The 214,669-nt window shown below is 40.9% G+C and overlaps 22 protein-coding genes across 56 annotated transcripts, besides 3 other annotated features; 12 read left to right on the forward strand and 10 right to left on the reverse strand.

The window, feature by feature from the left end:
- Nucleotides 1–15,334: 15,334 nt before the first annotated feature.
- Nucleotides 15,335–98,739, reverse strand: CG44422 (uncharacterized protein). 6 transcript variants are annotated; one of them, NM_001201649.4, is made up of 8 exons: nucleotides 89,454–89,655; nucleotides 85,970–86,219; nucleotides 42,703–43,628; nucleotides 32,585–32,776; nucleotides 28,608–28,681; nucleotides 21,822–22,034; nucleotides 20,945–21,173; nucleotides 16,036–18,210 (listed from the first exon to the last, which is right to left on the reverse strand). In NM_001201649.4, the coding sequence occupies exons 3-7, from the start codon at nucleotides 43,421–43,423 to the stop codon at nucleotides 21,063–21,065; spliced, it is 1,311 nt and encodes a 436-aa protein (NP_001188578.1). In that variant the 5' UTR covers nucleotides 43,424–43,628; nucleotides 85,970–86,219; nucleotides 89,454–89,655; the 3' UTR covers nucleotides 16,036–18,210; nucleotides 20,945–21,062. The 6 variants fall into 6 exon arrangements, with proteins under 6 accessions (NP_001259444.1, NP_001188578.1, NP_727507.2 ...); NM_167277.2 differs by lacking the exons at nucleotides 16,036–18,210; nucleotides 42,703–43,628; nucleotides 85,970–86,219; nucleotides 89,454–89,655 and adding exons at nucleotides 93,267–93,329; nucleotides 93,798–94,178; nucleotides 98,548–98,739 and having other exon boundaries at nucleotides 18,589–21,035; nucleotides 21,084–21,173; NM_132471.5 differs by lacking the exon at nucleotides 16,036–18,210 and having other exon boundaries at nucleotides 18,589–21,035; nucleotides 21,084–21,173.
- Nucleotides 36,508–36,921: a mobile genetic element.
- Nucleotides 44,192–44,841, forward strand: CG15198 (uncharacterized protein). Its single transcript, NM_132473.2, has one exon. The coding sequence runs from the start codon at nucleotides 44,365–44,367 to the stop codon at nucleotides 44,731–44,733; it is 369 nt and encodes a 122-aa protein (NP_572701.1). The 5' UTR covers nucleotides 44,192–44,364; the 3' UTR covers nucleotides 44,734–44,841.
- Nucleotides 64,574–66,008: a mobile genetic element.
- A 5,749-nt stretch (nucleotides 98,740–104,488) lies between the features above and the next one.
- Ir10a (Ionotropic receptor 10a) lies at nucleotides 104,489–107,164 on the reverse strand. The gene is given in 2 exon segments (NM_001103479.1): nucleotides 104,489–105,547; nucleotides 106,425–107,164. Coding segments are annotated over 2 exon segments (1,799 nt in total).
- A 910-nt stretch (nucleotides 107,165–108,074) lies between these two features.
- Nucleotides 108,075–115,363: a mobile genetic element.
- Nucleotides 115,364–117,534: 2,171 nt separating this feature from the next.
- Nucleotides 117,535–118,313, reverse strand: sisA (sisterless A). Its single transcript, NM_078561.3, has one exon. It carries the CDS (start codon nucleotides 118,244–118,246, stop codon nucleotides 117,677–117,679), a length of 570 nt encoding a protein of 189 aa, NP_511116.2. The 5' UTR covers nucleotides 118,247–118,313; the 3' UTR covers nucleotides 117,535–117,676.
- A 1,936-nt stretch (nucleotides 118,314–120,249) lies between these two features.
- On the reverse strand, nucleotides 120,250–121,264 carry l(1)10Bb (lethal (1) 10Bb). The gene is made up of 2 exons (NM_078562.3): nucleotides 121,048–121,264; nucleotides 120,250–120,966 (listed from the first exon to the last, which is right to left on the reverse strand). The coding sequence occupies exons 1-2, from the start codon at nucleotides 121,139–121,141 to the stop codon at nucleotides 120,626–120,628; spliced, it is 435 nt and encodes a 144-aa protein (NP_511117.1). The 5' UTR covers nucleotides 121,142–121,264; the 3' UTR covers nucleotides 120,250–120,625.
- A 76-nt stretch (nucleotides 121,265–121,340) lies between these two features.
- Nucleotides 121,341–130,027, forward strand: Gapvd1 (GTPase activating protein and VPS9 domains 1). The gene is made up of 7 exons (NM_132476.3): nucleotides 121,341–121,466; nucleotides 123,980–124,148; nucleotides 124,217–124,363; nucleotides 124,432–128,189; nucleotides 128,254–129,102; nucleotides 129,178–129,274; nucleotides 129,344–130,027. The coding sequence occupies exons 2-7, from the start codon at nucleotides 124,002–124,004 to the stop codon at nucleotides 129,482–129,484; spliced, it is 5,139 nt and encodes a 1,712-aa protein (NP_572704.1). The 5' UTR covers nucleotides 121,341–121,466; nucleotides 123,980–124,001; the 3' UTR covers nucleotides 129,485–130,027.
- Nucleotides 130,028–130,142: 115 nt separating this feature from the next.
- On the reverse strand, nucleotides 130,143–136,040 carry Kap3 (Kinesin associated protein 3; the record flags this gene model as incomplete). 5 transcript variants are annotated; one of them, NM_001103480.2, is made up of 10 exons in its annotated part: nucleotides 130,143–130,889; nucleotides 130,952–131,208; nucleotides 131,290–132,765; nucleotides 132,831–133,019; nucleotides 133,083–133,219; nucleotides 133,285–133,599; nucleotides 133,653–133,818; nucleotides 134,628–134,745; nucleotides 135,170–135,366; nucleotides 135,694–136,040. In NM_001103480.2, the coding sequence occupies 9 exons, from the start codon at nucleotides 135,202–135,204 to the stop codon at nucleotides 130,745–130,747; spliced, it is 2,838 nt and encodes a 945-aa protein (NP_001096950.2). In that variant the 3' UTR covers nucleotides 130,143–130,744. The 5 variants fall into 5 exon arrangements, with proteins under 5 accessions (NP_001096950.2, NP_001096951.3, NP_001259445.2 ...); NM_001103481.3 differs by lacking the exon at nucleotides 135,694–136,040 and having other exon boundaries at nucleotides 133,083–133,216; nucleotides 135,170–135,544; NM_001272516.2 differs by lacking the exon at nucleotides 135,694–136,040 and having other exon boundaries at nucleotides 130,143–130,877; nucleotides 135,170–135,544.
- Nucleotides 135,829–140,690, forward strand: CG34348 (uncharacterized protein). The gene is made up of 4 exons (NM_001103484.3): nucleotides 135,829–136,453; nucleotides 136,563–136,701; nucleotides 139,202–139,868; nucleotides 139,932–140,690. Exons 1-4 carry the CDS (start codon nucleotides 136,408–136,410, stop codon nucleotides 140,049–140,051), a joined length of 972 nt encoding a protein of 323 aa, NP_001096954.1. The 5' UTR covers nucleotides 135,829–136,407; the 3' UTR covers nucleotides 140,052–140,690.
- GCS1 (Glucosidase 1) lies at nucleotides 140,462–143,957 on the reverse strand. 2 transcript variants are annotated; one of them, NM_132479.3, is made up of 2 exons: nucleotides 142,185–143,957; nucleotides 140,462–142,118 (listed from the first exon to the last, which is right to left on the reverse strand). In NM_132479.3, the coding sequence occupies exons 1-2, from the start codon at nucleotides 143,836–143,838 to the stop codon at nucleotides 141,223–141,225; spliced, it is 2,550 nt and encodes an 849-aa protein (NP_572707.4). In that variant the 5' UTR covers nucleotides 143,839–143,957; the 3' UTR covers nucleotides 140,462–141,222. The 2 variants fall into 2 exon arrangements, with proteins under 2 accessions (NP_572707.4, NP_001245621.1); NM_001258692.2 differs by having other exon boundaries at nucleotides 140,759–142,118.
- A 118-nt stretch (nucleotides 143,958–144,075) lies between these two features.
- CG11756 (uncharacterized protein) lies at nucleotides 144,076–144,821 on the forward strand. The gene has a single exon (NM_132480.2). The coding sequence runs from the start codon at nucleotides 144,161–144,163 to the stop codon at nucleotides 144,770–144,772; it is 612 nt and encodes a 203-aa protein (NP_572708.1). The 5' UTR covers nucleotides 144,076–144,160; the 3' UTR covers nucleotides 144,773–144,821.
- Nucleotides 144,822–145,004: 183 nt separating this feature from the next.
- CG1738 (uncharacterized protein) lies at nucleotides 145,005–145,803 on the forward strand. The gene has a single exon (NM_132481.3). The coding sequence runs from the start codon at nucleotides 145,128–145,130 to the stop codon at nucleotides 145,674–145,676; it is 549 nt and encodes a 182-aa protein (NP_572709.1). The 5' UTR covers nucleotides 145,005–145,127; the 3' UTR covers nucleotides 145,677–145,803.
- A 150-nt stretch (nucleotides 145,804–145,953) lies between these two features.
- Nucleotides 145,954–146,430, forward strand: NdufV3 (NADH:ubiquinone oxidoreductase subunit V3). The gene has a single exon (NM_132482.3). The coding sequence runs from the start codon at nucleotides 146,052–146,054 to the stop codon at nucleotides 146,379–146,381; it is 330 nt and encodes a 109-aa protein (NP_572710.1). The 5' UTR covers nucleotides 145,954–146,051; the 3' UTR covers nucleotides 146,382–146,430.
- A 133-nt stretch (nucleotides 146,431–146,563) lies between these two features.
- CG1737 (uncharacterized protein) lies at nucleotides 146,564–151,495 on the forward strand. 3 transcript variants are annotated; one of them, NM_001298189.1, is made up of 3 exons: nucleotides 146,564–146,799; nucleotides 146,950–147,233; nucleotides 147,647–151,495. In NM_001298189.1, the coding sequence occupies exon 3, from the start codon at nucleotides 147,660–147,662 to the stop codon at nucleotides 150,489–150,491; it is 2,832 nt and encodes a 943-aa protein (NP_001285118.1). In that variant the 5' UTR covers nucleotides 146,564–146,799; nucleotides 146,950–147,233; nucleotides 147,647–147,659; the 3' UTR covers nucleotides 150,492–151,495. The 3 variants fall into 3 exon arrangements, with proteins under 3 accessions (NP_001285118.1, NP_001285119.1, NP_572711.2); NM_001298190.1 differs by having other exon boundaries at nucleotides 146,564–147,233; nucleotides 147,647–149,555; nucleotides 149,613–151,256; NM_132483.3 differs by having other exon boundaries at nucleotides 146,564–147,233; nucleotides 147,647–151,256.
- A 341-nt stretch (nucleotides 151,496–151,836) lies between these two features.
- Nucleotides 151,837–154,680, forward strand: dsh (dishevelled). The gene has a single exon (NM_078563.3). The coding sequence runs from the start codon at nucleotides 152,310–152,312 to the stop codon at nucleotides 154,179–154,181; it is 1,872 nt and encodes a 623-aa protein (NP_511118.2). The 5' UTR covers nucleotides 151,837–152,309; the 3' UTR covers nucleotides 154,182–154,680.
- A 511-nt stretch (nucleotides 154,681–155,191) lies between these two features.
- On the forward strand, nucleotides 155,192–156,885 carry Pa1 (PTIP associated 1). The gene is made up of 2 exons (NM_132484.4): nucleotides 155,192–155,493; nucleotides 155,560–156,885. Exons 1-2 carry the CDS (start codon nucleotides 155,285–155,287, stop codon nucleotides 155,717–155,719), a joined length of 369 nt encoding a protein of 122 aa, NP_572712.1. The 5' UTR covers nucleotides 155,192–155,284; the 3' UTR covers nucleotides 155,720–156,885.
- hop (hopscotch) lies at nucleotides 156,886–164,054 on the reverse strand. The gene is made up of 10 exons (NM_078564.3): nucleotides 162,357–164,054; nucleotides 161,926–162,086; nucleotides 160,989–161,195; nucleotides 160,440–160,759; nucleotides 159,917–160,379; nucleotides 159,453–159,802; nucleotides 158,948–159,384; nucleotides 158,264–158,442; nucleotides 158,027–158,191; nucleotides 156,886–157,960 (listed from the first exon to the last, which is right to left on the reverse strand). The coding sequence occupies exons 1-10, from the start codon at nucleotides 163,416–163,418 to the stop codon at nucleotides 157,771–157,773; spliced, it is 3,534 nt and encodes a 1,177-aa protein (NP_511119.2). The 5' UTR covers nucleotides 163,419–164,054; the 3' UTR covers nucleotides 156,886–157,770.
- A 346-nt stretch (nucleotides 164,055–164,400) lies between these two features.
- Tim8 lies at nucleotides 164,401–165,239 on the forward strand. Of its 2 annotated transcripts, none has more exons than NM_001298191.1 (2): nucleotides 164,401–164,581; nucleotides 164,660–165,239. In NM_001298191.1, the coding sequence occupies exons 1-2, from the start codon at nucleotides 164,492–164,494 to the stop codon at nucleotides 164,834–164,836; spliced, it is 267 nt and encodes an 88-aa protein (NP_001285120.1). In that variant the 5' UTR covers nucleotides 164,401–164,491; the 3' UTR covers nucleotides 164,837–165,239. The 2 variants fall into 2 exon arrangements, with proteins under 2 accessions (NP_001285120.1, NP_572713.1); NM_132485.4 differs by having other exon boundaries at nucleotides 164,660–165,139.
- Nucleotides 165,240–165,620: 381 nt separating this feature from the next.
- On the forward strand, nucleotides 165,621–205,732 carry dlg1 (discs large 1). Of its 21 annotated transcripts, NM_001103486.3 has the most exons (18): nucleotides 165,621–165,755; nucleotides 169,773–170,466; nucleotides 172,798–172,929; nucleotides 177,812–177,936; nucleotides 183,728–183,889; nucleotides 190,179–190,202; nucleotides 191,196–191,747; nucleotides 191,810–192,059; nucleotides 193,781–193,868; nucleotides 193,926–194,139; nucleotides 194,202–194,615; nucleotides 194,676–194,778; nucleotides 196,744–196,788; nucleotides 198,663–198,743; nucleotides 201,230–201,379; nucleotides 201,516–201,798; nucleotides 201,860–201,951; nucleotides 202,028–205,732. In NM_001103486.3, exons 2-18 carry the CDS (start codon nucleotides 170,448–170,450, stop codon nucleotides 202,132–202,134), a joined length of 2,841 nt encoding a protein of 946 aa, NP_001096956.1. In that variant the 5' UTR covers nucleotides 165,621–165,755; nucleotides 169,773–170,447; the 3' UTR covers nucleotides 202,135–205,732. The 21 variants fall into 20 exon arrangements, with proteins under 21 accessions (NP_001096956.1, NP_996406.1, NP_996404.1 ...); NM_206683.4 differs by lacking the exons at nucleotides 190,179–190,202; nucleotides 198,663–198,743 and adding an exon at nucleotides 178,892–179,068 and having other exon boundaries at nucleotides 202,028–203,707; NM_206681.4 differs by lacking the exons at nucleotides 190,179–190,202; nucleotides 198,663–198,743 and having other exon boundaries at nucleotides 202,028–203,707.
- Nucleotides 205,733–205,902: 170 nt separating this feature from the next.
- Nucleotides 205,903–207,623, forward strand: CG15196 (uncharacterized protein). 2 transcript variants are annotated; one of them, NM_132487.2, is made up of 3 exons: nucleotides 205,903–206,085; nucleotides 206,155–206,349; nucleotides 206,415–207,623. In NM_132487.2, exons 1-3 carry the CDS (start codon nucleotides 206,010–206,012, stop codon nucleotides 207,479–207,481), a joined length of 1,338 nt encoding a protein of 445 aa, NP_572715.2. In that variant the 5' UTR covers nucleotides 205,903–206,009; the 3' UTR covers nucleotides 207,482–207,623. The 2 variants fall into 2 exon arrangements, with proteins under 2 accessions (NP_572715.2, NP_001245624.1); NM_001258695.1 differs by having other exon boundaries at nucleotides 206,424–207,623.
- A 115-nt stretch (nucleotides 207,624–207,738) lies between these two features.
- Nucleotides 207,739–209,146, reverse strand: Gr10b (Gustatory receptor 10b; the record flags this gene model as incomplete). Its single annotated transcript, NM_078566.4, has 3 exons — nucleotides 207,739–208,026; nucleotides 208,124–208,846; nucleotides 208,907–209,146. 3 exons carry the CDS (start codon nucleotides 209,144–209,146, stop codon nucleotides 207,868–207,870), a joined length of 1,122 nt encoding a protein of 373 aa, NP_511121.1. The 3' UTR covers nucleotides 207,739–207,867.
- A 276-nt stretch (nucleotides 209,147–209,422) lies between these two features.
- Nucleotides 209,423–213,378, reverse strand: Gr10a (Gustatory receptor 10a). The gene is made up of 6 exons (NM_167283.3): nucleotides 212,821–213,378; nucleotides 212,557–212,744; nucleotides 212,208–212,497; nucleotides 211,997–212,149; nucleotides 210,458–211,895; nucleotides 209,423–209,614 (listed from the first exon to the last, which is right to left on the reverse strand). Exons 5-6 carry the CDS (start codon nucleotides 211,523–211,525, stop codon nucleotides 209,456–209,458), a joined length of 1,227 nt encoding a protein of 408 aa, NP_727523.1. The 5' UTR covers nucleotides 211,526–211,895; nucleotides 211,997–212,149; nucleotides 212,208–212,497; nucleotides 212,557–212,744; nucleotides 212,821–213,378; the 3' UTR covers nucleotides 209,423–209,455.
- On the reverse strand, nucleotides 209,423–213,378 carry Or10a (Odorant receptor 10a). Its single transcript, NM_078567.5, has 6 exons — nucleotides 212,821–213,378; nucleotides 212,557–212,744; nucleotides 212,208–212,497; nucleotides 211,997–212,149; nucleotides 210,458–211,895; nucleotides 209,423–209,614 (listed from the first exon to the last, which is right to left on the reverse strand). The coding sequence occupies exons 1-5, from the start codon at nucleotides 213,357–213,359 to the stop codon at nucleotides 211,845–211,847; spliced, it is 1,221 nt and encodes a 406-aa protein (NP_511122.1). The 5' UTR covers nucleotides 213,360–213,378; the 3' UTR covers nucleotides 209,423–209,614; nucleotides 210,458–211,844.
- Nucleotides 213,379–214,669: the final 1,291 nt, after the last annotated feature.

Consider the following 214,669-nt stretch of genomic DNA (forward strand, 5'->3'; position numbering starts at 1 on the left):
CTTTTCCCCCTTTCTCCTCGCCTTTCACCGCCTTTCTCCATCCATTGTCCATCGCTTTGCTGACTGTGTCAAAAATGTGTTGAAAAGTAACAGCAAAACAGAAAGTGACAGCCGTAAAAAGCGTTAGACTTGCCATCTAGCAGCCATTTTGCGCGCTGACAAATATGGCGGCAACTGTGGCGGGCAGGGGCGTGGCAAATCGGGAGCGGCTGGCAGATGGAAGAGATTTTCGCATTTCGTATCATAAATCCCGGACGCTCAGCGGCGGAGGAGGCGGATCCGACGGGCAAAAACGATTTACGACCACACGAATGCAGATATCAGACAGGAGTTACAGGCAGTCGCATCTGTACTGTGTATGATACAGCGGTACAGTGAAGACCCGCAATAAAGCATCAGCTATGTTAGTCTATTCCTATTTTATATTTCATAGATTTTTTAAGCCTTTTTGCCAGTTTTTTTCTAAGTACGGAAAGTAGAAAGAGCATTGAATGTTTGTATTTTTAAGATACTTTCATGCTTCTTACAAAGATACATCGATAATGGGATCACGAACAGAAAAGTTTTCAAGTTAAAGTGCAAAACTTAATCACTTTTTCATTCAAAGTCGATCCGCACTATTCTAATGCCCAACTATTTCCATTTCATTAGTTCGCCCAAAGAGTTTTCCCTGTGCAAACAATACGTATCTGTATGTAAATAAATAGCGCTACAATTGCTGCGTTTTCATTATCGCTTCCAATTCGATTGCTTTTGGCTTTTGATATATGAAATTGGCAAAAGTTTTTTGTTTATTTGGCGTTCAATGTTAGGGGGCTGAAATGAATTTAGAATGAAAATGGCTGTCAGCCGAGCAGATAACTTAAATGCCAACAGCCATGAAATGTCGGTCTCAAAAGTTTTTGTTTAATTTCGCATATAGTTTCTGTTGCCTGTTTGTTCCAATTAGATCACGTGACCTTAAACGCTTTCGCTGGTAAAAATTGTGCGAAATTCTCGACACTTTTGCAACGGTGGAAATTACAAAAAAACATTAACTCTGTCTGTGGTTTGACTTTCAAAGGCCTTCGGCTCATTTCTTATTATATCCCGCCTGCAATTTCACTGATTAATTGCTGGGGTAGCATTACCTCCTTTGCCAACTGGTCCTTTCTACATTTTCGTTTTTATTTTTTGTAATTTTATGTGTTTTCAGATACAATTGTTAGGCATTTTGGGTAGCTTGGGCTATCAGCTTGCAAGGGGGTTTAGCTAAAGGTATGCACAAAACAAATATAAACTATTGGAACTAAAAAAATTTATACAAATATCAAAAATAGAGTATATAATACTTAACACAATTAAATTGCTCAGAAATTCTTGGTAATTTTCGGCTTTTCCTATTTCCCTGAATACTTCCGTTCGTCGATTGCTTTGCTGACCTTCCAAATGGGACTGGACAAACAGTTGGGAACCGGGGTCAGGGGTCGTTTCGGTTTCGTGATTTCGCCTGCAGGGTAACATTTAATCGAACCCTGGAGGCAGGACATTCCCGCCAACTTGTTACCACGCCACCCGCCTCCCCGTCGCCGCCACCCGCCAAAAGCTGTTTACTTTGGTCGTTTCCCTTTTGGCCAACTTTTGTGGCAGCGACGGCAACAGCTCATCTGTTTTTATTTATGTATTTCATTTATTTAATTCAAACGTCTGACTGAGTTGTGCGCTCTGCGGCCACGCCCCCCTTTCGGCGCCGCCCCCTCCCTGGCGTCCTTCGTCCTGCGAGCGGTCTTTGGTCCGTTGTTTAGTTTTGGCCGGAATTTGCATTTGGCCGAGTCCTTTTCCTTAGACACTGAACGAAAATTGTGATTAAATTAGGGGTAATTATGAAATAACTGAAAATATTCCTTTTTTATTTGCGTACTAAACAAATTGTAACTGAGCTTAGCTTTAAATATTTTGGGCTTTAGAAACGAACATGGTCTCAATATTTCTTGCAGTGTTCTTTCGCGGCCTTCTGTTTGCTTTGGTGTTTTTCTTCATTAAATGCGTTTGAATTAATTTATAATTTGCTGACGCTTATTTATGCCGCCTTATTCTCGCCAGCAATTCTTCATTTTCTCATTTTCTTGGCCATTTTCACGCCTCGCCCGTAACTGTAATTAATTGTCATCGAATTTTCAACGAATCAGCCGATTTTTTCCGTGCGCAGTTTCATTTTTTATTCCTTCGATGGTAATCGCTTTTTCTTTTCGCCGCCATGCCCAAAAGAATTAGAAATCTCAGTTTGAGTTATGATGTTGATGTTGTGGTGGCTGTTTCATGCCTCTTGAATTTTGATATATGAGCTATGGGGGTTCCAGTCCTCAGTTTTTGGCCACCACTTGGTTTTGGCCACTTGCACATCAAATTAGATTAGCCTAACTTATTGGGATGGCTTATACGGCTAACATAATTTGTTCTTATTCCATTTCAGCTTAATTTGTCTAACGAAAAACTAGGGAGTAATTTACAACTTATGTATATATTTTTCGCAGTTAACTTGTTAAAAACTGTTTGTTTTGCAATTCTTTCGTTTTGGCCAGAACTTTGGTGAATAATAAATTACGAAAGTCCTTGAAAGCCTTGAAGATCTCTTATTGCTGCGTATTTTCGTTTTAATTTTCTGTGCCTGTCCCCACTCTGGGTTTTCCAATTTTCCTTTGTGCGTCGAGCACCACAGATTCTTGCTTATGATTGAGCCCAGGGCCAGGCAAAAAAAAAAAAAAAAACAGAAAATGGAAAGGACGAAACAAAGGCAGGACGACTGGAGTACAGGGAAAAGGCTTCAAGTGAAATGGTAACAGATATTTCGAGTGACACACCAAAAGTGTGGCAATTACAGAACAGAAATTGTCAATTGATTGCCACTTAACACGTGCGCTCACTTCATACGCAAAAATAGACAAAGGGCGACGAATCGTAGGTCCGCAGAGAGATCCCTTCATGTCATCTGTCAATTGAGCCGCACAAAACCCTTTCCGCATTTTCCACACTTCCGTTGGCCACAAAAAAAAAAAAAAAATCTAGTCAAATCTCACTGATTCGTACTTATGCTAACTGAGCTGCGATAAACTCGGCTAAGCCGAAAGTTCGCCTGATTTATCCTATGCAAAAGTCATTCGGCTTCAATCGGTCGTGAAATTGTTTAGTGCATTAAGACGTTTTCTGAGTTCTTGATTTTCCTCAGTCGTGTATTACATATCTTCATCAAATATTGACAGATGGTAATAAGTCAAAATCAATTGCAAGCCATTAGGTTGGAATATTTTTTTTGAATAAATGCTGCTTAGGGGGAATGGAGCCGACCAATGTTTATTTTCGCATTTATTGCTTACTTCTTTGTCACCTTTAAGTTTACTTTTCTTGGCTTTGAAGTCGTTTAGATCAATGAAAATATATTGAGAGTACATCCAAGTTAATGCAAATCAAACGTTTTACCCACATTAAATAATCTTGAATTTTTAGATTTAAATTATTCAAAAAGTCGGTACATTTGTCTAATTTCCTGCTTACCATCTTGAACTTATATTCCTGATTCTTTTGTGCGGCAACATTAGTCATTTGGACACTTATTCACATTTTTTTTTTTGTTCTACCATTTCTTTGACACTTCTTTGGCCATTAAGTGGGTGGCACAAAAAAAGTGGCTACTCCATTGTGGACTGTAGCGAACATCAATCAAGAGCTTTTCGTCCTGTTTCAATTTCAATTTCAAATTCGAACACAAATCCAATTTGCAGCGCCGGCATTTAAATGAATGTTTCATTTATATCTATAAATACGCGGCGCGCAGTTAATTAAACATAAATGAATCAACATAATTATATTGTGCACACAGACGACACTCGCACATGTCCAATTGCCTGTGTGTGTGTGTGTGTGCCGGGGTCCTGTTGATTTTATGCAATTTGCTTATGCAAATTTTATTCGCATAATTTCGCGTATTTTGCCAAGTAAATTTTTCATTTTCCCTTTTTTGTTTTAGCCTCCTTCTCTTTTTTTGTTTTGCCACTGAATTTGAGGTGAGCTCTATGCGCAGTCTGCGTGTTTTATTTTTTGAATATATGAATGTGTCCTCAAATTATGAAGCCGCTTGTGCTGTGCATTAAAAATCGCAAATTTTATGGTCTGGCGTTGGTCTGTAGTTTCACTTTAGTTTAATTTCATATTATAATATATTTATAAAATATTATTTATATACCATTGTTCTGGTTTGGTCTTGTTAACACAAATTGTAATATTTGTTGTAAGATAAACATATATTTATACATTTTCCCCACTGATTTCATATCCCAAACATATCAAACAACTTGCATCCCAGTGGACAAACCAAATCTGAGAGCAAACAAACAATTTTTATACTTTAAGTCAGTGATGGTTTAAAACACTAAGCTGTAATTGGGGAATTGGCTTGGCCAAAAGCATGGACATGGCCAAAAGTTAACGCACACAATTGCGCAATTCCCTTGTTGGCCAAAAGGTCAACGAATAATAAGTTGTGTAGAAAAGCAAAACGGCGAATAGCCTATACTCTTTTTATTCAATTTTATTAGGATATTTTTTCTATAGTCGACCAAACATAGAATGTCATACCTCGCTGAACTCGTCATAAAATTTCCCATCGACTGGCATTCACAGTTCTAAATGTAATTTTTTGTCCGTTTTTCGCAAAAAATGATGATGTTACCCCTTATAAAAAATCAAAAAATTGGAAAAAAATTAATTTTTTCAAATTAAGAAAATGGTTACAGAAATCGTTTATTTGGATCATTAGCTGTATAAAACAGTAATTTGTTTTTGAATGTGGAACCGCTTTTGGCCAAGTTACACTGAAACAACTTTTAGAAGTCATCGAATTTTTACAAAAATTGAAATGATCAAAAAATTGTATTTAATAAAAATAAGTTATGGTGTCAGCCTTTAAAAAAATTAAGTTATACACACAAGAATGCTTAATAATTTTTCTAAATTTAAATATTATGGCAAAGGTGGCCGAAATCAACGAGAATGCAAAGGGAAATGGGAAAATGTAAGAGTTCTCAATTCCCGGCAGAGAAAAAACCCAACCGTACATGCAGCCATTTTCCAAAACTGTAACTCAGTTTTCATATGGGCATGGCGAAGTCCTCATGAAGTGGCAAATTATATCATTAAAACTTTAGCCAGAACAACAGAAAGTTGAACTAACGCTGAAAAATGTTGGCCATTTCCCAACCTCCCTTCCCAAAAAAAAAAGAAACAAAAATAACAAATTAGAGGGGCGCCTCGAGGTTGCCAACTCATAGAGCAATTCATTTGTGAATTCATTCATAAAAACTAAGATGCACTTAAGGCGAACTTGCACTTGCAAATCCGAGAAGGTGAAAGTGGGATTCGAGTTTTCCGGAAAATGGGCTTAGACACCCGAAACCAGAAGCCATAATACATATGTACGTCTGTTTGGTCGGGCCAACTTTGTTGCGAGAAGCAAAACTTTGGCGAAATGTTTGAGCTCTAGTACAGTGCGTTTCATGATTGTAGAAGAAAAGAAATTCTTTATTTATTTCACAGAATGTAATGCTTTTTGATAGCTTTTAAGCAAGTAAACCATATAAATGTGGAAATAGAATTAAAGGATATGGATTTATATTTTTATCGTGACTTAAACAAGTATCTTCGACTGAAATGGTTTCGTTTAAATACATATTTATGAACCGCACTGTACGACACCCTTGAGGGCGTCAGACCGCGATGTACAGATAGAGATACAGATACATCCGTATTTGTATCAAAGAGACTCACAGAGATACAACCAAATGTGGGGCCACAGACATTTGCATGGAGTGTGGGGCAGGATTCAGGGTCAGGGACACTCGAAAATGGCGTCAAGTAGATCCGAATGCAATCTGATGTACACTGGCCTTAAATCAACTTCCAGGAAAACGTCGAGCAAAGCGAAGAGTTTTCCGGGAAATGAACTTAGCCACCCAGCAAGGCGTCGACACAAAGATATGGCCAAGATGCCAGTACGTTTTCAATGGACTTCGCAGGAAGATATTTCACAGAAGGAGATATGCGAGGTGAATACACAGGACAAGGTGGAATTCAATGGAAATTGGCATTGAAAAAAAAAATATGCCAATCTGAAAGCAAGTCAAATATTTAATATTGTCCCTTGCAAATGTAATATACATAGCTGTATCCTTTCATTGGAATATGAATATTATTGGTTATTAAACAAAGTGAAGTAGCAACTATTTGTGGGTTTTCTTATCCCAAGACAAGAACTTTTAGCCTTAAACCAGGCCCAAATCAATCAATTGTAATTGATAGCCGAACTTTTTACGAGGCGCAACAATCGCCTTAAAGCTGTTTTCGGCACTTGTGTGCGTGTATGCGTTAGTGTGTGGGTGACGAGGTGTGTATGTGTGAATATTATTGAAATTATTTAATAACATAAACACGCAAACTTTGGCGACATGGAAAGTGATGAGGGGGTGACCGAAAAAAGCTGGCACTTCGGCACTCGGTGGGCTACAAAAACAAGTCCCGAAAAACGTGACAAAGCCCGACACACCTATAACAGCAACACCAACACATATGAATATTTCATATGCCATCCGGAAGGGTGTTGTCATATACATACATATATGACACACACACACATACACGTGCATGCATACGTACATATATATGTACACGAAAAACAGGGGCTAAAGCAAACAATTTCACTTAGTTGGGGCTAATAAATGTCAACGATAATGTTGAACATTATTTTTTCTTCTCCTTTTTTTCACGGCCCGCATTCTCTATCTCTGTATATCTGCTTCTGCTTTGGGTCACACACACACACACATATGCAAAAGGTGTACGCCTGGAATTACAGGGTATTACGAATAATATGCACTTAGATAAATGGGGCAGAGATAGCAAAAGCAGAGGTGTTATCAAAATAATTAAAATTAGTTTTGGGTTTACTAATTATGTCATTATGTATGGTTAGAAAATTTACCCTCCCAAAAGAAAGGCATTAGTATTAGACTAATAATGTACCAATTAATTTACAGGGTATCCTGGCATTGGATCCCACTTTTTGGTCTGATGAGCAGCAGTGACCTTGTCATAGTTTCGGTTCTTGTTGCGTCCTGTCAACATTTCCGCCTGGCAAATGAATTTCTCTCCAAGATTACCCCCCATACTCCCGGCTCCATGCTCCCATCCTAATCCTTATCGGCGATGGGTAAGGGGTGGTAAAGGATGCAAGGGATTTTGGGGGGACATCTCTAATTAAATTAATTACAGTTGTCAGAGGCAGGCGCAGATAACACATATGGAACATGGCGGGTCGCAATAAACTTATGCTGGCACATCGTCAAAATCCAAGGAGTCCTGCACAGGATCCATGTTGAGTATCCTCGCCGCCTAGTTTATGACAGGCGTGGTGGTCTTTTTTGGCAAGCCAGTTGGCTTAGCTGGGAAAACTCATCAATCTAATCCCCAGTTATTTCCGTGACATTTTCTTTGTCAACGCCAGGCGGAGGACAACTACGACTGCCGGGCGGATGAGTACGAAGGACATGACTCTTAAAGGCGCAAAAATGGCCTGCCGGAATAGACGACAATTTCATTTACATTTTAGTTTACGTCTTCGTCCTGCCCGATCCTTTTCCGGGTTTATGTTACCACCTTGTAAGGCCATAAAAAAGATGTCCTTCTTTCGGCAAAACTCAAAATACCCTTGCCTTTTCGCCAGTCCCGACGAGAAGTTTGGCAGGACATTGATTCAACTTGCTCTGCCAGTTGTTTGGTGGGCGTGTGCCTGGTCTTTAAGTCAATCTTCTCGATGGTTATGGCCCAGTTAAAGGCAGTCGGCCCTACAGTCTGGCCTGGTGACTGGTGGTATTTTGGCCAGAACTGAGTGAGACATATAAGCTAGCTACATTCAAGCAACTTTTGATAGTTTGATAATGATTAGAGATACATTCCATATTTAGCTAACAGTTCTCACACTTTTGAAGCCTCGCTGCAAAGCGATTGCAATCAATCGAAGTTTGCCTCACAAATGAATCGAAGTGGTTAATTAACATGCCTGATTGGTTTATGCAAATCGCTATGTGATTGGTTTAGGCCCGATTTGAGAGCAAACAAATAATTTGCCACGATTTGCATGTTCAGCAGTTCGCACTCCATTTCCGGGTAATTTTTATTCCGCTTTTGGGTTCGTTTCGAGACGTGGATTTGTTCTTTTTTTTTTTGTATTTTCTTTTTCTATTTTTTTTGTTGGGTTTTCTTGTTTTTTGTTGATTTTTTTTTTTGCCAACCGCAGCCGCAGTGTTCATTTATTTATCGATATCGATGGGGAAAATGGTCTCTATGCCGGCACGTGATGGTGTTTCCCTCCATTTTCCAAACCCAGAAACCCCCGCTCCATTCCTCACCCCATCGCTTTGTTCCTGACCCGACACTAAATTATCGTTTTCAATGCTCTGCTTGAGCTGCCATTTGCTGATTGCCACCGGTCCACAAAAATGGAGAGACCGCTACATACAGATGTCCCTATAATACACACAGTCGCGGTCAAAATAAGTGGTTTTTAAAAAAATCGAAAAAACCCATTGAGATCTACTTTACTTTTAAATGAATTCAGTTTCAAGTGATTCGGTTGTTTTTAATATTACACAAAATATTTTGAAAGAGCTCACTAATTTCTTGACCACATCTGTGTACATGTGTGCATGTTTCGCCTTTGGGGTCGTGGCATATAAATTGCCGCTCTTTTAACTTCGGCTCAGATTTGGATTTCAATTCAATTGCATCGAGTGTCGTTAGAGTTCGTGTGGCATGTGTTTGTAATCCTGTCGAGGATTAGGCCTAAGCCTTAACCAAGCCAGCCAGTCAGCCACCTACCGACCGCCTCCTATATTGCCACGCCCCTCGATGACCATTTGCCGTCAGTCGTTGACTTTTTACTGTCTACATGTGGGCACCTAATTGATGCAATGCATTTGAGCCGCCAGTCCTGACATAACTTTGCTTTTAAGCCCCACTCAGTTTCGCCAAATTGGGGAGGGGGGTGGCGGAAAAAGGACCCTGGAAAGGAAAGTGGAAAATGGCGAAGAGTGAGTGAAAGAAAAACTCATCTAAAGGCACATAGGATCAACTTCAGCAGGGATCCACTCAGGTCTATTAGATGAACTGAAAATGAAAATACCAATTGAATATCTTGGGTAAAAGTAGAAGGAGAGCCTTTAGGTGTAAGTGAATCCAACTGTAAACTAATTTTTTGTAGTTTTAAACAATTAGGAACGTGTTTGGTTTAATAATTTTGCAATTTTTCCAAGTTATTTCAGAGCAGTTAGCACATGTCGCATTTTCAGGGATTGTGGAATTTCTGTTGATAAATTTTGGCCCCCGAAACTCCAATGGCCTTCATTGCCTTGCTAACTGGAAATTGTTTAGAGCAGCTGCATCTTTTTTATACGCAGCCGGCACTTAATCTTGATTTATGTGGCCACTGGAGCGGACAACGAATCTATTACGCATACGCCCCATTTGCCCGCGCAAAGCCGCAATAAATGAGCGAAATCAGCTGAATTGGCCAAGTGCAACCGCTGAAACTGCAGCTGTTTATGGACTCATCAACCGCAGAATGCACATGGGAGATCCAAACGAGCAAAAGTTAAGGTCAGTCAGGTCAGTTAGCTAAATCCAAACTGATAATGCCTCGGGCTTATTTAGCTCCACCATCCATTATTCGATCTGCAGTCGGCGAAATGGGTGCGGTGATAAATCTGCGAGCGAAGTTAACTTCTTTCTATAAATAATATATTTTATTGCATATAGTTTTACTTGAACCATGCAGTTAGTGGCATTAGCAATAGTAACTGAAAACTAAACATTCACCTCAGCGTAGTAACTACATCCGATACATCGACTAATTGGCCATGCCATGCCATTGTCCTCGAAATCCCCTATTTTGATTTCTGAAATTGCAATAGCAAAATGCCAAATTGTGCGAAATTATTATGCTTAATAACCAGCATTACTTTCTAATGGCATAATGACAATGGTGGACGAGTTCCGCTTTTTGCATGGCTGTGTGTGCTGTTTCCGGTTAACGGTTGTGTTCAGAATGAAAATGCCACAAATGCCACGGCAGTTAAGCAGTGCTGAGGGTTTTCTAAAAATCCAAAACAAAAAAAAAAAACGAGATATATTTCCTTTTTAGAAGTGTGATTCATCCGATTTGAATAGAAATTTCAAATACCTATGTATATATAGCGCTAAATAGACGAATGTCATGAAATCCGTGGCGATTGATGGCCACTGCGGTGGGTGGACTGTTCCAATGTGGCATTCTCAATTGGAACAGAAACAGTGTCACGCACTGTTATCGTCCTTAATCGTCCTCGGGGACCGGGAACATTATTTTGCCAGCTGCACCTCTAATTACGCCACATTATCCTCGAAGCCAGGACCAGCGAACAATGTCCATTCTTGGCCAGCACAAATGCCTATGTATATACACCTTTATTTCGGCATTTTCGTTCCGTTTCGTTTCGGCCTGGCCGTTGGTTGTGTAATTTATGCGCATATGTTAAATGTTAGAGCCACACTCATAACTCAGACAAAAATATGTAATCAAAAACATTAGGGTCGCATAATGGCTTCAAAAGACCGAGTTGGAGAATATATGGTATGCGATAAGTGAAAGCTTAGAATAGAAATGCTAGAATATTTTTCAAAGGGCTTGGATTATGATCAAATATACAACCGGATGGTATCTGACTTACCAACTCGATTTAGGTTACAATTATCATTACCGAGCCCTTCTATTAGTTATTAAGCTCATACTTGGCTGAACTTTTCCAGTCAAGGTCATGATTTGGCATGTGGATGCAGTGACCTTGGCAATGGCGGCACTTTGAGTGCACTTCCAAGCCATTGCACATGTCAAACGATTCGAGGATGATGATGATGTCAGCGAAATCTTGCTCCCCAAAACACTCGCACATAAACTAATTTGCAATAAATATGAAATTTAGAAACCAGTAGTCGAGCAACATTGTGGTACATTCTCCTCCATAGCCCCCACCCCCTTGTGAATTTTATGGCATTTGCCTTTTGGGCGATAAAAACCAAATAAGCAGCGACTGGCTAACAACTTAGTCCACCCACATATATCAGCCATCCACTCACACACACACACGCATGTAAGTTTTAATAATCATAAAAAGCAGTAATGCGCAAAAAACATGTAAAGAACAAAAGAAAAGTAAATTAGATGGACGGGGGGGGGGGGGGGGGAAATAAAGGAAAAAATAAATAAGAAAGGAAATGAAAGCAAGAGGTGGCAACATTCCAGCAGCAGACAATAGACAAAGTTGAAATGCAATTGAAAAGTTGGCAAAAAGAAAAAGGAAAATCCACTGGGAGGGACTTGGATGAATTCGTGTCCCGGGGCAGCCACAAGAAATGTCATAAATGTTGACTCAGTGTCCTGCGTGACTGCCAATGTGGGCAATTGCACAAGAAAAAATCCATTCTAGTCCTTAAATGCGAAAATATGCGCTTATTTTAGAAGGATATATCCAACAATTTGTTTAAACTATGATTTGAAAGTGCTCAAATGGAATAATAATGCATTTTGTACTACAAGTTTCTTGTTTTTAGAAGTTAATATCCCTAAAAACTGCTATTATTACAAATATGAAACCCATTCACATCATATAACCACTCTATACTTGAATTTATTTTCTAATACTATATTCATTTCCTCTATGTGTGTGGATAAGGACTCGCCAAATCCACATGTAAAACTTTATTGAGGGCAAGCAGAAGGGGGGGGGGGGTGTGTGTGTGTGTGTGTGTCTGGTAGATGGTCGAGGGGGCGGGGCGAAGCTGAAACTGTAAAGCTAACAAATTAGCAGCCAGGATAAGGGAGGGGGCGTGGCTGGCTGGGGGCGAGGGGCAAGGGTGTGTGGAAAGTTTCCTGCAACCGGACAAGTTTAACAAAAGTCTTAACATATTTTCGTAATCCAAAAGTTTACTACAAATGCGACTTAATTGTTGGTGAGCGTTGCCATCTTCCGCCAAAGCTTTTCCCACCTCCTTTGTGCCGCTTTTCCCGCTTTTCCTGGCTTTTCCCGGCACCCCCCCCCCCTCAGCAAACAAAAGCCCGTAGAATGCCAAGGAGAAAACCCAAAAGGAATTCGCCGTTGATGATGTTTTGCGCGCTTTTTATTAAGTGATTAAAACAGAAAGCAAAATAAGGAAAGGCAACTCAAAAAAACAAAGTTACCACTAAGCTGCAAAAAAAAACAAGGGAGGAATGAAAAAAAAAGAGAAAGTTGTCAACTTGATGATAGATTCCTTGGAGATTTGAAACTCCCGGGCGTTAAGTAGAAAAATTAATACTCGTTTGCGAGAGGAACAACATTTTGCTGGTTGCATTTGTCGCATTATTGGATCAAATATATAAATATATCGCTGAACAACAAAAACTAAGTTTGTGATTATGTTGTTTGAATTTAAATGACATTCATTGATTTTAATAAATCCCGAATGGCCACGAAAACGTAATTAAAAGTTAATGGGATGTATTCAATTGAGAAATTCACATGATGAGGTATTATGCAGTTTAATTATTATTTTTTAACTATTTCAAGTGGTTATTATATTACATAATAATTTATTACATATTATTTGCTCTAATTGCGACATTTAGCTCACTATTGTGTGGTAAACTATGATTAGAGCTCACAATTAAAATTAAATGTGAGGTGGTCGCTTGGCAATCAAGTTCGAATATCGAGTACTTGCCGAGTAGCAATTAAAGGACATGCTTTCAAAGGATGCGCACACATTTTCCGATTCCTGGACACCACCAACAATGTGTTCTTGCGGTCTAAGTGAGTGTCCCTTTCCCTTCCTTTCATCACATGCCACTTTCTCCAGCCGTTGACCAAAATCTGAGAGTGTTCGATTACAGCTTTGGTTTTTCGGTTTTCGGTTACGGCCTTTCAATTTGGGCTCTGACTTGGTCTTAAGTCGATTCGAGATGTAAGTGGTTTGCTCAACTTCATCACGGCTCCTTGGCTCGATGGAATCAATAAGTGTGTGTGACATTTGTGTCACATTTATGTCCAGTTCCCAGCTCTCCATCTCTTCGCTCGCAGTTCTCAGTTTGGGAGGCATTAATGTGTCCTGGTTTAAGGCCCGGTCATAGTTCGTGTCCGTGTCCTTGCCCCTGCCGTTATGTCCGTATTTATTACGCCAACTCAACTGATGTCCAAAAAGGGGCACTGTCACACTGAGAGAAACACGGCTCATACTAGAATTAGTAAATTAGTTTTATGGATTATTTGCTCGTGATGGTTACTTCTTTTTCATGTGACTTTATTATACTTTTCTATTTGAAGTAGTCATAAACCGTGATGATGGCTATAAACAGTAATTCTAATTAATTGTTACGATTTTTCTCTGTGTCTCCGTCGATGTGGGAACACACTTTCATCTGTCTCCGGCCCAGATTCTGATTTTCCGACCCACCCGGATCACACACAAAATAAAGACATAAAAACTTATGAAATCTTTTCCTGGCAACTGTCACCGAATGTGATTATCCCGAATGATATTAGGGGTTGTTGATGGTGGTTTGTTAATAAATAGTTGGACAGAAAACAGGATTTAATGCGAGTCCTTGGTGGCTTTTATCGATCGATTATCGGGCTGGCCAAAATAGCAAGCAAAAAAGGCAAAACAAAAAAAAAAAACCAACGTGAATACCGAATGCATTTATGGCCAAATGGTTTTATTGCACTTTTGGCCCCTCAAGGCATGCAGATGAGGCACCTGGTCTTCGAATCCGAATCCGATTCCGTTTCCGAATCGGATGGAGGTCCTTCGATTGGCTTAGTCAAGTTGGACCGGCAATCCACTTTAATCGCCGTCAATGTCTGTGCCAACAGTTTGGATAATCCCGTAAATATTTATGCGCAGTTTGGCCCAAAAGCGGATGGCCAAAGAAGAGCAGCAGCAGCAGCAGCTGATGACAACAATGGCATAAATGGTTTTACTGTTAACTCAACTCGAAAACACATCGACCATGTATCTTGACAATCGATAATATAGGATTCCACCATTCCGGCTGTGCGGCAGTCAAAGGAGCAGCAGTAGGTGGGCCCGAACTTAATGCCAATGTTGTGCTAACTTCCTTGTAATTTGCCGAGAATGTGAGCCAGTTGCCAAAGTCACATGAATGCCTGGTGGGTGGGATTAGAGTGGCACATATGCATGGGAAATGGTATAATGGTATTCGGGATTTTCACTAGAAATAAAAGTGAAGAGACTAATTGTAATCAAGAGAGGATCAAGCAACGTATTTGTACATTTTGAACAATTTTTTGAGATATATACATACAATATATATTTATAAGAGCAACTACTAGCAAGCACATAATCTTTCTCTAGCAAACTCAAAAAGAAGAAGACCGACATTCTGTTGCTGTCACGATTCCGGCCAACTCCGTTTTGGCCAGCCAGAAGCAGCAGCTCAGTTCGGACCAGGCCAACGGCCATGGACATTGGTCAAATGTGGCTAGAAGCGCGTACGTGTGCGGCTGGCCATTTGGTATTTGTGGGCCGAAGGAGTGGAGTGAACCGTTTTGGCATTGAAACAAATTGAAAAGTTGCGTTTGTCCATGAAATTGCACACACCGTTGTGTCCCCTAATGGAACATGAAGGCGATACTCCGGGCCAGGGCAATTACACCACGTCCCACACTTGGCCCTGTCAATAACTTCATTTCCGGTACAACGTGATTTAATTAACGATTACCATGCTGACCGCTCCCCCGTTGCCATCCGTTGCCACCCGTTGGCCAATTTTTTATGTAACAATTAAGTGGGTTTCCTTGTGTGCGTGCCCGTAGACCGACCGCATTATAATTGCACGACGTGGCCGGTCGAGAGGAGCTTCGATCTGGATTGGATGGGGGAGGGGGTGGGGCGGTCAGAGGCGAATCATGCGGGCATAACCAGCTAATTCCGTATTAATTTCCCGCTCTGATCGGCATACAAATGCGCCCACTGCGATTCCATTAGTCGCTCGGCTGCATTCCGCATGCATCGGCTAACTTTTCCACTTCAACTTGGCCAGTTGGATCACTTTGGCCAACCGGAAACCTACAAAAGTTGGCTGCATCCGCAGGTCAAGATATTTTATACTACATAGGAACGAGTTCTATTGCTTTTCTGGCATTTTTTCATATCAATAGGTTTTCGTTTGCTATATAAATGAAAATACCGCCGCAGCATTTTTTTTATATTTCATTTTGGTTTTTTTATTTTTCTTTATACCTTTTGTTTTTATACATATTTTAACTTCACAAAAAAAATATTTGTTCTTTTTTTTTAATTAAGTGTTTTCATGCTCATATTTTTTGGTTTTTCGTTTTCATTACTTTTTGGTTCATGCAGTTTTGCATTTAAACGACACTTCTTCTTTGTAGTTTTGAAACAATGTGTTTTGTTTTTGTTTTTTATTGCATGGAAAGTTTGTTCGCTTGGTATTATCATTTAAAATTTACACCAAAAAAGATCAGCTATGTTTTACGACTAGTACATTAGTATATTTGTGTATATACTCGTAAGTTTATCAATTTGTAATTGTGTTTATAACGTGGCTCAATCGCATTTTGGCCCAGAAGACGTACATACATCGATCGATTGATAACACTGGAAATTCTCTTAGTGGCTTTAAAACATCATTCGGCCGATAACAATTCGGTTTTTGATATATATATATATATGTATATATAGTACTTCCGTATGCCTTCTGGAGTCCACCAATAAATGTCGCACTTAGGCCTATGCTATGACATGTATTTTCTGCTCTTTGTATTTCGTTTTAGTTCTTGTTAGTTTTTTGTTCTGTTTTTTGGTTTTTTTTTTTTATTTTGGTTTAGTTTTCAACACACAGTATATCGCTCACAAATAAATGGCTAATACAGTTTTTACATTAACAACTGAAAAATTCAAGTGGTTCTCTAAAACGAGAGTTTCTCTGCGTCAATACTTGTTTAATACTTACTTTCATTGGTAAAATTTGATTTCAACAGCTTATAAATTAGGAAAAAACACACACTTCATATGCATATATTTTTTTTGTGTTTACAATTATTTGCATTTGTCTAATCGTTAAGGCTTAGGCCTGGAAAATACTTGCAACTAGGTTGGCAATCCTCCAATTTATCAATTTTTTTTTCTCTGCTTTTCTCTATCTGTTTGTTTGTCTCTGTCAATTTGCCAAGTTTTTCTTTGGGGTTTTCTCTATGTTTTTATGTTTTCTTGAAAATTTGACACTTTGTTTTTGAAAAAGATTTTGCATTAGTATTTGATTGCTAATTCACACACAGACAAGTAGAGAGATATAGAGAGGGAGACAGTGATAGTTAGAGAGAAAGAGAGAGGGGAGTACTATGTGTGTGTGTGTGTGTGTGTGTTAGTCTGGGGTGGGAGGGTATTATATATGTCATTTAGTACATCTGTGGCTCCTTTTCGATATTGTCGTACCCTTGATCAGACCGATCATATGTAAATACTACATATATGCAGTGGGAAACCAATAGTTCGAAGGATCTAACATTGAATAACCTTGAAAGTGGGCAGAAAATCGATAACATTTATCCAAAAATAATACAGTTCGTCTTCAACTACGACAGCAACAGTTTTGTATATATACGGGCTTTATTTATTGGACTCGGTTTCGGTTTTTGTTTCGTCTATTAAGAAGAGAGTTTTATTGTTTTTGAAAGCTTTTTGTGGGTGTTTCGGCTAAGGTACAAATTTGCTACAGGTTCAATCTAAGTGGAATAGAGTTATCATCAGCATTTCGGTTCGATTTCTTTTTTGTTCGATTACTTCTGGAAGACTACAGCTAAGTACACAGCTATGTATTTAAAGGGTTTAAAAATGCAACAATTACTTTGAGTTTAGAGTTAATATAGAGAAAGATTTGTAGTTGGTTTAACGGCGAAAACAAACCACTCACTAACTATGTACAACAAGATGTCCAATTAACCATATTCCAATTATCTATTATCTAATAGTTCTCCATTTATTTTCTGTGTGTCCCTTAGTTCTAGCTACAAAAAAGTTTACAATTACACATCTATGCACTTGATAAATACTGTATGCCTGGTACATATCTATACATATATATATGCCTTGTATACATACATATATATTTATGTATATATATATGTATATGTAAATATATAATATGCATATACAGCGGATATCGTTTTATGCTACTTCTTTGTTTGCTGTGGTCCAATTTCTGATTCAAACATTTGTTTTGTATTTGATTTAGCTTGCACACTCGCACACACAACAGGCACACACACCAGATGTATATAGTACATATCGCCGGCCGACTTGATGACATTTCATCATTGTCACTAATTTGCTAATGGAGAATATATGCGCAGAAACAATTCACTCAACATTACGCATACGCCCCGGGGAGCATTTCTCCAATTCTCCATTCTCCTTCATGTCGCTTTTGTATTTGCGGCTATTATTTTGATTTACACATATATTTACCTTTTGCTTGTGCATATGTGTGTGTGTGTGTGTGTGTGTCATGTATGTTTACATATATTTCAAATAGAAAGTCAAACTGGTTCCAATTTAATGTAATTAGTATTTTTCTTCTTGCTATTTTCTTTTCGTATAAATATAGTTTCTGTGTAGTTTAAATTTCTCTCTATATATGTTTCATTAAATCGTTAAGAGTAAGTTTTTTAGGTTTAGTTTTAGTTTCATTGTGTAAAGCTTTCGTTTCGTACGTTTTCAATTTTCAATGGGTTTCATGTAAGTTGCGTGCACTCACACTCACACAGTGTCAATTTTCATCTATCTGTGTTTTCTGGAGGCAAGCAGTGTCGCACTTCCGGTGCGACAATGTACTTACAGTTGAGAACTGCGCTGCACTGCTTGCAGCCCTTTAAATGCGACCCAGACAAGTATGCCGATAAAATCGTGTTTTCGTTGGCCTCTCCAATGTTTCCGCACACTTTCATTATTTTTACAGTTGCACAAACACATCCATAATTGCATATTAATGGACGTGCGGTACCTAGATTTTTATTTTGGCAGATTCGCGTTGTCTTTCTTGCTACGCATTTCATTTAGTTTCTATGCAAATTTCTGCACATGTGTGTGTGTTCATTACAGCGAGTGTGTGAGTTATGTGTGTGCGGGCCAGAATGAGAGAGAAAGAGAGAGAGAGAGAGAGAAAGAGAAAAGAGAGAGAGAGAGAGAGAAAAAGGGAGAGAAAGAAAGCAGATATTTTAATTGCCATACACGAATTTCAATTCCCATGCGTTTGCATCCTTGTTGATTTTGCCTTGCATATGTGTGCGGTGTCGGTGTGCTGGTGTGTGTTGGTGTGCAAGTGTGCGTGTGTCTCCTTGGTGTGTCCAATTTGGCATAATGAAAACAACAACAAAAGCATGACAAGCAATAACAGTTAGCAAAAAAGTTAACGCTCAGCAAACTTCACAACAGTTTGAAGAACACGAATTTCTATGTGAAATAATGCAAATCGAATGGAATTCAACTGGCAGCCTTTTACATTTATCCAATAAAGTAGAAAGCTGCTTTCAATTAAAACAATTTGGTTATTTGACTCATTTTTCGCCAAAGACCAATTCAATATTCAATTTGCATTTGAATGACAACAACGTTTTTTGTTAAAGCCAAGTGATGGCCTGAAATTGGTCTGTTCATTAATCTGCATATAGATTTTATTTAATATGATTTCTGTGTATTTTACAGAATTTAATTAACGGAACGACAGCGTTTCAATTTTCGCTTTTAGTCGAAAAAAAAAAAGAAAAAACCTTCAAGTGAGGCATTCAAATGTTGAAAATTGTTCTGTCAAAAAAGTTTTCTCTCTAGCTCTCCCAATGCACACATACACACACACACACACACATTCAAAACACACCCACACACTCTAAGCTTCGCATATAGCAAGCATTTTCGTTTGAGCAATTTTTTCCCACAAGTTTTGATGGAATCATCCATTTTTTTTTACAATTAATATTAAAGTTTTTTTTTTGTGGTTTAATATACTTTGTTTTTCCATCACAGCTAACGTCAATTTATGTAACTCTAGGACATCTATCAACATTTCTAAGAAGACTTTTCTGGTCAAAAAATGATAGAACTCAAGGGAACATAAAGTAAACATTTGAATGCTTTTCATATATTTTCGATTTTGGTTCACTTTTACTTACATATTCTATAGATTTGTATACGTATTTTAAGACTATAACACATTTGACAGTTTGCAACATCAATCGATACACACAGAGAACGTTTTAAATTTCTTATAAACTTCATTTGGCTAATTACAGTACAAATTATAGGATAAATCGGAAACATAATGCACAATCGGGCGGATCTCAGCTTTAACATCCAATTATATTAAAAAAAAATATCTATAGTTTTGTATTTACAATTTTGTAGCTTTTTTGTACAATTTCTTTTTTTTTTTTTTTTTGTAAGTAGGTAAACAAACAGTTAAAAAACTTAAATTTATGTTGTATCCTTTTAAGAACTAAAGACAAATTTGAATTTAATTACTAAAGACAATCAATATATTATTTTTAATAACAATCAACTTGTGTTGTAACTTTAGTTATTGCCGATTTAGATTGTTCAGAGATCCACCCTGAAACACACATATATAATTTATTTAAGCACAAAATATACATATTGTATACATATATTTAAACACCGAAACGGAAAAGCGTTTTACTGGGGAATGCCACACAGATCTCTAGGGGCTTAAAATAATTTAAAATCGCCTCATGGGTCCAAAATTGAATTCTATGGATAAATACCGATAGTCTATTCACTCTTGCATTCGCTCAGACGTTAGTTATCAATTTAAAAATGATTTTAAGCATCTAGAGATATCAGTGCCATCCTTTCAAGTGGATTTTGACTGGGGTGCAAAGTGGCTTGTTGGTTGGTTGGTTGGTGCTGGCAAGGATACTCACTGCTCACCGCGATTAGCAGGAGACACCCTGCTTGGCCACCGTGTACCAGGTGCTCACGGTGACCAGCGACGGCGAGTCGGGGGTGGTGGGCGGCTGTGGCTGCTGCGGATCGACCTCGACCTCGGCCCCGCCCACAATCACGTTGAGGGGTGCAAGGGGGTGCTGTTCGGAGGGCGGTAGCTGTGACGGATCTGCTGGTGGCGCAGGTGGTGCAGGTGGACCAGGTGCTGCTGCAGCTGCTGCTGCTCCAGCTTTCGATAGCGAAGCAGGTGGGCATGCCCGGTGCTTCCGCGGCCGGGACTTGCTCTTGGCCTTCTGGCTCTGCGACTGGGGATGATGGAAGTGCATGGGCTGGGGGGTGTGGAGGTCGCGACCCACCTGCGGCCCCACCTGCGGACACCGGAAGCGAATGGCCTGCTCGTTGGCCACATTGATTTCCGGCCACCGGGTCAGCTGCTGACCATGGTGACCCTGATGGCCCTGCTGGCCCTGATGGTGACCCTGTTTGCTCTGATGGCGCTTCCTGCTCTTGCTGCGCTTGCGCGACTTGGACTGCGATTGCGATCGACGATTGGATCTGGGCTGCTGCACCACTGACTGTGACCTTTGGCAGTGGCGGCAGACAAAGGATCTGTACTCCTCATCGGAGTCCTCATCATCCTCGTCCTGGTCGTCGTCATCCTCCTCCGCCGCTCCGTAATCATATAGGACATTGCAATTGAGTGTTGTTCCAGTGGCCGCCGAGGCGGTGGTGGTGCTTGTGGTGCTATCGCCATCCATGTCGATTATGTGACAACAGTTTTGATGTCTAGTGCTATGTGGTTGCTGCTGTTTTTGCTGTTGCTTGTTCTTCGTCTTGTGGTTGGACTTACGTTTCTCTGGCTCCTGCTGCTGATGCTTCTGATGCTGCAGATGCTGCTGCTGTGCCGACAGCTGATGTCGCCGCCGCCGGGGCACCGTGTACTCATCGCCCTTGTCCGTCGGATATGGTCAGAACGCTGTGTCAAACACGGACATCGACCGGGAGATGGCGTCGTCATTGCGACAGGCCTCCAGAAACTCCTCCAGCGTGACCACGCCATCGCGATTGGTATCCATTTTCTGTAGGCAAGAAGACAAGTAGAAACACATTAGCAAATACATTATATACATGCTAATGGGTATTTTTATTTTAATGGACAATAGTTCTTTACTTCTAATTTCAATCCATATTTCTGCTGCATATTAAAGAAAGCAACAGACCGCTGAGTGCTGACTGCTTGCCAATGGCACTGCTTTGACAAACTGCTTCCGCTTCCGGCCCCCAAACGCGTACTATGGAATTTTGATTTAGAGCGTCGGACAGAGGACAACTTTCGGAATGCGCCATGAATGATCCTGGCCATCTATCATCAATTTCACTCTCGCATGCCGCTGTTTAAGAGCTTTTGCCGGTCGCATTTGATGCGCTCAATTTATTCGGAATGCCAACGACCGCTAATGACAACGCGTGACTGGCAAGCCAAACAGGACGATGTCCTGCAGATGAAGCCATTCTACGCTGCCCATCCATTTTGGCCAGCCTGAGTTTGCTGGCCGGCAAATTGAAATAGACAATTTGAATTTGCATAATGCAAAGTAAATAAGTTTCATGTTCGCGAGTCAAATTCAAATTGTACGCGCGTAATTAGCATAAATAATGGCCGCGAATCGACCGTGTATTTGAAATTCGAAGATTTTGAGTTTCAGCGGTGGCGGCAACGAACCCACCTGGAAGATCTGCTCCACCTTGCCCTTGATCTTCTCCTCCTCGGGACACTCGTCCGGCAGGCGGCCCATCAGCTCGTATATGGCAGTTACAATGTCAGTCATTTCCTCCCTCGTAATGAAGCCGTCGCCATTGATGTCGTACAGCGAGAAGGTCCAGCGCAGCTTCTCCTCCACGGAGCCGCGAGACAGTATCGAAAGTCCTTGAACAAAGTCCTGTGACAGGAAGAGAAATAAGTTGGCATAAATACGGCCGGTGGTGGTGGTGGTGGTGGTGGTGGTGTTGGTGTGAGGTGGAATTACAGGTATAAAAGAAATTGAAAATATGTTTTAAGAAATTGCTCGTAAACCGCAGTGAAGTACACCTGCGTTCAGCATTCTAGTTCCAGGCGCGCACACAATATTCCATGAATTTATACACTAAAGAATTAACTATTATTTCGAACTATTATCTTTTTCTGTACTATCCTACTAATATTTCTAACTTTATTTTCATGTAATTGCTAAACTAAATAGGTTATTTGGCATTGAATCGATAGCTTTATTAGCTGAGCCTCGACTGTACTTCTTCTTCTTATTTCCGGCTGCTGTTACTGCCGCTGCTGAAGTGGACATTTATTTCTATGCTTTGTATGACAAATGTACCTAGATAAGAACTTGCAAGGAGAATGGGGAAAAGTTTTTACGACCCCCCACCCCCTTTTTCTGTGCCTCAGGAGGTGTTGAGGCATTTTTGGGAAGGCCACAGCTGACGGTGAACTGAATCTTGCTTTTGCATACCGAATGGGCAAAGTTTGGGGGCGAAATGAAGACAAAAAAAAAAAAAAGAAAAGAAAAGCAAGAAATAAGTTGAAAAAAACAGGAGCAGGAATACGAATTCGGACAGGAGCATCATTTGTGTCTTGTTCTCTGGCCATTTGGGCAATTGCAGCGTCCGACTAATTTATCAAACCGAAATAGAATGGCACACACAAAAACAAAAAAAGAAAAAAAGAATTGTACGAAATTCACCGGAAACGAGGCAAGAAACTTTCACTATTCGACGTGGACAAATTGCCAAGTGGCAAGCTGGCAAAACAAGCTGAAAATTGAAAATTCGAAGTGAAGTTTGCACTCTGGCCGAGTGATTAAGCGGATTTATGATAGTTTTTCCATGCTGGCCAATGCTTTGCACTGCTTAATGGGAGTGAATTGGACCATGGAATGAATGGCTAACAAGGCAATCGAGTGACTTTGAGCCTCTCTTTGTTTTGTCCCCATCGTTTTGGCCAAATGGCAACGATAGTCGCACAGAACGGAGAAATAATCCTTCAATTAGACAGAAATTCCGTTCAAATTTCTTGACCATATTGAGATGTGAATGCATGCTTAATGACCAGTATTTAGCTATGCACAAAATAATACTTGAAAATAATCCGTAACATATTTCTAGAGAATATTGGCTTCATTGTCAGACTAACATTGTTCGATATTTAGATAGCTATTCATTGAATAAAGGCCTTAATTTGTTCGAGGCAAATCAAAAGTTTCCCATTTCATTGGCGCCATTCGAAGAATGGCTAGTGCGAATTGACCAGCAGTTTTAGTTTTCAGTCGTTTATTTTAGGGTTTGGTTTGTTTAAGTGATCAAAACAAACTGCTGGTTGCACATACTCAAGTGTCATGTTAACCTGGTTGCTTTACTTCACTGCTTGCCAAAGGCGTCCCCTTTCAATCCTTTCTACGCAGTTGCCATGCACTCCTGCTGGATGCCATCTCTATGTGTCTGTGTTTGTGTATGCATGCATATGTGTGTGTCTATATGTTTTTTTTTTATATTTATTTCCCCCCCCTTTGGCCAACGCCACTCGATTGCTTTTATCTCGCACACTTGAGCAATTTATCTTTTCTGCCAGCCTAAACAGGTCACACACTCTTTTGCCATTTTACCCCTGGCATATTGGCCCTGCCCACAATTTCACAATTTCACAATTTCAATATGGCCGTGACAGGTTTGCTGTTATCCTGTTTTGTGCTTTTTGCTTTTTTTTTTTTTTTTTTTGCCCTAGCCTGGGCCATTTACTTCTGCCACCACTCTGGTTGGCAGTTTAATAAACGCGACTGTCATGCAAATCGCGCATAAAACACCTTGCAACAATATGTGGAACTTAATTGAAAAGCGGAAGTCTACTTAGTCAGAGCGTCACACACAAAACTACGGAATTACTGCCGTGCGAGTGGGATGTGTAGAGGGTGGTCCTTGGATGGTTAAGGATGGGGGGGCAACATGGGTTAAGGGCGCTTCTTTGTACATGCTTTATATCGAGTACGTGCCTCGTAGTCATTAGAATTTTGAGGTCATTATTCAACAACGAAAATGGCAAGCAGGCAAAAAGGCAAGAGCTCGCAAGAGATAAGCTGTCGAGGGGGAAGGGGAAGGCCGGGAAAGCCGGGAAAGCTGGGAAAGCAGAGAAAGCGGGGAAAGCGTGAAAAGTCAGTGGAATGTGGGTAACTGTGGGCAAAATAGGAAGCGAACGCTCAGAGATGGACGGCTGACGTGATTGCGATTATTTTCAGCCAGACACTTGAGGATGTAACGCTGACTGCAATGCAATATTGATTCCTAAATTGCACTCGACTGTTCATAAATGCGAGCAAAGGCCTGCAAATTATCCAATAAAATATTTATTGACTACCATGTTCAGTGGGCTGAGCTCTTTGATTGCACGAAGCTATTAAATATGACGTTTTTGCCATAGGAAATGTTATTATTGCTATTAAATGTAAAAAAAAGAACTTAATTCTATGTAATAAATTATTGGTTTCAGATGAAAGTTAGTAGTATTTTTTTTTATTTAGTTAAAAAGGACGTGGCATTTTGTCCGTGTCACGATCTCTTCTCTTTGCCTCTGGAGTTTATCCTTTTCTCCCAGGACTGTCCCATTGTTTGACTTGGGTTTTGCGTTTCTGTTTAGCTGCCATCCCGGGCATTTCCTTTCCTGCACTTCTGTCTTCTGTCGGAGTGTCTTGGGCTCGCCTACTCCTATTTTTCCGCCACTGCCCATGTTTTTCATTGTTTTTTCCCTCCGACATTCCCTGTACCCTGCCCATTAAGTCTCAGTGCCTGACAAAGTTGGCGTTAAAATCGCCATAATTCATCGTTTCAATGGCACTGCGTGTGTGTGTGTGTGTGCCTGTGTGTTGGTGTGTATGTGTCTGTGAGCTTCCTGTGCCCCCAACTGCTTGCTTCTCTGACAACCGGAAGTGGAGTTCATGCTCGGACATTGCAGGGGCAGTCGCAAGTCTCTGAATAAAGCGAAAAAAACAAGGGGCACGCCAGAAAAAAATAGACAAAATCATTCGCAATTTGCATGCGCCACGGGGGGCGGTGGTTGCTCCTCTTCCCGATTCGCGAAAATTTATTCGGTTTTTTCCTCATTTTTCTGCTTCTGCTTCTGCTCCTGCTTTTGGTATTTTTTTTTTTTTTGCCAGCTTTTGTTTTGCATTCCACTGGCTGCAATAGAAACGTTGACAATGACAGGCGACAGCAGAGAAACACGCGAATGCGCTGCAAACTATAGATTTTCCCCCTGGCCGCCAGCATTTTTATTTCAATTTCGAGACATTTCACTTTGATTTCCGAATTTCGAGCATTATATTTTTCGGTATCTTGGCACTTTTCCCCTCCAGCCAAAGCGGGCGGAAATGCTGCGAAAATGCATTTTGCATTTTGCATTTTCCATGACCGCTTCAAGCTTTTTCCATTTTTGATGAACAATAATTTTGCCTAATTCGCAAAAAATGCTAACGTCACAGCAAAAAAAAAAAAAAATAATGCCGCTTAGATAATTTTTAAGCTAGATGGTTTTTCACAATGCTTAATTTTTAGTTGTTTTTATAAGGAAAGTATGCTGCTTAAATTATATGCTTAATATGGACTTGGCTCCAACTGATGGCAACTTTAAGAAGCTTGTGTTTTTAATGGAAATTATTATTACTAAAGCATGCTGAAACCTTATAAACTCCGCCTTTGTTTTCTGCGAATATACTTAGTACTCGACCCAATTCACTTGCCGCCCCCAAATGACCAAACACTTTTCGGGACCCAAAAACTTGAATGTCCTTTAAGATGGATGGATTGTGCTGGGTTAGGGGGCCGGTGGGGTACTTTTTAATGCGGGGCGTCTGGCGTCTGAGTGTGTACTTTGCGTATTACAACTTTTATGCTGAGCCAGTTAATAGAGCGCTTAAACATCTATCTGGCGCTACTCTTTGTTACCCCGACTTTCTGTTCCCTGGTCGCTGTCACTAATAAACCGTAACTAAAGGCGCTTACCAGGCCGAGAAGAAGTTGCCCCATTGACCTCAGCCTGTCCTTCTTGTTGCTCTTGTTCTTGGGGGCGTTTTGCAGCGTCATTTGGCGCCATCCCCCTTTCATAGCCCCACATTTTACCGCCCCTCTGAGCCAAATCAGCTTCATTTAGAAACTCACGATGCCACACAACTTTTGCTTCTAAGCTGCACTGGGAAAAATCGTTTGGCAGTTAAACTCACCAGTTTAAAAGTCAGGAAGCAAATTAAATATTTAATGATATAATAGCAAGATAAACATATTTTCTTGGCTTAAAATTAAATATAAATTATATGCTACTATAGAACGGTTTATGTATATAAATGCCTTGGATTAGAAAAGTTACTCTTAACCAATAAAAAAAAGTTTTTCACATTTTTTGCGAGAAAAATTTTCGGTATTTTGATCAAAAGATTGGAAATAATGGCCCAAATATAGAATGTTATACCTCGTTGAGTTTGTTTTTTGAATCCCAATCGATTTGCATTCAAAGTTGGGAAATCTAGGATTTTTCAATTTTTCGCAAATTTTGATGATGTTACCCCTTACAAAAAATGCGAAAATTTCGTCAAAAAATTAATTTTAAAAAATCCGTTTAAAAGTGATATGGATGGTTAGAATTGGTAATCAGGAGTAAAAAACGGTACTTCTTTTAGGTGTGTGACCATTTTTGACCAAGTTTTACTCAAAAAACCCAACATAAATATTCATTTTTTTACTCATAATCATATTCCTAATTTTTGTGAAAAAAAATATTCTATATTTTGATGAAAACTTTGGAAATAATGGCCCAAATATTGAATGTCATACCTCGTTGAGTTTGTTTTTTGAATTCCAATCGATTTGCATTCAAATTTGGGAAATCTAGGATTTTTCAATTTCTCGCAAATTTTGATGATGTTACCCCTTACAAAAAATGCGAAAATTTCGTCAAAAAATAAATTTTAAAAAATCCGTTTGAAAATGAAAGGGGTTGTTAGTATTGGTCATAAGGAGTATAAAATGGTAATTCTTTTTGCTCTGTGACCATTTTTAGTCAAGTTATAGCCAAAAAAGCCAACTTGAAAATTGAATTTCTGGCCAAAAATAGTTTCCCAGTTTTTCGCTGTGTATATGCCTCAAACCAAGCCAAAGCAAACTGTACTCAACTCGACTCGGCTGTCAGCCATATTTTATACTTAAAATGTCTAAAGTAATTTCATTGTACTTAAGTCGGCAGAGTCTGCTTCTGTTCCTTCCCAGAATCGTGTGGCTCCACCTACCACCCTACCACCCATCATCCAGCACCCACACGCACAACTCCCACCCACCGGGTGACCTCAACAATTTCACTTTGCGCCGCATCATCGTCCGGACATTAAGAAGAGGCGCAGCGAGTAAATTAAATTGAATTGCTAGAGCCTCTGGATGTCCGTCCGTGTACTCGACTCGAGTCCTACGCATTTGCCTGGCCATTCAATTGGCAAGATTAATTATCGATAACGATAGCCGGCGATGTGCGGCAAGGATGCGATTCAATCACAACTATGGCCACACTCCTATTTGCTCAATTATGTAGTTGATCATAAATTTGAGCAATGCTGTATTATCTGTCGGAAACTGAGTGCAGATACGCTGCGAAAAAAAGTAATTCTTACTCACACATATTAAATTTGATTATGAGCAACTCTGAGGGAACAGCGATAGTAACATTGAAATCATTGATGCTATTGAATTATTCACAATTCTGATATTCTACATTTTCTGCCAGTGTAAGCACCCACAAATGGCTAGCTATTAGGGTATATGTTAGTCCCATCGCATGACTGTGTTTTCCCTTGCGCTCGCTTTAATTGCAAATGGCACCGACAGAAAGAAGTGGGCGCCACAAATTGTTGTACGAAAGTTGATTTCTAAGACAATTTCTCAATTTCCTCCCGATGGTCCAATCTAAATCGCAATTTCGCCCGAGGACCGAGGACACACGGCCGAACTCCATTAGTTGCTCTTCATTGGAAGCGAGATTGAGATTGCAATGAGGAGAGACCTGGTCAGGATCCAAAACACACACATATATATACACACACATATCGCACACGGAAATGAGCTGCTCAAATGCTTCCCATTGCATTTCTCATACTTGTCTCTGGCCGCAGGCCACACTTTGATGTCGCACGAAGGGAAAAGGACCTGCGAAATTTCCACAGTAATGAAAAGCTGTGCCGGCGACATGGCACTTTTCACATAGAATTTGTGGATATCATTAGGGCCAAGGCCAAGTTTCGTTAATCAATATGGAAATATTTTACACAATTTGAAAGTTTAGCCAGTCACATGCCAAGCGTATTAACAAATGTGTACCTTAACTTTAAGGTATATCACTGCTGTTAAACTATTGCTAATTAGGATATTTTTTAAGCATTTTGAAGTTAATAGAAATAAATTGTATGGTACGGAAAATCAAAAGTATACTAACTTACCTCGAAGCTAACAATGCCGCTGTGATCCTGATCCAGTGTATTAAATACATAGTGGGCGTATAAGGTTGGATTGGCTGTTTATGTTGGTTGTGGCGCATTTTCGACGTTGGTTGGTTGAATGAAAACAAGAAAAGAAGGGCGTTAAATAAGGACATTCCGCGGGTTGGCTGGCAAATGCTGGCAAAAGTCGACCAATTAGGTCTCAACTGAAGCGGTTAAAGTTTTGGTAACATTATCAAATGAACGCAACACATACAAACACACAGGCACACACATATAGGTGAACAAATATAATACGAGGTACACTTGAATGAAATAAAGCGGAAAAATCAAATAAAAAACAATTGAATGCATTGATATTAAAAATGTAAGTAAATAAACATTTTTGTAATTTATAAACTATAGCTAAAGATAATTTCTTTTTCAATCTCACAGCAAAATAAAACTAAGTCCTGTTTTTATCCCAGTGCAAGGGAGCGATAGCGGTTCAATAGTTCGATGGCACAAAGATATGATTCTTGGCGCACGTTCTTGCTTCGCAACTTCTATGTGGGTCGTCTTCACTATGGAAACTTTAGCTTTCCTTTCAGTTTTGTCAACCGCAAAAGTTTTTCCATGTTTTCCTTCCACTTGCTGCTATTATTTGTTAGTATGTGTGCTTTTTGTCTTTGCTGTTTATCAGTGGAAAATTCAACATTTTTTGGGACTCTGTGTAGCCGAAACTTTTCACCGGATGGTGGGGAGGGGGTCAAAAGGGGGACGGGAAACAGTTTGCAGCTAATTATGCGAGTGTCTCCTGTGTCTACTGATAAGAACTGCTTGCGCACACTGCTTGAAGTTGATTTTGAAAAAGTGTTGCCTACTTATGAGGGCATTGCCAGTTTAGGGGATTTTTCCCCTTCGGCTAGATTCTTTAGCCTTGTTATCGCACTTTTCGACTTTCACCAGAGCACTTAGCGCACTTAGTGTCCCCGTCGCGTTTTTCGCTGTCAGAAAAATTTCTTTATCTGGCCATCACATAACATTTTGATTATTGCGCTTGCTCTCGCTTGTTCAGCTACTTTTTTACGATTCACGTTTATGTTTACGGCTTGATGCCAAAGTTTTTTTTCTTATGTCTTTATACGCTCACAACGTTTACACCTTTTTGACAGGAAGTCAGTTCATAAAACCCCATCAAATGACATTCGGGGCCACAGAAGTCTTTCTTGAAACGCGGACTCATAAAGCTAAAGTTCAGACCATTGACGAATTTTGTTGCGTTTACAGTTTACAGTCGATAACTCCATTTTGGAGCACGTTTACTAGCTTGCTAAGTGGAAAAAGTTTCTGGTTAATGAGCACTCCATTCAATTAAATGATATCTTTGACTTATTGCGATTACAAGTTGTAAAGTATACTTTTTCAACACATTGTAGAACATATGCACATAAAGGAACACATTGAAATCAAGATCTCCTTGTTAAAAACTCCCAACACTCCGCCTACTCATAAGACCCGACACAAATTTGGGCTTGAACTTTAAACTTAGCAGCGGCTTTAAGGCCGTGAATCGCACTGTATTCACGTACCGTGCGGGGTGTATAAATTTATTTGTCCAAATTTATTGTCGCTATTTGATGCTTAATGTGCTTTTATGACGCATGACGCAGGGAGCCACGCCCACAAGGTCACAGCTCAATGGCAAGGATGGCATCTGCTCCTTGGGTTTTTTTGTGCGTCGTGCCAAATCAAAAATGACTGCAAATGTGCCATGTAAAAATTGTTATAAAATTTGCGCTGAAATTTGCCAAAAGAAGCCGCGCGAAAAACAAAGCAGAAGTAAAAAAAAAGAGCGAGGAAAACAGCCCAAATGATAAATCACCAACTTTGATGATGATTTTTCTTCTTCCCGTCTCGTGCATGTGTGTGTGGTGTGTGTGGTGTGTGTGTGCGTGGGTGGCTGGTTGGGTGTGTGTGGCAAAGCAGCTTATCAAAATAAAAAATGATTTCATTATTTATTTTTCATCAGATAACGGCCGACATGATGAAGAATAAGAGGCGTGCTCGGGATTGGGAGCAAATACATAAGCCCCATGTTTACTGCGAATTTCTTGTTTCCGTTTCCGTTTGTCAATGGGCGTTGATGTTGGCCACCATTGTAGCTAGTCAAAATAGGTTTATTATAATAATTCAGTGTCGCAACATGTGTAGCAATAACTTTTCCCGAACTGGATTTAAGCGGCCTTAACGAAATTTATGGCCCATGTCTGGCTGAAAGACGAGGTGCAAAGGAATTCTTCAATTTGTGCGATTCGAAGGAAATTCATGGCAATTTCTGAACTTGTTTAGCTAATGGGTCAACGCAATATAAACCCCTCAGCTATTTAATATATTTAATCAGTCAGTTATTTAAATTGCTGTGCTTAAAATAAGTCCTAACAATTTGTCACGTTTAATCTAATGCAGAGATTTGTCACGTTTAATCTAATAGAAAGAAGTCAAAAAAGTGTAATTTTGCTTTTAAGAAAATTAGCTACAAACTCAACCCTTTGCCCAACTTTTCTTTACATTTCATTTCTTTGACATTCTTGCTCTCCCATTTCCCATTTCCCATTTTTTTTTTCTTTTTTTTTTGGCAACAAACCCTTATCCCAAACCGAATTCCCAGCCCGTAGCAGACCCTTGCCCGCAGTAATCTATCAGAAATTCAGTTAGTTACCGGCCACTGAAAGAATCCATCCCCTTTTCATCCTCGGTCTCATCTTCAGTTTCAGCTTTTGCAAATGTAAATGTAAATTGTGCACAGGCAGAGAGCCCGGCAAAACCAAAAAGGAAAAAAAATATATATATAAAAGTAAAAAATGCAGAACAAAATTTCACTTGTTGTTCAAACGAGGTCAAGTGGGTGGCTTGGCTGCCACGCCCCCTCAGCGACCGCGACTTGTGAAACATGATTTTGCTTTTTATGCTTTTTTGCTAATTTGCTTTCTGCATTTCATATTTCCAGAAGCCAAGGGCCAGCTCGGGCCGGCCAAACAAAGAGTCGCCTTTTGGCCAGTCTGAATATAGCCGAGCATCGTCATTAGCATCATCCTCGGGTTTCCAATCCTCCCCCTGGCCAACCGGTCTTCCAGCCCATCCTCTTTCCTATCATCCTCATGATGATGAACTGGCTTTCCCCGATGATCATCCGCAACTCTTTGGTTGCCCCGCCCATGGGTCATACAGTTTTATCAATGGCTTTTGCCTTGGGTTCACTTCTCCTGGTCACGAAGGTTGGTGGTTTGGGGTGGGGCTAAGTGCTTGGGACTGTGCGAAATCTCCAGTCAATTGCCATTTGTTTTGTGGTCCTTTGCTAATCGTAACTCTCATTTTCATTTCCATTTCCATTCGAATTCCGCTTTTCCGTTTCCGCTTTCGCCCCGTTTAGCCCAAATCAATTGGTGTTAAGTGTTGGAAACGAATGGCAGTTTTGGAATGGGTTTAATTTGTTACTTTAAAAGTGAATTGTATGTTGGCAAGCAACAGATATAAAACAAATTGAAGAAATATAAAGTACACAAAATTCAACTTAAGAGTGTTGAAAATGATGTGACTCACACACACACACAATCACGCAAAATACATCAACACAAACGACAAACACTAAAACAACACACAACAAAGAACTAATTTGCAAAGTGAACATTTAATTCTAGATTATAGTAAGACACGGAACTGGAACACACACATCTAGATCGATAACAAAATCGATATCGTTATCGAGATCGAGATCGAGATCGGGATGTTGCAAGTCGAACTACACGATGTTTTGGTGGTGACTGTACTGTTTAGCTAGCGTGTGTGACCGATAAGTGCTATCGGCTAATCGCTATCGCATTTAAAATGGCGCTAATGCAGATATGTAAGAGCAACAATACAGTAAGGCAGGCGTTAGTAATCACTAGTTCAAGTCAGAAGGGTTAACGAAACAAAGTATACTGTACCGCACGAACCTCCCTGTGGAAAGAACTGCGAGTAGATCACTTTGAAGGTGTCCTCCTTGACGACGCCCGTCGGGCACTCAGCCTTAAATCCCCGATAAATTCGTTTGATCTCGTCTTCCGTGAAGCGTGTGGCACGGCTCAGTGCACTTAGCGAGTCGGGCCTGTACCTTGCCGGCGTTTCGAACTCCTCCAGTTCCGAATCTGCAAGTTTTAACGGACAGTTCACACATTAAATGTATTGCAAAGCTTATGTTCGTGCATAGAAAGAATTGTTTCAGTTATTTTTGTAGAATTTAATAGTGTTTTAAGACTAAATTTAACAAGTAAGGTATCAAATTAATCTCATTAAAAAGTTGTTGGCCAGAATCTTGCGCACTTTTTTGTTGACAATGATTTGCAGTATTTTCTTTTTTTACGAGCTTACAAACTAAAAGTCACGAAGCAATGACGCTATTCAACTTTTAAAGTATCTTAAATCTATCTTAAAGGAATCTCCTTTGGTTCGATTGGTTCAGTGCAACGATATAATTTATATTCAACAAAGTCCAATTTGAAAGCTTTCCTTCTTAGAAATGTATCGTCTTTTAACTTTGGGGAAATGCCTCCGAAAGCCTTCAATTGTTGTTCTCTTGGTTATTTTGCCTTAGCTGTCTAAGGGCAGAACTGCGAGAATACAAATTCTTTTAAATTTTTCTGGAGCAGTTGTCTGATGTACGACAAATCCGCAGCATGAATACGTTCGTTGCCTTTGGGGCACGTTCTAGTCCCAGCTTGCTATTGCCACAAGTCCCCGGTAAGAAGGCCCCTAGAAAACCCCTCGAAAGTCCTTTCTGTCTACTATCTCACACCGACCGAACCTCCTTTGCCCAAAAAAGCGACACACGCGATTTTGATCTGTTGAGTCGCTCGAAGTGTTTGAATTGACTTGCCAGTTGCCTTAAGTATCTTGTACTTTGCCTGTCGAAAGTTTTGGGCGGTTGGGTGGTTTGCCGCCCAAAAAGGTAAAAGCCGCTTGAGTTTTTTTTGTGCCTCGGTCTGACTTTGACTTCGGCGTCGGCGTGGTTCCTTTTCAATGGTGAGCGGCACAAAAAAAAAACCATGCTCTTTGTGGCTGAGGCGCCTCAATTTTAGTTAATTAAAAGTTTTTACCTCACACACGCACACAGCGACTACTTTTAACTGCACTTCAAACAATTTGGGGCATACTTTGTATATAGTTTTGGGAATCAGAGGAATGGTGAAGCCAGAAAAGTTTGTCACATTATAATAATAATAATAAGTAATAATAGGGTTGACTTAGCTATATATTTAATTACAAATACTTTTATAGTTTTTATAGTTTATTGTTTAAAATATTTTTCCAGCTTAGAAATGTATTTGAAGCTTTCATATTTATTGCTTTCATATTTATAGCTTCCATATTTATTATTATTTGAGGTGAAACCTTTTTTTTAGTGTTCATGCAGTTAGTTGCACACACAGAGAAAATTTGGTGAGTTGAGCTCACGCGCTTGACAAATGGCTGCTTAAAAATGCATGAGACCAGGCGGCGGGGTAAACGGGGGGCGGGTGGAAAAGGGAAGAGAGTGGGAAATTCTAGGCAAGGGCGTTGAATTGTTGGCCATGCTAAGCGTCCGTAAAGCACGTTTCCACCTGGAAACAAAAGGCGTGGTGGCGGAGGGGGCGAAAGGGAAGGCTAAGGGTAAAAAATGCATGGTATGCAATGGTAGGGGGGTGGGAAATGTAGGCAGTGAGTAGTGGGTGGTTGGTCTGCAGACGACGGCCTGCAGTTGTCGTTGCCTTTGGCGTTAGTTTTTAATTTGCTTGCTGGCTTACGCCACACACACGTGTGCAAATGCATTTTCATTTTGGCCAAAATTGGAGAGTTAAAGTCGAGCGCTTATATATTTCGTTTTACTTTCCACTGGACGGGAATTTAATCAAAAACGAAAAATCTGAAGGCAAACAAAGTAGCTTATGGCAAATTAAAAAATATTAGAATGTGTGCTTATATGTATATTTAAGGGTTTTCGCAAGAGGCTAGCAGCATAAAATTGCTCTTAGTTTAACTAATTTACTTCAATCGGTTTTCCTTTTGGGTTTTCATCGGGCATTTCTCTTGGTCTTCTCACTGACACTCACTTTGTCTGTTTATGGCTTCCTTTTTATTCTTCTTGTTCCCATTTCCATTGCCATCTTTTCTGTCGTTACACTCGAGTGGATTTGCATTCGCATTCTTTTGGGTTTCTGCGTTTTATGTCTCTGCTGGCATCGTTTGCATCTTTCTCACATTGTGAGCAAATTGTTGACGAAATGCATTAAGTCTAATATATATTCATGTGCAGCTGGCATCTGGCGTTTTGTTTGCCTTTAATATAGCAAAAAGTTTTCCCTCAATTCCTCATGCTGTTTACCCTGGTCCTCTGGCCTCATTTTTTATTTGGGTCCCTCTTTATTATCAGCTGCTGGCGCTGAATTCTCACGTAAATGTCTAAATTATTTGTGCGACAAACAAAACGGTTTGCGTTGATGATGCGACAGCTGTTGGGCGAAAAACAAACGAATTTCTAACAAAATAAATCGCAAACAGCGCCCAAATGCAGGCAACGCTTCTTTCGGCAACTGCTTGCCGAACAGGGTAAGCAGTGCATGCTAGGCCACTTGACAGATAGTCTACATCTATTGTTAACCAATTGATGTTCGCTTTCTATATTATGCCATTTTAAGTTTCATAAGTGCTTATATGCTGACAGAGCTTGAATATTAAGAAAACATATTGAAGGCAAAAAGTGGCATTCACTCCCATTTCGAACTACTGAGTACTAGTCTCTTCGAGCGTTGCGCTTAATCGGCTCTTGTGGTTTTTGTTTTGGTTTTTATTTCGATGCCACCTGCTGGGGTCAAGGTGTGAAAACACATGCCTCATTTGGTGTGGGTGGCTGGGCTGTTGGGCTGTTGGGCTATTGGGATGCTGGGCGAAAGGTGGTGGGCGGGGGGCGGCGTGGCAGCTGTGGTCTGGCAATTGGCAAACATAACAATAAACAAGAGGATGACAGTGGCAGGGCATTTGCGGGCAGTTGGTGCATGGATTGCCATTGTTGTCCGTGTAATTTCAGATAGAGCACAAAACAACCGAACCCAACTGCAATTGCAGTGCGACCACGGCGTGCCACGCCCACTTATTTGCCGCCCACCGCCCACTCACCTCATCTTGCATGAGTTCGCATAATAAGTTCCTGTTTATCTCGACTCGGTTTGCGCTTGTTTGCCCAACGTTGTCTGCATTCGCCCCGCTTAGCCCTTTCCCACCCTTCGTCCCATCCCTTTTCCCCTATGCGCGTGTATGTGCATGAGAGCGTGTGTGTGTGTGTGTGTGTGTGGTTGCGCAGGTGTCATGTTTCCGTTTCCGCTGCAACAGCGGCAGCAGCAGCAGCAGCAACAGCCGCCAGTCAAGTGCAAATATTTTTGCATCCTGCAGCACACACACTCACAAACAGCGAGGGCCAAAATAATAGTGGTCAATTAAAAGAAATAATATATATAAAGTATATATTTAGGTCGCCTTCTATTTAAATTAAAATATGAAGCAATTGATTTTATTTTAGTGTAAGAAATATAATCGATTTCATTTTCTTTTAATATATTCTACTATTTTGACTGCCAATGTATTTGCAGAAAGTGAAAAACCGCAGCCAGGACAGCCCCCTTTTTGGCTTTTGGGGGGTGTGGCATCGCTTGGGTATTTATTAGGTATGCGCTGCAGTTCTTGTTTCTGTTTTGTTGTGCAGTAAAAATATTTGCTTTCGTTCAATTTCAAGTGTGCGGCATGTCGATAAGTGCCAGCGACTGCAGTTTTTCCAAATGTTTACCTCGCCAACAGCCACGTCCCCACCTTTGTCAACTATGAAAGTGCAAATTAATAATATATATATAGTGACGTATTTGGGTGGTCCAAACCAGCCACTTCCATTATTTCAAAGAAATCAGTAATGCACTCTAGTAATTTTCCATAACGTATCCCAGCTGCGCAGCATTCGTTTATCTTTGGCAGCGCAGCCGTTCTTGTAAACATCCTAAAGCCTGACCTAAGCAGATTTGACTGCCCTCTTTCAACGCTACCTAATCTTAAGAACCCAAGAGCGAGGCTCTCCCGAAATACAAATATTGTTCAAATACTGAGGCTTCTCCTCAATCCAATTTGCATTTGATTTTTAGTCTTAAGCTGAGATCCAAAGAATAAAGTCGTGAAACTATTTCTCCTAAAAACTATTTTTTATTTCTTGGCGTTGTCCTTAGTCAACTGACGGGACATTAGTTCGACTCATAAATAAAACAACAATTTTACTATATATATATATATATATATATATATATATATGTATTTTTTATATTTCGGGGAGTGGCGGTAAGATGGGCGGTTTCTCTGGCCGTTGGAATGCCTTTGAAGATGCGCACTCAATCGAAGTACTCACAGATACTCAGACACGCACACATGAACACAAAAAGAAAGAGAGAGTTGGATTGAGTGAGTGAGAGAGAGAGGGGGGGAGAGCATTTTCAAATGCCTTTGGCTGATTTTACTGCTTTCATTTTTATCTCTGGGCTTCCGCTTTCTTTCTGCTTTTCTGATCGACAAACCGAACAAATAAAAGAAATGTTGGAATATAAACGCTCCTTGCGGCAAAAGGGAAATAATTTGTATTCTGGCTATTGAAGGGTTTTTTGGTGTTTCGAAAGCTGAACTTCTTTATGCCCCTTAAAAATTCAAATTACCTGAGAGTGGGAAAAACTCCTTAATTGGCCAGCTGCAGTAACTGAATTTTAGTGCGCAAGTGCTTATTAGCAAGTTAAGCTTGTTATTCAATTGCAGCAAATTAGCAATGCGCACAGTTTTACAAAAAATGTTTTTGATATGAAAAACTTTTGAATTATAAATTGTTTTGCCAAGCTTTAAATTGATCCGCACGCGCGACTGTTTAAATATTTAAGTGGCTAAATTGCTGGGACTCAAATTACTTGCGTATGTATTTTTCAATACAACCTAAGCTCTTCGGTCTCACATTTTAAAGCCTCACTTCAAGTCAGAGGATTTTCATTTCCTGGGCTTAGCTTGGAAAATAGTTTATTGTATAGAGAAATGTGTACTTTGGCCGCATTTTCCCTTTCCCTCTGCTTTCGTTTTTTTTTTTTTCGTCAAGATGAAAATCCCACTAAAAACAGATTTATCCACACATGGACAGCGCATAGGAATATAGAAAGGAAAAAAAAAGCTGAGGGGATAAAAACTGGCAAAGAAGGCGAGTAAAAAGTTGGACTGCAAGTTTGCCGCACAGACAATGCTCCGACACTTATCTCATTTAATTTCGTATAATTTTTTCCTCCTCAGGCGGCACACACACACGAGCGCACACGAGCACACACATGCAATGCAAGCAGTGCAACTTTGTGCCATGTTTTCCATCACATTGTTGCAGCCGCTTTTGGGTGGCTTCGGCGCGCGGGGTGGGGGTTAATGAAAAAACTTTTTCGGCTTCTGCTTTGTTTTATTGCGCATTTTTGCGGTCGCGATTGTTGGATCCAAGTTGCAGTCGCTGCCTCAGACAATGGCCAAAACAAATTGCTCTCCCACAATGGGGGCGTGTCCAAGTCCCTGCACGCCCCCTGATAAAAACTCACAGACCAACGCACACATCCATATATGTGGGTAGTAGGTGTGCGAGGGGCCAGATAATGTGAGAGCCGAAATGCACTTAACTCATTTACGGCCGCGCCGAATACGCTTAAATAAATTAAAATGTGGCAGGCCCTGACACTTAAATGCATATGCACACGAAAGGCGAGGCAAGGCGAAGCAGTCGGGCATCTGACTCAAAGGCTTGCTACCCTGGAAAATTTTTAAACTTTACATTAATAAAAATTCGGTTTTAAAAGTAGTCAGATATTTCGGTTTTAAAGAATTAGCCAAGATGGCCTTCGAAAAGGTAAAGCAGTGCATGCTAAGAACTGCTTTCTCAACACACTTCCGGTCCACTGCTTTCTGAACATTGTGAAAGTGATGCCTTTTTAGAGGAACATATAAACATTTTTTTAAAGTGGCTGCTGCTGTTGTAATTTCTCGCATTCGCAGACTACCACCTGAACCACATTAACAGGGTATGAAAGCCAAGTTGCGACACAGTTACCGCCGCCGACAGGCGACATCCTTGCCACCTCGGCTTTCGCTTGGCTGACGGTGAAAGGCGAGAAAGTGTGCCAAGAAGCGAGTAACAAGAGACAGTCAAACAAAACTGTGACACAGGGAGCTGGGAGCTATGGAGCTGGCAGTGCAGAGTGATTCCCGACAGTGGGGCATTGGGGTAAGCGGGTCTCAAAGGACTCGCTGCACTTAAAACATCGCGGTGGCCATTAAAAATTATATGCAATAAGCAGCAGCGACGGCGAACAAACAGCAAATAATGAAATCATAATTAAAGCCAAAGCTGGGCGAAATAAGACCATCAAGTGCACAAAATGAAGCGACCACAAAATGCAGACAACGGATTCAATTACCTTCCAGGCCCTGGATTCCGACATCGAAAGTGTAGACATCGGTGTGGTGGGCGTGGCATAATGAAGAAATTATGAAGTGCATTAAAGCGCAGAAAGGCAATGGGACGCAGGAAGATGAATACACTGATTGAGCTGCCCCGAGGATAAAGCAGCAGAAAAACGGGAGCAAATAAAAGGCAGCCGGCGATGGCAAAGGACAGGACAATAAAATGCAGCCAGCGGCGCTGGCAGCGAAAAACAGAAGCGAATGGAAAAGAAGCAAAACATCCAGCGAACACGAAGGGAAATCCGCAGGACGAGCCAAACCGACGGACAAAGTGGAGTAAGCCAATTACCAAAGCCAAAACGAGCAGCGGCTTCAATTTATTTTCAACCTACGCACACACACGCGCCATAATTGTTTTTGTCTTATTTTCATACACTTCCCGAAGAGCAAACTTTATACAAAAATAATAATGTATATAGAAATTTATACAAGCATGTAAGAATATTGGTATATATTAATTTTAAACATTTTATTCTAATATAGATAAAAATTCATATGATAATATATATAACTCACGACTGTACTCTTTTTTTTAGAGATTTATGGCGTGCACCTAAAGTCAGAAGCGCCCTTTTTAGTAATTTATATTTTTTGCTCGATTGCAACTTTGCTCGCTTTCATTTGAGTCAGTATATTTTTAGCCTTGCCAGGATACTCAGCTCTGCTCCCCCTTTGGGACCTCCTGATCTCCCTCGTGGCCCCCGGGCCATGGAAGCACCCATCTGCTTCACCCTTCTTGTAATTAATTGAAATGCCTGTCGCGGCCAAGGCTGACGAAGGATTCTCAATGTCCTTGACTTTGGGGCACGAATGTGGAGCCATGGAATGGGCGAGAACTGAATTGGACAACTTAAAAAAGTGTAAGATCAATTAGAGATGTGGGTGCACAACAATAGGAAAATATAACTAAATGAAATACCGTTTTCAATTGTTAATGACTCAACAAATATATGTATATAAACTATATTTTATTACCATAAGCCTTTTATTTAATTTGTAACAATTTTGTACACAATTTGCCGCCAAATGACCACCACAAATGCTCGTTATTTCGCCGCCAAACAAGTTTCGCCCACTAAAACAAATTTAAATTCAATTTGCGCGCGCTTTAAACTCAATTAAAGTTTCTGGCCTTAAATAACATTTAAATGCCATGTCATTTGATAACATAAGCCAGCGATTTGTCACTTGGGTATGGAGTATGAGGTATGAGAAATGGAGTGCCGAAAGTTGGGTGGACTTTTGGCTGCTTATTTTTGGGGGCTGCTGGCGCAATGGAGTCGCTGCTTTTCGCAGGAAGCCAACTTGTCATTCATCAAACTTTTTCAATAAAACTTTTGCGCCGCTTCTCATCGCTGGCCAAGCTGCAAATCCGTCGCCCATTGCAAATGTCGAAAATACTTTCTCCGAAAGTGGTGAGAGTCAAGTGTGGGCGACTGAGATTCAAAGTTCCTGTGCTCCGAGAGTTTCGATTTCTTGTCTACTGCCATTGTCAACAGTTACCCATGGCCAGCTACGCTAATCCACTGCCACAATTTCCATCGGCATCAACTCAATATACAATTTAATAGAAAATAGATATATTTAGATATTTATATTTATATTCCCTTGTAAATGCAAACAAGACTTACTCATTATTTTGTTTACCTTTGACGACGTATTTGATACTCTGGCATCAAATGAACCCCATATTTATCTCAGTGTAAAACATTCGAATCCAAAGCTCTGACAAACAAATATTATATTGTTTTCCATATCGATTTCCTCTCCAACCGTTCCTGCATTCAATTTTCAGGATGAGCCATGCAACTTTTATGTTGAGCTCATCATTTTGCCAACTGCTCTTGTACGATGGCAAAAAAAGGGGTGGGGGTGTGGGTGATGGAAATTGGGCGGGAAAATCGAATAGGGAAAATACTGAATGGCAGGGAACTAAGCGGAACAGACAAAAAACAAGGATGAACAACGATGAAGACGGAGAGCTCTGGGCGGGCAAATTGACAAAAGAAGCTGCTCGAAGGACTCGATGGCTGAGTGAACTTCCAAGGAGCCAAAGGAGCCAAAGGGGATCCGCTCTCATAGTTGAGCCGTAAACAATCAATGCAATCTCAACTTGGGGAGCACGAGCACCCGGAGCTCCATCAATTTCCATAATTAATCATGCAAGACACAGCAGACACAAAAGGGTTAAGCGAAGGATTTCGTTGCTCTTCAGATTAAATCAAATCAAATCGAATCGAATTGGAAAGTAACAATGTAAAAGTTTTGCTCGACAATCCGTTGAGGGTTCCCAAAAAAATAAAAGAACTTATACAAATTTGATTGATTGTGCCTTCGCCACAGGCAAACAGATTTGGGCTTCAAATTCGTGAATCTACTTAACAATATTTAGGAAATTTAATATGTTATGCTGATGGCAACACGGCGCATGAGTAATATGTTATAAATCATACGCCGCGTTGGCAGAGCACATTTTTTGCGAGGAAACAAAATTATAACAATAAAAGAATTTCAAAATGAAATTCAATTTAATCTTTAACAATTATTTTTGGCCTACGGCAATCACCTTAAATCTAAAATTACTTTTTCACAGGTCCTGAAATACTCGTAAATAAAATTTCAAACACAATAGAGAGAGGCCAAGCAATTTCCAGCTTCAGGCGTCGCCCACAACAACAAAAAATACATACACCGCAAACGCCTAATAGATTTTCAATAGAAAATCCATTCAAGGACGCTCTGATGATTTTTCGTTCGCAAAAAAAAAAAAAGTTCGCCATGCATAAATTTCGGCCAGGCGACAAAAACAGCCGCGGAACCGCAGGCGCGTTTTACGAGCGTTTTTTCCCGCCTGCCAACCTCAAGATGCGCACAAAAACAAAAAAAAATATGTATATCTGCAACGCGGCCAGGCCAACGGCTGTGGATTCATGGCCATGAATTGACCCAAACTGAAAATGGTTAGCACGTTTTTTGGCAGGGGTTAGTCATGGCCAACAATCGGGTTAAAGGCGGCGCGGTTAGGGTAAGGGTTAAGGGGTTCTACGGGTGAAGAACAGACATTGCCGCTTACGCTTTGCGATGCAGCCCCAGGCAACCAGCAGAGTTTTCACAGCTACACAGAAAGAAAAAAAACAGAAATCAAAAAGAAAAAATCAAATATGTAAAGTACACTCTGAAAAGAATATAAAACAGAGGGTGACAAGTGAAAGTGGAAGAGTGCTTTTGAAAAACTAAAACTTTACAGTGAAAAAAAAAACGCTCTTTAGAAACAGAAATCATTAATGATAATATTTAAATTTTCATTTGTTAAAAAGGTTAAATTTAACTACTTTTTTTAACCAATTGAAATAATATAATTCAAAACAACTTCTTAAGAAACTGACAAATGTACTTTAATCATATCACATATCTAAGTTTCGGGTTTCCCTCTTTCCTTACAAGAAATTATCTAGCTCAAAACTAGAAGCTTAGGAAAATGCATGAAATGCCCAAGTGGATGCAGTTGCTCCTCTTACAAAAGCTGCCTTACCATTCTGTGTGGTGCTGCCTTGGAAGAGGTTCCGCAGATACGTGATCAGCCGCCGGTGGAGCGGTCGATGCCGATGGCGCGATGATTTCCTATGCGAGGAGGAGGACTCCTGACCGCCACCGCCCTGCTCCACATCTTCCACGTCCAGGGTGGAGACAATCGCTGCCCCCGAGCCCGCTGCACCCGAACCCGGACCACTGGCCACCAGCTCCTTGCCGCACTGACTGGCGTCCACAATAATCTCGATGCTGCGTTGCGTGCTGGACTTTTTAATGCCCAATGCCGCCGTGGAGCAACTGCTGCCGGAGGGACCACCACCGCCACCGCCGGAGTTAATGGTGCTGATGAGGGCATCTGTGACACTGGATCCGGTGCCAGCGATGCTGCTCACCGTCTGGTGATGCATCTGCTGCTGCTGCTGGTGCTGCTGGACCGCTCGACCTGTGAGCAGGTGATGCTGGGCGCTCGAGGGCAGCTCGTTGACGGTGCCATTGCTGTGGCTTCCACGATAGATGAGCTCCGTTTCGTTGCTCACCTGGCGCAGGGCATGCAGTCCGGTGTGCGATGCACTGCTTGACATTCCGGCGGAGGATCCACCACCTGCGCCGCCGCCTCCAGCTCCTCCTCCTCCTCCGCCGCCGCCGCTGCCGGAACCACCATTTAGACCCGTGTAGTAGGCGCTATTCGGTCGCTGGCTGTGCTGCACCTGTGGCCCGGCCATAATGTTTCTCTCAGTGTATGTTATGTACTGCTGGAGCGGCTAGAGTTCCACCTCCTTCTGCTGCTCCTGTTCCTGCTCCCGATCCTCTCTAGCGGCTGGCTTTAATTGTCGCTGGCTGGTTTTAGTGGTTTTAGTAGCATATTGGACAGTTACATGGTTACGGCGGTCACTTTGTTAGGCAGATTGGGGTTAAGCGGTGCCGCATCTGCGAGAAGCGAGTAAAATCGAGCAGAATATATATGTTAGTTCCGATACTAAGGCATTTAGGTCTCTAAACCGATCAATTTCTTTAATTTAATTTCATTTGGGAATTAATTAGTTTCCCAAAAACAGTACAAACAAACTGTACCAAATGCTTTCGAAGCTGGGTACTTTATCGTGTTCCCATATTATTTTCTAATTATCTTAATTTGATCGGAATAGAGTAAATAACAAAGAAAACTATTTCCAGGAATTTCCATTTATTCCATTTGCCAGCAGCGTTGCATTGTTAGTATGCGTGCATGCGTATGTGTGTGCGTGTGTGTGCGTATGTGAATTATAAAGCTGTTGTAAGCGCACTTGTTAGCCCATTTTAATCCTATTTACTAAATGATACACTAAACTAGACAATTGCCTTCTCAGTAAATTGCGGCTAACTAAGTTGCCAATGCACATCGATTGAGATGCTAACGCACATTGTAACCTATTAAATTTATGCAAAATATTACAACTAAATTAAACATTTGTTATCCCAAGTAAGTAGGCCTCGCAATGAAACTCGCATAGATAAAACCATCCGTGTGGTTGACTTTTGTTCAGTATTGGGGCAAACCTTACACCGAACAGTTCGGAAAACTAGCCAAAAAAAAAAAAATTCAAAATTTTTCCGTGTGAATAACTCCGTGTTTTTCCACATTTTCTACCTTTGCCGTTTAAACGTTGCTGCGCTCACCATCACCATGAAAACCCTCGAGTCCGACGACAAACCCTTCAATCCCTTCTACATTGGCCCACATCCCAGCAAGGCGTGTGCCATTCCCGAGATTCCCGGCCAGCAATGCTCACCCAACTGTCAGCCAACTACTACGACCACCAATGGTTCTCCAACGGATGCAACGGATCCCAACAGTTTGCCCAGCGGAGCTGCGGGCGGCATGGTAATCGTGGCCAACATATATAGCACCGTCGAGGTCCTGGCCGCCGCCGCTCGTATGGGCGGAGCAGCGGGCACTGGAGGGGATCAGGGTGCGTCGTCTTCCAACAACACCACATGCAAGCCGTATCCCTGCATGGAGGGCGCTCGCATCGATGGTCCTGGCTGTGGTTAGAACCAGAGGAAGTTCACATTGGATCAGAAAGCTTTATCTACCAACTGGCTATTTGAATAGGCTAACTCGCAACACCAAGCTAGCCCCAAATACAAAAATAAAAGGCCCAGAAAAATAATCCATTCGTATTTTTTCTATAGTCTGTCGAAAAATGATCAGTCTTTTTCCTACAGCAATGTAAATAGTTGTCCAAATATGGAATGCCATACCTCGTTGAACTCGTCATAAAATTGTCTTTCGAATGGCATTCACAGTTAAAAATGTAATTTTTTTTCAATTTTTCGCAAAAAATGATGATGTTACCCCTTATAAAAAATCTGAAAATTTGAAAAAAATCAATTTTTTCAAATTAACAAAACGGTTACAGAAATCGTTTATTTGGATCATTAGCTGTATAAAACAGTAATTTTTTTGAATAAGTGACCATTTTTGGCCAAGTTATAGCAAACTGAATTCTTCGAAAAAATCATCATTTTGCCAAAATGAAACACCAATTTTTCAACAAAATATAATCATTATTTTGTTCATAGCAATAAAGTTATTTATCCAAACATGGAATGCCATACCTCGTTGAACTCGTCATAAAATTGTCTTTCGAATGGCATTCACAGTTAAAAATGTAATTTTTTTTCAATTTTTCGCAAAAAATGATGATGTTACCCCTTATAAAAAATCTGAAAATTTGAAAAAAATCAATTTTTTCAAATTAACAAAACGGTTACAGAAATCGTTTATTTGGATCATTAGCTGTATAAAACAGTAATTTTTTTGAATAAGTGACCATTTTTGGCCAAGTTATAGCAAACTGAATTCTTCGAAAAAATCATCATTTTGCCAAAATGAAACACCAATTTTTCAACAAAATATAATCATTATTTTGTTCATAGCAATAAAGTTATTTATCCAAACATGGAATGCCATACCTCGTTGAACTCGTCATAAAATTGCCTTTCGAATGGCATTCACAGTTAAAAATGTAATTTTTTGTCAATTTTTCGCAAAAAATGATGATGTTACCCCTTATAAAAAATCTGAAAATTTGAAAAAAATCAATTTTTTCAAATTAACAAAACGGTTACAGAAATCGTTTATTTGGATCATTAGCTGTATAAAACAGTAATTTTTTTGAATAAGTGACCATTTTTGGCCAAGTTATAGCAAACTGAATTCTTCGAAAAAATCATCATTTTGCCAAAATGAAACACCAATTTTTCAACAAAATATAATCATTATTTTGTTCATAGCAATAAAGTTATTTATCCAAACATGGAATGCCATACCTCGTTGAACTCGTCATAAAATTGCCTTTCGAATGGCATTCACAGTTAAAAATGTAATTTTTTGTCAATTTTTCGCAAAAAATGATGATGTTACCCCTTATAAAAAATCTGAAAATTTGAAAAAAATTTATTTTATCAAATTAACAAAATGGTCATAGAAATCGTTTCTTTGATTTATTAGCTGTATAAAAAAGTACTTTTTTTTTTGAATGGGTGACCTTTTTTGGCCAAGTTATAGCAAATTGAATTAGTTGAAAGTATGAATTTTTTGCAAAATGTGGTGTTTCAGAAATCCTTTGGTTAGTTATATCATAGCAATGGATCATTGGCTGAATGCCAATTATTTAAGAAAGCCAGTTGGTTACTTAAATTTTCGGCGGCTAAAGAGTTTTCCCGTTAACTGTTCAACAATAAACGATTCGAGTGGAATCCCATTCGGGGAGCATTATTTTTGGAAAGAAATTCGTTCGTACATTTGCAAGCCGTTGCGATGGATTTCATCTGAAGCTGCAGCTGCATCATTTATGGTTCGCTGGCAACTGGCAAATGGATCAGGAGCAGGAGCAGCAGCATCCACATTCACATGCACATCATCCTTTGGCCCAATCGTTTGGGGCGCTGCAGGAGTGCGGTGCGTTCGGCCTGGAGTCTATCGAACGTATTGCTTTTGCAAATTCAATGAAGTAAAAATTTATTATTTATTGATAGACTTATGCAACTGCACAACAGCAGCACCATCAGCAGCAGCAGCAGCAGGAACAGCAACAAGGAGCTGAACACTTTATGCCGCCAACCTTGCAACCTTTATGCTGCAACCGAACAGTGTTGCAAAGTTGGTCATACTCGAAGCAGTTAACCATTTACTTTTAGCCCAACATTTCAACATTTTTAAAAAGTAGATTCTATAATTTATATAGGAGCAAAAAAAAAACTTATGTAAACGTATCTTTGCGTAAGAATACTTGGAATTTAATTTACTTGAATTAACATTTGCAATACCCATTGAATGATTATATATTTTTATTTATTTATAATTAACCTTAGAGTGCACAAGTAAAAAGTAACGCCTTTCGGTATTGAACTTAATCTTAGTTGAATTGTGTGAAAGCATTCATCAGCTCTGCTCTGATTTGTTTTTTTTTTTTTTTTTGGGTTTTATTTTGGCATCCCTGTCGAGGACACCATGTATGTACATATGTATGTGTGTTCGCCTTTCTGTGTGGGTGCGTGTGTGCATGTGTGTGTGTGTGTGCACTCGTCCTGGTACTTGGCAAAATTGCAGTCGATGCTGCTGCCAGTGCTTTTGCTTTTGCTTTCTTTGCCAGCACCTGTTTGCCAAATGATTTATGCATTTCACCCATTTTGCCGTCGACGATGCCACGTGCAACAAAACTAGCAAACAACGGCAAAAAACTGCAACAAATGCAAGTGCAACCCGCCGGCAATAACAACAACATTTAATGTGATTTTCTTGTTAAATGCGAGTTGAGTCGAGTCGAGTTGAGTCGCGTGGAGTCGCTCTGTTCGCGAAGAAAAATGAAGCACTTTGCTGCCAGTTTTTTATATTCGTCGTTGTCGAACCCCTTAATAGTCGTTAGTTTGTTAAGCTTTTAAGCTACCTCTTTTATTTTTTGTGTGCTAAATCGTTAACGGCAAGTCGTTGAACCATTTTACAATTGCCGCTCTAAAATGAAAAATGAAAATGTGGCGACTTGTTTAGATTATTTTAAGAGATAGCGAGGGAAATTCGTACAAAGGAAAAATCGTAAACCGTTTATCGGAATCAGCTGAAAATAACTTGAAGTTAGCCCAAATATCGAGCATACGCACCGTGTGCCTGCAAAGAGACAGCCCGAAGACAAGCTGAAATCTATGATGCCCATTTCAGCAATTCCATTTCCAACTGTCAACAAATCGAGTGCAGAAAAGAAGCAACAACAGCTGCGTAAAGAAGAGGAGGCAACTTAATTTATTGAAATGTCCGGAAATGTACGCATTAAATGCGCCGCACGACGACGAATGGAAAACAAAGCATAAATATCTATTAAAATGAGATTGAAATAAATTACAATTTACAGGAAAAGTCAGGGCAATGGGAAATGGCCCAACGACACGCCTTCCCAGGCCATTTAATGCCGGGCATCTTCAGCGTCTCCAGCGTCACCCATAACCATTATCCCACTCCCATTCGCATTCGATTTCGAAGGTCAGGTGGCAGTCTCCTCGGGGTCTTGAGCAAAAACTGGAGTGCAGGGCAAACACTTCTCCGATGGCGAGATGGTCGACATGGTCGAGGAGCAGCCATGTGAACATGAGGGGGAAATTAAGTGCAAGGATCCATGGATCCATGGCCATCATGGACATCATCGAGAAAGAGAGAGGTGAGAGAGAGAGAGAGAGAGAGGACAACAAAAGGACTCGCATACTTAGACGCACTTGAGCGTGAGGCAAAAGATGGCTTGCAATGGAATGGGGCATGAAAAATGGAGGCACCACCGCCGAACGGCAGAGGAAATGAAGCTGAACTTTATTATAACAATACACAATAATCGTGTGCCAGCAACGTCTCGAGTTTCCTCCTCCTGATTTTCCGTTCGCCACGATGATGGAGTGCGGCGGAAAACGGAAAGCGGATATGCCGCTCGAAAGGTAAACTGCAACGGAAGCCAAACCGCACAAAATTATGTTGAAAACAAATACAAATCTCCTGCTTGCTGCTTGATGATCGACTGCAGCAATGCCCATTAATAACACATTTTTGCGTTATATATATACTTTGTTCTCATAACTGAATACAATACGTTTTGATGCAATGAATACCATATTATTTACCTTAGAATATTATTATTTGATCTATTGCTATTACTAGAACCCTGCATAGTTACAACATTGTTGAGTTAACTGATAGGTAAATTGAGCTTTCACATTTTTTCCCATCAGCAATAACACGTTTTGTTTTTTATGACTCCAAGCAGGTCACGCTCAACAAGTTGAATGGCATGCAGTCGTAGAATAAATTAAAATCCCCCGGCAATTTCTCACTTTTCACAAAGGACAAACACGCTCGAATGCTAATCGATGGCGGGGCGTGTGAATTTCTCGCAGTGCATTCACGTACACCGCACGCCAAGGCGCTTAACTAAACAAGCAGAAAACGTGCAGTCAGGCGGGAAATGCATTCCAGTGCAGCTTACGCTCCTGCTCCTGCGGTTGCATATCGCTGGCTCCACCATCACGAAATCCCAGTAAAATGTCAAGTGCACTTCGGTAGAGCCCAAGCACAGAGCCCATTCCTGCCACAGCCCCACCCGTTTGCATCCTGCAGCCCTAATACCCATGGGCTAAAGGACTCCACTCGCGACTTCCTGGACTCGCAGATTCCTGGTGTCCTTGCATACCAATAAGTATGCGCAATATTCAAACGGGAAGGTAAAAGGAAATTGGATTTTTGTTGACATTATTTTATAAAAAAAATAATAATAATAAAATAAAATATCCGGGAACCCCCTTAACCAGCCAACTAACAACAATGGACTTTTTGGCGGCATCATGTCAGTTTGGTCAGAGAAATTCTCAACTCATCGAAAGTTCCTGCCCTTTGAAAACAAACAAAAAAAAAAAAGAGAAAATAAAAAAAAACAAAACAGCCAACATTTTCCTCCTGGCATCTGCTCTGGTTTTTACTCAGCTTTTCCCTTTGCATGTGTGTGAGTTGTTGGCAAACATATTTTGATTTTGCATAATAAATTGCGTTCTGTGTGCGAACGGCCAAGACAAAGTGGCAGAATATGTGGTATGATGGGGTTATAGGTAGCTGTTAGATAATAAATCGACAGAAGGGATACCCTCTGAAATTGCGTACTTTACCATTACAAATTGTTTTGCCACCCAATCATCTGCAGATAGAACACTATGCTGCATTGTACGCTAGAATATCGCAGTTTAAGCATCAATGGGTAGCTGTTAGTCGTTACAGCTATTTGCATTCGTACATTTTTAGGCAACTCGGGTGTTTCACTCTCGCCAATGAGAAATTGCAGCTCAAAAGCACTTTGTATGCTGGTGCATCTGTTGAGAGCAGAAACCAATCAAATTTCCATGTTTGATATATTCCATGAAATATTGTGTTGCATATGCTTTACTTATTTATACTTTCTTTTTGCTTCTCTTATTTGTGAACGAATGGGGCAACTGCCATTTTTTTTTTTTTTTTTTGCGAACTACAAACGAACTGACAAACAAACGCACACGAAACGCAACGCCCGAAAAGAGGAGGTGGCGCTCATAAATGGGTGCTTGATCTGGATGGTGCAGTGGGTGGCTAAGTGGTTGAGTGGGTCAGGGTGTTGGCTGGATTTTTCGGTCTCGAGAGGCAACAGAATGTAAAACAAATCGCCGCCGGCATTGGAAACTGATGAGGTTGGTTATCGCAGTGGCGCAGAGGTAATGACACGCCCACAAGCGCAACACCATGGTGATCTACGCAAATATGTGTTCAGAACTAAACAGTGGTGGTCAAAAGTATGTGTACCCCAATAAAATGTTGTCGCTTATTAAAAAAAAAAATAATTAAATATAAAGTTTTTACAAAACGTTAATCGCACGTAATATTACTATTTCTTTATACCAATTGCAATAGATTGTGTTTTGAGTTAAATAAAATAAATACTATGGCCTTTATTATGCAAACAAAACCATATCTCACTGTAAATGGATACCCTAAGCCAACTTAAGCCCCAAAGTTCATGGGCTTAGATGAACGGCAGGCAGGCAGGCAGGCAAATTTCATTTTAAGCCCCTGAAATATCATTTCTTTTCCGTGTCATTTTTTGTGGTCTTACTTTTGGCACTCACTGTGGGTGGCTGGCTGGCTATGCGTTCGTGTTGGCTTGGCAGCCGTCAAAGTGCAAAATATGGGGCTCAAGCGTCATCTGGATGCCTTCACCTCTGCTGTGGCCACACAAACACATGGTTGTAAAGTTGCTCGGGATGCACGTGAGCTGCTGCAATCTGTGGCACACTTTTCGCAAAACGCCAGCGAGTGCTTTACCCTTCCAACGCCCCCAAACTGCATTTTCTCGGCTTTTTCGCAGAGCAGGTGGGCAAGGTGGAAAGGTGGGACTGAAATAACAGCAGCTGGAATGCAAGCAACCAACCAAGTCAGCTAACTGTTTTCATAACCCCAACTGGATAGCATAAGTGCACTTGAAGAAATATTTGAGTGACAATTAACGAACTATTAACTGAAATCTAGTAGGCTTAACTTCAATGTAAAACAGCTTGCTAAAATAATACAGAAACCATTTGACAATTTGGACATTTTTAAAGATAATATTGATTTTTTAAACTTGGGCTTTATTATGTATTAATTTTTTTTCGAATTTTTGTGTGTTGTATATTACATGAAACTCCTAACGTATGGCTTCTCTGGTTCCAGTTATATTTGGCAGGACATAGGGTCCTTTCCAGCTGTCTAATTTTTCTATTTCGCTGCGTTTTTCGCACGTTTATTTGCGAAAGCGAGAAAGTGGAAAACCCAAAACCCCGATACACCGAACTTATGTACCTTTCGCTTCTACCCTTTACCACTTTCGGGGGACGAGTCCCTGCCTCGCTTTTCACCTGGCCTTTTTCCTATCTGGGTCCTGTATTTATGGGTTTGCACGTGTTTCCTGCCAGTCTGCCAGTGTTGCCATCATAGTCATCATCGTGCTCAACGCGCCAGTTCGCCAGTCGCCATTGTGGCAACTTGAGCATCTTTTGGAAAATACAGAAAAACACACGGAAAATTTCTGCCGAGTGGGGTTTCATTTTCAAGTGTTTGTCTTCCTTCACGTGGACCCATGTGGGTGTGTAATGTGTGTGTGGTGTGTGTAATGTGTGTGTGTGTGCGATTTGTGTGTGCCAGTTGTAGAAGAGAACGTTTATTTTTCAGCTGTTGCTGCCGTGACATGGACACCCGCAAAATGGTTGGCCTGTCAGCGACAAGGATGCCCCCAGTCAGTTACTCGCAGGATACTCGGCAGGATCAGAAGGACGAGGGGAGGAAAAGCACTTCACTTGGCCACGAAAAAATGCTTTCAATTGTTTCGCTCAGGAGATTCACATTGATTTGAATCCGATTTGGCATGGGTAAACAAGTGGCAAGAGGCCATACAGTGAGCGAAAAGTCTGTGCAATAGTTTCCACAAATTCTGTTCCCAATTAAAAAGTTAAATTCTAAGCCAGGTAAAATACAACAAATTGTTTGAGCTGTTTGCCCTTTCTGCAATTTTCACCTACATTATTTCGTGTTGCCAATCCCAAATCGGGTCACAAGGTAACCAAATCCCCATGGGTGCCGGCTCTAAAACTTATCTACAGGTATATCCGTGACAGGTGTATATGCATTACATTCCAAACACACACACACACACAAAACATAATACACACACGTGGCGCAACTTGAACTCGAGTCGGAGGAAACTCGATTCGCGTGCAAAGCTCGTAAATTAATTTTTATATCCCTTTCAATTACTTTTCGATGGCCCTGCCCCCGCACCTTCAATGCGACCAACTATCAATGCATACTAATGAGTAACTGGTTTATGGGGGGGGGGGGGAGGGCGTGCGGAAAATCCGTAGACCCCAGATAGAGCTTATCGGTCCGATTTCATGACCACCGCGGGTTGGCCACAACACTCGCTCCTCTCGATTCTCTCGATGCTCAGGCCCTCGGTCAATGTAATTGCCCTTGTTTCTTGTTCCTGCTCTTGTGTCTGGTTTTGTTGCTGTTCCTGCTGCTCTTCCCATTCCAGCCTGGTCATTAAAATCCAAGGAGTCCTCCCACCAGCCACCTCCTTCCAGGCCCAATTCCATTGCCATGACCCAATCCCAGCCAGGAAAACTCCCCGGGAGCTACACGCAGCTTAACAACTTTTGTGTGTAAGCTTTCATCACGATTATGGCCATGGTAAGGCGGTAAATGGTATGTGGGTTGGAATCGGGGAAAAGTTTCATAGATGCAAAGAGTTCTGTACGAGGGTAAGGCATATTCCATGCATCGTTCCGAACTATTGGCTCCTTTATTAAATATTTCAATATAATCTCTACGATATTTAATCTTATTAAATCAGCTTTAAGATTATGGTTCTTAGAACTATTATATGGCTTTAACTACACCTTTGTAAACCGAAATTCAATTGCCTTGTAATTTTTCATACAATTTCTTCTTGTTTGAATTTTTATTTATTCAAGGTTTCTATTTTTCCAGTGCATTATATTATAAGTTTTGCCTTTGCTCACACTCGGCTTACATTATCACATCGACACAGAAAAAATTACGAAAGAAAAATAGGAACAAAAATGTGTTAATAAAGACAAAATCTACCGGATATACACTCACACACATAGGCACATAGGCACGCACACCAACTCACCTGCGAAAAAAAAAAATGGTAGCTACCTCTATTTTGCATAAATGCCACAGCTGTTTCCGCCCACCATCCCCTTCCCGCCCGTCAGCTACCTTTATGGAAAGCATTTGAATTAATTATACTAAAAGTTGTGAAAATAGAAACTCTTTTGCACCTGATGTCTGACACAAAGCCTTGAGGAAGGAGCGCCAGAATCCTTGTAGTTTTATCTGCCTTTTGTCTGCGTATGGTGTGGAGAGCCATCCCCCCCCCCAACTTTGCTACCCGAAAAAGGCCCCAACCACCCCCAATTTAACCCACAAAGCCAACTTAATTTGCAGTGAAATTAAGTGTAGGCACACAACTCAGCTGAGGATGCCAAAGGAATTACTCATCTCCAGGCGAGGACAGTGCGTTTCATGGCTTTAAGGCGTTGAGCGTTTCTTCGAGACTGCAGGAATTTCATACCAATGATTTGAAAATTTCGAATTTAATTCTCAGCATATTTCATATCTAGCTATAAAAGAGTATTTTGTTCATTTAATAACTAAGGAATTTTGAATACATTTTATTTAGAGAGGTTGCTTGTTTGCAATGTTTTCGCTTCAAATTGGTTTACCACTTAAAAAGTACTACATTGTACAAGTGTTTTATCATGGCTAAACTATTTTAATTTCGCTGAGTTCCTCGCCTCTTTGATTAAAATTTGTTTACCACTTTAAATAACTAGTGAATTGCAAGGGATTGCGGTCGAGTCACAATGGTAATGGAATTAAATGCGAAATAAAATCGGAGACAGCGGCCAGAGGTCTCGACTATCCGTGCTTAAAGTGGGAAACCCAATGCCGGGCACACGGACACCCGTACACCCGGACACCGGATTGTGGACCACAACAACAAGCACAAGTTATCCGGACAATGGACACCATGCCGCTGACAGGCGTCTCACAAAAAGATGAGGGCATCCGATGACGAGCTGAGTTGGTATGAGATGAGAGGCGGGATTATGCTGCTGCGCCTGATGCTGATGCTGATGCTGATGATGATGATGTGGCCTCCGAATGGAACTATACCCCGCATTGATGTTGCTGTTGAGTTTTATGGCCAACGGGCAAATGGCGCCTCAAATGGAAAACATGAAACCGAATTAACAACCAAACGGCCCAAGAAGACGACTGCGGAATGGTGAAAGACTTCCGGAAACGTATGCCGAAGTGGCTCCGCTCCTCCTTCATCACTTGGGCCACTCGGGTAATTATCGCCTGACCGACCGCCTGCCTGGCCAACTCCAATCTTCTACCAGCGACCAGCCCCGGAAAATGCCTCGTCATGTGGTCGGTTTTGGGCCCCGGAGTCACGAGTCCGTCGCCTTCACTGATGTCATTGCGTGGCTTGATGGATTTGTGTAATTTCTTTATGGCAACAATCGCCCCCAACCATCCGATTTGGGTCCACCCTAGAAGGGCTGTGGCCACTGGGGCCACCCCAGAACCCATCATAAATTGAAGCTGGATTTAATTACAGCCTTTGGCCCTGCCCAAGTTTTTCACACGCCTTTGCGGCGACAGCTGCGTTTTTGCAATGCGAATTTGAATTTGAAAGCTCCGGACAGTGGAGCAATTGATAGTGATGTCAAACACAAATTGCTAAATGATATCTTAGAAAATGAAATTAATAACCAAATGTTAAGTGCAACATGAATAGTACCAATTGTATAGAAACATACTTAAATTAAAAATTGAGGTAGTCAAGGAAAATATCTAATCTAAGCGATAAATGTAAATGATTGAAACTAGAGTACTTTTGTGCAAATCTGCCAACTCAGCACCTCTTCTTCTTCCACCTTTCTTCCGCCCCTTTCTGCAGGAAAAAGAAATGGGCGGGGTGGCATAGGGAATGCATAAAAAGCAATGCATGTCATTTCGAATTTCGGAAGGAAAAACAAAAATCTCGTTTGATTCTTACAAAATGCACAGGAAATAAATATTCAACATGTTAAGTTATTTTTCTTATATCTCAAATAATATTTTTATAAATTTTGAAATTTTCTAAACTAATGTTTTAATCCAATCTAATCTAAAGCTATGATTTAATAGTTGCACCCTATTGTTTGTTAACTTTTTGTCGCCGTGTGCTGATTTGCGGCATTTATTAAAATCACATTTTCACGAATTTCTTTTCGCACTTTGCCGCTGTTGCTGGATTTTTTGTGCAATTCATTTCCTTAATGCTCCGCTGGGTAATTTGGGTCAAAACTAATTAGACGGCAGACGTGACTTTAATTACCCAAAGAGCCAAGGAGCCAAGGACGTCGCCCAGACGAACGGCTAAGGACGAAGGACGATGCGTCTCTCTCACTCACTCTGATTTTTCGCAGCGATTTTCTCACCTTTTCCCCGCCGCATTTTTCTTCGCTAATCGATGGCCAAGTCATAAATTCAGCGACAAAACGATTTCGAGCGTCAAACACTTTTGCCTAACCTTCAATTTGCACTTGTCGCGTGCGCCGACTGCCACGCCCCCCGGCGCCCACCACTTAATTACTTAATTGGCTATTAGCTAAATGGTCACAGCACGTTTATTCCCAATTTTTGTTTTTCACTTTTTTTTTGCCTTTATTTTTTGCTGCCATTTTGACGGGTGCAACAAAGAGCCCGCATCTGAAATGTATTTTCTTCATGCTTTTTTATGCTGCACTTTAAATCATTTTTTTTGTTTTTTTTTTTTTGTTTTGTTGAGCTCAAATTGCCGCAATTTGCATATGGCCAATTTTAAGTGTGCGTGTTTGATGGGCGGGGGTTTAAGAAGGGGGTTAAGAGCTGCCGCACAGCGATTCATTAACCCATGAAACTCGGCTGACCACGACTACAACCAACCACAGACCACAGAACGGCAGGCAGGCAGGCAGGCAGGCAGGCAGGCAGGCTGGCATTAAAGCAACCGAAATGAGTCCATCTGTTCGAGGATATTTGCAGGACATTCGACGGTGGACAGATGTCGCCAAAATATGAGGGTGCTCAAAGGATGCAGCTCTGGAGTGTTGGGGGTACACTCTACAGTATTGACGCAACTCACACATTCTTATTACAAATAGTCAATAAGAGTGTTGTGAATGCATAAAAGATATCCTTAAAAAGTGATATATATTTTAGCATTACATTTTGCTTAATACATGGAGGTATAAGTATTGGTGCACTTATGAAATAGCGCCCCTTTTTTTGAGCTTATCCGAAAACGTAGCCACCCAGGACCTCCGCAGGACCTCAGGGTAAGCCACAGCGAGAGCAAGAACAAGGACACTCTGTCTGAGGCACATGTTTGCAGTTGATTTACCGATTAACCAAAAACGGCAAACAGCAACCGCAACATCGGCCACATGTATATAGCGAAGTGGATATGGATATGTGCATATATTCCCTGTGCCGCAGCCATTATCTTAACCCTCTGAAGCCCCCTGAAGCAACCGAAAACCACCTTCCCCGCCGACCACCTTATCACGTAAGATTCAGCAACATCTGCTGCCAAAATGCTTAAGGCAATTCAATTTAATTAATATTATAATTAAGCGCAGATAGCAAAATGAACCGAGTTACTGTGCAGCTGGATTTAGTGTGGGCGATGGCTGGAAAATGGGAAATGGGGGCGTGGCTAGTGAGAGAGAAAGAGAGAGGAGTGGGTAAATGTATTTCATCACTGCTGCGTGTGCTGAATTATGTGAGCAATTTCCCAAGTGAGGATTTCGGTTTCGCATTGTTGCGGTGCATATGCGAAAGTCTTTGCACAGGAAACACTTTCCATCTGATGTACATATAGAATCCTTGAGATTCCAACGACATATGCAGGATTTAAGATAGCATGTGTGCAAAAAGCTGGCATTTGTCATAAGTGAGAAAAGTTTAAAAAGAACCTAAATTAAAATTGATTTCACGAAGGACGCTTGCAAACTATTTACCTTAGCTGGTTCTCCAAATTTGCTTCCTACATTAAATTTAAAAAATTAAAACATAATACCAACATTTTACTTTAGATTAAAATTCCGGAAGGATCCTGAGCAAAGGAAAACCCATTTTTGGAATGGAAATCAATAGATTCAAATAATTCATTCGGTATTTGGGCTGTGGCCGCCGACTTACTGCAATTAATCTCAAATGAAGTGAGCTGATTCAGCTGAAGAGAGAGAGAGAGAGAGGGAAGATGGGCGAGTGAGAGGGACGGAGCATGGGAATCAAAGGAGCTTTCACGCCTCGCCGCTTCAGATTTTGGAAGGATAATTCAGGTCCTTGGCTCTCAGATGTTTAGGCATTTGATTAATGCCAAAAGAGAAACAAATAGCTTAAGTCGACTGCCGGCGAAAGAGACGCAAATAGGCAGAAAAAAAGAGAGGCCAATAGCTGGGGCCACAAGCTGCGATTAATTCGAACAAATCAGACAAAGTCGAAGGCGTTGGAGCGGAGTGTGACATGGATTGCATCAAAGGATATGACTGGGGCGAATTAATAAAGCCCCGCCACCTAACAAACTAAATATCCATTTCCCAAAGCCATTTAATCGCACAATTATTTATTATTGAGCATCCAAATGGCAGGCGATAAATTAATTTATCCAAATTGATGTCAGGCAAAGTTTGGACTTTAAAGAAAAATAAAAAATAAAATGAAAAGCTAAATAATTGTAAGAGATGATTTGGCAATCGAGTGTTTTCAGCACGCTCCTAAGATTTAGCTATGAAAATCGGGAACTTTTCTAATTGGCATAACAAGGTCATTAAACTTATGTTTTAAGATTTTAGATAATTTACGTAAGTAGATCCTTTTTCTGCTATTTAGATGTTTCCTCTGTTCTTTCAATCCGCGAATTACTGGAAAAACAAGCACTACACACCCCCAGAAAAGCAAGACATTGCCGCTTAATTGAGTTGCAGGACGAAAAACAAAACAAAACAAAAAAAGGAGGAAATAATAGGGAAAACGCTGAAGGACACGACACACGGACCATGAACTTTAACTCGCTGCGACTTTTGTGTGGAATTTTAAACAAATTCCGCCGGCTAATGGATCGCATTCAATTAGCCAGACAGGATGCGGAGAAATTGGAGTACGGGGTCATGCATCAATCTTCGGTGGGTGGGGGGTAGCACAACCATTCCTTGGCTCCTTTGATTTTCGGCTAATTAAGTTCCTTGAGATGCGTGAATTTCGAGTTAATCAAATGCCAATTAACTGACATTTTCATCAGGCAACCCAGATCAACTCATAATGAGCTCTTTTGCCCGGTAATGAAGACAAGACCAACATGTGGATGCTTTTGTTCTGCCCAAAATGAATCTTTTTTTCTTACTATTTCTTCTTCAATATTTTCTTGGCTCCTCGCTTTCAGCTGGCACATATAGTATACACACACACATATATATATATATATATATATATATATATATATATATATTCTACAAAGACGGACACATTTCCGGCTCATTGATTGCACTACCATCGAACAAAAGCCAGCAAAGTGTCAACTTTTCGAATTGATAGCCGAAAAGATAGCAGGACATGAATGCCAACGAGATGGGGGAAATATTATAGACTTTGCCAGATAATAGCGCGCTATATAGAAGGAAAAACAAGACCGAAATCGAAAACCAATGCAACTATATATTGGCGAGTGGGGTGGAGTGGTGAAATACATATCAGTTACAAAACGAAACAAATTTAGCAAAAATGGAGAAATGTGAGCATAAATAGGAACACAAATGGAGCACCAAATTGGCACACATGGTGTCCTTTTATTTTGACAAATTTCTATGAAAACTGAAAATAACAGCGATAATGTTTTTTGAAGTTTCTTCTCCAGCCGAGCAAATACAATGTATACTTCTTATATTTACATTCGTTAAATTTTGCTAGCATATCATTGAAATACCTTTTCTGACTTTTGGAAGCAACAGTGAACAGTGAGTTTCTGAAAGGGGTCGAATCTAAAATATTAAATGTTGCGCCGCCGGCTAATCCCAGTTGGCCATCCTCGTAATCCCAACCGGGGGATTTATTACCGATTGGCAAAGCCAATATGCCCATGAGGGATTTTCAGTTTTGGTCAATTTGAGGGCCTTAGCGATATAATATCGATGCCGGATCTAAGGGCTTAGCAATTAAATTGGCGTTCAGATGGAAGGGCAACTTTAAATGCTTAACGTTTGCTTGACACTCCGTGGGGACTTTCAGATAGATACTTATATATATATATATAGCAATAAATATACTTATATGTGCATATATTTTGTTTTTTTTTTTCTTCTAGCTGCTTTGGCATTTCCTTTCTGCCATTCTGCAATGTAAATTATTCAAACTTGGAAATTGTGACAGTGGTATATGTATCTATATATATATATACATATATCTATATCTATGTAAGAGCGAGATCCGAGAAACGTGCAACTCATGCTCGACATCAACAAACGTGTTTACGAGCCCCAATGAACGAGACAAGCACTCGCCCCGTCTCTTTCCAGCGCTCCACCGATTTTTTGTCTCTTTCGAGGGCTTTGGACCCTCCGGCAACAACAACATGAATATGCATAAAGCGCTAGGTGGGATCCCCATGAATTAGTTATGAGGTTATAAGGCATATTGCCAACTGCTTCATAGAGGCCACCTGAAAGCAGTCCTAATAAAATTACGTCAAGCCTTGCAAAAAACAAAAAAAAAAAAAGAGAAAAAATAAGGACGGAAGGAAGTAAGAAGAACACAAAATAGTACGGCAAAAGAAAAATAGTGTGGTGAAAAAAAGAGAAATAGGGTAGGAATAGGAAAATGGCAACGGAAATGGAAAGCCACAAACCAACAGAAGGTAAGCCTGCTATTTTCCCACTCAAGGTATAGGTATTAAAAGGGAAGGATACTTCGAGACTCCTGGGAAAAAGCTGGACAAATTGGTAAGTTCCAAGCTGCACATAAAGATTATTAACGATAGGAAATTATTATGGTACTAGATTCACCCTACGCTTAACTATTTTCAGATGTCTTGATTAAGTAGCGAAAATATTAAGCTATATTCGTTTTTTGGTGACCCCAACATCCATCACGGATGACCCCAAAACAGCCTCTTACAGCCAACTATGGCCGAAGTAATCAAATTATTAGTGAAATATACCAGCACTTTAATGGCCACTAAACGCAAGCGTTTGTCCTTAACAATTTATGCAGACATTTATGTGCACAAATATTTATATGGGTTAACTTGCTATCTGTCCGACTTTTGTCTCCTCGTCTGTCTGGGTTTGTGTGTCACTTGCCAGACTTTTGCGTTGTGATATGCAAAATGTTGTCATAAATACGGCACAAAAAAAAACAAGAGCATTTTTCCCTGAAATGAAAGCAGAAGAGCTAGCACAGTTCTGGAATATAAAAATAAATAGCTGGGTCAGGTGGTGGACATTATTCAGGGTATTTCCACCCAAAAACTTCGACTCTCGCTCTGCAATGCAAATCGCAGTTTAAGAGCGATGTTGCTTTATTTTTGTATGCAGAAATAAAAGGATTGTTTCCAAACTTTACATACTTTAATTGCATTCTTAAATTGTTCAAAAACTTACAAGTTTTGCTCTTTAATTTAAGCTTGAAATATAACCAATTTAAGACCTTGCCATCGCTTTAATATTTTGGAATATTATTTTCCTCTCTGCTGGGCAATTAATTTGCTGCTGACTGCACCCAAAACTGCATTTGATTGATTAGTGTAATTAAGTGGAAGGCCAGAGGGCACAATTCTCGTTTTTTTTTTTGTTTTTTTTTTTTTTTTGTTTTTGTTCGCCGCATCAAGTATACGCCACGTGCACAGTGCTCAGCTGGATGTCCAGCGATAAATTGACATGAAAAATCCATTTCGCTTGACTCACTTCACAGGCAATTGTCTTTAAGAAGGAACTTAAGTACTACTACATACACATATATGGGGGGGGGCAAGTTTTCATGGCCTTGCGAATGCCAGGCGGCGACATAAGCTTATTAAATTCCATAAGGATTTCACATAATACAGGCAGCTACTTATGGCAAGGATTAAACAAACATGCCGACTTTACAAACTTGGCACAAGCTCGACGAAGGGCCCCCATTGCGCCCAAGACGAGAGACTGCGCCAAAGCCTTTAACTGTTGACCAAGTCGTTGACACACATGCACATGCACACGCCAGCCGTTTTCCCCACTTTGCCCACATCCTTCACATTTCCCACGCTGCCCACTTTCACCACTTGCCCCACCAACTGGGCCACTCGACGGGCGGTCTCCGGATAGCTGCAGTGCCATCTGCTGCAGCTCATATCTTTCTGATTTTCGCCACTAAGCAAAGACAATCGAGATTGGCGGTAACTTGTTAACTCCATTAGGGCTACAGCAGCGTTCGAAAAACTAGTGGCGAACTTAAATTAGCAGGAAATTTCTAAAAATATCTACTTTGTATGTTACAATATTTTAATTATTTTTAAACTAATATTCTTAGCCTCTAGAGAGCGTAATATTAGTTTAATTACCCTGCTGCGAATGTGGAAACAAAAACCCTTTGACTTGCAACTTGAAGGGCAATATTTTGTGGCATATAACATGGCAGAGCTACATGCCGAGCTTCCCAGACTAATTACTTTAAGGACTCACGGTCCTTGGCGTGAGATTCAACAGCCACAGCATCAACAGTCGCCGACAACAAAGGCAAATGAAAAGTGTAAACTTTTTAGCATTTAATTAAAAGAAAAATTTACGCAAACCTCAAAGGGCTCAAGTGTGCAGAGGCTGGGCCCACAATCCGCAAAGGAAGCAGTGGTAACCCAACCGAGCTTATTCCCTGAAATTCAGACATATTTCTCCCCTTTTCCACTCGTCGCAAATGGGTTAAAAAGTCAGCCCTCTGATTCCCGCTGATGATTTGTCAGATCTGTCGCAATGCGTGTCACGCGCTTGTCACGCGCCTATCACGCCCACAGAATAAAGCGGATGGATATAAAATATATATCTATGTACACAGACGGACAGAGAGACAGACAGTCAGACAGAAAGACAGACAGTCAGTCAGTCAGACAGACAGACAGACGCGGAATAATGACAGAGAATCGGAGAATCCACTTGATTGCGGTCCTCGCCGGGCAATCAACGTGGCGTATGAGTGATAATTTGTAACACTTTCCGTGAAGATTGCAATGAAAAGATAATGATTGCGTCCTCATTCAGGCGTGCGCTTTTAACGAAAGTGTGAGTAATACTATTGTTAAAACACTATTTTGTTTGCCAACCAAATAAGTGTTGACTGTAACACTTCCTGCCAAGATTGAATTGAAATGATTTCATTTCACCGCATGATTACTCATGCATATACTTTCGATAAATTAAACCAAGCACTGCATTCGAACTATATGCGCAGTGATTATTTAAGTTTCAATTTCGTTTAAATTGAAACTGGTAGAGTTTGCGACCAATTTGACCGTCTTAGCATATTAAATCAATACTTTGCTTAATTCGTTGTCCTTCAATTATTTAATGTGCCGCCATCTGTCTCAGGCGCTCAGCATTTGGGATTCTGACAATCCTTGACGCACTGCGTCCATCCATCCGACAGTTGGGCAAGTAAAAGTTTGCAAAATGGGGATAAGTCTAACCAGGAGACAGGGTAAATTGTTTAGCCCTTGCACAACACGGAAACTTTTCTTATTTTCGCGGCTTTTACATAGTTGCCCTCTCCACATCCCAGTCCCCAGTCTCTCATCCACTTTCTCCGACTTTCACCGACTTTCACCGGCATTCTCCCCTACCCAAGGGTGCTTTATTACAATTTAACTTTTCTTTTATTGCAACATTTTTGTTGCCCCTTGCGTTGGGCTCTGCGGCTAACCGGGCAAGGACTTTTCCACCAAAAAAAATAAAAACAAAAAATAAGAAACCCAAAGGCAAATCCAAAAACCCGAAAACCCAAAAACCAAAAACCCAAAGCCAAAAAGAGTGGAGGACATTAGCTGCTGGTCGAAGGCGGAGGAAGTGGAGTGTCGTTTGGTATCCAAAAGGAGCCTGATTATGTGTCATATGGCACATGCGAAGAAGTTGCCTTTGGGTCTTCTTCCATCTTCCATTTAGAGGAGAAGTTCCACCATCAGCTCATTATATTCAATAGCCAGAAATGTTGAATGCAGTGGGTATAAACGACAGACGACGGCAATAGAAATATAATAAACTTGTAATAAAACATATAAAGTAATCACTTAACTATGTAATAAATACATTCATAGTTTTATCAACGGAGGAAGGTATTTTAGAAATGCTTGTTAATAAGCTGATTTTAGTAATTGGCCATATAAATTATAAGATATTTATAAGCTGGGGGATTGTGTTATTAGTTATATGAGATTTAAATATTTGCTAACATGTCTGGATATCTGAAATGCATTGCTACACTGATGACTTGATCGATTCAGTTCACCTTTTCCTCGGTAGATAGTATCCTTCAGTCGTAACCAATCTATCTGGAAATCATTTCCATTTCCATTTTCTTTTCCTTTTTCCTTGCCACCAAGATTTCCATTTGGCATGTGTGTGAGTGCCGGCATCTGTGTTGTGCATTGTGTGTATGTGTGTGTGTGTGTTATGGGTTTCCTTTTATTTTATACGTATTTCACTTCATTTTGCCGCCGTATTGTTGTGTGTCCTGCCAGCTTCCTCGTTTCCTCCTCCCGCCACCCTGTTCCCCCTGTTCTTTTGGGCCATCTTTTGCCCCTCTTTCACTTAGTTTTTTTTTTTCCTATATTCCGACCCTTCTTGCCGAAGTTCCGCCGCCTTTTTCTTTGGCTCATGCATATTTGAAATTCCCTTAAAGGCACTTCTGTTGTTCACTTCATTCTGTTGTTGCTCTTGTTATTGTTGCTGTTCGTGCTGCGCTTTAGACAGCAGAGGTACAAATAATAGTGATGATTGAAAAAGAAACGAAGCATCGGTAAAAACATATCATATCACCATACTTATTTTACCATCGTATCACAACTAGCTTATTGACCCACACTGTGTGTGTGTGTGGGCTGCTGCTCTTCAGTGAGAGTGTGTGTGAGTGTGTGGTTGGTCTACCCATCTCTGTCTGACTCAGTGGGCCGCTCTTTATCATTCTTATCATCATACAGCGTTGACGGGCCGTGCCATTGCACTATGGGGCATTTGGCCTGTTTTTTTTACAAAAATTAATACCTCCTAAACTATTGGAGATATTTGGAGGAATTTTTTTTTATGCGTTACACATGCCTCCAGGAATATTTTGGAAAAGTGGGCGTGCCCCAACTCCGCCCCATTTTTTTTTTTTTTTTTTTTTTTTTTTAATAATATATTTTTAAAGTTTATTTTTAATTTCAATAATGTATAATTCATAACCGTCTTCCTCTTCACAATCAGTAGAGTCTGAAGAATTTTTATCAGGTTCAAATTCGCAAGCTAACATTTCAATGACTTCTGGTGGAAGAGATAGTCGCTTATGTTTTCGCCTCTTTAAATTTATTGATGATATTATGGGATCCGAAGTATCCATTGCTCTGTAAAAGACATCTGCGAAGCTACTAATAGTTTTTGCCGTGGCTGGCTTCAACAAAAGAATTTTAAGTATGGCTGCAAGATCCCGCAGGCAGCACTTCCGTGCAGCTTGAACCAAAAGACGTTCGTTGTGATTCTGCGCCCTTACGAGTTCATCTGCTTGCTGTCTTCGGCCACTCAAATTTTTTAAATAATATGACGTTTTCGGGAGTCCAACTAATTTCCTTTCCTATTTATTTTTCTCCTTTACCTTCAGGACTAGGTGTTCTTCTAACCAATTTGAAAAAAATTTTAAAAATTCATATATTTTTCGATTGCATTTTCTCCAATTTCGTAAAAGATTGACTGAAATCATTCGTTATTATTATTATTAGTTAATCGTTTATTAAAGTCTAGCTTGCTATCAGAAAAATGCCCACTGATAAAAGTGCAAATAGAATTTTCCTTTTGACGAACACCCTTTTGCGTGCGCCACACTTCCAGCAGGGCAGCATTGGAAATCGAGATATTGCTCCCTAAAAAATGAAATTTCTCAAAAAACCGCAAAAAACGCACATAGAGACTACCTGATATGAGTTAGGAATTGAACACACTACAACATGGATATAAACACTTACTGAACAAATTTGAACAAATTGTTGTAGCTCTATTCAAAGTTGAAAATTTTTTCAAACAACTACATGTTGACACCACTTGCTAAATGTACAAATTGTTAGAAATAGGCGCACACAATAAACAATATATTAATAACAACACATAATAAGAACCTAAAGATTGATTATCCATTTCAAATTATACTTTCCTTCTTCTTCTTTTTAAATTTTAACACTTTGAAAGTTAAGCTAAATTTTGCGCGCAAAGCAGCCACGTGGTATATGCTCGCAACAGCCGACTTTAACAGCTGTTATTATAACAGTGCATTGTTAAATTAACTTATGCGGGCTATATCATAACAGTTTAACGTATTTCCAATGTATTAATACTAAAATACTTCAAATTTGCATACTTGTGAAAAACACATTATTGTAAAAAAAACAGGCCAAATGCCCCATAGTGCATTGTGGCGACCTTAATGGTCAAATTTAGGTATGTGCTTGTGCGCGAGTGTGTGTGATTGTGATTGTGTGGTATCCTTAAACTGCAATTCATGCCTGCTCCAGCTTTTTCCTGCTTCTGCAATTGTGATGATGGCGCATTTTTATGGCCAACGAAATTTAATCGAGTTTATCGTATAATTTTGTGTTTTTTTTTTCGTATTTCCTCTGTGTGTTTGTGTGTGGGTGTGTGGGTGAAGGGCACTTAAGACATGCTTATTAGCCCTATTAGTAATAATTGCACTACCGAGCAAATTTAGTTGTCTTGTGCATCATCATCTCACGCTCTCAACATTATAGCATCCACATTTTGGCTTATTTTGTGGCAAGCACTTAACTTCTTGTTGTCCTTGCCACTGGAAATCGGGTTTCTGCGGCTTTTGTGTGTTGCTTCAACTCCGTCTATCGCCGACCAACCCACGAACTTAACTTTCAGCTGCCTCCAAGGACCTGCATTTACTTAGCTATTTAGATATTTATCTTTATGGAGACTTGTCCAACTGACTTTTATATGCGAATTAATATTTGAATAGCTTGCCAAGCCAAATGTGGCTCAGAAAGAGACGGATATATAGCCATCTTGAGAGAGGGACGGACATAGATTAAGGCCAGGATAAGTGGGATTTCTCGATGAGCTGGCATATCAAACGTTAATTTGTTCCATTTATTTATTGGTGGCACTTAATGAAGTCATAAGTAATAAATATCAAGTCTGAACCGGGTTTGAACATTATCGGGGGAAGCCATTTATTTTATTGCCTTTACTGGGTCATATATTATCATTTATTAGTGCCCCTGGGGGGTTAATACATAATACATATTTAAATACACAAATCCCTATTTGCTTTATTTGTTTGCTTGGTTAAACTACGATGACACCGTATCAGTAATTATCACTTAGTTTGGAAAGAATTTAGTCATGACCTTCCAATTTACTAATACTAAATACTAAAATTCCAACGACCAAACATCAGTGGAATTTTTCAGATTTTTTGGAACTCCAGTTTGGCCTTCTCACATGCCGGCAGTCAGCAACTATTTCCTAAACAAAACCCAATGAAGGGCCTGCAAATATTTGGCTAAACAAATTGACAAACAAGCGGGAAAGTTAAAGAAGTGGCGAACGAAAAAAAGATAAACAGACGGACATGGAAATAAAAATTGAATAAAGAGCACCAAAACTAGAGCACTTACAAACTATATTAAGAGCTTTCGAGCAATAACTTGGCCAAAAATGGTCACCCATTCAAAAAAATTACTGTTTTACACAGCTAATAATCCAAAGAAACGATTTCTATGACCATTTTGTTAATTTGAAAAAATAAATTTTTTTCAAATTTTCTGATTTTTTATAAGGGGTAACATCATCATTTTTTGCGAAAAACGGACAAAAAATTACATTTTTAACTGTGAATGCTATTCGAAAGGCAATTTTATGACGAGTTCAACGAGGTATGGCAATCAGTATTTATATTAATAACTTCATTGCTATGAACAAAATAATGATTATATCTTGTTGAAAAATTGGTGATTCATTTTGGCAAAAATTATGATTTTTTCGAAGAATTTAATTTGCTATAACTTGGTTAAAAATGGTCACCCATTCAAAAAAATTACTGTTTTACACAGCTAATAATCCAAAGAAACGATTTCTATGACCATTTTGTTAATTTGAAAAAATAAATTTTTTTCAAATTTTCTGATTTTTTATAAGGGGTAACATCATTATTTTTTGCGAAAAACGGACAAAAAATTACATTTTTAACTGTGAATGCTATTCGAAAGGGAATTTTATGACGAGTTCAACGAGGTATGGCACTCAGTATGTGGATAAATAACTTCATTGCTATGAACAAAATAATGATTATATTTTGTTGAAAAATTGGTGATTCATTTTGGCAAAATTATGATTTTTTCGAAGAATTTAATTTACTATAACTTGGCCAAAAATGGTCACCCATTCAAAAAAATTACTGTTTTACACAGCTAATAATCCAAAGAAACGATTTCTATGACCATTTTGTTAATTTGAAAAAATAAATTTTTTTCAAATTTTCTGATTTTTTATAAGGGGTAACATCATCATTTTTTGCGAAAAACGGACAAAAAATTACATTTTTAACTGTGAATGCTATTCGAAAGGCAATTTTATGACGAGTTCAACGAGGTATGGCAATCAGTATTTATATTAATAACTTCATTGCTATGAACAAAATAATGATTATATCTTGTTGAAAAATTGGTGATTCATTTTGGCAAAAATTATGATTTTTTCGAAGAATTTAATTTGCTATAACTTGGTTAAAAATGGTCACCCATTCAAAAAAATTACTGTTTTACACAGCTAATAATCCAAAGAAACGATTTCTATGACCATTTTGTTAATTTGAAAAAATAAATTTTTTTCAAATTTTCTGATTTTTTATAAGGGGTAACATCATTATTTTTTGCGAAAAACGGACAAAAAATTACATTTTTAACTGTGAATGCTATTCGAAAGGCAATTTTATGACGAGTTCAACGAGGTATGGCAATCAGTATTTATATTAATAACTTCATTGCTATGAACAAAATAATGATTATATCTTGTTGAAAAATTGGTGATTCATTTTGGCAAAAATTATGATTTTTTCGAAGAATTTAATTTGCTATAACTTGGTTAAAAATGGTCACCCATTCAAAAAAATTACTGTTTTATACAGCTAATGAACCAAATAAACGATTCGTATCACCATTTTGTTAATTTGAAAAAATAAATTTTTTTCAAATTTTCTGATTTTTTATAAGGGATGTTTAGATGTTTAGGTCCGTCTACACTCGTCCGGAATTCGATAAGGAAACCGGTCTGCTGACCAGAGTCACTGGCGTGGACTTTCTGGTGGCCCAAATGCTCAGGGAGCGATTGAATTTCACCATGCTACTGCAGCAGCCGGAAAAAAAATATTTTGGGTAAGCAATGCCGATGTCTTTTTATTTTTTCATTTTTTGTAGAAAAATTCGGAATACGATTTAGTTGATTTAGCTATAACTTGGCTAAAAATGAGCACATATCCAAATGAATGAGTGTTTTCCACAGCTAATGATCCAAACAAACGATTCGTATCACCATTTTGTTAATTTAAAAAAATTTATTTTTTTTCAATTTTCTGATTTTTTATAAGGGGTAACATCATCATTTTTCGCGAAAAATTGACCAAAAATTACATTTTTAACTGTGAATGCCATTCGAAAGGAAATTTTGACACGAATTTATCCATATACAGCATTCCATATGTGGGTAAGTGAGTAAATTTCTGTTAAACAAAAACATAGTATTTTTATCAAAAAAAATCGGCTAACAAACTTTAGAAAAATGCCATATTTTTTTTCACTCTAACTTATTAATGTCGTAATTTTCATACAATACTTTTTTGCAGCGTATAAATAAAGGTTTATTTTTAAGAGACTGTGCGCTGCGGAAGAATAAGAGTGGGTCAAAATGTCTGGCGGGCGAAAGCGTTTTTGATAATGGCGTCAAGGACGAAATTTTTGGTGGGCGGCGAGACGGTCGGCGAGATCAAAGCCGATGATGAACTTCGCAGCAAAGTGACCCCAAGGAAAAGTTGAGGGAGGAGCATATAATAAACCATCCAAACATCCAAACATCCAAACATCCGAGCATCCGAGTAGCCCACATTTAAACAGGCTACTCACCATTTTGTCTTCATTTTGCTCACTTTGCGTTTTTCCATTCTCTTTTTTTTTTTTTTTTTGCCCTTCAGACAGCCGACGGGCATTTAATTGTTTGTCTTTCTGTTCGCTTTGTATCTGGCTTTATCTGGGCACTTTGGCATTGTTTTATGGCCAACGTCCCGCTCTTTGCCATTTTTTTTTTTTCACTTTTCCAGCTTTTATTGCATTAAGCGCCTTATTAGATGGCTCAGCAATTTGCATTTTACCTTTTGTCAAATGTTTTCACATCGCGCAAACAATGAGCACATTTTAATTTTTTTTATTACTTTTTTTTTTGGCGAGAATGGGCTGGAAAATGGGCGTCGTTCTTGGCACTTTCGCAATTGAAATTGCCAGCCTGGTAATTGGCCTTTTTTCGCCACTAAAACAAGTTGTCTTTTAATGGAGCGGCAAAACAAACTATTTGCATTTGTATTTAGTGATTAATTGAATGGAACTGGGTGAATAACAAAGAGACAACAACATAAACGAGTCAATGGAATCACTTGAGTAAATGAAAACAACTTCGCTTGAATTTAATTTGCTTCAACTTGGAGTGGAATTTAAAAACCGAAGAGTCTCTAAAAATGAATTAGGCTCAATGAGCCGATTTACTAATAAATTAACAATTAAAGCCGTCAACTTAATGAAGTGTTGTCATTACGAAAATTGCATTAAGCGAAAATAAAACACTTGAAGTGTTGTTCTTTATTTAAATTTCGCATGCACTAAATAATGCAATGGATGTTAAGTTAAAGTTATGTTAGAAATTGGATTAATTCCAATTTATATAACTTTTCAGGGTATCTGCGATGCGACCAAACATCTACGCAAATTATATATTGACTCTGCCTCTCATTAAATTCCTTTTGATTTTCGCATTGTTTTCGCATGCAATTAATGTTGTTGGCCATTTTGCAATTGACCATCGGCAATCGGCAATTGTTTGCTGGCCATTTCATAATTTGCCAATCATTATTTATGTACGCTGCATTATGTACGCTTGATCCTTTTGCGGAAATTAAAAACATTTGCTCCGCCGTCCGTCGGTTTTTGTGCACTCCGCTTGTTTTTAATAATATTTGTATTATTTATTTCGCACTGGCATTGCGGTCGAGCCCGGACAGGTGGCCATAAATATGCTTAATGAATCGCACAAATTGAAAAACCGAGCACTGTTGACAAGAATCTGGTGTGTTTTTTGTTTTTCCACCGAAATGAAATAGGCAAACAAATAAATTAACGAAAAAAAAGTTCACTCCTTGCAAACGAAACTAAATCATTGAACGCATAGATTGTCGGCCATTGAGTCGTGCAATTAAATTTATTAAACTTCGATCAATAATTCAATATCAGCTCTGACCGCAACTCAACTGAAATTTGTACACGGCACAAAAAAAAAATAAGGGGAAATGAAATATTAGTGAAAGTGATCCACTTATAAGCAGAATTTGGTAAGGGGATCTTTGCCTCTCTGAACTCAAAATGTTAGTTAATAATAAATGCATACAACATAAAATTGAGCAAATTCTTAAATGGAAACTTATTTTTTTTAGAAACCGTATTATTTTCTTAAACAACCAGCTACTCCATCTTCGTGTCCTTTATTTGTGTGACTTTTAACCAATTTTGTCTAGAGAACGTATCATATTTTCGAGAATTAACACTCGGCCGACATGTTGAGGCTTAATTGAATTTCTGTCTCACTGGAAGTTGATTTTTTCTCTGTCTCTGTTTTTGCAAAAAGCACGTTGATGGATGGATGGTTGCTCATCGAAGGAAGAGAAAAGTGGGCAGTTGCACAGCAAAAAAAAAGCACTTTTTATTAAAAAAAAATACAAAGGACTCTTGAATAAATGAAACACTTGCCTGTGCTGAAGGATGGCACAGTAAAATTATATGTTTGTGCTCCCAACTATGATACAATTTGGTAACATAGCCTAGATTTTGTTATTAAATATGGGAATATTGCAGAACACATCCAGTTGAAGTTCAAAAGCAAGGATATTCTTTTCTTTGCATGTGTGTGAGAGCCTGACAGCTTGGCCCAGTTAAATGGCCGGCCAACACATGACCATTAATTGCCAGCAAACTGACCACAGACCCGTCGGCCGCTGTTAACCTCCCATGCCACGCCCCCTTCCAGTGCATACGTATCCGTAAGATACTTTCAACCGTTGGCGTTGACTTGATTGAGTTGCAAGGCAGCCAGACGGCCTAGACAATATTTTATGAAGAGATAAGGCCGGAGAAAGGGCAAAAGAAATGGGTAGAAGTACTCAAACGAAGCTATGCAAGCACTACTGTGTTCGTTTTTTTGGCAGCAAATGGAAATGAGAGACGACTGCCCAGCTGGGTGGCTTTTTTGGAACTCGAAAAAACTTGCAATGCTGCGTTTTTATTATTTTTTTTTTCTTTCATATGCCCGCCCATAAAATATATGTAGCAAGGTCAATGCTTGTGGGCGTTTGGGTGACCTAGTTGATGGGCGTGGCCGGGGCTTTCAATGGAGCCATAAAAAATAGTTGCGTCCACTTTGAATTATTCACCAGCAGGTGGGCCAAATCAATTTGAAAATACGTTTTTATCCGTGCCTTTTGCTCCCTTAAGGGGCCAAATGCCAGGGTAGCCGCACTCACCAAAAGCGTTAATTGATGGGGATAAACGGCATGGCGTTGCGAACAGTTGATACCCTTTACAAGTAGCTATGGTATAGGAATTTAACCATAGTGTAAGAGTTATTTTCCAAAGAAATGAAATTCTCTATTTACTTTACTCATATAACCTTTTCTTTAAAGGAATATGTTTTTAAGCTTCCCTTCTTAAGCTCGAAAATAAACCGGCAGCCCTTAAATTTCTTCCTTGATACCCTGTAGTAAAAGGAGAAAATATGAAATCAAATTGAAACCCCATTGGCGTGGAAGTAATTTCGCTTGGCTTTCTGTTTTATTTTTTTTTTTAATTTGCACCCATTTGGCACTCACATCTCGCACACACATACACACACACATACAATATATGTGAAGCTCTTAACCCCCGTTCGCCATTAACCCATTGGCTCTTTGTTAAAAACTTTGCTGCATTTTTGCCCCCCTATAATTGACCCAGTCAATTAATAAATGCTTTCACTTGGCCCAACCCTGATTTCTTTCTTTCGCGGCTTTACGCCCCACTGCTTTCGCTGCAGTTGCATTAAAAAAAAAGGAAAACGGATAAATATGGCAGAAGGCAGCAAGTAGAATATCTTAATTACACCATAATTAAAAGTAAATTTTTATTATATTTTAATTTACTCTCTCCCACTCCTTCTCATCCTACCCATTCCACTGAGTTATTTCACTCATTAAGTTAATGCGAAAAAAGGAGGAAAAAAAATGGGGAAAAGGTGGAAAAGGCCAGACGAAGGTGATTTCGGAGCACCCCACGAATTTTCCAAGTATTCGTGGAAAATGTGCTCGAAAACGGCAAGGAAGAAAGCGTTGGGTAAAAACATACACTAATTAAAGCCGATGGCTTTCTAAAAATTATGAAAATTAGCAAAACTCTGCTTGTGAAGTGAAGGTGGTATAATATCTCTGAAATAGTGTAGGGGTGTGAAATGGTTTTAAAGATACTTTTTATATTACAGATACTTTTATCATGTCAACAAGTAGCAATGATTTACTTTTAAAAGAGCATCTGCGAATCGTTATGCTAGAAATTAGATTACGTATACGTATGTGGCATTAACTCCACGAAATAATAATTGATGAGGGTGGACGCTGGTGACCCAGTGTTATGTCGGTGGATGGATCCAAATTTCGGGGATGGCTGGGTGCTGCTGACGCACACGCAACATCGCCAAAAGTTTTATTTATAGCAGCTTCCCCTTCAGGAACACAAAAACCAAACCGAACCGAACCGAAAAATAGAAAATAAAGCGAAAAAGTTGCCATGGATCTGTCGAGGACAATGGAAATGTTAGCGGTGGCCATACAAAAGGAAAAGAAAAAAAACACACAGGATACACAGAAAGTGATATATATCTAGTTATGTATGTGAAAGCAAACAAAATCAAACTTTGCAGCCGGAATTTATTGAATTATTGAACAGCGAGCAGGTCTCTAAATTTGTTTTCTGTTTTTTTTTTTTCGTTTTTTTTTATCAAATCGAAATATGTGAATTTAAAGGATGTACACGTATACGAGTAGATAACGACCAATTGGCATAATTAGGTATCTATTCGCAGTGCTGGCGAAAGTGAATTTTAGATGAACCCTTTTGGCCCTTAACGAAGCACTCGCCCCGTGGCCAAAACCCAATTAAAATGCAGTTAACCGAGATTGCCTGCCTTGATTTGGCCTGATTATGTTTCTGGACACTGGCTAAAATAAGAGGGCGATATAATTGAAGAAAACTGAATTTTCTCTAATTATAGGAGTTCATTATAAGCCAAACGAGGGGTATCTATGTATATTTTGGACTTTTGAGTTCTTTTCATTTTCATGTTGGCCTTTCACTTTACAACAGGTTTGGTTCAAACTTTTACAACTTCAATAACTTTGCATTGGATTTATTTATTTTTTTTTTTACTATCACGGTAAATTAGCTTGTTGGAAAAATAAAATATCTTTAATAGAACACTGTTAAGTCGTAGTTCAGCATTGGTTTATGAAGTTTCCACTTTGGATTCTTGGAAATGTCCGACATTCAAGCACTTTAAATTCTTTCCAGCTTTTAACTTCGAAAGCTAAACTTTTTCTGGGAAATCTGCTGGGAAATTTGCTGAATAATTTACAGACTTATTAACTAGAATACAAATAATAGGTCGTAGTAACTTGCTTCAGTTTTATTGGCCCTAACGATGTCTCAGTCGCAGTTGATCTTCCTGCAAATCCTGCTAGCCAAGGACAACGGTCAACAGCTTAAGCCCACAGATTGGACAATACGATGCTGAAATGAATAAGGCACTGGGTGTCAGATGAATTGCTGGGAAAGCTGGTAAAAGGATACGAAGGGACTAGTACAGGAAGCCAGGAAGCAGCCAGCCAAAGCTGGCCACTGAGAAGCTTTGATAATGACTACAAAGTTCAAACTCAGTAGCCATGGACGACGGCCAGAGGACAAAGGACATTAGTTTATGGCGACGGCGAATGTATCTGTATCTGCGAGATACGCGTCATGCAACATATTGCGTACTTTTTGCAGCTTTCTCTGTTCGAGAAGCAAAAAACAAAGCATTTGTGAACATAAGATATAACAACGAAGTTTATAGAGTAATCTGAAATGGTATATATGCCATTAATACAGGATAAATGTAAATCATATCCATTTTCATATTAAATTTGGCCGTGCAAATTTTAGGCTTTCGTCCTCTGCAATGAGTACATCAAAGTATCTCAACGTCGCAGTCCTTTTTGTTCGACATCTCCTCAAATGTATCTTTTTAGCCGGTGTATCTTTTTGTGAGCCCTTAACATTGACGACAGATTGACGCCTTTTTGTGCGTAAATGTGTTGCTGTGTGTGTGTGTCTGTTAGCCGAACTGAATTTCCCCTTAGTGCTATTTCCTATTTTTAGAATTGCCTTCATTTGCCATTCCTGCCTTTTGAGCGTACATTTTTTGTTGGTTTTTTTTTTTTTTGCCCAAACAATACCCGGGAAAGGATCTCAGACGTAGCCTAAATTTTTAATTTAACTGCCCAGTTTTTATTTGCGTATGTGGGCCATAAAAAGGTCCCTTGAACGACAAACAGAGAAAGGTGAAACTTCCAGCAACAGTTTAAAGCTTTAAAAATCTTACTTGACTGCAATTAACTCAGATTTGTAGTTAAGTCTTTGAGTTCCCCAGCTGCAGGATAAAGTAATTTTTTCAGCAGAGGGATTTCGCCAAATTCATCTCAAATTTGGGGCACTCAATGTCAGATTTTCCGCATGCACAGCTACAAATGCAGCTCGTTCCTGAAGCGCTGTCTGCATATTAAAACGCTGTCAAAATTTGCACGGCTAAGTGTCATTTCATTTGACGCTACCCTCTCTTTCACATTAGCTCGTGCCGTCTCTTTTCAGTTTCCAGGCCAACAACTGCCAGCAGCACTCACACATATTACCCCTAATTACCAGGGCCTAAAGTCCACAGTTCCTGAAACCGAAAATTCCGATAGCTCTCGCTTTGATCGCCTGACAATTTTGCGGCTGGGAAAACTGACAATTTCTGGCTTCTAATTTTGCCACCGAGTTCAGGCATTTAGCAATCAAAACGTAACTATTAGAAATCACACGAAACAATTTTACCCAAATATGCCGGCATTTGAAATGCATCCACTAATTGCCGACTCTAATTACGCATTTAATGACGAAATTATGCGTTTAGTAGACGTATTAAGTGTACAAATTAAGCAACTATTTCAGATAGATACTTTCACATGAATTGGTATGCAATTGTATTCTGGTTTAATTACAAAATATTTTCCATCAACTTTGCTGTCTCCGAACTAGAAATTTTCTTTTTTTTTTTGGCAAAGAAAGAGGTCAAAGTGGTGCTCATAAAACATTTTTATGAAATTTTTTTCTGTTTGGCCCCCTGGAGCAATGGCTGTTTTCCTTGAGCTGAAAAATTAAAATTTTATTAAAATTTCTCCCCAGATCGTTTTCATTTTGTGCCGCAGAAAGTGGCAAATAATCTTGAAGTTGTGTTTATGAAAAGTGTACAAGGACTCTCTCCCAGGAATTGGCCAAGATGATGAAGGCAATGAATGGCCAAGAGGAAATGGCAGCAGCAGACGAGGAGGAAAACTGGGCTAAATGTTCGCCATCGATTTGGTGAGCTTTTTTTTTTTTTGGGCTTGGAGCGTGGAGACAGTGCGAATTCCTTTACCTTAATTAAAAAAGTTTACAATTTCTCCTGGCACTGTGACAGGAGTCCTCCATCCTCCACCGCCCCCCCTTTTATGTGTGTGTGTGTGTGTTTCAGCTTTTCCTTTTGCATTCGTATTTGTGTGTCACATAATAAGCCGGGAAAGTGCGTCAAAAAATCAACTGCTAAACAATGAGCAGCAACTTTCCCTCACTTGCCGTCATTTTGCTTCTTGAAAGCCTGCGGGAATCAGCTGCCAACTTATTTATTCCTTATTCTCCTACCCCGCACACCAAACCAAAACCCCAGTGTTTTATTTTATTTTGTTTGCTGTTTCTGGCGTCGGCTGGCAGAAAGTTTTAAAATAAACTTGCGTCATAAAAATTTCAAAAGTTTTGCCAAAGCACGAAAAACAAAAACAGAAATTTGCGTTAATTTTGAAGGCAACAAGGAACGAAATGGGGCGAAACGAACCGGAATGAAACGGAAGGCGCTGGCAAGAGGAAGAGCTAAAACAAAATTTCGCAACATTTGCGTTTTATGCTCATGTTTCGTCGCGCTCAAAAAGTTGCTCTAATAAATGCTGATGCATATGAAAATAATTACAAAATGGGCGGAAGAAAAAACGATTGAATTTTCTGCTCAAAGGAGGAGAAACACTTTGTCCCTTAAGCTATTAGTAATTTTATTCAAGTTTAATAGCCTCTGTGAATATTTCACACAACAAATACTTGCCATTAACCTTTTGCATTAATCACTGAAAAATTATTTACTGAAAAATCTATAATAAACTTAATTTAAAACTTGAGTAAATGTGATTCTTGTCATAATTTTAAGATGCTCGCAAGCTGTTCCAATCTCCATTTTTTATGGCCATTGCTGCCTGGCATCTTCATCATCGTTATGGACATTTCAACTCGTTTTCATTTTATGATCCGATTTGAAGGTCATAAAGCCAACAAATTTTTTTTTTCGACAACAAATCCGTTAAGACTTATTCGCCCCTCAGCACCAAACCAGTGGCTTTTGCCCTTTCCCAAGCGACTTGCGGGCTTTGTCTTGGCCAGAAAAGCGGCGCGAATGACGAAGAAACGCATTAAAACTGATTTATTGCTGCAGATAAGTTTGGATTTATATGCCAGTGGCGGTGGGAATGTCTGCTCGCTTCACCAACGCACACAATTTTCCCCCGCGATTTTCGGCAAAAATGTTGCCAACGCTAATCTGTTGGAATTTAGCCCGCAGTCAAATACAAAAACCTTTTGGCACATTTAATTAAGATTTAACCTTTAATTACGATTTAAAAAGATTACAATGTCAAATTCACGCTATCATCTAACCCAACCCATCACCCACTTTCCACTTCCTTTCATCCACTGGTTCCACTTGGCGTCACACTCCCACATCGCCAGCTACTTTTGCCGAGAGCGATTCTCGATATGCGACCACGGGAAGGATGTGATTACTTTCGGGGCCAGCTACGAGTATTGCATATCATTTTCTATTCGCAACACTGCGAGAAAATATGGCAAAAAGTCACAACTCAATGAATGGTAAGTCTAGATAATCCAGAGCTACTGTCCTAATATCAATTGAGTATATGGTGTAGCATATTGGGAAGATCTTTGAATTTGTGCAATATTTATAGTTTCTATAAATGCATGTTGATTTCTCGCAGTTCAAAGTTCTAGAAACTCCTTGCGAATTGCGTATTTTTCGCCCTTTCATGCCCCTCCACTCAATGGCTCGCTAATTATGCAAGCAATGGGCGTAGCAAACTCAATGATGCTATGGCATTATCGTTATCGTTATCGCAATCGTAATCGACCCTGTAATTGTTCCCCCCCCCCCCCCAGCAAAATGGAGATATTCATGCAAATGCCAACAAAAGATGAAAAAAAGAAGGGAATTGGCTGAAGGGGATTGCCTTTTGAAATCGGTGACCCCGACGTGATGCGAATCAAGTGTAATTTTGTTTATGCACAACACTCTCGAATTCATGTCACTTGTGCGTTATTTGTAAGCAACTATCAATTGGTTTCTTGTAATTTATAAGAATCTATGTATCAACAACAAAAAGAAAAGGGGATCACAGACAGAGTCTTACATTTTATTTGTTTGATTAATGGTATTTAAGGCAATAAGTATATTAAATTTGATTAGCTTATAATACAGCAGAGAATTGTTGACTTTGGCTTTTAATTATGAAATTTAATTTCATCGGCTTCGGATAAAACTTCGCTGATAAATATTAGATAGCGTTGTGTAAAACTTTTCAACGTTCTGTGTAAACAAAACTGAGTTTGTTCTTCCAACAAAGACTTCCTCTTCTTATTTTTCATTAAGTTTTCCTTTTTTACTTTTGCGAACCTTTTGTGAATTGGTGTGTGTTTGTATGAGTGTGTGTGTGTATGTGTGTGTGTGTGTGGCTGGTCTTGTTCTCGTTGTTTTTGGCGTCATTGTTTCGCTTAGCGATATTAAGAGCTTTTGTTGGGTCCGCTAGTTTGAACGAGCTTGCTTGTCTAACACCTCTCTTTTTTATGCACTAGAAAATATTTTTAGGAATAGTAAAAAATCATGGTAATATTACACTAAATAACTTTAAGATAATACTAAAGCTGTATACTTTGTTCTAAGCAATTAATAAACTAGTTTAAATAGTATTCGAACATTTGGTTGAAAATTTCTTTTCAGCTTTTCCTCTCAGTGTATAGTCCACTCAGCCACGCCCCCTTCTCACTGGCAGCAAGTGTGTGGGCGTTAATATTCATTACAATGTCAAACGCAATATCTTGGGACAAACGCAGGGACATGTTCTTGTCGTCCTTTATCTGGGCTTTATCCCTCCTTTCCCCACATACACACCCCCCCTCCCCCTCCCCCTCCCACATCCACCGAAACATGCTTTGTTGGCATTGCTTTCTGTTTTCTCCTATTTTATTTTACTTTATTTATGCCCATGCCTACCCATAAGTTTATTATTTATAATCTCACTCAAGTGCGACACTTTTCTACGAGTGTGCTTACATTTGATCCCCCTGCCCCGCTCCACACACTCGCGCCCAACTTTTTATGCACGCCCATTGGCAATCGGTTTATATTTTGTATGGCTTATTAACAATTTGCGCTGCACAACAAAGCAAAGTGTGTGTATGCTTTATGAACGCACACTTACATAGAAACCGCCCAGTGGGCCTACTTAAATGACCGCCGCTGTGGCACAACACAAAAATATTGTCGCCTCAGCGGAAAGTACAAGGCAAAAAGAAATGTTTTTTATTGCATTTTATTGTTAAAGACATTTCCACTTTTATGCTCGCATAAAACCCAGACAAATGCGCCATTTTGTACTCCTCCTCCAGGCTTCAAATTGAATTACACAAATTCCATATTTGTGAAAATAAAAGGGCAAATGGCAAACCTTAAAGTTAATATGCTTTAAATGCCATTTCGCATAACAGACTTTTCCTTTTTTTTTTTTTAAATCGCTGTTTGATTTGTTTTCAACATTTGCAGCCTGCATTAAAATGTCTACCGATTTATTCAAATTTCTATTCACCACAAATGGCAAAGTGAAATAATAATCATTTTTCCCATGGCAAAATGTAATGAATGCCCTTTGCTGCACTTTGTTCCTTATTTTTGCCATTTTCATTTTCAAACTGAAATTTGTACTAAGCTGATTGCGAATTGCAAAATTTATCATCATGGTATGGAAATAAGTTATGTAAACATATAAAAGGGACACAAATGTGTGCGGCTTTGAATGTTTATTTGCCAGAAATTAGTAAAGCTTTTCAAACTCAATCTCGTCATAAGCTCTGAAAATTCTTTTGGCAAATGCTAACATAATTGAAATGAAAGATATCTGAAAATTACTAGAAAGTATCTTTCAAATAGAAATGTGATTTTCTTTTGACATTTTTAAGGTACTTGATGTACATACCTGATGCAATTAATGGATTAATTACGTTTTACGATCGACTTAATCTTTCCGATAACATATCGTTTCTTAATTGCATAACAATCGCTAATCGAAGCTAAAGACATCGATTTATCGTCGCTAACGTTTAATTATCCTTTATAGATAAATGCAGCTATTACCCGTAAAAGCCTTTGCATTGGATGTTTTTCCCGACATCTGTTCTATTATTTCCACATGCATTCACTGCTATCGATTAATATCTATGGGTCATTGTGTTTTCTGGATAACAAAGAACTGAAAAATTATCGATTTTCGATTTGTGCGTGCCTGTGTGTGTGTGTGTGCGTCCTATGTGTGTGTGACAGGCATTCAAATAGCGGGCAACAAATGTCGTTTATTGTACACATACAAAAGGGGGAAAGAAGAAAGCGGAGAAAGCGGCAGGGAGTTGAAAGGACAAATGTCAAAGGGCAACCGACGCCTGCTTGATTACCAAAAAAAAAAAGAGAATAAGAGAGGAGGGTGGAGGGAGGAACGTACAAACTGAAAGCAGAACGATGAGGAGCAAGGATAGTAGACAAAAGGAGGTGAGGAGAGGACGAATGCGAGGAGAAGACGGAGCAGGAGGATAACAAAGGGCAATGCGCTCAGCCGCCTGTTGAATGTCAAAAGTAACGGTATACAGACCCCCATTCTGCCTGCAAATGACAATGGAAGCCATAAGAATGTCGCTGTGTGCGTGAGCGACTAACTGAGTGTGTGAGTGTGTAAGTGAGTGCGTGAGTGTGTGCTAGTGAACTCAACGGAGTGTCGGCATTTGTGGCTGTGTGTTGGTGAGCGACGGCTCGATGTGAGAGCATTCCATTTGCCTGTGTAATGCAATTTGCTAGGAAACCTCCTTTAGCTATTTTCCCCTTTACCGTTACGTTTGGCCATCCTTCGATTTTACATGCCGCCAAAAAGACATTTTCGTATTTCATGCGAATTCTTTAGGTTTCTTATAAGGCATAATGAACATTTCATTTTTTAAACAAAATATATGTAAATTCACTATATAATTTATGGATAAGCTTTATGCTAATGCTTCTCTTTGAAATATTGTAGATTAGTATTGCTTACCTCAATTGGTTTTATGATATCTTTAAATATTAATTATTCTTTATTTATGAATATCACTGGTATAGCCATTTTCAACACCAAGGCTATTAGTGCTTGCTTAATAGCTGTTTTTGCTGCAGCTTCCTTTGCCACAACAACTAATTGACTTTCAATGGAAGCTGCGCCCTCTCAATTACGCCACGTAACTTAGTTAGGCTTGTGATATATGGCACTATGTAGTACAACGCGCACACATTACCCACGCCACCTAAGCAAAAAAGTTCGTTTTGATTATGGGCCGCAAAAAGCCTGCAAAGTAGAATGTCTTTATTCAAAAAGCCAAACTACATGACAACAACGTTGGCAGGATAACGAATCAACAACAACAACGGCAGGAACGATGACAGCAACAACGCCTGTAAATCCTCTAAGCCACAATATTTACTGTGATGGCACAGTGGGCGATGTGGGCATACAACGGAAAAGAAAAGGGGCGCCAGCAGTAGTAATACGAAAATGGGGTGCGAAAAAACCAGAAAATCCACACATTTTGCGGTCAAGGGTTCGACGAGATGCTACATTTCATTATTAAGAACCAAATTTTATAGTACCATAAGTTATATACATATATTTAATTGTAAAATATAACCTACAAAAAAAAAGAATAAAAATTATAGCTTGGACAACAGTACGTATGAGTAACATCTTAGCTCACAGATTGCTCATACGCACCGTTGTTTCCACTTGCGAGTCATTTAAACAGCTTGAAAAGCTAGGAACTTTAAAAAAGCGGAATATAGCCCAGAATTCTCATCTGACCTGCTCTCTAAAACACCTCGCCGTTTTCACACGGATTGCTTGTGGAAAAAAGGCGGGAAAGCAGAGCAGAAAAAACAAGGCAACAAACGATGATGGGGGGGGGGGGGGGTGCAGCGGTGAAGAGAAGAGAAAGGTAAGAGTTGGGGAAAAGGCAGCTCTGGCAACAAAGCAACAACTAAAATTGAAAGGCAGACAAATAAAAAGTACGAGCAAGAACACATACATACATAAGGAGGGGAAAAAAGGGATGCTGAGCAACATGATAAAGGCACAAAAATCAATTTCTGTGTCAATTTTTTCCTTTTTTTTTTTGTTTTTTTTTTTTTTGTTTGAGGCGCCGCGTGTGAAGCAAGACGAGGAATACAAAAAATGCGTGCGGTTTCGTTAAAAAAAAAAAACGAGAACAACAAAAAAGTTGAGAACTTGGGGCGAGAAAAGTGGGTGGGAAAACCCGAGGCCCCGAACCGCACAAAATGCCGCTCATATTTCAAAACAGTTTCGGGAATGTCCTTGGATTTGTCAGTGCTTTTTCGCCGGAGCGAAACAGGAAACAGGAATTGCGGAAAAAAGGGGGGAAAAACACAATTAAGTGCAGCCAACGCATAAATCTTTCGAACAAAATAAGTCGCCAGACAGGGAATTTCGGCTAAAATTGTTTGCCATTGTTATTGATAAACCCCAAGCGAAGGACCAAAATAACTTCAGGGAACTGCAAGTTCAGTTAAAAAATTTGAAATGGCATTCAGTTTTGATAGTTGGCCAAACGCAGAATGGAGAATTTACCAATGATAAATAAAAAGTCTAAGAATGGCATAAATCTAATTATAGTAATGAACACGAAAATTGAGTTTCTCATAATTATTTGTAATCTACCTCAAGCATTTTTAGTATTCGGATTATTTTGAATTTAATGAAATTCTTTCGCAGTAAAAAACCAGACTAAATATTCACCGCAAATATAAGGATTTTATACATATTCCCAGTCCAAATGAAGACATCAAATCCCCCAGATTAGGTAGCAAACTCCCCGGAAAATGCAAAAATCCCGCCTACAGAGGTAAATTGCGACCGAGTAAATGTGGGCGCACGCTGGTCGTGGGCGTGGCGCTCTGGGGGGAAAATATTGCTGACAAGCCAAAAGCACAAGAAAATTTACGAACGAGTGAATTTTGTGCGGTACTACCATATATATTTCGTAGTGAGTATTTCGCATTTTGTATTTTGTAGTTTTTTTGATGTTGTATAGTTTTATATTTATTGCATTGTTTACCGAGCGGGGCAAAAGGCAATGACAAGTCGTCCTGCTGCCCCGCCCCCTTTTCCATTTTCATGGGGGGGCGTTGGTTTGCCGTTAGCAACAAAGTCACAAGTTATTTATGTGAATGTCTCGTTTCGTCGTTGCGTGTCTTCTCATTGGATTCGATTTGACGCGAGTGCTTTGATTATTTTACAGCCTTTTCTGCTTTGATTTTTCGCCCGAATTTCCCAAGCCCCTCAACCGCCCCCCCCCCATTTTCCTGGGTTTTCTTGCCGCTCTCGAGCGTGCGTTTTTCTGCAGTCTAGCCGGGGGAAAATTTATGCCGACATCGCCTATATTTATAGACACCTTCACCTGTCTTGCCAAAAGTCACTTACGAAATTAAATTTGTTGCCGCCACTCGTGCCCTCTCTTTCGCGCCTTCCTTGTGCCATCTCTTTCTAGCCGGATCCATTGCAATGGTAAGAAGAATATACAAATTTTCGTTGATTTCTTTTTTTTTGTCTTATTTGTTTTGTCTTAGATTGTCAACAGATTGTACGCAAAGGTATTGTCAATTATTTTTCTTTGCTCACATTTTTCGCTGCCATCGATTGTTAATGGTTGGGAAATGGAAAACGGGGGAAAAATGTTTCGTGGAAATGGCGCAATATGGGTAACGGTTATGTGGATGGCGAGAAAATTACGGTAAGAGACGGGAAAAAAGAGTTTTTTCCTGGAAATGGTTATTATTTATAACCAATTCTATTTTATGACAAAAAATATAATAATCTATTCATTTATTTATGACCCATTTTGCAACAAAATCGCAAGTTCATTGCAAAATGTATGTTCATATATTTAGATGAATAATAAAAATATTTATTGACTTCGTATGTAAATAGACTTTTAATACATTTTAAAGTGCCTTAATAGCCAATAATATTTTGGTTTACTTAAAAATTACTAAGCTGGCTTGATCAGTTAAATAGAGAATGAAATTGAAGTAAACAAGTTGTAATGAACTAAAAAAAAAAACTGTAACTCGTAGGGAAAAAGTTTTAACTTTCACTTTATCTCGTCTAAATTGTTAAAGTTTTTAAGGTGCGTGGAAAGTAATTGAAATGCGGGCTTAAAAACTTTTTAATGCAACTGAAACTCAGCTTTCTTTTATTTAAAGAAATTCCTCGCTTCTTTTATTCACTTGTTTGTCTTCTGTGGCAACATTACGAATTTTGTTTTCCGTGGAAAAATAACATTCTCAAATTGAGAGTAAGTAGGGAAAATGCCAACAAAGTAGGAGTAAATGAAGGGGGAGGGGCAGCACAAACCATTCCAGTGACATGCCTTTGACATATTAATAAATAATACACCAGAAATCTCTTGGGCATATTATCATCCACTCCCTCACTTTTGACTCGTTTATTATTTATATTATTTTATTGTGCACTGCGTCGTTGACAAAATGTTGTTGTTTTCGCCCAATTCTAATATGCGGCAACATTTTTCCATAAGCAAAACATTAAAGGCATATAACGAAATCAGTTTATGAGCTCTTTCATATATACGTATATATATATTTTTTTTTTAACCACTTCCAAATGTTCGATGATTAAAACTTCTACGCAAATTTGTCCCAATAAAAAATCGTTAAAAATTCGATTAACATTACGTGTATTCCATATTAGATTGCGTATGTCGAAATGGAATAATTTAAACTTAATTTAATGATAAACGCATGAATAAATGCGACGTTTTGTCGAGTAGTAACAAATTAATTTAGCTTAAGCTTTTGCAGCCGGCTTTATTATTTGTAAATTCCATTTAAATTGCCACAAAGGCGAACCGAATGAATTTAAATGAATTTCGAGTTTGGTTTTAAATCGTTTTCCGATCACATTTTCCGCATTTCCCAGCAAAATTGTTGCGGGGCTGCCGCTCATCGTTGCAAAGCAAATATTTGCCATGTCACAATGTTGCAAATACTTTTGCAGCCAGTTAAAATAAAAAAAAAAAAACGGACAAATAATACGTAGTAACAAAAAATAGATAAATAAATCACTGCGAAGGACGACAACATTGCTCTTGTTGTTGTTGATTTTTTAGTGGTGATTAATGCAATGTTAGTGTGTGTGTGTGTGTGTGTATGTGTGTGTGTGTGCTGAGCATTTTTATGCACTTGCTGCTGGAATTTTCCTTCGTGGCTTTTCCACTTGCTTTTTTCTGTTGCTTGTTTGTTTTCTTTGTTGTTTGTGCAGCGCAGGGTTTCATTAATTATTTATTTATTTGGCTACTCACCCGCAATCGTTGTTGTTGTTGTTGTTGTAGTTGTTGTTGTCCTTGTTGTTTTTGCTGACTTGCTGTTGCTTTTTTCGTTTTTCGTTTTATTTTTTTGTTTTGTTGTTTGAGATAGTTGCCACAAATCAATCAAACGCCCGACTCGAATATATATAAATCGGTTTGTTTATGGATCTGTATATATTTAAGTATTTTTCTATGGATTTCTCTGCTTACTTTTTCGCTATTCACATTGTTTCTCTTAGTGCATCTATGATTTATGCCACAGAAATACATTACTTTTGCTACTCGTGTCATGGGTAAAATAATAAATTTATTTCATAATTTATATCCTTAAACATTTATTCATTGCATCGGTCAGTTTGTTTAATCCGCCATTCATGATTTATTTAGCAAGCGAAAAGTTGCAAAGAATCGAGAAAATATTATGAAAAGATACCATAATTCGATCCAGCCATTAAATATACAAGTGTAAACATAAGTTTAACATTGTACTTTAGATTAGAGTAAACTAACTAAAGCTACAATTTTTTTTTTCGCTCCGCCTATAATGTTTTTAAAAACTACTCGTTTACATATATAAAGCAATTCCATGAATAATACCTGACTGCTTAAGAGCTGTCATTGCCTGCATAGATCTAATCTCGAAACAATAATAATAATAACAATAAGCACCGAGTGAAGGTGCCAAATATTTATGCACATAAATCGACGCCAAATGTTGGTGGCCAAAAGTGAATTACACGCAAATTACAAGCGCTAAGAATAATCAAAGCAATTTTAATTCAAATTCAGCCGTTCAATGCATTTTTCAAACGAAAAAGCCTTTTGTTTATGCCATAAAAACGATGAAAAACGGCCCAAAATGCTAAACAAAAATGGATGCTTTCTGAATGAAAATCAACGGCCAGTGAAGTGAATGAGTGTCGCTCTCTCTCTCTATGTCCATATATATTTTCTGGCTGATTTCTGATTTTGTATGACGCTTTAAACACATTACGAAAATCAACAAATAATGTTTATCGATTACATGAACAGTGAGCCGCGTATTTGGTTCACTCACATTTTGTGACGAATTTCCTTTGAATATTTTCCTTAATTTCTTCCGTATGCCAAACTTGACGCTAAGCCCTTGATTCAGCTGAGAATCTGGCATCTTTGAGCCAATCAGATTTGCATTAGCTTCAGTCGAAAGTTGAGCGACACTCAATGGCGAAAGGAAAATGGTAAAATCAAAGGGAAAAAGCGACAGATGAAAAGGCAAAGCCAACTGGACAGTATCTGCAAAAACCAGCCGATGGTCGAAAAGGCCAAGAGCACCAGCACTCGCAAGATGGCCCAAAAATGTGTCAACTCACTAAGGGCATCTGATGGAAAGCTGCTTAACGACGAACTTGAAATATCATTATGGCTTCACAAAATGCAAATCAATATGGTTGTGCAACTTTCAGATTATATCTCTACAGCTAGTTGAGAACTGAAAGCTGCACTAATATGATTATCAAGTTAAAATATAGCCAAACTAAGCTAACAAAACCCGCTTGGCAAATATCATCAATTAAGCTGGGCTTTATCGCATAATATCTCACATTCCTTGGCACTGCCTTTAATGCAGCAATTTTCATAAATATATTCGCAGCATTTCTAACCGCAGCTGCGGTCCAAGCGGCGTATGAGTAATATTTCTAATGCCCAAAAAAGTTTCATTCCCCCAGCGCTGCAGCTGGCTAAATGAAATGCGCTTAAAATGCTCCAGCGAACACACGCGGCGTATGAGCAACATTTTTATAATTATGCGTCGGCAGCTGCAAGTTAAACACGCCAAATGCAATTAAATGCTTTCTTTTGCCCAACATTTTTTCGCTGTTTTTTTTTTCACTCTTTTTTTTTGGCAAATTTCTGTCGTCTTTCTTCTATATTTTTTTTTTTTGGATTTCCTTTACTTTTTTTCGTTCTCAGCTTTGTTTTGTTTTTTAATTAAAAATTGAAACTAAAGCGCCCAAGCAGCTTAAATATTTAACAAGTGAACGGGAATGGTGTGTGTGTGTGTGTTTGTGTGTGTTTGTGTGTGTGGGGGGGGTGTTAAGGAATGGCGGCAACAGGGGGTTAAGGGACGACCCATGCGGAGACAATTAGAAATGCTTTTCGCAGGCGGCAAAGGGGGCGTGGCTGGCGCGTGTGGCAGCCAGTTTTTATGGGAAAAGAAATTCCGTTTTATGCGAATGCCATTGCATACTTTCGGGAGTTGGCGAGTGCCAGGCGAATATTACTTTTACAGGGTGTGAGATTGGTCTTAAGGTATTTCCTAGATATTGCTCTTTAAATTCTGCTCTGTACTGTGTACTTTTAAGGCCAAATTGGTATGCATTTAAATCACATCATTTCTAACCAGAAGTAGTCAATTGGCAGGCTTTCTGAACTTGACCCCATTGCACGCTCAATTACAGGGTATATTGCCATCTAATCCATTGAATGCCGTAATGGCATCGTGCCCGGCGAGCATTTGTAATTAATTTGGCACAGAGACACGGACTTAGTTTTTTGTTGCTCGAACAAAGCAAATCGCCGGGGAGCACACACACACACACACACACATGCAACAGGAAAATGGGTTGGGAAAGTCAGTGGGAAAATCGGGGGGGGATCACTCTGAGGTGCGACTCAAACATTCGGGGACTGAACACTTTAAGCCCAAATGGTTCCATTCCAAAGGGCAAACAGCAGGCGAATTGAGCCATTGTCCATTCCCACAGACGATGCTGTCTGATTGCGGCAAGGTGCTAAGCCGATTTGGCTGCTGAATAGGCTTACACTATTTAATTTGCCATCAGACTGCTTTTAGAGTGCTTGTTTTTGTGTAGCGTATTTAAGCCAATTTTAAGTACAATAAAGAACAGTTTAACGCAGGCAAAAATGCTTTTAAGCTATGAAATAAGTTGCACAAACTTTTCTTGGGTAAAGAATGATTTGAATCCTGAATTTAACGAATTCATTTGCTAAGAGTTTAAAAGATTTTATTTGTATTTTTAGCAGCAATTCACTAATGTCAATATATTTTCCAAATATCTGCTTAAATTAGTGGTAAGCTTTGCCAGAACTTTAAAGTAAATTACTTCTTTGAAAAATCGTTTAAAATAATCTTCCTAGAAAATACAAAAAACTACTTCCGACATTTAAATGTTTCAAGTCGATATTGAAATAAATCTAAGAAATTTCCACAGACACTTGCGAGCAATTTCAAAAATGTTTTGGGAAATTCTCATGGTCATTATATTAAAATTTTAGAGCATTTTTACTGCTTTCGAAAACGACTTTTTTATAGGATATTTGATGAATTATGCATTCATTTCATGTTGTTTAGGATAAATGTTTTTGAGCACATAAAAAAAATACAGCCGAACAACTGGGGAATATGGACTTTTCCAATCGTATTTCGTTTTACATTTGATCACCGAAAAAAAAAAAATGTTTAACCAAAACTCACAACAGGAATTGTTCTATATTTCGTTTTTCGATTACAACTTCAAAATGTTTTTTATTTTATTTTTTAAGTTAGCTTTTTTTGTTGGCCCGCGCCAATTGACAAGACGACGAGTAATTTTCCCAGATTTTCCCCAGTTTTTCTAGTTTTTTTCTTTTCGCTAGTAAAGCACGTCGTGCCGTCGGCAAAGCTGAACGAGAACTGAAATCAGAATCAGAAAATGCGATGGACGATGCCGAAAAGCGAGAAGCGAAACGAAGTGAGTCGAAGCGCGGCGAAAGGAGAGCGGTCAGCGATTTTCCCGCTTTTCCGACCATCTCGCATGCGAGATTTTCTATCGAAGCGATGGGAAATTCTCTGGGCGCACGGAATTTCCCTTGTGACGCAGCAAACGAAAGCGAATCTGAAGGTTCGGCTGACTGGCTGACTGCTTTTCATCTGGGCCGATTTTCTATTTGGCCAAAGAGAGAGCATCACTCGGTCTCGTTTTTTTTTTTTTTCTTTGGCCAAATTGTGGGCCTACCTGTTGCTTAGCAACTCGGCTAAAAAGCGAGGCACTGAAAACTGGTAACTGGTAACTGGGAGTTGGGAACTGGCAATTCGCGTATTGGCTTGGGGTAGGTAGTGAAGAACTCATTATTTCATTGTCGGGTGCCAAAAAAAAAAAAAAAAAGTTAGAATTTCGTTTAACTGCCAGCTGTTGCCAATAAAACAATTGAATCGTGTTAAATGCGATAATATTTTAATAATACAAGAGAGCCCATTGTTTCTCACACATTGTTTACCCTATAGCAAGAGAAAAATATAAAAAAAAAATCAAGTTTAACCATTTTATTGTTTTATTATTGTTTCTAAAAAATATACCACGATTGTTATTAATTTCTTTGTTGCTTATGGTTTTCAGATCCGCCATCTGCACAATATGCACAATATAGTATAAATAATCAATTACCTATACCAAATATACTAAATAAATACTCAAAACAATGTACATAAATAATACAGAATAAATAATAAATTACCTGCCCTCCTCTGCGCTTCTCATTCTAGTCAGCTAAACAGCTTCCACTGCCACTTTCTCTCCACTTTCTCTCCACTTTCTCTCCTCTTTCTCGCCAATGTTACTCATCAAATTACTTGGCACTTAATTGATTCGTGTGCGGAAAAGACAAGACTGGGAACACTTGAATGGCTTATAATTCCCCAGCAACCAGCTGGTATTCGAATTGCTGACTGCAATTGATTCGACTACCGGGCGCAATGCCCACACTCGAATGCTATCAATCGGTAGCTCATTTACATGTGAATTTGCCGAATGTCATTTGGATATTTTGACAGTCGAAGGCAACTCAAGTGGGCATACGAAAACAAGGAGCCATATGTTTGCACAGGCGGAGCATTATCCATTCCCATGTCTTGACCTGACCCTCTTTAAGTGCCAGGAAAAGTCCTTGCTTATGTGATGATATTTACAACGAATATATTTCTTGGCTTCAATTGAGAATCCCTTTAATATTGGATTTCCAGAAAATTAATTTTAATTCCATATGCTTATCAACATTTATCACATGTTTAATTTCATAATTTTCGAACATTAAGAAATTTTTATATAATATAAAATTCTCACAGTTTTTGATTTCTATTGTTTCTATTGCTCAGCTGGCACTTTTTGTTTCCATTTAGCAGTGGCAACGGCAAAACTACCAAGGAAAGTCGGAACTGAGACCAAGAATGGCAAATGCCACTCAACACTCAACATGCCAAATACAAACAGAGAACTGAAACAAGAGCAAGGTGGTACAAAGGGGTCGGCGAAGGGGCGTGGCTGCTTTGGGGGCTGTTTGGGAAAAGGGGAATCCCAGGGCATATTGAAGGCAGCAGAAGTGTAAACAGGAAACGTGATATTTGACAGATGAGTGTAGATATTTAGATACGAACATAAATACTACTTATGCCCTGGGAAACCACCCCGTGCAGGCATTCGTTGTGCCCGCCCCCTAGATGCCACCCTATCCCTAATACACAGCCCCTTTTCACCACACTGAGGAAAATTATTCAGCTTAATTAGATAGTTTTTTGTAAGTCTTAATAATTACATTTTAATTATTAAACATAGTTTCCATACTTAGTAAGTCATTATATATATTTATATGCATAAATATTCTACTTTCTTCCGACTTTCATATTTTCAATTAAATAAAATGAATAATTTAATACAAATTTCTCTCAGTGCGCCGAATTCTCCAGTGTTTGCCGACTCCTCCGCAGTCAGTGTCTCTGGTGTCTTATTGATTTTCTCCTATAGCTTTCACTTGCCGCAATTTGAAGTGCTACACTCACACACACACACACACACACACACACAGATATTCACGCACACAGACGCAGGCACGCATAAAAGCGAAAATGAGATGAAAACGGAGCCACCAAGAAGGCAACGAGAGAAATAAACCACAAAGAGAGACATGAGGCGAAAAGAATCGAAAATAAGTAAATATTTTGATGGATAAATGCTTTTCTCCTTCATGGCACTGCTGATTTTCAGCTCTCTAAGTCACTTTAAAAAAAAAAACGAAGAAAACAAACAAAATGAGTGGTAATATATTGTAAATGACTAAATTTATTAGTTAACAGTTTAATTGTAGAATGGATTTTCGTATGGCATAGGGCATTGCAAAGACGTCAAGTGCAAATAAATTCTATTTTAGCTAACAAAGAATCTATAAAAAAAGAAGTGCATAGATACCAGTTGTATGTATTGTACATTTTAAGCATCGTAACATTTTCGACTGTATATTTTTGATTGTTTTACCACTTTATCTGCGCATACAAAACCAATTTGGTTCCCTTTGCCACTCGGGCGTATGCTCGATAAAATCCATGGAGCGATGAAACCGCACCGACGGCAAACCACAGTGAAAGCTCACCACAGACGAACGGGGATTTACCCTTAGTGATTTTCCAAGCCACTCGGCGAACTCTTGAATCTATTGCATACTTTGGCGGGCTGTGACAAATGTCGAATAGGTCGTTTAACCAGAAATTAATCAATAAAACCGCTTTGATTGTGGCCAAGAAATTCATACATCCTAAGATACTGCGGCTTAGTGTGGCAAAGTGTTAAATCGAATCGAAGTAAACTAATTAGTTTACAATTAATTATTTGGTGTGAAGTGTGAATTTAAGACCAAAGATAGACATACTTCTATGGAATTTATGACCATAAAAGGTTTTTACAGCTTAAGATTTGATGATAATTTAAATCATGCATTTTAAACATGAGATACTTTTGCATGCTTATTATATAGCTACCAAGTTAATGCGAAAAATCGCACTGATAATATTAAAGATTAATTAAAAAATAATTAATCAGTACAATTCACAATAAATAACGATAATTAATCACTGACTCATATTTACTCGTATTTATTGTCCATTTCTGCAATTTCAGACAAAAGTGGCTTTCATTGGCATTCCCCGAATAGTTAATTATAAATTCCGTATAACCGCCTCTCGTGAATTTAAAAAAAATATAAATATTTAAATCAGCGTGGACACAAACTGAGTATATATCGTACATAGAAGAAGTATTCATTTATCTACCCGTCAATTGCGCACTTGATGTTTAATGACTGACAGATTTCCACCCGCCCTTTCGATTTTATATTTCCCAGCGAAACAAAGAAAATGCTTGAAATGTATAAATATATATAGATATATATTTATATATATATGTATACGTGCGATAACGAGCAAAAAAAAAGGAGAAATAGGTAAGAAAAATATGATATGGAAATGAGTTTGCATTTTACTCACAGTCATAATAGTCGTATCGATCCGCTTCGCTGGGATTATTGCTGCCCATGATTTTGCCAAAAACTGTGGAGAAAAAAAAGCAAAAAAAAAAATACGACAAGCGGATGGGTGAAAAAACAAGAAAACGATTTAAGAGCTGCCACCAAAGGGTTAACAACAACGTGGACAATACAAACACAGCGAGGGAAATCGCAGCAATTCAATTAAAATCGCTGACACACAGACTCAAAGCGCTGGGTAAGGGGTGAGGAAAAGCGTGAAAATCGAAGTAAAGCTGCCGGAGATTGAGGCGAATGAAAATAGACGCTAAAAGGGTTAAAATGGAAATGCAGTTTGGGCTACAAAAAGCCATGCTTCTTTTGCCCGCTCGAATGGGCGATAGGTGGCAAGGTCGAAAAGTCAGATTAATACTGTGAGAAAAACCATGCTCGATTGCAAATTATATATATATATATATATATATATATATATATATATATATATATATATATATATATATATATGTTTCATATATCCAGCAGCTATACTCACGTTTGATGAAGGTCCTGCGTATGCGAAGGAAGCACGATCGCGAGCGGGACAAGCGGACGAGCTCCTCCGGATGCGATCCGTTCTGGATGCAGATGATCGGCGCCAAGGGGGCGATGCGGCAGTGACTGCGACGCCGTCGTTCCAACAATGGAATGGCAACGAAATTCGAAGCCGGCTGAAGATGCAGCTGTTGTTGTTGTTGCTGCTGCTGCTGCTGCAGCTGCACTGCACCGATTTCCGTTTCCGGTTCGCCGCTGTTGTGGTGGTTATTATTGGTTGTACTGTTGCTATTATTATTGTTATTATTATTATTATTATTATTATTATTTATACTGCTGGCATCGATGATGGTTATAACGTTGACAGCTGTCTCCCGCGCAGCTGAAATATAATTTTATGCAATTATTATAAAAAATACAGGCCAAAGAATTTTCTCTTAATTAATGACCGTTTTTTTAAAGGTTGAGTAACTTCAGTTTAGCTTCAAGAAGTTCGTCATATAATCTAAGATAATATATTTTTTTTATTTAACTACAGCAGCGGAGGACATGTTCGCAATAAAAATGCATTTTACGTCAATGGAATATGTGTGTTTGACAAATTCGTTTCTTTCCTCGCACACATCATCTCGTAAATCATTTCGATGAATGCGAAAGCGAGGGTAAAAACATCCAAGAATGTGGTGTGTGAGGTGGCTGGGGGATTTCAATTTTACCCACCGCTGTCATTTACCTGTCAATGGAATCGAATTGGTGTTGCTGCTTAAAATGCATTTGAGTGCTGGTAAATGTGAAGCAAAGTGCACTTTTCACACAGCGCGTTTCTCAGCCAGTGTTGCACAAATTAAAAAAAAAAAAAAAACTTCTTGGTAAATTAAAGCACACATCTGAAAAGGTATGTTAACTTCTGCAACAGAGCGTCTTTCCAATCGTCAATAATATTCCCATTCTGATGATTGCGAAAAAAATCAATCAAAGTGCTGCCAGCTAATTAAGTGTTGAAAAGCACACAAGCAAAAGTGCTCAACAAATACGAATACCAAACGAATGCCAAACGAATGCCAACGAATACCAAAACGAATCTCAGCTCACTCACTTATCATCTCAACAGCTTGAACAGCCCTTTTCCATTTGACTCAAATGCAATTCATTTGATTTATTTGCCCTGCCAGCTGCTAAGCTATTTTCAAGTTGCAAAGAAGCTGCACTGCAAATGAAGGGGCCAACTTGAATTGGGGAATTTTTAAGAAGTTACCGTGACTTTGGTCTTGCAAGTGAGAAAAACACACACATTCGCTGCCAGTTTTTTTTTTTTTTTTGGGATGTTCAGAAAAGTGTAGTGTAGTGTAGTGTCGCAGGGTAGAGGGAGCCAAATAAATCAGTAGAAATGTAACATAATCGCATATTGTTACTAACTAACTGCACTTGGATTTAACATAAGCTAATAAGTCAAGTTTGCAACTGAGCTTTTTGCTCAAAAAAAGACTTTAAACACATACTTCGTAGATAGAATAGCCATATTTTCATATATTAAAATCATATTCTTTTTGAACCCCTTTTGAACCACAGCCATGTTCCATCGACTCGGCTGGCTAATTTCTGGCTGTTGGCCAACTGCAACTGGGTCTTCTTGGCGGCTTTGGTTTGGGCGATTGGCTGCTCCTCCGATCTTGGTGTCGTTGGTCGTGTTTATTTGTTGCATATTTCAAACTGCTATCCAAGTGCCAACAAATGTCGCCAACCAAATGGCCATTCAACAGGCGGGGCGTGGAAAAAAAAAACGAAGAAAAAGAAAAAATGCGAAAAGGAACATTTACCCTGGAATATGAAGCACAAATGCGATTCGTAGAAATCATAAATAATATCGGTTTATTTGCCGATGAAGCCCACTCAATTAATTGCATTTCTGTGGCACTTTTAATGCACTATTTCGAGTGTCGTTAATTGTGCTTCCAGAGCCTACACATGCCAATTGCAATTAGAATAATTGTTATTATGATTATTGGCACGTAGCACTGGCAATCGTAAATTTGCGCCTCGTTAAAACTTGGACAGAAAACTATAAACAAGCTAACAGTTTGAATATTGTCAATATTTCAAATAGCTTCAAGCTAATTTACAAGATTGTAAATTAAATTGGCATAAAATTATACAGTAAATTGGTTCAAAAAATATCCTCTTTTAAAATTTATATGATTTTAAAATTAAATGAATATTTAAAACACATTGTATTTAAATTTAATATATATTTAATATGTATTTAATACACATTAAAATTAATAAGAAATCACTTTACATATTTATTTAGTTAGCTAAACCCCAAAAGTATAGTATGAAAGATTCAGAAGCGATAAAAAAGTTTGCAAACAAATATTTGAAACGTGTCTGAAAATAAATATGGAGTTTTTTTTTTTATTTAGCCAAGGGAAAAACATTTTCCAGGCGGCCTGTGTAAAATTAGTAAATAGTGCGATTTGTGTATATAAATACATATGTATGTGTGTGCATGGGCTAAGAAATTATTATTGTTATAATTTAGCTTGAAAAACAAGTAATTTTATAACCAAACATTTAAAAACAATCCTTACAGTAGCTAATAAAATCGCATACTAGAATCCAGAGCCAAAATATTTATATTAATGATATGCATAAATACACCGCCGCCTTGTAAAAACTGAACTTTGCAGATCGCCTCGCGGAATATGTTTATGACGAGAAAACGAGACGCAATCTAAACAAAATCGCCGTTTGCAATGGAAACATATTCCAGACATTGTTTAGATCGCTGGCTTTTGGTCTTCGGCTTTCAAGTTTTCAGCCTTCTGGCAATTGCAGTTTGATGGATAAACTTCACCGATCAGCCGTAAATTGTCCCGATCGAAGGCCATTCTGGCCAAGATTTATGCCCCAGTCGGTTGATTATCAATCCAAAATGCTATTCACATTGATGGCAATCAATTGCAATGCTTGCGAAGGGTATTTTATTTCTGTGTTCTGCGAAAGTTTTGTTCAATTTATATAAGCTTTCCCGAAGTCATAAAGTTTTTCACGGCTTCGGTGGGCAAAATATTGATCAGCTATATTTTAAGAAATGCCAAAGAAAATCAAAGAAATACACATATCTTTTCTACGTCTTTATAACAATGTATGTTAATATGACTCATTCTATTATTAAAAACATATACTAAGAAGAATAAACCACCAATGAAATAAACGGTTGTCCTTAAAATGTTATTGTTTCCAGATATGTTACCATTACTATAGTAGTATTCTAAATAATTATTTATTTAATGCAAAATCCCAGTGACCTCGTGTTTTTCACGTTTTTTCTTTTTCCGGGAAACAATTTGCCTGCAGCACAGTGTTTGTTTTTGCATCTGTCATTGGCCCCATTTCCAACTTCTGCAGCATTGCAAATCGATCAAACAGCCGTCGGCTGAGATTGAGATTCAAATTTTGGGCAACGCAGTCTGACAGTTAAATGAACACATTTCACATATCACATTTTCCCGCACACATTTTCCTCCCTTTGCGCGAGTTTTGGACAATAAACAATAATAAACACGGATACGCAATGCGAAAAACTTGGCAAATTGTTTTCCCAAAAACACATTTTCTTTTTTTCCTTAAGACGATTTCCGTTTTCGATCGAGCAAATCTGGTTCCGTTCGAATGAAACGAAGAGAGTCATTAAATGGGCAAACATCAAAGATTTTCGAAAGAAGTTCTTGATCATTTTTCGTATTTCCCACTGAATGCTAAATATCTATTAATATTTATAAAAAAAAAAAGAAGTAGTGAGTGCGTTTGCTAAACAACTAAATATCGAAGGCGAATTTGTGGGTGGCACTGTGACTTTTCTTCTGAATTTATATCCCTAAAACTGTTTCCCTTTGCTGTTCGCCTTTTTGTTTGGCACAAATAAAATATTTGGTTAGCTTTTTAAGACCCAGAACACATGTTGCTCTGGGCCAATTAATGGTCGGAAAAGTTTCGCTGAGGTGTTTTAGATGATATTAACATGAAACTTATATTTATTTATTCAGTTTTGATAATCGCGCCATATAGCAGCGATTATGTTTGGTATGGGGCCATGTGATGCCCGTATTCTTGGTTCACGAAATCTATTTCCAAATGCGAATCGCAGCCCATTCGAAGCGCCATGGGTGGTCGTACTCCTCATGATTTCGAGGAAAACTCTTTACCCTTTCCCTTTTCGCTTTTCGTTATAAATTTTCTTTCTTTCGTTTGTGAAAAGCCGCTTTGATGTTGGCAGGTAGCAGGTAGACAGTATAAATTATGGATGGTAGTGCATTTGGATTGCGAAAGTGAAATTAAATGAATTCCTCATCCTATTCCGGTCTGTGGAAATTGCTGGACAAACAAACCGAAATTAGCCCGGAGAATTTGCGCCCCCTCCCCTTCTGAATTTTGTGGGCAAACAACACACACAACATTTCGTATGCAAACTTAAAATCAAACAAATACGAAAAACAATTGGTCAAAATCAAATTAAATTCGCTGACTGCGAGTGTTCTCATCCAAAATGTTGTTTATCTTTCGATTTTCCATGTTTTGCAATTGGTAAATCAAGTAAATGAATAAAAATAGACCATAAAGACAATACCATACGATTATGAAGGGTGAATCCCATCGATTGGCAGAGCAATTGAATGAAGGCCCTCTTAATTCAAATACTTTTATTTAATATGCAAAACAAACTTTATGTTTTAAGTCTGAGAATAACTTACAGATGTCCACAACATCGGATGGCGCCTCCATTTCCATGGCATCCAGTATTTCCGGCATTTCGACTCTGCACTTTTTGAATTTTCTGTTTATTTACGATTATTTTTATGTGCCGACCGAAACTCCCTTTTTCGAAAAAACAAATTATTCACTGCGCGCACACTGCAGGTGTTGCCTCTTCTTTTTCTTTTTCGCCCGCAGTCGACTGCATTCGGAAAAGGCTAAAATTAATTTTAGACCAAGACCAAAACAAATCCAAAATACAAAACAGAAAATAAATTAAAAAAAAAAAATTGTAGCGTAAATATTACACACACCGAGCACCGAGCCAAAAACTATACGCAAAACTTAGTGACAAATGGAAAAATATGATGGGCCAGAAGAATTGCACTCAGTATCTTCTGGAATTCTTCTTTTAGTCTATACTTTCTTTATTTTTTTTTTTACTAATATCAATTTTCACTCTAAGCTGCACTTAATTTTGAAGGCATAGCTAATTAATATGTTGAATGAAAATGCACGGATATTTTCGATTTCCCGGACTTTCGATCACGTCTGTTTGCGCTGACGGCTGTCCGGTTAATGTTTTCTTTTACTTTCAATTTCGTGATTTAGCTTTGGCCATTCAATTGCTCTCAAACTGGAATTTTCGCGTGGGAGAGCGTCTAAGGAAAATGTGGAAAACTCATGAGAGGCAATGTGCTGGGAGCAGTCTGCGATCGGTCGGTTTCACATTCGGATGCGCTCGGCTGATTGCCGATTTGGAAAATGGAAAATGAGAGTGGAAAAGTGGTGAGGAAAATAGGAAACTGCAGGAATCTAACTTACTCCAAATAAGCAGATCATTTGTAGAAAAAATAGAGCAAATAAGATCGAGACAGTAGGTAATGCAAGTAATGCACTATATATTTAAAAATAAAATAAAATAATTAAATTAAACTATAATATCTGTTGTTGCTTATAGTTATAATTTAAATAACAATTTTATTTTGAAGAATATTTACGCTTTACATGTGCAACAACTTAAGCTCTTCTCTCAACAATCATAAATTCATATCCTTCAATTTTCTGCAGACTGACAACGTGTTTCTTGATTTTCCAACCTCCACAGTGTAATATGAAAAATCGCAATCAATTCACATTTGCAGTTGACAAGGCTGTGACAACGTCAACATTAAATGGAAAATTGAAAACTACGAAATTCGCCAATAGAAATACACACATACTCGAAAAACCCAGAGAGAGAGAAAGAAAAAGTTCAGAGAGTGCCGTGAGTTTTCCGAGCTTTTCCATGGATTTCCATTGGCAGGTGCATCAGTCGATCGCCAGCTGTTTGTGTTGTTGTCTGTGGGTTTCTCTACGGAACTTCAATAACGAACAAAATTTCCGAAACTTGTTGGCCTGTCATTTCATTTCACGTGTTCGCTTTAAAATGGTGAATAGTTAGCAGGAAGTTTGTCAAGCTGAAAATTGACAATGCATTTCAGCAACACTCAAAGAAAAGTGTGCCCAGACTTTGCTTTAAAGCAACTTTTATTATAGAATATATATTTGGTGTATTGTATTCTCAATTTTTCTTAAAATTATTGTTTTATTATTTTAAAAGGTGTTTTGTTACTAAAGAACAGGATTATATTAAAGCCATTTATTTAATAAGATTAAATTAATATTTTATGTGGTCCATCAAGTAATTGTACATAATAATTCCATTTACTTAATATGACTTCCGCAATAAATACCATATGTTAAATAGCATTCCATATATGTATATTCCATTTCATATTCCCATAGTGTTCGAAATGTTTATAGCATCGAACGTATATCGTTTTGTCAGATCCCCATGCCGAATCGACCATTTCGAATCTCATTTCCCAATATAGTTTCGACGCAAATAATTGCCGCATTAATTATTATGATTGGCAATTAAGTTTAACGCCGGGTGGGCGTAACCACGCCCCCACTCAGGCGAGGTGTCAAAATGCCTTCGCATTCGGGCAGCAGGGTAAATTCAATAATTTCCTTAAACACAATAGTGGCTGTTGATATTTAAAAATGGCAACGAAATGGCCAAGAAAAAAGAAATGGTCGAAAAACAAATCAAATAAACAAGGACAGGCAAATTTTCGTATCGAAATCTCTGACGCCACAGAAGCAAGTTAAACCAATAACACAAAAATATGATCGACTCAATATAAACTAATTGAAAAATTGTGCTCTCCTGGCGGCGTCACTGTAATTGAAATACCCTGGAAACAAGAAGTGGCTTAGGCTAGCTTCAAATAGCGAACGAAATTGTAAAAATGTATACAAATTTATATTTATCGTTAAAAAATGTATAGTTATTTGGAACAAAGAATACATAAGCTGGGTGAAAAAAAAAAATATTTTAAAAATATATCCATGTTTGCTTTTAAGGTATCAAATATTCGCTTACATCACTGGAATCCTTTTAAAATGCATGCAAAATAAATGGCCATAATTTTTCACTATCGGGCGCAATAAAATTGTACGTTTTGTATAAAAACACGAAACAAATAATGTATGAAAAACCGAACTGAAAAATAGACAGAAAGCCAACGGGAAGAAAAGCTACTCACCGCAAAAAAACAATAATAACAAAAATATGTGGGTAAATGCGTTGAAATTTATGACTCTTTAAGGTTTACAATATATATACATTTCATATTATTTACACACAAAATGCAAATCACAAAGGAAAAACCATAGAAAGTAAAATACACTTTATGCAGCATTTGTTTGTATGCCAGTTTTGAGTGCTTTGTTGCTGTTTTTTTTTTATATTGTTTTGTTCGTATTGTAAAATAGGAAATAGTTTACTCGAAAGCAAGTTAGCAAAAATTGAGTAAAGATTTATCACTTGGCCGGCGAATTAGAAATACATGATTTATATCGCGGATTTTCCAGATTTTCAGAGACTTTTCTGGGAGTTTTTTTTTTTTTTGGAACCGAACGCGGCAGCGGACAAAAACAAAATGCAGGGCAGCGAGAGAGAAAAGCAAGAAACATATTAGAAAGACGCGGCAGCAGATCCAAAAAAGCAACCAAAGATAAACAAAAGTTATGAGTTGGAAATAAACCAAAAATTTTGGATCTTACTCAATGAGCGCGCGTGCCTGGGTTTTTATACTGATTTTTTTTGTTTCATTTCATTTTTGGTTCTGTTTTAAATAGTTTTCATTGCGTTTCCTTATGGACCCCATTTTTTGTTCAAGTCTTTTGTTTTTTTTTTTTTTAATCTGTGGGTTTATTTTTAGCTGGAATTTGAATAATTTTTTCAGCAACAGACACTACTCCAGTTTTCGTGGGTGGGCCGCTCTCTGGAATTTCATCTTCACTCGATTTTCCCAAGCTGCATCAATCGTGAAAATAAAACAAACGAATGTTGAGAAAGTCCATGCAGTCCATATCCCTACTATACACATTAAGAAAAAAATTATTGCTTATTTAAGAAAAATAATTGTGCTTAGTCTAGCACAATGGCTCATCAAAATTTGAGCAGCTGAGGAATTTTAAAGAACAATAAAGCACAAAGTCCATCAAAAGGAATTAACACTGTTGGCAAAAAGTGTCCCGCAAGTGCAAAGAAAAATTCCGTGGAATTCGGTTTTACTTTTATTTTTGGTAATAAAAATTGATGGTCTCTGGTTTTTGCGCTTTTGGCCATAAATATTGCCGCTTTGTGTTGAAAAACATTTATGGAAATGTATAAAACATCTGGGCACAAAGCTGAAAGCCAATCAAAGCCATTAATTAACCATAAATGACCACTAAGCGAAACTACGGAGCGGCAAAAAACTAAGTGCTTTTCAATTTCCCATTAACGAGATCATCAAATTCGACTTTTCTCCAGTGGGAAAATGCTGCTGCTCTCTTCACTGCCGATATTTAAATCGAGAAACGGTCAATGAAGTGCGATTTTGCATGCTCGTCACGTGTTTTTTGGGCAATGTCCTGCTTAGTCACTTCCCTCTCTTTCTCCTTTGGTCTACCCATCTCTCTCTCTCTCTATCTCTTGAATTGGGACTCATCAAATAATTGACTTTACAAAAGTGCTGAGTAATCAGCTTGTTTTTTATAGCAATGGTAGCTCTTTCTCAGGATTCCTCGCAACACTTTCGAATATATCACGCATACGACATGTGCGCCACATTGAAAAGATTTTAGGTAAAAATTACATTTGATTACAGGAAATTTGGTGTAAAATATTATTTATAGTAGGTGCATCATTATTTCGCGGATTTTTTATATAAAATGCTTATTTTTGAACATTTATTTTGCACAACACTGCTTTGAAATGTGGCAGAAATAAGTGGAAGAAAGTGAATAAAGCAACTATGTCCTCCCAAGGAGGAAGTGGCAGAAGGTGAGCAAAAGGAGAACATGGAAAATGTGGGGGAAATTGCAGGACATCTGAGCATCATTAGATCAGCGATGGGAAGAGGGGAAATGAAAGCGGCACTCAAAATTGCGTTCGCCGTACTTTGTGAAAGAATTTGTCAACTTGTCACTTTCCCTCAATTTCCACACAATGTAAAAAACTAGCAGAAAAATGCTGGCGACATATTTTGACTAGCTTGCATTATTTGCTTTTCAATAAGGTAACATTGTTGTGATGTTTATTAATGTTATATAGTAATGGTAGAGCTCTGTGAAAATTCAACTATACCATATGTGTACTTACTATACTTTATTATTGTATTGCTGGGAAGACCTAAGTTGCTTGAAATCTCTATTCTATCAATGGAATATTCGACGCAGCTCGAGTGTCCTTGCTCTCCTTGTTGTAAGCGTTGTTGTAAGCGTTGTTGTAAACGTTGTTGTAAACGTTGTTGTTGAACGCTGCTGTTCCTGTCACGATAAGATGACTTGAGCTCGCGCATATTTCATGTGACTGCCGCTTTCGCCGAATTCGCCCATCTCCGTGCGGATTTGAATATTTAAATAAACTGCTCACTGGTGGTGTGTTGTTGTTGTTGTTGTTGTTGATGTGTTGTTGTACTGTTGTAATTGTTGTTGTCACTCGCATTGCGGCTGTTTAATTGTCATTTCGTGTGCAGCAACCGAAATGCCAAATAAACACAAATTTACGCAGGCGACCGATTGACGTGTGCAAGAGTGTTTGTGAGTGAGATGAGCACAGTGGTTGATAGGGTCATTAAATTATAATAAATCCATAATAAATATATATATATATTTCTTTATTTAATGTATGTATTTGTCTTATTAGTTATTTAAATACAAAGCCTGGCTTAAAACTAGAAATTAGTCATTCAAACTAAGAATGATACAAAATGTTCCAAAGTTCACATGACAAGTTTTTGATTTTTTGTCTGCCTTTTATAGTATTACTTGTTTTGTTTTGTTTTATGGAACAGAAAGTAACAATAACCCATATTTTGTATTTAAAACAAATGTTTTTAATAGATTTATGGTATTTAAGTCGCGTAACTCCAATTGCGACTGTCGCTTTGCATTGCAAATGACAACCTTGAACCGCCAATTGCATTTCGGAGGCTGCCAATTCGATTTGAACCGTGACTGGTCTCGGCCAGAATTGCAATCGCCGCTAGAGCGTATCATTGTTAACTTGGCCAAATTATATCAGCGATGTGTTGGCCGTTTTGGCCCTTTTTGTGCCGCATGTTGTATGTGTGCTGAAATTGCAGCCTCAATTTCGCCGCTGGCCTTTCGAAAATGAAATTTGCAAGCGGTGCAAGCGAAAATGAAATGTTAGCTGAATTTTCCATTTTTTTTTTTTTTTTTTTTTGGCAAATATCGAAAGAAAAAATGACAAACGAAATGTGTGAAATTGTTGATTTTATTGTCGTTTGATTGGGCTTTCGAGAACTTTTGGTTAGCACTTTGAAAACGGTTTAATATTGATTTAAAATGCATTTCATACTTAACAAACAAAATGCTTATCTATACCCCCTTCTTTTGCAGTTTCCACCTGAAATGCTCGGCTAGAAAGCCAAGAAAAGCCAACAAATTACCACCGATAACCACGTAGAAGGCCAACTGCAGATCCCCAATAGTTAGGACCCTCACAAGCTCGGATTCGGCATCGGCTTCCAGGATATTTGACCTCATTTTAATGTCCACCCAGGACTTCTCATCCTGTATCCATTTGACAATCAGTCCAGCATTCAGGAATCTTAAAAGCAACGCATTTACAGCATCTTCCCATGGCGAATCCCTCGGCATCACATACGAGATGGTATAGTACTTGGGACACTCGGGAACCACCCAAATCTTACGGAGCAGCGTGAAATGCGAGGATTCCAATATTAAGGAGGTATATCTGGAGACTCCAGCCTTGTTCCTAAATCTGGCCACCTCATCGATGACATCCGCACGTAGATCTCGATTCCAGGCGATGTTTCGCTAAAGAACAGATCATCCGCCATCGATGAGTATTTGTAGACCACCTTCAAGCCACTTTCATCCAGCTCCTGCATGGTATTTATATCCTTATAGTACAATGGATGTATGTACACCGTAGCCAAACTGGATTCGAAAATGGCGCCAAATATCACGCTCACCAGACATAGCGTTCCAATGAACATCCTTTCGGCATAGCTCGCTGGCAGGTGGCTCAAGTTAAGACGCACCCAAACCACCCAAGTATCGACCATAATGCCCAATGCCTGTCCCACAATATGCTGATTGCCCAGACTCACTATCCTCAGCTTCAGATTAATCACCCGCAATGTTAGCCAAATTAGAGCACAAGCAAAGGCGGTCAGCACGAATCCCAGCCAAATATCATAGCCAACTGCAAATATTGGCAATATTGATTGCGGTATACGACTGGCTTTCGGCACATATATGCACAATTCATCGTCGTACACGGCCACAGTGAAGTCCATGTACTGCTGCACCAGATAATCCTTGACGAAGAATCCCGTTAGGCAAATGTCCAGGCCATCTTTGATGATCGAACCGATGGCGCCATTGTAGCTTCCATTCGCAGAGCGTTCTCTGTTGCGAAGAAAGTGATTACATATAATAAATTAAACTAATATGATATCCATTAATGCAGCATAATAAGTTGGTGCAGAAAGATATATTTTTGAAATATTGGCTTTTGCCAAAAGGCTTTATTTGTGTTTTACGCTTAAAATAATCGATTTTTTTGTTCATAGAAATGGAGTATGAGTTCCAAATATGGAATGCCATACCTCGTTGAACTCGTCATAAAATTCCCGTTCGAATGGCATTCACAGTTAAAAATGTATGTATGTATGTATGTATTTTTGGTCAATTTTTCGCGAAAAATGATGATGTTACCCCTTATAAAAAATCAGAAAATTTGAAAAAAATAATTTTTTTAAATTAACAAAATGGTTGCAGAAATCGTTTATTTGGATCATTAGCTGTATAAAACAGTATTTTTTTTGAATGGGTGACCATTTTTAGCCAAGTTATAGTAAATTAAATTCTTCGAAAAAATCATAATTTTGCCAAAATGAATCACCAATTTTTCAACAAAATATAATCATTATTTTGTTCATAGCAATGAAGTTATTTATCCACATACTGAGTGCCATACCTCGTTGAACTCGTCATAAAATTCCCTTTCGAATAGCATTCACAGTTAAAAATGTAATTTTTTGTCAATTTTTCGCAAAAAATGATGTTACCCCCTTACAAAAAATCTGAAAATTTGAAAAAAATTAATTTTTTCAAATTAACAAAATGGTGATATGAATCTTTTATTTGGATAATAAGCTGTGCAAAACAGTCATTCATTTGGATATGTGCTCATTTTTAGCCAAGTTATAGCTAAATCAACTAAATCGTATTCCGAATTTTTCTACAAAAAATGAAAAAATAAAAAGACATCGGCATTGCTTACCCAAAATATTTTTTTTCCGGCTGCTGCAGTAGCATGGTGAAATTCAATCGCTCCCTGAGCATTTGGGCCACCAGAAAGTCCACGCCAGTGACTCTGGTCAGCAGACCGGTTTCCTTATCGAATTCCGGACGAGTGTAGACGGACCTAAACATCTGGATGCGCAGTGGATAGCCAGCCATATCGCGGAAGAGCAATTTATCCAGGGTCTCCGAACCGTAATAACGCACCAATCGTCCAAAGGCGGAATCGCGACGCTTGAAGGGATCATAGATCCAAACACCATCTCTGGTTAGGAAAAAGCGATTATAGACTTTGTGCTGCGTCCACAACTGTCGACAGCTGCCCTCCAAGCGGAGTTGTTCATCCGCGGAAAGATCCTTGTCTTGATCTGCCAGGATGTAGAAGAAAGTACTAGCTTTCTGAATCGGTGCAGCCGCTCCACGATTAGTCAAAAGTTGATCCAAACTCATCACCAGGACTAGATTCCTTCGACCAAACGGATCGTCCATCCAATAGCGATTCTCCTGATAGGTAACGATGCTCAGCGGGATTTCCGTTCGTAACAGAAACCACTGGACATAGGGATTCTCCGCGTCCTGATGATCTGAACCCGCTCGCAGCCAAAGTTCCAGCTGTGGCAAATCCCTGGTTGGTTCCACCAGCAGTCCATTCAGCCGGGTCAAGTTCAGCGTTTTCAAGTCCAGCATGAAAAGCAGGAAAACCGTTCCAAGCACCGCCATTCGTATGGGATTTGTTAGCACAAATGACTGGAGAAGTTGGCCAGTATCCAACCCAATCCAATTCAATTCAATCCTGTTCACAACTTACTTCGGCCAATTCCTGTTTTGACACCTGCAATTTTGTTTGTTTGCTCGCGCACAATTCGACCCTCGTTATGTCAGGTGTTTTGGGTCGTCTAGCTCTTAAGCAAACATAATTATTATACCCTGCAATTTCAGTGGCTACCAGGCTACCAGGGGGTCCCTTTCCCGGAGTCACCACTTAGGATCTCTCAAGTTCTTTAGCAAAAGCTTCACACATATTTACATATATTTTATGATTGAAGAGCTCAACTTATAATACTAATAATAAAAATATTAAGAACTCAATTAATTTTAGTTAAATTTTACATAAATGAGAGATAGTTGTGGGATATAAACAAAACGTGACCCTTTCGCATCTGACACTCTTTATTATTATTTTTTTATTTCGCATTGAAACACCTTTGTTCCATGTATTCCCATTGTTGTGCTTTTTCATTCATGGCCAAATCAAGTAGACTCACCTGAACGCGGAAATCAAAGAAGAAGCCGAGGGGAAACTCGATGACGATTTTTCCCACAGCGAGATTTTCCGGTGGTCAAGCTAAGCGACGCGACAGTTGCACGGTGGTATTGAATGGCATTAAAAGTTGAATTTTTAAACAGATTTTTAAAATAATATATAAAGTAGTAACTAACGAATTCACTAATTAAAAGCATGTTTATATTTTATATTAACCATTTAGACTAAATGCTTTCATCACATGGACCACTGTTCTGGTTTTTTTCAGCTTCCACGAAAAAGTTTCGGGTTCAACTCGCCGTTTCCTGGTTCAGAACCCCAATCGGCCGTATATATATTGATATTCATGCAGTGGCACTTGTAATATGTAATAAGTAATAAGTAATAGCTCAGTGTAATAGATATTGAATAGCTCAGAGCGTCTGTTTCGTTTGAATCGTTTTATTTGAATCAATCCTATGTTGCTGTCTTTGGGTACAGCTACCCGTACATGGTGTTCTTACATATTGTACATATTGTATATACATATACATGTGTATGCAGAAGGCATACATATGTTATGTATGGCTTGACCACTTGAGCTGCTAAGTGCATGCTCAGCATTCTCACGCTCCGCGATCGGCTTATGTATAAGCGTTAGATCGTATTTCATTGGCTGGAGTGTTTATGTAAGTGCATGTGGTCTTTGATGTGAATTATGTTTATTTGTGTTTGCAACAAAGTGTCACAATGTATGTACGTTACTTATATATATGTAGAGTAGAGTTATAGTGAGGGTAGATACACTACACCTCCCTTTTTAGAGAAATGACGTAATATATGTAGTCATTTAATTAATTAAAACATTTTTTTTCTTATATTATTTCTTATTTATCCTTTCTATTAGAAAAAGTTTGGTCTCAGAATAATTTGTGTAAAAGAATTTTTTTTTTTTTATATTTTTTTTTTTTTTTTTTTTGTTTATAATTACGTTATGCTTCTATTTTTAACTTTCTTAGACAAAAACTTATTAAATTTTTTTTTTTTCGGTTGATCAGACCTTTTTTTTTTTTTTTTAGTTATTTATTTTGTATAAAACGTTTCATTAATTATATATTTTTAACCTATCCTTATGAACTTTCTGTTCTTTGTTCTTTTTATTCCTAATTACTATGTTATTGTTTTCTTCGATTCTAATTACTTCGAATGGCCCTAGATACGTTGGTTCTAGTTTGTGACCTGTTTCGTTTCTTATTAAAACGTTATCTCCTACTTTTAGTTTAAAATCGCTAACTTTGTTATCATAACTGGTTTTCTGTTTTACTTTATTACTTTCTAATAATATGCGTGCTCTTTTATACGCGTTTTCTAGTCTAAATTTAACTTCTTTAGCGTAATCATCTATGTTATATATAGGGTCTATATTATCTATGTTACTAAATTGTTTTGCTAAATTACTAGTCTTACCAAATACTAGTTCATATGGACAGTAATTATGCGTTACGGATGGTGTAGTGTTAAAACAGTACACAAAATATTGTAACCATATGTCCCAGTCAGTTTTATCTACTGATATATATGAACGAATGTACTCATTGAAGGTTCGATGACTTCTTTCAACGGTACCTAATGTCTGGTGGTGGTGTGCTGTAGACGTTATATTGTCTATTCTCAGATATTTGCATAAGTCGGCTATAATGCTATTCTTGTATTCTGTTCCCATGTCCGTAATGAACGTCTTCATTGGACCGTACTTCAGAATGAATGATTCAAATATAGCTTTTGCGACTGTATTTGCATTTTTGTTGGGAATTGGTATGGCAACTAAATATTTTGTTAAGTCACAGATTAGAGTGACTGCATATTCATTACCATTTTCCGATTTGGGTAGTGGACCTATAGTGTCTACTATCACTCTGTCGAAGGCGCAAGTTGGTGTTTCCGTTATTGTAAGGGGTGTTTTTGTATGCGTCGTTGTTTTAGACGTAAGGCATTTTTGACATTTATTAACGTACTCTTTGATATGACGTGTCATATTTTTCCAATAATAATGTCTTTTAATTTTTGCTAGCGTTCTTGTAATGCCTGTATGACCTCCTTGAATTGGATCGTCATGGTATGTAAACAGTATCGCTTCTTGATCTTTTTGATCATATATTTGGGTCACCGGCTTGAGTAGCGCTACTCTCAATATTTTCAATAATTTATTGCCCATTTTTTTAAAAGAGTCTATTGAAATTGTTTCAAAGATCTTTTCGCTCGGTGCCACTTTGAGTTGGCTGATCTCATGTATACCGGCTTGTGTTTCAAGCCTTTGGAAGAACTGACCTAAGTCTAGAATTCCATTGGTGTACAGATCGCTAACATCAATTCTTGCTATAACTTTATTTCCATGTTTGAATAAACATTTTGATTCAGTTATTCGCAGAGTCACTACTTTTCGTATTTCGTCATTATTAATGACTTCATATACGTTGGGCTTAGAAGCGTTAACAAGAGTTTCTTCTTGTTTATTTATATTAGTATCTGCGCAGATATTTTTCTGTTTACTTTGCTGTCTTGTAGTGACTTTTAGTACATTTGCTGATATGTCTTTCAGCTCGTTTATAGTGATACGTGACAGTGCATCTGCCACAAAATTATCTTTTCCCTTTAGGTATTCTACAGTGAAGTCATATTCTTCAAGCTCTAGTCGCATGCGAGTTAATTTTGAACTGGGATTGGTCATAGAAAATAGATATGTTAAAGGTCTGTGATCTGTTTTGATTGTGAAATGTTTGCCATAAATGTATGGTCTAAAATGGGTAATTGCCCAATGAATTGCCGCTAACTCTTGTTCCGTTGTACTCTTATTGCTTTCCCCTTTTGTAAACGAACGTGATGCATAAGATATTGGGAGCTGAATTCCGTCTCGGTTCTGGGTTAAAACCGCTCCACAAGCTTGTTTACTAGCATCCGTTATGATGCAAAATTCTTTGCGAAAATCAGGATATTGTAATAATGTGGGGTGCATAAGCTTTTCTTTAAGGTATTCGAATGCGTTTTGGCATTCGCTTGACCATTCAAAAGGAACATTCTTTTTACATAATCTAGTTATGTGCCGTGAATAGTCGGCGAAGTTCTTTATAAATCGACGATAATAGTTGCAGAATGCTACAAATCGTCTTGCGCTGTCCGCATCGTGAGGGACAGGATAATTTTTGATGACGTCATATTTTTTGTCATCTGGCAAAACTCCTTTGTCTGTGCATTTGTGACCTAGGAATGTCACTTCATGCATGAAAAATGAACATTTTTCCGGATGCAACTTTAGGTTATATTTCCTACATATATTAAAAACATCAGTTAAGTTTTTAATCATGTGTTTTTCGGAACATCCTATCACCATTAAGTCATCCATATAAAGGAATGCCTGAGAAGGTTCTAAACCAGAGAATGATATAGTCATCATTCTCTGAAATGAATTTGGTGCTATTTTGAGACCAAATGGTAATCGCGTGAAGCGATATGAGCCATTGCTTGTTGAAAAAGATGTTATATTTCTTGAGTTTTCTTCAAGTTCTATTTGATGGAAACCTGACATCAAGTCAAGGCATGAAAAGTATTTAGCTCGACCTAGTTGATCTAAAATGTCATCAATTCTAGGGAGTGGGAATTTATCAGAAAGTAGTTTCTTATTAATTTGACGATAGTCAATTACTAATCGCCATTTCTTTTGTTCTGAATTCGGTAATGATTTTTTCGGAACTAGCAAGAGTGGGCTGTTATATTCAGATACAGATGGTTCTACGATTTTGTCGTTAATTAATTTCCCTACTTGTTTTTGAATTTCTTCGATATGGCTATGCGGGCTTCTGTAGTTCTTAATATAAATGGGTTCATCATCTTTAAGTCTTAATGTTTGTTTATAAAAATTATTTGTTGATATTGGTTCGGTTTCCAGTCCGAACACATCACTATACTTTGTGCATAATTCAGTTAATTGACTTTTAAATTGTTCTGGAAAATTTTTCTTCAGTAATGATAGTACTTTTTCGCTTCTATCTTCTAGATTGGTATTATGAATGTCATAATCTTTAAGATTTTCATATTTGATTTTGTTTACTTTGACCATTTGGTCGAAATTAGTGGTATTTAGAAGTCGAATATATACATTTTTTGATGCTGCTATTGTATTCGCAACATAAATTCCATTATGTATTTCCTGATTAGGAACGAATATTTGATCATTTACGCTATTGATGTCTATTTTCCGAATAACTTGTGATCTGGCTGGCAGAAGAACTGTATTGTTGCCAGCGCTATATGTTATTGGGACATATATTGGATAATTTAAATTTTGGGGTCTAATTATAAACCAGTCTTCACTTGGTTTGAAGTCAAGTTGGCAATTGAATTTTTTTATAAAGTCAATGCCTATTATTCCATCACATGGTATTGAAAAATTTGAGTTTACCAAATGAAATTCATGTGGAATAATATATTTTGTTGATTGAAGATCTATTAGGGTTGTTCCTTGAGACTTTATTACACCTTGGCCTATGCCTTGGATGTTTATTATTTTGTCATCCTGAATTTTGAAGTTATCTGAATTAACTTTTAAAAGTGAGATATCTGCACCAGTATCAATGAGAAATGTTAACTTGTTATCAGTTGAATTATTGTAAAAAGTTACGAATATATTAAGACTATAATTGATGGAATGAACTCTAGCATTTATTGATTGTTTCCTAAAGGGGTCTGTGAGTTTTCCGACGTGTTTTGCGTCACTCTCACATTGTTGGTATTGTAACCTTGGTTGGAGTTGCCGCGGCCTCTACCTTGGTTTCGGCCTCGTCTTCCTCCACGGTTGTTATAGTTATTACTATTATTGTTGCCTCGGTTGTAATTGTTGCCATTTCTGCCGCGATTATAACCTCGGCCCCCTCTATTATTGTTATTTGCACCTCGTCGATAATAGAGTACAGTGTTACTCTGACCTGTTATCTCCGTGCAGCTGTTTACAAATTTAGATATGGCATCATTCATGTTTGTGAATGTGCCTGCTTGCATGATAAGTTTTACCTTATCAATGGAGCAATTTTTCGTCATGGCCTTTACAGCTGTGGTAGTGCTGTATTTATTGGCAAGAGTTTGGCCTAAACCTTCACTGATATAGGCGCCTTCAAGAGCCTTTGTCAGTTTCTCCACCTCTTGGGTGTATTGGTTGGCCGTTTTACTCTTTTGTTGGAGACTGAGAAGCTTAGCTGATATAACTTCTACCGATTCTCCTTTAACTGCACTTGACAGTTGGGTAATGATTGCAGCAATTGTCTGCTCATTACTTATGAGGTTTCTTGCATGGCCTTTAAGTTTGGTTTTTATAACCGAAACAGCTAGAGACTCATGCTCACCTTTGATTGTATCTACAATGTTTAGAGCATCTATAAAACTTGTTAAGTTTTCAGCCTTACCGTCAAAGTCGGGTATAAGCTTTGATGCTGTATTCAGAAAATCAATATTGGACTGTGCCATTATGTTTTTTAATTGTTTCAGCCTGTATAGGCCTATTGGGCGATAAGCATTTATATGTCTTATCGAATTTAGTTTTAATATTTTTAATTGTTGTGCATATTTCATGCCATTCCATGCTCTAATTCTTACGAACTGTTATTATTTCTGTTGACCCTAGTATTGGGTTTGATATTGTTTTTTTTTTTATATATATATGTAAAGATAATTTCTATTTAATTGAATATTCGAAATTTGTACGCAGGGTACTACTTTAGACCTTATCTAGGTCCAATGCCTTACTCAAGTATTTCTTCTTGAGGCATCTGTTATGTAGTTTGTACAATTTCGTTATCATACTCGCACATAGCAGTACTACTATTATTATGAGGAGTACCGTAATTATTTTAAGTTCGGGCTGTGATACCTGAACTGTATTGATTACGTTTGCGGTGGAGTCCGCTATATTGGAATTTTTGTCTAACATAGTAGACAGTTCCGAAATGATTGTCTTTAGGGGGTCTATCTTCGGTATGGAATTATCTTTAATGCTCATTCAATTTTAATGACATGTAATATAATTGTTTTACTTATTAGGTTTCCTAATTTTATTTCTAATTTTTGTTTGATTTGTATAATTTTAAATTGAGGAGAAAATTTATTTTAATTTGTGTTGAATATTTTTATATATTCAATGAAACGTTTTTTTTTTTGAAGTATTATATATAATGTTATTATATATATAATATGAAAAATAAAAATCTATTTTTTCTTGTATTTTTAGAAAGAAAATTCTCTTTAAGAAAGTTATTTTTTTTTTTTTTTTTAATCCATTTTTAAAATGTTATTCATTTAAATTTAAAATGTAAAATTTTATTTTTGAAATAGAAAATTTAAAGTTGTTAAAGTTACACAAATTATTTGCAACTGAGTATATATACTCAGTGGCAGAGACATGGAAATTTGATAGTGCTAATGTGGTTGGCTCACAAGTCACAATTTACAATTCAATAGGATTTTAAAAAAAAAATCTCCAACCACATTTTTTAGTATAAAGCCTAGCATAAAGTTTTGTTAGTATTTTCAAGCAGCGGTTTCCCGCCTCGGCTTGGGTTTATTTTAATTCTGGGGCAAATTGGGGCATTTGCATTTAAGCAGCCCGTTTGCGTGTCTTCGCACTTTGGCGAAGTTCTTGTTCAATGGCTTCCAATGGTAGCGTTGTCGTGCTGATTCTTCTTTTGCCAACTGGGTCATTTCCTTGACCAGTCGGCGTTGTTGTAGTAGTTTAATCCTCCGTCCTGAGCGTTTGTGCTTTCGTAGTTGTTTCTTCTCCTGCCGTGCCCGGTACTCAGCTACTGTGAGTGGGCGTGGTCCATCGGCGTTGTTTAACCGCAACGCTTCCTCTAGCGTTGGCTGGTCCCGTTGCACTTGTGGTTGTGCATTGGCGAATTGTGGCTCGTCTGCCATCAATCGCCGCTTGTTCTTCTGTGTGTGCTGTGTTTGCGTGTTTTTGTGCGTTTTTGTGTGTGTTTTTGTGTGTTTTTGTGCTTTGTTTGTTTCAATTGAACATATATTTGCATTTAATGCGTCCAAGTACTACAAGTACATTTTAGTTATGTTTGTGTGTTCACACGTTGAATATAATAGGCACAAAATGTTGCTTCTTTTTTTTTTTTTTAACACAAACACAATACACGATACATAATCACAGAGGCACAACACAGAGGCAGACTCGAGACCAAGTCACGGTCGCCATGTAATATGTAATAAGTAATAAGTAATAGCTCAGTGTAATAGATATTGAATAGCTCAGAGCGTCTGTTTCGTTTGAATCGTTTTATTTGAATCAATCCTATGTTGCTGTCTTTGGGTACAGCTACCCGTACATGGTGTTCTTACATATTGTACATATTGTATATACATATACATGTGTATGCAGAAGGCATACATATGTTATGTATGGCTTGACCACTTGAGCTGCTAAGTGCATGCTCAGCATTCTCACGCTCCGCGATCGGCTTATGTATAAGCGTTAGATCGTATTTCATTGGCTGGAGTGTTTATGTAAGTGCATGTGGTCTTTGATGTGAATTATGTTTATTTGTGTTTGCAACAAAGTGTCACAATGTATGTACGTTACTTATATATATGTAGAGTAGAGTTATAGTGAGGGTAGATACACTACACACTTGTATATGGACACCGAGTGCCCGCTGCCCGATAACCGCTAGCTGGCGGAGCAACAAAGAGCATCAATAAACTTCGCCTTGTGTAGTTTTCAAAATGAAAAATAAATTGGAAAATTGAAAAAGCAATTCATCGCATTAGGAACGTGCAGTGAATGGAGGTGGATTTTGTTGTGATACCACCCGCTCCACGAAGCGTCGCCGATGCCCATTGACAATGCCGAAGCTTTTTATCGTCTTTGTGCCAGGTGCGTCCACCAGACAATGGACAAAGGGGCGGTGGGGCGGTGGGACGCATCCTTGACCAGTACTCGGTCCGGCTCTCCAGTAACCCATCAGTGCTGTTCGCCAACTGGTAGTTTCATGTGAATACCTATGTAATGTGAGAGGAAGTCTGGAAAAAGGATTTAGATATTAGGTACTTTTTCATTAATCAGCTGAAAAGTAGGCAGCAATATTTTAACTATTTGTGAAGCAATTTTACTTTTATGTGTGATTGCGTGATAAAGATACTTTACTTCAGTTACATTCCTTTGGATACTTTCCTTTGTATACATTCCTTTAGATACTTTCCTTCAAACACTTTCCTTCAGATACGTTCCTTCAGATTCGTTCCTTCAGATACTTTCCTTCAAATACTTTCCTTCAGATACTCGTCTTTAGATACTTTCTTACAGAAAACGATATACTGATCTGTTTTGCAGCGCCATCTACTTCTGGTAATACTACCCATTTTTACCATAGCATCTGGATGGCCTTCATCACTCCCGGTTTTCTTTTCATTTCTGAAATTCTTCGACTGCATTCAACACAAACGAGCTGAGCTTTTATGGCCGAGCGATAAAATCAAATTGAAGTTCTTTTCCGGCACTTTACAAGAGGGAGTGAAAGAGAGAGCGTTGTGCGGGAAGAAAGAGATGGGTGAAGTGGGTGCAAAGTTTCAACCATTTAGTATTATGACAAACAGTGGTGGACAGCACATTAATAACTGTACTCAAATATTGAAAATTATTTCAAAAGTTTTCCGTATTTTAAAGTAGAAAAGTCTTTTTTTTAATTTCATTTAATATACATATATTTGTAGCTCATAATATCGCCTTTAGGTAACAAAATTAATGCTGTACCACAGTTAGGTACACGAAGTACCTTTCCCCGCACTGATGACGTTGAATCGCTGAATTGTGTGCACTTGAGTGAACGAATAAGAGTGAGACGTGCGTAGTTAAGAAGCAGCAACAGAAAGTTGGAAAATCCAGGGAAATGGGGGGATAGTGGGGATTTAGCCGGAGGAAAACTGCAGCGATGAAATCATTTGTAACCTGGCACGTGAAAATGAAATTTTTGAGCGAGCATCAGCTTGAAATTCGATTGGCCATTGTGGCGAAATGCGTTTTATACTCTCGTTTTTACATTCCTATTATTTGCTCCTCCATTCATTCTTAATGTTGTGCTATTAAAAAATATCTGTGAACAGTAGTAACGACTAACTGATACCTAAAGAGTTGAAAAGATACGGCGTGAAATAGAATAACTTTTTGGGGTAAAAAACAATCAGAAGTATCTATATTTATCCTTCTCATTACGCAGACATCAAGATATTATGAGAAATTACTTAAAAAATATATGTAGTTATTAAAATTATATTGTATATATATATACATAGTATATACCCTTGGCAAGCATTTAGTAAAGCTTCCAAGTTCAGTTCGCAGTTCTTAAATGAAAACACCAACCAGAAAGTGGGGTGCTATTTGCAGTAGTAGCCCCACTAAATTTAGCCACAATCTCTTACAGAAACCTGCTCTTAAGGCCATTACTTCCATTGCATTTGCTGCTTTTGGCAACGCAAATTGTTCGCAAGCCAAAAAAAAAAAGGGAAAAAAAGAATGGAAAGGGGGAAAAACGTGAAACGGGGAAAGCGAAGTGCAATCATGTCGGATCAAATGAACTGAACTTAAGCAAGTCGAAATGGGTGCATTGCATTGGCCCAATTCCGATGGGATTACCTTCGGCCAGGCGAAGGAAACCCCAAGACTGCCGATGCGTTAAATGCAGAATAAATGCATCCAAATTATGGGAAATTCTTGTAAAGTGAAATTAACAAGTTATCCTTGACTCCATATGATCGTGTGAACCTATAACAAATATTTGAATAAGAAAGCATTCGTTTTCAATATGATTCTTAATTTTATTTAAAAATTTAATAATATGCTTAGATAAATACTAGATATAGTCAACAAAAAAAAAAAGTGGTATGGCTAATGCTGGACTAGTCAGGGATCCGTTCCTGCGACACATAGCTACACTATGATATCACTGCTCCATTTCCAGGCCGAAAGTGGCCCGCATCCGCTCGAGTGTGGCGGCGGGATATCCCCGCTCGAGCAGCTGCCTCTCCGCCTGGGCAATCACATCCCGCATCGTGTCCAACATGACGGCGCTCTTCTTCAGCTGCCCGCTGACGAATTTGTGCCGGAAGCGCAGCTTGGCCTTCTTGATCTTGTTGTTGTAGCGGGATTTGCGGCACGACTCGGCCCTCTGACGCTGGGCATCCTTGACATCCGAACCAGAACCGGAACCTGATCCGGAACCCGATCCGCGGCAATCCATAGCAAGCTCCGTTTTCAGCGGCGGCGGTGCACGGCGCTCCACAACAATGGGATTCTCCAGGAGCATCTGGTCTACGTAGCGTTGCTCCTCGTCGGCGTAGTGCATTTTGAGATGATGCAGCTGCTGGGACACCAGCTCCTCGATCTGCTCCGGCTTCGATGATGTTGACGATGCTGTCGATAGTGCGGGTGAACTGCTTCCGCGATACGGTGCGTATACGTGACCCATGGCCGCGTAGCTCAGAGTGGGCAAGTAAAGATGACTCCGTTCCATGGTGATTTTTTTCGATGTGTGACGTGGTCTGTGACTGCTCTCGTCGAGATTTCGTGTGCTAATGCTGCCTTAGGCAATATGTCAGCCCCGTTTTATACCATTTCCGCAGGTAGCTTGCCATTGGACACTGGATGGGTTATTCGCGGGTTCTACCTTCATGAATGGCGGTCACTGGGATTTATGATCTTGTTTTCCTCAATCTTGTCGCCTTGCTGGACACCGCCTACCTGCATCCGGATTGGCCAACGAATCGCAGATATGTAAACAAAGGGATTAGGGTAGCAGACGCACTGAGTCTACCTGATAATTGGTCAAATTTAAAAACAAAAGGATCAGGTGCGAACCAATATGTGGGTTTCTTCAATGGCTACCTACATACATATGTATGTCGGTATGCAAATACTCCCCATAATATAAAAGATATTCTAAGCCAAGAGATACGATTCAATGCAACTGATAAGGGCGTCATTAAATCCACAATAATCCCAAGGTCAAGCTGGGCTGTTCGTCTATCACCATCCATTTGCCGATTCGCGCCTTATCTAGCAGCCGAAATGAGTCAACAAATGTTGGGCTATGTGGAAAATCAACCTGCTTGGGCAAATACGAGCATGTCAAGCGGGTGGGATCAGGCGGCATTATGCGATAAGAGACACCAATATCGATTGCCATTGCTACCTGCTAAAGTTGCTATTTGTCCATTCCGGATCAACCCATCTGGAAGTGGGTTTCCCGCATCAGGTAGCCATTTCAAGGAGCCACTTTCGACGTGGTGGCAAACAAGTTGCGGCTTGTTGTCGTGGGATTAACCAGCCGAACCGACCGCATTTAGTCTATTAATTAATTTAACAGCCCTCGAAACGATGAGGGGTTCAGCGACCTGCTTAGCAGGCCTCAAAGGGTTAAACCAGAAATCCCTTTGGCTGAGAATAATATGTAATAGAGTTTGGTGGACCAAACTCAAAATCCATAAATAGTTGCTATCTCTGGCTGATGTAATGTAATATTTAACTAGCAATATTATAGAACAATATGACGCAAGCAGCAACTTATGCTAATTAAATAACCAATTAATTGTTGAACAAAAAGCAGTAAAATGTTATAACACTGCAAGTACCCAAAATATACTTTCCACTTGCTCCATTTTCATGTATTTCAATTTACAACGCTGCACATGTGTGCCACTCGAATTACATAACTGGCATAAATAACTCCGCTGGGTAATTGGCAAAACAATTGAGTATTTTTAGTGACCGAAAGCAGTTTTAATTCGAAATCCCCCATTTCAGCCAGATGGGGGCAAGCTGTCAGCGGCAGACGGGCAATAATTTTTCCATTTTTCGCATTTTACCATTTTCCATTCGGCATTAACCATTTGCCATGTGAACAATAAAATCGACAGCGCCGCGTTTGTTTGGCAAATGAGAAAATATGCAGACAAGTATAATTAAAAAACCATTTATAATCATTTTCGACCAAATCCCAATTGGCCACCCAAAACCAAACCAAACCCCGCAGGAACACTTGAAGCCTGACAGTTTTCAGCTTGAGAATAAGTTGGGAATGCCGATGGCCGGAATACTCTAGCTGAATTGGATGACTCAAGGAAATATGTATATACTCTTATTTCTATATACTCAAATGTTGAACTAGGGCTTCCATTTTCGGACAATAAAGAAACACTATACCCTTAGAAAGAGTACTGAAAATCGAGGAGCAAGGCGACGATAAATGGACGCACATGAAGGAGACTCCGCCACATCCCCGAAAACGACATTGAGTTTGAATTATGTCAGCGCAGCAATAAATTGTCCAAGGCATTAAATTAAAATATATGTATGTATAGTATATATCGTTTAAAGAAAAGCTGTGAAATCATTAGAAGGACGTACGTAAATTGCATATTTTACTACAGAAATTTTCACAACTCACATATTGAGATGGCTAGATTATAAAAAAAGGAATATATTTAAGTTAATATTCAAAACTCCACTTCGACATATGTAGGAAATTTAATTTATTAAATGCTTTTAAACATTTTCATAAATTATAATCTTTATTTATTTGATTAAACTACAAGTTAATTTCTATCTTTTCTATACATTCTAATACAAAAATGTCTGCTCATACCATTTCTACATTTTTTTTTAAACAAATCGGAACGCATTTCCCAACGATGCCTTGTCGTTTACATAATCGGTTTATTGCAGCATCTATTTAGATGTTTAGCATGCCATTAACCATAATTGTGGCTTGTATTTAAATGTATTTACATACTATGAAGAAATCAGGCGAAATCTAAAGTTGAACCTACTGAACTATGTATTATGAGGATTATTTGTGTCGAATAAAGATGCCAATAATGCGTCCACATGGAATCTAACCGGAGCAGCCGCGACAACCGCAGTGGACACACTCAACGATCCGACCCTCTTCCAGTTTGCATTTGGGCACCCGGCATATGCAGTTCGTGCCGAAATTGGTGTCCCTCGTTTGAATGCAGCGCAGGCAGCATAGGTTCTCGTATCCAGACTTCTTCCACTTGGCAATCAGATTGCCATCGGCAATCTTCTCCTTCAGACAGTAGTCGTACAATTCCCGGCTGATGGCTTTCCGGCGATAGAATAGATCGTAGATGTATCGTGTCTTCTGGTGGTGGATCTTGAAAATGGGCCAAAGGGATTCCGTAATGCGTTTGCCCTCGTGCGGTTCCGTTTCGGCTGTTTAAGAAGGTTAATAATATACGTATAGGATTATAGTAAAGTTTTCATTATCACAGAAGCCGCCACGCTTGTCCTTACCTTCGCGCATTTTTTGCTCCAGTTCCTCGAGAGTTGGTTCGATCAGCTCCCAACCGTCTGGCGGTGGTTTGCGACTGCGGCGAACCTTGGGCATCTTAAATGTTCAATTTATTTAACTGTAAAACTGTTTAATTTCTCTTAAAAATGCTTAATTTTGCTTGAAAAACAAACATTTCACAAACAGCTGGCTACTTAGCGATGACACTTTCCACATGGGCTGTCCACAGCATCAAACGGTTATCGAACACTCACTATCGATAGGCCGTGTCTAAGCCGATTGGCGATAGCACTTTATTGTTTTTGTTGTTTTCCTTTTGGGAGACGCGTGTGTGTGTTTTGCGTGTGATAATTTATTTATTTTCCCGTTCCGTTTGTTTATGCACTGTAATTTAGATTCAGTTTTTAGCACAGGCGCAGGAGTAAGTAAAAATTAACATAAAAACAAAAACCAACAACAAAGCGAGTAACAATTTGTCGAAGTGAGTGCGCAAAAGTGCTGTGCTTGTGTGTGTGAGTGTAACACTTAAAAAATGGTCTAAAAAAGCAAGAGATTCATTCATAAAAAATGCAACAACAAAAGGGGGTCGCCAAAAGAAGTGGAGCGCATAAAGATGTGGTGACTAGAGGGAGAGACAAGCAGAGAAGAAGGATCAGTGACAACAACAATAACATCAATAACAATTTGGCCTTCGCCTATTGCTAGCGCCCTCTCGCTCCCACACGACCACCCGTGCAATCAGCGCCCACATAACGGACCTACGTTTTGGTGTTACTTTTCATTTTTGTGCTACTTGTTGTTGATTTTTTTAAATGTGTGTTTATGTGCAATTCTCGCCCAAATTCTTTGTATTATTTAGTGCTTGGCACAACAAATAACCAAATAAACTGAACTATTAAACAACCCACACAATTGCAATTGCATATCCACCCCCCAATTCGCACTGAACGCGCGTGTGTGTGTGTGTGGTTGTGTGTAATGAGCGCAACAAATCAGTTTTGTTTTGTTTTTTTTTTTTAATTTGCAAATTCCCCGTTTTTTGTGCGCTCTAAAAGTATGTACATATGTGCAATGAAACAACAGTCACCGCCAATAAGCAATATCCCCACGTATGACCCATTGTTTATCTTAAGAAAAGCCAAAGACTTTCACACACTTATCGATAAGATAAAATTTAAGCTAAATACAATGGCTAGTAGATAGTTCTTTCTCACTCGCCGTATGCGACAGTTGCGGCCAACATAATATAGCCAGCTGGCTATTATTAAGCGGACCTACTATTTTCGTCACAGGCAACTTCATACTCACAAATAAGTATGCTTAAAAACATTTTCTTTTACAATATGATTCATAATATATCAGACATGCGTATAAACAAATAAAATAGTTGTCGTACAAGTCATTGGATGATGATCTCGCTGTTTTACATAATGATATTTGCTTACGTTTAACGGTGAGTCAATGCCAAGCTGCTATTACAGTGCCCACCGCTGTAACCTGCATAACAACAGCCGTTAATTGAGGCGCAAATATTTGTAGTTGTCTCCCCCTCTTTGTGGCGCTTCGCGTGCGGTGGGGAGCGGGGTGGAGCTCCGAGTGACAGGGCATTGGCTTTCGTAATTGACGTCTGCCCTTGACCAAGGCCTAAAAGCAACAGTGAAATCGGCTTCACTGGAATGGAAACCGCGATCATAAGCAGAGCCATTGTTCGTGCAAGACTTAAGCCGTTCAAACGGCTGAAAACCAATATCATACTATATTTTTGACGTCTTTGCAATGCTTCTTGGCACAGAGACACAGTGCGGGGCGTTTAAATAGAACCACTTTGTAGCAAAATATAGAACTATAAAACTCGACTATATGCCTCAAACAAGATTTAATTTAATTTATTATATAATATAATTTGGATATATTTAATAGAAGAAAAGCTCTTCTAGTCTTAGTACTGCTATAATTCTGATAATATCAGACCTTTTTACGTAGTTTTCACGCACCCAATCATATTTTTCTGGTCAGACTGTAAATTCGTAATTACTTTCCACTTAGTTTCACTAGTTATTCAGTTTACTTGGGCTTACATTATTCGAGAGACGCCAATTAGACCGCGTGATACGCTTTCCCATGCGATTTTAGACGTCACAGGTGCAAACAATGGGAATTAAGGTCAGGCTGTAGGGACTTTTAGCGTATCTGAGCACAAAGATCCCCCTTCGCATCGATATAAACTGATCACGATCTGGCGCACCCAACTAGATGTATTTATCCGTATGTTATGGAGATTTTAAAAAGGTACAATGGATATGAACTCAAATGGGAAGCATATTATAAACAAAGAATGAAATATAGTTAAAGTAAATGGAAATTATCTAAGCAATGGCTTTGGTGCTTGAATATTTTGACAGCCTATTTAAAAATCGATTCGTTTTTAAATTCCCAATTGTCATCCATCAAAAGTTTAAAATTCATGCATGTTCAATTAAGTGGCGCTCAGCCATTAAACTGGATGACAGCCTGGTTCTATTTGAATCGCGAGTAACAAACTGATATCAAATGGCACACATTTCCATAAATAATGCAAAGCAATTTAAATTGCGCCAATGCGCAGTTTTAAAGGCAAGGAAAATTGGAAAAGCGAATGCGAATGGGGAAACGATTGTAGTTAAGAATGAAAATTAAGCTGAATTCACAGAGATTTACTAACGGAAGACAAAATTCAACTATCACTGATTTTAAAACTATTCCGTACAAAACAAATGTGTAAAAACATACGGAAATAGCTGGAATTATAAATAAAAATATATTTGCGAAACTGGATAAACAATGGTCGTACTCTTCCGTACGGAAATTAATGCATAATATACATAATTCCATTTAATTCAAAGCACATCTATAACTCAATTCACATTAATTAACATTTTGCTGCTTTTATTCCAGCCAGCGAAGGCTGCACCTAGCCATGGAGCCCCCAGCTGCTGGCAATCTGCTGGAGATCATGGACCTGGCCCGCACTCTCCGCCAGGAGCAGCTCTTCATCCAGCAGGAGCAGGCGGCCTTTGCCCAGCTCACTGGAGCCTTTGAGAGCAATGCAGGGACCATAACCAAGGTGGGTTTCTCTATTACCCACAATCATTACTCCTAACACTTGTGATTAACACTTTGACTCTTTCACAGTTGGCCTTTGTGTGTGCCCAGCAGCGGCAGATACTCAATGAGCTGCTCCTGGCGCGCACAGATCAGGATCCGCTGCTCTTCTGCCGCCGAGCGAGTGCCTACGATAGTGCCCAATTCGTGGACGCCAAGCAGTTGCTGCCCTATGAGGTGAGGAAAGGTGATAGGAAAGAAATACCATTATCTGTCTACTAATAATTTGCTTGGTTCATTTCTAGCACGCCTTGGCCTACGAAGATCTGTTCAACTACTTGTATAATACACCCTATTTGTTGGCCCTATCCCTGGCCACCGCGGATCGCTTATCCCTGCTCTCGGCCAGCCAGCTTGGCCAAATTATTAATACCATAGCGACGGGACTGTATGGCAATGCCATCAATACCAAGGATGTGGAACTGCTGCTTAAATTGCTGCGGGAACTGATTGAAATCCAATTGCTGACCAGCGAACAGCCCAGACGTTTGCTGAGAACCAATAGCAGCTCCTTTGCCCGACTGTATCAGCGATTGGTTGAGAGTCTGTTCTCGGCGAGAATTTTCCTAACCGCCGCGCTCCATGCGCCGCTCATGGGTGTGCTGAGTGAGCACGAGATTTGGCTGGATCTGGATCCGCACAAACTAATGCAGACCTTCACGCCCAAGGAGCGGGAGAAGCGCTTTGGTCGCGAGGGTGATGAGGAATACCAGCGAAATGTGGCTCGCTTTCATGCGGAGACTTTGGGCAAGCTGCACTCCCATGTCCAAGAGTTTGTGAAGAGCTTGCAACAGAGTTGGGCGCTATTTCCCAGCTCTCTTAGATGGCTACTCCAAACACTGAGCCAACAGCTCCGGCAGTCGTTGCGCCACGAGGAGCAGGAGATCCGCCAGCTGCTCACCGACCTGGTGTTCACACACTTCATTTCACCAGCCATTGCCAGTGCTGATCTCCTGGGCATCATCGATGTTAATGTGAGTGAACGGATGCGGCACAATCTTAATCAGATTGTGAAATTGCTTCAGCGACTGGCACTGAACGATGAGGATAGCGAACTGGTGCAGCTGATGGAGCTCTTGATGCTGGGACAGACTGGCGAAGATGTGGTGGCCATATTGCCGCAACAAAGCGACTTCGAGCGTTCCCAATTGGCCATCAATCAAAGGGAGCTGGCACAGCTCGTGGAGTTCTTTCGTTTACTAACGGCCAGAGACGAATATGACATATCCGTCGAAGAGAGGCAGCGGCTGCAGAGGATTCTCGGCAGGATACCCAAGCAGCAGGTGCAGCAGCAACAGCAAACACCCAAGGATGCGCCAGATTCCCGAGAAAGTCCGGAGAAGAGCAAAAAAAGCAACAAGAGTCTGATGAGCCTAGGCAAAGCCAAAAAGAAACTGGCGAAAGGCATGAGTTTCAGCAGTGGCAGTAGTAACCATAATCCGGTTCCAGTCTCAGAGCCACTGACCAATGGCCAGGCCAACACCTCGAATGGCAGCGGAGGACTGGGTGCTGATCTCGAGCACTGTTCCTCGCACAGCGGCAGCAACACCAGCTTGAGTTCCTGCGGAGCTAACATGCCAACTACAAATGATCCCCTGGACATGTCCACCTCGTCGGATCCCGTGTTGGTATTCAGTCTCTATAATGCGGGAGCAAAAAGTAAGCTGAAACCGCTGACAGAGGAGGAGGTCTTGAAGATGAACAGCATCGGTCAGGATGGCAGTAATCTGCTGCCAGCGGTGGTCACCACTGCTCCTTTGGCGCCATCTTCGAACAACGACGATGTGAGTAGTCTGGAGGCTATGCGGCGGCCGCAGGATGATGCATCGATAGGAAATTCGGATAATCTGGAGGCTATCAGTGAGGCGGCACATTCAGTTGCCAGTTCGCTTGACTTGGAGGAGCAGCAGGAGCGAGATGTTCACGAAAACGAGGACAATCTCTCCGATATGGTTTCGGCCAATGTGTCGGGCAGGGGAACACCGAACATCAGTGGTCGCGATACACCATCATCGCAGGTAACTGATGGTGATGGCGCTGGCGGGGATTTGGGCCATCATCATGGTGTTCACGCCCGGGCAGCTGCCAATCCGCAAATGCAAAAGATGCTGCTATCCAAGGCCAGATCCGACATCGAGGATAAGTTCTGTAAATTCGAACTGAAGAAATTCGAGGGCGACGAGAATGTGAGCATCATATCCGATACATGGTCCACGGATGTGCTGGCCTCCGATTCGGAAAACACATTGGATGCCACAGTGAGCGAACGTGGGGATAGGGATAGAAATTTCTCCACACCCCTAATACCCTCCGCCGTCGTCCTGCCCGGCGATAACAATTTCGTTGTCGAGGCTTTGGCCAGAGCTGGTCGCGTCTCGGGCGTCCATGGACCACAGTTGGATGCATCCGATCAGCGATCGGAGAGCAACTGGAGCACTGATGTCTTGGCCAGCGATTCGGAGAAGCTGGCTGAAATAGACACCGATGACAATGTTTCCATTACGACCAAATCGGATACGACGGCGCCACAGGCAGCGGTCCTCGACGACGACGATGAGGATGAGCAGACGCCCGGCAGCAGTGGCGATGGTGAGCCCGATCCGGATCGGGGAAACGGCAGCGAGCGTAGCCAGGAGGATTCGGCCTTTTTCGATGCCGTCAACTCGTATGAGGATGCCAATCTGTATCATGGCGCATCTTCGTTAGCCAGAAGCTCGGTGCGGACCAGCTATCATGTTCTGGGCGGCGAGAGCAGTTTCCAGCAGCAGTACAAGTGCAGCGGAGCAGATTCCAGTGGTCGCAAGACCACCCCGCTGATGGGTACATCCTGCATGCGCCGCCAAACGTCCGCGGAGAGCAGCATTAGTAATCAGAGCCTGAACTTGGAGGAACCGCCACCGCCGATGGGCAAGCATCATCACCACCATAGAGAGCACCATCATCGCGACTACCATCATCATCACCGAGAGAGGGAGCGGGAGCGGGAGCGGGAACGGTCGGCACTTAAGAAGAAGAAACACCAGCAGCAGGAGAAGGAGCATCGCGATCTAATCGATTTCAGCGACTGCAGCGAGGACAAAGAAGAGCTGGCGAGGAATAGGGATGAGGAGCAGCCGCCTGGCTTGGTGCAACAACTGCTGGATATGATTAACCAGGATGAACAGACCGGCGCAGTTTCAAGTTCCTCGCCCAATGTGGAACACCGTCGCATCTCCATCGAACAACGATCGGCCATCATAGATGGTCGTCGAAATGGCATTCTGGCGGGCAGTATGCGCCGCCATCAGAGCTTGAACTACGAGAATCACGAGATTATGCTGAACTCCATGTTGCCCAAAACCGACGATGACAAGCAGGAGATGCTACTTTGTGTGCAGACGCAGCAATTGCAGCTGGAGGAGCGAAGAGGATCCGCCGGATTGAGGCCAGAGGTGGATGGAGCTAGCGGAATAGCAGCGGCTGGAGGATCGGGCCTGAAGCCACCCACCAAGGCGACCGGAGCCATACCAAAGAGCATTAGTTTCGACGCCAGCGCGGACAAGGACAAGCAGACGTATCATCGGGACGGGGAACGGGATCGCGAAAGGGACAGGGAACGGGAACGTGATCGAGAAAGAGATCGGGAGCGAGATCGTGAACGGGATCGGGAGCGAGATCACCACGGTGCTGGCATATTCAACAAGCTTAGGCAGGGTATTTTCAAGAATCGCCGCGGAGCCAGCGCCAAAAATGCAAGCAACTCCAGTAACCAATCGAATCCGGCGGCCAGCACTTCTAGTGTCCAAGCGGATATTCGCAGCGTTAGCTTCGATCCCAGTGCCGGATGCGATAACTTCGGCACCCACTACTGTGATACGAGCGAGGACATCCTGGCCAAGTACCGCCGCAAGGTGAGCAGCTCCAGCGAGGCAACCAACTCCGATTCCACGGGCAATGGCCATGGCGTAGGGTCGACGGGATCCGTTGGAGCAGCTGCCCATCTGCATAAGCACATGAACGGAGGGTGAGTGAATAATGCTCTCAATGTCTTCTCATCTTCTATAGCATATCGGTCTACTACCTTTCAGGCATATTCCTGGCGTGGTCTTTGGCTGTGTGAAGCAGAAGCTGCGCACGGTGCTTTCCCGGACGGATTTGCACAGTGGCGATTTCCGCCAAACCTCGACCACATCGACAACGATGGCCACACCGCTACAGATCTACCTGCAGATTCAGTTGGCGCAGTGCATCAGCCTGCAGCGATTACCACAGATCTCGCACGTGGCCGAGGCCCTGCGCTGTTTGGCCCAATTGGAGCGACCACAGCATGGCCAGCTTCTGGCCGAACTGCAGCGGGATCTGGAGCGACGACAAAGCTACCTGCAGTACCTGATGCGACACAGGCAACAGCTCCTGCTGCGATCGGAGCAATTGGAGCAGCTGGAGGCGCGATTGCGTGGCGAGGCGCGCAGCAGCCAGAGATGTCTGCTGCAAGCACTGGTCCGGATGTATCTGGCTTGGTCCCGTCAGCAGGAGAAGCTGGAGCAGTTTCAAGCGGAGTTCGCCCAGCTGCGGGCCAGCGACGAACGCGTCGAGCTCACCGAGGAATTTGTGGAGTCCCTGCTGCAGGAGCTGCGCTCCAGTGCCGATCTACAGGACGAGTGGCAGGTGGATGCTGCACGCGTGGCCATCGAGCGAATGCTGCTGGAGCAGATGTACGAGCAGGTGATGTTCCCCAACGAGGATGCCGATGTGTCGCGGGACGAGGTGCTCTCGGCGCATATTGGTAAACTGCAGCGCTTTGTACATCCCGCCCACCCGGCGCTGTGCATCGCCCAGGAGTATTTGGGCGAGGCTCCGTGGACGTTTGCCCAGCAACAGCTGTGCCACATGGCCGCCTACAAGACGCCACGCGAGAAGCTGCAGTGCATCATCAAGTGAGTCATGTGTGAAGTTTCCCTTTGGTATATCATTGCCTAACATACAAACTATCGTATCGCACAAAACTTTAGCTGCATCTCGAGCATCATGAGCCTGCTGCGCATGTCCAGTGGTCGGGTGCCCGCAGCCGATGATCTGCTGCCCGTGCTCATATACGTAGTGATAATGGTGAGTCATTAATGGTGAACCATTCGGCGGTTGCTAGTAATTAACTAATCATTTTCGACGTATGCGCAGGCCAATCCCCCGTATCTGCTATCCACCGTGGAGTATATCAGCTGCTTTCTGGGCAAAAAGCTGGAGGGCGAGGACGAGTTCTATTGGACGCTCTTCGGATCCGTGGTCAAGTTCATCAAGACCATGGACTATCTAGACTAGCGATATTTGTTAAGGGCTTAGGCGGATGTATCTGTAGATTTCTTTATCGCTTTGTTGTAGGCATTACACCAATCTCCCATCCCACTCTCTCCTCCAGTCGATATTTTCCATATTTATATATGTATATGTATGTCTGTGTCTGATATTTGTGTAAAAATTTGTTAAAACCATAGTCTAAGTGCAAAAACTGCGGCAGATGTGCGAAGCGATCCAAGTCAAATCGAAGTGGAAACGGAACACCAATCAGTGGGAGATGCCGATGCTGAAGCTGAAGTGGAGATATCTAGGTTAAGCTTAACATTGAACGCTAGAAGGCCTCGCCTTACGGATATCCACGATATATATATATATATATATATATATATATAAAGTGAACTAGAGAGCATATTCTTCTATTTATATATACACGTACCATACATACATACCTAGATATATGCATGTTTATCGGATCGGTCTAGCCACTGTCATAAGTATGTTTCGGAAACGAACTGCAACTTAATATTCCTTATTGTGTAACACAAAATTAAAAGCCAATATTATTTCAAATTGTTGCATTTTAATGGCGAGACAAACAGCTCTGCGGAATGGGAAAAGTACTCACCCCTTTTTTTTTTTTTTTTTTGAACAGCCAACAAAACCAAAGAAAACAATACGAACTAGGTGAACATTTACATTAGCTTTGTTTATATTCTTCGGCGTTTCATTATGTCGGCGTTTCATTTGTCGCCCACTGTTTAATATTACAATTTGACTTTTGTTCGTAAGATATTCGAGAAAACGAAAAGTTTAGGTTCGGTAAACTAAAACAAGTACAACTAAAAACGTTCGACGTAATACTTTAAGTGAGAGATTATTGCACAGTAATTGCGTTGCGAACAACCAAAGTGGAAGCTAAGCCATACATCGCACTTAAACAAGACCTCAATAAATTAAATATTAATAAATAACAAACAAAAAAATACCATACCAATAAGTAAGTAACCAAACTTAAACTAACCAGTGTCTGTGCGCCGTTGCTCATTTTGAATGTCTTGAGTACAAAGTTGCCGCGTCGCTAAAATCATTTAACGTCTTTGACTAACAAGCGTGAAAGGTGTCGTATATATGTATACATATATATATATATATAAATATCCAATAAATCCAAGCAGAAGGTCGTTAATAGGCAGAGTGACTAAACATGTACACGGGAGGGCGGGCAATCGGCAGAAGCATCTTAATTCAAATTCAATCGATTCGGGTTAGGACCTTTCTCCTCATTTAAGCCATCAGCAGCTCCTCGTGCAGACCATCGGCATCCAGGGATTTGTTCGACTTGAATATGTAGTTGTTGTCGCTGGAGCCCTGCGACTTGGAACTGGAGGTCATGTTGTACAAATCATCGAGATCCTGGCTGCGGCGATAGCTGTACCATGTGATTTATCACTTAATTACTCGAATCGAAGTGGAAACTTGGTCAAAACTCACGTGCTCAGTGGCCTGCTGTAGGTGGACATGGCCGGGCTGGCCGGATTGTTGTTGCTATGGTTGCTGTTGCTATTGCTGTCATTGTCGGCATTGTCGTTGTAGAGATCGCAATTGTCCAAGTACTCGGAGCGCAGATACGTGTCCAGATCATTGTCGCACTCGTCCTCCTGATCGGCGTAGTCCTGCTCATTGTCCTGGTCCTGCTGCGACTCCACCATGCACAGCCACTGCGAATTGTGGTTGCGGAACTTCTCCAGCTGCCATGTAACAACGAGAACAAGAAAACACAAACAAGTTTGTACTAAGATATGCCATATTTGGACTGGCAAGCAACTCACCTTGATGCGCTTGGCCCACTCGCTGTCGCTTATGGCAATAATGTCCAAGCAATAGTCGCACACCTTGCGGATCTCCTCGTTCTTGTCGTGCATCAGATCGATGAGATAGGCCGCCGATTCCGTCTCTTTGATCATGTACTCCCTGGTGCTTTCGTGTCGCAGGATTTGCTGAAACACAAAGATGATCTGCAGCACAATCTCGTCATCCTCCTGCTTCGCTTTAAGCAACTCGATCAGGGATATAACCACTTTGGCGCGGCAGAAGAGCAGGGCACACAACTCGTCGCAGGCACAGGTGCCCAAGTAAACAATGGTGTCCAGCACAAGGTCGTCCATTCTGGCGCACGGCAGCAGTATCTGTCTAATCCATGGAATCAGTTGGAAGTTCTGCAAGATCTGCGAGTAATCCAAATCGGTGAGGGCCAGGTTACCCAAAATGCCGAGGCACTCGACTATGAAGGCCTCGTCATCGCAGATGGTCAAAATGCGCGCCAGATCTCCCACATAGTCGATGAACTGCAGCTGCAGGGACTCGTGCTGCGACAAGTTGCGCAGCAGCTTCATCAGCAAGGCATCCTGGTACTTGAAGGCCCGATCCATTAGGCTATGCAATCTTTGGCCCTCCACCATAATCTGGGCATTACGGCGATTTAGCGAGAGATTAATGCACAAGGCAATGAGATCCAAATCGACTTTAACATTGAGGTTTAGGATTATGGCATCCGTGGCCATTTGCACGCACTCCGTTTGCGTGAACATGCCCTTCACTTTGTCATCCAAGCTCATGTGGTACAGTATTTTCACAGCAATGCCGTGATGCTTCTCATCGTTGATGAACATCACCAGCATGGGCAGATAGCCGGCGGCGATCATCTTGCGACGCAGTCCGCCGTCGAAGGAGAGATTGAAGACCAGCTTCAAGGTGACCTGCACCAGATCCGTGTGCGTGCTCTGGAACAATCGTGGCAACTTGGCCACAATGTTCAAAGCGCCCATCTCGTCCTTGTTGTCGCCCACAATCGATAGCTTCTTGAGGAACGTGCTGACGAGCATGAGTAGATCGATATTCTGCCTATCCAGCGCCTTGACCAACATCTTAACGATATGCTTGCGGCGCATCTTCTCCTCCAGCTTAACATTCTCGGCCATGTTCAGCAGCAGGTAGAAGGCCACGCGCAACAGTTGCTCCTGCTTTTTGGCAAAGATCTTAAGCTGCTTGTTCAGCCGATCGATCTCCTCCTTCTTCACTTTGGGATCATTCCTGTCCAGCGACTCGTTGCTTTGGGCCTTCTGTTCAGCGGGCACAGCCGGAGTATCGCCGCCAGGTGAACCGCCGGCGCAAAGGGACTCGTGATAGCTGCTATTCAGGATCTGACTCTTGATCAGCGACGATGACATGGAGCCGTGAAAGCTGCTCCAATTGCCCGACTTGGGACGCTGTTTTAGCTCCGGAATGCGACGACGCGGCGGCTCCATCTGAAAGTGAATTTGTTGAGTATTCGATAGATATGTTTTTCAAGAACTTATAGAAATAAAATTACCTCCTTGGGCTTCTCCTCGTTCATGATGTCCAGGAAATCGTCGGTGCTGCGGTTCAGCTTCTCCTTGCTGGCCTTTGCCGAATGTGGAGTGGATGATCCATTGGGCTGTTTGCGCACGTCCAGCTCATTTCTCATTGTCTCGTAGCGACGCAGCTCATAGTCAATCACATCCATGCACAGCGATCCAATCTGAAATAGATTAACAACGATTAAATGAGTGCTTAGAACTTAATTAAGAAACTCTATTCCCACCTTATATTGCACAATGAGCGGATGAAACTTGGTGTATGTGGAAAAGCAGAAGAATATGTAGATTATGTTGGTGGAGAGATCCAGGGATTTGCGCCAGTCCTCGCGCAGAACACGTGACAAGGCGCTGAGGCAGGCTTCTAAAATGATGAAATAGTACATTGGGTTTGGGTTCAAAACTACAGAACTGCAAACTTATCCTTACCATTCTTTTCCAGCTCTTCAAGATTATCGGGATTTCGCGCCATCTGTAGGATCATGGCCGAGCCTCGAATGCGTTCGCCCAGCTCCTCGTACAGCAGCTCCACATACTCATCGATATTGTTTATGGACACATCCGCCGTGGGCGTGGCGGCACTCAGGGCATTCGAGACACCATTGCTAGCTCCAGTGGATCCTCCGCCGCTGCCGGTGCTGCTGGTCATGGCCGCCACACTGCTGTGCGATCGAGCAGAGGAGCGGGTGTGCGAAGTGTGCAGCGCCGCCGATCGCCGGCTGTGAGTGTTGTTATCCGGTATATCTAATGGGTACTGAGTGTTAGTATGGATTTCTGCTAACAATCTAACTGCTTACCATTGCTTGCATTATCCTTGCGATTCTTCAGATAAAAGATTATCTGCTCGACGTCATTAAGCTGGGACTTGTGGATGAGATCGCACTTCTCCACCACTTCTCGTGCCAAGGCAGCCGGATCCGTTTTGGCGTTCAGCGAACGGAGTCGTATGATTTTTTGACAGTGCTGGGCGATTAAATACAATACATGCATTAGTTAACGACTGAAATAATGTACTATTAGGCTAATTGTTTTTGCTGTTATTTTGCTATTTATAAACATAGAGTAATTATTAGGATTGAGGAACTAGTTTAGGACCACTTCAGGGCAATTAACCACTTCGCATCTAAGCTGAAAACTTTTTTGGTCGCCAATATTTATGGCCAAGAGCAAAACATAAGAGACTTACTTATGTAGTACATATTTATGGTCGTGAACAATCGGCGAAAAATAAGCTTGTCGCTCGGCCAAAAAACGTGAATTGAGGTTAAAGACCCGGCCAACCAACCGCTTTTGGGTATCTTTTTTTTTTTGTTGCTGTGGTTTTACATTTTTCACTCACTACTTGGAGCGCAGGCCGTCATCGACCCCGTTGTTGTTGCGCTATCGATTGGGCCGCTCAATGTCAGCTTCTGCCCCCCGCCCCTTAACCCTTTTCGGGGCACACCGGAAGAAACAGAAGTAGCTTTTTTAAGTACTCATTCGGATGTTTTTGTAGAACAATGACTGCTAGTATTTAAACTAATAAGCAATATATGTATGTGTACACATCTAGATCAATTTTTCAACCTATTCGATTAAGGATCAACTTTGTTTCCTTTTTTTTTATGAACCTAACATAGTTAAGAACTAAGTTACAGATGTTCGCATATTGTTGTTATTATATTCTTTCCCTATCAACATCTTTGATACCAATAATGCTGGTCCTATTTTAATTTTCTAATATCTACTAGCATTTTCTCCCAGTGCAGCGATGTGTAACCGTGCGTTCTTACCTTCTTTTCCTCGATCATCGGATTGTTGGGCTCCCCGAAGACGGTGGCCTCCAGTTGGTAGTTGACAATCAGCGCCTTATCCGTGGGATGCGGTTCAATGGATCCGCCTTTCCACCTCCTTCGTTGTTTGTTTGTTTGTTGTTGTCGTTGCATTTGTTTTGGATTGAGAGCGAGACAAATTGTTGGATCAATCATAAATTATGCGGTTCAATGCGTAATGAGGTAATAGATTTTTCAATCCAATTCTTTTTTTGAGCCTGGCTTAACTTGTGCTTTTGTTTTAATAAAACGAACAAAAAAGTTAAGAACCCAACGAATAACGAATAACGATTAACGGTTGCAAATAACAAAAAACAAAAGGAGGAAGCGTGAACGCAAAGTGGAAAATCAATAGAGAGCGCCAGGTGATTGTGGCTCTCTTTCTGACGCATGACGAGTGCTTTAGCTATTTCTTTTGTTCTTCGGCCACTTGTACACCCACACATGAAAACAAACAAACACACACACGCACGCACGCACGATCTAATCCCATACATACGCACTTTTTTATAAACTTGGCGTCATCGTTTGTTTGCATTGCAGTTGTTGTTGCTGCTGCTGTCGGAGAGCGACTAGAATTTGTCAAATTGTTTATGGAAAGCACAGGCTCCTCTTCGGTGGGTGGCGGATGCGGGGGGTGGCGGTTTTGGTGGCGCGGAGTGGGGCTCCTTTGCAGCTGCTGCTCTCTTTGCGCTCTCTTCTGCTCGCACAGATCGCCGGCAATCGCATTTATTATGTAATAGACGTAGTGAATCACAATTGGCAGCAGCACCAGGCCCGAGATTATTTGGAAAATTAATAACAAAACAAATTGCATGCGATTGCAATGCGACTTCCGATTTAATGTCGATAAGTGCTAGTGCTGGCACAACTGTCTGCTCACTGGCGGTACTATCGATGGTGCCACGGCACCCGGCAATTACCGATAGCACTCAATCGATACAAACCAATAAGCGAATGTTCAAATTCAAGTTGGCGGTTGTATTCTAATTGGGAACTTGCCATTCATAATATGCAGTATACTAACAACTTTGTTTTTCCTCGAACTTCCTTGACCGGCTAGAAACAGGTGTGATTAGCCAAGAGAGCATCACTGTTCTGTTCTGGGTGCCAAGAACCAAAGTCTGGCAACGACTGCAGCCAGAACAGCTGGGCCGGCGTTGCCAGGTGCAAAGAACGTAGATGAGCAACAGAAAAGCAAACGAAATGGAATGAAGGAACAACAATAAAAGAATCGCTACTTTGTAGTATTATTAACCAAAAAAAAGCGCGGCGCGATCACAATGTTTCTGACTGCGAACGGTGTCGGTTGTCTCTACTGCGTGTGAGCCGAGTGGAGCGCAGCGCCGCGAATTGTTTACATTGTGCTAGGAAAATCACAACAAACAAACCAGCAAACAGTCTCGACTGACAATAACAATAACAATAGCAAATAACATGCAAATAAAATGCATTTCAAGCCGCGCAAATACTAAATACTGATTCAAATGAAACGCACTATACGATGACCATTTAAAAGAATCGCCAAGCAGGAGGAAGCGAAAAGAATTCGAAAAGCGCAAAGCGAGCCGAAGAAAGTGTACAAAATCAGGCCAAACCGATTTGTTTTTTTTTTTTTTTTTTTTGTTCTGTCGTATTTTCCCTTCTTTTTTCTACCGTTTTTTTTTGTGTTTTTGTTGTGGTGGGCGGTCGCTTCTCTTTTCGCGCAAGAACAACAAATGAGGTGGAGCAGCGCCTGACAATGGAATTTCTGGAGAACCTGTACAAAACGCTGCACTCCCTGTTGTGTGAGTAATATCGAATATTTGGCGCCCGATAAGGCGCACCGCTGACCTATGTACATACATACATACATAACAAATGCCCCTCCACCAACTGCATACCTTGTGATTCTAGCCTCCTACATCGATCTGGACTATTCGCTATGGCTATATCGCTTCCTCACCCCCCTGATTGTCACCTTTCTGCTGCCGCTGGTCTTCGTGGCCCTCATCTACATTTCGTTCCTGGTGCTATTCATCTACAAGCTGCACAGGTAAGCGAAATGGAAATGTTGGAAAGCTGCGTATAAGTTGGGTGGGAAATTGGAATTACAACAATTACAGTGTGCTTCGCGGGCTCAATTGCAACTGTTAATGAACTCTCTCATGCTGATCGCGCACTTTTGGAGCCAAGTTTCCCCCACTCACCCTTACCACGCACCCCTTCCCCCTTTGGCCGGCGTCTTCCGTCCCGCTCTGCACCTGTAATTAAAAGGGAACATAAAAAGAGATGGCGTTGTAAGGAAGGGGCGTAGAGTGGGAGAGAGTTGGGCAGCCAGTGTTGCCAACAAAAAAAGCTAGATAAAACAAAGCACGGGAATACAGTGGACACTCTATAAGGCAAACAGAAAACGTAATATAGTCCAATAAACTTAGTTTTCACTGTTTTTAAGGGAACTTATGATGCAGCTGTTTCCCAAAACGCTGAAATTAACATTTTGACAAACCGTGAATATGTGTTGAATCATCGAAATTATGGGCATTAAAAAAAGTGCTCAGCAATAATTGATCGTTTTCTGCAAATTAAGTAAATTAATACGATAAGCATAATCTACATGTGTTTCTAGCTCGAAAAAGTTTTTGAAACTAAAGCAATTACTTGAGTTCTTAGATTTCAGTTGTAAAAACTGCTGTTATCGATCTAAAAAAAAGGATTGATATGTGTACCAGATAGTAATATATTTGAATTATATTCATCTAGATAGTATATATAGTTGGAATATAGCCAAGTTGGGCTGCACTGACTACACTGACCCCTGAAGAACATTACACCCTCGACCATTGCACCGATACTGAAAATGAAAAGCCAAGTCGAACGGCAGGTGATCGACTCGGCCAACTTTTACTCGGCTTATAAATATACATATATGTATGTATATATACTCAAATATATACTTGAACTGGCCTGTGTTGGCGTGCTTCTATTTATTCTACATTTCCAACTCTCTAATGCCCAACCGGTTGGCCATGCTAATTAGCCGCGAAGCCCTAATGGCTAGAACTAAATTGGCCAGCGAATTCTGCAGCTCACGGGCTGGCTGCACACGGAGAAAAGTCGTTGCATTAGCTCGATTTCGATATCAGTTCCAAGTTCAAGAGGGCTAATAAATACATATGTACATATATTCGACTTCTGTTTGGTTAGGAATTTAGTACATGATTTCACGACGCTAATTCGTTGCTCAAACAAGATTATATTTTATGACGAACTTGGGCTTAAAAAATGCATTACAATCATATAATATATGTATATACACATTTCTATATGTTCTCAATGGATACATTTTATAAGAGAAATATTTTTATGATAATTTGCTTATTTAAAACATTCGTGCATGAAAAAGAAGTATAATATATATTATTATTATTATTTTAAGCTAAACTAGTGCAAAGATACAATTTGTAGTGCCCAATTTTACTATACTAGCTATGTTATACGCAGTGAAAAATGCCCTTCTTTTTGTGAGTACGATTCGATTAGAAACCAAAACACGCCAGGCATTGTATTGTTGAACCGACAGGCTTTACTGTACCGGTGGCTATCAGTGGACCACCCCCTCCCCTCTGCCGCTCTTTCCTCATGGGGATATGGGGCGTAATCACGGGAATTATGGAGCCACATTGAATCGAATGCAATTAGCTGTTGGAGCTCTTTTTGCCGCTGGTTCAATCGCTCCACTTGGACAAGTTCTGAGATAAAAACTTGACGATGCATAAACGATGTTCTCTCTTTTTTTTTAATGTGTCGTGCTTATCGCATGATAATTATCCCATCGTTTTAAGAGTTACGAAATTGCCCAACGGCGGCCTTGATATCCGTAGAAAGCAATGGCATTTAGAGATTAGCTACTTAAAACACCAAAGTAATGCAATATCTTTTATATATATTTATATATATATATATATATGTATATTATTAATTGCCTGAAATGACTGGGGATTCTTTGCGATTCCCCAGCGACATTGTTTTGGTCGCCAAGGGGCCAAAAGATTCGTGAATGAACTCTGTTATCAGCGGCCCACTAAACGCAGTTTTTTCTGCCAAGGTGAGCCGAATTCTGTTTATATAAATATGTGTTTATACATATGTACGTACATATATGCATGTATATTGATTTATAAGTTCTTTGATATGGAGAGACACGACCATCTTGTGCTGATAACACCTGCGGACAGGCAAACTAAATTTAAACATAATTATCAGTGCCCGCTTGTTCCGACAACGACTGCCAAATCAATTAGGCGAGCTGGCCGAAACCTGAATGACCTTCTCGAACTTTAGTTTTCGCCCTCGATCGGCTTTTAGAATATGGGAATAATATATTCCTGAAATATCAGGCATCTACTGTGTGCATTTGATACACGTATCACGCAGTTAACCAAGTGTTTATGCCAGGCCTTAAGTTCAGATACTTCAGATACCAAAAAACCAAAGATTTATATATTATATCATGCGTAATTGTTTAATATAGTTAACCACCTTGTATCTTCCAGGCAGGTAATAATGCGCGCCGTGCAGGGCGATCGCAATTTTTGGCGAGTGGGCCGCAAGATAGTGGCCGCCATTTGGGATGCACATGCTCGGATCTATCATGGCTACGAGGTGATCGGATTGGAGAATGTGCCACAGGAGGGACCGGCGCTGATTGTCTACTATCATGGCGCCATACCCATCGATATGTACTACTTGAATTCGCGAATGTTGCTGCAGCGCGAGCGTTTGATCTACACGATCGGCGATCGATTTCTGTTCAAGCTGCCCGGCTGGGGCACCATCTCTGAGGCATTCCACGTCAGTCCCGGCACGGTGCAGTCGTGCGTTAGCATTTTGCGGGATGGCAATCTGCTGGCCATTTCGCCGGGCGGCGTTTATGAGGCACAGTTCGGTGATCACTACTACGAGCTGTTGTGGCGCAATCGTGTCGGTTTCGCCAAGGTGGCCATCGAGGCAAAGGCGCCCATCATTCCCTGCTTTACGCAGAATCTGCGCGAGGGCTTCCGTCAGGTGGGCATCTTTCGGACGTTCTTCATGCGACTGTACAATAAGGTGCGCATACCGGTGTATCCCATCTACGGTGGCTTTCCCGTCAAGTTTCGGACGTATCTGGGCAAGCCTATACCCTACGATGAGAACCTAACCCCGCAGGATCTGCAAATCAAGGTGACTCTCGGTTCATATACATCTATTGCCTGGCTAATGCGCTGCTCTTTTAACTTTGTGCAGGTGGCTACGGCTATCGAGGATCTGATCAATCAACACCAGCGACTGCCCGGCAGCATCCTGCTGGCTCTGCTGGATCGACTGCCCACGTTTAGGCGACGCGTACGGCGGAAGGAGGAGTGATCCATGATCGTTTAGCGCATAGAGAGATTAACAGATTGAGCTTGGTCCTGGCCATACAAAACAGACTTTGTTCCATGTACTTGATGACAGTACTTCATGGCAGCGCCATATATGCATATATCTCACTTTGTAAATGCCTACCCAGAACTTTTGCCTTCGAGTTGATTGCGATCCGGACGAGCTGTGGCTCGAGTATGAGTGATTCGATTAGCCCTTTAGATATGACTAAGCACTTGAGTTAAGCAGCGAACAAAGAGGAACTGCATCCTCCAGCTAAATGTTTTGTATATGCATGCAGAGTGTCTCCTCGAAGGAGGCACATGCCACTTGACCACTTTCCCTTCTTTCATCCGCTTTCCTTTTAGCATAAATGTAGGCACATTAAGCAATTATGTCGCTAGTTTTCCATTAGGTATATCATTTTTGTACCTTTTTTAATGCAACAGTAGAATGAAATACGATTTACATATATGTATGTATGTATGTATCATCAGCCTGCGTGTGTGTATGTGTGTGTGTGTGCGATTGTGTGTGTGTACTATATAGTTAAGAAAATCGTGTATAATATAGCTATAACACCGGAGTATTCCCAGCGACAGGAATTTTCAATAGATCTATGGAATAAAAGTGGAAAAACTGAACTCAACTTGCATTGCACTTGAAGCGGAAACAAGTTGGTGTAGCTTAAATAAAACTACACATCGGTTGTCAATTTTAAAATTCGTCTATTTAACGCTAGGAGAAATGATTACTTTGCACTCCAAGTATCTTAAGTATCGCGTATAGCAAACTGGAGCGTGAAATTGCTAACTAGGAATAGCTGGGTTTGTTCTCTAAGCTTACAAGCTACACGCCCAACTGGCAATCAAATATCTTAGCACAAACTACTTAAAACCACAGCGAGTCATTATATTAATCTTTGGTATATCGTGTGTCACAAACAACACGGACACACACACGAAAACTAACAAACGAATCTCCATAGATGATGATAGTTTTGGCTACAATTTAAGTAAAATTTATTTGGTACTCCAAACGTTTGCAATTGAAGCACCCAGCTATTCCAAACACACACAAAAACGCATTGATCTTCGCCAGGAATGCGGGGACAGGGTCGTTCGTTGAGGAACTCACAGCAGTTTTGGCAGGCTGAAAACCGTGTAGGCGAGATCTAGAATTGCTCGGCCATCAGGAGGACAACGGTGGCCGTCCAGCCGGTGAACGGATTGCAGCCCTTGCCCTCGCCGCTGGTGTCATCGTACTGCTCCCACAAGTAGCCGCTGCGCTTGTACTGCCGCAGGATGTTGCCCACCAGATTGTCGCGCAGTTCGGCGTAAATTTGTCGCGCCAACGCCGCATTCGGTCCATCGATCTTGCCATAGTGATGCAGCGCCTTGGCCGCCAAATAGTTGATATTAATCCAGATGGGTCCACGCCAATACGGCGGATCGTGTTCCGTATTGCGTTGCATATACAATGGCGATCTCTTCGAAAGCGAACGCAGACCGTAGTTGGTCCACAACTGTTCCGGATCACGCAGATCGTTTAGCAACTTGGTCAGATACGGCGAATCGTGATCCAGTTGCTCGAGCAGCAACGGAAACAGGCTAACATAGCCAAAGGCGCTGTCCACGAACTGATAGGTCGGCAACTCGCCGGTCACACGTTGCATCTCGGGCAGCTGGTAGTGCTGGTGATGATGCCGCTGCTGCTGCTGCGGCGCCATGGACGGCGGACGCTTCAGCTTCACCTGGTCCGTGTGCAGGCCCCAGTCGGCGTACTGTTCGCTGTACGGCGCCAAATGGAGGCGATTCAGACGCACATTGTCCGTTAAGTACGATGCCGTCTCGTAGTACTTGGCATCGTCCTTGCCCAGCAGCGTGGACAGTTCGGCCATCACACCGGCGGCCAGGGCAATCCAGCAGCGCAGGTCCAGGTGACGCTCCTTGTCCGTGGGATGCGAGGCGCGCGGATAATCGTCCAGGCCGGAGGACAGACTCTTGGGGTTCAATTCGCGCGTGGTGGTCGCGTTCCTGCCGCGCCACAAATATGTGCCCAACACTTCACCTAGAATGGAGCAGTTAGTTAGTAGACGCCACATAGAAAGCGATGGCAGGTGGCTAAGTGACTTACCCCTCTGCGTGGTGTTGAACCAATTGAACCAGGCCTGGACACGCGGATAGAGCCGCTCCAGCGTGGCCAATCTGCCGTTTTGCGACAACTCCGCCCGGTGGCTGGTCAGCAGTTTCTTGAGCGTAAGAAAGAACGTCGGCGGATTGGCGTTGCTATTCCGTTGCGTGACAAACTCCTCGGGCACCTTGGCCAGCGCCTCAACGCCCAGGATTTGCTCCCTGGGTATCCAGCCCTCCACGTTGAGCAAATCGAACCAATGGCATATGATATCCAGCTCGATATCGATGTCCCACGCACTGATCAACAGGCCGTGGAAGCCCTCGTCCCAAAGGAAGCCCCTGGGAAAGAAGCTACGCGACGGCACGGCCGTGTACAGTGGAGCCTTCCAGTAGGGCACCGGATTCTTTGTGTACACCGATTGCACGCGACTGGAGCCATAGAAGTAACCAATGCCGCCAAGCAGATTGCTCAATGCGTTGCGCGCAAATCGCACCTCCTCCGGCGAGTGACCCTTCTGCTTCAGCTGGAAACGATCCTCGAAACGCTGCTCAAATTGTGCTATTTTCGCCTGAAGCGAATCCTGATAGGCTCGTCCCGTCGGCGGCTTGGGTATCGACTCGCCAAGCGAAAAGCCCGACGTCGACTGGTACGTAATGTCCAGCGTGAAGTCCACCTCCGCCGTTATCTGTATGGCTATGAAATTGGGCTCCGGATTGGAGGATGGCAGGCCATTCTGCGAGACTATCTCGCCGGGCAGGCCGATGAAGCGATTGCCACGCTTGTCGGCGAAGGCGCGGAAGTGCGAGAAGAGCGTATCCTTGAGCTTGGCCAGCGACGGTGCCACCGTGCTGAGATAGGATTTATGCAGTATCTTGCCCTTGACGGCATGGAAACGCACTTGGAACTCGCCCAGGCCCTGCGCCTCACCATAGACGCCCGGCTCCGGACTCTTGTCGTCCGACACGTACTTAATGTGTCCATTGGTGCGCTCATCCAATGCCACATACCAGATTAGCGAGATGCTCTTGTCCCACGCCCTTGTCGTATTCCTCACCGATATCCTGGCAGTCCAATCGCCGCCGTACTGCTTGCCCTCTGGATACTTAACGAACGAGGTCTTCAGCTCGAAGGGCAGATCCTGGATCTCTTGAACGCCAAAACTGCGGCCATCGTGATGCGTCCAGCCGTACGAGTCCAGTTTATCGCCCTGCTCGCACCAGTGTCGAATGCCCTGGCCACCGGGGCCCAGATTACTGGGCGTATACCACATCAGGCCCATGACCAGCGAGTGCGGATCCCTGGTCTTCATGCCGAAGTACGTCAACGGACGGTAGGAGCCCCAGTAGCGATCCGGTTGCTCCAGGCCGGCATGCACCACCATCTTCTGGTGATCGAAGGGCGTGTTAACGCGCGTCTCCAGGTAGCCCAGATAGCCGAAGTACGAGGCTATCGCCAGGCAAACGCAACCAATCATCGTTTTCCATTTGTCCAGGATCAAATTCGAGGATAAACTGAAACGCGGGCTGCGCTGCTTCTGTTTGGCATTGGATGCCGCTGCTGCTGCCGCTGCCGCCGCCGCTGCTGCTGCTGCGCTCGATCCGGATGAGGATGCAGCGGGCGTGGAGCCCGAGGAGCTGCCCGTGTTCCTAGCCATTTTGCGCTTGTCCCTTGGCTCTGATTTATCGGCTATTTGTTGTTGCTTCAATTTTCTTGCGAGCGCATTGTTTTCTTTTTTATTTCGATCCGCACTGCGTTGCCGGATCATCCCAACTATTTTCTATGCGGAATTACAAGGGTTTGTGTCCTAGCTATACTATGCTATATTTGAAAACCATAAAATTAATCATTTCCAAAATTTCTTCTCCAAATTTTGTAACAAATCATTTTTCCGTCACATTTCTCGATCGTCAGAAATAAAATCGGAGCTTATGCGTCGCTTGCAATTATTTTAAATTCTTAGTAAACTTTCTTGGAAAATGCTTAAATATTTGGCTGGAATTTTCGTCAGTCCGCGCAATGACTACGCGAATGGTCGCTACAGGATTCCGCATCCGAAGAAGCTGGCCGCCAGGCGAAAGTCGCCCCCGGTGAATATATCCACGAGGAGCGTCATCAATGGCGGCAGGTCGGCAAACGGGAGGCTCAAGACGGAAAATAGAAACGCACGGCGACGTCGAGAGGGCAATCCACATCTGACGCGACCACACAGCCGATCCTCCCAGAAAACCATAGGGATCCGCCTGGATCCCATTAGCTACATCGTAAATGTGCCCAATTCCACTTCATCGCCCGACGACGACGAGGAGGAGGTGCCTGTACCGCAATTGCCCAACGCAGTAAACAAACTGAAGGCTCGAACGTATCGGAAGGAGAATTCCGATTGCCTTATTCCACCGCCAGTTAGTCGCGTCGCGAGTTGGTCGGGTCCTTTGAATGCCAGTCCCTTCAACCAGCTGGATGAGCAGAATTCCATCTCTGACGATGCGGACGCAATGGGCTGGAAAGCGATTTGTTTGCCAGATGATTTTTGGTCGGAGGATTCGGACTCGGAAAGCAAAAGCAAAATGAGTAAAATCAATGTCTTTTAATATACAAAAAATTTATTTTAAATATTATAATAGTTGACCATTCAATAAGATCTTATTATGCTTTTAATAAGTACGAAATTTTACAAATTAATGTAAAGAAATTGTATACTTAATAAATAGCAATAGACTGCAAGCTGAGCAGTTTTTCTGAAACATATTTTGAAATAAAAAGATTTTGTGACGTAATAAGGACATTAAAAAGCGCCACCTTACAAGCAACATTCATGAAAAACGGCGCTGCCAGATGGACCGAGGCGTTACGTGGGAATTAGTACATTTTGGCACTGTACATGTGCATTCAATATTTTGATTTCACTATTATTGCTGCAAATAAACACAGAAAACTGAAAGCATAATGAACGTCAGCGCCGATTTTAAGCCGGTGCCCACGCGTGCAGCGTTGGCGCTGCAAAAGAAGCAGGAGAACACCGAATTTCAGGCACACGTCTTCCACGAATCGCACTTCCAATCGAAAAGTGGAACAAAAAAGCAGGACGACGGCGTCCAAAAATCGCACAAAACCAAGGAGGGCGGCATGGAACTGAATCCCGAATTCGATATCAAGAAGGCGCGCCACGAGGTGCTCAATTTTGCGATCAAAAACCAGCGTGTGATCAAAAACAAGAGCAAAATGGAAATGTTTCAGCTGATCAAGCTGGGCGCCAAGCCGCTGAAGAAGGCCTCCAAAAACTACAAGGAGCTGAAGGACGAACGCCAGCGGCTGAAGAATATTCGCGAGGAGCGCAAGAAGTTCCATCAGTTGGGCAAAAATCAAACGGGCGCCGCCAGCGTCAAATGCCGAACAAAATCGCAAAAGGAGCGCAACGACAAGAGGCGCGCGCCCGTTTCACACATCGATCAGCACTACGGCAAGGCGCAGCCCAAGTTTAAGACGAGAAAATAGTTGTTTATATAGCTCTTAGTTAAATACTAAAACTAGCTTAGTCAAAGGATGGCACTGTTTAAAAATCAATTTATCTATTCTAGCCCTAACGTCAGGCTTAAATTATATAATATATAACTATACCAGCACTGCCAGCATCTTTAACTGTGTAAATAATAATTTAAACATTTAAACCAATTTAAAATATGACCACTTTTATTTTATGCATATTTTTGCGGCCAGGTGGCAGCTTCGCGCTCGTACGTTGCCTTGCCATATTCCTCGCCAATAAGCGCACTTTCCGCGTTACCCAACACGTCCACTTTGTTGATACGTGATTACGTGAATTATTTTTGCGAATTAAACGCTGCAAGCTAGCCAGCCATTAAGTCCAACATGTTCTCGCCCTCACGTGCCCTGCGCCCAGCCCTCAGCCGCTGCTACAGCCAGATCAAGGGCGGACCCGTTTCCGGCGGCGGTAGACCCAGCGCCTCAGGATCTCCAGCTGGAGCCGGATCCTCGCCATCGGGCGGCGCATCCTCGCCATCGGTTGTGGGACTGACCAGCAATTGCGTGAAGCCCAGCAGCGGACCCGTTGGACCAGGTGCCTCCGCCACCGGTGGCTACAAGGTGCCTGAATACTACAGCTTCAATCGCTTTAGCTACGCCGAGGCGGAGGTGGAAATGGCCAAGTACCGCTGCCCACAGCCCTCGGCCCTCAAGTAGATGTAGCCCAATTGTTGATGTTAAATAAAATAAATGCCATTTAAAGAGGACAGTTGAGAATTAGAAAAATCAGTGTTAATCGGTGTCTGTGGCCGATGGGGCAGTTGGGCTGGCAGACATTCTGCAGCACTGGCCGACCGACCGACGGACGCTATACAACACCGTATTACAGCAATCCTCCCCTCTCTTTCCAGTTCCATTTTTCCATCGACAGCGAACCATTTCGAGCGCGCCAATCATAATCGTGTTAATCGTGTCAGAAAGCAAATACAAATTGGTGCGCACATTCAGCTGTTGCAGTTACAGTCGAGCCAAACGATTTGTGTCGCCGATCGCGTGGAATTTCGCCAGCAAAACGCCGAAAAAAGCCCTCGAGAAAAGCAAAAACACACAGGGTCGCTGTGCATGTGTGTGTGTGGTACAGTTGGGTAGAAAATCATCGCCAGAGCGAGTTGCCACCTGGTTGCGCTGCTCCTCTCTCTCTTTCTCGTTCGCTCGCATTTATAATTTTTTTTCTTGTTCCGCCACTATTGCCACCACTTTTGCTGTTCTGCTTTCTGTGCAGCAGCTCAGTTGTTCAGTTCGGTTGTTGTTATTGTGTTGTGCATTCTGGCGTTTTGAAAACATTCTAAATAGCAATAGGCAATCTCTTGCCCAAAGCCCAAAAAGGAAGAAAATATAAAAAACAGTTGCCAATTAAGAGTGACCATCCGCAGCAGCAGCAGCAGCAGAGTTGCAGCGAGAGAACAATAAGCAAAAGAGAGAGCGCGGGCTTGTGAAAGTGCCAGCGAAAAGTGCGATTAAATTGAAGGCAAGCTTAACGCCCGAGAAAATGTTAAGCGATTTTCGAAGGTAAGTTGCTGAATTTCAATCAAACGATATTCTCATCGCTCCATATTCCTACGTGTTTGTGTGTTTGTGTGCATGTAGCTCTATGTGTGTGCCTGCGTGTGCATATGTGTGTGCAACGACTGGCGCGCGAAAAAGTGACGAAAATAGGCGCTAGAGTTGCCAGAGCAGCTAGCTGCACATTACACACATATCAGTGGAATACAGTGGGCCCTGGCTACGCGATACGTGTGCAATGTTGTTACTCTGTAATAAAGCTGCTTGCTTGGATTTCCAATTTCAATGCGATATTTGAAAAATACTACTAATTGCAAATGGGTGAATAACACGATCCCGCTAGCCACAACCCACTGTACTCATCCTATATGGTCACAATGTAACTAATAATCCATTCCGCCTCTTGCCCACGATTCCAGCTACCCATGAAAGATGCGGGCTGGAAAAAAAGAGGCAGCTGAAAGCGTTAAGAAGACACGTAATTGCATCGTCTACGTGAGGAATCTGTACGACGAGTCGTCTTCGCGTAAAGACACGCCAGCCGGCAAACTGAAAGGGAGAGATAACCAACGGGAGGTGCAGCAGGAGCTGCGTGGGACCCGCACCACAAGACGTCAATCCGTCGTCCAGGAGAAGCCCACTCCGCGCACCAGGCACGCTGTGAAGCCAGCAGCGTTATCGCCATCACCATCGTCGCCATCGGCGCGTTCCAAGCTCAGCAGGGAGTCGGCCGTCAAGGAGCAGCCATCCAGCAATCTGGCCAAACGACGCGGCAATTTGCTGCTGGGAGGCAGCAATCATCCCCTGTCCATTAGTCCTCACAAGTTGGGTCTGGACAAGCCACAGCGACGGCGATCCGTTCAAGCGGAGACGCCGAAGATGTTCAAGGTGGTGTCCAGCAAGCGCGTATCGACGAGTCCGCCGCCCACCATTGCGGCCAGTCGTTCGCGCCGATCGATCAAACCGAATCCAAAGTATGTCAGCGAGGATATAGTGACGCCAAAGTACTTGGCCGCCCTGGCCGATGGCGGTGGCCAGTCCATCGGCACGAACGACAGACGCTTGGTCCGCCTGCCGCGAGATGAAATCAGCGATATGCTGGAATTCGAAGAGGACGATGATGACGAAGTGGCGGACGCCGCCTTCAATCCGCAACTGCACAAGTCCGACGATGACGACGACGACGATATAAGCGAGGCCGAGTACGAGCAGGAGCTGCGACGCAAACAGCCGCCCGTCAAGCGTGGACGTGGACGTCCACCGAAGGCGAAAAATGTCAATGCCAATGCCAGCGCGACCAGCGCTGGCAATCTGACTTCCAGCAGCGGCGCCACATCCAAGATATCCATAAATTCGAGCAGCGGCCGCACGGCGTCCACTAGCCTGCAGCAGATGCGTCGCACAATGGCCACGAATATGGCCAAAAGCAATGCCAGCATGACAGACGGATCGAGCACGGGCAAGGGCACTGCGTCCGCCGCGGCCAAACGCAAAATGGACACTAGCGAAAGCGAGAGTCCTGTGCCACGCAAGCGCATAATCATTTCGGGCGGCTCCCAGCAGCGCAGCGGACCGCCTGTGGTGAATGGTGCCAACAGCAAGATGAGCGCGCAGAGAGCGATCACGGCGCGACCGAAGGTGGGCCAGGCGGGCAGTGCGTCAGCCAGGATGCTGCCACAGCGACGCGGCAGCAGTAACAAGATAAACTCATTGTCGAACTCCAATTCGAATTCGATTAGATCCACGCCCGCAACGCGCTCAACTGGCGGTGGTGGTGGCGGCGGCAAGGGTGACGCTAGCAATGATGGGAAAAACGATTCCGAATCGGAGGATATGCCCACATTCACCATTGTAAACATCGATGACATTATCAATCAGGACGATGTGCTCATTTCCAGATCACACACTGCTATGGCCGCTTCCGCAGCTGGCGGTAATTCAATCAAAAAGGTCGCTTTGGGCAGGCCCCGTACCAAGAATATCGGAACCGGCAATTCGGTTGCCGGCGATAAGAAATCCATCACTGTTAACAGCACGCAGAAATCCCTGTCCGCTGCTGTTAACCACAACAATACGACGGCGGGGAATCCAGCCAAGCGCATCAAGATCTTGGCCAGCAACAGTAGTGTCAATACCAAAATGGGACCAGTGCATATCCAGAGTCAACTGCCGAAGCCCCGGCCCAGGATACTCAACGCGGAAATGGGCAAGAAGACGCAGTCGATGAAACCGCTGATGAGCATGGGCAAGGAGCTCTGTCCCACGGACGTCGACACCGAAGAGGACGATCCGGATCCAGATCTCGATTTTGATATCGATAATATACCGGTATCTATTGTTACCCGTAAGAATGCCAATGTCAATGCCAATGCCAAGTCCAAGCAGGTGACGACAACGACGTCGGTGGCGGCGTCGGCGGCGATGACGTCCGCTCCAGCAGCGGTAGCGGTTAACAAGTTGAACAACAATCGGCGCAATGTGCTGTCCACGACAGCGTCGTCGGTGAATGCGCTGATTGCGGACCGGAGGCTGAGCAATCTGCTGGCCGATAACGATGTCCAGCCGGTGTTCAAGAAGCCGAGCCTGGTTCCGCAGCGTCGCAGCAAGGAGAACCAGCAGGAGCAGCAGCGCGACAAGGAGCTGACAACGCTGCGCGAAATATTGCCCACCGGCGGTGGCATCGACGATGCCAACAGTCCCAAATATTTTCCGCCCGAGACCACAACGTTTCACGAGGAGGATGGTCGTGTGGTAAAGAAGATCACCTGCTATGAGACGTGGCATGTGGTTAGCACGGCCAAGGATATGTTGTCGAAGATGGCGCGCCAGCAGCGCACCTGCCTGGAGCTGGCGCTGGTCAAGCTGGCCAATGTGGCGTCACGGATAAAGGTGCCATCGGGCAAATGGACCAGCAAGGTGACGCTGTACAAGGTCTCGCCGTCGATGATGCCCCGCCAGACAATGACCATCTTTACGGGCGATCTCAAGGCGTACAACATACCCGAGGAGGACCGTCACAAGTATCAGCCGTCGTGCGTGCTCTTCCGGCGCGTTGTCGTTGACAAGAACACGTGCCGCGTGCCCTACGATCGGGCCGTCATCTTCAAGAACAAATGCTTCTATGCGAACATCGATGGCAAGCATGTGAATCTGTTGGGTGCCCCCGAGACGGTTGCCACCATCAAGGATGTGGAGATCCTGCTGGATATCGTCGATCGCCTCTCGATCAGCAGCAACATTGTCGAGCTGGTCAACGCTAAGTGAGCGTGGAGGCCTGGTCCATGGTGGCCACAGGAAGAGCACGTATCACATTGTAAAAAATAATTCACACACAGCACTCCCCTCCCCATCCCCATCCCCCTCCCCCATACACATACACAAACAAACAAAGCGGACACTCGATAATTCGTTTTATGCTGTAGTTGTAATAAAACAGATACAAGTTTTTTTTTGTAAAACCATTAACTTAGTTGTAATAGCTAGTGTAGCGTAAATTTATATATATTTATATGTATATATATATATGTATGTATATAAATATATATTAATATATATACACGTATATATAATTATATATTTATATATATGAATATATATATATATATATTTATATAAATTTTTATATATATATATCTCGTATATTATAAACAGCGGACGGACATACATAAATACAAACGGCAGATGTATCTATGTAATATAAACTAAACTAAAGAAAACAATTAATTGTAAAATGCTCGCCCAACTCTCGAAGGGATTGCGAAGTTCCGGGCGGTCGAGGTATATCAATAATGATTTTTATTTTAAATGCGTTGGAATACATAGCCCCCCTCCGCCTTCCCCGCGAGTCCCGCCCCCTTCGAAATCCTTTTTTTTTAAATTGCTATTATCGTAGTCGATTCAATAATATAAAACCGGGCGTACATGTGCCTACGCCCGCGTGGAGGACTAGCCAGTAAGTTAGTCGAGTGTATATCTAAGTGATCCCAATTCAAAGCATACAAATAAAAGAGAAAACTGATTTAAATAACGAGCGCCATTGCGTGATAAATGGCGGGCGGGGTTATCTGGAAATCGGGCAGCTATAAATAAACTGCGGCCAACGCTAGAGATTTTCGTGTGAAAAGCGAAAGAAGATAAGGAACGCAGGCTTCAAGTGGATGGATGGATGAGTTTCCTTGGTCAAGTTTCCATGACAAGGATAAAGACTCTACTTTTAAACAGGACACTCTTCAACTATGCTACATCATTATATGGTAAATTAATACAATTAAGAGTTCAATATAGCTGTAGTTTTAGATTCTACATGTTTTATGTAATAGAAATTGCTATTTTGTTAAATTATAATAAATTTATTGTTTTGAATAAGTATTCAAATTAAACGATATTTATCGATAACTTTGGTATTTAATTTTAAAAGTGTTTGAACTACATTCAAATTGTAAAGCAAATATCGTTAGAGAGAGCATTTCCAATAGAAACTAAATACATTGCAGTTTTTAGTAGTTTTCCATACGCTTTTTCAGAATATTCGTTTGAGAAAATGTTAAGAATGTTCGAATTCGAAAGGGTCTGGCATCGCCGGCAGTGTGACCAACTGCCCGGCGCTTTGGCATTCCGTGCGTGACGAGCGGCTAACACACTGTTTTTTTTTAGTCTCAAAATTCTAACAAATTTATTGATAAACTAGCAATATGCTCGTTTCGCCCTGCCCCCGCTGCGTGCACCGACATTAAAGCGCACCAAATCGTGCTAATGGAGCAATATCAACGCCGTGCAAATCGACGAATTAACAGCCGCCGCTTCCATTGAATCGAAATACCCAGCCCAAAAAAAAGAGAAAGAAAAAGTAAAAGAAACGCGTGCGAGAGCGAGAGGGCTAGAGCGACCAGGGGGAGAAAAGCAAAATCGAGTGAATTTTGTTTGTTGTATCGGCTTTTCCCTGGCTTAATCCCGTTTTCCCTGTGATTTTTCCCCACCAACTTCCCACGCCACCTCCCCACCGCATCCATCGCATTTCGTTTTGATCGCGTTTTATCGCGTCGAGGAGTTTTCCCGTGGATTTCCGCAGTCGGCGCAGCTAAAATGGACGCGGACAGGGGCGGCGGGCAGGAGACGAAGGTGATATACCACATCGACGATGAGACGACGCCGTATCTGGTGAAGATCCCCATTCCATCCGCCCAGGTGACGCTGCGCGATTTCAAGCTGGTGCTGAACAAGCAGAACAACAACTACAAGTACTTCTTCAAGTCAATGGACGCCGATTTCGGTGTGGTCAAAGAGGAAATAGCCGACGACTCCACCATACTGCCCTGCTTCAATGGGCGAGTGGTGTCCTGGCTGGTCTCCGCCGATGGTACCAATCAGTCAGATAACTGCTCCGAGCTGCCAACCAGTGAGTGTGAATTGGGCATGGGTCTGACCAACAGGAAGCTACAGCAGCAACAGCAGCAGCATCAGCAGCAGCAACAACAACAGCAGCAGCAGCACCAGCAACAGCAACAACAACAGCAGCAGCAGGTGCAGCCTGTCCAGCTGGCGCAGCAGCAACAGCAGCAGGTGCTCCATCACCAGAAGATGATGGGCAATCCGCTGCTGCAGCCGCCACCGCTCACATATCAATCGGCATCCGTGCTCTCCAGCGATCTGGACTCGACCAGTCTCTTTGGCACCGAATCCGAATTGACGCTGGACCGCGACATGACCGACTATAGCAGCGTTCAGCGATTGCAGGTGCGCAAGAAGCCGCAGAGGCGCAAAAAACGGGCGCCCAGCATGTCGCGCACCTCCTCGTACAGCTCCATAACCGACTCGACCATGTCCCTAAATATCATTACCGTCTCCATCAACATGGAGGCGGTCAACTTTCTGGGCATATCCATTGTCGGGCAATCGAATCGCGGCGGCGACGGCGGCATCTACGTGGGCAGCATCATGAAAGGCGGCGCAGTGGCACTCGATGGACGCATCGAACCGGGCGACATGATCCTCCAAGTGAACGATGTCAACTTCGAGAACATGACCAACGACGAGGCGGTACGTGTGCTGAGAGAAGTCGTTCAGAAGCCGGGACCCATCAAGCTGGTGGTGGCCAAGTGCTGGGACCCAAATCCCAAGGGCTACTTCACCATTCCGCGCACGGAGCCGGTGCGACCCATCGATCCCGGTGCTTGGGTGGCGCACACTCAGGCCCTCACATCGCACGACAGTATTATTGCCGACATTGCGGAGCCGATTAAGGAGCGTCTGGACCAGAATAACCTCGAGGAGATCGTTAAGGCGATGACGAAGCCGGACAGCGGCCTGGAGATCAGGGATCGCATGTGGCTAAAGATAACGATTCCCAATGCATTTATCGGCGCCGATGCGGTCAATTGGGTGCTGGAGAATGTGGAGGATGTTCAGGATAGGCGGGAGGCGCGAAGGATCGTCTCGGCGATGCTGCGCAGCAATTACATCAAGCATACGGTCAATAAGTTGACCTTCTCGGAGCAGTGCTACTACGTGGTGAACGAGGAGCGCAATCCCAATCTGTTGGGCCGAGGACATCTGCATCCGCACCAGCTGCCGCACGGGCATGGCGGCCATGCGCTTAGCCATGCGGACACCGAGAGCATCACCAGCGACATCGGGCCGCTACCGAACCCGCCCATTTATATGCCATATTCGGCCACGTACAATCCAAGTCACGGCTATCAGCCGATCCAGTACGGCATCGCCGAGCGACACATCTCGTCGGGATCGAGTAGCAGCGATGTGCTGACCAGCAAGGATATCTCGGCGTCGCAGAGCGACATCACCTCGGTGATCCATCAGGCCAACCAGCTGACCATCGCCGCTCATGGCTCTAACAAATCATCCGGCTCCTCCAATCGGGGCGGCGGCGGAGGCGGTGGCGGTGGCGGCAACAATACCAACGATCAGGACGTATCCGTATTTAATTACGTATTGTAGAAACCTTTCTTTTTGCAATCAAATTGTGTTTTTAATTAATTAAATTAAATATGTACGATTATTCTTTTTTATATACGAGTATACAAAGCAAGCAAACAGCAAACCACAATATAATAATTATAATTATAATAATAATAATAATAATAATTATAATAATAATAATAATACTTATGTATATGTATGGTATGTGTAAGTCATAGAAAAGAACGCTAAACACCCAGCCGCAACGAGTCAAGGATCAGCGAGGGCTCGTGAGGCAGCAGGAGGATCAGCACAGGGATATCCGTGTCCGGCAGCAATCGGTTGTGGACCCGATCAGATCAGATCAACTGAGATATATGATATATGATATATATATATATATATATATATATATATATATGGATGATGCGGAGCGGAGCGGAGGAGCAGGAACGGCAGCATGACGGGCGAGAATGATTTTGAATAAAGTTCTAAGAATTTAGTAATCACAAAGTAAATAAATACAAATAAAATGAATAATCGATGGCTTTTCCATATGCATGAGATTGGTTTCTTTAACGCATTTTAGCTGTTTTCAAGTGCAAATCAAATTGCCAAGAAGACTTTTAAAATATTCCTAAAACATATTAGCGTTTGTTCGTAATTTGAGGAATATACATTAAAAAGGAAGTCTAATTTTTGTTAGTTCTTATTTCTTTGTACAGATTAACAATATTTAAACACATACTTTCCATCCTAAAAAGTAAAAGTCTCAACAAGATAATATTGTTCTTCCCCCTAAACCAAACAATGCGCCATCGAGAACAATCCTCGAAGTTGTGTGCACTCGGAGCGGAAACATTCCGGGCATGGGTGTGCACTTAATAAAGAAGAGAATAATGAAACCTATAAATAGAAAATCCATTTCGAGCAGCAAATGTGTTCAAATCAACCGCCCAGCTCGGACACTTTGCAACACTAAGCCCGAAAATCGATAGCAACGAACGTTCGATAACTGTTCGATAAGCACGCCAAAGCAAACTATCGCTTTCATTCCAGAAAGGTCGCGAAACCAATAGGTTCTATTGTGGAAAGAAACGCAAATTTCCAGTTCATTTGGATTGTTTAAATCCGAGAAAACGATGGCAACGGATGTGGAGCCGGCGGCGAATACGGCGGACAAGTTCTCCGCCAACGCGGAGGAGCTAGAGGGCTACTATCTGATGCTGGAGGCGGGAAATATTCCGGAACTGCAATGGCAATTTCCGGGACGCAGGGCTCCATCGCCGGAGGCGGGATCTGGCGGCAATAGCAAGGAACTCGAACAGGCCACCGACGCCATTGAGCAGGAGTAAGAACAAGTGCAGCACCATCCGAAGGTTAACATAACTTATGATTGATTTTCGTGTCCCCGCAGACCGCAGAAGGCCAACGACTTTGATTTCAGCGACGATGTGGCCCCCACCCAGATGCGCGTCCGCAGCCAGACGTCCACGCCCAAGTCGGCCAAAAAGAAGACGGCCAACTTCGCCGGCGTCATGGAGACGCTGAAGAAGAAGAATGCCGAGAGCTCATAGCACCCGCCGAAATTCTGATGCTGATCCGGTCCAGGCAATCGGCTGCAGATCGTACTCTATCGCCATGCGGACTAGTCTATAAGCATCAGTCGTTTTACAACCATCGACAGGATGGGCTGTGGAGCTCTGCTGCAAATCGCATTAATGTAAGGATTTAGAGAGAGTTTGAACTTCAATTTACTTAAGATTTAAATTACCATACTTATAGTTAGCATTTAGAGAGTTTGAAGTTTGAACATCAAAACATAAGCTTATTATGACTTATTAGTCAGCATCTAGAGAGGAAGTTTAAACATCAAAACATAGGCATATTATGACTTAATTACCATATTCATGTGACTAGCTTGTAGCTTAAATTGCAGCAGTCTTTGGAATTCTAAAAAACTTTGTGAACCAACAAGTTGCAACTCAGAGAAGTTTGAACTTCAATTACCATATATGCATAACTAGCTGTTAAGGATGTTAACTCCCATTGCATTGGTCAGTTCTTCATTTTAGACTAAGAACTTGTAATTGAGAAGATAGCATAGAACTAATCAACTTATGTTTAAGCAGAGGGATGTGTATGTGATCCTTAATTAGCACGTGGGAAATTTACGTTCTAAATGTTAATTGTCTTTATTTGATATATTATGACAATATTCTTGATAGTATTGTCCGAAACCGACGTTTGAAGACTAGAATATAGAATATAGGATAGAACGGATGTAAATTTAAATCCAATGCGAGTAAAGCAGATAACAAGATAGGCAACTGTAGATCAGTCAACTTCTGTACATAAAAGAACTGAATTTCACTAATAGCTGTTAAAACTAGAATATAGAATGTAGGATAGAACGGATGTACATTTAAATCCAAGATGAGTAAGATAACTATTTAGTAAGGCAACTGTAGATCAGTCAACTTCCGTACATACAACTAATACGAAATGAATCAGCACAGTTGCCCTACTAAACAATATCAACTTCTCATGAGCTAAAAATAGACTACTAAGAATTATGATAAGCCAAGGTTGTTCCGGAAAACGTAACTCCATCCCTTTCGTTTTCGTAGAAAAACCTTCTATATATAATGACATCATTATATGATGTTATGTGTAGATTAGAATTCCCATATGCTGCTAACCTAATGGTTCGCAGTTAATAAAAGTTAGCATTTAAACACGTAAGAAAATTGATTTATTTCGGAAATATCCTTTCTCGTTAACAGCAATAATAAGTTATTGTGCCTGCGGGTGTGTGGTTGTGCATATACCGGCTTGTATAGTGGCTTGTATAGCTTGTAAATATATAATTCGTTTCTGTTTCGAAGTATTGTAGGTTAAAATGGCATTTGATCAACATTAATTGACATACCTTACGACTATATGTGCACATGTTACTTTTTTTTTTTTGCGTAGATTAGGCGGTTCGACTTAGTCGCCGAACAGAACAGATCGCAGCAGCATCCTTTCGATTCTGTCGACGTCCATTCATTTTGTAAATTACCGTGTGTTGCCGTTTCGCGATTAAACCCTTAACTAATTTAATTATTATTTACACGTTATGATTAATTTAGTTTAGTTTAGTTCAGTGTTTATGCGTGGTGTGGGCATTACAAAAAAAAAATTGAAGCTCAAGCTTAACAATATTTAACAAAGTTGTCTAAAATGTATAACACAAAGTAGGTTGAGAATTTGTTTATACATATACATATATCATATAAAGTGTGGACTTTCGCTTTGTCAAGAGGGGGGAGGAGGGGTGGGCTTAATGACATTGGAGGTAGGGGGGCGTGGCCAGTGGTAAGCACAATCAAATAAAACTAAGATCTGGCGAGAATCCAAAAATGCTTGCGATGGCGTAAGTGTATCCGGATTTGGTATGGATGAATGATTGATTGGTTGGGGGTCAATGTGATTCTTCCGATAGCGCTTTAAGCCAAGGATTGCGTCAAGTGGTTTTTGGGGTCTGGCTTGTGTTGTTTTAAAAACGTACAGTTTAAATGCTAACATCTTAAAAGACCTTATGCCTAATTGTGTGTGTATATCGATTTCATTCAGTTGTCAACAGTCACTCGGCATCCGTCGGCTGATTCGGCGGCGACTGGTGTCCATCTGTCGGGTGCGTCACCTTGGTGGCCACCTCCCTTGTGATGATGTCCACAATGGTCGCGAAACTGGGTCGCGAACGGGGCGTGGCATGCCAGCACAGCTGCATCAGGTCGTAAATGAAATCGGGACAACTGGCCGGACGATTTAAGCTGTAAGCAAACGAATTACTCGAATTACTCAACAAGTTGATGGACCCAAATCTCACGATAACTCACCGTTCGCCGCTCTGAAGGCGATTGAGGAAATCCTCCTGCGATGTCTGGATCGGCACCAAATTGGGCTCCTCGCCGCGCGAAAACATTTCGAAGAGCGTCACGCCATAGCTCCAAACATCCGAATACGATGAGAATCTGCAGGTGGAGATGGCCTCCGGAGAGTACCTGACCAATGGAAAGCAAAGATATTCAGTTGCGATAGTGGCCTACCGTCAATCCATCTTCTTTTTTTCTTACCATCTAATGGGAATATCACGCTTGCTTTTCGCATAGTAATATCCATCGGAATTGGCGAATTGCGCCAGGCCGAAGTCTGAGATTTTGACGCAGTCACCATCGCCGTTGTGGTCCACCAAAATGTTGCGGGCGGCCAGGTCGCGGTGGATGAGTCCCATGTCGGACAAGTATTTCATGCCCTGCGACGAGAAGCATTTGGATTAAGTACTGGATCAAAAGGAAATATCTCTTCTAAAGTCGTAAACATGAGTTTTCTATACCAAAGTTCTTTTTTGTGGTTTTTTGTCCAAAATGGGCAGTTTTTTGGCCACATCTTGGGTAGTAGTAGCCCAAATATGGATTGTTATACCTCGTTTGGCTCGTAATTTAATTCCCAATCGATTGGGGTTCAAAATGGGAACTTTTAATTTTTTGCCATTTTTTGCAAATTTTGATGATGTTACCCCTTGTAAAAAATTCAAAAAAATGGAAAAATTTTGAATCCACCAAATTCAAAAAAAAAGAAATAGGATTTGTTAATTGGGATCATAAGCTTTTAAAAACAGTCATTCCCTTCGAAATTTGACCACTTTTGGCCAAGTTATGATGCAAAAACCCTTAAAATATTTGTAGATTTTTCTTTGAGTTTTCCCTCTTTTTTCCGGAAAACTTGTTCCGTTCTAAAGCCATATTCGAACCACTCACATTTGCAATATCTAAAGCGAAGCTGACGAGCCGTGGATTATTGAGATTGGGTGCCGTGAAACGCAGGTAAATGTCGAAGGAACCAGATTGCAGATATTCCATAATGATGCAGTGCGACTTCTCAGCCCAATACTTGAACTTGACTATGTTCGGATGACTGAGGGTGCGCATGATGCCGATCTCGCGATGAAAATCGGTCGACACCTGCATGGTGTTCAGCATCTTGATGGCAACCTGCTCGCGCGGCTGATCCTTGTCGTTGAACTCCAGATGACCCTTGTAGACAGTGCCATAATGACCGCGCCCGATCATGTTCTCCATGTTGTAGATCACTCGACATTCGCTGGTCAGCGGTATGACCATCAACATATTCGAACGCGGAAAGGGTAGAAAGGGTATGTCGCTTCTATCGATCACGGTCTCGTCTCCAGTTCCATCTGGAAAAAAAAATAGAAGATGAAATGTATGCCAATCTCGTAACGCTGCTTTCGTCTGCTCAACTTACTCGTTGCGATCTCGGGTGGCGGCATATAATTGGGCAGAATTTCCGCCTTGATCGTGTTGAGACGCGAGAAAATGTCGTGGTGACTGAAGCGCTTGGTCTCATCATCGGACCATCCATCCATGATTGTCTCGAATATCGGCGCCGGACAGATGTCCTGATCGAGCATCTTGAGTATGTTGCCATCGAGATTTTTCTGCCTGAGTAGCTGCTCCTGGCGCAGTGTGCTCAGATCTTCCTTGCAGCGCGAGAAGATCTCGTATATGGTGGTAGCGAAGGCCCACAGCTGGGCAAACTGATCCGTTTTGGCTGCTTGCAAATTGCGATAATACTTAACAGGTATCCATGGCGAGCTGAAAGTGGAGAATGAATGATGTTATTTAAAATGCTGTTTGCTTTTTTTTTGTTTTATCAAAGAGTATGACCCAACCGAGAAGATGATTAAGTTGTATTTGTCGGCTACTCACTCGGATTCTCGGTAGGGACGCGGATAGCCGGGATCGCTAATTTTCGCGTCTAGCACGTACGAATTCGGATCGTACTTGGTCACGTACAGATTACTGCATCGTATGTAATTGTGGATAATCTTGTTGTCCTCCAAATAGTGCATGCCGCGCACCAATCCATGCATCAGATCCAGTAGACAATGCAGTGTTACATTGGGCATCGAGTGCAGGAACTTATTGAGCGGACCATACCGCGAATACTCCATGACCATTGTGTACGGATCGGCGAGCGTTAGGCCGTACAGCTTGAGGAACTGCGGCGACTGGATGAGGCTCCAGGTCTGTGCCAAGCGAAAGAACTCCATGAAATTGCCATCGCTCTTTAGCATTTTCATCGTCACGGACACATCCTTGACGGGACTCTGTTGGATCCAATCGCCGCGCATCGTAAACATCATGCCATCGTCGCTAAGCGATATCGAATCTGCGCAAAAGACGAGCGATTAGAACGAAGCAAGGCATTAGAATATATAGTATGACCCACCTGGATACCACTGCAGATCCGTTCGGGGATTGAAGATCTGCGGATTGCGGCGCTGCAGCTCCGCCTCGCTCAGCTGGAGGTCAGTCTTTTTGGCCTTGAGGTTCTTTGGCAGCAGCAGTAGCAGCAGCGGCGGCTTGTCATATTTGGAGGCGGGTATGCGATAGCGATCGGGACTATCCGCTTGAATGATGTGCGCCACTTCGTGCAGTGAGTTTAGTACATGCTCGCCGTTGTTGTAGCTTAGCTTCCATTGCGAGTCCTTGCGCACGATCCTAAATGTCTCCGTCTTGCAGCGTTCCTGATCGGTTTTCTTGGCCATGCTGCAAAGGTGAGCGGGATTTTCGCATGAGATAAAACCGATCACATCTAATTTGGGCATCATCAATCACACACACACACAGGCAATCATCAGTAAGCGAAACAATTGGCCACATAGCGCACACAGCATTTTTGTGTATCATGTGGCATTGCATACAGAAATGTTTGTAAGCCTGATAACCAGCGAGGAGGAAGTAACTGATAACTGTGTGAAGGCGCGCATGTACTCACATTTTGGTGTTGATATCGATGTAGTATATGTTGTATTCTCGATCGCATTCACGCACAATATAGCTGCCGCACTTGTCACCGTTCTCGTGCAGCTTCATCAGCGAGTAGGCACCGCCGATTGGACCATGGCAGTGGAGGGAGCTCAGCTCCTCCAGGGAGGGCGTGCGGTACGAATGGCACAGATCCTGCATCCATTTGCTCGACAATCTGCAAGGAATAAACGGATGGCAAATACGAGTTATAAGTTGCGCACATTTGTTGCTGTCCATTGGCATTGTTATTATTATTATTATTATTATTATTATTGCATTTGAAAAGTGATTCTATAGCTGGGAATCAATTGTTTCAATTACGTACATATAACTTTATTGAGTTATTGAGAAGTACTGCACATTGACGCAGGCGATATAAATAGCAATGTAACATTTAAAACCGATTAGTGCGTAATTATTTAATCAATTTAACTGAAGAAATCTTCTGAAAGCATTTAGTTTTAAATTTCTTGCTTGTTTTAATTTTAGCCTGATAACGAAAACCGACTTTGTGTGTTGGATTACAAAACAAACAGGGACTTGGTTTTAACAAACTCTTTAAACAAAAAAGCAAGCATTTCAAGCACTGTATTTAATCGTGTTATCAAATGTCATATTTATGTGGGAATCATTAACTTTTAAGTGGAATTATTATGTTATTAAATGAGTTCGTGGAATTGATGACTTGATGTTTTTTTTTTTAAATCAATGGATGTTAAAAAAAACAATTGAGTAGTTTGATTAAGAACATTGGGCACTGATTATTGTTACACGAACACTACAATGAGATGCCTATAAATTCTGGTGAAAAAAAGACCAAGCAAGTTCGGCTTAAAAGATTAAAATTTAGTTGGAAGCGAACTCTTTGGGATCTAAAGCTCACCGATTACAAGTGAACCACTCACCTGATGTAGATACCCAGGTAGGAGATGAAGGACTTCATCTCCTTCTCCGTCTGAAACTGCATCTCGTAGCCCTTGGGCAGACCAACGATTTCCAGCCGCACAGAGGTGTCGTTGATTTTGGAGATCATAAAAATTCCTTCCACGGCGCCAACAAGGATCCACTGCAGAGGAAATGAGGATTATCAATGGGATGCTAGTGCAATTACATATGGTATGTATGTATGAATATTTCAAGAATCTTTGCCAGCGATAAGCAACTTGATTACCAAGACAATCGCGTTAATTAAATTGAGAAATCTATCAAAATGTTTTTTAAATATTATAATATTAATGGTATTTCCATATTTAAAATGGCCAGCATTAAAATGCGCATTTCGATGGGAAAACCACAAGAAACCATATAAGATTTCAGAAGGAAACATAGTGTGTACCTTGAGTGTGGCCTCGGAGGTGACCCTGGCCACCTTGAGTCCAGGCTCCAGGGAATCGTGTGGAAAGACTCGCACATAGACATCGATTCCACCGCTGGTGGAACGTCGTTTGGCCTTCTTGCCACTGCCGCCGAGTGCAACGGAATTGGTGTTGGTGGTGAGCGTGGACAGAGTGTTGGTCGATCCAGAACTGGCCAGCGTCGACGTCGAGTGGGCCAGACTGGTGCCGATGGGTCCGCTACCGCGGGCCACCTCCTCGTTGGGCAGATACTGAACGGTGCAGGTGAACTGTTCGGTCATATAGGTGGGCGCCAAATGGGATACCTGATGCACATAGTGCCACTTCAAACGCTCCACACTCAGCGAATTCGCTTTTAGACTGCGGAAAACCTCACGTATCTTGGAGCCCACAAAGAAGCTGTGGGCGCGCCACAAGCTCGGTGGCAAATACAGTTTGTAAAGCTTCTCGATGGAGCGCATCGCCTGCTGATCCTCCGACTGTTCCTGATCGTCGATTAGCATATCCATCACGGCCAGTCCCGTTGATTTGTCCTTGTGCTCCGGATAGCGAATCTCCGGGATTTGCTCGGTCCGCATATCGTAGCGCATTTGGCGGTAGAGGAACTTGTGGCTCCGTCCATCGATCAACTCCAGCTGGCTATCCAATTCGGGCACACGGAAACGCATCCGAAAGCAATAGACCAGCTGGCAGTTGAGTCGCTCGCCGGGCAGGCACCACGTCAGATCCAAACGCACCAGCGGCGAGGGACGTCGCGATGTCGAGTGCTCCCGTATTCCGTAGAGCAGCTGGGCAATTGGTGCAATGCCCAGCTGGCGGCACATCGTATTGCAGATCTCCTCGCACAGCATGTTGGGATGGAAACGCTCAAATTCGCCGGTGGTGAAGTTGAACACACGGATTGTGCCATCGTTGGTGTGGATGCTCTGCGAGGAGGTGCCGCTGCGCAGCGAGGAGTTCGTCAGGCTGGCGCTGTCCGCCAGCGAAGTGCGTCCGCTGCTGCTGTCGTCCATTCTATCCTCTCCCCCGTTGGCCAGGGCCATGAGAGGATTGTCGGTGAGTGGTCCCTTGTGGGCTGGGTGCTATCTGCTGCTCCTGCAAGCCCAGTTCCTTGGCTGGAGCAGTTTCCTTACGCGGCCGCACTGAAGCTAGATCATGGGAGCTTTCCTAGGAATTTGCCGCGTTCTATCCGTTTCCTCTTCTTCTTGCCAATAACAATGACCACCGCGACTGACTTGAGTTGCTATTTTTGGGCTTACTGCGAATGCTCCTGGAATCGGCGATGCTCTTACCCTTGCAGTTGCAAGGTTGCCCCAAACTCCAGCGCGAGTTCCATTGATGCCACTGGCGGGGAACCACCTGGACTGCTCCTTCTTTTAGCAAGCGCCAACTTTCCGAGCAAGAACCACTTCGCCACTTGGGCGATCCGTCAGCAAAGTAAACTGGAAATCGGAAATCACAGTGCACTGGTCCGAAATTAGACACCCGAAACGCCAGCTAGATCCCGAAATTTGTGGGGCGTTGTGGGAACAGGGCGACGGGACTGGATGGCGATTATAGACGCCTTCGATCTGAAAGTGGGCCTGCTGTCGAAACGAAGCTGCAATTGCGAAGCTACAATACAAGCCACGAATTTCAGTGAAATTCATCGGACAATTTGCACCTCACGATATCGATTGGCCGACGGCCGAGCCACTTTGTCATCGATTGTCCAATAACCTGTACTATCGCACCTTGCGAACCAGTGGTTGGCAACGCGAGGTTCTAGTTCTTTTTCGATAGTTCTCAGTAAATATAAATAACAACTTACTTTAGAAATGTATTCTTGAAAATTGTATACCCTCGTTGGCAGGAGGAGGATGCTTAAGAAAAAAAAATATACTGTTATTTGCTCTATGGCGTCTATATTCTTGCCATTTAAATATGACAACAGTGCAAACAGTGCAATATGCACGGCATTTCCAGTATCGAATAGCTTTGCTATCGAATACACATCGATTTTTGTAATTCCACAGTTCACAGCTGTCAGTGTCGTTTATATAACCTCAAACCTTAGAATATATGAAATTCCGGACGAGCCCGGTCAATTTGTAGATTGCTCACTGAAAATCACACGATGTCCGATTTTGAGAACCTTTCCGGCAATGACAAGGAGCTGCAGGAGTTCCTCTTGATTGAGAAACAGAAGGCACAGGTCAACGCGCAGGTGAGCCGGGTTCCCCCATACACATAATAACCATTCGTAATCATAACAATATGCCCTCGCACATTATATCGTCGCCAGATACACGAGTTCAACGAGATCTGCTGGGAGAAGTGCATCGGCAAGCCGAGTACCAAGCTGGACCACGCCACCGAGACGTGCCTGAGCAACTGCGTCGACCGATTCATCGACACGTCGCTGCTTATCACCCAGCGGTTCGCTCAGATGCTCCAAAAGCGAGGTGGCGGCGACCTGTAGATTTGTTCGCTTAATCGACACCGACACCGGGATCTGGGTATCCGAGTCCGTGGACGCTTCCGTCACTGTCCTACTGTTAAATCTATTTTTAAACAAAAAATTATCATGTAAGCACATTTTTTTCCGCGCTGCGTTTCGCCGCCGACATCCAAAGTATGTGGCCCGTAGTCTGCACCCAGCCCGAAATTGAAATCCGTGATTCGAGTTCCGGAATTAATATTTAATTCGGTAGCGCAACTCAATTGTTTGGTCGGCCCTACGTTAGCGTACCGAAAATAAATACATCTTTCGTTTCGTACGTTTAAAATGCATTGTGTTGTAATCCTTTGCTTGGATAGTTTTAATCTCTTCTTTTATAATGATGAAATATTGTTGATAGATGGCTTAATATTATGCAGAAAGGAAAATAGAATTGAAATTGGATCATTTCAACATACATTTAAATTTAATTAGGCTGGAAAGGGGCTTAGAATGAAATAGTAGGTGTTCCTTAAATGTTTATTAGAATAAATAAAGTTATTCCATATCGATAGTATAGTGCTTCCACTCGATAAGTACCTATCGGCAACTTTCCAATTGGAATTCATATTTACGCAACTTTGAACACACAAATGTAGCTGCCATTTCCTGTATAAAATGTAATACTAAATGTAATATTAATGCATTTCTGCTAAATCCAAAGGTAATACTTGCAATGCTTGCGGACCTATTTCCCGCGCTCGCTTTGAACGTTTGCCCAGGACTTCTGATTGGGCTGCACACGCAGCGCGCCTCTGGTCACACTGATCCCAACTAGAACTAGTGTTCCCGTGAGCAGAGCAGAAAACCGTAATATATATTCTCCAACGTGCTGCCGCTACTTATTTATATTAAACATAAAATGCCCGAAGGCTGTGCCAAACGCATGTCCTTTTTGCCAGTGAGTGTGTGTCCGTGTATAATATACATAGCAAAATATACAGTCGGTGTCGGTTTCTGTGAAGTGTAGAAGTTCAGAAGGAGAAGCGAAAAGCGTGAAAAAGGATCAAGTGAAGAGAAGCATGAAAAGTTACCTTGATTTGCCTGCAGGACTAAAAAAGGGACATTAAACTTTTTTAACGGTGCACCTTTTAGTTTTTTTTTGTGTCTCTGTGTGGTGGTTGTCCTCCTGCTTGCACTTGCATGTGTGAAAGGGATGTTGTTGTAAATACAGATGATGATATAAAGCAAGTACAGGAAAAGTCAAATAATTGCCGAAAGGGCACGTGTGTGTATGTGTGTGCGTAACGGTACAGCAGCCAGCTGATTTTTTTTCCGTGCGAAAACACTGCAGTTGCAATAAGTGTGTATGTGTGTATGTGTGGAGCATACATAATTCACAGCATCCATTTTTTTATGCATTCGCTGAGAGGAGGGGGGTTAATTTGCAATAACGGGGAGTTTTGTTGCGGATGTGTGGTACTGGTATTAATAAGTTTACAATGCTCTCTCGCTCTTTCGTCCTCTCTCTTTTGCTCTCCCTCGCCGTCGCTCTGTCTCGCTTCCGCCTTTGTGCATACATTATGTGTGTATTATTTTATTGTAGTATCTCAGTTTTTCGTTGTTTTTTTTTATTTGTTCGTTTTGGCTAGTCTATAAATAACACGCACACCAGAACGGTCGAATAATTATGCTGTGACTGAATAATTAATGGCCACCTCTATCTGCGACCCAGTTTTCCACCCGCCTCCCCGCACCCAGCACGCCGTTCGATTTTCTCCGATTTTCCTCCAGTTTTTGACATGCTCGCCACTCCGGTCCACCGAAAACAACTACAATTACAACCACGGGCGACATGTCAAGGTCAAAAATCCGCCAGGCGAACGTCAATCCGTAACGGTTAATATCTCGCTGCAAGTGTGTGCCTCAAATGCGTGTGTGTGTGTGTGTGTGTGGAATTGAGTGTTTATTGCATATGCTCTCCTTTTTGCTGCATACTTTTCTGGGTTCGCGCCTGCAGCAGGTGAATGCGTGTGTGTGAGCATGTGTGCGTATGTCAGTCCGTTGAAGTGCTTATGTGGGCTACAGTGAACGCTCACTAACTCCTTCATGCATAAAGAATAAAATTTTTAATGATTATATACATTATATTTTGATCTTAATTCGATCATTTTTCGACTTTGCCCAATTATTTAACATAATGTTCTTGTTCTATATTTGTGCCATAAATTCCGCTTGGTCAGTGTTCACTGTACCACGCACACATGCCCGCTGAATAGGACTCGTGGACCATAAAAATAGGCAATACAATCGTACACACACGAGCGTGTGTGAGAAAGTATGCATATCAATTATACGACGTGTGTGCGCCTTAAAAAGAAAAAAAAATACAAAAAAAAAAACAGTACTTCAAGCGGCCGAAAGACATTAAAAATAGGAAACAAATGACGCACATAAATTAAACGTATAGAAATCCAACTCACTCACTAAATCAGTCAGAGCGTAGGTACACCGCAAGAAAATAGGGCAAAAATTCAAAAATAACCTTGACTTTAGGCTGCTTAGGATGTAGCAAAATAAATGGGATCTAACGAAAGAATTCGAAAACCATAGATGCAGAACTAAAGTGTAGTATTATATTATTCAGTTTCATATAATATATGCACATATCCTTTTGATTATCAACTCGAAGTATCCATTTCATTTCGCTACTCTCGTGTTTGTGTGTAGGCCAAAGTACGATTGTGGCAAACTGCGGGCAGGATAATAATAATAATAACCATAATAACCGGTACGTAATTCCCAAAGGTGATTGAACCCCACAGCCGTCGTGGTTGTTGCTGCTGTTGCTGTTATTATTATTATTATTATTATTCTCGTTGTTGTTGCTGTCTTTGCCGATGCGCGTTTCCTAGTTTCCAGTCGTTAGCTCAGTTTTTCCGCCTCCCCCGCTGTCACTTCCTTCCGCGCCCCAAACTTCGTCTGGCCTTCCGGGTTCGCTGTGTATTGACCCGTCTAGTTGTTCAATTGTTTTTTAAGTAATTCGCGTCACTGACGTCCACCACATTAATCAAAGTGCCTTTTGCCCGATGGCTTTCCCTCTAGTAGAGAACCAAAATGCACGAGGATCTCGACTTGCCTGTCAAAATAATGGACTCCACGGCAGTTAGAATTGTCGGTTCGGACATTTCCCCGATATTTATGGCAATTTATTTTATAACTTTCAACAGTCAATCATTTGTTGTCGAAGGAAATTGCATAGTTACGTACATTTCAACTGATTTGAACTTTTAGATCTTCCTTTTTTTGAATATTTACCTCTTTTTTTATGACGTGTGAATGATCTGGTTTCAGATCATTCAAATGTTTATTTTATCGCTCATCGCTCACATAAACTTTATTATGATTTGGTTTCTTGTTAATTTCCAATGTCGGGGGACTACCCTAAGCGAATCTGAATTGTGTGTTTGGCTTATTTATTTGATCTATAAACAAATTGGCCAGAGAGTTTGTTGATATCGCTTGGTAGGGCAGTAGAGCGAAGTATTGCACATGTTTGTTTGGAAATTATGGAAATATAAACATTTTATCTAAAAGCCAATACTCCTTATAGCAAACCAAAGGCAAAATAATAAATTTGTACTAATATATACCATATACCATTCCATTGGCTAGATATATAGATAGATATAAAGATGGAAAGATGGAAAGATATAAAGATATAAAGATATAAAGTTAGAAATATAGATAGTTAGAAAGCTAGAATGGTAGAAAGATAAACAGATAGAAAGGTAGAACGATAAATATATATAAGGATAAATAGATAGAAAGATAGAAATATAGAAAGATATAAAGATAGAAATGTAGATAGTTTGAATGATAGAAAGATATAATGGTAGAAAGATAGAATGGTATAAAGGTAGACAGATAGAAAGATACGTGGCCATATAGCCATATAGCATCTGGTATCTGGCATGGCATCCGGTGTACGAGTATATGTGCAGGCACTAATTGTTGGTCCGGCGAGCGGCGCTCGACGAGAATCGCTCGGGATTCTCGGTCGAAGAGAGAGAGAGAGAGTGAGAGAGAGAGAGAGAGGTGGCGGCCAGCTGAGAGGATGGGTGAGAGGAGGAGAGGGGGCGAGAGGCTGGCGATTGAGGGCCAAAAGCAGAGCACCGTTATTGCCTCAGTTGGACGTGTGTCTGTGTGCGGTGCGGGTGTGCGGAATTTTGGTCTTTCGACCTGGCCAATGTAACAAGTTATCAAGCCAAAGGCACTGCGAAATTCAACTCTCAGCATTCACTGTATTCGGTTCTTGCCTTGTTTATGAGTTCTTTTTTGTTCATTTTTTTTTTGTTTCAAGTGAAACTAGATCAACTGCATGGCAGAAATAAAAAACCATTTAGCTGAAATAGCAAAAAGCAGCCAACTCACACAGACTGGCGAAAATATGTGAATAAAATCGGAATCAGCTCGACAATGGCGATCGCGAAACAAGCGGGCAGACGAGAATTTCGACATCGCTGCGACGCTATTCAATTTTTCTTATTTCCCAAATATGAGTGTCTGAAAAAAAGAGTCAGCTACAGTGGTCACTCGATAATGGACAACGGTGTTTTATAATATTATAGGAATATTTTCAGTGTAGCATCATATTTAACTGATGCTGAAACATTGAATATACTTTACAATTCTGCTAAAATTCTCATAAAAATATTTGCATATTGAAGAATATGCTATTAATATTTGATCAATAGAAGTTAGATACGAAATACCACGCAGCGAGTTACCACTGTACCCATTTTGTTGCAATCGGAAGCGCATTCAACTGCGCCCGTGTGTGTCTGCAATTTTCGTAATTTTTGTTTTTTTTTTTTTTGTTTTTATGATTATACAACAAAATGGGTGCCGTTGAGAAAAAATCCAAAGGAGCCGTGTTCCTCAAACCTTCTCCACTTGTTTTTCTTTCGACTTTCAGATGGTGAATGCAATATAGAATCAAATCAAGTGAACGCGAAGTAAGCAAATAAACGATCTGAGTTTTTTTTTGTGTTGGTGTTGTTGTGTTGTGACGAGGAAAGTACGACATTTCGATGATAGTCGCATTGCAATATAAAGTGCAACATAAATGCTATAGAACCGAATGTGAATGTGAGGAGCCATTGAGCTGTGAAATGTGAAAATCGCAAAGAAATCGAGAGAAAACGCACACGTCAATGTAACCACAAAGCTGCCCCAAGAAAACGAAAAGTAAAATATATAAAGAAATTAAAAAATAAACTAGCAAACTGAAAGCGCAAAATTAAAAAAAAAACAACAAATCTCGAACTTTGTTCGAAAGCCAAAGTATCTAACAAAACAATATTTGTACATAAAACACCATCGAATAGTATATATATATATATACATATATATCAGATATATATACAGATGTGCTGGCGAAACTAAAAGGAGGAGAACTCAAGGAAAAGCCAAAGCGATTTTTCCGCACATTTCCACTCGAAAGCGACTCCAGTAAATTCTCAAAATTGCGACCCACGCTTTTCCCAGTTCGGCGGCGTTGAACCACAATCAAAGCTGCTGCACCACCGCCATTTCCGCTGCCATTTCCACCAGCACCACCATAAATAGTAGCAGAAACACCGCTCACAGAATGCCAGTGAAAAAGCAAGGTAAGCGAAAAATTGCACTTTTATTCACTGCCCACCTTTCCCACCTTTCCCTCCTTCTTCTTCTTTTTTTATTTTCTGTTCTACATATCTGTCTTTGGCATTACGTGGAAATCCATTCAATTGAATGGACCTTATGAATGGTGGACAGTGAAAACTGTTTGCCAGTTTTCAGCAATTGAAAAAGTAGTTTAAAACTTAACACAATGGTTTAAGATCACATTTTACATAATTCTATGCATAACAAATTTAGAAAAATAACCTTAACTATTGTGAAATAAAGTTAGAACCTATTAAAAAAGCTATGTCTATGCAAAACTGCATTGATTTGCTGGTGAAAGTTTTAAGCACCATATAGTATATAGAAAGTTGGCATTAGTTTTTCAATTGTAATTTTAGTAGATCATTTAACTTTTACGTGCTGCGCAAAGTTAGCCAGCAAAGCTGCTTCCAATTACACACGAGATGGCACTTTTGGCCAAACAAACAATGTATCCAACTGTGCATTGGAAGCTATGCAACAAAAAAAAAAAAAAAAAATACATAAAAAACCAGCTAAATTAATGCAGACAAAGAATTTTATTTGATTATGTCACATACAAATCATATTTGGGCAACTCAAATGGCCAACAGAAGAGATGAAATGAAATGGTGCGGAAGGGGGAAGGGGGAGGGGGAAAGAGAGGAGCCGCAGCAGACGGAAAATGGGAAAACCGGGGAAAAGCGCTGCCAGCAGCCTCGCAAATGGTCAGTGAAGGTCAACGTCGGCGTTTGACGCGTGCTGAGGACATCAAACTGCGGCCACAGATACAATGTTCATTTAGATACGAGTATGTATAGTTTGGTTTGTGTGCTCTGTATGTGTGTGTGTGTGCGTGTGTTTTGGGACCATAATGCGACTCGATTATAATAATAAATTATGTGTTTAATTTTTTGGCAAACGCGGCACGAATGACAAGCCAGCGACGGTATGGCACTTGACCCCTGACCTCTTCGCATGGGGACATCAAACTATGCGCAGCAACACACAACTTCGTTGCTATTCAGATTTTCAAGTTAAAGCATTTAGGATGGGGAATTTTAGGCACACACCCTTCATGGAAACAAAAAAACAAAAAAAAAAAAGCGTTAATAACTGGCGTCCGACAAGCGGTGAAAAATGTTTAAAAAGCGTCAATCTTTATTGATTTATCGGCGGTAGCAGCCACCAAACTATAGAACCATAATAGAGCTCAAAAGTCTAGCCAGTTGAGTGCGGCACTTGGGCGCGAAGAGAGGTGTCTTCTTGGCTGGTCCTGGTAATGGATTCGGATACGGACTCGGAGCGGGAGAAGAGCAGCGATCCCAACGAGGGACTGCTCAGTAGCGATGACAAGACATTCCACGACGATGATGAACCGGCGGAGGATTCCTCTCCGGCGGACGATGAGGAGGAGCCCGAGGAGGAGGAGTGCCTGCTGCCGCAGAAGAAGGCACAGATTCGCTGCGACCAAGACCAGCCACCTTTGGTGGTCTTGGTACAGCCGTCGGCGGAAGCCATAGAAGTGCGCCAAGAAATCGATGATACCAATCCGGTGGCAGTAGCTGCCAAAGCTAGCGATATGGATGGGGATTCGCAACTGGAGGTGATGGAACACCAAATGGAGACCGTAACCGAACCGGATCCCGAGCCTCCGAAGTGTCCAACATCCCTGCGCGATAGTGTCCGCGAGTCCGTTGAATGCTTCTATTCCGCCCAGGATCTTCTCGAGTACGGACACATGCTGTCCTCCACTTCGATGGTCCGAACACCGGATGTGGAGTCTGGCTACTTTGAGAAGTCCGAGAGCGATGCTTCGCGCGACGAGTGGGAGGGTCCGTCGTCGTCATCCTCGGGCGCAGCCCGTTGTCGCCTTCTCTCCGGCATTTCCGGACTCTCCGTCTCTTCGTCGAGTCGCCACAGTGCCGAGGGTTTGCGCATGGAACTGAGCCGATTTCGCACCATGATCGAGACTCTCGAGCGGGAAAGTCTCGAGAAATCGCAATCGGAGCTGCAGTTGAAGGCCAAGAGCAAGGCGAAGCCAAAGCCCAAGCAGAGATCCCACGTACAGGATGCGGCTGGGGAAAGTGGTTCGGAACAGGGTTCCGAGAGGGGCTTCTGGTCAACGATCTTCGGCCAGGCGGGTCTGGCGATCAGTCAGGATGAGGAGGAGCGCATTGCGGACATACAGAGTAGGCACTAATCCAGTGGGGAAAAATGGGCAGGCAGAATCCCTTGGTCTTTTGGGTTGATTTCATAATAAAACAATCGAAGATCATTTGTACTAACCATATTCTTTTCTCTATATATTTCAGAAGCTCATCGGGCTCTCGAGCTGCTCGAGGACTACCACGCGAGACTTTCGGAGCCGCAGGATCGGGCGCTGCGTATTGCAATCGAACGCGTTATACGCATATTTAAATCTCGCTTGTTTCAAGCGCTGTTAGGTGAGTAATCGATAATGTATCGATTAAATCGATGAAAATATCCTATATGTATATCTTAGACGCTATTCGCGTCGCTCGTAAGTTTTTGCCTTTAAAAATATCTAAATAATTGCCGCTAGATAAGTGCATTTTTGTGAAATACTTTATTATATAGGTCAGTGTGCTAAATAAGTTTTTCACAAGTTCGTTATAAGCAAGAGCCTTAACCAAGCTCATCATCATCGTCTATTGATTCTGAAACTTTAAACGCAAACAAAGTTGCGAACTTTGTGCCAAGATTGTTAGAAAGTAGTTGATGAGCCGGAAAGAAAGATCCTTGAAAAGTAGTTCTTATCTGTGCAGTTGTCTATCGTCCATTGCCTATCGCCTATCGATTTTCTTGTCCCTCCCCTCGCGTTGCAAATTATTTTCACTTGACAAGCAAGCAGTGAGCACAAAGTAGCAACAAAGGGAATTGCAGCAACAGCGACAGCAAAACGATAATATTGCATAGGATTTGGGTCAAATAGACCAAGCAGCGCAGCGCAATGGAAACAGCAAGCGTCCCATAGTAATGCGGCTAATTCAGCTTGTTTTTTTTTTCTTTACCGACTCTGGTTACTCAAAAGGGTCGATAGACGGCCTGATTAGTGCTCCAGTTGCATCATGGAGTGCATTTTGGTGGCATATGGCGAAGGAGCCATTGATTTTCACTAGCAACTTGTTGGTTTCCCTCATATTACCTATAGTCTCAAGCTTAAGATGAACCTAATTATCACTATAACTAAATACTTTCCTATTAAGAAAAGTTAATTTCCCTGCCATTGTTGCCTTATCATTGTATATTTAAGCAGTTTTTTAAGCCGTTCCCATTTATTGAGACATTTTTGCCCAAGATTTGACAGCTTGTTTTTCTCATTTGACAGTTTTGTCTGGATTAGCTCTTAGCTACTTTTGGATTTTTGGCAGCACTGTTTGCAGTACACTTTTTTTTTTGCTCGCCCATCTTTTCTTTTTTTCAGCAACGTATCCGCCTCTCATCTCTCTCTGTCCATATGTCCATCCATTTCGAGACGGGCGGTTGGTTTGCAGTTGTCTGTTTTGTGGGTCTTGCCTGTTGTATAATTTGCAAAAGTTCTGCTCTACCGCCGTGCTCCATCTCATTCTAGTCCCCTATGGCTCTCTCCCGCTCGCTCCGCGTCTCGCTCTGTGACCCCGTCCCTTTCTATTGGACCCCTGGGTGCAAATTGTGTTGCCCGCTGTCAGTGGCAGTTGCATAATCCTTTTCGTTTCGTTTCGCTTGGGTCCTCTCCCCCTACCTCTTTCCATTCTTCCCATTGTTTTGGTTCTTCTTGTCCCTATTCCTCTTGTTCGGCGTATCCCGCTGGTGCTTCCTCTTCTCCCGTTATCGTTACAGTTTCAGTGGCTGCGCTTGGCGTGTCAGAAATGTTAAACGGCTAACAAGCACACACAAACTCAAATGCAAACAAGCCAAACACGTGACACGTTAGAAAACAGGAGCTTTTGTATGGCCAAACACAAGGGTGGACCTTAACTTAAAAACTCGCAGGGTCGCACTTCGACAGAACATGATCAGTCACGTCGCTCTGCTAGTTTAGAAGGAAAGCTAAACTAAATTGAAGAAGAGAGTTTTTAAACACGATGCCAGTACTTGATTTTTCTTATGATAGATATGGGTCACATGTATTACGATAAAAAGAGTTCACAGCCTTGAAATCAACCCACAGTTAAGGTCCACCCAAGGGAATTTGAGGTGGTGTATGCATGTGTGTGCGTGTGAAATAATTAACAAGGTATTAGCCGCATCCCAAACACCCGAAACGTATGTGTGTGTGTGTGTGTTTTGGGTATAGTATCAAACTTGAGGTTAGATTCCAGTCTCTTTCCGTCTCTTTCCCGCTTTTGTTGAACATATTTGCATTGAATCTGTTATGCTGTAATAACACTGAAAACATTTCAACTGCGTTTGAAAGCACTACTACTGTGCAACCGAATAACACTGCGTATGAGTAATATCGTTGGAAAAACTATGTTTGGGCATCAGAGTTTGATTTTTTTTTGCCATAGTTTTTGGCTTGGTTCTCAGTGTTGCACAGGCACCACAATTGACACTCAAGTTGAAGCGAAGGATAGAGATAAGGATGCGCCAGGGGTTGTGTGCGGGACGGGGGGGGGCAAAAGGTCATGAAGAGCCATGTGCGGGCGAAATCCCAATTTAATTGGCCTAGAATTGGAATCATCTGCAGCACACTTACATTTACATACATACACTAGTGTATATGTTTACGAGTGAGATACGATTGCGGTCAAGCGAATAAAACCACTATACGTGAGATAAACTGTAACAAGCATAAGATATTAATTTTTAAATCTATACGCAGCTTACTATAAGTCAATAAGTTATTTGCTACTTTAAGTTACATAAATTGTGATTGAAATCGCTGCTATTATTATCCCCTGCTATTGTAAATGATACATACATATGTATGCAAATATATTGTGGATACTTTTGAGGGGTCTTATCGATTTCCTGGAATTCCCCACAGCGAGATGAAGATAGAGAGAGATGGTGTAACCTGAAGTTTAGCATCTCTTTTTCAACGGCATTGGCATTCAGCTGAGGCCAGCTAAAAAATGTGGCCGCAATAAAAAATAAAACAAACACAAATACCGATGAAAAACATGCAGAACACAAATTGAAGGCACACAAATAATGGAGGAATGAAAAAAATAACAATGCTTAAAAGGGCATTTTCGGGAAAGCATTCTAAAGCATTCGATAACTCATTTTGAGTTCAAGTGGCCGAATCCATTGCATAACGTGGTACAGTGGTCTCTCGATAAAATACAGGCAATTCTCCATTGAAGATTTACAAATTTTAAGCAACTTCTTGTATATATGCTAAGCTGCTTGTTTAATCGTAGGGCCAACATATATTTTTTTAGGTATCTGAAGCTTGTAATAATGTTCGAAAACGTTTTCGAAAGTTTCGTCTGCTTGATTAATATTAGTAGGGTGTTTCTTTTCAGCTTTGCAAATTTGAAATATTTAGTTTCAAATTGCCTTGCACAGTTCCCCCGGGAAACCTTTAGTTTCCCAGTGAGCTGTACTTTATGTACACACATTTCAATGACTGCGCGTACTTTTCCATGCAATATATTGGTGGCCCAGCAATGCCCCATGGAATTACGTGCTCTCTCTCTCTCTCTCTCTCGTTCTATCCGACCAGCTGTCTCGCTTGCTCTTTTTGGGGCTGCCCTGTTTTGGGGCGCAGGAAATTAAATGGGCGCCATGGATTTCGTTTCAATTTTGCTTCTTTTTTTTTCTCCCTGAAAAGTCGGATTTTAGTTTCCCCCATTTGGGCCACTTGACTGCTGTTGAAGCGAAACATATTGGCAGCAGCATATGGGTATATTGTGTGTTCGTATAAGCACAGCCACACCCCCAACGCCCATTCCCTTCCGCTGTCAGTGGCGGCGTCAGTTTGCATTGAAATGTATGCATTCGAGATGCATTCTGACAGTTTCTGATTTCCGCTTCCCGAGCAAAAGCTGCTCGATGCCTCCTATGGCACTGCACTAAGCCAACAATTAAAGCCCATTTCACACCGACGGACAATGTGAATTTAAAGAAGCTGGCTGGTTTAGTGGAGGATTAAATAATGTAATATCTATGAAACAATTAAGGCGACACTTGATTTTAAAAATGTATGTAAGCATTGAAAAATTTTTGAATTCAATATTTACTGATTTGTCTTTAAAGAATGATAACATCTAAATGTTATTTAACTTATGCATCAAGTTGTTTAACTTGATTTTTCCGATCACTCGGCGGTTGGTTGTTGCATTTTTCTCAGTGTACTTTCGCACCACAAGTTAACTGCAGAATGCCAACAAAGTTTTCGATCCGTTTGTTTATTCGTTCGATTGCACTTTAGTTGCTTGTTGTCGTTATTCAATGTGTTCAACTTTATTAACCGCAGTGGCCCCTTTTTTTTTGTTATTTATTCCCTGTTTGTTTTCACAATCCAAGAATCCGTTCTGGTGTGAAGGAGTTATTTACTCAGCAGCTCTCGCTCGAATTTGAGCTTGATTTTTTCCTTTTCCGCTGAGTAGGCAATCAAAAGCAAGTTCGATTCGGAAATATCGAAAAAAATACAAACAACAGCCTTAAAAACGGTCGATAAGCTGCCCATTTGAATAGAGTTTCTTCTCGGAAGGAACAATCATGTGTGAGGTAAGCAAATTTGTATTCCGATTAAATGGCCAAATTGTCTAACTCGTTGTCTTTTCTTTCAGAATTGAAATTGAAAGAATTTGAGTATTGGAAGAAAACTTTTTATCTACACGCAAACATGGCAGAATTTGCAGAAAACGCGTCATCAATGACGAAAAATTAAATAATATTTATGAAGTAGATAGAAAGAGCAGAGCTGAAGTATTTGTATATTGCAATACAAGTCTATTGATTATATATTGATAGCATATATTAAATACATATTAAATTTAGTTTTTTTTTGCTTGTAAAAATGTATGACATTCTCGTGTCATTCTGAAACGACAGAAACCTGCTCATAAGATGTTTTTAAAACTAAAATTGAATATTATAAAAATGTAGAATAGAAACAAGAATTGAATATACTTCAAATGTAGAATGGAAAACATCTTTGTAGCGATACCTGTCTCACAGAAGTATACAATATTATATAAATATATTTATACATTTAAAAGTGGAAAGTTTTTTCTGAAAGCTGAAATAATGTTTACTGCTGAACCATGATTGCTCCTTAAACTAGAACAAAACAGCGAATAATATAAGAAAATAGTTTTAAGAATTATAATTATTATACTCTTATTAATTATGTATTTCCTTCAATTGCAGATATACAAGAATTCTATGAATTGACATTATTGGATGACTCGAAGAGCATACAACAAAAGACAGCGGAGACCTTGCAAATTGCAACCAAATGGGAAAAGGATGGCCAGGCAGTCAAAATAGCTGATGTGAGTAGGATCTGTTTGATCGAGGAACTTAAATTGTTTTATATAGTATTTATAAATCCTGTGTTTTTTGGGCCGAAAGTTAGTGCTGGGGAATATGTAAAACCCAACTAGTGAACTTATATCCACCTGTTTACACCGATCTTATCTTTTGAACATCATTAACTGTCATTTCGTGAAACGTACTTATTCTGCTGCAAAATTCATAGTTATGATTATTCATCCATTCATTCATATATTCTATTCCTATTTTTTCATAATTAGTTCCCTTTTTATGACATATGTTGGTACTTTTATATATATCCTCAATAGTGTTTATATTAATCTGTATTCTGACCTGTTCTTGAATCTAGATGGTTATGTCTCTCCTTAAATGTATTCTTTCTCTGTTTTGATCCTAAATTCCATTCCTTAGGAGTGCATTTTCTTTGATATGTATATATATATCTTGGCCTGTTTCTCTTCGAGTTTAATATATACCCTATATTGTTCCGTTCAATCTACTTTCCTAGATTTTGCCTATTTAAACGAGTTTTTAGATGCTCTGGTTCTTAAATTGTGCCACTAAGTATGCAATGATATATGTTACCTTGTTTTTTGGAGTTTTTTTTTTAAATTATTTGAATTTCCTTTGAAACCCGATAGCATTAACTTCCGTTTCCGCCGTTGTTTGCATCTCACTCGATCTGCTCTACTCTATACTGTTCTCTGTTCTTCTCTTCTTCCACTCCACGCCTACAACAAATACTACAACTTATACTACTACTACTGCTCTACTTATCTACTACTATACTACTACCACTACTACTACTACTATACTACTATACTACTACTACTACTATACTACTATGCTACTATACCACTACTACTACTATACTACTACTATACTACTATACTACTACTATACTACTACTACTACTACTACTACTACTGCTTACTATCCCCGAAAATCGCACAGTTTATCAAATCTTCAAACCTCAATCGCAATTGCGCCTATGAGTTTAACAACGACGCCTCATCCAATCAAACCAACCAATCAGCACTCAATCAGAATCCGATCGCGAATAATGTGAGTGCCCAAGCGCAGGCCGAGGCCCTCAGCAGAACATTTAAGAGTGAATTGGAAGAGATCTTGGTAAGAAACGCACAGCATACATCATTCCCATTAAGATCATAAACATATGCCTAATATCCATCTGCCATTCTGTCACAAACTCTGGGAATCTAAACAAACATAACACATACATATGTAGGTATGTAATTACCGAGTATAATTAACTGTTTATTAACTCACTGCTTAATGGGTATAAGCTCTTATTGTTCTAAAAATCTCAGTTATGCGCATAGACAGGCTAATATCCTTCGTCCCATTTAAGTGGCGACCCCCACTTGGCCCCATGCATGCAGTTAATGCAAAAAAAAAAAATAAAATAAAAGAATCGAGAGCACAGGCATTAGGTGCCCCCATAGCTAATTGAAATCTCTTGAACATGTCCCGGGATCCGAGCACGTGGTGAGTGCTTGGAAATGGGCGGTAGTGGTGCTCAATCCTCGAGAGCGAGGCGGTTGAATGTCCTTACGCCCAGATGTCCCCTCGAATTGCTGCGGCTTAAGTGGCTCTGACAACCTGGTGGGGCACTTGGAAATTAAATAGATATGTATGTATGTATGTACATCATACATGTGCTGGAATGCAATACCCCTTCAAGTGATACCCCTTCTATAGGGTATGTTTTAAATACCCGTTCCAATTGTTCCAAGAACAGCTACACAAGTTTGAGTTCCTTCAACCAAACATATGATTATAGTTATAAATCAGCGAAATACGCAAACTTTGGAAGGTAATCGCTAGTCGTATCCTTTTCGTTTCCGTTTGAGCTGATTGATGTCGCTGTACTATACCTACACATTAAAAAAATATATATATATGTATTAACGAAAAAGGAAAGAAAAACTAGGAGCAGACACAAAGGCTCAGATTTCCGACCTTTCGCTTTCGCCTGCCGTCCCGCTCGCACCGCCTGCTGCCGTCCCACTTGCACCCACGGTCGGCAATTTACTTTGTTTGTTGTCCTTTCGCGCCCGCATTGTTGTTGCCTTTTTGTTGTTTGTCGCCTGGGACATGCGTACTAAAAATCGGAGGGTCGTCAAGTCGTCGAGTCGTGAAATTCAGAAATCGTGAAATCGGAACGGCGAAATAGCGAAACGGCGCGCTGGTACACGTCACAAATCGGGCAACGGTAAACGATAGGCGCTAGACGAACGGTAAACTGTTGACGGCTACAGTGTGCACTCGCATATGGAACACCTTTTGTTTCTATTGTGTAACAAATATACAATGTCTGGCGTAGAAAATCAACGAAAAAGTACACTTGACTTACTTTTTCTTGTTCGTTTTTTATATATATATTTTTTTGTGCAAATTTTCGCATAGCGAGGCTTTACTGCATCGCTTCGGTAAATCTGTCTTGGGTTTGAAGGATGCTGCCGGCAAATGTTTGTTATCAGTGCTAACCAATGAATGATTGCCCAAGGTTCCCATTACTTATTTCTTTTGCCGCTCTCTCTGTTTTGTTGCCAAATTGTTGTATTATTTTTTTGTTTCATTTTTTTTTTAGTTTTTTTCAGTTTTTTTCTTGCTTTTTTATTTTATTTTTTGTTTGGCCGGGCCGAGGCAGCGCCGCCGGCAGCGACGTCGACAGAGGCGGTAACACACGAACACACTCGGTTTTTGGCGAACGGACATGGACCCGTGGGTCTGGTGTGGTCTGGTGTGCGGTGGTATTCCTCTCGGGGGGGGGGGGGGGGTGGGGTGTTGGTGCTGGGCGCTGGGCCAATCCGTGGCGAGGGGACGCCGGTGGGTGGTGGCATATGGCGTAAAGGAAAAACGGCAGCGGCAAACGGAACGGCAAAGGCGGTAGTAACAGTCGTGCCGTTGACGCGTCGAGTCGCACAACAATTTTGCATAGCGGCGCGTGTCTGTCTGCCTTCTCCAAGTGTGTGTGTGTGTAGGTGGTGCGTGTGCGTGTGTGGGTGCGGGGAATACCCTTTAACCCACCAGACGCTGTTTAACCCTCGTTAAACGTGGGCAGGCACAAAAAAAAAAAACAAAATATTAACGTTTGATTCACAATTCGCATGGCTTTTGTTTGGCTTTTTCCAAGCAAAAACTTAAAATTTTAATTAAAAATGTGTATAATTTGTAGATTAACGCATAATAGAGCTATTTAATGCGCACATGGGATGTTAAAAAAAAAAACAGAACATTTTATAAATTAATTATAAACATTACACAATAAAAACTAAGAAAAACCCACTGCGTGTTCAACGTGCAACATTTCTTAAAAACCGATATTAAAGTAGTTTATTTTCGTTTTCCTTTTGTGTGAGCTGTATCGTGGTCAAGTCAATATTTCTGTTTTCCCTTTGGCGTCGTTATCAGTCGCTGGCCGGCTAATATTTTTTCCTCGCTTTTCTTCGTGTTTCCCTGCCACATGCGTGTCCATCACTCATCGACTTTGGCGCCAAAAAACAAACATTTTACATAATTGTAACACAGAATGTACGCATCGAATGGGGAAAGAGAAGAAAAAAAAAAAACGAACAAGATACATAAAACAAGACCCAGTTTGGGGGCATTGCTAGGTGGCAGGTGAACAACGGGGCGGATGAGCAACATCAGGCATGCTTCCAAATATTACGTATACGCCCCACGTGCCCAACAGCAATCGCTCACCAATTAAAAGCACCACCAGGTGGCGCAAATTAAAAGTGATTAAACCTGCACAGCAGTTAATTGAGCCATTACTTTAATTAATTGCTGGAATTCTTAATAAATTCACAGCCATACGGTTGACACGTTTATGTTTAGTGCGAAATTCCATACAAAATTAATACGTATTTTCGGTATTTCGTTTACAGACCACAGTCTTGATGAATAAGTTGAATATATTTGCTTGAATATTTGCTAACTCAGCCCTTTTCGGTTTCCCTGCTATTTTCCGACTTTTTTCGGTTTCTTTCACTGCCACTCGTCGAGTTTTTCATTCATGGCCGTCTGGCATTGGAAAACATCGTTAAAGCAACAAGAAAAACAACATAAATGAGACGAGCAATATATCAATCTATTTATTTTGGCAGCTCGCATCGCCTGCCGTTTCTTGCGTTTCTTTCATGCCAAAAACGCGCTTTGGATTTTCATTTTCTGCTGCTAGTTTCGAGAGCATTTTCCCACAGCAGCTACTATAGAATCTTTCGTTTTTAGAACATCCGCACATGAGAACACATGTTTCTCCGCTCCGACTGTAAACAAAAAGTGTTCGGCATTCGCTTTTTGGACCTTGGCATACACTCGATAAAAATCTGAACGCCAAACGAACTTTTTGCTCCGAAACAATAAAAATCTCACTAGAAACCAAATAGAAATTGTGAAAAATCATCTAGAGTTACTGTTTTATATCTCAACATTGAAGATATCAAAACTAATGTAAACACAAATCATAAAATAATACATTTTAAATGTAAATATTGATGCTGGCCAAGTGATCACAAATCAAATATTCCTCAATGAAAACCAAATAAACAGGGTTCGCAGAAAATTGATGGTTGTGATTAATGACTCATTTCAAACTTGGAAAATATTTAGCATTACCAAGCGGAATCAGTTATTTCCGGTTAATAAATTGTGTTTCTTTGTGTATTATTTTTTCAAATATTCACCTACCAAAAAGTTTTGCTGCGAAAAAGCAATCTTTGTATATGCTTTTGTCCCATTTGCGAGTGGCAAATATGGAAATCGCAAACAGATTTTTATCTGTTGTTGTGCGTGTGTGTGCGTGTGTGTGTGTAGCCGGTGGAAAACAAACAAAGACAACGAGGGTGCCGATTTCAATTCCAGTCGTTCCAGCTTTTCCGCTTTTCCGGCTGCTTGCACCCAACTTGTTGCTATCGCAACTCTTCAGTGGCAAAGTGGGCATCCCATTGTACTGTTGATGTTGAGCGCTTTACATGATTTCTTTAAATAAATTACAACACAAGATGATATAAATGAATAAATTAATAACAATAAACCAAACGAGACGAATTGTGAATCCATACGATCATTTTTCAACTCTCACAAATTTATTTTTTAAGATAAAATGAAACGCACAAAGTGAACAACTGAAAACCAACCAAATCCCACCGATAAAAAAAATAGAACAAGAGCTTTAAACTAAAACATATCGCGGGGGAAATTTGGATACGAGTACACTGTGAAAAATGATCGACTGGGTGTCGATAGTGCGACATTCGAGGCGTCGCTTTTCAAATTATGTTGGTTCGCGGTCGCCGGTGCGAATGCGTCGACGTCGACGTCAATTGACGGCGCCGCCTCCCCAACAACAACAGCAACAACACTACCACCAACAACAACAACAGGATCAACATCAATCCAGGGAGCGGCAGAAAAAGGATAAGGAAAAGGAGAAGGAAACTGAAAAGGACAATGAATCGGGGGGTGGTATCGGTTCGCGATATGCCTGCTGTTGTGCCAACGTAAGTGGGGAAAGGTAGCGCCGAATCCTATCGATATACAAAAAGCGATTTACGATATGTACATACATCGATTTTTATGAACAGCCAATGTGCAAATGTAAAACTTAATAATATATAAGTTGGAGGAGTTGTCTTATCATGAGAAATGGCTAGGAATGTGGCAATTAAGAATAACAACGATATCGAACGCTAGTTTGATACACGGAACGATTATTTCGATATCGTTACTGATCGCTCTTCCTTTGGGTTTCTTTCGCAGAATCAGCGCATGCGCATCGAATCGGACACGGAAAATGCCAAGGAGCCAACTGTCGAGCAGCAGCAAAAGCAGCAGCAAGCGCAGCAGCGCAGTTCCCGCTCCCCGCAGCAGCAGAATCCGCAGCAGCAGCAGGGATCCAAATCGAGGAGCGGGTCCCAGACTGTAAGTTCCTGCAATTTAATGATATGCGCCAACAGCTTCAGTTGAAAATCAGTCACAGATACAGATACAGTCACTTACACAGACATACCCAAACGCACACCAGCGCAAGCGAGTCCTCGTGAGCCTCCATCCACATCAACATCAACATCAAAGCCAAATTCAACACCAACACCATTACCAACTTCGCCATAACAACGGCATTCAAGCCAAAATGCTTAAGCGCGCTTTTGAGTCCACCTAGTTTTACCCCGCCATTTTCCCGGCGTGGAAAAGTCCTCGAGGGCAGAGCAATCAGCTCGCGGAAAAGCCAAGGAGGTGGAAAACAGCTGGCTGTGTAATTAGCCCCCCCCCCCCTCTGCTCAAAGAATTCATTAGTTCGCAATTTCGAGGCTGCTCCCATTTGCACTTCATTTCGGGTCTTCACAAAAGAATCAAACAAATTAATTAATTTTTCGGAGGCTTTGATTAAATTGCTCAACATTTAACTCATTTAACGCATAAGGTTGAAAATATCGTTGTTGCTACATTTTGTGATTAATTAAAAAACGATGCAACCATAGTTTATCGCTAAGTTAAGCTAAATTCAAACCGTCTTATTCATATTGTTTAATATATGAGGCGACCAAAATGAGGACAAAGATACCCACCTTCCACTAACATTCCGTATGATAAATACATTGCTCTAGTTTTTTGCCAGGAATCGAGTCAAAGACCGGATTTAGTGCCATATTCAGACAACAGATGGAATTTGAATTCGATTTTTTAAGTTGCATGTTACACTGCAACCGCATTTTCAGCTTAATTATTCATGTGGCACGGAACGTGGGCGGTAACGCCCACAATTTTAAATCGCCATTGGTGAGGCCAGTGTAATTGGGAGCACGCCAGTGTATTTATCCGCCTTTTTGCCCATTTTCCTGGCTTTTTAACGAATCGTTACTTACTTAAGACGCTTAAGGCGCTCGGCCTTCTCGCTTTTGTGGGCCAAGCGTCGCCCATTTCCGTTTCCGGTGCGCTGTTGTTGTTGCTCGTTGTAGCTAAACTGGCCAGAAGGAGAAAGTACATATAGCAACGAGAACGGGAAAACTGCCAACGGGCGTAACACATTTTCTTTATATTAAAGCTAACGATATTTATACTAAGTTTTTAGTGCACGATTTTGTTTGATTAGTGCTTACTAGCGAATAAGGTACATTGTGAAAGACATTAAATCAAGCTTATTTATAATTTTAGCTTAAGTTTGGTGCATGTTTTGGTTATTAATAATGTTTTAAGTTGCCAAATTAAATTTGATTTTGATTTAAGAAACATACCATGTGAACCCCATTTAAAAAATATACATACATTTTGCGCTTCTTATTTGACTTGTTCGTTCGTTTTTATTGCCTTGATGATTTATGGTTTGTATTGATTTTTATTTTAAGCTTTGAATATGATTATTTCTGTAGGCTGAAAATTCAATATTTTTAAAACTGTTTTATTTTCGGAATGCTTAGCGTTGACACGAACCATTTCTACAAAATAAAAATCGGAATGCCATTATCGCTTCTGCTGTTTTAATAATGATTACCAAATTGATTGAAATGCGACAGATTTTTGCGCACCATAAAAACAGTTGATCATATTTTAAAAACAACTTTAAAAATTTTTTATTAATTGTATAGATAACTAGTATTTTTTGGTATAACTGAACGATCACCATGTGGTCACTCTGTTGGCAATCGATAGGCCGAGCTAGCTGCAAAAATCGATTCTACTAGTTGGGTGTGTTGTTTTCGTCGCGTTCGGTTGCTCGCTTTATTTTTTTGTTTGTTTATTTTGTTTTGTGCAATGGAAATGTGAACACAAGTAATTAAAGACGAGTGCATTGTTTATGAGTCATTGGCATTGCAATACAGTTGGCGGTGACATATAACCGGAGTGTGAGAAAGGGAGCGAGCATTGCCAGCGCAAGCGATAACGATAGACCGCCACCTATCGATCGTCACGGAGGGGGAAAAATGCCAGCAAAACAAGGAGACAGAGAGAGAGAGTGTGAGAGAATTTAAGTCGGTATACCGAAAAAAAAACTCGCTCTTCCTCTCTCGCACACTCTGTGTGCATACGTACGTGCGTGTGTGTGCGTGCGTGCTCCGTGTGTTGTGTTTGTTGTTTCGGCGGCGGCGGTGGCAGCGGCCTCTTTTCAGTTTCCCGATCGCTAAAACACAAACAACACGCTCGTGCGTGCGATTTAAATATATAGATGTTTCAAAAGTCAACCTCTCTGTTCGCAATTGTGTGCATTTTCGTTTGTCTAGTGCAAAAAGTTGGATAATCACAGGCGGCAAATAAAATAGTAACGAATCGAGTTCAAGAAGAAGAAGAAGAGAAGAGGAAGCAGAGGCAGCAGCGCCGGCATTTGTCCGTGTGTTGTTGTTGTTGTTTGTGCGCGGCTGTAACTTTAACCCTCGAACGCCATAAGATTAAAAAACCAAGTATAACAATAAGTTATAAAATCAATTAAACAAAAGCCGCTGCGATATGACAACGAGGAAAAAGAAGCGCGACGGCGGCGGCAGCGGCGGCGGATTCATCAAGAAAGTTTCGTCACTCTTCAATCTGGATTCGGTAAAAATCGGTCTTACTATATCCATTATCAATTCTACACACATATACGAATAGGATGTATGTATGTAGATGTATAGCCAGCAAGCAAAATATCTGTTGGATATATGTAGAAAAAGCTGGGCATCTGCGTTCTATACATATAGTGCGCGATGATTCCATGGTTTATGGTACCCTCTACTCGTCGTGGGGTATGCTGGATTCGTTGAGGAGTATGTAACAGGTGGAAGTATATATATAATTGAGCAGGATCACTAGCCAAGTCAATCTGACCAAAAAACTGTTTATATCTCAATCTGTCTAGCGCTTCACTATCTGAGTAATAGTATCGAATAGTCGCGAGACTATGAGGACTATAGTGTTCTTTCTTGTTTTCAAATCAAATTCGCAGGCGGACTGAAAGCTAGCCGATTTTCCTCGATTCAAGCGATACACAAGTGTTCGAACAGCCGGGGGCACGCTTTTAGTGGCAAATTTTTTTTAATTACTTCCGTTTAAATGTGGATTTGTTTACCCCTTGTGCATTTTAGTATTTGTTTACGCAGCTTCTAGGCTTTGTTTACCTCTTAAGAATGGTTTTAATTTACGTGCAAATTGTATAAAAGTTATAAATTCAATTGTGCAAAAAGGTCTAAAAAGTTTATAACGAATATATTATTCCTTTTGGTTAGTATTTACATTTTTTTACGCATAGAACTACGCATATAGAACTAAGTTCTATATTTTTGCCCACCACTGTGCGCACACTCGCACTCACACAGTTTGGTGCGTTGTCATCATTCTAGCGTCTTTGCATTGCCATCGCAGAAAAAAAAGTAAAAGAACAAAAAAAAAAAGACTTTCCTTCGTCTCTTTCTAATGCTCCGATCAACGGTTCTTCTCTTGTTGGATTTGTTATTGTTCTCACCACTCTTGTTGTTGTTGTTGTTGCTGCTGGTGGGTGCCCTTAATATTCCGCACAGGCGTACTTGTTGTTGTTGTCCCCAATTCGATTTTCCCTCTCACTCGCTCTTCTAATTTTTGACAGAAACCGTTTTATTTTCGAAAATTATACCACCCACAAAAACCAAGGAATTTACAGTGGACACTGGCTAGATGAGAAGGTTGCATAAAATGTTTGAAAAATAAGTTCCAGAGTTTAATCACAGATCCTTTGATCTCTTCTAACTGGTATTATAACTATGAAACCCATTTTCCCGAATATCCACTTTTAAATCAAAGGTGGCTTTCCCTGTGCATCCAGTATATACATATGTATGTCTCATCCGATTTTTCCGCAAAAACTTATAAACACATCACGCGTCTGTCGGCAATAACAACAGCAACAACAACAAATGGACGCGAAGGACAAGTTTACGTATTGAACCATAATTTTAGTACCACCCACCGCTCCCCGTGTGGCCGGAATGAAACAATATTGGAATATGGCTTTGGATTTCCGTTTCGATTTCGTTTCCCTCGCAGGTGTTTCGACCACGATCCGTTGTCACGTCCGATCGCATACAGTAAACCCCTGGGCATTTTGCCAACATTTCTATACTCGATTTGATCAATGAAGTGCAACGCAGCTTGACGCATTCAAATTTCTCACTGGCCGTGGATTATTTGCGGATTATTAATCAGCTATGTACATGTACATACATACATACATACACATATGGTTATGCTATAATCTTCGCTTTTATGTGGCATATGTATCAGTAGTCTATACTATTTTATGGCCATATCCCTATATAGATTTGACTTCTTTCCACGGATTTCTCACGCATTTCTCGTGTGACTCATGTTTGTTTATCGTTAGCAATTGGGTCTCTGGTTTTTCTAGTCTTTATGATCTGTTTGCTGCTAACTAAAAATACTGCAAATTATGAGCTATACACTTTTATGATCACATATTCGAAATGTGCTCTTAATTTTTAGCATTGCTTACTTTTTACATTGCAGTAATACCAAAGACTTTCCAATTCGCCTTGAACGTGACTAGTTACTATTAACTATTATTCCCATTATTCGTTTAGGCCTTGAAAAGCTCGTTTAGAATTTTTCACTAGCGCGTTGCATTGCCTATTAGATTTCATTTTCCCCGCTTTGCATGCAACGCGAGTAATCGAATAGGCACTTTAATAGACTATAATTTTATGATTCATTTGATTTGAGCGTTTGTGCTTACGAAACTATGGCATCTCTATTCCTTAAGTAAGAAAATTCTATGTGCATTTGGAATTCTTCTTCGGTTTTCTTACAATGACTTAAGAATTTTATCGTCTGCGGTTCGGTTTTCCGCATTTTCAGTGTGCTTGTGGTCCCAAGCATATGTTTATCATAGATAAGATAAGTGCTCCATATAGTATGTGATATGATTTGGCTTTAGTGCCAGCTACTAATTTCAAGGGTGTGCAACTTTACAAAAAAAAAAAAAAAAACAAGAAACAAGGCCCACGAAAAAAAAAGTGTAGAAGTAAGAGAAAAAAACCGATTGTAGCTCGTTGGCCCCGTTAATATAGCGTGCTGTTGTTGAGGTTTTTTTTCTTTGGGTTTTTTGTTGATTTTTTTTGCTTGGAGCTTAGTTGGCTCAAAGTCTTGTGTGTGTGTTTGTCCCAACACGCCCATGGCGCCCCCTCCCCGTCACATTCCTACCCCACCGAATTAAGTGAGTTCCGATTGTTAACTTTATGATGTAATTTTTCTTCTTTTATAATTCTTTTTGGGCTGGAAAAAGTGTAACCAGAGTTGTCAGCGGAAGCAGAAGCGGCACGAACCTGTTAGCCCAAGTGGCCGCGTACAGTGCTTGCCCGCTAATGGGTTTCTCGCAGATGTAACACGTCTTTAGCTGTAATTACAGACATTAAACTACATGAAATGAAATAGCGTTAATCTTTCGGCTTTTCATGTTCCCTTGAGTTACATATATGAGTTCTAAAGAGATTTCAACTATTTGACATATAATCGTTAATTGTAATCAGAAGCGAAAGAAATCGCATTTAGCGACACACCACTGTGGCTGCAGCACGAAGTATCCTCCAGCGATTAACCCAAAGAGCATATATTAATATTTTTAGCTCGCCTGCTTAGGCTCCCTAGGCGTATACTTGACTTGACCCACTCCCAGGGTTAATTGGCAATTTTTCGCTAGACAAGAGCGTCCGATATGGGAATTTATGGGTGGGTCTATGGCGGGTTAAGTGGGCTGGGGAGGGGTGGAGCGACGCCCACTTTTGCAGTGCATAATGTACAGCATCTTGGGGTTAATGTTGCTGTCGTCGCCGCTTGATGAATTCATTTACACTGGCCTGCTAATCAATTGAACTCGTTTAACGATGCCGCAACCCCCTACCCCCCCGCCCCTTAACCCGCTAAGATCGCTGCGAGTTGTGCAAGCTGTGGTTTTTGTTGCCATTTTTAGCGCACAGTTGTTGCTTTTCATCCATTTGTTGTTTGTTTTTTGTATGTGTTTTTTTTTTTATTTTATTTTGGTCGCCTGTTAATTGCAACGAGAGTTTTGGCTGCACGGCCCAGTTAATTCAAGATATTTCGAGACTCCAATGCCATTGACACCGATTCACCATCTCCGGCGAGGGTGCGGCCGTGGGGGCTTTGTAGGGTTAATACCGTATGCTAATGAGTCACTGAACCAATTGGGCATCCTCTCTAAACGTTTCTCTTTCACTTTCATCACCTTCTACAGCTCCATAAGGCATCGTCCACAAAGGTAAGCCACACAACAGATGGATCGAAAACGAGATTAGAACCTTAACCCACCTGTTGCCATTGTCGAATTCAACTTCATATTGCAAAATATTTTCAAAAATAAGAAATTGCAACATTTAAAGATAGTTAAAACTTTTTGTTGGTTTTGCGTAAATGTATATAAGATTTAATTTAAAAGATCCTATGTCTGTAATTAGACAATCATCATCATATATTGTTTTTCTTCCAATTTCATGCAATATGTAGTAAAATCGAAAATGGAAACGGGCCAAAACATCAACGTTGTTTGTCGTCGTCTTAACTGCATTTGCATTCAATTTTATGATCGTCGTGTGTTTTGTCTCTCTTCATGTTGTTTTATGTATTCGCTGCCTAACTGAATTATCCATGCAATGACATCACAAGTCGCTGAAAAGCGAAGAAGCGCATATTTATGAAATTAGCTCGAAAGAATGCTTTTCGGGGCGTATTTCTAGATATTTCGAGCAATAACCATGCAATTTACAACTGAAACAAGTGAATCGCTGGCTACATTTGTTTTAAAGAAAGTGACCTAACGACGCATCCATGTAAATATGTAATTAACAATTTGTGTATTTAACTTGGGTGCAATGGGTACTCAAAAAACACATACCTATTACCCAACTATGTATGATCATATTATGTTTACAGTCTTGAAAAAAGTTCAATACGATCAAGATTTTATTATGAAATATCATAAACAATGATTTAAATCCATAAATTCCATAAATGTTTGGAGCTTAAATCGACTGATTATTTTATGCATAAACATATGTATATCATTTTTGATATTTGTGTTATTCATTTATGTACTCACATAATAAAAACAGCTTTCATTACATTTTCACTACACAAAACACTAAAACACTTACTCACTCACCACACATTGTTCAAACTATGTATTCATTGTGTAATGATTTCCAAACAACTAATCTCTTTATGAACCATTTTAATGATCTTCGATCTCCTCCAGGTGAATGGCGATGATAGCTGGTTATACGAGGACATTCAGCTGGAGCGCGGCAACTCCGGATTGGGCTTTTCCATTGCCGGCGGTACGGATAATCCGCACATCGGCACCGACACCTCCATCTACATCACCAAGCTCATTTCCGGTGGAGCAGCTGCCGCCGATGGACGTCTGAGCATCAACGATATCATCGTATCGGTGAACGATGTGTCCGTGGTGGATGTGCCACATGCCTCCGCCGTGGATGCCCTCAAGAAGGCGGGCAATGTTGTTAAGCTGCATGTGAAGCGAAAACGTGGAACGGCCACCACCCCGGCAGCGGGATCGGCGGCAGGAGATGCTCGGGATAGTGCGGCCAGCGGACCGAAGGTCATCGAAATCGATCTGGTCAAGGGCGGCAAGGGACTGGGCTTCTCAATTGCCGGCGGCATTGGCAACCAGCACATCCCCGGCGACAATGGCATCTATGTGACCAAGTTGATGGACGGCGGAGCAGCGCAGGTGGACGGACGTCTCTCCATCGGAGATAAGCTGATTGCAGTGCGCACCAACGGGGTAGGTTTATTAACTTTTTTATTGCTAGTAACCAATTTGATAATTGTATATCCTTCCGACAGAGCGAGAAGAACCTGGAGAACGTAACGCACGAACTGGCGGTGGCCACGTTGAAATCGATCACCGACAAGGTGACGCTGATCATTGGAAAGACACAGCATCTGACCACCAGTGCGTCCGGCGGCGGAGGAGGAGGCCTTTCATCCGGACAACAATTGTCGCAGTCCCAATCGCAGTTGGCCACCAGCCAGAGCCAAAGTCAGGTGCATCAGCAGCAGCATGCGACGCCGATGGTCAATTCGCAGTCGACAGGTGCGCTAAATAGTATGGGACAGACGGTTGTCGATTCACCATCAATACCACAAGCAGCCGCAGCAGTAGCAGCAGCAGCAAATGCATCTGCATCTGCATCAGTCATTGCAAGCAACAACACAATCAGCAACACCACAGTCACCACAGTCACGGCCACGGCCACAGCCAGCAACAGTAGCAGCAAGTTGCCGCCGTCGCTTGGCGCTAACAGCAGCATTAGCATTAGCAATAGCAATAGCAATAGCAACAGCAATAATATCAACAACATTAATAGCATCAACAACAACAACAGTAGCAGCAGCAGCACGACGGCAACTGTTGCAGCAGCAACACCAACAGCAGCATCAGCAGCAGCAGCAGCAGCATCATCTCCACCCGCCAACTCCTTCTATAACAATGCTTCCATGCCCGCCCTGCCTGTCGAATCCAATCAAACAAACAACCGATCCCAATCACCCCAGCCGCGCCGTAAGCGATTCATTTGTTTATTATTTAACCGATATTCTGTTGTAACTAATTTATGCTCATCAATGTCCCGGTCGAATGTGTTTATCGGAGTTCCTGCGATCTCCTCGCATAAATGCACTTGTGCTGGGCCCTCATCTCTGGTCTTTGTTTCGTTTCTTTTTCTTCTATAACATTTTATTTTATATGATTTATGATTTATAATTGCTATTGTTTGACTATCGAATTTGAACAGTTGCTCTCACCTTGCATTTGTGTATCTTTTTCTATTAATACTTTTCGAATTCATGCCCTGAGAAATTGTATCTTTATTTATCTGTGTTTAATTACCAATTCGTTTTTGCATCTGAATTGTTTATACTTAAACTATTTTGTGCATTTTTTTTTGGAACCGCTCGAGTGCATTTATGGAATCTATGGTCTAATAAAGGCACTTGAAGCGAGTCCAATTCCTTACTCCAATCATCCCAATTCTTCCTCGTGTACATCCCGTTCGTATATATGCTCCAATACCAATATTTCCCCTCCTCGTCCGGCCAAAAATATCTACTGCTATTGCTGCTGTGCCACGTTAATTTGAGGCTCTAGAAAAAAAAATGGCTTTCATTTTCACACGCTGGAAGCTGCTCTCCCGCCTTCCCCTGTAGTCTCTCCTCCACCGCCATGCTGTTGATTTGAACATCCCGCCCTCAAAAGTTGCGCCTAGTGTTCTAGAGTTGTGTTCTGGATCAGACCATTATAGTCTGATCAAGCGATCTTTGTGTTGATTTGTTGTGCTGTATATTATGGTGTTATTAAGCGGTATTGGTGTGCCTGGGATCTCGTGTATGCCTGTGTATAGTGTGTGTTTGTGTTGTGGCGGGGATATCAAGTGCAATCTTCAGTTTCCGTTCAGTTGTCTTCCGTTTCTGTTTCCGTTGGCCTCAGTTTTTGTCGCAGTCTTTTACTTTAAACAGTTTCTTTCTCTTTCTCGTCGGTGCCAGCTGTCTCTGTCCCTTTTGCGTTTGTCTATCTCTGTCTGGACAATTCTGGACGCGCTGAAACCGCAAGAAAACATTATATTTCTCAAGGCATTATTAACCGCTCTATATCTATCTCTCTCTATCTCTGTCTCTGTCTCCCTCTTTATCTATCTGTCTATCTCTGTCATGTCTTAATAATAATAATAATAATAATAACAATAACTCCCATTCAATGTGCAACAAAAACGACCGATAAACCTAAACCAAAATCACAAATTTCTGATAACAACCTAGAGCCCGGGTCGCGATACGCCTCTACAAATGTCCTAGCCGCCGTTCCACCAGGAACTCCACGCGCTGTCAGCACCGAGGATATAACCAGGTGAGTGCCTCGATCACTTTTCTCTATATACGAATACTTAATACCACGTTTTCGCAGAGAACCGCGCACCATCACCATCCAGAAGGGACCGCAGGGCCTGGGCTTCAATATCGTTGGCGGCGAGGATGGCCAGGGTATCTATGTGTCCTTCATCCTGGCCGGCGGCCCAGCGGATCTCGGGTCGGAGTTGAAGCGTGGCGACCAGCTGCTCAGCGTGAACAATGTCAATCTCACGCACGCCACCCACGAAGAGGCAGCCCAGGCGCTCAAGGTGAGTCAAAGTGAATGAAAATCGTAACAATTATTCAAATAATATTATTATTATTATTTCAGACTTCTGGCGGTGTGGTGACCCTGTTGGCGCAGTACCGCCCAGAGGAGTACAATCGCTTCGAGGCACGCATTCAAGAGTTGAAACAACAGGCTGCCCTCGGTGCCGGCGGATCGGGAACGCTGCTGCGCACCACGCAAAAGCGATCGCTGTATGTGCGCGCCCTGTTTGACTACGATCCGAATCGGGATGATGGATTGCCCTCGCGAGGATTGCCCTTTAAGCACGGCGATATCCTGCACGTGACCAATGCCTCCGACGATGAATGGTGGCAGGCACGACGAGTTCTCGGCGACAACGAGGACGAGCAAATCGGTATTGTACCATCGAAAAGGCGTTGGGAGCGCAAAATGCGAGCTAGGGACCGCAGCGTTAAGTTCCAGGGACATGCGGCAGCTAATAATAATCTGGATAAGGTGAGTGGTGCCATATTAACAATGTTATCATATTAACCATTCGTATTTGCCATCTCACAGCAATCGACATTGGATCGAAAGAAAAAGAATTTCACATTCTCGCGCAAATTTCCGTTTATGAAGAGTCGCGATGAGAAGAATGAAGATGGCAGCGACCAAGAGCGTAAGTAGACCAAGTCAAGGGAAGCCAGCAGTCCGACTCTGTCTCACAGTCTCAATCGTTCGCTCTTTCTTCGGAGATGGCCAATAATGGGAGAACATCGAGCAACTCAAACTGAAGGCGTTTTTGGTTTAGTCCTAGGCTTAAGGCTCAATGACTTTCTCTACTGAATTTCTGTGTGAATGAGTGTGTGTGCTTTTGGGCGGATGTTTGATTGACTTGTGGTTGTGTCTGTTCTGCTTACGGAGATAAGGAGATATATAAATGTCGTTGAAACATCTATAGCGAGATCACCTAAAACTCACTGTCAAAGTCCTTGTCCTGTTCTTTTTTTTTCTTCTATCCAATGGTGATTTCTCATAGTTAAGTCTTTCATGCCGTAATATATGTTTTTAAGTTAATCATCATACGTATCATAAGATTCAGAAAAGTCGTTAAGTACTTTGTAACTTGTGGGCATGAAAGGATGCAAATTTTCTTTACACACAGGAAACATTTGATAAGAATGGTCATCAAAAGCTTAAAGTTCTTCCTGTCCCATTTCGTTGTGTTTTTATCTTCTGAGTTGATGTTTATTAATTTATTAAAATAAATTAGATAAATGTTTCGTTTGATGTTTCTGGTTCATAAGACTTACCCATAGACCCAATCGATTTTTTATTGTTTTGTTTTATGCATTTTATATGATTTACATTTCTGTTTATTTCCATATGTTTTCCCCACCGAAATCCGTGATGTCCAAACACTCATTCTACCCATATTTACCAAATTCTGGATGAAACGATCGGATCCATCGACGAACCGACGAATCAATCACACTGAAACATAAACATACTCACACATTTCCTGTCCCATTCGATATGCTTGGATGTTGGATGTTGTATTATTTTGTGTGTGCCCCGATCCCGAACTATATGTTTAGCCAATGGAGTTGTGAGCAGCACCAGCGAGATTGACATCAATAATGTCAACAACAACCAGTCAAATGAACCGCAACGTAAGTGCCGACCATGTCAGGTGAAAAGTTTTCCAAACACAACCGAAGCTGGCGGTATAAATGTCGAGTTGTATCCGCTTGTAAATGTATCCAGGTGTCAGGGCTTCTCAGATGGTCTAGTCATGGTTAACAATCACACACACATACACAACACAACTTGTATACGAACACAGCCATACACATATTAGACAGTAAGCTATAGTCACACGATCTTACTAACAGTTAGTCCTCGCGGGGAGTTGTATAGTTCATGGCCATCTATCGTGTATATAGTCTTGGATTAAGCTAAAGATAATCGTAATTGTATCTGTATCCGAAGAGTGTTCTTCAGCGGCAGGGTTGCACGTTTTACATCAATGTACATCTAACGATACATCATCAACAGCCCATCGAGATATGAAACCAAGTTGATTTCGTTCTTTAGTTCATTTAAAAAAGCTTTTCCTCCCGCAACTCTCTACTGACAGTACATTTATCTTCTTATCGCTCTTCTCTCTATCAAAAAAAAAAAAAAAATCCAACCTTAAATCTCTGAGTCCAGCTGCTTTCATCAAATATCTACATCACTACGACTTTAAACAGTTTTCTGAAAACCAGCAACAACCTTTAACTACTTGCCATCCTGTTCCTATTATAATACATACAGAAGGAAAGAAGGAACATTTTGATGGTTGTTAAAACCTACAAAAATCTTGAATGGTTCTTACATATATTTCTTATTTGAATATAATACATAAAGCTTACACTTCAAAGCTAATCAATTAATGGTATTCGATGCACTAAGTTCCATTCAAGATCACATTTTTAATCAATTATAATAATATATAATGTTGTGTCTACTCAAATGAACCGATTTCAACCGCTGTTCTGTTTTAAACTGACCAAACATATCTCTTTCGATTTCTTCTCTTCTGTTTTCTCTCTTTTCTCTTCCCTTTCGGTTTCTCGTTTGTTTTCTCTTCGTTTTCTAGCCTTTATGCTTTGCTACACACAAGACGATGCCAATGCTGAAGGAGGTATGTACTCGATCAGATCAATTTACCAACATATCTACTTATACATAACAATCTATCTATATATCTGAGTAAATCCACTGAACATAAAAAAGACGTAACATACATTTAACCATGCTAACTTTCGATTTTCATACATAGAAATGCATTTGCTGTAAGAACTAACACAGTTTCAGCAGAAACACATGCGAATAACCACTTACCTGCATATATACATACATAACATACATATTTACATACATGCATACATCAAAACATTACACGTGATTACTGTTTCTTGATTTTTCGTTGGTTCCGTTAGAGATTTTGGTTTTCAGCGCTTTTTATTTGCATCAATACATTTGTACATCACATGTATCTGGCGATCTCTACTCGTACATCACTCTCTATCGCTATAAATACATGCCAAGATTCTCCAAATATATATAGCCCATTATCTTCCATATATCTAACCGCTCCGCAAGACTATTGCGGAATAAATGAATCGCCCAAATGTAACTTTCGAAAGAACTCTATCATATGCATGTAAATGTCCATTAAATGTACACTAAATGTATAAAGGAATTAAAAAAAAAAGAAGGGAAGTACATATGTTAAATGTACGTCTACGGATGTACGTCTGATTTGCATAGGATATCTGAATAGATCTGGCCGTCGCGACACAAAAAGTTGTACAGGAAGACCAAACATCGAATCTTCTTACAATCCCAAGATGATCTTCCAGGGAGATGATCTCTGTTTTGTAGGGGTTTCTGTTCGTCTTTTAAGTTAATACTTTGGATTCCCCTGGTTGTTCACATTGCATAGTGTGTACATACATATACGGACATGCAGACAGAAATCAAACTGTATACCATTTCGATCGCAACTTGCTGTTCTATTATTATGCGCTTGTATCAATCACACGTCGTGTTTCAATGTTGCCACACTCGATGCGATATATACTGTACATATAAATGTAACTGGAATGGCGTACTTGATGTGAATACAGAACAGATCATCATACAGATACACCACCCAGATAACAGACAACCGAAATAAAGATTTCCTTGGACAATTCTCAGTTCGGAATGCACACGAATAAATCACACTCGTAGACAGGAAAGGAACTCGCAACTAAGAACCCAAACTCAAATCCCTCATTTTCCTTTTCGAGTTCCATTTTTTTTTGTTGTTTTTTTAGTTCTCAGTCAGTCACAGACAGACAGTACAAGACATGAGTAAATGGTGATTTCGATTTCGATTTGTTGTTAATCCTTTGGTATTTTTGTTCTTCTTTTACATTTAACCCCTGTGTCTGTGAACTACTTTGAATTCTTGTGTTGTTTGCCTACTACTCAACTACTACCAACCAACCAACCAACCAACCAACAACTACAACTACTTCAACAACAACGACAACAACATCTACTACCGTTCGAATCTACTACTATTCTACTACTATATCTACTACCGATTTATAACTGTGCGTAAAACGCAAACGCAACGTCACTCCATCTCTCTCGCTCTCTGTTTCTCTGTTTCTAAATATATATCGAACTATATATTTTGATGGAACCACACCGAAACTAAACACAAAATCCTTAATTTGTAAACCTCTGTTTAACTCACAATATTTTCTCTTGCTCTAAATATACACACAATCCCATACCACACATATCAATATCGCTCTATATATAAATATTTAACTTCTCAAATCAATCAAACAAAACGAACAACAAAAAAAAAAATTGAAACCAACAATATGACCACCGATATATATATCTCTGTATACATATATATTTGTTATAACCATGCGCTCACGAACTGCGACAACAACCAACTACTAAATTCTTCTAAAACTACGCTATCATCGCTATCGACTAATCACTGCTCAGGCGAGATTATCTACAGGGTGGAGTTACCCGATATGGAGCAGATAACTCTGATCTACTTGGAGAATAATGATGCTGACTATCGTAAGTCGAGCATCTGAACAACCAACAATCACAAAAAATATAAATTAAAACAACCACAAGAATCAACAGCAAACAAAAAAAAAAAAAAAAAAGCAACAAGTCTCTTCTCTTTTTGTAATACTAGTGAAAAATACAACAAAGCTTATGTTTTCTTCTACTTAAAAAGAAACGAAAGAATGAAAGTTAAATATTTAGTTATGAATACAATGAAACCAAATTTTTTGCAAAATCTATTCCTCTTGTTTATATTTTTCGTTCTTTCTTTGATTTCTGCCTATCTCTTGCTTTGTCTCTCACTCAAGCTGTCTCACTCCATCACTCTCTATCTGTTTCTTTCTCCGCTATATATCTATCCATCTCTATGGCGCTTTATCGCAAGAGAATCTATTTGAATTAATAACTTTCTGCATAGGCTTTTAGTAGATTTTGTTTTTCTTCCTTTCATTAAATTCATTTCGTGTATCCGGAGTATTAACGTTTAAGCCAAAAACTTCATTCTTGCTAGTTGAACAATTATTTTTATATTATTTAAAACCATGCAAATGCTGCATACAAACTGTCTTCAAGATTTAAGTGAATTTCCAAACGCATTCATAAAATTTCCTCGGACACATCGTGTTTTGTTAATATTTGACCTTATAGTTTGTTTATAAGTTCTTCAATTGTTGTGAATTGTTGATAGTTGCGTAGAATCGAATGATGATAGCAAATTATGTGAACCCACCAGAATCACACAACTGACACTTCCACACCTCCTATCGTTTGCATATTTCTCTTCTTATTATTATTATTTTTTTTAATTGGTTGCCATATTGCGTAGCATCACCCGAGCAGTAACAGAAGTTAACCCCCATGGATGTGGAAAAGATCCGATCCCCCCACCCGAATGAGCTGAGCCTAGAGTACACTTTCTCCTTGTGCCTGGATAGTTGTTTGTCCCAGTCCCCTTTTCTTAGCTAGCCCAAAAAAACACACCCACTCACCTCGTCGACACACGTCTCTCTATATATGTAGGTATATAGAGTACTAGATCGATTCAAATTCAGTTGGTTTGTTGATGTTTTCATGTAATGCTTGCATAGTGTCGTGTCTTTTGCATGTGCCACCCCGAACCGAACCACCGCAAAATCAGTTTTTGTTTGAAAGAATTAAATCAGATTTAATATCGCTCCCACGAAAACCGTTCGTCTTAGAGTTCAGAGATAATTGTGAATTTTTAATGCGGGTTAAGATGAAACCCAAAAACAAACCCAACCAGAAGTGAAACTGAAATAAAGGAATTGTACAAATCGAGGGAGTTTTATTTGGCTTAATCGATCAGTTGTTAATCCACCCCGTAGCGCTCAACGTTCGTGTCTCTGTAAATGAGTCCCAAAATGTGTTGATCTGTGAGTTCTACAAGGCGTCAAGTGAGTAAATCCCATAATCCACCTGGTAAAGGAGAAGTGCGACTGCGTTCCCAAAAACCCCTCAGCAGCCAAAAGATATATGTATGATAACCCATACCTTTTGGGTTCCACCAAAGACAAGTTAATCACCTAATAAGCTAGTTCTAATGATGTAAACATAATTATACCACTCACTCACAACACACAGACACACAGATTTTGATTTCATGTTGTCCAAAGTTTTTGTGTGCCATGTATGTAACATCATGATGTCATGTATGTAGTTATGTAACCATGTAAGACAAGTCTGCCAACTGTCTGTTAACTGTTTGCTCGTAGATCGCCTGCTCTATGTACTACTATTTAACATTATTATCATTTCTATATCCTATATATGTATACGATCCAAGACATACATAAGTGTAGTGGCTTTGATTACCATCCCACATTTTGCATTTACATTTGGATATGTTTTCGTTTGATTTCGTCACTACGTTTCACATCATTTTATTGTACCTTTAAGTTTTAAGTGACTCCTTCTTAGGTGCCCCGATTGAACATTGAACATTATTTCCTTCGAATGTTTCCTCTGCTCGATTTTTAAGTTATCCACCAAGCACAGTGAATGCTTGATAAGTAATGTATAACTTGACAAGTATTGACTGATTTTGTACTCTCTATTATTTTGCCAATTCATTTTGGAAAATATTATCAATTGAAATTTTGTTGTACTTTTTTGTGTGCGAGAGCTTTATTTAAACGAACCTAACTTTGAGATACAAATTTTTCCAATAAACCCTTAAATTTCGTAGAAAGCAACTGCCAACTAGCTGAAATTAACCATAGTATACACATTTTCTAATCCTAACTGACTTGCCTTGATCTTTATGGATCTCTTTAAATATTAACTTCCAATTGCAATATAGACCGAATTAGAAGTTTGTTTGTAGACTCCCTGAAACCCAAGATATATTTGTCCCAATGAATTTCCCACCTTCCATTCCCCCTCCGATCCCCGCTCATTTAGAACACTTTGCGATGATGTAGAGCACCTGCACGTCAAGGTCCTAATCCAAAAATGCCTACCCTACTTTCCAGCTTCCGAGGAGAACGTGTTGTCCTACGAGGCCGTACAGCGTTTGTCCATCAACTACACGCGCCCGGTGATTATTCTGGGACCCCTGAAGGATCGCATCAACGATGACCTTATATCAGAGTATCCCGACAAGTTCGGCTCTTGTGTGCCACGTAAGTAGTGCATTATGTTTCGTCGTACAGACTTTTTTTTTGTGGCGCCCCCGGTTGGACGGACGATTTTTTTTTTTGATTCCTACAAATACTTCGATATTTAAACAAAGTGCGACATATGCTTCTTTCCATTTAGACACCACCCGACCCAAGCGAGAGTACGAGGTGGATGGTAGGGACTACCACTTTGTATCCTCTCGCGAGCAAATGGAACGGGATATTCAGAATCATCTGTTCATCGAGGCGGGACAGTATAACGACAATCTGTACGGCACATCGGTGGCCAGCGTGCGCGAAGTGGCCGAGAAGGGTAAACACTGCATCCTGGACGTGTCCGGGAACGCCATCAAGCGACTCCAAGTTGCCCAGCTGTATCCCGTCGCCGTGTTCATCAAGCCCAAGTCGGTGGATTCAGTGATGTAGGTTTTCCGCATGTCCAGCGACTAAGGATTTCCCATGTTAATGGTTTTGTTTTTACAGGGAAATGAATCGTCGCATGACGGAGGAGCAGGCCAAGAAGACTTACGAGCGGGCGATTAAAATGGAGCAAGAATTCGGCGAATACTTTACGGGTATGGTCAAGATAATATGAAAAACATCTTATAGAGATGACATCTTATGATTATTCTTTTATTTGCCACCGAACAGGCGTTGTCCAAGGCGATACCATCGAGGAGATTTACAGCAAAGTGAAATCGATGATTTGGTCCCAGTCGGGACCAACCATTTGGGTACCTTCCAAGGAATCTCTATGACCAACAGCCACCACAACTTGGACACTGCCGCCTCGAGTTCGATGTCGACCAGTCTCGAGAACAACAATAGGAGCAACAGCAGCAGCAACAAATCAGCAGCCGCAGCAGAAGACGCCGCACTGATGATGCATCACAGTAACAACAGATACTAATACAACTACAACAACAACAAGAACAACAACAACAACAGCAACCACAGCAGCAGCCACAGCGACAACAACAAAAACAACAACACTGACAACGACAGGAAACGGAAATGAAAACGGATACGGAAACGTAACCACAGACCTGAACTAACCAATTTGACCGCAGACAGAACAAATTTATTACGACGCAGCCGCAGCAGCCAACTTAATGTAGCAAATTGTCCAAAGCAATTTTTTTTTGGATGCACTCATTGATGTACGATTAGTAGTTTAGGTGAACGTACATCCACCAGCTAGACGGTGACGGAAATGAGCGAACATCAGAGCAAAGCATTTGGCATTAGGCATATGGCATATGGCATATGAGATGAGATATGGGTGTTCAAACGGTAGCGGACAAAGGTGTATAGTTTTTAGTTAGAACAAAGTTGGATATAAACAAAAGAAGCGAAATATAATATAAAATATGTATATATATATATATCAATATATATATATATATATAGATATATACACCCACTTATATAGGTTAAGATCCGATTATAAAAACATAGAGAAGAGCGAAAATGAGGGCTTTCTGGAGTTCGTTAAGCGCTAGAGTGTTGTTTGTTTATGTTGATGTTTATATACGAGAGCCAAGAGTTATAGCGAGTTAGTTATGTTGACGATAATGTGTTTTTTTGATATATATTGACCTATATGAATATGTAAACATGCAGACGCAGGCACAGGCACCCCACCCATGCACACCGATGTTTTGCCGGTGATAGTGATGTTGAGGCACAAGTGCATTGCATTGCATGGTGGTTAACTATAAGTACGACAATGTTTAGTAGCTGACTACGAATAATGACGACGATGACGGGACGCAGATGCAGATGCAGATGCAGATGCGGATGTGAATGCGATTGCGAACGGTTGCGGATCTAGCGGAAAGTCAGACAATGACGATAACGATTTACGATTACGATCTAATGATAATGATAAATATATATTGATGAATATTGACGCTAATAACGATGGAGATGATGAAAAACGTTGGTGCATTTGTTGTTAGATGTATGTAATTTTTCCCACTCGCCTTTGCCTAAAAGCAACACAAAATTAAAACAAACAAGAACGATATATAAAACGTATAAACACTAGTAACTAGCGGAAAAGTTGCATATAGAACCACGGAAATTCATTCACACAACCACTTACTATACTATATCTGTACCATTTAGCCCATAGTCCGCAGAAGATCGTCGAAACAAAGTCATTTTACTATATAAACAAAACATCCGCATAATAATGTAAACTACGACAGAAATTGATTGGAAAAAAGGAGAAATTGAATTTGTTGTCGCGTTGATTTAAACCTATATAATGAGTAAAATATTGTATATTTAACAATCTATAAAACAAATATAGTATGTAGATAATACACACAAACACACGAACCCATAAATAACACACACACACACACACACACAAATGGACTACCGTTGCGGTCTAATTTTATACACACCAGACAAATCGAATTGCAAATAAATAAATAATTAAGAAAGTGACAATGGAGAAGCAGAGCTGGAGATGAGATCAACTCAAACTAGATAACTATACATATATTTGCTGATTAATTTATGTAAACCAATATACGATTTATAGCCAACGCACAGAAAATGAAAAACAAAAAAAAGCAATACATACGAAATTTGTTCGAAAAAATTTAGCTAAATTCAAGTTGAGTGTTAACATTATAATTCATGCGAATATGCATATATTCAATTTTTTTTTTTAACTCTCCATCTCTCCTGCTCGCCATTATACGAACTACTTAAAACATTTTTTTTTAATTAAATTTTTTGTATATTGCAAAAACGTCGACGACGCCACAGCAGCAGCAGCTATGGATATTATTTCAAAAATATATACATATAACTATTATACGAATAAAGAGAAAACAAATTCATTATAATTTTCACAATGTATGCGCCGAGAGCATTGTTATATTTAATAAACAACCTAAAACAAAAAGGACAAACAATGGAAAACAAAATAAAAACTATGCGAATAATTTCCACTCTAAACAAAATGCAAAACAAAGCAAAACAAAAAAAAAAAAAAACGAAGAAGCTGAGGAACTCTAAGTGTAATAAACTAATTAAAAATCGAACTTCTTAATCAATTTGATACATCCAACTAGCATACGGAAAGCATTGCATTAACTAACATTAAACGATGTGCAGAGGAGTTAACTATAGATAACCGCTTAAACAGGGTGACTATTCGTAGCAAGTGATTTTTTTTCGCTCAAACAAAAATACTTAAATCACTGGTTAAGGCCCTATTTTCCATGCGGTTCTTCCGAAAGCGAGGCAGCCAGTGAACGAAAAAACCTATACCAAATTCAAATCACTTTTCCAACTAGCCTTAGATTTTACTAACAAACATGAAACCCTCGAGAACTAACTATCAAGCAATTATCAACTAGATAAAGAAAATATATATTTAAATTAGAGGCCCCAGGAGCGGCTGAGAAGGGCGACTTTCTTTTCTCAAAAAAACATAAAAAAAAAAAACGCAAAAATAAGTATGATACAAAATGTATAACCCTTTCGTCCCAGATGATATATATATATATATATATATATATATGTATGTATATCCTATCCACTACACACACGCGCGCGCATACAAAGCATGGGAAAGCGTTTCATCAAAATTGTGCCTTTTCTTTTTGTTGTTGTTGTTGTCGAATCGAATCGAATCGAATTTCGATGAAAATATACACACACATAGACACATGTACGGGCAGCTTTCGTATGGTTTCCGCTCACACTTATGTACATCCCGTTTACATCACATTTACATCCTGACCCACTGCCACCACCCCCATGGAAACAAAAAACAAGGAAATGGTTTTTTGCTAGTCATACATACACCCACGAGAAACTAGGAAAAAGAAAAAGAAGAAGAAGAAGGAATCTTTAGCCTTAGCGATCAGTAAAGAAAGTAAATCAAATTCAATTTCGTTGAAGTTCGCGATCAGATCGGCAGTAGAGCTATATATGCTATACATATATACATATACGATAGTGCTAAAACCAAAACGGAAATCGATGGATAGTAATGAGTTTAAGAATTGGGTTGATATAAATGAATATATGGGCAAAAAAAAAAAACACACAAGTACACCCAACATATGTACAATACTCTCATGTTCATGTGCGAGATACAAATTGGAGACCCCATTCGGCCTCAAAATGCGTTTTCATTATGTATTATGTCAAATGTAATTTGTTCATCAGCGGATGAAACACTCGCCCACACTCAAAAAAAAAAAAAAAACACACTCGAAATAAACCGTAATAAAAATACGTAATCATATGCCTGGCATTTTCATTATTTAGTTATCATGTACTTAATTTTTTAGATTTTAGCCGATTGACGAGAAGTGTATTCACTTTTTTGTAGCATACTTTTCAGGTTGCAGCTGAATCTCATTGTGTGTTTGGCTATTATTTTCTTTGTATTATGAAAGTATATAATAAAATCGATCAAGAAATATTAAAAAAATTTGTACAGTTTATCTGGGCAGGCTTCATATCTAATGTCGTTTTCTTTAGATTTGCCTTCCAAATTATGTAATGGGCTCGACTAAACGAACGCCATCGTGAAATTCGGTCTCAAAATTCGCATTCCGTTCTCCTTTTTTACCTTTTTGCGTTTCAGTTACAGTTGGCAATGGCCCATACCATCAAGTTGGACTGGATTAGGAGGATCCTGAATCTTTGCGGCTCTCGACAATGTCGCCTAATGCGTAGGGTTCATTTGGTTGTTTACTTTTTATGTAGAATATTTCACAAAGGTTGTACCTAATCCTCACCAGATGATGATGCTGAGGCGCGGATCCGCACGCAGAGTCCCTGGAGACACCTGATGCGATTGACCAGGAATAACTCGAGCAGTACTTCCGGTGGCAATGAACCCCGCAGACAGGACCCAAATAAACCGAAGCCGAATAGCAAGCAAATCTCATACACCGAACGGCAAACACCTTTTAGGATCAACACACATCCAAATGGTAGGTTTTCAAAAGATCTAAATTGATTGAAATTGGTAATATAATATACATTAAAAATATGGTAGCTTACCTAGTAGGTATGCATCCTTTGGTCAGAGAGCGGGACAAAAGGACGAAGAGGCATAAGCGACGCCTTCCATTTGAAAAGTCAGCAACATTGAGGTTACACAATGCGCAGCGAAGAGAGGAGCAGCTGGCGAGGACCATGCTATCCCAGGATTGCAGTGGCCCTCACTCATCCAGCCATACCGCCATACCGCTTAAGATTCTTCAAATGACGCAAAGGGATCGTATGATGTCCTCGCAGCTGGTAATTGATGCGATGAGGACCAGGAATATGGAGAGAATGGTGCGCAAATCGGAGGCCAGGATGTTGAACGAGCGGGTCAAGAAGCTCCTGGAGAAACAGAAAGAATCAAAGTTAGAAGGGAAGAAGCAGCAGTCGGATGATGACTCCACTGTTCCCGATCCAAAGATCATGGGGCCGGAACAGCGGCCACTGGAGGTCCAGGCGGTGGTGCAATTGCTAAAGAAGGCCATTTCCCTGGTCCATTTCGGTCACGAGAATCCCCCGAAGGTGGTGAAGGATGTAAGGATCTCCAGGATGCAGACCAAACTGGACATAGATGGCCTGCATCCTTGCGGCAGCTCCATTGATTCCTTTGCCAACACTGACAGCCCGCAGTCATCCAAAGCCTATCACATGCGCATTCGCTGCACCAAGAGTCCAATATCGGAAATCCAAATCAAATCCAACTCTCAGCAAATAGCCGTCAGTCTGATGAAGGAGGAGCAGAGGCGCCTGGATCGATTGAGAGCGGAAAAGGTGCAATTAATCGGGTGTAACGATAGCACAAAACTGGGTTTCATAAACAGGAATGAAGGTGATGGCAGGTCGGCAAACTCCACAAATCCTGCCACTTCATCCAAGCCAACAGATTTGAACATGAACTCCTTAATTGTCGATCCCAAATCTTTTCTCACAAAGGTGCTCGATAAGAAGGAAGTTCTGTCGGTTGATCAGGTTAATAATAATAATTTCGTAGAAAATCCAGATGTCTTCTCAAAGGCACTGAAAAGGAAACCAGCGACCAAGTCCAATAGAGGACCTGCTAAACACTTGCCACAATGAAATCGCATGCTTCAAACTATTCTTTTTATATATCCAAAAAAGAACCTGTTAAGAATTACAGATATTAATAACGTTTGTTTAAATTAAATTAATTTGAAAATTGATTCCCTTTGGTTTGGAAAATGCAATAAAATTAAAAATGAAAAATAACAATGATTGGACTTTATTTCGTAATTAATTTAATTAATTAATTCATACGTTTATGCTTAGCTCAATACCTTTAGGTTTCACCGTCTTTTGTACAATGAATCTATAAGCTGCGAGTTTTGTTTTCATTCCACCAGAGATCCAATCCTCTAGATTATCTTAGTAATTAACTTAAGTGAAGCAAGCTGCTGATTAAGTGCCGATTGCACCACGGTAATAATTTCTTTGGAATGCTTAAATTAGCCTGGTATATATCCAATCTGAATGATTATAATGCCATAGGACAAACTGCAGCTGATCAAAGCGAATGCGCATCGCATATCCATTCGAAACATGCCCAAAACATTGTTTTCCGGCGATGATCGTGTAATAGCTCGTCTTAAAGCGGACATTTCCCACTAGAAAGTTAATAACTTTAATTAACCAATTTGAATTATATTTTTCTAGCTCGGAAAAAGATTTGTATTTACTAGAAATTAGGATAACTTTTCCTACCTGTCTGTAAGTCGTCCTGGAAGAGGCCACATCCTCTGGACAGTCGCAAATTTTGTTTTCCTCGGCCAAAAGCTTTTCACAGATGACCTGCAGTAGCACGACGTCCCATAGGATGACCAAAAAGGAGACGACCGTGAGCAGCATCTTCAAGCCTCGGCCACGCAGGCCCAAGGCGTCGTGCTTCTGAATGAACATGGTGTAGCCCAGGTAAATGGTGGCCGTGTTGAAAAACACCAGATATATTAAGGCTATGGCCACCAGCCAGGCGAACATGCGATGCACTCGCCTTCCAATCCTCAGCAATCGCTCCCGTCTGCGCAGCTGCTTCATGAGGTCGCTGTAGGTGTCGTGCTCCTGCTGGCCATTCAGACGCAGTGCCTCCGACAGGTTGAGCAGCAACAGAACATAGGCCACCAGAATGGCATCCCTAGCCAGTGAGTTGTAGACAAAGTACAGATTGGCCAGTAAGTCCCAAACATTGAAGGGTCGCAGGCCCCAATGCATGATGGCACTTAGGGCAAAGTTGAAGTTGTGGAAAAAATTGTAGACTTTGGCCAGAAAGGCCAGGCAGTAGAAGCGACTGTGCTCCTTGAGCTTCAGGTCATGCTTCAAAATTCTGGACAACTCGTTGTACGTCTGACACACGTGCCGTTCAAATAGAAAGTGCAACCATGTGCCCGTCACTGCCATCAGTAGCTGCTGGAATACGTTGCATGTGGACACCTGCCATTTGTTTGCAATTGATATATGATAAGTATTTTATAATCACAGATTTATTCTTACCTGATTTACGAATCCTTGCCGCCTAAACATGCCCTCCAGAAAATACGTCATGGCGTATCTATAGTAGAGGTAAAAAGCACCCAAGTTGATGACCATTAACAGCCAGTCGTATGTCTGCAAAATTCTCGAGTAAACCAAACGCCGCCGAGTGGGATTGTAGTAGTGGCTGGAGAAACCCAGGACCAGAATCAATCCCATCCAGAAGCGCAAAGCCAGGCGGCACAACTTGCCCACTCGCATGGTGGCCAGCAACTAATTTCCTGACTCGATGTCATCGTCCATCGTTCCAAAAATAGTACAACGACCACCCATTGATGTCCTTATCTATACAATATACATATGTACAATTGGACTGCTATCTTCAAAGGACACACCGCATTCAAGAGAAGAAAAGTCAACGCCATTAGTTAAACGCTTTTATTCAGCTGCATTAGGAACAAGTATTTGTGGTTCTATAACTATTAAACCTTGTCTAGACTTAAAAAAAAAAAAAAACAGAGCTAAGCATTTTAAATTCGGCTTGTTGTGATTATTGTGATTGAACACTAACTAGGACTTCTTGCGCAAATAGAGATCGAACTGCACCAGAGTTATGAAGTAGGAAAAGGCGGTGACAGCAATCAGGTACACCAATCGACGATCCAGGTGCAAAAGTCCACACAGCATGGGCGGTTGGTAGTTGAGCAGCTCCAGCGAAAGGTGTTCTATCTGAATGAGATTTAAAAAATTCAATTTAATAGCTAAATACTTGTGAAGATTCAATATAAGCCGGTTGTCTATGATAAAAAAGCGTAGTGAAACAAGGAGCTTCAACTTTACGACTCAAAAGTATAAATGCTATAAGTAATCTAAAAATGGTCATAAAAGTGCAACAATGACTGTTTTGTGCAGCTAATTACCACTACTAACTATCCCTATCACTTTTTGACGGATTTTGAAAAATAAATTTTTGGGTCGATTTTCGCATTTTCGGTAAGGGGTAACATCATCAAAATTTGCAAAAAATGACAAAAAATTAAAATTTCAAATTTTGAATGCAGTTTGGTTAGAATTTTGAATACGAACTCAACGAGGTATCGCACTCCATATTTGGATCATTATTTCCAATGTTGTGGCCAAAAAACTAAATATTTTATTCCTTTAAATCTGAAAAACGTCTTTTGGCCAAAAATACGATAGATACAAAGGGTGTTTTTATCATAACTTGTCTAAAAATGGTCATAAAAGTGCAAGAATGACTGTTTTGTGCAGCTAATTACCACTACTAACTATCCCTATCATTTTTTGACGGATCTTGAAAAATTAATTTTTGGGTCGATTTTCGCATTTTCGGTAAGGGGTAACATCATCAAAATTTGCGAAAAATGGCAAAAAATTAGAAATCCAAAGTTTAAATACAGTTTGATTAGAATTTTGAATACGAACTCAACGAGGTATGACAATCCATATTTGGATCATTATTTCCAATATTTTAAGCCAACATCCGTAACTTTTGTATAATAGATTATCTTTTTCCTTTGTACAATATATGTCTTGTTTTCAGTGGCTCACCTCCCTGGTCAGCCGCTCATCCATTTCCCGTGGCTCTGCGAATCTCCGCATGGTCAGAGCCACCGCCTCCAGCTCCAGCTTGATGTGCTCATTGATCAAGGCCACAATATAGGTGTCTATGTAGAACCCAGTGGCGTAGACCGAACCCACAACCACCGGATAGCTGACCTCCTCTAGCGACTGTTTGGCCAGCATGTGGAACAGGGTGTAGAAGTTGGTCAAGTTGTTGATGAGCGTGCTCAGCATGAGTCCGATCAGCTGGAACTGATGCATCCGAAAGCTCTCGCGCTGCAGATCGTGGATCTCCCGGCACCGCCGTCTCAGCTCCTCCAGGCGATCGCTCAGCTCACAGCAGTGATGGAGCAGCATGCCACCGGGTCTCAGACCATCCATCTCATCCCTGAGCGATCCCAACTGAAGATTGAACTGCCTGTAGTACTTGAGCACCGATCCATTGATAAAGTAGCAGTAGTCCGCCATGTTCTCCGTGTAGTTCCACAGCACAAAGGCGTAGATCGCAAAGTGGACTCGCACCTGGCTAACTGAACCCTTACCAACTTCACCGTACTGTGCAAATATGCCACACACCTGGATCATCATCATTAGATTGATCAGGCAGAACTTGAAGTACATGAAGAACTCAAATGGTCGTTTGGGCTCCTGTGGAGCGTTCTTGAACTCGAACTCCAGATGCGTCCTCTGCATGGTGCACCTCTGATTGATGGCCTCAAAGTGCACGGTATTAGCAACATAGGTCACAATTACGGTGGCATATTTAATGGCCGTATTGGTGAAACTCACATAGAATAGCAATTGCAAACGCCGATCCAGGGTATCAGTTAAGGTGCGAAAGTGGTAGCAGAAATATCCGGGCAATACCACAATCAAAAGCATGCTGAATAGGTGACCATATGCAATCAGGAGGACCTTAACGCCACGTTTCAGCGCCCTTTGGGGCACATAATCGATCACCACTTGTCCATAGATCAGGGCGTACACATGTCCATACCGATAGAATTTGAACTCATGTCGCTCCCAGAAACTCTTACGCTCATCCGGCGATGTCATTCCGGGTCCGCTTTACCCAGCAAACTGAGCAACTCCTTTTTAGTTGCGTGATGTGTGGTATAAAGTAGTTAGAAAGTGGCTAGAAAGTGGGTATAGTGGACATGAAAGTGGTGCAGTCAGCGCCTGATTATTGGAGATGGCCGATATGGTAGGCTCGAAAAAGGATTGATAATCTCCTGCTAAGTTTCTATTGCATAGGAAATATGGTTATAAAGTAACAAAAAGAATCCGTGCTATGTCCTTAAAATTAAGGTGGTTTTTAACAAATAGTGCCCGAAACATAACTTGAAAATACTAGCACTTTATATTTATTACCAATTTACTGAAAGGACTTAACCAGCGCAATTATGGAACCCGAAGTTTGAAGAATCTGCAATAGAGTGGGTTCAAATTGAGAAATATAAACTTAATAAATTCTTCTTCTGGGTCTTATTTGTTTTTATTTTACCTAAATTTTCTAACAAAACTTACCGCAGCAAAGGTAGCCAACGATGGCGAAAAGAATGGCACTGCCATGGAAACAGGACGCTGCGATCTGAGAATCAAAAGCTGAACGAGTCGACGTTGTTTAGGCTTAAAAAGCTGCCACGGACAGGAGAACATGGCTCGGCACAGACCAGTGCTCTATGGACAAAGGATTTTGAAACTCATAAGGATCTATAGAATCTATCGCCGAACTCACACTTTCGGCCACCAGAGTTCCGCCATAGCAATAAACCAGCAGTTGGCTCAAAGCGGCAACCGTGTAGGCCACATAGAGCATTGCGCCCAGACCATTATTGCCCAATGTCAGGAGATTAACCATGCTGAATCCAATCACCATGGCGGCGGACACAAAATGGGCCAGGGTAATAATGGTATAGCGATCACGAAAAAATCTGGTCAAATCGATGATGGCATTGTGCCTAATGATTACTGATCGCATCTTTTGCTCTAAAATGTAAAGCTGCACTGGCGACAGTTCCAAGTGATCTTCAAGAATAAATAGATTTATTTAAATCATTTCTTCGAACTTTTGCATACTCACTCACCAGTGTAGGGTCTAAACATTGATTCTATCTCCGCCTGGAGCACTTCGAAAAGAGCTGATAGGTGGGCACAGAACTCGAAATAAAAACCATCACAGCCGCCGAACATAAAGATGGTCACATAGCCCGTATAGGCAATAAATATGTAGGTCAGGGGAAAAAATGGATAGTTTAGCAGAACTTTGGGCATACTATTGATATTAAATAAATATATAATTGTAAAGGATATAGTAACTCATAATAGATGCACTTGAGATCATATCTTACGTCATATTGAAGGGTGTAAACCAAACGAAGTCCTCGTAACGATTCTGGAGATACAATATCATTGCGATCAGTATCGGCTTTAGGTTGTAGGTGGTGCATGTGAAGAATCCGGCTGACAGGGGCCAGAAATTGATGCGAGCCGCCATGGCCGAGTGCTTTAGCCGGATGTCCCGCTGCTCGGGTCGCTCCCAGTTGGGATCGAAGAGCAGGCCCCTCAGGCGGTTCCACATAATGGAGAGATCCTGACGAAAGCGCAGCATTAGGAACATCTTGAGCAGCGTGACCGCCGATGTGCCAGCTGGACAGAGGGTCTCCAGTGCCAAGGTAATCTGCTGTCGGTCTAGAAAACACATGCCAGCATGCAGTTCGGTGGCCACGCCAATGGCCAGGATTGCGAAGTGAATCAGGGATCTCCAGGGCCATGTATCACCAGTTTTGCCCGGCCAATAGCCCATTATGTCTAAACTCAAGCGGGGCACTGCAAAAAAGTACACATCCAGCTGTTGATCGCGTTTCAGAAAGCGTAACCACTCGGACATGATGGATATAACTATGTGAACGACATCCTGGCAAGGAATACTCTTTATATAGCCAATAGTTGCAAAACCCACTTTCATAACAAGTCTGACATCCGAGTTGGCCCAAGCTAATTGACTTGTTATTCGGTGAAAGTTTGGCCAAAGTTAGAACAGTAACTTTTGCAATTCGGTGGCCCCGCTAAGTGGGGGTCACCTTCTCGATTCCTTGGACTTGTGAGCTTCACTTGTTATACATGGATCGGGTTGGACGACAGGCACAAGTAGCCGGGAACGAGTCGCAATCAAAGCTAATGCATCAATTAGCGCTTGCCGCTAATTTCAGTAATCAAAATACAAACAAATCAAGATTAAGACACTCGGACATCGGACTCGACGAATTCGTGCGTTTTTAACTAATCTCTAGTCCACTCACGCACAGCATGAGGTTTCAGGAGCGGATTCGGTTGGCTTAGCTCTGGATACCAGCTATTGGAAGTTATCAACAAAACGTGTATGTAGTTTGCTTACATCAAATGCGGTTCAAATATTATAGCTAAGTCATCCGCTTGGAATTTCCAATGATTGCAGTCTATCATCTTATCTATTTTCTTGTAGCTCCACTTTTGTTTGCTCTCTGCTTGCATCTTATATGCATATGTAATGTACATGTTTTTATCATCGAGTTAAACATATTCGCGACCTTGCCTCATACTAATCAGTTGGAAACGGAGAGGATGACCTTGATGAGTCACATTGATAAGGGGGTTAAATATCTCCGTAATATTGGGGCTTATCGAAAGCAGAAATCAGGTGCCAAGCAGGTTGGATTGGATATAAAACACGTTCCTGTTTTGCTTGTATCACGTGATTTAAGTGCGAGCAATGATATATTTGGGATTCTGGTTTTGGAATAACATTATAGATAATACCCCGGAAGATCCCAGTTGCACTAGACGAGGATAATAGTTTTCTAGATCATGTGTCGAAAGTTCAAGTCCAGCTTTGAATAACTGTGCGAAGCAAACTGGATTGTATTGAAGTTGGAGCATGGAACTTGGAAAGACCTCAACCCCTCTACCCGTTGGAATCCGCACCTGTTCGCCCCGTTGCCCGTCACCTGCGGAGTCATAAATCATGCAAACCTGTCCGCCACTGTGTGTTCGAGTTCGAGTTTGCGTTTTCGAGTGCGACCATTGATGTATTGAAGTTTTTTTTTTTTCTGTTTTTTTTGTCAACGCCACAGACGAGTCTAAGTTATTTTTTCTCCTTATGCCAACTTTTTTTTATGTAGTATATACACTTAGATTGGCAGCACACGTTCCTCGGCCCGG

This window comes from Drosophila melanogaster, chromosome X (assembly GCF_000001215.4).
Source record: "Drosophila melanogaster chromosome X".
NCBI classification, from domain to species: Eukaryota; Metazoa; Arthropoda; class Insecta; order Diptera; family Drosophilidae; genus Drosophila; species Drosophila melanogaster.

Coding starts and splice junctions, on each gene's coding strand:
- CG34348 (NM_001103484.3), top strand. CDS start 136,408: ATGGAATTTCTGGAGAACCTGTACAAAACGCTGCACTCCCTGTTGT. Junction 136,454..136,562: donor AACGCTGCACTCCCTGTTGT/GTGAGTAATATC, acceptor TTGTGATTCTAG/CCTCCTACATCGATCTGGAC. Junction 136,702..139,201: donor TTCATCTACAAGCTGCACAG/GTAAGCGAAATG, acceptor TGTATCTTCCAG/GCAGGTAATAATGCGCGCCG.
- CG11756 (NM_132480.2), top strand. CDS start 144,161: ATGCTTAAATATTTGGCTGGAATTTTCGTCAGTCCGCGCAATGACTAC.
- CG1737 (NM_001298189.1), top strand. CDS start 147,660: ATGCGGGCTGGAAAAAAAGAGGCAGCTGAAAGCGTTAAGAAGACACGT.
- Pa1 (NM_132484.4), top strand. CDS start 155,285: ATGGCAACGGATGTGGAGCCGGCGGCGAATACGGCGGACAAGTTCTCC. Junction 155,494..155,559: donor ACCGACGCCATTGAGCAGGA/GTAAGAACAAGT, acceptor GTGTCCCCGCAG/ACCGCAGAAGGCCAACGACT.
- Tim8 (NM_001298191.1), top strand. CDS start 164,492: ATGTCCGATTTTGAGAACCTTTCCGGCAATGACAAGGAGCTGCAGGAG. Junction 164,582..164,659: donor AGGCACAGGTCAACGCGCAG/GTGAGCCGGGTT, acceptor TATCGTCGCCAG/ATACACGAGTTCAACGAGAT.
- Gapvd1 (NM_132476.3), top strand. CDS start 124,002: ATGGAGCCCCCAGCTGCTGGCAATCTGCTGGAGATCATGGACCTGGCC. Junction 124,364..124,431: donor AGCAGTTGCTGCCCTATGAG/GTGAGGAAAGGT, acceptor GTTCATTTCTAG/CACGCCTTGGCCTACGAAGA. Junction 129,103..129,177: donor AAGCTGCAGTGCATCATCAA/GTGAGTCATGTG, acceptor ACAAAACTTTAG/CTGCATCTCGAGCATCATGA.
- CG1738 (NM_132481.3), top strand. CDS start 145,128: ATGAACGTCAGCGCCGATTTTAAGCCGGTGCCCACGCGTGCAGCGTTG.
- hop (NM_078564.3), bottom strand. CDS start 163,418: ATGGCCCTGGCCAACGGGGGAGAGGATAGAATGGACGACAGCAGCAGC. Junction 159,803..159,916: donor CGTCCCTACCGAGAATCCGA/GTGAGTAGCCGA, acceptor CTCCACTTTCAG/CTCGCCATGGATACCTGTTA. Junction 158,443..158,947: donor TCGCTTTAGATATTGCAAAT/GTGAGTGGTTCG, acceptor TTCTCGTCGCAG/GGCATGAAATACTTGTCCGA.
- GCS1 (NM_132479.3), bottom strand. CDS start 143,838: ATGGCTAGGAACACGGGCAGCTCCTCGGGCTCCACGCCCGCTGCATCC. Junction 142,119..142,184: donor GTTCAACACCACGCAGAGGG/GTAAGTCACTTA, acceptor GCTCCATTCTAG/GTGAAGTGTTGGGCACATAT.
- dlg1 (NM_001169247.1), top strand. CDS start 171,765: ATGGATTCGGATACGGACTCGGAGCGGGAGAAGAGCAGCGATCCCAAC. Junction 177,937..183,727: donor AGGCAGTCAAAATAGCTGAT/GTGAGTAGGATC, acceptor TTTCTTTCGCAG/AATCAGCGCATGCGCATCGA. Junction 196,789..198,662: donor CGATGCCAATGCTGAAGGAG/GTATGTACTCGA, acceptor ATCACTGCTCAG/GCGAGATTATCTACAGGGTG.
- sisA (NM_078561.3), bottom strand. CDS start 118,246: ATGGAACGGAGTCATCTTTACTTGCCCACTCTGAGCTACGCGGCCATG.
- CG15196 (NM_132487.2), top strand. CDS start 206,010: ATGGCCCATACCATCAAGTTGGACTGGATTAGGAGGATCCTGAATCTT. Junction 206,086..206,154: donor TCGACAATGTCGCCTAATGC/GTAGGGTTCATT, acceptor AATCCTCACCAG/ATGATGATGCTGAGGCGCGG. Junction 206,350..206,414: donor GATCAACACACATCCAAATG/GTAGGTTTTCAA, acceptor AAAATATGGTAG/CTTACCTAGTAGGTATGCAT.
- dsh (NM_078563.3), top strand. CDS start 152,310: ATGGACGCGGACAGGGGCGGCGGGCAGGAGACGAAGGTGATATACCAC.
- CG15198 (NM_132473.2), top strand. CDS start 44,365: ATGAAAACCCTCGAGTCCGACGACAAACCCTTCAATCCCTTCTACATT.
- CG44422 (NM_132471.5), bottom strand. CDS start 43,423: ATGGCCGGGCCACAGGTGCAGCACAGCCAGCGACCGAATAGCGCCTAC. Junction 32,777..42,702: donor AGGCAGCACCACACAGAATG/GTAAGGCAGCTT, acceptor TAAAACTTGCAG/ATTCGGAACTGGAGGAGTTC. Junction 22,035..28,607: donor GCGGCATTGTTAGCTTCGAG/GTAAGTTAGTAT, acceptor TTCCTGTCACAG/GACTTTGTTCAAGGACTTTC.
- NdufV3 (NM_132482.3), top strand. CDS start 146,052: ATGTTCTCGCCCTCACGTGCCCTGCGCCCAGCCCTCAGCCGCTGCTAC.